This window comes from Panthera leo, chromosome A3, assembly GCF_018350215.1.
Source record: "Panthera leo isolate Ple1 chromosome A3, P.leo_Ple1_pat1.1, whole genome shotgun sequence".
In the NCBI taxonomy this organism is placed as follows: domain Eukaryota; kingdom Metazoa; phylum Chordata; class Mammalia; order Carnivora; family Felidae; genus Panthera; species Panthera leo.
This window is the reverse complement of record NC_056681.1, coordinates 8,617,278-8,905,635: the sequence shown is the minus strand read 5'-3', so window position 1 is coordinate 8,905,635 and position 288,358 is coordinate 8,617,278. Positions and strand designations below refer to the sequence as shown.

Below are 288,358 nucleotides of genomic sequence, written 5' to 3'. Positions count from 1 at the left end.
GCCCCTCCCCCTACTTGCACACACTCTCAACCTCTCAAAATAAATAAACTTAAAAAAAAAAGTTGTAGCTAGTTTTGGAGCCAAATGGGAAAAAAGTTCCATTGTCTCAGAGATTTACACACCAGGCTGTTTTGCTCTGCTTGTGGCCTGGATCTCTAGACACACAGTATGTGAGAGGGTGAGATCCGTCTGGATGGGCCCTGGGGTCCCATAGACATGAGCATAAATCTGGGCTGCCCTAACTAACCTCCACACCTCAAGGAAGCCACGTAAACTCTTTGGACCTTCATTTCTTCCTCTGTAAAATGGGGGGGCCACTTTGCAACCTTGCAAAAGTTGTAAACTTTGCAAAAGTTGCAAAAGTTGCAACTTTGCAAGGTTGCTTTGAGGATGGGCGATAAGGTACATGTTCAGAGTCATAATCGTAATCCCCACCATGCACGGAGTTTCTGCTGTGCCCTAGGAACCATGCTAAATTCTTTCCATAACTACTTAGTCCTCACAGCAGCCCTAACTGGAGCGTCCACTTGTCACTGTCCCCATTTCACAGATGAGAATAAAGAGGCTGAGTGATGGTGAACAGCACCCAAGTCTGTCCACTTTCCAAGGAGCAAAGCCAGTCCAGATTCATTAGACCCCCCCCCCAAATCCTCGGGTCTTATCCACAGGCCCCCCTTTGCCGTGGGCGATCAGTAAAAACTAGTCATCCCCGGGTTCGGTTCTAACCACGGGGAGGACAAGAATGAATGGATGGACGCCAGTCTGCCCTGACTCCCAACAACCGTAGGCGGTGGGAGCAAGCTGCTGCCGCCATGTTGGACCAGGGCCATCTTACTCTATAGGTGAGCATGCTTGTCGTGAGTTGGAAACACGCTGTCCAAGGGCCCAAGTGACACCAGGCTGCTGGCTGCCTCGCACGCCCTGCCTAGCCTGATGACTGTCGCAATCATGCAGCGATCATCCGTTCGCTTCTCCCCTCTCTGGGTCTCTGCGCATGTGTGAAGCAGGGATTCATAAATTTACCTGTTCATTTATTCAGCTTGCATTTGCTTATTAAGTGCCCACCTGTGCCAGGCACTGCCGTGTAAAAGGGTGTGGAAGACAGACACAAACCTTGCCCCGGTGGAGCTCACACTCTGGAGAGGAAGAGTCCAGAAAATAGAACATGAAACCTGTTAAAGGCCGCGCAGAAACAATCACGTGTCCGTGCTACAGGAAGGGACGAGAAGGGGGCTGGGTGCGGGAAGATGCTTGGCTTCCAAGAGAAGTCAGAGAAGTCCTTGCTGAGAGGGTGAACAGAGTGAGAGAGCGAGCGGTGCAGATAGCTGGGAAGGCACAGCCCGGGCCAAGGCAAACAGCAATGGCCTCAGTGGCCCCGAGGCAGGTCGGCTGTTAGAGGAAAGTTTTGCAGATTACATTCCTGGCAACACCAATCCCACCAGGTGCTCACTGGAAAAAAGCTTATGGAGTCCAATCAGTTCTGCAAATACTGCGTGCCACAGATCCCGTTTGGGAAGTGGTGTCACCCGTTGGCATAAACAAAAAAGGAAAGACCAGGCGAGGTCCTGCAGTCGGAGTCTCGTTCGATGCAGATTCACCCCGACGTACTTGACTATACAGCCAGCTCTTCGCATAACACCTGCTGGCATCCCACAGACCCGTGTTTCCATGGAAACCAGTTGGGGGAAACTGGTTTCAGCGAAGGGCCCTGTCTCTACGATGGTGCACCGATGTTTTGATTCTCTGGGCCACAAGGGATCATTGCACAAAGACCCATCGAGTGCGTCCTCACTAAGTGTAAGTGAGGTCCAGGTGGGGGCGGAGCAGGGACGGGACCCCCTATCTCCACCGGAAACGTCACATCCACAAAGCGAACGAACGTAGGCCCGGGAGGATCGAAGTGCGTGGACGCCGTCACTTCCTTCGGAACACAGCGACCCAAACTTGCCAGTGGACAGTTTGGGGAAATGAACGGAACGGACCCATTCCAAATCCTTGCTCTGGTCCGTTGTGATGTTTCAGGCCCATATTAGGAGAGCACGAAGGGGATTCTTACCAGAGCCACACGGTTTTACAGGAAAGAGGTGGTGGTTACTTAGGGGTCAGACAAAAGGAAAAATGCTCAGCTATTTGTACTTCTCAAGAAGAAGGGAACCGAATCCCCTGTAGGTCCCGTTTCGAACATACACACACATACAACACGCCGGGCTCAGGCGGCCTCTGAGTTAGAACGGACCGACTTCCGCTGTGATAGACACACTCCCCAGCTAAGGCCCTCTTTAACCACCTGCACAGGATTAATTCTCAAAGGCCGGGCTTTCCTCATGCTAATCTAGAAAAGTCCAGCGGATACGAAGCAATGCTGGGGGTGGGGGGATGGAACAAAGCTGCATTGTTTCACTTGTAAAATACATTTACTTCAATCACTCCCGAATACGCTCGTGTTTTCTTCCAAACTTGTCTCCCCCGATTTATAGTCAGGACTTAGGACACGGTGTTAAGAACATGGGTACAAATAATGATACCTGATCTTGGCAATCATGATCAGAGTTCCCGCTCCGCTCCGGGGCGGCCCCTAGTAAGGGCATTGCTTGTTTAACCCCTCAATGCATTTGTAGCTCTGTTTTACAGATGAGAAAACAGAGACTTGAAAAGCTGCAGTGATTGGCCCAGGGTCACACGGAAAAGAATACGGCCAGACTACAAACCCAACACTTTTGTTGTCTCCTTAGGAAAAGTATGTCTTGAACCTCGGTGTGCTCACAAGGCAGCCCCGGGACTTGCGAGCTACGGCGCTTTGCATGAATTACATACTTTTTCTGCGTCCCAACTTCCTTACCTGTGAAAATGGAGACAGCCTGCTCTAGACTCTGGGCCAGAGCAGCCATTCAGCCCAGAGTAAGGACCTCAGTAAATCCTCATTCTTTTTTTTTTTAATGTTTTTTTAATGTTTATTTATTTTTGAGAGAGACAGAGACAGAGAGAGAGCACGAGCGGGAGAGGGCAGCATAGAATCCGAAGCAGGCTCCAGGCTCCGAGCTGTCAGCACAGAGCCCGATGCGGGGCTCGAACCCACGGACCGTGAGATCGTGACCTGCGCCGAAGTCGGACGCTCAACCGACAGAGCCCCCCAGGCACCCCAAGTAAATCCTCATTCTTGAAGTGGGAGCAGGTAGGGGCGGGGCAGGCTGCCTGGGAGGCCGCCAGATGGGAGTCAGGGAAGTTGAAAACAAAACAAAAAACATCCGCACTCTTTCCTTCTTTCAGAGTTTTCTTTAAGAAAATTCGCTTTGTGTAAGAAAAACTTCCAGTATCAGGGTGCTCTGGAGATGCCCCGAGAACGTGCCTACATCACCTCATTCCACACAGTAGTGTCAGAAAGAGCATTGGTTCTCTGTCCCGTTGAGCGAGCCTTCAAAATAGTCTGTAACTCGTCCAGACTGACCAAGCCACCAAATAACCAACTCATAGTTAAAACCAGTGGTTCTCAACCAACACTCCTTGGCCCAGCAAAGGGCATTTGCATTCTCTGGAGACATTTTGGGTTGTCACCAACAGTGGGGGGAGGGTGGTACTGTTGGCATCTAGTGGGTAGAGGCCAGGGAGGCTAGTATGCATCAATGCATGGGACGGCCCCCCATCCCGCGACACCCAGTCCAAATGTCAATGGTGCCAAGGTTGAGAAACTTTGCTTTCTTTTTTTTATTGTTTTAATCTTTATTTTCTTTTTGAGAGAGACAGAGCGTGAGCAGGGGAGGAGCAGAGAGAAAGGGAGACACAGAATCCGAAGCAGGCTCCAGGCTCCGAGCTGTCAGCACAGAGCCCGGTGCGGGGCTCGAACCCATGAGCCGTGAGATCATGACCTGAGCTGAAGTCGGACGCTTAACCGACTGACCCATCCAGGTGCCCCCAAGAAACTTTGCTTTAAATCTACCTTGCACTGTTTTACCTCTTTTTTTATATTTAATTTTTAAGACAGAGAGAGAAGAGAGACAGAACGTGAGCAAGGAAGGGGCAGAGAGAGAGGGAGACACAGAACCCAAAGCAGGCTCCAAGCTCCGAGCTGTCAACACCGAGCCTGATGCGGGGCTCGAACCCACAAACCGCGAGATCATGATCTGAGCCAAAGTTGGACCCTCAACTGACCGAGGCACCCAGGCGCCCTACTTACTATTTTGCCTCTCAACTGAGGGTTTCTAAATCTCAGAAGTATTGCTATTTGGGGCCAAATCATTCCATTGTGAAGGCTGTCCTGTAGAATACGTATAGGGTATTTAGCAGTGTCCCTGGCTTCTATCCATTACATGCCAGGAGCTCTGTACCCTCTGGGAGTTGCGATAACCAAAACCTCTGGATGCTGCCACACATCCCCTGCGCCCTCCGTGGACCCCAGGACTCCCTCTCCTCTTTCCAACGGGAAGGAGCAAATCACCTCCATGGAGAAGCATGGCTCTAACCCAAGGAGAATCAGTTTCACTATGAAATGAGAAACCACCCTGGAAAATATTAAGAGAACGTTGTGAATAACTATTATTTAAATATGTAAAAAAAAAAAAAAAAGTAAAGGCAGGCGTGTGTAGATATATTGGATACCTGGGCACGTCTGGCAGGAAGAAGTGTTACGTCTTGTGATTTCCTGCCTCGGTATTGTTGAGACAACAAACTGACCAGGGTCTTTATTCCCCAGCATATGTGTTATCACTTCTGCCACACTGGGTCTCAGGGACTCTGCACCAGAATAGAAATAGACAGAATAGTGTTCCCTTTTCTGTTATTGTCAGTGTTCTATTTCTGGAGTACCATTATTATTCCAGAATGAATTAGATCTTAATTTGAAGCAATGTTACCGGAGAGAGGAGCAGCCAGAAGCATGTGAGGCTCCGTGATTGACCCCTCAAGGGGAGAAAACACCTGTCCTCAGGCACCGGGGCCATGGAACAGAGTAGGCAAAAGCCAGAGAAGGTCCAAGGTCTAGTACACATGGGCGGAAGCCCTCATTTCACTGGAGGGAAGCCCATCCTTCCCCGGTGAACCCAAACTTTCCATCTGAAACACATGAGGCACCTTCGCTGGCGTGCCTCTATTTAAAATGCCCCGTCACGGTGGAGTATTATTCAGCCAGGAGGAAGGAGGAATTCCTATCATCTCTGGCAACACGGGTGAACCTGGACGACACTGTGCGAAGGGAAATCGGCCAGAGAAAGATACACACCGCGTGATCTCATCGATGCGCGGACGCTGTTTCAAAGAGTCGACCTCACGGAAACGGAGCACGACAGCGGTTTCCGGGGGCTGAAGGATGGGGGAAATGGGGGGCTGCTGGTCGAAGGGTACAAGCCTCCAGTTATGAGTCAGGTCTGGAGCTCGAATGTCCGGCCCAGGGACCACAGGTAACGATATCGTATACTTGAGATGTGCGAAAAGAATCAATCTTCGGCGTCCTCTCACACACACGCACACACAAAGGTAACTATGTGACATGATGTGTAATTAACTGAATTGTGGTGGTGACCGTCTCTCCAGGTATGCATGCATCAAACCATCACATTGTAGACTTAAAATATATACAGTTTTCTTTGTCAATTATACCTCGATCAAGCTGTTTGGACAGGAAGGATTTCCGCGGCGGGGGATATTGAGGTGCAGCCACGACGTAGCGAATTTCCCACGAGGAGATAAAACAGAGGTCAGCCAACTTCTTCTGTAAAAGACCAGACCGTAAATACGCGGGTTTTGCAAGTCCTACAACCTCTTCCGTACTTGCTCAGCTCTGCTGGTGCAGCAGGAACACGGCCGTGGGGGATCCGTCAGTGCATCGGTGTGGTCAGGCTCCGATAAAAGCTCATCTGCGGGGGCGCCCGGGTGGCTCCGTCAGTTAAGCGTCTGACTCTTGGTTTCGGCTCAGGTCACCATCTCGCCATTTCAGGAGTTCAAGCCCCACATCGGGCTCCGTGCTGGCAGCACAGAGCCTGCTGGGGATTCTCTCTCTCCCTCTCTCTCTGCCCCTTGCCCACTCACACTGTCCCCGTCTTTCTCAAAATAAAACTTATTTTTCAAAACTTCATTTGTGGACACTGAAATTTGAATTTCATGTAATTTTTATATGGAGAAATCTTTTTTTTTTTTTTTTTGCAACCTTTTAAAACTACAAAACCTGGGGCGCCTGGGTGGCTCAGTCGGTCAAGCATCCGACTTCGGCTCAGGTCACAATCTCACGGTCCGCGAGTTCGAGCCCCACGTCGGGCTCTGTGCTGAAAAGCTCGGAGCCTGGAGCCCGCTTCGGATTCTGTGTCTCCCTCTCTCTCTCTGCCCCTCCCCTGCTCATGCTCTGTGTCTCTCTGTCTCAAAAGTAAATAAAAACATTAAAAAAATGTTTTTAAATAAAAATAAAAATGCAAAAACTATTCTTTGCTCCTGGGCCATACAAGAACAGGCAGTGGGCTGGATTTGCTCCATCTATCTCTTCTATAAAACATGACAAAAATTCCCCCCCAAAAACCCATAAATTCCAACTTTTCTGTCCTTAAGATGAGGGAGAGACACCACCCAGGACATTTGGAACTTGGGGTGATTAGCACTATAGGAATTCATCTCGCCAATACCTGAACTTCTGAAATGTTCTGTTTTTATAGGCCCGGATAAACATTGTAGGACAAACTTGGAAAGGCAGACAAAGCCACCAATAATTAGATTTCTTTAGGAACTTCTTGTTAAAGAAAAAAAAATAGAGGGGAGCCTGGGTGGTTCAGTCAGTTGAGCGTCCAACTTCGGCTCAGGTCATGATCTCGCGGTCCGTGAGTTTGAGCCCCGCGTCGGGCTCTGTGCTGACAGCTCAGATCCTGGAGCCTTCTTCGGATTCTGTGTCTCCCTCTCTCTCTGCCCCTCCCCTGCTCATTGTCTCTCTCTCTCTCTCTCTCTCTCTCTCTGTCAAAAAATAAATAAACATTAAAAAATATTTTTTTTTTAAAAATAGAGACAAGGAAAAGAAAAAAAAAAAAACCTCCGGTTCTAACCTTGGTAACACACAAAGCTCTCAGGTCCTGTGTAAAAGCGTACATGAAAAATATCTCCCCAATTTCTGATTTCTCTCCCTGAGCAGAGTGAAGCCTCCACACTGAGGGGAGAGACGCCTGGCTCAGGACTTCTTGGTGATTATAAATTCTTCATCAACCCTGGATTAAGTTTTTTAAAAGGGATTTTTATTCTTCTTCTTCTTCTTTTTTTTTTTTTTTTGAGTTACCGTGATCGTAATTTTCAGATTTTCGACTACTTGTAAAACTTTTTTTTTTCTTCCCCTCTCACAGCGAAGGTCAGTCACTTTTAAGATATAAGAGAATTTGAGAACAGATTAATGACAAAGACAAATGATGATTTTTATTTTAGCGGAAGTTTCGGTGCGTTCTCTCTCCCCGGCCAGGGTACCGATAATAAAGTACACTTGACATATAGCTGCGCAAGTTCCTCGCTTTAAAGTTCGACAATGGATCAAAAGAACGAATTCTCTCTTTAAAAAGAAATGTCCTGGAAGGAAAATAAAAGGAAGGTTGGGGGGGGACCTCATCCATCCCTTTTGTCCTGTTCTCTTCTCTTTGTGGCCCAGAGACAGAGCATTGAGTGACTTCTTCAGAAAAGAGATCAGTGAAATTGTCACTTGATTACTTCTCCTTGATTAGCATTTATAAGAGCCCTGTGATACAGTATTTGCATTCCTATTTAGCCGTGATTTTTGTGGGGCACCAATGATTAAACTTGTCACAGGGCTTGATTGACGGGGTCAGATCTTCACTTTCTACTCTTTTGAAATTAAAAACAAATGTGTCAGTTCCCTTCATGGGCCGGAGCGCCGTGAAGCTCGCCTGCCTTGTCATTGCAGATAGGTCAGGAATGTTTTAATTTTAGGGATGGATTCTGCTTGTCAAGTAGAGTGTGATGGCGTGTGGTTCTGGAGATGAGATGTGAAGGGTGTAAAACAAAGAAGGGGAAGAACAAAGACAAAGACACTCACATTATTAGACAGATTTAATTAGTCTGAATGGATATTATGCTAGATGAAGCAGTGAGCTGTGAAATTAACCCTTGATTACGGATTGGCGGATCATACTCATAAAGAGAATCAAACCTTTGTGGAGAGACGGGAGGTGTGATTTCAGTTTTCTCTACCCTTCTGGGTTGCGCGCCAGATCCCCACCCCCATGCCCCACCCCCCTGTACTTAAACACCAGAATCTGTGCAAGAAAACGTACGCGTTCACCTTTAGCTCCTGTCAGCAGCAGGTGTATCCAGAGAAGGAATTCCTCTCTGCAGGTTTAGAGAAGGCAACAAGCCAACGGCGGTTGGAGGTGAAGCTAAGGGGCTCACGATGACACAGATTTCCCATTCCAAGGTAGACACTCCAAATAGCTAAGGTGGGGCGAGAGCTGTTGGTTTTGAGCATCTGCACCGAAGAGCGCTATTAACTGCAATGGAGGGCACCTCCCAGGAACGTCTTTGACATAATCTCCCCACCATGTCTCTACCTCTCCATGATCTTCCCCGGCGAATCCCAGTTACATGGGGACTCCAAGGGATTCCAAACATATGAGCGAGAGACAGGAGCCTCAGAAGCATGATCCAACATTGGTGGCCAGTTAGGCAAAACTCACCTGTGCTAAGGACCTCAACAAGAAAAGGACGGTTGTGAGTGACAGGGTTCAAAAGAAGCTATGTGAGTCTGTGATAATACGGGCTTCTAGAAGTCCATTAATTATCCAAACTATCAAAAGGGTATGAACTCTGCTGAGAAAGGCCTTGTATAAGCTGTGCCATCTAATGTCTCCGTCTTTGAGTGGCTTGATCTAGATCATTCCCTATGCACCAATTCCAGGAATGGGAAGTCTCTGAGGGCATCATACAGAGGAGGAGGGTCTGTTAGGCTGCCCAGAGTCACATGGAAAGTCAGCAAATTAGGAACTGAAGAAATGGAGTTCTAGAACTTGCTTTGTGAGCCTCCCCCCAAACTCTGTCTTCTCATTGGCTAACTGGGGAGGGGGGGGACAGCTCCTTTTCTAACAACCTCTCGTGATCGTGTTGAGGATGAAGTATGAACTATGTACCCAACGTGCCAGACAGTCACCATGTGTTGTTACCATGATAGCTCAGTGTAGAAAACATGGCACCAACTCTAAGTCACTTCTGTGGCTCAACCTGTCACCTTGGTGTCTAAATGGCTCCACGAGGAAACTCCTGGTTGAGGAATGCCCTGAACAAGCAGTTCCCAAATGTGGTCTTGGGGCACTGGATCAATTGCTTTCAATGGAAAACAATTTATTCCCAATCATTGTTGAAGGCTGAGAGTGGTCAAGGAGCTCGCTGGCACCACACTGGAATTTCCTGAATGTTAGAGACAGAGGGAGATTGTTGTTGTTGTTGTTGTTTCTTTGAGAGAGAGACAGAGCACAAGCTGGGTAGGGACAGAGAGAGAGGGAGACACAGAATCCGAAACAGGCTCCAGGCTCTGAGCTGTCAGCGCAGAGCCCAACATGGGGCTCGAACTCAAAACTGTGAGATCATGACCTGAGCCGAAGTCGGACACCTAACCGACAGAGCCAACTGTAACCCTGGCTCTGTCTGTAGGAATATCGTGAGCATGAACAGCATGCTTCATAGGCCAGGGTGGGGAAAACGCGGAGAATCACTGCTCTACCGGGAAATGCGAGGGCCCCTTGATTAGCATGTGCTCTGAGTGACCAGACTGTAGAGTTCATACTGCTTCGGGTAGATGGTTGTATCTCAAGGTCCTTTGGCTTATGGTCTCCGGAAAGTCAGACTATTTCTACAGGTAAACACAGCTACATTCATCACTCCTTGGAAATGAGAATTGTTTTCTTCCCAAAGATGATGTTCTGCTTCTGAAGAAATTTCTTTCTTAGCCTCGAGTAATAAAAGAAATAACCTGCTGTCTCCAATTTGACTTTGCTGAGTTTTAGAGGAAGGAACTTTTAAGAAAGCAGTTTAGGAGGGGATTGGGAACATTTGGTAACCTCGCTCTTGAATATGCACAGAGTGATTTAGATGATACTTGGATGATCTCTCTCTCTCTCTCTCTCTCTCTCTCTCTTTTGGATGGTTACATGTTTGAAAGCATATTCACCTGTGTGTGTGTGTGCACATGCGTGTATGTGTGTGCTTCTGGGTTTCTTAACTTTAGCACCATTTTGTGGGCTGGATCCTTCTTTGTTGTGGGGGCTGTCCTGTGCATTGCAAGATGCTTAACAGTATCTCTGGTTTCTACCTACTAGATGTGAGTATCATCACTACCCCTGCGGGACAACTAAAATGTCTCCAGACATTTCCAAGTGGTCGCTGGAGGTCACTTGTACCCCAATGTTTATAGCAGCACTTTCAACAATAGCCAAATTATGGAAGGAGCCTAAATGTCCATCAACTGATGAATGGATAAAGAAACTGTGGTTTATATACACAATGGAATACTACATGGCAATGAGAAAGAATGAAATCTGGCCTTTTGTAGCAACGTGGATGGAACTGGAGAGTGTTATGCTAAGGGAAATAAGTCATACAGAGAAAGACAGATAGCATATGTTTTCATTCTTATGTGGATCCTGAGAAACTTAACAGAAGACCATGGGGGAGGGGGAGAAAAAAAAAAGAGGTTAGAGAGGGAGGGAGCCAAAACATAAGAGACCCCTAAAAACTGAGAACAAACTGAGAGTTGATGGGGGGTGGGAGGGAGGGGAGGGTGGGTGATGGGTAATGAAGAGAGCACCTGTTGGGATGAGCACTGGGTGTTGTAGGGAAACCCATTTGACAATAAATTTCATATTTAAAAAAAACCCAGTTGAGAAGCACTGATATATATCTATTATTGCACAGATATGATTACTTAGGATAAGGCAAAAACAAAAGCGATTCCCATCAAGAAACATATTAGGTTAACACAAATAGTAGACAATACAGGAGTGTGTGATTGAGAGAATACAAGTTGAGCCGAATAGAATACAGACATCAAGAAGGTTGTCCGTGACAGAAAGAAGTGTAGGGAACACTGGTTTAGTCTTCCATCCACATTTGACAGATGGGGATAATTGACATCCAGAACACGGGAAGGATTTGACAAAAACCACTCAGCTGTTTGCCCTTGTGTTAATCTAACCTATACTAAGCACCTGCTATGTGACTGGTCATGTTTTAAGCTCTTCACAGTTAGCAGCTCATTTGATATTTACAACAACCTTGTGGCGCGGGAGTTATTGTCATTCCCACTCGGCAAAAGAGAAGGAAATATGTGAATCAAGTCTCTGGTGGAAGGAGGAAGGTGATACGCCATTTGGTGGCGCTGTGGATAGAGCGTGTGGTTTATCATTGACGCCTTCATGCCACAGTCAAGATTTTCTCCTAAAGCCTACTCTGTGCCCAGCAGCAAGCTCCATCTGACCCAGAATAAATGCTTAAGTCATGTCGGCTCTTATTATCAGCTGTTATGCCCGGGGTTCTGTGTGCTGTTGCTGCATTAAGAGAGGAAGTGGAGAGCTGCCATTTCGGCATATTATTCGTGCCAACCTGGAGAATCTCTTTCCTCACTTGGGCTTCCAGGGTTTCCTTTCCCATCAGAGAAAAGCAAGAAGGTAGTAAGTTAGGAATACTTCAGGCTGCAAATAAGACACGACTCACAGTGATCTAAATGAATCATGATTTTCCTCTCTCGCCATCCCGACATCCAGAAGGCGAGAGCTGTGGGATTGGGCCTGTGGGTTAGTGACATTAGCAGGTGTCTCTGTGAGTCTCTTGGTCGTTGCCTCCGGGTAGCAAGATGGCTGCTCCCATTAGACATGGTGGCCATCTTCAAGGTAGGGGAAGGAGTGAGATAACTCTGCTGGCCACCTCTTCCCCTCTTCTCAGGGGGCAAGTCTTTCCCGGAAACCCAGAGGAATTCCACTTAGACGTCCACAGTCAGACTGTGTAGCTTTGTCACCCCTGGCTGCAAGACCCTGTGACATGAGTACTTGGTTAGGCAAATTGCCACAGAAAACAAAGCTAGGATTTTATGAGCAGGGAAGAAGGGGGATGGATATTGAATAGGCGACGGTAGGATCTGTCCCAAGGACCATCCTGGCGGCAAGGATGCGCTGTCACCCCTCTTCTCCCTTCCTCCCCCAGGCCCTCCTTTCCCAGCAGCCAGCGGGGGGTTAGAGACCCGTTTTCCATTCCAAAGGAGCATTCATCAATCACCACATGTGGACTATGTAAATATTGTTTGGGCCAAAAAGGTCCTGGGTGCAAGGGATTGTGTAAACACTGTTAGATGCTGTCGTCATCATCACCATCATCACCACCACAAACACGACCCTTGGAGCACTGGCCATGACCGCTAGGTATTTCAGATACAGCATCGCATGTAATTGTCACAAGGACCCCACAGCGTTACCGCTCACGTTTTACAGAAGAGTGCGCAAGAGGCAAAGTGGTTCGTTTAAACTCACTCACTTCGCAAGTGGCAGATGTGGGCTTGAACCCGAGCGGGAGGAACCCCCAAGGCTCCGCCTCCACCCTCGAGGTGTTAACACCACCAGCATCACCGTATCAAGACTGAGCGCCATGAGAAGTCGTTTCCCAGCACTGCAAGATCCAATAATAACAGGTAGTCGGCTACGTGATCCTGGGAATCGGGTTTGGAAGGATTAACAAGGAAGACGGGTTTCGCGAAGGCCAGATGTAGTCAAGCAAGACACTTGAGCTGCCTCTTAAGAGACGTTTGACCCGATTTCCACGTGTAGTGGCTATTAAGGCCAGTGCGGGCTCCTGGCTACAACAAACACAGAAACGAGGAACCGAGGAAGTCTGGACAGCCACAAGGCCGGCAGAAACCGCTCAGCTCCGTGGAGATGTTGTGGGAGTCTCTGGGAACTCCTGAGGTCTCTCGGGGCCCGTTGGCAATCCTGTGCCCATCTGGCTGGGCACCGAGGGCATCAGTCATTCGCGGTGCTTTGGCCGAACTGAGAGCGGGCAGATCTGGAGACCCAGCGGCTTGAGGGAACACCAGGGCCACCCCGGCTTCTGGGAGTGTTTGTTCAGACTGGCCTGCCTCGACTCACCCCCAAAATTCCTCCCAGAAAAGGAGAATGTGTGCTTCCTTTTCACATTGTGTTTCTAAACGTCCGTGAATGTAAAAGAAAGGAAACAAAACCAAGAAACTCCAGGATATATGATATGCCCATACCAGAAAAAAAAAAAAAAAGACAGGAAACTTTCTGAACCAGGAATCTCGCCCTTTCTTAAGGGATTTCCCATTTGGTTTGGAAACCATACTGGCTCTTTAAAAACTTAGATGAGGGATTACGTTAACTGGGTGCAAGTCCTTGTGAGCCCATGTGATCATCAATTTCTGAGTACTGACTGTGCGCCAGGCCTCGTGCAAGATTCTAGAGCAAGATGCTGGGAAACGCAGGCGAGGAAGATCGAGGGGGAACCTACTAGCAAAGGAAGCAATGAAGTCCTCACTACGACCAGGACAAAGGGGTGACGTGTGCATGAACGCGATGGCCCTCTCCTTATTTGTTTCTCGTTTTACAGAATGATGAACGTATAGGGCACAAAGACCTTTAAACAAAAGTTGAAACTGGGGGTGCCTGGGCAGCCTAGTTGGTTAAGCGCCCAACTCTTGATCTCGTCTCAGGTCACAATCTCACAGTTTGTGAGTTCGAGCCCCACGCCGGGCTCCGTGCTGACAGTATGGAGCCCGCTTGAGATTCAGTCTCTCTCTCTCTCTCTCTCTGCCCCTCGCCAGCTCATGTGCTCTCTCTCTCTCTCTCAAAACAAATAAATAAACTTTAAAAAAATTGTTTTAGGGGCGCCTGGGTGGCTCCATCGGTTGAGCGTCCGACTTCGGCTCAGGTCATGATCTCACAGTTCGTGGGTTCGAGCCCCGCGTCAGGCTCTGTGCTGACAGCTCAGAGCCTGGAGCCTGCTTCGGGTTCTGTGTCTCCTTCTCTCTCTGCCCCTCCCCCGCTCGCGCTTTGTCTCACTCCGTTTCTCAAAAATAAATAAATGTAAAAAAAATCTTTTTTAATTGTTTTAAGTTAAAACTGATCCATATGAGAAACCAAAATTAGGAATGGCATTACAGTATGTTGCCAAAGAGCACTGATTTGCAAACCTAACTTTCCTAACTTTTAGGCCACCTTCCCCTACTTATTCATTGTGTGACTTCGGGCAAATCACTTTACTACTCTGAGACCCGGTTTCCTCATCTGTAAGAGGGGCGCGATGATAATACTCCCTACCCCCAGATCCACTGTGAAAATGTATTAAGATGATGAAAGAGAAGCACTCAGCACAATACCTGGCCCATAATAAGTTCCCCGTTAATTTTTGTTTTTAATAACAATGATGATGATGTACTATGTTCATCGTTAAGCTTAGTGCAGAGTCTGGAATACAGTAAGCACTCGATTATGGTCTGCCACGGTTGTTATTGTTGCTGCTACGGTTAAAGTATATAACCCCGTGTCCGGCAAAACACAACCACTCAATGATCATGGCGGTCACCTCGTAAAAGCCCCGATGTGTGAGTGTGAAAACCTCGCTATGGGGCAATCTCTGGGAGACTGATGCTATGGAATCCCCATCCATGGTTAATGGCGGTCGGTAACGTGCCTCCTTTCCTTTCACCTGCACCAAACTACCCTAGTTCCCGCGGGCCTGCCCAAAGTCATCAGAAAGGCAAAATTCACCAAACCGAAGCCAGAAGCTCCAAGGCTACCCTGGGTAGGGCCCACTCTACCCCATGGTCTATCTATGCTTCTACACCTGACACTGTGCATAGCACACCTGGATAAAGATGCCGAGACTCTGGCCCCAGGGTTTATTTCAACTGGGTTTTCCTTCCTTCTCTTGTATTCTTGGCCCAGAAACTCCGTAGGATCCTGCTGCAAGCCTCAGGTTTCCTTTGGAGTCCCATCTTCTTGCTCCCTTTCTTCTTGCCTCCCCCCCTATAAAGCCTTCCATTACTGCAAAGCCCAACTGCTACACTGCCTCCTCTAGAAAGCCTCCCGGGATCCTTTCTTTTCCCAAACTAGAAAAGATCCTCTCCTCCTCTGGGCACCTACAGAATGTAGGCACCTACAGAATGTTCTGGTGTGACACGTATCTTGGTTTATAATCATGCATATGTTAGTCAGGACTATAGATTACACATGAGAGAAAATCCACTAGAACCAGCTTAAGCCCAGAGCAATTTCCTGGCTCCTGTGAAGGTCAAGGAGGTCAACCAGATGCAGGCAAAGCTGGATGCCGTGCTTAAGTGGTGTCATTGGGAATCTGGCCTTCTGCGCCACTCAGATATTGTTTCCTCCACAGGAGTGTAATTCCCAAGCACGTTCTCCACCATGCGATGGCTCAGAAACCACCCCGGGGCTGAGGAAGCCCAAGGATGAGCCTCTCCAAAGAAAAGAGTTCCAGCAAAAATCTTGCATTGGACTGACTTGGGTCATGTGTCCATCCCTGGACCAATCACTGTGGCCAGGAGAAGAGAACACAGGGATTGGCCAGACTAGAATCCCGCCCTGCCCTGTATCTTGGCAGTGGAGTGAGCCCAACGCGAGCATCTGGCCTGAGAAGAGAGAGGTGGGTCCCCAGAGGAAACCAGCATTGTAACCCAGAGGGAACAACGATTACCTGTGGCAGGTGTAAAATCCCTGATGATTCACCTTTTGGTACCTCAAAGATCCTTCCATTTTGTTTCTCATAAGATAAATGCTCGGTAGAATTAGCAAATAAATGGGAAACTACCAAGTGATGGGGCTAAAGAACTTACCCACTGGTTTTGTGTATTTCCTCTCCTGAAACCGTCATCCTGGCCACGGAGATCACACGTCCCTTTGCGTATTTCTCCGACCAAGTCTTCTAAGGAAAATCTCAGCGCACTACACATCACACAGCCTTCCGTCTGGAGGCAGAAATTATGCAGGCGATACTAATGTTTAATAATCCAAAGTGCCTTGCTCACTATAAAAAAAAAATGTTGTTTTTAACCTAATAAGAAAGAATTCACTTTGACCTAGTCCTTGACCTCTCTGTGTGAATCTTTTCTTTCCAGCCATTTCTGGTCCCGAAAAAGAACGGGCAGGATTTCTGGCATCCTTTATGCTTCTGTTATTAAAAGCAGGATCAGTTAATAAATAATTATGATGCTTAGTTTCCAGGGAACAAGGAGATAAGGGCAGAACACTTGAGTGTCACAAATTACACGCTACAGTCTAGATTTTCACCCAGAGTGGAGAACAGCCTCGCACTCTTTTTCTTTCCCGTGGCATGAATTGTTCTAATTATACGTGCAAGATCCTCTATCCCCAAAGATATGAGTTGGAAGCACTGTGTCTGTTCTTTTAATTCCAAGAAGCATTTGCAGTTACGCGTTCCCACCCCCCTTGTTTTCAAACTGAATTGTTTCAGCGGTCGCATGGTATGTCAGCTTGTAAGTCTATAAAACAGTTTTATACCAGCTGGAGATTCAACATGCTACATGAATACATAACAGTGCCTAACCAAGGAGGTTTGTAATTCAGTAATTAGCTGTAATTAATGAACACAAAGTGAAGACTCATTTACAGTTTAAATTATCACATTAGCTCCTGTCACCCTCTATGTACACAAAACAGCAGGAATTCAATTATTTTTATTCTTCAAAGCTAATTTAAAATTTAAGGGATGCCATTACATGAAATAATAGGTAGGAAATGTAATCGAAATCACTGGGAACAGTTGGCCGTCCTAAGAATAAAAAAAAAAAAAAATGTGATCGCTGACGATTTGGAAATGTTTTTTCATCTGTGAACAGATGAGGGATTGAAATCTCTGCTCTTTTCAGTATATTTAATTTAAAAGAGGAAGCGAGTTCGGTGGCTGCTGAATCTTTGTGCAGAGAGAATCGCTGTGCATAATTGTAAAAGCAGTTGATAACTGATAATGCTGTTGATAGTAACAAAATGACAGCACGGAGGCTCACATTCCATTATCCTTAATGGGGGCTGAGTCTCCCGCAATCGCGCGGGGTTCCTGGAATTGTCACCCGTTCGTGATGCATAACTTCAGCTTGGGAGACCCTACGTCATTGTCACATTGCTGCCGTCCTCAATTCTTTGTACGTATGGATGATAAATATCCTTTAATTCATCCGTCGAGCCCGGAGTCAGCAGCTCCTCTGTTCTCTGGGCCAGGACCACAGCAGTGGGCAAGACAGACCACGTTCTTGATCTCGTGGAGCCAACATTCCAGCGGGAAGAGACAGGCAATAGCCAGGGGTTCTCAAGGGGTTAATAGAATCGGGGGAAGCTTCACACATGTACGGATGGCCGTGTCTGGGTCCCTATCCTGACCGATGGAAAGAAATCCTCTGGGAGGCAGGCCTGGGCATCAGTATTTTTAACGACTCCCTGGGTGAGTCTAATATGCCCCCGGAGTGGAGAATAAAACAACTAATAAATTAGCATTCACTGGAGACAAGTGCTATGAAACAAGTGAGGCAAAGGAGTGTGGAAGGTGACGGGGGACAGGTGCCCACTCCAGACCGAGTGTTCAGGGACGACTTCTCTGGGCGGAGACTGGTAAAAAGTGAGCCAACTCCTAAAAGATCAGGGAGGATGTTGTTCTACCCAGGGGTCGGCAGAACTTTCCCGCTTCCTTTCCCTCTCCTCCTCCTTCCGTTCCCTTCCCCTCCTCCCCTCATCCCCCTTCTTTTTCTTTCTCTTCTCCTTCCTTCCTCTCTTTGTCTTTCTTTTTGTCTTGGCACCTTCACCCTTTAAAATATAAACACTTTCTTAGCTCAGGGGCTATACAAAAATAAGCTACAAGCTGAATTTGGCCCACTCAAACCATGTTCTAGAAAAGAAGGTCCCGCCAGTGCAAAGGTCCTGAGGCAGATACGAATTTACTGTATTAGAGGAACAAAAAGAAGGCCTGAGTAGGTGGAGCTTAGGTGGAAAGGAGGAAGAGACGGAAGATGAGTCTAGCGGCATGGGCAGGTGTTTAGATTTCATTTTTATATATGATGCAAAGCCCTTGGAAGATTTTCGGCAGGGAATGAACGAGTGTGTGTGTGCGTGTGTGTGTGTGTGTGTGTGTAAAGGAGACAGTTATGTGTCCAGACTCACCACAGTCTATCTCCCTAGATCGGCCACTGATCTCCCTCCATGGCAGTTTCCAGGAAGGAAAAACCCGCCCCATGCAGAGAGAATTCTGTTACTTTCGACTCCTTCCTGACTGCACTTTCTTTTCTCCCTCCTCTTCCCACGTTCATTTTTCTCTTTCCTTTAAATAGGCCACTCCACGCCGCACTGTCTAATTTTTCATAGGTGACCGACTGCTGAGTGGGGGTTTAGGTAGACAGAGGGAAGGCGCTGATAAGCCGGAGCGCGGATTCTATTAGGGAAATGCAGTGGTAATTAATGAATCCTGCCAGTAATTGGGAAGGTGTGAGTCCCCATAATATCGTAATGATAGTCATCCGTCTGCGTACCCCCATCACTCTGAGCCATCCCTCACGGCTCTCTGATCTCAGACTCTTAGCCATGCAAATCTCCTGACAGGACGCTGTGTCTCTGTCTCCCTAATTGGGCAGCATAGAGCTGTTTATGGATATTGTCGGCATTTAGACCTCGGTTGGAGGTTGTTCAAAAATCGTTAGCAAAGTTGCCTTAACGGCGTTGTCAAATACGTATTCCCCGGTTTCGATATCTGTTTTTAAGCGGAGGTGCGCGATGGAATTAAGCTGTGCGTTGTGTGGACCGGAGCTCCGCGTGTGATTGTTATTAAAGCGTTTCTGAAGTAAAACCCAATTTCCAGTAATTTCTCATCCCGCTTCGGATAAAACTTGGGTGTGCGGGCAGGAGCCGGATGCCTTTTTAATAGCACGTCCTCGGTGCTGCAGAGAACACTGAGTATGCGAATGCCATCCTGAGACAGGACCATTTGCAAACATTACGGTTTTGCATCCAGACGGGTTTCTAAACATCCATCACCATTTAATTCCAAATGGGCACCTTTACTGGAAGCATTTGCCACATTTTCTTGCCAATATTTTTTCCTGCACGCAAGTGGCCACCCTTGCGTCTCCCCCAACCAAACGGAGTGATGTGCCATGAATTTTTTTAAAGCCATTATAAATCTGGTAAGTGAGCCTTAATGTTTCTGTCACGGTGGTTAAGAGGGCTCTTTCAAATATTTAGAAAACATGGGAAGTACCATTTTAATATGTAATCAACACACTTTAAAAGTATTCAAATATGAAATAGTACAGTTCAGACTGTATCTCTATTAATCCCAAAGAGGAGAGAAGTTTAAGAAACTCTGGTCTTCATTTTCTCCCCCGCCCAGAGGTTGAAGACACTTAGGTAACACAGATTCGGAAGTCGTCAGAATGGAGGTAGATTTAGAACCGGGTTCTTCCTCTCACTAGCTCCGTGTGACCTTGATGAAATTATGTAGCCTCTCTGAGCTTCTGGTTTCCCATGGCTCACCAGTGCCTGGACGTCAGCTCAGGCTGAAAACGAGTTAACAGATACGAACGTGCGTGATACATGGGACGGGCTTTTGCAGTCACATCTGATAGTTCTGCCACTTACGGGCTGGGAGAACCTGGACAGATCACTTAACCCCTTCTGAGCCACTGTGGCCGCATCTGTAAAATGGGTCAGATAATACGAAGTTCACAGGGTAGGTGTGAGGAGCAGAGAGAGTGAGTTGAAAGGACCCGTGCTGACCTTGGGAACTAGCCGTTCCTCCAACAGGGGTGGCCCTGGACCGTTGAAACTCGTGGAGAACACACGGGGGCGCTCAGAAAACATGATGCCGCGAATGGAAGATCCTTAAGGCACCGTCACATTTAAAAGACGATGGCCACCGCTTTGCCTGTCTCTGCAGTCTCCAAAGTTGACCTTCACGTTGGCTTTCATAGCTGTTGGGAAAAGCATCAGAGCAGCCACACCAGCTGTGTGAAGACCAAGGGGTGGACTGGAGTGAGGAAAAGCATCCCCGAGAAACTTTAAAGTCTAAATGAGGCAACCAACCATCCCAGTTTGCCTGGTACGCAGGGGTTTCCCCGCACAGGGGACTAAAGCCAGCACAGCCCCAGGCAAACTACTACATCACCCCAAGTTTAAACAAAACTCCTCTTCCAGCTTCAATCCCAAGGCTCTGGCAGGCCATGGTTTACTAAAGCCCCGGGTCCCCAGAAAACCCTCATTTCCATTTCTAACTCTGGATTAGGGGTGTTTTTCTCTGTAGAATGATCTGGAATGTTCTAGATATTCTCAAGAACCAGAAATGGCTGCTAGGCAATGACCTCCCTCCACAGCGGGTTCTTCTACCTCAACTCCTCCAGAAGGTTCTATGGGTACCAGTGACAGAGCTACTGATGGCCATCACTCCTACCAATGTGGTTCTGTTTAGTGTGTGATAAGGTGGGACCAGGCAGGAAAAAGCCAGGGTGAGCCCCTCAGTGCCAGCATTGCAGTGTTCTGCTGGAAATCACCAGGAAGCAATTGAGAGAGGTTGACGTGACCGGGAGGGCGCTCTAGGGAAGTCAGTTTGGCAGAAGTTAATCCGAGAGCCCCTGTCAGCATTTCAGGGACCGGCTTGTGGCTTCCTGTCCATCCACAACTAACACTGGCAGCCGCCTCAACCGTCCAGACCCACCGGAACATTCCTCTACGGACATCCCAATCGAGGAAGCATCTAGGTTATGTTGAAGGGTCCACAAGCCCTATAACCTTTAGTGCTTTTATTGCAAACCTCCCGGGGTGGTCTGGTTCAACAGCCAAGACTTTCTCACAAAAGTCCTTATTCATCCCATAGCAAACCAGCTGGATCATCTTTCAATTAAAGGTTTTATTTTGCAACTTGCTCCCCCCCACCCCCCGCCCTAGCCCAACGGCTGGCTCTTTTCCTTTTTTTTTTTTTTTTTTTAATCACTGTCCCTTGCTCTCTTGGATCTGAACGAAGAGCTACAACGAATATGTCTGCCAGTAGACCTCTGTCGTGAGCACCAAGGCTTCTATGGTTCAGTAAACCAGTCTCAGACTGCCAAGGCCTCCAGCCTTGAATATGAATGTGCTGGCATTTCACATTAAAGATAAATAAATAAAGGGGGGAAGAAAAGAAAGGGAGAAACTCAAAGACTAAGGAGCTTCTCTGAATCTAACAGCTACCCAGGCTGGATGCAAAGTGCTGTGTAGAGTAATTGTCAAATGCTTGCATAAACACATAAATAAGATAAATTTATTTTCATTATTCATATTTGGTGCTCTTTCCTTCCACTTATTTATGCTTTAAACAACAGTTACAGTAAATATAACGATAAAAAAGTGCCTACAGTGGCCAGGAAGATGATCAAGAAACCCTGATATACAACAATTCATGTTTCTTCTTGACGATCTCTAACGAATCTTAACTGGAGCCATGTTACGTTCCCATGTGAGTGATAAGCAATGATTTATTATGAAGTGTCATGAAATCGGAATGCCATACAGTGAGACATGAGCTAGTGGAAAATGTTTTCCCTGTTTCCCAACCTCATTACTCAAAGATGCAGTGTCCCTTTACCAAGCCTAATTTAACTGACTTTTTTGAGTACTCTACTCATTGGTGATGGAAATTGGCCAAGGGGAGGATGTCCAGCAAAGTCTGATGCCTAATGCCACGGCTGTAGTGTAGCTGGTGCCTGGGCTGGCCAGAAACCCTGGGACTGCGCGAATTGGCCAGCTTGGGATTGCCAGAAATGCAATCCCAAGAATCATTTCAACTCTCTGCCAAAGCAGCAAGGATACTAATGCACTCAGGAAATGAAACCCACCACAGGAGAAGAAACCCAAAGGGCGACTTTGATGATTTTCGGACCTGGTTTTATCCACATGTCGGGCCATCCTACTTGGAACTCCTGCCTTGATTAATTAAGACTTATCCAAGGACACAAGGGAGCCAGCTGAGCCCAGAGAAAGAGCACAGCCTTTAGAGCCATACTGAACAAGAGCGCTGACTCTTGCGAGGAGGAGTAAGGGGGTTGGGGGCCAACCTCTTGTATTAGTAAAGCATCCTCTCTTGTCAGGTGATGCCCCTTGTGGGACGGGCATCTGGGGCCTGCCTCTCGGGTGGGGTCCTTGGAAGTCCCAGATCCTGACATGACAGATGTGCTCCATTCAGGACGACTTCCCATTCCCCTAGACGTTTAATCTGCCCCCTCATGGTTTACTCTCCATGCTCTTACCACTAAGGGCCTCTCTCCTGTCTAGGGCTGGGCATCAGCAAGCAGCAGGAGAGCTCATGACCTACTGACAGCTTGCACATCTTTTTTCCTTACCAAAACAGTGAGAGTGTAGGGAAGCTACTTGTCGCTCTTTTGCTCTGCCATCAATCTCCCATATCTTTCCTCCTTCTCCATAGACATGAGTATAGACCAGAGAGTCTGCTGCATGAGCATTGTCCAACAGGAAGTTAGGTGTTAATCTCCCCTCCTCACTGGAACCCAATCCTTCTCAAGTGCTTCTTGTAGAGTCACTCCCCCGGCTTCTGGGGCCCCCTTGACAGTTTTCCAATGAATTTCTCTAGTCCTTACCTAGATGGGCCAGCGGCAGGTAGGAAAAATGGTGCTCGATGGCTGTTCTACCACCTAATAAATCCCATGAAAATAACAGTTTCTCCACTCCCTTTTTATTTTTTGAAATAATTTTGGACTTCAAGTTGCAAAAATAGTAAGAAGAAGCTTCACCCAGCTCCCTGTAATGTTAACATCTTATCTAACCATGGTACAATGATCAAAACCAAGAAATGGAGGCACCTGGGTGGCTCAGTCAGTTGAGCATCCAGCTTTGGCTCAGGTCATGATCTTACGGTCTGTGAGTTTGAACCCCGCGTCGGGCTCGGTGCTGACAGCTCAGAGCCTGGAGCTGCTTCAGATTCTGTGTCTCCCTCTCTCTCTCTGCCCCTCCCCTGCTCACTTTCTCTCTCTCTCTCTCTCTCTCTCTCTCAAAAATAAATAAACATTAATACTTTTTTTTAATTTAATTAAAAAAAACAAGAAATGAATAATGGTTCCATAATATTTACCAAACTCTAGACCTTATTTCAGTATTACCCACATTTCCTTTTGCTACTGCTCAATTTTGCTGATTTAGGCTCTCACATTCAGTTGTGTCTCCTTCTCCTCCCATCTGTGAAAAATCCCACAATCTTCCTTTATCTTTTCTGACTTTAACACTGACCTCCGCTGGTCAGTTGCTTCATAGAATGCCTCCCAGTCTGGGTTTGTCTGACATCTCGTCAAGATTAGATTGAAGCTATGCGCTTTGGGCAAGAATACCATAGCAATGACGGCCCTTCTTAGGGCATCATATCAGAGATTCCACGATGTTGATATGTCATTACCAATGACATTAATTTCATCACTTGGTGGCAACTTCCTTTAAAATACGAAGTGTGTGGCTTTACCATAGTCCTTAACTTTGTGGCGTTAGCCAAAGTTTCATAAAACAAAGAAACTCCATTCAGTTTCCAATTACACAAGCTGTGTGATTTTGGACATATAATTTAATGTTTCTCGGGACAACGTTTTCCTCACCTGGAAAAGGAAAACAATAACAACCACCTTTCAAGATGGCTGGAAAGATTAGTGACCATATAAGCAAAGTATTTGGCAGGTGGTCCAGCAGACCCTCAAAAGAGGTGGGTGGGGGGATGGGCTAGATGGGTGATGAGTATTAAGAAGGGCACTTGTTGGGATGAGCACTGGCTATTGTATGTAAGTGATGAATCTCTGAATTCTACTTCTGAAACCAATATTGCACTGTATATTCACTAATTAAAATTTAAGTAAAAATAATAAATGATGCCATGTATATAAAAAAAATTTTAGAAAGACACTAATGAATTATAATTACATAGCAGATAACAATTACATGAAATAAATGAAAATCACCCACAAAGAATGAATTCTTGTTTAAAGCATATTATGTACTATTTATGAAAAAGGCTGAATACTTGAACTGGGATGAAAGAAAATTTGAAATAAAGTTCCTTAATTTTAGATTAAAAAAAAAAAGAGGGTCCCTCTAAAAACTTGTTGGGCAATTACACACCTTTACAAAACACGATGTGTGTAATCACCACTTATTTACAGAGAAGACGGGAGCAAGCTTTATCTCTTGATTCTCCTCTGTAGATCTCTGATGACTCAGCACCTCCCACAAACACTTTGCTGTGGTCCTCCCCAGATCACCCCAGACCACTTTTTTTTTAATTTTTTTAAATGTTGATTTACTTTTGAGAGAGACAGAGAGAGAGAGAGAGAGAGAGAGAGAGAGAGCAAGTGGGGGAGGGGCAGAGAGAGAGGGAAACACAGAATCCTTAGCAGGCTCCAAGCTAACCCCAGGCCACTTTTTGATGTCATCAGTAATGATCCTTCACTGCTGGGCCATACGCAAAGGCAGGGTCACATGGCAGTTAGACATACGGTTCCCAGAGTCAGAAAGTTCTTGGTCCACATCCGAGCTGGGCAAGCTGCTTAGATTCTCTTTGCCTCAGTATCCTCCTCTCCACCCACAGGGTTGTTGTAAGGGTTAAAGGAACAGTAATAGCTCTCAGCATGGTGCCCACCATGTAGTAAGCATGCAATAGTTATATAATTATCTCTAACTCCCATTTACTCATTCAACAAATATTCCTGAGGCACCCACCATGCGTCAGGCACTATTGAAGACTCTGGCAATAGCCCCTGAAGAAGGCAACGTATGTCCCTGGCCTCATTGAGTTTAGGTTAAAATGACAAAAAAAAAAAAGAAACAGACAAAAAAAACTTTACATAGACAAAAAAAAGGAAATAAGTAGTGTCCTATCACATTTCTTGAGCAATGTGTTGGGTAAATGAACTTACCAACACTTCCCCAAACAAGTCTGCATCCTTATACCTGGCTGTTCCCTCCACATGGAATACCGTCTGGCCCATCTTCCTCCGTTAAAGTCCTCCCTTTCTTCAAGGCCTATCTCAGCTTCCCTCGATTTCCTTTACTGTTTCCTGATTCTTCAATTACACATGATTACTGCCTTGTGGGACCCACCTCCTCCCCCACCCCATTAAGAGTGTCCCAGGGTCTGCTCTGCAATGCTTATTATTTATGCACACATTAACCACCCCCCATCCGCCTCTGGTACAGCCATAACTTCCGTTTGGCAACACTGATCTATTTTTTGTTACATGGTTTGTGTTCCACCTTCTTCACCAGATTGTAAACGGGTTCCCTGTGGGCAGAGACCACATCTCCCTAATATACTTGCTGAGGCCCTCTTATTGAAATCAGGGTCTGACATGAGTAAGTGTTCAAGTGTTTGTTGATGGAACAAATACGTCAATAAATGGCCATGTCTTAACCCTCTTGCTGAATCGTGACTCTTAGAAGGGAGTGGTTACGCCTTATTCGTTTAATACTTATTGAAATGAATTGAGACATAGCAATACTGGATATATTTGCTCCGCTAATTATTTCGCTTGTGCTTTTGATCTCTTCATTTCACCATCTTTAAAATACATCTTCCTCTCTCTCTCTCTCCTTAGAGAGTTTTTGCTACATTGCAAGAGTTATGTGAAGGTAAGAAGAAGGAATACCTGCGGCACCTAGGTGGCTCAATCAGTAAAGCATCAGACTCTTCATTTTGGCTCAAGTCATGATCTCACGGTTCGTGAGTTCGAGCTCCATGTGGGGCTCTGCACTGACAGCGTGGAGCCTGCTTGGGATTCTCTGTCTCCCTCTCTCTCTGTCCCTCCTCTACTCATGTGAGAACACACGTGTGCACTCTCTCTCAAAATAAATAAGCAAACACGTTTTTAAAAAGAATGAATACATGTAAGGCATTTGGATTGCCTTGACAATGAAGTGCTTCAAAAATCACAGGGATTGCTTTTTGTTGCTGATGTATACTTATACAAAACCCATCTTGGGGCGCCTGGGTGGCTCAGTCGGTTAAGCATCCGACTTCAGCTCAGGTCACAATCTTGCAGTCCGTGAGTTCGAGCCCCGCGTCGGGCTCTGGGCTGATGGCTCAGAGCCTGGAGCCTGCTTCCGATTCTGTGTCTCCCTCTCTCTCTGCCCCTCCCCCACTCATGCTCTGTCTCTCTCTGTCCCAAAAATAAATAAACGTTAAAAAAAATTTTTTTAAATAAAAAAACCCATCTGTCCCTATCCTATTATTGTTGATGATTTAATAAGGGATTATTACCAATTTTACTGGAAAGGAAACTCTGAAGACCACATTTTTCTCTCTAGTAGTCATTTAGGCTGCCAGGAAAAGAAAATAAAAAGTGCCAAGTTGTGGCTTTGAGAGTTCATCCTTTCCTTACAATGCCCTTCTCTTCTCTCCCCCTTAACATCACTCTCCATTCTCAAAAGCCAGTTAATGAGGGGTGGGAGGGAGGGGAGGGTGGGTGATGGGTATTGAGGAGGGCACCTGTTGGGATAAGCACTGGGTGTTGTATGGAAACCAATTTGACAATAAATTTCATATAAAAAAATAAGTAAATGAATAAACACAAAAAAAATTTTTTTTAATCCAGTTAAAAAAAAAAAAAAAAAAAAAAAAGACCGTAAATCTTACTTCCCCAGCCTGAAGTGCACATCTTGGGAAACAGATTGGAAAATCTTTCTGGGAAAAGTTGACTGAAATTTTAAACCAATACGTCATATTGTTTATGTCATTCACAGAAAAACGTTATACAGCCATTCTACATAAAGGACAACCTCGAGTTTTTATACTGCGTGCACATGGTGTGAGGGCTGGGATGGTTCTTCTTTAGTGACAAAATGTAATCTTTTTATTTCCTTGTTCATAACCATCTAGATCTAAAAGTTGACCAATTAAGACACTCAAATGTACCATAAGGAATAAAGCATTCATATTTTTACAAACCATACATCCCAAACTTGTTTTGGAATGGGAATGGAAATCAGCTCTTATTAGATACTCAGTATGCTGGGCAGAAGAAAAATAATTTTGTTGAAAATGTCTGTGCTAACCTCAACGACATAGAACGCTTAGGTCTTTCTTGCCTCCGCACCCCAACCACACTGGCTTTCTTTCAGTTCCTTGAACAAGTCAAATTCCCTCCTCCCTAACAACCAACTGTTTTGGGTCTTTGTTAAGAATCCCCTTTATTCAATCCTTTATCTAGCTGGGTTAGTTTCAACTAATTCTTCAGATGCTGGCATAAAAGATGCTCCTTATAAAAGTCTATTGTGACATCTTCTGTCTTGTCTAAGATAGACCCAAGCACACATGCAGACTAGATTAGAAAGCCCTGATAGTCTATTTCATGAATCCAAATTCTTTGCTGCATAGTGTTTGCCTCCATTGTAATGGTTTTGTTGTTTGTGGGTGTCTACCCCAAGACATTTTCCTCCCTAGACCATAAAAGTAGGGATCTTTTTAATCTGGATTATCACTTAGTACAGTACCACACTGTAGAGACACAATAGTTAATTGAGTGAATTCATTATTGGATTGAATTAACGAACGGGTTTGCTAGGAGGGTCTGGGAAAACCTAGGTAAGGAGAGCCTAAGAAGCAGGTCAAACCTGAAGATGGAAAGACTCAGGGTTGCTCAAGAGAATGTGGTCTGAAAATAAAGATCTAAATTATAGTCAAGGTCATGACCAAGAGTGCCTCATCAAGTGTGAGGAGCAAAAGGAAGTCAGTGAATGAAAGTCTCAGATGAGTAAGGAAGAGGATAGGAGTGGCTTCAGATGCAGTTCATGCAATGGGTCAAGGTTAGTGGTTTAGAACTTAAACTGTGAAAATTTGAGAGACTTTGAGACCCCGCTTTATATGACCCAGAGGCCAGACCTATAGTTGAAAGGGAGAGTGAGCCCTCATACCAGCCTATATTAGCTATGTGAACTTGACCCAAGTACTGCATCTCTTTGAGACTCAATAACTTCACCGCCAAATGGGGATATGAATACCTGCTTCTACAACAGGATCGTGTATGTGTAAAAGAACATCACGTATAGGAAGTTTCATGTCATAGTTCTTCCACGGTCTTCTACTCAAAAATGAGCTCTGCCTCTCTCTGGGTTTTTCTCAAGATATATGTTGCAGTTGTATTGCTGTTAAATGTGTCTGCCTTATGTGCCCTCTATAGACCAGAAGCTTCTTGAAGGGAAGAAACTTGTCTTACTCACCACAATTCTGTTGGATTCCTGGTAGCACACAGGTTGGGTGGGGAGACAGAAATGCTAGCCATTCAGGGGTCTCATGCATGAATGAAGACCACAGAATTATCAATCAGCTCTAAGGCTGTATGAGGCCTTTCTACAAACATCCATTGCTTGGAAGCTAAACTTCACATAGGAAACACTCGATAAATATTGAATGAATGGATGAATGAATGAATGAACTTGCCTTTGGTTATGTATAGCAATAAAAAAAAAAAGAAATTTAACTTTGTCTTCTAGACTTTGAATGTCTCTGCCAACAACTAAATCTCTTCCAGGGAGGGCAGATGGCGGCCTGTACAATGAACAATTTAATATTTAGAAAATGGAACAACTTTGCCAACAAACTCCATTTTTCTCCACGAACACATTGTCAATAACATGTGCTCTCAAATATGTGGTGAAATTGATGACTGGGCCCTGATTTATGGAAACAACAACAAATTAAATGATTACCTTTCTCTTTCCTAGCTCGAGGTCTTTCCGACCAGCCATGAATTTTTTTCCCTGTGTTCTAATAATAGAGGAGGTCTAATTAAAATTCCTGGCTGTCTGATTGTGTATGTGGAGTAGAAGAAAGAAAAGACAGTGTCCAGGGTATCTTAATTTAAAACCACAAGGGGAAAAGCCACTTATGTGATAATAAAGATTAATTTAGGGAACCCTCCTCACATAAAAGCAGATATTGAGAGAGTCTTTCATACAAACACTTCTGTGGCCACTTATTTAGCTCCTTGTAGAAATTTTTCTTGGTTTCGAAAGAACTTGAGGTTCGGGATTTGGATGAGAATAGACCAGAGTTGGGGAGGTGTACTCAGAGAAATTACATTCTCCAGAGAGTAGCCATATTGGATATTTGAGACTGCTCTTCATTCGCTATTCCTGAATCACTCCTGGCTCAGGGAAAGTCCCCATCCTAAGATTCATTCTAGCATGGTGGTTCTGAACTTATATTGGGATCAAGAACTTTTTTGAGAACCTTATGAGAGCTACAGATCCTCTCTTCAGACAAAATAAATAAACAAGTGTGTGTTTACAAATGCACACACACACACACACAGAAAAGCAAAATTTTGCTTTTAATAATACCATCTTTTGTCTACACTATAAACTTGAAAGCCTTGAGTAACAATTGCTACTCGAGATTCCAGGCATCACCAACCTTCTTGTAATGTTCATCTAAGGTTAAGAATCATTTCATGTAAGGAGCCCTGGGTTCCTTAGACTATGAAAATTTGTCATTGTTTCAGGCTGTGAACTTCTTCGGCCAACTGGTGAAGCCCATGGAGCCCTTCTCAAAACTAATGCTTTTAAAGGCATAAAGTAAATTATCTAGGGGTTAAGAAAAAAAAGTCACAGAAGTACAGTTATCAAATACTAAAGAAACCAATGTGTCACAGAGTAGTAAATGAATTTCTTTATGTCCATTACATAGCATGACCAGCACTAAGGCTAACGACCACTGTGATTTCAAAGTCATAAGTGTACATGATACTGCAAGATATTTTCAACAACTGTAATACAACATAAAAATATCTGTGCTGTTTTGGTGAAAATATTGGTGGTCCAAATCACGACGTGACTACTACTATTGTGATTTGGTGTCCTCCATAAACGAAGGAAATGCTGGATTTCAGTTAGAGGTCAGTAAAATGGAAGATGTAATTTTCTTTCCCACACAAGTTCATGGATCCCCCAAATTCCATGCCTGGGTGTCAGGTGACGTTTTCCTTCAGAGTGTGGAAATGATCCCATACATGTTTCATCATCCTATTTTCCCACTGTTGCTTACTGAAACATCGCCTAAGGAAAAGGGCATCGATGGGAATATGGCATACGTTTGATTGGCTTGACTCTGAAGCTATAAATCAAACACCTACCATGCCGATGGTGCGGAGGCAGCGATGAGCCAAAGAAGAAAGGTCTGTTGAAAATGTGTTTAAGTGGAACATGAACCGCAAGAAGGCAAGGACCAAACCATCTGGTTCCAAGTTGAATTTCCAGTACCTAGCCCAGTTTCGGGCACAGAAAAATCTCTCAACACATATTCATCCAATTAAGGATACATACCAGAAATCAGCAAAGAGTAATATAGACCTTTCTGGAGTGTTTAATCCAAGGAGCCAGCATCCCATGGACATCTCCGTCTAGAGACTTTTTGAGAAAAAGGGACCCACTGTTAAGTAGAGGGAAGTCACATCCACAGGCACTCAAAAAGAGCTATTTCCAAAAAGAACAAGTGATGAGAAACTTCTTCTGTACAGGCCAGATAGTAAATGTTCTAGACTTCGCGGACTATACAATCTGTCACAACTGCTCAGCTCTGCCCTTGTAGCATGAAGGCAGCCATAAGTTATACGTAAACAAATGTGTGTGTCTGTGTGCCAATAAAACTTTATCAATGGACTCTGAAATGGGAATTTTATGTAATTTTGATGTGTCATGAAATACTGTCTTTCTTTTGATCTATTTCAGTCCTTTAAAAATGTAAAAATCATTCTTAGCTCGTAGACCATCTAAAGAGAGACAACAGATGGGACTTGCCCCAAAGACCATAGAGTGGGGGCTGTGGCTTTGGTTTTACTCTTGGTTGTTGGTGGGTTGGTTTTGCTCATCTGGGCTGAATCTCCACCTGGGCTGGCTTTGTTATGTTTCCTCTGATGGCCAAGCCCTGTCTCATCTTTGGAGATTTGCGTCCGCGAACGCTCCACCTGGGCATGTAGGCCCCCAGCTCCCCACACCATGGACGGCCCTTTCTCCTCTCTCAGGTCTGAATTCAAATGTCACCTCCTACAGAGGCTTCTTGGATCCCTTCTCAGAGTGGCCTTACTGCCATTCACACCAACAGATGCTCACTTTTTTTAAGCTTATTTCTTCTGAGAGGGAGAGAGAAGGTGCAAGTGGGGAGGGGCAGAGAGAGAGAGAATCCCACGCAGACTCTATCCTGTCAGCGTAGAGCCCAATGTGGGGCTGGAGCTCACAAATAGCACTGGCCTGACTTCCTGTGGTCTCCTACCCCATCTCCTCTCCCTCTGCAGTTCAGACCCCCTGAAGGCAAAGGTCCTGTCTGGTGTGTTCCCTGCTCTGTTCCTTGTATTGAGAAGGTACCCAGTGCCCGGCACCAAACACATGTTGCCCCAATATTTGTTGAAAGAATATTGTCAAGGGGCGCCTCGGTGGCTCAGTCATACAATTGTGTTGTGGGGGAACACAATTCAGTTCGTAACACTGGCTTCCGCATAGCCTATCAGTGAAGCTTTCCTACTATTACTTTAACATCCATGGCTGCTTCTCATCACCACCATCCTGCCCCTGCCCCTGCCCCTGGCCTCCGAGGGTGCATCTTGTGGGTACAGAACCCTCCAAACAAGCTTTCCATTCACTTTCTTGACACAAAAGTGAGAGGTGCACCCCACCGCTTTCATTTATAGCTATGCTTGAAAGGAGCGAAAGCTTCCTCGTGGATTTTATAAGTGAGACATTTAAAATCCCTATCATTGCTTCTCAACAGCTGACCCCAGGAGGGAGGAAAGCCTTGAATTCTTTCAAGGGAGGGGACCTAGTTCGGTGTTTTTTCAGTGCACAAACAGGATCACAGGTCAGGGTCTGAGGAGGCCTCTAGGAAGCAGAGAGGTTAGTGGTGATGGTGCAGGGGGAGGGGACAGGGGAGGGGTAAGAAGAGGGAGGTTCATCACTTCATGAACCGGCTGACCCTTTTGTAGAACGGTACCGCTGATCGTACCCACCTCGCTTTGGTTGTGGGGGCCTGTCTGTCCCCCACCAGCCTCACGGGGCACCTGACACCAGGTGACTCTTCATTATCTGGTAACAGCAGTCTTTGTAACTACTGAAGAGCAAACAGACCCCAGGGTCTTGACGGTCTCGTATGAATTCTTTGTTTGTATGGAAATTTAGTTGCTTACTCTTTGGAGAAGTAACTAGACCATCTTGGTGGGGACTTGTCAGTAATGGCCGCTACGTTTATAAGGAATAGTGGGTTACAAGTCTAAGTGCGTCGTGGGGTTTTTTCATATTTGTATGTGTCATGAAGGAATTTAACCCACACAAAAATGCAGATTTTGCAGTCGGGAGGGGAAAGAGGCGGTGGGGGGAGGCAGAAAAAGAGAGACGGAAGCAAGGAATGTTGTAGGCGAATTGTACAAGTCATGTATTCTACTGAGTCTCTGCAGGAAGGGGAATTGATTAAATGGCAGTAATCAATAAATCAATCAATCCTACGTGACAGCCGTGGTTCTTAACCTCGACGGCCCATTAGAACCCCCCGGGGAGCTTTTAAAAATCCCATGCCCAGTTCCATACCCTCAACCAATTCAGGCAGAACCTCTGAGACTGAACCTAGGCATGAGTATTTCAGAGCTCCCAGGTGACTCCCAGGCGGAGTAAGGCCCGAGAGGAGAAGGTGCCAGAGGCACCAGGCACAGATGATTCTGCACCACTTACTAGCTGTGAACGCGGGCAAGCTTCTTAAAACCTCAAGTTTCCTCATCCGTCTTGAGGATGAAATTAGACGTCATTGGTTCAACACTTGGGCTCCAGGTCAAGAACACCCTTGGTTGAAAAATAGCAGGCGTTCCTTCATACTGTCGTCATCCAATGCATGTGAAGTCTGGGCCTCCAGGTGGCCGTCTGCAAAATGGCGGGGGCAGAGAGGATCCCTGAGGTCAACCACTTCCATTTTCGCGATTCCACAAAGGTAGAGCGATGGGAAAGGTAGGAAGAAAAGCTCCTGTTTTCTCACTGATTGACACCCAGGAACCAGGCACTGGGTTGGCACTTGGGAGACTCGTCGAGCAAAATCGCCACCATTCCTGCCCTCCGAAAGGCTAGAGGAAAAGACAAAAGCATTAAACCACTACTCACACAAACATTATTGATGGCAAATTGGAGCTAGAGAGAGAAAAAAAAAAAAAACTCTGGATTTTTTTTTCTGGGATAAGAAAAGGTCTAGATTCTGGGAAAAGGAAAGGTCTTTCTGAGGACATGATACCGAAGCCAGTGGATGAGTGATCAAGTGTGAAGCAGAAATTATCCAGGCAGGGTCCTGGGAGACGCCTTCTAGGTAAGGCATACAGCAGGTGCAAAAACTGTGAGCAGGGAAGGGGCTTGACGTTTCTGAAGAGGTTTTGTTTGAAACATAAACGAATGAATAAAAAATCTTTTTTTCTTAGAACATCTCAAGGGACTCAAACATTCCATACCATCCTTTGGGAAACATTCACAGAGTCCAACGAGACTGGATTAGAGATCCAGACAAATTTTGATTTCACTCCAGCTTCTCTAGGAAATGGCTGTGTGGGTGGAGCGGTGGAATTAACCTCCTGAACCTCTGGTTCTTCATTTGTCGTGAGGAAATAATTCATCTTTCCCAAATCTTTTCTGAGGATTGATAATTACCGGTAGTAATCAAATTGGTAAAGGGACCAGTTAATTTTATGAAGCAACAGGCTACGTGGGTGACAGAGAAACCTGGGTTCACATCCCATTCTATCATTCCCCAGGCACAAGATCTTGGTCCCATCACTTAAAGCTCTGTCTCTCAGTTTCCCGACCTCTGAAATGGGCTCATTGAGAGCTACATTTGGAGATTTTTATAAGAATTACACAAAATGACAGCAGTCAAGCTTCAGGCAAAGAGTAGGTACCCAATGAATGAAACGATCATTAAAAAAGAAGGGGCACTCAAAATAAATTTAAGAAAATAATAACTTCTTTTTACTGTGTAACACATACCGTGTAATAATACAATTTCATATTTGTTAAATTGTATTTTAGTTAGGATTGAATGAAATAATGTATGTCTTGTAAAGCACTTAACACATTATCATTATACAATACCATACGTTTGTGATGTTGGATATTAAGAGGAAAGGGTTTTGTGGAATTAAAACCGGGTGGGGGGCACTCTTCTTGGAAAGTGGGAGAGTTTACTGAATTATCTAAACATGGGTTCCAACCCACTAATCCCCTTTTCCAATGTAGACGACACTACCAACAGTGTTGCTGTGGGCTTAGACACATAATCACAGGGGTAAAAAAAAAAAAAAAAAAAAAAAATCTGCCCTGTTGATTTGTCATACTTGGAGGGCACGCTGTTCTTCCTAAACGCCAACAACTCACATTTAGGCAGCTGTGAAGTCCCCTAGCTGTGTCCATGCAGTGAATCTCGCTGGGTTGTAAGTTAGTTGTAATAAATAACGTTTGGCTCTGCACTCCACTTAGAGAAGATAGGTTCCATTGTGAATCATGTCGTTGGCCGTTTGGACTTTAAGCTGTCCGGGTTGTTTATGGTGGTGTTTGCCAGCATCTAGACCTCTTTCAAACAATTTAAGTGCCCTTTTGGAGTATATGAATGTGGCTCAATAAAAATGGGTACAGGGAAATTGCTTGCTTTCTCTCTTCCCTGGCCGTGCACCAAAAGCAACCATATATGAGAATTGTCAAATGTGAGTTCCATAATTGCCAAACATGAGATTGTAATTAACATAGAAACCACCAAGGACATTTTCCCTTCCCATTGTCAGGATGTCGTGCTGATCTTCGCCATCCTTCTAATTTATTTCTTGAGAGTACGACAACAGCTGGACAGTTTTTCAGTCCTTATTTTTCATTATATAGCCTTACTGAGCAGTGTGCCCTTAAAAGATTCTAGTTAGTTCCTTTGACAGCGATAAATATTGGCTAGCGAACAGGCTTTGAAGCCAGACAGACCTAAGTCCAAGTGCTGGCTCTACTATTTGCTGCCTATCGGAAATGGGTGAAATCGCTTAACCAATCTCAGCCTCTATTTTCTCATCATTAAATAGGGACAATGCGATCTACTATCAGTAAAGTGCAGAGCTCATCATGAGCATCTGATAAGATGGTCAGTATTATGACCTCTTTCTACCTTCTTCTTCTTAATAACCACATCAAATGTTTGGAAATGCTATTTCTTCCTTTCTTTTTATAAAAGGGGAAAACTTTTCTGAGTTCCACATCTGAATTGACAACTGATACCTTTTCAGCATTTAAAGCATGAACTAAAAAGCCTGTCTTCTACTTAGTTTTTTAAGTTTCCAGGACGAGAGAATAATTCATTTTCCAAGACCCAGTGATTATTTATATCTAACACATAAGCAAAATTTTATGTATGGATTTTCTTAATTGATTCTACGTCTTATTCCATAGCCCTTTTGGGGTGCTATATTGTATGCAAGAAAATAAAGTCATAAAAGAAAATCACTTGTTTTTAGTATGAAATTTATTGTCAAATTGGTTTCCATACAACACCCAGTGCTCATCCCAACAAGTGCCCTCCTCTATACCCATCACCCCCCCCTCCCTCCCACCCCCCATCAACCCTCAGTTTATTCTCAGTTTTTAAGAGTCTCTTATGGTTTGCCTCCCTCCCTCTCTAACTTTTTTATTTTTCCTTCCCCTCCCCCATGGTCTTCTGTTAAGTTTCTCAGGATCCACATAAGAGTGAAAACATATGGTATCTGTCTCTCTCTGTATGGCTTATTTCACTTAGCATCACACTCTCCAGTTCCATCCACGTTGCTACAAAAGGCCAGATTTCATTCTTTCTCATTGCCAAATAGTATTCCATTGTGTATATAAACCACAATTTCTTTATCCATTCGTCAGTTGGTGGACATTTAGGCTTTTTCCATAATTTGGCTATTGCTGCTATAAACATTGGGGTACAAGTGCCCCTATGCATCAGTACTCCTGTATCCCTTGGGTCAATTCCTAGCAGTGCTATTGCTGGGTCATAGGGTAGATCTATTTTTGATTTTTTGAGGAACCTCTACACTGTTTTCCAGAGTGGCTGCACCAGTTTGCATTCCCACCAACAGTGCAAGAGGGTTCCCGTTTCTCCACATCCTCTCCAGCATCTAGAGTCTCCTGATTTGTTCGTTTTAGCCACTTTGACTGGCGTGAGGTGGTATTTCAGTGTGGTTTTGATTTGTATTTCCCTGATGAGGAGTGATGTTGAGCATTTTTCATGTGCCTGTTGGCCATCTGGATGTCTTCTTTAGAAAAGTGTCTATTCAAGTTTTTTGCCCATTTCTTCACCGGATTATTTGCTTTTTGGGTATGGAGTTTGGTAAGTTCTTTATCGATTTTGGATACTAACCCTTTATCCGATATGTCATTTGCAAATATCTTTTCCCATTCCGTTGGTTGCCTTTTGGTTTTGTTGATTGTTTCCTTTGCAGTGCAGAAGCTTTTTATCTTCGTGAGGTCCCAATAGTTCATTTTTGCTTTTAATTCCCTTGCCTTTGGAGATGTGTCAAGTAAGAAATTGCTGTGGCTGAGGTCAGAGAGGTTTTTTCCTGCTTTCTCCTCTAGGGTTTTGATGGTTTCCTGTCTCACATTCAGGTCCTTTATCCATTTTGAGTTTATTTTTATGAATGGTGTAAGAAAATGGTCTAGTTTCATTCTTCTGCATGTTGCTGTCCAGTTCTCCCAGCACCATTTGTTAAAGAGACTCTTTTTCCACTGGATACTCTTTCCTGCTTTGTCAAAGATTAGTTGGCCGTACTTTTGTGGGTCCAATTCTGGAGTCTCTATTCTATTCCATTGGTCTATGTGTCTGTTTTTGTGCCAATACCATGCTGTCTTGATGATTACAGCTTTGTAGAAGAGGCTCAAGTCTGGGATAAGAAAATCACTTTTCATTTTATTTTTTTTATTTTTTATTTTTTTTTTAGAGAGAGTGCGAGCAGGGGTGAGAGGCAGAAGGAGTGAGAGAGAGAGAGAATCCTAAGCAGGCTCCCTGCTCAGCGCAGAGCCCGACTACTCGGGGATTGATCCCATGACCCTGGGATCATGACCTGAGCTAAAATCAAGAGTTAGACACTCAACCGACTGAGCCTCCCAGGTGTCTCAGAAAATCACTTTTTTATACTTTTTTTAAAAGTTTATTATAATTTTGAGAGAGAGAGAGAGAGAGAGAGAGCACATGCGGGGGAGAGTCAGAGATAGAGGGAGATACAGAATCTGAAGCAGGCTCCAGGCTCCAAGCTGCCAGTACAGAGTCTGACTCGGGGCCCAAACTCACAGACCATGCAATCATGACCTGAGCCGAAATCGGACACTTAACCAACTGAGCCACCCAGGTGCCCCCCAAAAATTGCTGTTTTAAATCTACATTCTTATTGTGTACCAGGCACCATGTGTGGAAGGTACGGTTATTAACCTCATTTTGCAGATGTGGAAATTTAGATTCAGAGACGATGGGTCATTTCCCCCAACATCACACAGCTAATGAATGACAGAGCCAAGCTATTAACAAATACACCAAAGGAAAATGGAGAGTGAATACAAAAAGAAGTTAATGAGTATAGACTGGAGCCCTAAGAGGCTACATAGTTGTTAAAGTGGGGCTACCAAATGGACACTGAGCTTCCTAGTAGTGAAAGCAAAAATGGAAACATGACCCATCCCAAGATTCATCTTTTCCATAAAGAAAATGTATATACCAGGATTTAAGAATAAGCAAAATCTTTCCTGATGCTGAATGTCCGGCAGAAATCTCATGCATAACTTCTGTGATAGAATGCAACAGAGATAGTAGGAGGTTCCCACGGTAAAAAACCAAATATTTAAAACTGAAACCATTCCTTTCTGCAAAAATATGTTTTACTTAACACAGGGTTCCATGTCTTTCGTCGATAATTATCTGATCTGAGCTTTGTCAAAGCATCATACTGAGAAAAGATACGTGTTAAAATGCTAGTTGGGGAAGGGAGCAGAGGATGCTTTTCTCTGCCTTATCATTTTTATTTAGATTGACGTACCTTTGGTTATAATTAGGGATAACTGTACAGCAGTTAAGATTCCATAATCCCATTATTAGTTGTCAGGAGATTTTCACAGGGCAAACCCCCATGCCGTTCCATTCATTTCTGTCTCTTAACTACTTGGGTAGTCTTGAAGTTGAAGAGTGAGCTTAAGGAGAAGATTTGCTTCTGTCACTGAAATCTTCTGGCACGTAAGGAAGGACACAAATGATACCTAGTGACAGCGTCCGCGCCACTCTCTGGAGGCCCCGCGTCTTCTTGCCTGACATTTTTGTTGTTGCTGTTGTTGTGGTCCAAGATGTCACCCTGTGTCTGCCAGTTTCATTCCGCAGCCATTCCAAATGCAGTCGTGAAGAGATTTGAAACCATTTCTAGGGATGCCCATGAAGTAGACCAAAGGGGAAATTGTTTGTAAAATTATTTCCCATACAACCACTCGGTAAGACACTCAGAAGTCGATGGTATAGGGTGGAGGTCAGCTTAGAAAGTGTTTGCTCTGGCACTGATAAAAAAGGGGGGGGCGGGGGGAAGAGGGGTCCCTGGGTGGCTCAATCGGTTAAGCATCTGACTCTTGATTTTGGCTCAGGTCATGATCTCATGGTTCCTGAGTTCAAGCCCCGCATCGGGCTCCGTGCTGAGAATGTGGAGGCTGCGTGGGATTCTCTATCTCTCTCTCCCTCTCTGTCTGCCCCTCCCCTCTCTCAAAATAAATAAATAAACTTAAAAAAAAAAATGGGCACCTGGGTGGCTCAGTCAGTTAAGGGTCCGACTTCAGCTCAGGTCATGATCTCACAGTTCATGGGTTCGAGCCCCACATCAGGCTCTGCGCGGACAGCTGAGAGCCAGGAGCCTGTTTCAGATTGTGTGTGTGTGTGTGTGTGTGTGTGTGTGTGTGTGTGTGTCTGCCCCTCCCTCACTTGTGCATGCTCTCTCTCTCTCTTTCTCAAAAATAAATAAACATTAAAAAAGAACCCACAGAAAAACTCGCCTTTAGGAGCTGTGGGCAGTTGGCTGGCTGGTTTGTGTCATGGAGCATATATCATACATTTGAGACTCATGGTTGATTTATCACAAGTTGTGCTTTAGACGAGGAAGTTCAAAAGTTGAGATTTTCCAGTGTGTCGAATGTGACCTATGTGTCATCTGGACTTAGACCTTCCAAGGAGAGGACAACCAAGAGCCAAGATCAATAATACTTCTGAGTCCTATTCTTCCAGGGTCTAACCAAACACCCCCTTGACAAAGAATCTGTGGTCTCGGGTCCGATGTCAGGAACAATTTGTTTGGCGGTGAAGAGTAAAAGCTCTGAAATCCAGAGAAGACATATTCCAGTTGAATATCGTAATATCCATTCCCATTTGTTGTCAGGTCACCTTGGGCAAGTCGCTTCAGTCACCTAAACATTAACTTTTTCCCCTATGATTTTGGACACCCCCTCCCCGGACTACTGACGTGATTAACGGAAATAATGCATAAGTGGCGGGCCCAAGATCAATAGTCACTCCCCACGTGTTACTTTTATAGAACTTTTAATTTTCTTATTGACTCAACCTCTTTGAGATTTGTTATAAGAAAGATAAAGTCCCAGAGGGCCTGGGTGGCTCAGTTGGGTAAGCGTCTGACGCTTCCTTGTGGCTCAGGTCATGATCTCACAACCCGTGAGTTCGAGCTCTGAGCCAGGCTCCATCCTGACAGCGCGGAGCCTGCTTGGGATTCTCTGTCTCCCTCTTTCTCTGCCCCTCTCCCCCCTGCCCCTCCTCCATGCTCTCTCTCTCTCTCTCTGTCTCTTTCAAAATAAATAAATAAGTAAATAAATACACATTAAAAAAAGAAGAAAGATAAGATAAGGTCCCTCTCATCACTCAGAAAGTCAGCCACCTCATTCTGTCTGGCTTATTCTGTGGCCTCCTCTTTTCAAGAGCAATTCACCTCAGTGTCTGCTTTCAATGGCGGGAAAACTACCTGGAAGAAAGAAATCAAGAAAAGGCACAAACACATCAGACAATACTTTAAAATATCACCCACCTGCTTACACGGGGCTGTGTCTGGCACATGAAAAGCATTCAATACATTTAAGCAATTACTTTCTTGGTTCTAAAAACTGAAATTGGTCCGCCAAAGTTTAAGGGTTTCTGCACACAGAGATTTCTCTTAGGAAAAATTAGGTGAAGCACTAATGATGAAATTCAGCAATGTAGGTGAGCCAATTTGGATTCTCAAGTTGTGAAATCAATTTGAAAAAATATTAACTGCAGGTTTCTCCCAGGATGACATGGTTGGGAATCACACGTTTCCATAACCACTTTCCTTTCTCATCACAGCCTTTTTTTTAATAATAGACTTTATATATTTTCAGCTTTTATAGTTCACTTTTTTTTTCATTTTTAACCAAACGGTTTTAAGAAGCCCTGAACTCAGAGTCAGATATTCTAATTCCATCACTAATCATTATAGGAGCAAATTATTTAAACTCCCACGGCCTCAATATTTTTATCTTTGGGGCTACTAATATTTATCCAATATATTTCAGAAAAGTGTAGATAGATAGATATAGATAGATAGATACAATGTATATAAGATACATTATGTAGAATTTGAAAAGATGTAAATTGTTTCAAAATGGCAAAATAATTTATTGTTTGAACTTAAAAGTACCAAGTAGATGGCAAAGTCTCCTCCTGTCCATTTGTTTCCTTGGACTAATTGTTCTAATCTCTTCTCTTTTTTTCTTTACATGCTCTAAGTTGTCTCTTTCATAGAAGTACAGATAGGATTCCAGGTGAACCTATTGTTCTCTTTTGTATTATCTTAGTCTTAAATACTTTAAAATTCTTCTTTCATGGGGTCTTTAGGACTTCATTCGCTCAGCGAGTATTTATCAAGTACCTCCTTTGTGTCAGACATTGGCTTATCTGCTTGGGAAACTATTATGATCTAAAACACAGTCCAGGGGCACCTGAGTGGCTCAGGTGGTTAAGCATCCGACTTTGGCTCAGGTCATCATCTCACAATCTGTGAGTTCAAGCCCCACGTCGGGCTCTGCGCTGACAGCTCGGAGCCTGGAACCTGCTTCGGATTCTGTGTCTCCGTCTCTCTCTGCCCCTCCCCTGCTCATGCTTTCTGTCTCTCTCTCAAAAAGAAATGAACATTTTAAAAAGCTAATAAATAAATAAATAAATAAATAAATAAATAAACTTTAAAAAAAAAAAAAAAAAAGGAAAGGAAAACAGGGTTTTTCCTAAGTGCAGTGGAGATCACCCAAAGACTCTCAGCTGGGAGCAAACAGGGAGGGACTGCTTCGATCTAGTTAAGGTTTTCCTAAGCTGACTTTGTTTGCCATATGGAAAATGATCGGCAGGACCCAGAGAAGGGCAAGGCGGCCCAGTGACAGGGCACTACGGTCCCCTGGAGACGAGGCGCACGGGCTGGAACTGGGGCGTTGGGGAAGGACATGGAAATAGATCCTGGCGAGGAATCGTAGGACGAGGTGCCCGGAATCAGCCGACTTTCCGGCCCAAGCAACTGAGCGGTTTGAACTTCCATTTCCCGTGAAAAGAAACCCAGGAGGAGGACCGGGCGGTGGCCGGGGGAACTCGAGCTCCCTGCTTTTGCGAAAGTTGCCTCCGACGTAACTTGTGAGATGTGCCCGGAGACGCGTCGAGGAGCCAGTTGGATGTGTGCATCTGGAACACAGATACTCCATGTTACAAACCGGATGGTGCTGTCTACACGGGGCTCATGTAGAGTAGGGGGGGCCTCACCCTTCGCACACCGAGTGTGGACATTTCCCAGTAAACTTCTTAGGATTTCCCCTTTACTATCCAGAAAGGAAATTCATAGGTCAGATGACCAGCCTAGACACATAATTTTGACAAGGATTCGTCTGATGCAGTGACCATACGATGAGAAACAAAAGGAAAACGTTTGGGCCCTAAAGTTGACCGGATCAGGTCTTTCTCGAGTGGGAATAGGTTCACTCGGTATCCTGTTAAACGCAGATTCTGAGTTCAGCAGGGCTGGGGACCTGTGTTCTGCATTTCTTTTTTTTTTATTATTAGTGTTTATTTATTTATTTGTGAGAGTGGGGGAGGGGCAGAGAGAGAGGGAGACACAGACTCTAAGCAGGCTCCAGGCTCCGAGCTGTCAGCACAGAGCCTAGCGCGGGGCTCGAACCCACGAACTGCGAGATCATGGCTTGAGCCAAGTCGCTCAGCCGACTGAACCCCCCGGGCCCCCCGGCATTCTGCGTTTCTAACAAACTCCCAGGTAAGTCAGGGCTGCTGTTCTGTGGGCCATCCTCAGGGACGAGGTCCTCGAAGGGTGATGAGATAGTCCAGTGCGTGCTCCTAAGTGCAGACTCCCTGTGAACATGGCAGTAACGAGTGCAAGGTCAGTTCGGGGCTGTGGAATGGGCGTCTCAAATACCCCAGTGGCAACGCCAGAGGTGACTTAATTTTTTTAAACGGCAAATAACTCCCGTGAAAATTCCAAAGAAAACAAACCAGTTTCTCTCTGTTTGCAAGCCAGCTTTATTTCTGGACGACGCAGTGTCTATGAAACTGTGCACAAAAGACTTTGTGCTTATATGTGAAATGGAATTCGGTTCCAGGCTCAAAGAATTACAAAACGTTTGCCATTATGTCAGTGGTTCTGAACCGCTGTGTTAATAACGTTGCTCTCTGCCTCGGGGACATTTGGCAACGTCCGGGGATATTTTGGGCTGTCACAGCTCAAAGGTGAGGGGACTGCTCCTGGAATCTGGTGGGTAACGGTCAGAGATAATGCTAAAAACCCTACAAAGCAAGGGACAGTCCTCCACAACAAAGAATTATCCAGCCCAGAGGCACCTGGATGGCTCAGTTGGTTGAGCGTTCGACTTCAGCTCGGGTCATGATCTCGTGGTTCTTGAGTTCGAGCCCAGCATCAGCATCAGGTTCTGCACTGACAGCTCAGAGCCTGGAACCTGCTTCGGATTCTGTGTCCCCCTCTTTCTCTGCTCCTCCCCCGCTTGTGCTCTCTCTCTCTTTCTCTCTGTCTCTCTCTCTCTCTCAAATAAATATTTCAAGTAAATAAATAAATATTGAAAAGAAAGGATTTTCTAGCCCAAAATATCAACAGTGCCAAGGTTGAGAAACCTCACTCTACAGGGCGATTTTCAAAAATGGTGGAGGATGAGGGAGTCCATCACCTTGGCAGAAGCTGTCCCACACATCGCAAGGTGTCCAGCATTCCCAGCCCCTAACCATGATACGCTGGTGCTGTGCCCAGCGTTGTTGCAACCACGAGAGTCACCCCAGGGACAACAGTGCCGCTCGGAGAAGAACGGGACAAACTAGAGAAAGAGAGAGACAGGCCTGAGCGAGGGCGTGGAAAGCAAGGCCAACCAAAATGATTTGCCAGAGGGATTAAAAATCATAGCATGGCCAAATTAAAGTAGATATAATTCTACCCATCTGTTGGTGGCTGTGTAATTAATACAAAAATAATTACATCTCTTCGCCTGGCTCTCCCTCACAAACTCTCCTTAATGAACACTGCCAATGACTTTTTAGATATGTAATTAAAAATTTTATTTATTTCTGTTTTATTTTTATAGTAGTAGCTTCACGTATTGGGGGGGGGGGGGGGAACCCACGCAGCCGCAAAGCATGCCCTCGACAACCAGCGGAAACGCAAGCGAAATTATTCTACACACCTCATTCTGAACAGTGAGAAGTAAAACCAGTAGCTTTCATTCCCTGCATTTTCTAGTGTTGATTTTCTGGCCGGGTCTCGTCTTCAGACCTACAGAAAACTAAAGTGCTTCTCCTTCTTCTAAGATAAGAAATCGTAAGAAAAGATACATCGTCCCAAAGTGGCCCAAGATTCAGTTCTCTTCTTTACCATTCTCTTTTAGGACAGGAACACTGACCTTCCAGAAGAATCCATCACTTCAGTCCATCGTGGTGGAATGGAAGGAGATCTGTCAGGTAGAAATAACATCAGTGTCCTGTTTAAATAGAAGACGCTCGTATCTAGAATTCAACTCAGTAACTAACTGTACAGATAAACTCTTGGAGAAATGCCTCTGAATTATTAATAATGTTAGTGTTGAACACTTTATGACATTACCACATCACCCCAGACCGTATGGTTTAAGAGCCCAGACAATCCTGAACCTGAGTATCTTTTCTCCCACCTACCAGCCAGGTGACCGCAGGCTGAACGGTTTCACCTCTCTAAATTTCCATCTCACAGGCTGTTAAGTGTAGACACGTATTCCCTCCCGCATTGCAGCATCATGACGCTGACGTGTGGGGAGGCATGGGCTTAGCGTGAGTAGCATAGAAGGAACGCAGGGAATGTCAAGTTATCACTACAACAGGCCCCTTTGATGCTGAGGGCCCCAAAGAGCCAAGGAACCTGAGCAAAGAACCACAGAAAGTCAATAATGAGGTCAGGACTGAGATCCTAGGAGCTGAGCGTCTTCTTTGCTTTTACACAAGCTATGTCATGAAGCTATTTTCCAGGAAATTAACACTCAAGCCTATCTGTGAGAGTTTTGTGGGGAAGAAAAGAGTCATCAAACAAATCTAGGCAGCACTGGGTTAACTAAAGACACATTGTGTTTCGTTGGGTTGGTTTTTGGTGGCAGGACTTCTCAGAACCTTTAAGGTGCTAATGTGTATTATGAATTTCCAAGAAGGGGGTCTATAATATAATATAAGTACTTTTTCCTTCTCCTTGCTCCCCTTCCCAGAGCAAACTCTGCCCTAAGAGAAACCCAGCCAGAGAAGTCAGGGTGTTGATCAAATCTCAAGCAGGTTCGAGGAAGTGCCAAGTGAAACAAGGCTCTCTAAAACCAGTGTCACGTTCATGTCACGTCAGGGAGGAGAGACGGGGGCCTCGAATAGAGTGCGTGTGAACCCTCCACCCAAGGCCTCATCCTGCCTCACAGTGGAAGGCACTTTCACCCCTTAAGATCGGCTGTCTCTTCCTCTTTCTTTGATCCATCATCACTCTCCTCCTCAAGTCTCCGGATCTGCCAGGGGGTTCCAACCACGTCAGAAGGAAGACTACTTGGTCTCTGAAATGCAAACAAAGTGTCAAAGGGAAAGGACTCCCTCCACGGACCGTGACCATTTGTAATCTAGATGGGGGCACGCGGGGGGGCGGGGCGGTGAACTGACCATAGAAGCTTCCAAATGAAAGACCCAAATTTAAAGCCATCCTCTGCTTTTTATTGACTTGGCTTGACTTTGGACAAGTCACGAGCCTCCTTGAGACTTTTCTCTCTGGTTTTAAAAATGGGATGATTTCAAGTGTTAGTGGTAATATGGGTAAAGTATCCGGCATTTGGTAGGTATATAGTAACTATATATACCATAAGTATATATACCAAAGGAATCGCTTATAACGCCCGTTGTGGTTATTTTGTGGATAATTTCTCTACACACATCAAATGCCAACAATTTTCAACTTGTCTTTATTCTTCTAGAAACTTGGAGGTTTTTCTTTTCCAAAAAAATACTTGTATCTAAGTCCAAGGTGTTTCTCCTCACTGAAATGGGTAAAACCACTAAATCCTAAGATGTAGACAAGGAGTGCCATCCACATTGGGCTAATGGAAATTATGTGCATTCTTACAGTACTCCAAATAGCACATATCTGGAAAAAAAAAAAAAATTCTCCCAGTTAATCTCCTGTAGCAAAGCACACTTTTAAGTCACACTTCCCCAGCCACAACAATGTTCCTATCTCTTGACTCGGGAATTTCACCTTTGGCAATTTAAACCTATGAATATATCCCAGCAGACTGCAAGGCTTTAAACACAAAGATGTTTATCACAGCGTTACCTACTATTGAATACCAACTGGAAGCAAATGCAACGTCCAACCTCATGAGAATGTGTTAGTAAATTCCGATAATATAGGTGACAGAACTCGTGTAGCTATTTACAACGAGGCCTCCAAGTTGTGGAGGCTGATGGAAATCAGAGAAGAACATTACATAGTGGGTACTTACGACTGTGAACACTTAACAAAAATGCATGGAGAAAGAAAACTAGAAGGAAATACAGCCAAATGTGAACAGGAGCCTTGTCTGGATGGTGGGGCCATAGGTGAATTTTTTTTTTTTCTTTTTCAGAATGCTTTATAGCAGAAAAGTCATACACTATAGGTTTCAATTTTGGAAAGACACGCTAAGCATAAAATTCACCATCCTGACCATTTTCAGGCACACAGTTCAGTGGCATTACGCACATTCACATTGTTGTGCACTCCTGTTCACCTCCAGAACTGGTTTCATCTTGCAAGGTTGAAACTCTACACATTAGACAATGATTGCCCAGCCCCCAGCCCCTGGCCACGACCAGTCCTGTTTTGTGTTTCTTTAAGTTGGACTATTCTAGGTACCTCCTGGAAGAAAAGTCATACAGTGTCTTACGACTGCCTTATTTTCTCTTAACACAATGTCCTCAAGGTTCATCCATGTTGTCAGAACGCATCAGAATTTCCTTCCCTTTTAAGACCGAATAATGTCCCATTGTACGTATATGGACCACATTTTGTCTATCATTCGTCCGTCAGTGGATATTTGGGTCGCTTCCTCCTTCTGGCTGTTGTGAGTAATGCTGTTATGAACATGAATGTATAAATATCTCTTCCATACGTTATACGTTAGAGGTGTTTCCCCCTAAACTGCCACCACTGAGCTATTCCTCAGAAAATAATGTATCTTTTTCTGTTGTTCTGACTCCCATTACAGGACAAATGCCTTAGTTTCAACTTTCCAGCCTGGATCGCCTCACACTGAATCTGTCTACCACCTGCTTCTGACATTGAACTCCTCCTGACACCCTGCTCTGAGAAGACCGCCAAAAAAAAATATATATATATATATATATATCTATATATATATCACCCCAGCCATCCCTCTTCATTCTTACTAACAATTTGGTAATGAAGTATTGATTTCCACTTCTCTGCTTATGGACGATATTAGATTTTCATTGATAAACTGCAATGAGGCAGTCTCCTCTCCACGGTCCCCTTTCCACTGTCACGAGAAAACCAAGTGCCACTGAAGAAAAATAATGACTGAGAACACTGATGTGCTTATTTCGTCGGTCTGAAACACTTGGCAGGAAAGGGCGGGGAGGGGGAGGGGGGTAGCAGTCTTCATAGTTCAACGTCCAAGCGAGCTGCACGAGATGCAGACCCTTGGACGCTTACTTTTCACCGTAATGTCCATTTCCTATTTATAACCCCTCTGGGAACGTTTGTCTAAAGGAAATGTTTCTGTTCAGAGCAACAATTACGGTTGCACCTGGATTGCCCAGTCCTGCCCCTGCACCGGGGAGCCATGAATCACCGCCAAGTGGAAGAATTATTAAGTTAGACCAGACTTGGAGCCAAGAAAACCTCCGAACAATGTTCATCTTCTGTGAAAGTTGTTCCAACAGTTGGGCTTAACCGTGTTGCTGCCAAAGACTCTTTCCCAAGCAGAGGCGGGCATCCTTTTCTCATCGTGTCCTCGTCGGTTACAAAAACACGGTTTTAAGTGCGCGCGCGAGACCTGCAAGCTGGCAGCGCTGGGGAAGTTGGTGAAATGCAGGATCTGGACGAAAGCAAGAAGGTGAGATGGCTGCAGGGTGGCAAGTGCAGCAGCTCGTCCTTCCTGGTGATCTCTTTCCGCAGAACCTGTTGTTTATGGACTTGGAAACACCGCTGAGCCCGAACGGCAACAGAAAGCATGAAATAAGGTGTCCATTTTAAATGTGTTCCTGCAACTTTTTTCATTAAAACTTTGAGGGCCCAGTTTTAATTTGCGGAATATTCCCGTTAATAATGAGATCTAATTAAGACATCCATTAAAAGCCCGTTAAAGTTAATTTAACGTAAAAATTCCAATAGAGCTGTATTAGATTTTCTCCATTAAATTAACGTTATGGATTTTTAACGGATGTCTTAATTATACATTATTATTAACGGGAATACTGTATTACACAGATTAAAATCAGGTCCTAAGTCAACTTGGAAAAGTTAAGAGCATGTTTTAATATTAAAAGTCTTGCATACCTAGTGCACAGTTTGGAAATTCAGGGGTAGATCTGTTTACTCTAGTTGAGCATTTTCTATACAACTGAAAGCAATCTATAAATAGAAAAATCTATCACTGCATTTAAACAATGAATCTCCTTATTCTCAAAGGACAAATGAAGTCTGGATTGTGTTATAAACTGCTACTCAGCTATAGGCGAAATATTTAAGCTATTCTAGGTACAACACTAGGAACTAGATGATTCTGAAACAAACAAACAAAAACCAATTTCCTTCTTGTTGTTGTTGCTTTAATTACCAAGGTTATCGCACACAAAAAAAGCTCAACACCAACAAAACGAAACGAAATATCTTCTTCACCATTTCTCCTGGAAGCCGCCTGTTGAAATTGCTTTGGAAATTTTGACATGATCCCTAAATTCAACATTGGGATTTAAAAAAAAAAAAAAAAAAACTTCTTATTTACCTCCTAGGGAAAGTGTTGCCCTTATGCCACATATAATAGCAAATTGCTTTTTTTATGGCATGCATAACCTAGATGGGAAAAAATATGGCGCTTCGGGGAAGGAGGGAAAAAGTAAATGAAGTTCCAGGAATGTCATTCTGAAGTAATGAGGCATGGACAGAAAATATACCCCTCACATCATCGGATTGAGATGGCAGTCGAAATAGCTTCATTGGAGTGTCAGTACTCATCCATCAATCAATCACCCACAAGAAAAAATAGCAAACGGGGCGGCTTTTATGGGATTTACTCATGGGCATAGGGAATAGCGGCTCAAATGTAGTTCTGACATGAAAAGCAAGGTGCTGATATTATTTTTTATGATGGGAGGATCATAAAGTGAATTGAGAACAGCGAGGTCTGTCTTTGCTCGACCTATTCAACCAGAAATGAATGGAGCTCAACTGGAAAGGAACAGTCTTCGCATGGGTTAAGATCGAAGGGTGGGCTCTACTGAGCACTGTCCTTCGACAACAAAATTCTATTAAAGGAAAATCAGTGCATTAGCATTGGGGCTCCTGAAGCTGTTAAAAATCGCCTGCTCCAGCCCAGGGTTATTGGATCAAGTTACGTAATCCAGATCCCGCTGCTACCCCTTCAGAAGCAGATTCCTGAGCTCTTGTTCCAACGGGTGGGGGGGGGGGGACAGTACAATTCTCAACTCCGTGGAAATTGTTTCCCTTCTAAGAAAGAAAAAATAAATCATCTGCTTCGACATCTAACTTATATGGTTTCGTTAGCGCAATTTCTCGGGGCGGGGGGCAGTGGTGGGGAGGCGAGAGACAAAAATATTGATAAATTTGGTAAGATTCATGAATTGTCACTTGGTAACTGTAAATATCACTGCTGAGGGACAGCTGCCAACGTTCTCCTTAGGAAACAAGATCTGGGCTCCCGATGTGAGATAAACACAGCTCTCAGAATATTTCTAGAGACCAGGCCTGTCTTTCATTTGGCAAGCCCTGTGAGGCTTCTAGAAACTTCTTTCTGCAGGGAAACATTAACATGAGCTCAGAAGGATGTTTGTATCTGTTTTCAGACCACTCTCTTCCTCTCTCTGAATAAACGCAGTGCTGATATAATGGAACTTTAGAAATGGAAAGGCACATGACGTGCAAATATCATGCGAATTACACTCGAGTATCTCCATTCCGACACCAACCCTGGGGATCAGTGAGGGTGAGAACCTGCCTTTCCTTCCCCATCCCTCCTTCTAGCTAAGACCACCAACCAGCTGCAAACTGAAATGTCCATTGGAAAAGAGTGTGTATAAATCCTTGAGTTTTATGTATTTGGCCCCATTTTGTAGTTCAGCAAATTCACCAAATCTACACCATGTTACAAAGCACCGGGGGCACAAGGCAGATTGGGAAGCACAGTTTTTTCGGCAAATTCATTCCACAAATTTTAGGGAGCACCTGCCGTGTGCACGACACTATTCAACGTGCTACGGAATACGGCAGTTAACAATGCACACAACGTCCTAGTCCTCCTGTGCTTATCACGGCTTCTGACGGCGGGGAGCTGATACCAGACGCCTCGAAGAGGAGCTCAGAGAGGGTCCAACCCCTCTGTCATTTGTGTTTTATTCCTGGTTTTCAAAACAACAATATTTCAGAAGGGGGAATTCTCCTTCTGAAAAGCATACAGAAAGGAAATAGCTTAAAAATAGGTCAAGGCCTAAATGTAGAATATAATCACAGAGTATATTGGATAGCCCAGACAGTCCCCACAGGATTTCTCTAAGGTCACAAGTAGATTTCTGAAAACTCACCACCCGCCCCCGCCCCCCCCACCCCCCCACCCCCGCCGCCCTGCCCCACCACAATGTGCCTGCTTGGTTGAGTTTTGCATCATTAATATCCCAGGCACAAGCCGCTGAACTTAGTTGAAATGCAGAAAACAAACTAATGAAATGACATATTTGGGAAGCATTTATGTAACTCTGGGTAAGCAGTGAGGAGATGTACATATACATGAATTTACTGTTATTTTTCCAGGGTCTACAGACAGTGACACAGTAAAAGTCTATGATTTTCTGAAACTTTTCACACTAAATCCAAAGATTACAAGGCCTTCAAAGGGGCATGCATTCTGTTGTTTTCTCCATCTGTCACCTCACCGGTTATCTGACTGCGTTCCAATCTTTTTCACTGGGTTTCATTTTTTAACCTTGTTAAATGTTTTTGTCTAAAAAAAAAATGAAAAGTGTCATTTTCACATTATCCTCTACTCTCGACAGGCATAAAAGTATGTGGATGAATGCTATAGTGATAATAATCGTGATGAAATCACTAAATTCTACTCCCGAAACCAATACCACACTATATGTTAACTTGAATTTCAATTAAAAAAATAAATAAATAGGGGCGCCCGGGTGGCTCAGTCCGTTAAGCGTCCGACTTCGGCTCAGGTCATGATCTCATGGTTCATGAGTTCAAGCCTCGTGTCGGGCTCTGTGCCGACAGCTGGGAGCCTGGAGCCTGCTTCGGATTCTGTGTCTCCCTCTCTCTCTGCCCCTTCCCTGTTCGGGCTCTGTCTTTCTCTCTCTCAAAAAAAAATAAACATTAAAAAAAATTTTTTAAATAAATATAAAATAAATAAATAAATAAATAAATAAATAAATAAGAAATCTCGAAGGCTTTAAACACACACATACACATATGCCATTCTAAAGAGTAATAAAATGATATCTATTTGGAACAAGCATTAGGCCAGGAAGAAAAAAAAAAAATCACAACTGAACTTTCGGTTTATTTTTTTCCCCGGTGAGATGTTAAAATGCTAATTTCATTTTCTCCCTTCCTATATGTGGCACTTTCTCAAAATATCCATGAAATGCTTTTAGACAAAGATTGAGCAGGAGAACGAGATACAAATTTCCATCCCCCAGACAGAGATACATGTTTCCATTGTAGGGAAGGATTAAACATTTTGAAACTTGTGAATCATCTTTAGAATTTCTACAGGGGAATTTTACCTCTTCATCCAAAGTAAAAGCCACTTATCTCCTTTGGTTTCCTGTGACAGATTCAGAGGCATACGCAGATATACAATTTCCAGGCTCTGGTTAATCTTCTTCCAATAGTTACGAACAATGGGCTAACGGGCGTGGGTGTTTCTCCAAAAATTATTCATGCGCAAGGCAGCCCAAGGCTTCAGGGAAAACTAGAAATGTTTTATGGATTAGAATAGGACTGTTTTAAAATGCTAGTACCAGGTGGAATGCTATTTCTGCAACAGGGCTCTGTCCATTTCCTTTGGAAAAATATATTCCAAGTAAAATGGCTCTTCCAAGGAAAGGCACCTTGATCTGCAACCTTTCAGCACACAAATGAGTTTACCAATAGCCATATGATAATCATTAAGGCCTTTTAACAAACGATCTGTTTGAAAAAGACAGATTAAATCCTCACAGCCCTTTCTACAATGTTTATTTGCTTAAAAGCGCTTCTGGAAGTACAAATAATAACTCTTTTGTGAAAACCCCCAAGAGAAGTTGAAAAACTCGAACAAATGCATTACTTAAAAAAAGAAAAAAACCTACCACTCCCTTCAACCCCTCCAGAAAATGAATTTCAGTGTGTTTGCTGAATTATCTTGAACCTGAAACCTGTGTTTGGGTATCCGTCCCCAGGCAGAGGCTTATAGTTACAGAACTTGCACAATCATACGATTATGTCGCAAACGTGGAGACTTTGTACAGTGACATTTTCACTTTCTAAATGACCCATATAACATTCAGGAATTATAAATGTGTTCGTATATTTTTTAAATACACAAAGTTCAACCGGATTGCGGAGAAGAAGGAAAAATTGTTCCCGTCCTGTACTGGGGCTAAATATGACAGGAACATTCCGGTTTTGCAATACAATATTTTGGCTTCGAGCACAGCAGAATCAGAACGCAGTGTAAGTCCAGAAAAGCTGACACACGAAACAATTCTCATTTGGCTCAGGGTTCTCAAATGTCACGATATCTCGAGACCCGCTATCCTTTTTGGTCTCTAATATACTCATATCCGCCTGATGTCTCCTGACTTTGATTCCTAAAAGCCAGGCACCGTCAGCACGAATCGTAAACTTCCAACCCCCTTAAAGCTCCAGAAGGCAGTGGATCCGTACGGTCTTTTTAATGGTCAACCAGCTCTTACACTGGGGAACCCAGATCACTTTTTAAGGAATTTGGTATCAACCGTGATTCCAACACATTTGTCCTGTTGTGTGAATTCTAGGTTGTTTTTGTTTTTGTTTTGTTTTGTTTTGTTTTGTTTTGTTTTTGTGGTTTTGTTTTGGGGTTTTTTTGGGGGGCTTGGGGGGGTTTTGTTGTTTTTGTTTTGTTTTGTTTTGTTTTGTTTTTAGAAAAGGCAGTGGGACTCTAAGGCAGAGTGAGTTGGGAGAATCACATTCATCCTTGCTCTGAAGGAAAGTGTTTATTTGCCAGCGAGGAAAGGCAAACACCTTTTTATATTAGGAAAGCAGACTAGTCATTTTCAAAGAAAAATGACTACAACCATACCTGTAGAATGTTTCTGTGCAAATGCACTAATTTTCTAACGCCTGCATGCTGTATATAATACATTTGCCTGTATGTTAGGAGGAAAAGCCAGGCTGTTTTCCCCATGTACAATGCAGCTTGGATGGCTGGGAACATAAGCCTTCCGTACATTTTTTATACTGTACATATTTGTATATACTAACTATATCTCCACGTATGAACACAGATTTTGTTATATTTGCCTGTTTCTGTTTCCTACCAAACTGGCCCACAATGGGGATTCTTTTGTACAGAAAAAAAAAAAAAAATATGCTTGTAATTTTTTTCCTGGTCATTCTCTTTCGATAGCTAATGAAAGAATGAGATTTGACTTTACAAAGAAATTCTAAGACCCAGGTTTGTCTGTCTGCATGAGTCCCGTCCAACTGCTGGATCTAGGGAGGAACCCGCGTCCTAACTCAGAGTTTTCCTTTAAAGGCATGCTTTACCCCTTGGGAAAACTGCAAACTCATCCATGTAGAATTATCCTCTTTGTATCTGATCTAATAGTGCCTGAAAAATTTTTTAATGTCTTCTTAGAGGAAGAATTCATAATTGTCGAAATCTGAAACATTAGCTTAATTTTGTTTTTATGACCTCGCAATTTTTCTCCTTACTTATCCGGTTGTTGTTGTAACGGGGCCCCAGGCCGTTCCTGACATCGGCGTGTTCTTCTTCTGCATTAAGGATGTTTTTAAAATTACAGAGATTATTGAGCCAACAGGCTGTTTTAATCAAAACCATGTTTCACTTGTTTTTGATGATTATAAATTGTCCTTGCAATGAAAAAAAAAAAAAAAAGTTTTCTGCTAGGAAAATTATACCACCCTGTGGCCAAACAGATTCATCACAGATAGGCAGGAATCCATGCCCACTTCTCCAGGATCTCGAAAATGCTTCCCTTGGCTGGCCCTTGGCTGACTACTCCCCATCATCCTGAATGCTAGGACTCAATGCAGTCACTATTTGCAAATTTCCAAAGGCTTGGCCAAGTTGTCACTGCCCAAAGACAAACAACCCAGCTGGAAATGATGGCTTTCCAGCTTGGGAAAAAAAAAAAAACAAAAAAAAAAACAATGCAGGGATTTTCAGAAAAGGTGCTCCTGCCTTTGTCCCTTGGTGCCACCCTCCTGTCATCTCTCCTAATTATAAACAATCTGGTCTTGATATCACATATAACTTAAACCAGGTCAAAAGGAACATTCAGATCAGCCCCTCGCTGAATAAAAATGACTTCGTTCGGGTGCACTTAAGATGTATGTCTGTGTACGATGCTGCGGCATTGAAATTATCTCTACGAGGAGAGATTTTTTTAATACAGTTTTACCACTAGAAATAAATTCTGATGGTGGAGATGAAGAAAACCCTTAAATTATGTCGCAAAAGCCATTATTTTTTACATCTCAAGAGTTCGGGTTTTTTTTTTAAGAAAATCATTCGACTTTGAGAACTGTAATTAAAGCCCTAAATAATAGATGCTACTTTTTTTAGCTATTCTGAAAAAAATAATGACGCCCTCGCCAAGGCTATATGGAGCCCCTCATTTCCATCAGAAAGGTTTCTATAAGCGTATTATTTACATTTTTACACATGATAACTCTTTCCTTTGGGAGAAAAAGGATGTCTTTTTTTTTTTTTTTTTTTTCCCACTCAGCAGTGGAAAATAGACTGTTTCCCATCTGAAACCTTACCGTAATTTGCATCAGGAAACCCAATGGCCAACATTGAGTACTTGGGTGTGTTCCATTATGATTTTGCTGGAGGCTGTCCCTCATTCTAATGCTGCAGATATTGAACCACCTTTGTGACACCCAGCTGATACGGTAGAACACACAGACATCCCTCTCACCACCATTAGCTTTTGGCAAATGGCTCCATTTCCATCAATGCCGACTTCCGCTTTGGCCAAGTGAGACATGAAAAGTAAAAGAGAGAAGAGAAAGAAAGAAAAAAAAAAAAACCACACAGATGCACTTAAAACATGAAAAGAATTATTTATATGATAAAAATATATTTAGATTTTCAAAGCACAAGACTGAATAGAAATGCTCTTTTTATGCTTTGTGAAGATGTTACTGTTAAATGTCTTTCTACATCAGGCTTAATAAATCTGTAATGACATTTGATGGATTGATTTCTGCCTATGTGTGTTTTTTAAAGATGGCAAGAGAGGAGAGAGGCAAGGGAGAGGGAAAGGAGGCAGTGGAGGAACGGCACTGACCCCCGGGGAGGCCAAGCGAGGAAATTATTGGGCCTCCCTCTTACTTACACCTACTGACCTGCTTCCAGTATCTACCCTCATCCCCAACAGATTTTTTTTTTTTGTTTTTCACAAATGCCAGCACCCTTGCTTGGTTTCTCGGCTGCCTTCGCATGCTCTCAAATCTGGTCAGCTTGTGCCTGTGTAATTTATGATGTAATCTCAACGGAGGCAGTGGGTGGCTGTCTCACAAATTCAAGGATGAAGGCAGAAGGCAGACATGATTGAGATGGCCCGGCCTTCTCTACCTCAGAGCGATGGCCCTGCTTAACACTCAGTTTCCCTATGTCCTCCCTCCATTTCTTTTAATGTCCTGGGAGAATTGGAACATGTTTCACACACGAGCTGCCCAAGCAGATGCTGATGCCCCACCAGAAATGATTTGCTGCCTGTGCACAGCCAGCTCGCGGCCTCCGTATCATGTGGCTACATGAGACGCGTGCTCATTAAATTATGATGACTATCCTATCACCTGTTAGCTCCACCTCATTGCCATGGCCCCATGTCTGAGCCGTAAACTATGAGAGCCCAGCGAGAGAAGCAAGACAGGTGGGGAGAGGGGAAGCAGCGAAGGCAGGGTGTCAGGATAAGCAGTCTGGAGCAAACCAAAGGGTTCTTGGTCTTCCTTCACTAAGTGACTGTTTACTGGGCACCTATTAGGTGCTACATCCGAGGGTTACACCGATAGTCGTGATGATGGTCACGAGAGCAGAGTCTAGAGTCAAATGGTGTTAGGAATCCGGGCTCTGTTATCTATGTGTTATCTCTATGATCTAAGGCCGGATCAACAGAAGAACAGAACATTATGACAGGATGTGGGTGGGGACGCCAGGGGCTCAGGGGTGGCCCCCAACCAAGCTGAGAAGTCATGGAGGGTTCCTGAAGAAGTGACACTGAACATAAAGGTAATTTCTCAAGGAGCATTAGAAGAACCAGAAGTACACAAGGATACATCCCTGAACTTCTCCCTTCCTCCTTCCAATCCATGCACAGGTCCTACTGTTTCTAACTTCAAAATACAACTCAAGTCTTGTTCACTTTGCAATCATCCTAGATTTCTGTGTTGGCCTTCTAACTGGTCCTTAAGCCCTCTGTCCTCAAATCTGGACTCTACCCTGCAGCTGGAGTGATCTCTTAATAAAGTAAAACGGACCCTGCCATTCTGCTCCTCAAGACCAAAGACGGGCACGCCTTTTCTTTGCAGGGTCAGATAGTGAATAGGTTTGGCTTGGTGAGCCCTGTGGCCCCTGACCCGACAACCCAACTCAGTTACCGTGGTGAAACGCAGCCATAGACAATAGCCAAATGGGCATAGCTGTGTTCCCATAAAACTTTATTTACAAAAACAGGCAACAGGCTGGATTTGGCTCATGGGCTACAGTTTGCTGACCCCCGCCCAAGACCCTTCAACACCCAGGATTTCCTACGGAAACAGGCCTCAAGACGAAACGCGAGGAGAGTTTACATGGGAGATGAATCCAAGAGACGCCAAGAGGGGAGTGGGGAAGGGAAACGGGAGATGAAAAGATGTCAATAAGATAAAGGGGCCTTAAAAACAATGACCCCCCCCCCCCCCCCGCCCCGAGCAATGGTGCGAATCCCGCTGGGAACTCTGGGAGCCAAGGCAGAACATCTCCTCAGTGACTCTGCCTACAGAGATGGGAACTGGGGTATTTATGCACCACCTTAGCTCAGTTATTAGTGCAGGGCCGCTGCTGGGTAAGGGGAGGGGGCAGGGGGCCTCAACTCCCCAGAACTTCCAACCAGCCCAAAGGTTGGAAAAGGTAGGCTTCAGCGGCCAAAGACCACCCCAAGGCACAGAGTCACGTGGGTGGAGTTGGAAATAGAGATGAATGGCAGGCAGGGAAGGACCGATGCCCAGGGACACGGGCAGGCTCCTGTCACAGCCCATCTCACTCAGAATAAAATCCAAACTCCTCCCCAGACCCGCCCGATCCGTCTCCTGCCGGCTCCCCGACCCCATCTTCCCCCTTGTGCGCCCAGCTCCCGCTACACTACCTTCCAACGGTGCCTAAAAGACACCACGCTGTGTCCTTACATCCCCAGTGTATCAGGATTGATACTGAATCCTCTGAAAGGTGCTCCCTGAGCCCCCATCGGGAACACTCTCTTTTTACTCCGGAGCCCCAATCCCGTACTCCTGTTGTGTTCATTTGCATGATGTCAGTTTCCCCCACAGGCCACACACGTGAGGGCAGAAATCAGCGTGTGTCTTGTTCACATATTCCCAGTCCCGGGTGTGGCCCAGTCCCACACACAGTGGGTGTCCAAAAAACATTTCTTAAATAAATAAATGCTGTTTTCCTGGAGATCTGGGGACGCCCCAGCCACTATCTCTGAAATGCTGCCTCCCTTGCCCCTGTCCGCTCATTGCCTGAACCTTCCAAGATCTACCCCTTTCATTCTACCCCCAGGGCAGCGAAGCATTTCTTAAGGACTTTTTGGCCTCAAAGACTGTCATCTGCTAGATCTTGGAACATGCTATTGAGCTCTCCCACCCTGCTGGAGTGCCAGGGGCCTCAATGAGTTTCACCTGACTTATCTGGAATGGTCTCCATGAGGAGCAAGGAAAGGAGGAAGTCAGGAGTGCAAGTGAGTGTGCTTGCTCTAAAGCCAGTGGACTCAAGGCAGAACCTCACTAGTCCAAGTGCAGAAGCCAGACACAGGCAAGTCCTGAAGAAGGCAAGACACAGCTCCCAAGCTAAGAGGGGTCAGGCTGGACGAACTGAGGTCCTTCGACAGTCCCAAATGTATCCAATGTGTCATACATCTTGCTCAGTGCATATCTGAATGCATATTCAACAAACTGGCCATTTGAAACCACCACGGTCCCGGGGCGCCTGGCTGGCTCAGTCAGTAGAGCATGTGATTCTTGACCTAGGGGTTGTGAGGTCAAACCCCATGTTGGGTGTAGAGATTACTTAAAAATAAAATCTTAAGGGGCGCCTGGGTGGCGCAGTCGGTTAAGCGTCCGACTTCAGCCAGGTCACGATCTCGCGGTCCGTGAGTTCGAGCCCCGCGTCAGGCTCTGGGCTGATGGCTCGGAGCCTGGAGCCTGTTTCCGATTCTGTGTCTCCCTCTCTCTCTGCCCCTCCCCCGTTCATGCTCTGTCTCTCTCTGTCCCAAAAATAAATAAAAAACGTTGAAAAAAAAAAATTTAAAAAAAAAAAAAAATAAAATCTTAAATAATAAAATAAAATAATGAAAATTTTGACAAAATGAAAACAATATAGCCCCATTGATTTTATTAAGTGCGTGTATTGCCTTTTCAAAATTAAAGAACAAATGAAGATAATAGAGTAGGAAAACTAAAAGATGAAGGAATGTACCTGTTAGGCATGAAAATATACTGTAAAGCTGTAATAATTTTTAAATGCCTACTGGCACAACGGTGAACAAACAACTCAGTGAAAAACAAAATAATTCCCAGGAATATATTAAGCATTTAAATAAGAATTCAGCATATTATAAGAGTAGAATTTTTAATTTGTAAAGAAAAAAAGTGCATTAGGGGCGCGTGGGTGGTTCAGTCGATTGGGCACCCAACTTTGGCTCAGGTCATGATCTCTGATTCATAGGTTCGAGCCCCACATCAGGCTCTGTGCTGACAGCTCAGGGCCTGGAGCCTGCTTTGGATTCTGTGTCTCGCCCCTCTCTCTGCCCCTCCCCTGCTCATGCTCTCCCTCTCTCTCTCTCTCAAAAACAAATAAATATTTTTAAAAAGTGCATTAACAACAAATAAAATGTTGTACAATTGGCAAATTTCTCAGGAAAACAACTAAGTTAAATATCTCATATTTATTAAATTATATTTCCGATGAATTAAAGAATTAAATCTAGAAGTGAAATCCCAAAACCAGAGGAAAATATAGGTCAATACTTACCTGATATCAGGCAGGGAAGTTATTTCCAGGTACAAATGCCAAATAAGAAATTATAAGGGTGCCTGGGTGGCTCAGTCGGATGAGCATCCGAGTTCAGCTCAGGTCATGATCTCACAGTTCGTGAGTTCGAGCCCCATGTCAGGCACTGTGCTGACAGCTCAGAGCCTGGAGCTTTCTTCAGATTCTGTGTCTCCCTCTCTCTCTGCCCCTCCCCTGCTCGAGCTCTGTCTCTGTCTCTCAAAAAGAAATAAACATTAAAGAAAAAAAATTTAGAAATTATAGAAACTAAAATTCTAGGAGCAAGAAAAAAAAACACCATATATACAATGAAAAGTCACAAATGGGGGGGAATTATTTGAATTAATACATGGTTAATTGTCTTAGCATAATTAGTGATGTAAAGAGTGTTTATATGTCTCTAAGAAAATAAATAAATATCCATATAGAAAAATTTTGGCAAAATTCATGAGCCAATAGGATGCAAATAAAGAAATATAAATTTTCAATGAACACTTAATACAATATCAAGTAACAGTAATAACCAAAGAGACATATATTAAAACAAGGAGAAATCATTTGCACTTAGCTGACAAAAATAAAACATAATGTCTCCATTATTGGAGAGAGCTCAAGGAAAAGACATCCACGCACATTGCTGCTGGGAGCAAAATGAATAAGAACTTTCTGGAAAATGATTCAGCAGTATTTGTCAATTTCTCTAAAAATGTGCATGCCCTTGGGTTAATTACTCTTCTAGAGAGTTTTCCTCTGAAAATAAGTGCAGATATACAGAGATTTATTTAATAAAAACGTCCAATCATAACACTGGTTATAATTGTGAAAAATTGGAAAGAACCTAAGTGTTCTTAGGTGGAATTAAATGAATTATGGTATACCTATGTGGTAGAAAAATACACAATCACAAAAATTTGTTTTAAAAAAGCAGCCACAGGCTGGTTCAGGATGTAAAGCTTGGAAGTCAACACTCTGTCCTACCAACAAGCAAAAAGCTAAATAGACTGAAAACATCAACAATTCAGCTTGGATCCATAAGAGAATAGAAGACACAGGGCAAACCTCTACCCCCAAGATTGAAGGAACAGACACAAATACAGGGAGTAGAGGTCTAACAGAGAGGAGACTCGGGTCAGAAACCACCATGGGAACCACTGTGGGGACAGGACAACTAAACTGTAATAAGAAGTTTCTGGAGGCTCCGTGCAGACAACTCTGACACTTAAAAACCCTAGGAGGACCCAGCCATGCATGGAGGGGCCCTCAAAATGTTGTGAGATTTACCTCCAGGAGCTCGACCAGATTCCCACAGTAAGTATCAGAGAAAAGTCTTGAGCTTTCTGCAGAGGAAAGGAACAAAAAGAACCATTTAAAAATACACCACGTGACGCCTGGGTGGCTCAGTTGGTTGAGTGTCGGACTTCGGCTCAGGTCATGATCTCAGGGTTGGTGAATTCAAGCCCCACGTCAGGCCTGCAGCTGTCAGTGCAGAGCCCGCTTCAGATCCTCTGTCCCCCTCTCTCGGACCCACCCCCACTTGTGCTCTCTCTCTCTGAAAAATAAATAAACATTTGCAAAAATAATTAAAATAATAAAAAATAAAAATACACCAGAGCACTCTGTTCTTCTTAACAACTCCTGCCCTCAAGACAGACTAGTTAACCAGAGTCTAACCTGCTGGGGTATTCTCAGAACCTAACTGACCTGAGGAAGAGAAACACCCAACCCCAAGCTGCCCAAGCCTTCCTACCCCACCTGAGGTGGGGGAATGGGGGAAGACTGAGAAATTCTTGTGAAGTTCACAGCCCAGAGGCACAGGCTCACCAAAACACTGACACCTAATCGTAGGACTGTAGACCAGTCCCCTCTCCCCACACCTCGCCACCACATTACTAATGCCCTATTTACAGTAGGTCCTTTCACCCAGTACATCATGTCTGGCTATTAAGGAAAAATGATAAGCATCTCAAAAGGCAAAAAAAAAAAAAAAATGCAGTATGAATAGACCATCAGAACCAGATATAGCAAGGATATCAAAATTACCAGACCATGATTAATATGCTAAGGGATATAGACACCTAGACACCGTGCAGGAATACATGGGCAATATGAGGAGAGAGATGGGAATTCTAAGAAAGAACTATGTTACAGATTTTAAAAAAAGGCAAAACACTGTAATGGAAATGAATAGTGTCTTTGATGGGTATATTAGTAGACTCAACATGGCTGAGGACAGAATCTCTGAGCTGGAGAACATACCAATAGAATCCTCAAAAACTGAAAAGCAAAGAGACAAGGACTGAAAAAAGGAAAACAAAACAGAGTATCTATGGTCTGTGAGACAACCACAAAAGGCACAACACACATGTAATGGGAATACAAGAAGAAGAAGAGAGAAAATATTTGAAACTGTCATGACCGAGAATTTCCTCTAATTAATGTCAGCCACCAAATTACAGATCCAGGAAGTCTACGAAACAGGATAAATGCCAAAAAACAAAAACAGAACAAACAAAAACTAGGTAGATTATCTTCAAACTACAGAAAGCAAATATAAAAAAAAATAATAATGAAAGAAGCTGGAGGAAAAAAAACACTTTACCTCAAAGTGAGCAAAGAATTGCTTCCAACTTCCCTTCAAAAACCATGCAGTCGAGAAGAGTGGAATATTTAAAGTGTTGAGAGAAAAAGACAAAAAACAAAACACCACCAACTTAGAATTCTGTACCATGATAAATTATCCTTCAGAGTGAAGGAGGAATAAAGATTTCCTCGGACAAACAAAACTTGAAGGAATTCTTTGCAAGAAATGTTGAAAGAAATTCTTTCGAGAAAAGGAAAATAATCTAGGTCAGAAACGCAGACCCACATAAAGAAGGGAAGAATATCAAAGAGAGAATAAGTGAAGGTAAAATTAAAGCTTTTATTTTTCCTATTCTTAATGATTTAGCAGATAAGTTTATTCAAAATAATAACACTCAAAATATATTTGGCTCTGTATGCTTATGTGCATATCACACACACACACACACACACACACACACACACACACGTGTGTGTGTATGTATATGAGAAAAATGAATGATAGCAATGATCAAGGGATGAAAGGGAGGAATCATAGCTATCTCATTATTATAAGATATTCACACCACTCATGAAGTGGGATAGTGTTACTTGAAAGTCGATTTGGATTATTTGCAAATATATATTGCAAACTCTAGGGCAATCATTTTGAAAAGTAAAGAATAATGACTGATGTGCTGAGAAAGTGGAGAAAATGAAGTCATACGAAATACTCAGTTAAGCCCACAAAAGACAGAAAAGAGTAAAATATGAAAATTGGGAAAATAAAACCAATAGAAAACAGTAACAAATATGGTGACTATTAATCCAACATTATCAACAATCATTTTGCATGACAATGGTCTAAACACACCAATTAAAAGACATTGTCAGAGTGAATTAAAAAACATGACCCAGCTCTATGTTGTTTGTAAGAAACCCACTTTAAATATAAAGACATCTATAGATTAAAAAGAAGTGGATGGAGGGGCTCCTGGGTGGCTCAGTCCATCGAGCGTCTGACTCTTGATTTCAGCTCAAGTCAGACTCTGTGCTGAGCATGGAGCCTGCTTAAGATTCTTTCTGTCTCTCCCTCTGTTGTCTCTCTCTCTCTCTCTCAAAAATAAAAATTAAAAAAGAAAAAGAAGTGGATGGAGAAAAATATACCATGCTAACATTAATCAAAAGAAATCGAGAGTAGCTGTAATAATTTCAAACAGAACAGACTGTAAAGTAAAGAAAGTTATAAAGGATAAAGAAGGGATAATGATAAAAGGATTAAAATCTCTAAAAACACAACAATTCTTAACATATATGCACCACACAACAGAGCATCAAACTTCATGAGATAAAACTGATAGAAATGCAAGGAGAAATAGATTAATAGATGAATCCACCTTTATAGCTGGAAACTTCAACACTCTCTCTCTCTTAGAAATGGAAAGATCAAGCAGACAGAAAATTAGTAAGAATTTGCTATAGGCAAACTCAACAACACCATCAATCAACTGAGCACAGTTGACCTTTATAGACTACTTCATCCAACAACAGCAGAATATATATTTTTCTCAAACTCACACGGAACATTAGCCAAGATAGACACATTCTGGGAGACAAAACATATTTTACCAAATTTAAAAGCATAGAAATCATGCAATGCCTGCTCTAGAAATTAAATAGAATTAAGCAAGAAATCAGTAACAGAAAGACTGCTAGAAAATCCCAAAATATGTGCAGATTAAACGACACACTTCTAAATAACACATAGGTCAAAAAACAAATCTCAGGAGAAATTTTAAAACACTTTGGACTAAATAAAAATGAAAACACAACTTATCAAAATTTGTGGGATGCAGTGAAAGCAGTGCTTAGAGGGAATTTATAGCATTGAATGAATAATTTGGAAAAGAAGAAAAATCTAAAATCAATAACCTAAGTTACCAATTTAGAAAACTGGAAAAAAATAAATTAAATATGAAGTAAGCAGAAGAAGTAATAAGAATTAAAGCAGAAATGAGTGAAATTAAAAGCAGAAAATCAACAGAGAAAATCAATGAAACCAAAAGCTGAAAAGATCAATAAAATTGATAAGCCTCTAGCTTACCAAGGGAAAAAAAAGACACAAATTACTTATATCATAATAAAAGGGAAAACATCACTACAGATCCCATGGACATAAAAAGGATAATAAAGTAATACAATGAACAACTATATGCCCACAAATTTGATAACCTAAGTGAAATGGACCAATTTTTTGAAAGACACAATCTGCCAAGACTCACACAAGAATAGATTATCTAAATAGACCTCTATTTATTACAGAAATTGAATCAATAATTAATAACCTGCCAAAACAGAAAGTATGAGGCCCGGATGGATTGACTGGTGAATTCTACCAAATATTTAAGGAAGAAATCATACCAATTCTCTACAATCTCTTTCAAAGAATAGAAGCAGAGAAAATCCAACATTATCATTCTATGAGGCCACATTACCCTAACACTGATACTAGACAGAGACATTACAAGAAAAGAAAACTATAGATCAATATCTCTCACAAACATATATGTAAAAATCCTCAGTAAAATATTAGCAAATCAAGTTCAAAAATACGTAAAATGAATTGGACACCATGACCAAATGGGATTTATCCTGGGTATGGGAGGCTGGTTCAACATTCAAAAATTAATTAATGTCAACAAGCTAAAAAAGAAAAATCACATGTTCATACCAACGGATGCAGAGAAAGCTCTTGACAAAATCTAACACCCATTCATGATAAATACTCTCAGTAAACTAGGAACAGAAGGGAATTTTCTCAATTTGATAAAGACTATCTACAAAAACTTGCAGCTGACATCAGACTTAGTGGTGACAAACTTGAAGCTTTCCCTCTAAGAGCAGGTACAAAGCAAGGATGTCCCCTCTCATGACCTCTTGTCAACGTCATTCTGAAAGTCCTTGCTAATACAATAAGACAAGAAACGGAAATAACAAATGTATACAGATTGTGAAGGAAGACATCAAACTATAATTGTTTACAGATGACGTGATTGTCTATGTAGAAAACCTGAAAGAACTGACAAAAAAAAAAACTCCTGGACGAAGTGACTGTAGCAAGGTTGGAGCATCCAAGGTTAACAAGCAAAAGTTAATGACTTTCCCATGCACCAACACCAAACAAGGGGAATTTGAAATTAGAAACACAATACCACCTACATTAGCACCCCCCAAAAATGAAATACTTAGGTGCATAAAACAAAATACGTACAAGATCGACTTGAGGAAATCTATGAAATGCTCATTATCCTGAAACAAATATTTCACTGTAGGTTAACTAAAATTTAAATTAAATAAATAAATACACAAATAAATAAATAAAATGAAATCAAAGAAAAACTAAATAAACGGAGAGATGTTCCATATTTATGGATGGGAAAACTCAATATTTTAAGATGTCACTTCTTTCCAACTTGGTCTGTAGAATCAAGGCAATCCCAGTCAAAATCCCACCAAGTTAGTTTATAGATACTGACAAACCGATTCTAAAGTTTCTGTCTAGGGCAAAAGACCCAGAACAGTCAACACAATACTAAGGGAGAACAAAGTTGGAGGACTGAGGCTATGTAATTTCAAGACTTGCTCTAAAGCCACAGTAATCAAGACGGTGTGAAAGAACAGACAGGTATATTAATAGAACAGAAGAGAGAGCCCAGAAATACAGCCCTGTACATATAGTGAACTGATCTTTGACAATGAAGAAAAGGCAATGCAATGAACAAAGACAGTGTCTTCAATAAGAGAACAACCAAAAGTCCACATGCAAAAAAGTGAATCTAGACAGAAGGTACACGTTTCCTAAAAACAAACCAACATGGATCATATGCCTACATGTAAAATGCAAAATTATAAAATTCCTAGAAAGCATTGTAGGGGAAAAATCTAAATGACCTTGGATATGGTGGTGACTTTTCAGAGACAACATCAAAGACATGATCCATGATAGAAATAATTGATAAGCTGGACTTCGCTACAGTTACAAACTGGACTTCACTAAAATTAAAAACTACTCTACAGAAGACAATATCAAGAGAACTAGAAGACGAGTCACAATCTGGGAGAAAGTATTTGCAAAGGATTGTTGCTCAAAATATACAAGAACTCTTAAAATTCAGCAATAAGAAAGCAAATAGCCCAATTTTTAAAAATGGGCCAAAGACCTTAACATACACTTAACCAAAGACGGTATACCGATGGCAAGTTATCAGGGAATTGCAAATTTAAACAACAATGAGACATCGCTACACACTATTAGAATAGCCAGAACATTGACAACACTAGAGAATGTTCTGGAACATTGACAACAACGATGCTGGCAAGGGTGTGGGGCAACAGAAACTCTCCTACTTTGCCGGTGGGAATGCAAAACCGTAGAGCCATCTTGGAAGACAGTGTGACAGTTTCTTACAAAACTAAACATACTCCACACCATACAATCGAGCAGTCATGCTTCTTGGTATTTACCCAAAAGAGTTGAACACTTTTGTCCACACAAAAACCTCTACATGGACGTTTACAACAGCTTTATTCATGGTTACCAAAACATGAAGGCAACCAAGATGTCCTTCAGTAAGCAAGTGGAAACTGTGGTCCATCCGGACAATTGAATATTACTCAACACGAGAAAGAAACAAGCTAGCAAGCCATGAAAGGGTATGGAGGAATCTTAAATGCATATTACTAAGTGAAAGAAGCTAATTTGAAAAGGCTACAGGCACCCTTTCAAGTTGGCGACATGGGTTTCACTCCATTTTGTCTCTTGAGCCCCCAAAAGCAAAAATATTTACTATCTGGCCGTTCCCAAAAAGCATTTGTTGACCCTCATTACACTGTCACTAGACTGTAGATTCCTGAGGGCAGATTCACCATTGTATCCCCAACTTCTAAGACAGCCTGTCATGGCTTACACATCACAGCTGTCCGGGATGATATTTGCGGAGAGAATCAATGAACGCATGAATGAGTCCTAGCTAATACCCTAACATATACTATGTATTGATGCTGACCTAGTGAGTAAAAGGTAACGCTGAGAAGCGTCCCAATCCTCCAACAATCCCAGGAGGTACCGACTCATACCCCATTTTACAGCTGAGAAGACCCAAGTTGCCCCAAGCACAGACCCCTTGACAAGGTGGACCTGGAATTCACATCCAAGTTTGTGATATGGGAAGGCCACACTCTTGTAAGCTCCTAGCATGAGCTTTGGCAAATGGCAGGCCCTATAAAATGATGGTTTGTTACCATAAAGTAATCACTGGGCCTAAGTTCTGTGATGTGAGCAGAAAGTGTCCCAGGACTTCCAAGAGCCAGCACTGAAGTCTGGAGAGCTGTGGGATGAGTAACAGAGAAGACACACTTCTCCACCAAAGCAAGTGTGACAGGCAAAAATCTTTGAAATATGAACTGATGTCTCATCTGCCCCTGAGTTATCCAGTCCCCCCTTTGGTCTGCTTCCCAGTTTCCAGAACTAAGCTCCTCCTGCCCCGAAGGAAATGGAAAGAATTTGAGAAAACACAAGATGTTCTAAGATGTTTCTTGCGCCCTCAGCTACGCCTGCCCGCCCCCATCCCTTGATTGATTGCCTTTAATGACTCCCTATGGCCCTGGTATCAGTCCATTGGCCTCAGCTGGCCTGAGACCCTGCCTGCCTAGGCTGGCTCCTGCCATTCCGGGACACTCGCTTCCTCTGGCACATTCAAACGGGGGGGCCTTTCAATTTCAGCACCCTCCAGGCACTGTCTGGCCTCAGCATCTCTGCACATGCTCTCACCCTACCTTCTTCTCTGACCTCCAGTCTAGGAAAAGTCCTGCTCTCTGGTTGCACCTACGATGTGTGCACCTGTGACAACGTATACTGCCTGCTGGCCTGTCACCACGCCGGAGAGTAGGGCTCGTGCCCAGCGCCATGGCCCGTGGCCATGGCGCGGGGGGCACCCGGTGAAGGTGCGTTTGGCACAAATAACAAAGGCCCTGTCGTGGTCTCCTTCCATGTGCTTTTGGATTTACTCTTCACTGCACGATAGAGAGGAAAAGTGTGCCGTGCCTAGGGTAGAGACGGAGACACAGGGACCCAGCAGGGCTGAACACCATCTTCGAGGCCACATGGCGGGGTGAAGGGAACCTGAGACCCTAGCCTGATTTCATACCCTGAACTCCTGTGGTATTTCACACGGCCGCCTCAGCTTGCGTCTGTGTCTTTTCCCGCCTCCTTCTGCACCTTTGTTCTTCCGTCCACACCCAACCTGCAGGCCTTAGGTGGAGAGAGAAGACGTATGATATGATATATGATATGCATAATAGTATATTGATATATGATATGTGATAATATATAGCATATGCTGTATTAATAATCCTATATTACCTCTAACGTGTGGTCTCTACAACACACATTAATACTTAACCATTTCTGAGCACTTACTCCGTATCAGGTAGCTGACAGAAATGACCTTTCTTAATCTTTACCGTTGCCCTAAAGTCAGCATTCTCCACAGGGTGATACCGCTCCTGAGCGAGCCAACATGGATTCGCGGGGAGTGAAAAATCTTAGCTGTTACAACGCCTTGTGCTCCTCCAAAGCACCACAGTATGTAATAAAGAGATACCCTGCGCGTCTGTGGCATTAGAATTTCACGGGGAGGGAGATGATTCGGGAGGAAAAAGTCCAAAGAAACTTCTTCAAGGGGGCAATTTAAAAAAAAAACACCGCCCTAAACTGTAAATGTCCACGTTAACCCCCCCTCCGAGTGCAGCCCCAGAGAGGTGAGCCCACTCCCCCAAAGTCACACAGCTAGCAATTTGTGGAGCAAAAATGCAAACCCAAGTCTAACGCCGAAAGCCAAGCCCCCCGATTGACCTTTGAAAGCCATCTCCCGACACTAGGTCCGCGGTGGCGGCAGGAAGGTTGCGGGGAGTGTGGTCCTCCGACTGCTGGCCACAGCGGCACGTGGGGGCTTGCCAGAAATCCAGAATCTCAGGCCCTTCCCCAGGTCGGCTGCGTGAGGACCCGCCGCGTGCCCAGGCGACAGTCTGCATGCTCCCGTGTTAAAGGAGCTGGGATTCCCGTGGTCACCGGTGAATGACCCTCACCTACCTCGAATCGCAAGGAGACAAAGGCACCTACAATTGTCCCTCATCGCGGGTCCCCGGGGCCCAGTCAGAAACTCCCTTGCCAGACTAATTACACTTCAGGGTGTCCCGTGACTTGCTGGGTTCCCTGAAAAAGAAAGAAAAATGAAGTTCTCTTTCAGGTTTTCGGGGTAGGTGATGTCAACTATTTACAGAGCACACATCCTTCTGGAGGCGTTCCATTCTCTGCCCGCTGATCAGGGCGCCGTCAATCACGCCCGGACGAGAGGGCCCGTCAGCCCTTCTCAAGAGACGCTACCTGTCACGTCGGCTCAACGATGCACGCCTGCAATGCTGGGGACACAGGGAGAGCGAGAGTTCTGAAGGCAGGCCCGTGGAAGGAGGGGCTCCAGGGTCGCACGGGACCCACCTTTGGGGAACAGGACAGCTCGAGGCTGTCCGTTCGGTGAGGTTGCAGACAGAAGGTGGGAGAGAGGCCTTCAGGGCCCAGGGGACCAGAGCTCCCTCATCGACCGCGTTTCAAAAACCCGAGCGCACATCAGAACCACCTGCAAGGGCTTGTCGAACCACAGGCGGCTGGCCCTGCCCTGGGGTCCAGCGGTTTCCGGGGTTCAGCGGGGCCTGACCCAGAGCATCCTCCCAACTGCTGGGGGGGTACGGCTGTTCTCAGGCCCGCACTCGGAGAACCGGGTCTGAGCTTCTGCTACCTTTTGTGTGAGCCTTGTGCCAGCAGCTCTGGCATCACCCAGAAGCTTGCTCAAAATGCAGAACCGTGGAACCCCAGCCACTGAACAGAATCCACGTTTCAGCAAGATCCGTGGTGAGTAACGACGCACTTTCACTGTGGGAGACACTGGTCTGGACCCAATTACACATCAGAATCCTCTGGAACAGCCATTAAATGCAGATTCTTGGGGCCAGCTCTGGGCCTAAAGAATCGGAATACTTGAGGGGTATGAGCAAGGAAATAATGTTTTTTGTTTTTTGTTTTTAATTTTTTTAACGTTTATTTATTTTTGAGACAGAGAGAGACAGAGCATGAACGGGGGAGGGGCAGAGAGAGAGGGAGACACAGAATCGGAAGCAGGTTCCAGGCTCTGAGCCATCAGCCCAGAGCCCGACGTGGGGCTCGAACTCACGGACCGCGAGATCGTGACCTGAGCTGAAGTCGGACGCTTAACCGACTGAGCCACCCAGGCACCCCGGAAAGAATGGTTTTTTTAAGCTTATTTATTTTTTGAGAGAGAGAGCAGGGGAGGGGAGGGGCAGAGAGAGAGGGGGACAGAGGATCCAAAGCAGGCTCCAGGCTGACAGCAGAGGGCCCGATGCGGGGCTCGAACCCACAAATCGAGAGATCGTGACCGAAGCCGAAGTCAGACTGAGCCAACCAGGCGCCCCAAGGAAATAGTATTTTTAAGGAGGGACTCAAGAGAAAGCTCAGGAAGTCAGCACGACTGGTCTAACCAGCACTCACTAAACTATTGGGGTGATGCAACACGTACCTATCAACCCAATGCCATCATTCAGCTACGTAGAAACAATACACATCTTATTATGCTAATTCATTGTGACATTACAAAGCATCACAAAACACTTAAAGCATTTTATATATACATATACACACGTACATATATATACATACACATATATACCTATATATTTACTTATATGTAATATCAGTATGTTTCTACCCACCGCCATAAAGCTCTTTTTTTTTCTTTTTTTTTAATTTAATTTTTTATTTTTTTAAATTTACATCCAAATTAGTTAGCATCTAGTGCAACAATGATTTCGGGAGTAGATTCCTTAGTGCCCCTGACCCATTTAGCCCATCCCCCCTCCCACAATCCCTCCCGTAACCCTCAGTTTGTTCTCCGTATTTATGAGTCTCTTCTGTTTCGTCTCCCTCCCTGTTTTTAGATTATTTTTGTTTCCCTTCCCTTATGTTCATCTGTTTTTTCTCTTAAAGTCCCCATATGATGAAGTCATGTGATTTTTGTCTTTCTCTGACTAATTTCACTTAGCACAATACCCTCCAGTTCCATCCACGTAGTTGAAAATGGCAAAATGTCATGTTTTTTGATTGCCGATTAACACTCCATCGTATATATATACCACACCTTCTTTATCCATTCATCCATCAATGGACATTTGGGCTCTTTCCATACTTTGGCTATTGTGGATAGTGCTGCTATAAACATGGGGATGCGTGTGTCCCTTCGAAACAGCACCCCTGTAACCCGTGGATAAATGCCTAGTAGTGCAGTTCCTGGGTTTAGGGTAGTTCTATTTTTAATCTTTGAGGAACCTCCATACTGTTTTCCAGAGCGGCTGCACAGCTCGCATTTCCACACCGCCATTAAGCTCTTGCCCACCCCTCACTGGAAACCATTGGAAGCCACAGCTGAATGTTCCCAGGGAGACTCAATCACTTTGCTTAAACCCCTTCATTTAATCTTTACAACAACCTACACGGTTGGAATCATTCTCCCATTTTACAGATGAGAAAGCTGAGGTCCAGACTGAGGAAGAAAGCAGCCCGCAGTCACCAGACTGGCCGGTGGCTGCGTCAGTCTTGCAGCGTATGTCTGACTGGGTTGTCGGAGCCCTTCCCCGCGACCCTATCAGCCTGGGGTCTCCACATACAGGGGTTCCACACAAGGGACCTCCCAAGATGAAGGTCCAGTCAGTCGGGGCTCTGAGGCTCTCACTGCTGCTCCTACTAAACCCTCGGTCCTGTGACAATTTTTAGGGGCACAAAGATCATTGAGGCTTGATCTCTGCCCTTGAGGATTTCATCTACATATAAATAGGCCATTTCGATATCATCATCACGTAATGTGCTTTAAGTACTAAGCCGAGGTACGTGGGGTGTGCCAGTCGAGAGCAGGGGCAATGAGGAGCCTCGTGTGTCCCTCTGCTTTCTCCATCATGACTGCCACCTCCTTCTCTCACTTTGACTCCTGAATGGTTGCATCATTTCTCCTCTTATCACCTTCCGGTGACCAAGCAGCCAGGGGGATCCTTTGAAAACAAAGGATCAGATCACGTCATCTGTGCTCAAAACCCTCCAGTGGCTCCCTCTTCACTGAAATAAAATCCCAAGATCTCACCACAGGCTACTCGAGCCCACGCTCAGTATATACATCACCTCCCACCTCTGTTCTCTAACCACTCCTGGCTCCTTGCCCCTCTTTCCTCACACCCAAGTCATCCCACCATGGGGCCTTTGCACTGATGATTCCTTCTGCCCAGAACACTCTTTCCCCAGGTGTGACTTGTTTCCACACTTTATTTATGTCTCTGCTTTTTTTTTATTTTTAATGTTTATTATTTTCGAGAGAGAGACAGAGAGAGAGTGACAGAGAGCAAGCAGCGGAGGGGCAGAGGAAGACACAGAATCCAAAGCAGGTTCCAGGCTCCGAGCTGTCAGCCCAGAGCCTGACGCAGGGCTTGAACCCACTAACTGAGAGATATCATGACCTGAGCTGAAGTCAGACACTTAACCGACTGAGCCACCCAGTAGCGTCCTGCTTAACTCCTCCCCCTCTATTCTCCTAACCCCCCTTAAATTTTCCTTCACAGGACACATCACCACCTGCTATGATTTTATATAGTTATTTGTTTACATCAGTGGTCTGTAACTGGGCAATTTTGACCCCCAGGAGACACCGTGAGATGTTGTTATCGTCAGGACTGGGGGGGTCCCTACTGGCATCTGATGAGTAGAGGCCAGGGATGTTGCTAAATGTCCCACAGTGCACAGGACGGCCCTACAACAGAGAATGACCCAGCCTCAAATGTCAACAGTGCTGAGGCTAAGGACCACAGTTTACATGTTGACTGTCTACATGTTGTTCAAGACAGTGCTTGCCACGCAGTAGATGCTCAGGACGTATTTGTTGTATGGATGAGTGAGTGGGTGAGTGGATGGGATGGATGGATGGATGGATGGATGGATGGATGGATGGATGGGATGGATGGATGGATGGACGGATGAATGGATAAATGAACAGCAGCTCAGTCTAAGAGCTCAAAAAAGTAATAACTCATCCCTCACCTCCTCACCTCCAACTTCTATCCATCCTTCAGATCTCAGTTTTTATGAGCCTTCTTTGATTCACTCCCATGCACACGCACACACACACACACACACACACACGCATGCACCACAGTGAGCTTCTCCTGGACACGCCTCTGACAGCTCTTCTTCTTTCCTTAGCAGCATTGATCCAGAAGGTGATAATTATTTGTTTGGTTGTCTGCTCCATGCTGCCTCCTTCACTCAACTATAAATTCAGTAAGAGAGCTGTGTCTGCCTGGTCACCAATTAATCCCCAAAGTGCCTGGCAGAGTAACCACTCCCTACGTTTATTGAATAAATGAAGATAATTTAGGGAAAAGAGCTTTGAAATATGGCAATAAATATATCCATTCTACAAATGAATTTGTGGATTAGTCATTAAAATATTAATTTGTTCAGCTCGAGATATAGAAATAGGAGAAGATATCTTCCCTGCCCACATCCTCTGAAAGCAGCCTGGGCCTCAGTGTCTCTTTTCCCCAGAGAAGAATGAATAAGCCCTTGTTTTCAAATAGAAGATGCTAGAAGGATCTTGATTGTCCAGAGAGAGAACCTTCAAGGGGTGGGGGAGGAAAGCAAGGTACCAATGGCCCAGTCCTAGGAACCAAGGGATGGAAAGCCGATGGAGAACTGCATCAATCTGGCATCTCCCCCAACCTTCCCGAAGGGGCTTTTCATCTAGTGAAAGCGCTGATGTGGAAACTTCTAGTTTTCTACAGCTGGATGAAGGGTGCTGTGGCTTGGCCACTTTAGCAAAAAGATCCTATGTTCAAACTTGGAAAAGGCGAGCCACCTGGCTTTGAGGGAATAAAGAGCCTTTGGCCAGCAAGTATCTCAGTTTTGATCACAATGCAATCAAGACCAGAGGCCCATTTCCATGGTTTCTAGAACCTTGAAGCTTTGCTTAAGTCGAAGGTGGGGGAAAAAAATCCCCTCCAAGTAAGACAGAGTAGAAACATCCCAAGTGAGAAAGCAACAACATCCAACAGAAATATAATGCAAGCCACATGCACATAAGGTTAAATTTTCTAGTAGCCACGTTTAACAAGTAAACAGGTGAAATTAAATTGAATAATATATTCCACTTAACCCAATATATCCAAAATACCATTTCAACATGGAATCAGTATTAAAAATGCATTGAAAAGTATTTTCCATTCTTTTCTCCTCATTCTAGGTCTACAAAGTCCAATAAGTGTTGTGTACTCCCAGCATATCTCGGTTTGGACGAGCTACGCTTCAAGTGCTCAGCAACCACCTGTGGCTGGTGACTCCTGAATCTGACAGCTCAGTTCTATTGGATGGGAATTTGTAATATACCTTGGGGTCTTTGTTTCATATGAGGTAGCATCCATTTTCCCTTTTCTACTAGTAATTGCGCCCAAATTTCGGGGGGGAGGTGGCTAACTCTTCAAATTAGTTATCTATTGCTGGTTGTTAGGTCGAATTGTGTCCCCCAACCCCCCAAAAAAGATTTGTTGGAGCCCTAAGCCCCAGTACTTGTGAATGCAATCTTACTTGGAAATCGGGTCTTTGCAGATGTAATCAATTTAAGATGAGGGTGGGCCCTAATCCAACGTGACTTATACCCTTATTTTTTTAAAAGGGTAATTTGGACACAGACACAGACATGGAGGCACAAAGGAAAGATGATGTAAAGAGACACGGGGGAGATGGCCATCTATAAGGCAAGGAATGCCTGAGGCTACCAGAAGCTAAGAGATGGGCCAGGACCAGATCTTTCCCTAGAGGCTTCAGGGCAAGCATGGATGTGCTGACATCTTGATTTTGGACTTCTGGCCTCTGGCGCCCTGAGAAAATAACTTCCTGACACTCTGAACCACCCAGTCTGTAGGACTTTGTTATGGCCGCCCTACAAAACTAACATCCCACATAACAAACGGTCCCAAAATTTAGCAACTTGAAACAGCAAACATGTATGATCTCACAGTTTCAGTGGGGCAGGAATCCAGGCGTGGCTGAGCCGGGTCCTCTGGCTGACGGCCTCTCACAGACTGCAACCAAGGTGTCGGCCACAGCTGTGGGCTCATCTCAAGGTTCCAATGGGGCAGGATCCACTTCTAAGTGAAATCAGTGGTGGGGGCAGGATCAGTTCCTCATGGGCTGTGGCAGTGAGGGCCTCAGTTCCTCATTGGCTATTGGCTGGAGGCCTCTGTCAGTTCATCACCACGTGTGATTCTCTTTGGGGTAGCTCACACACGATCGTTGTTTCGATGCAGCCAGCAGACAAGAAAACAAGAGAGTGCCACAAGACGGAAGCCAGTCTTCTACAACAAATACCAAAGTGATTTCCCCTCACGTTTGCCTCATTCTCTTCATCAGAAATGAGCCATTAGGTCCAGCCACACTCAGGGGGAAGGGATCACACAAAGACATGAACACTGGGAAAAAGGGGCCATCTCAGAGGCTGCCTGCCACACCATTTCAGACTTCGCCAAGGGGTAGGCAGGGGTGAGGGCTGCTCACACTCTTTCTCATCCAAGAGAGACTTGATTCACCCCTACGTCCCCAGAGCTGACCCATTTCCTGTCCTCCCCCAGCCCAGTGCTTCCCCTGGTGGTTTGTCAATTACCCTGTGTATTTCAAAACTGAAGAGTCGATTTTGTTTCTTGCTTCCATCAAACTCTGATAAAGGGTAGGACAAATTTTCTTTGTTAGAAAAGTAATAAATTATAACCCTTGAACCCAAGTATTATAAAGCAAATGCCCACCTGCTCAATGGATGGGTGGATGGATGGATTTAACTTTCTGTGTGACACGCCCACCCATCCTAATCTTTTTCATCTGCCCAAGAACTCTTGATATCAAGGTCATGATATCATTAAGCTTTCTTTTTCAGTAACACTTCTTGGTTTTTCTTTACTTAAAGCAGAATAGCAAAAATAGTGGATGTGTATTTGTGAAAGTGTGTGTGTGTGTGTGTGTGTGCGTGCACGCACATGCGCATGTGTGTCTTCGTTCACATTTATTGGCTTTCTTAGGTATTCTGAAAATTAACCAGGCCTGCTAAGGGACACTAGTAAATATTTGGTCATAAAGTATCTTCAGAGAACAATTTTCTGAGTTAACCACACCCGATAAAATCCCCTTGCATCACTGAAAGTCTTGTCTGGCTGTCAGGCAATGAGATCGTTTTATTGAAAAGACTCATGATGTAGTGAACAAAAGCTTAGGAAATAAACTCTAATCCCCAAAGGAACAGTCGATACAACTCTACTCACACTGAAATATTCAATTTATGGCCTATATTGAATCCTATGTCTATAATTTACTGCCCTAACTACAAAAGAGTTCTTTTAATACAAACCAATTTCAATATATTTTACTATTTTCCTTGCCTCTGTTAAAGCAGAAATAACAAATTCTGCTGAAAGAGCAGAAGGACTAATGCAATAAAGATTCCCAGGGATGCATCCTACAATCCCCTACTTTTCATCAGACTCTAACTGGGTACCTAAGATTGTGTTTGGGCATTCTTATTTGTAACTGGCTTCCCAGGTAGGTCTGATATACACCAAAGACAAGAGCTCTTAGGAAACAACATGCATTTATTCAGTAAATATTTATAGGGTACCTACTATGTGCAAGAATCATTCTGGGTTCTGGGGACACGGCAGTAAGAAAACTAGACAATAAGGTCCCTCTCTTTGAGTAGATGGCATCTTGGAAGGGAGAGAGAAAATAAACAAGCAAAATATACACTATGAAGAATGCTCAGGAGTCAGAAAAGTCCTCACGAAGGTGATAGTGGGGCAAATATCTGAAGGAAGTGAAAGAAGGGAGTAGCTCATAGATCTGGAGAAAAAATAACCAGGAGGGGTTTGGAGCAGAGGAATTGACCATCTGTCTCATATTTTTAAAGGATCCTTCTGGCTGTATTTAGAATTGACGCTGGGTGTACCAGGGAAAGGGGGATATTAGGTAGATAGTAATTGCAGCGAACCTAGTGAGAGGTGATGGGGGTGGACCAGGGTAGTAACTGAGGATGTAGGACGAGATGATTGGATTTTTTAATACATTTTAAAGTTAGGACAATAAGATTGCTCTTCCATTTGATTTGGATTATGAAATTAAGACAGGCTTTAAGGATGACTTCAAGGTTTTATCATGAGGGACAAGAATCATGACGTTATCATTTTCTGAATAGAGAAGACGGGGGGAGAATTACATTCGCAGAATGAAGATTCGGAGCTCAGCTCTGGACATGTCAATGGTGCATATGCTGCATATGTCAACGGTCCAATGCTGCATAATCAATTTCCCCAAAACTTTGTATCTTAAAACAACAAATATTTACTATCTTACAGTTTCTGTGAGTCAGGAACTTGGAGAGCATAGCTGGATGGCTGTGGTTCATGGTCTTTCATGAGGTGGCAGTCAAGATATCAGCTGGGGCTGCAGTCTTATGTGAAGGCTTGCCTGGGGCTGGAGGGTCCACTTTCAAGATGACGCCCTCACACTGCCATTGGCAGGTGGCCTCAGTTCCTCACCATGTGGGTCTCCCCATAGGACTTGATGAGTGTTCTCACATCACGGCAGCCAGCTTTCCCCACAGTGAGTGACCTGAAAGAGGCAGGCAGAAGTCACAATGCCTTTTATGACCTAGTCATGGAACTCAAACACTGTCGTTCCCATAATATTCTATTAGAAGCAAGTCATTAATTCAACCCACACTCAAGGAGAGGGAAAGTAAGCTTCACTCCTTGACGGATGTTGTGTCAAAGAGCTTGTGAACCTTTTTTTTAAACCCTCCACATGCCTATCAGACATTCCATTGGAGTTATTACATATTAGTTGAATATACAGATTTGGAGCTCAATGGAGAATCTGCAAGGGAGATAGAGCCCAGGAGTGGATACCATATGGCCATCACCGGCATTATGATATTCTTATGCCGTAGTGGGTATGAACACAAGCTTTAGTATCAAATGTGAATTCAAATTCCAAGTCATACACTCACTAGCCCTTTGATCTTCATTATCACGTACAAACCTCATGAGGTCCCACTTTTTTTTTCTTTTTACAATGGGGATAATAACAATTACCTAGTCTTACCCCCACGGAGCTTTGGTTCACCCAGAAACCCGAAAGCTAGGTAGGTTGGTTTCCCAAAGAAAATACAAATTGTGGTACCAGCAGAAAGAGGAAGGAGACTAGACACGCAAAACCAACAAAGGCCCCTACAGACCTTTTAGGAAGACCAATGCCAACCGATCCCCAGAAAATATGTTCAGATGTTGATATGTAAAACCCTTCTCTGTTCCAAGAAATGGTCAATAAGGTCCTCAATACCTATTAAATGATTGGTGTGAGTGGATTTCTGTCGTTTAAATTATTTTTAATGTTTATTTATTTTTGAGAGAGAGACAGAGCATGAGCAGGGCAGGGGCAGAGAGAGAGAGAGACAGAATCCAAAGCAGGCTCCAGGTTCCAAGCTGTCAGCACAGAGTCCAATGCAGGGCTCAAGCCCACGCACCACGAGATCATGACCTGAGCAGAAGTCGGAAGCTTAATCAACTGAGCCACCCAAGCGCCCTGGGTTTCTGTAGTGGAAAATGAAGTCAGGGCAGAGTTTCAGGGAGGCAAGGAGGAGAAAGAGACAGTACAAGAGACAGAAACAAGAGACCAAGAGAAAGTATCCCCTAAATTCCCTAAATCCCCACAGGAATTAGAGGAAATCTTTGGGAAAGCTTTGGAACTGCTCTGGTTCAAGGAATGAGGATTTCAAGGCATTCTTCGCCTAGATATCAAAGGGCAAGAGGTTCTCTAGCTGATCATACTTTTTAAACTGTATCCAGACCACACCCAACAGAGTTTAGAAAAACTCACCTGAATTATGAACCCCCCCCCCCACCAAACTTCCAAACTTCCAATGGCAAGTGGGAAACGGAAGAGACAGTGAGAGCGATCATCGACTCCAAGAAAACAAAGAAGCTAAGGGGATGAGAGGTGGACGAACCCCAGTTTTAGAAAAGCTTAAGATCACTACATTTGTACACAGAGAGCTACTCTGAAGGAAGCTTATTCATTTTTATAATGATTTTACGAATGTCTGAGCATTTTTGATGAAATCCTTCAGATCTATAAAAAGGTATTGGAGAATAGCAAAGCAAACACCTGTGTTCTTACCACCCGGTTTAAAAAAAAGAGGGGGGGGGGAACTTTACTTAGTTAACAATACTTGTAGAGTGATTTGGGTCTTTTAACCATGGGTATGCATGTCTGTGATAAACACACACAAAAAAAAAAAATGAAAGCAGGGATTAAAAACTAAAACTAATTGCAGACCGAGCCATAGAAGGAATTTTAACAGTTAGATTACAGTGGCTATATCTTCTGTGCTCATAACGAACTATGGCTTTGAGCAGCTGTTTTTCTTTAATGAAGAAATAATTACATCCAAAGTGCTTTTACAGGAGACCCCTGTGAGCCCTCCCCTCTCTGATCATATTTTGCTCCTTCTTTCCCAAGATAACCACTATCCCGAATGTGATGTGTGCCTGTGAATATCTTTATATTTTTTATCCCTGTATGATATATAGTGTTGTTTTCCGTGTTCCTTAAACTTCATGCCAACGGTATCATTCTGTACTTATCTCTCTGCAACTCGCTTTTCACTCGATGTTAGTTTTTGAGCTGTGTCCGTGCTGCAAAGCACAATCCCAGCTTCCTCCGTTTGGGGCAAAAGTTCTCCTGATCGATTGATTCACTCTGCTCCTCATCCATTGATTCAGACCTTCTGTTTGTTACAGTGTTTGGCAAAGAGATACTCTTGAAGTTGACTCCTGGTCCATGGGTGTAAGTTTTTCTAGGGATCCGCCTGGGGAAAGAACAGCAGAGTCATGGAGCGTGCCCATGAAAACCCCCTTTACCCGACGGGTTTTTTCATACACGGAACAAAATGTCATCAAATTTTTGACCAGAGACACCTAATCCCCGCAGTCTCCCCATCCTCTCCCGCAGTCAAGAATGTCATCCCTTTCTTGGCACCATTGACACCCTGCTCTTTCTAGAAAATTCTGGCATCCACAGTTCTCCTCAGTCTTCCTCCCTCTTGATTTCTCTGTGGTGTTCGGCCCTGTTGACTCAGGGTCGGGTAGGGATAGACACTCAGCAACTGAAGACACATTTTCTCACTCATGGGACCAGCATTGTCCAAGAGAAATATAACGTGAGCCACACATGTACTTTGAAATTTCTAGTAGCCGCACTGAAAGAAACAAGAGCCAGGTTTTAATAATATACTTTGTTTAATTCAATGTATCCAAAAAAATGATTTTAACCTATAATAGAAACATTATAAAATATATTCCACAGAGTCTTTTTTTTTTTTTAATAAATCGTCCAAATCCACTGTGTGCCTGACGCATACAGCACATCTCGGCGCAGATGAGCCGTGTTTCAAATGCTTGAGAGCTTTACGCGGCTAGTCACTGTCACGGGGAAACATGGTCATCCAGACTTTGTTTCCCAAAGCTTGGTAGATCCCAGGTGATTTCTACACCCATCCGAGTCTAAAAGGTGGCTCGGGTAGTTCTTGGAGACCGAAAGATCTAGGACCACCCCCCACCCCCAGCCCCGCTCCATGGCCTTCTTCTTCAATCATTCATTCACCAAACGTTTGTTAACCCCCAACTCTGCCGAGCACCAGGCTGGGTCCTGAGGATACACTGGAGGGGGGTCCCTATATGGCCCATGCCCTCAAGGAAATTACCATCTGTTCAAAGTCATACAGAAAACCAACGTGCCCTGGTGCAAGCAAAAATGCAAATTATGGAGTTATGATTAAGAACATGGAGTCTGGAATCAGGTGGCTGTTCTCAGGCAAGTTTCTGTATCTCTCTGCTCCTTCAGCTCTAAAAATGAGAAAATGGTTGTGTTGGGCACTGCTGGGTCCTTACCCGGCACCGTGTCCCTTTCTTCCCCACTTAACAGACTTTGTTTCTGTGTTCATCTCTCTCCTGCATGGCCTAGGTGACCAGGGAAGACCAGCTTTCAGTGCATGACATCACCCTGGCCAATGCGCCCACTGTGTCACATGCTTATCCCCAAACCAGATGGCCAGAGGGATAGAGGGTACCAGTGGCCAAGCCCTGAGTTCCAGGCTCATTCCCAGATTCAGGGGTAGAGTGAATTCCACCCGGAGCCCACGGAGGTAGACGGGGGGAAGCCCTCAGAAGGAAAAAAATCAAGGGATTATTCCCAAAAAGAGAAATGATAGCCTGACCATCAAAATACACCTCCTAATGTACAACTCCTCCTTCTTGGCCAGGAACAGCGAGACCCTAGAGGGGAACTAGATTTTCTTGAGAACCTACAGTGTGCCAGGCATCACGTGTAACCACATACATTATACGCTGTCCGCATCACTGCCACATACATTATCACCAGGTGTCCCTTGACACGCAAGGTAAACAATTTCATTTTCAAGTAACAGAAAAGAAAACCAAGGCAGGAGAAGTGGAGTAATCCTCTTGAAATCACATGTGTAGGAAGCGGCAGGCGAGGACACCACCCAGAGAGAGTGGCTCCAAGCTTGTGACCACCCCTGCATGAGATGTGATTTCACCCTCCCCCCTCCCCTGCTGCCCCCCTCTCGCTATCCTGGGCTCCCAATGCCAGACACCGGGGTAGCCTCTGTTTTCACGGCTCATTCCTTACAGAATGAACGCCAACAGGTGCCGGTCTCACTGAAAGGTAGAGCACTCAGCAGGCGTCTCTTTAAGGAACCCGTGTCTGCATCTCTCCCTCGTCCTTGGCAAATCACCCCTGCTTGAGTCTAGAGAATTCTGTGAACTAATGGGGAACAGCATGAGCCCTGGGCCCGACAGATTCAGGTGCCAGCTCTTCCACATGACTACAGATGGGACCTCAGGACAGTTTCTCGACCTCTCAGTGCCTCAGCTTCCTTCTCTGTCAAATGGGTCAGATCAGAGGCCCTTTCTCATAGGGTTGGGAGGCTAAAACGGGGGCATCGGCCAATTGGCAGACGCAGTGAAATGAGTCATGGCTGTGAGCCTTTTAAGATTATTCCACTGAAGGGGCGCCTGGGTGGCTCCGTCGGTTGAGCGTCCGACTTCGGCTCGGGTCATGATCTCGCGGTCCGTGAGTTCGAGCCCCGCGTCGGGCTCTGTGCGGACAGCTCGGAGCCTGGAGCCTGCTTCGGATTCTGTGCCTCCCTTTCTCTCTGACCCTCTCCCATTCATGCTCTGTCTCTCTCTGTCTCAAAAATAAATAAACATTAAAAAAAAAAAAAAGATTATTCCACTGAAGAGTAAGACTTAACCTTAGATATTTGAGCCTCTACAGGAAGGGTCTAAAGGATGGGGGAGTAGCTTGGATTGGCAAGACTGATTTATTCAGCAGCCATCCCCTTACAACTGCTAGACTGGAAACACTTCGAGGATAATAATAATAATAATAATAATAGAAATTGTTGCCAATAATTTGGAACGTTAGTGTGGTCAGGATGCTGCTAAGAGAACCTTCCATGCAATCTCATAGAAGCACCGTTACAGTGTTAAGTCGGCGGTGGGGGGGGGGGGGGTCATTATGGTGCCCATTTAAAGAGAAGGCAACTGAGCTCATTCAAGTCACGTGATTTAATCACTTCTTTAAAGGTAATGACAGAACCAGGATGTCAGTTCTCCCTGAGCCCAAAGGACATGTCCTTTTTTTTTTTTTTTTTTTTTTTTTGAGACAGAGAGAGAGAGAGAGAGCACAAGTGATCGAGAGGCAGAGAGAAAGAGAATCCCAAGGGGGCAGAGGGGGAGAGAGAGAGAGAGAGAAAGAGAGAGAAACAGGGCTCCAGCTCGGGAACCATGAAATCATGACCTGAATGGAAGTCGGCTGCTTAACAACTGAGCTACCCAGGCGCCTCCCACCCCCACCCCAAAGGCCATGTTCTTAACGGTCAGCAGGATAGCAGTGCTGTATAAAATGGTGAGATGCTCAGCTACCAGATTGGAAAGAAGTTCTGAAGAGTGAGAATATTCAACTGAGGCAAGAGTGCGGAGAGCGTGGCGTGGTGAGACCCCGTTACTGGGCATATAACCGTGCGCGTGTATGTTGGACGCGAATTTAGGGATAAAAACTCAGATGGGGTATGCACACCCCGAGTAACCCGCCTGTTTCACCGCTCTGCACCTGCCTCGGAGAAATACCCTCACTGGCGTGCAAGAGGGCAGGCAAAGCTGCTTACGTGCAAGAGTGGGAAACCGGAGGCAACCCCAGGTACGTCGGTGTTACGGAGATACGTGTAATGGATACACCAATGGGCCGGGTTCAAAGAGGCGGTTTTCAAACATGGGATAAGTCTAAGGGTACTGACATGAGCCAAACTCCTGTAAGCATGTTGAAGTTAAAAATATGCAAATATTGGGGCGCCTGCGTGGCTCAGTCCGTTGAGCGTCCGACTTCAGCTCAGGTCATGATCTCGCGGTCCGTGAGTTCGAGCCCGGCGTCGGGCTCTGTGCAGACAGCTCAGAGCCTGGAGCCTGCTTCCAATTCTGTGTCTCCCTCTCTCTCTGCCCCTCCCCTGTTCATGCTCTGTCTCTCTCTGTCTCAAAAATAAATAAACGTTAAAAAAATATGCAAATATATAGATGCAGGGAATGAGGCTGTTTACATCTGCAAAAACTTTGCACCTCTATGTAAAGCATGGGAAACATCTTGAAAGATACGTTAAGGATTCTCTCCGAGGAGAGAGGAGGAGGGCAGGGGATGAAAGGGTGGCCTGCCATTCTGCATGATTTGAATAGCTTCCATGACCCTGTTGATGTTTTCTTGGAAAAATTGTGTAAGCCATGAGATGAGATACGGCTCAGTAAAAAGAAAGACCACCGTGCAGGGATGATTCATGGTCTTCCTGACAGCCCGTCTCCCTGAAAAAAATGCGCATTTTGCACATCTGTACAAAACCACGTTCAGGGCACCCACAGAGTCACTAGAAACTGTCCGCGAGACCTAGTGACCCCTGGCTTAAAACACTTGCAAAGGAGAGACGGAGTGTGGTAGATCAACGGTGCCACAAGTCCTTGGCCACTCCTCCCACGGCAAGGTAGGATCTGAACCCACTCCCCCGGAATCTGAGCCGGCCTTAGTGATTTGCTTGGCCAGTAGAATGCAACAGAAGGGGTGCTCTGGGACTTTGGGGGCTAGTCATAAGAGGCCCCGCCTGCAGCTCTACCCGAGCCCCTTGAGACCCTCCTCCAGGGGAATCCAGCCTCCACGGAAGGACTCTGACTCCCTGACGTCACCATTACCGCAGAGGCCATGTGTTGTAGACAATCCCAGTTGAGCCCAGCGGCACAGCCATCCTTGCCAAGGCACCAGACATTGAGCGAAACCACGTTGTACCTTGAAGACCAGCCCATCCACCAGCCTTCGGGTGATCTTGGTTGACACCATGAAGAGCAATGGTGACCCACTGGCTAAACTCCTGACCCACAAAATCAACAGATATATACTGGTCGTGGCTTTAAGCTACTGAGCTTGGGGATAGTTTGTTACTTGTCAATAATTAGAACAAGAAGGGAATGTGCTCCTGTGATCTGGGGTGAAGGTGGGGATCCCACCCATCCCAGGACCCTGGAAGAGGTTCTCTCTTCAGACGTGGTACATTAGGTGTGTCCTAACCTTTCATTGTAGAAACTTCCACCCTTCCTTCCTTCCTTCCTTCCTTCCTTCCTTCCTTCCTCCCTCCTTCCCTCCCTCCCTTCCTTCCCTCTTCCTTCCTTCCTTCTTTTCCTTCTTCTTCCTTCCTTCTTCCTTCCTTCCTTCTTCTTCCTTCCTTCCTTCCTTCCTCCCTCTCTCCCTTCCTTCCCTCTTCCTTTTTTCTTTTCCTTGTTCTTCCTTCCTTCCTTCTTCCTTCCTTCCTTCCTTCTTCCTCCTTCCTTCCTTCTTCTTTCCTTTCTCCCTCCCTCCATCCCTCCCTCCCTCCCTTCTTTCCCTCTTCCTTCCTTCCTTCTTTTCCTTCCTTCTTCCTCCCTTCCCTCTTTCCCCAAATTTTAATTGAGCACTTCCTAAATAGGTTCAAATCATGGTCCAGACTCGGGAAACACAGATCAGTTAGCTAAGGTCCCTATTCTCCAGGGATTCCAAGTAGGAGATGGATAGACACACAAATAATTATCTTTTGAAATCATAGATATAGAAACCATGGTTGTTTTATGATGGTAATAATAAAATCCTTTGCATTAATTGGCTTTATATGGATAAACTCATTCCATCCCCTGAGATGGGTTCCACTCCTATTTCTACTCATCTGATGAACCACTTGAAGCACACAGACACTGCGAGATGCATCCAAAATCATGTGAACAAGAAGTCACAGTCAGAATTTGAACCCAAGCTGTCTGGTTCCAAAGCCACCAGAGATGTTAGGGAGAAGAACAGACTGTGGGGCCCCCAAGGAGAAATGAGATACCCTCGGGGCAATGCTGACCACTCAGGTCCAGGCCAAGGTGTTTTGCCTGAAACACCTAGGACCGAAGTGGAAGAGATCGTAAGGAGCGATCAGGTTCAAGACGGCTGTGGACAGTCATCCTGACGGGGTTGGCTGATGGCTGCATTTGGGGTAAGAGAGGACAGAGGTCGAACAGGGAGCACGATCCTATGGCAAAGTCAAGGGTTGGGTTTGGGCTGTGATAATTTGGAACGCCGGAAATCCCGGGTGCATTCTGGTGGCCCGTGGCGAAGGAGTCCACTTTCTCGAAGGAAGAGATTTCACTCTTTAAAAAATAACCTGCTCGAATTCATAGAAACAGAAAGTAAACCAGTGGTTGCCCGGGGCTGGGGGGACAGGGAGGGGAGAGTAGATTTAGTGAGGACGGGGTTTCAGTTTGGGAAGACAAGACGTTCTAGACTCGAAGGGTGGTGACGGGGGCAGAATGGTGGGAATGGACTTAATGTCACAGAGTTGAAATGGCAAAGACAGTCAGTTTTACACTGTGTCTGTTTAATCACAGTGAACAACAAAATAACCTGGAGTTTTGGATTCTCTTGAAAAGTTGGATGATCTGGCAAGTCTGTGGTTCTCCTCCAGGCCCGCCCCCCCACCCCGAGCCCACTCAGGTTTGGGGCTCCTCAGAAGGCCCCGTCCAGCCTTCCAGAGAACATCCTTCTTTCTGACGATCCCCTTTGCTTCCTGCCGTCCCCGGGGCCCAGGAGGGGTTAGTGCAAGGAGTCAGGCCGAGAAGGACGGCCAGGCTGGGACCTCGCCCTTCTAGTCCATCACTAATTATGATGATTGGTGTTGCCCAGTGATTAGCCAGCTGTGCTGCCAGCATTAAACGGTCATTTATCAAAGCCTGAAACTCCTTCTTCGATGGAAAAGCACGGCCCTCGCCCTGCACTCGGGCAAACGGAGGCCGCTCAAACCGCCCTTGTCAGCGTGGAGGCCAGGGTTCCAGCCTGCTCGGCCCCTGATGCGTGCAGAGAAGGGCGAGAGCAAAGCCACGGATCACGGCCAGGAGACAAGTCTGCGTGTCACAGGCGTGTGTGTGTGTGTGTGTGTGCGTGTGTTTGCGCTCGCATGCACGAGCGCGCCTGCATGAAAGATGCTTAGAATTCAGAGCCACATTCCCGAGCAGGTGAGGCACCTGCGTGTCCCTCCCACAAACACCCCAGCAGCTCTGGTCTCCGTCCGGAGACTGAATGAAGAGGAGCTTTGTTTTTCCCTCTTTTTTTTTTTTTACTTATTTGTTTGTTTGAGCTTCGGAGGGCTGTGACTACGAATTACCACAAACTAAGCGGCTTAAAACGGCAGACTCCTCCTCCCCCGGGCCCGGAGGCTGTGAGTCCCAACGGCGGGTGACAGCAGGGCCGAGCTCCCTCCTGGGGCCTCAGGGAAGGATTCTTCCTGCCTCTCCCAGCTTCTGGCTGCTCCGTGCCCCTTGGCTCATGGCCTTGTCCTCGCAATCTTGGCCTCTGGGTGCACTTGGCCATCACCCTGTGTCTGCTGGGTTCCTCTTTCTGTCTCACTGGCCTCGGGGCCCACCCTGAGCCAGGATGATCTCATCTTGGGGTCCTCACCTTAACTACATCTGCAAAGACTCTTATTCCAAAAAAAAGGTCGCATTCTGGGGTTCCAGACGGACAAGTCTTTTGGGAGGATACAATGCAAGCCACACGTCCTCAAATATCAGACCTTGATCCTGAAGGCCCCTGGGCCCCTGGAAGAGGTCACCTCGGCCCTCCTGGGGCTCCTGCCCATCTCAAGGCTCAAACGGCCTGGGGCCTTCGGCACAGGTGTGGGGTGAGGGTAGAGCATCGGTCCTCAGCCACCAGTCAACCCAGAAAAAGGCCCTTGTCTGTACGGGGCCTCCACCGTCACTATGCCGCAGAGGGACGTGCTTAATGGAACAGCACGTCACACGCCTTCAGGGGCATCATCCTCCGTGGTCAGGGGTCCTTCAGGGCTGCGTCGGCGGGCAGGTCCCTTAGATTCAAGACCCCACTCGCGCACTTCCTAGCTGGGCAACTTTGGGTACGTACTTAACCTCTCTGCACCCGGTTTCCTCGTCTAAGATACAGAAATAACAGCGCTGCCTCCCAGAATTTCCGTGAGCCCCGAGTGCCTGGCACAGAACAGGTGCTCCGTGCCTGCGTGTATCATTGTCCTCATCCTCGTTATTATCGGAGCCACGGGGGCCAGGGCGCATCCGCCGGAAGCTTGCAAAGGTATTGCTTTTATCCAAGGTCTCTTTTAAATTTTGAACCAATATTCTCATAAGGGAGAGTTCCCATAAAAATCCCGATTTCAAGCTTTTTTGTGACAATTTTTTAAAATTGTTTTCATGTTTATTTATTTATTTTGAGAGAGAGAGAGAGAGAGAGGGAGCCGGGAGGGGCAGAGAGAGAGGAAGACAGAATCCCAAGCAGGCTCCCCGCTGTCGGCACAGAGCCCAATGCGGGGCTCGAACCCACGAACCGCGAGATCGTGACCTGAGCCGAAGTCGGACGCTTCACCGACTGAGCCCCCCGGGCGCCCCAAGATTTCGGGCTTTTCTAAAAAAAAAACTCCGGAGACTTGGCAACTTTGGGGTCGCATCCCCGCCTGGCACCCGTTGGCTGTGGGTAAGTAGCCACTGTTCTCTTTAAATGTGTCGAGGGCCCCAGGCCCCCCTCCCGGGTTCACAGGTACACACATCCTCTCGTGCTCCTGAGCCACCCTGTGGCCCCCCCGGCCCTGACAGCATTGGAGCTTGCCGTCCCCTCACCTCCCCGGAGGCAGCTGATGCCAGATGGGTTGTGTGGCATAGCCGGGGCCACCCAGCACGCCACAGTGGAACTGGAGCCCCGGCCTCCTGGCTGCCAACTTCCTTGTTGCCACTGAGATATTTGTAAATGTGGGATGGCCCCGCTCGTCGCTGTCGGATGACAGAAATGGAAGAGAATGTGGCAGCCTTCTCTTCTGGTCTCACGCTCAGGCTGGCTGTTTCCAAATGATGGAAGTTGGTCCAAAGGAGGGGTTCTGGAATTGTTTGTGTGTGGCAGAGACCCCCCGGGGCAGTCTGGTGAATCCCGCAAAACCCTGCTCAGAAGAACATCGAAAACCACATAAAATAAAATCCATAGGATTACAAGCAAAGTCAATTGCTTTTAAAATAAAATCACTGAAACGTCTATAAAAAACAAATTTGAGATGCCGGAACACAGGTGCTTCTGGATGAACGCACTGAGTAACAAGAGTGAGAGCAGAGTTTAATACCTGCCGTAATCCCAACATCAATGATGAGCAAATAATATTTCCGGATATCCACAACTGCCGGGATGTGATAGCAAAGTATCTGTGGCTTCCACGGCTGGCAAAACTTTGGGTATTGCTACTACTATGTGGTAATCAAGAAATTGCTACATTAGAAGTAAATTTGGAGGTTGCCCGGGTGGCTCAGTCGGTGAAGCGTCCGACTTCGGCTCAGGTCATGATCTCACGGTTCGTCGGTTCGAGCTCTGTGTCGGGCTCTGTGCGGACAGCTCAGAGCCTGGAGCCCGCTTCAGATTCTGTGTCTCCCTCTCTCTCTCTCTCTCTGCCCCTCCCCGCTCGTGCTCTCTCTCTCTCTCTCTCCCCCTCTCAAAACTAAATAATATACATTAAAAAAAAATTTTTTTTAATTTTTTCCATGTTTATTTATTTCTTTTGAGAGAGTGACAGACAGCTTGAGTGGAGGAGGGACAGAGAGAGAGACACAGAACCCAAAGCAGGCTCCAGGCTCTGAGCTGTCAGCACAGAGCCCGATGCGGGACTCGAACCCACCAACGGTGGGATCATGACCTGAGCCGAAGTCAGACGCTTAACCGACTGAGCCACCCAGGCGCCCCAAAAAAATTTTTAAAAAGAAGTCAGCTTGGTGAATGTAAATGTGTGAGACTTTTTCCTTTGCAAGTTCTCAGATCTGCTAAATTCTATCCCTGCAACGCCCAGGCTGAGAACCCCTCCCAGAGGAAGGGCTGGGAGGTGATGGCACCTGTAACGGAGGGCTGAGGTCCGGCGAGCCATGCACAGAGGGGCACCGCCCCGTGTTGATAGCATGTCTGCAGACTTGTGATGCTCCCTCATCAAGGGGCAGAAGCTGACCTCAGATGACAGGAGGAGAGAAGCAATGCACCTTCCCCCCAAGCCCCAGACAGGACACACGGTGCATCTTGTACAATGCAGACGTCGGGGTGCCGACCCCCCGGGCGGTCGAAAAGCCGAGTAAGCTACAGAAGAGAAAATGTTATCAAGAAAATCATAAGGGAGGGACACCTGGGTGGCTCAGTTGGTTAAGCCTCTGCCTCTTGATTGCAGCTCAGGTCATGATGTCACGATGTCATGATGTCATGTACATCATGCCCCACGTCGGGCTCCGTGCTGACAGCTCAGAGCCCGCTCGGCATTCTCTGTCTCCCTCTCTCTCTCTGCTCCTCCCCGGCTCACTCGCTCTCTCCCTCGCTCTCTCTCTCTCAAAATATATTTTTTAAAAATTTTTTAAAAACCAGAAGTACCTTCTGGAAAAGCAAGAGTCAATCTCTCATGTTTTTCCACCTCCACGAATAACCAAAACAAAATTACCTCAGAAGAGCGTGCCTTAACTGAGAGTTTACTATGTGCCAGGCCCCCTTCAACTGGAATTAATGCACTCATGAAATCCTTCCAACGGTGTGAAATTGGTACCATCGATACCCCATCTCCCCTGGGGGACCACGTCCTAGGTGAGCAGGTGCAACTCATCAAGAAGATGGGCAACCGCCTGACTTACTTCCGCGGTCTGGCCGCCTCCAGGCGGGGCTGGGCCAGGATCTCTTTGAAAGGCTCACCCTTGAGCACAGCCAGTAGCCTCTGGAGCCCAGCAGCCTCCCCGGTGGCCCTCTGGCATCCCCCCGGTGCCCGAGTGTCTCCCGCAGCCAGTAGACAGCTTTTCAACCACCCCTTCGCCCTCTCCCGAGCCACGGAACAAACAGAAACAAGAAAGCTTTTTGCAGAAAACGAAAATCTCACCGATGAGGAGACCGTGGCTCAGACCATGTACTCAAAGCACGGGGTTGGAAGTTGAAAGCAGAGCCCACAGTCCCCACACCACAGTGAAACGCTGAGGACAGAGGTCAAGGTAGAGTGGCATAGACTTGGTTGAGCCCTCTTCTAAAACCCCTCTTCTTTGCTCTTTCAACAACCTAATATTTGGGTCTCAGGGCCTAAAGGAGTGAAACCCAATACTATTCAGATGCCTAAAATCCCATCCCGATCATTCTTCTCCTTAGCGTAACATTTCGATCTCTGCCAGCACATTTTGGGGACGCCTTGAATTGTCATCAGTGGCTAACACCTCGGTGTAAATGAGTGTTTCGGTAAGGGTGCTAACAGTCTTCCAGAGATTCACGTTCTCTCTTTGGAGTGCGGAGATATTGCGAAGTTGAGCTGTCTTCTCTTTAAGGAAGAAAAATCGACCCTCTTCAGCAGGGAGAGCCCGGCAAGCCCAAACTGAATCAGAGCTCAGCTGTTTGCCGAGCTAACTAGCAGTCCGGTGGCCTCCAGGAGAAGTCCCCTTGCACGTGTTAATGGCGCGAGCCTTTGATTTGGATGAAGGAGGAGATTGCAGCATTTCATCAGCGGGGCTCTGTTTGCGTGTCCGCGCGTGGACGTGTGTTTGAGGCATTGGCTTCGGTGGAACATCACCCCTGGGCGTGAGTTGGAGGGAAGAGGGCAATCGAGGAGGGTGGTATAGCGGTCATCTTTGGGACCAGCTTCAAGAGAGGGGACACCAGCCAGAGGACCTGATTCATGAGAAGCTTCTACGAGACTCTAAGCGTAAGCATCACTGCTTGGGCAGAGCTGAGGCTGGAAAGAAATGTTAGGCATCCATGTTGAGGATGAAATGTAAAAGGTCACCTAAAACCTCAGTAATCAGGGGAATGATATTCTAATGCATGTTTTTAAATTTTTTTTAACGTTTATTTATTTTTGAGACAGAGAGAGACAGAGCATGAACGGGGGAGGGGCAGAGAGAGAGGGAGACACAGAATCTGAAGCAGGCTCCAGGCTCCGAGCTGTCAGCCCAGAGCCCGACGCGGGGCTTGAACTCACGGACCTTGAGATCGTGACCTGAGCTGAAGTCGGACGCTTAACCAACTGAGCCACCCAGGCGCCCCTCTAAGGCATTTTTTAAAAGATCAGAATCAAGGGGGCACCTGGGTGGCTCGGCCAGTTAAGCATCCAAGTTCAGCGCAGGTCATGGTCTCCCCATTTGTGAGTCCGAATCCAGCATCAGTCTCTGTGCTGACGGCACAGAACTTGCTTGGGATTCTCTCTCTCTCTCCCTCTCTCTCTGCCCCTCCCCTGTTTGCATTCGCTTTCAAAAATAAAATAAGACATTTTAAAAAATCAAAATTAGGGATGGCCGGGGTGACTCAGTCGGTTAAGCATCCTCCTCTTGATTTGGGCTCAGGTCATGATCTCAGGGTCGTGGGATCGAGCCCCATGATGGGCCCTGCACCGAGCCTAGAACCTGTTTGAGATTCTCTCTCTTTTCCTCTGTCCCTCTCTTCCACCGGCGCTTCCTCTCTCTCTCTCTCTGTCTCTAAATTAAAAATAAAAATAAATAAATCAGACACTTCAGATTTTGAAGAAAAAAACTTTTAAGTAAAAAAAAAAAAAAATTTTTTTTAAATTCATGGCCCGAAATAAAGCCATGGTGAAGATAATGCCAACATTTTGAATTAAGGACAGGATCAGAAGCTGAGACACAACTTGGATAAATGAGCTGGGGAGAGAAACCTTCTGGAAGCTTCTTCAGGGAAGCTGCACCGCCCTGGCCCCTCAGGATGGGCAACCATTGGAACTTCGAGAGGCAGAACCTGCCGCAGAGAGTGACATCTTCAAGGGCACCGTTGCAGCGGGCAGGCATCAGATGCTACAACCAGCTTTGCTCCTGAGCCCCACTGAGAACCACCCCAGGGAACTCCCCAAGGGGCTGTGGCAAGCAGGGACGTCCCACACACCCTAATTACCGGCAAGAAGCCACTAGAAGAAACCACACATCACTGGAGCGTCGGCGAGAAAGGAAAGCCTAGAGGTGTTCCTTCATTCTATTCAACGAAGATCGGTGCCCGGCACGTCCAGGCTGCAGGCAGAGAGGCAGGGTGAGAGTGAACCCACATCGAGTGAATTGCCGACCGCGAGGTGTGTCTAGGGTGGAGGAACAGAGAAAGGGTCGAGGTCAAGAGCAGAGGCTCGAAGACAAGTAAGGTCTGGAGACCTGATGTCCACCATGATGGTTACCGTCAACAATACTGTATTATGTGCCTGAAAGTTGCCAAGAGAGTAGATCTTCACTGTTCTCACCAAAAAGGAGATGGTTCCTAGGTGACACGGTGGAGGCATTAGCCGAGGCTAGGGTGGTAATCAGTTTGCAATACCTAAGTGTATCAACTCAACACGGTTACACACCTGGAACTTCACACAGTGTTGTGTGTCAGTTATATCTCAATTAAGCCGGAAAAAATGATAAAGGAGGTTAAAGAGGGGGGAAAAAGACCATGGGCTCGGTTGGCTCTGAGAGTTAAGCAAGCTTGTTAACATCAGGACCCTCCGCGCGTCCTCCCTTCCTGCTCTCTCCTGAACCCTCGCCCCCACCCCTACCCCTATCCAGTGTCCCATTTCCCTCTTTCCTTTGCCCTATCACTGCACTCTCAGCCTTGCTCAGCCCCACTGGGAGAACCCATGACAAAAATGCTTCCGATGGCAACGGGTGGGAAACGAAGACAGAAGACCCAGCACTGTATATTCGGAATGATCTGGATTGTGTTAAAAGGATGCTCATTAAAAAAAATACTAATAATGACCATCTGGAAGACAATGGCAACAATCCATTATGGACTGCGTGTGTGTATATGGCCCCCTAAGATTCTTAGGTTGAAACCCTGCTCCCCAACAGGATTTTCGGAGGGAGGTAACTAGGTCACGAGAGTGAAGCCTTCATAATGCAACCAGTTCCCTTGTGAGAAGAGACACGAGGGGCGCCTGGGCGGCTCGGTCGGTTGAGCATCTGACTTCAGCCCAGGTCATGATCTCGAGGTTTCTGAGTTCAAGCCCCACGTCGGGCTCTCTGCTGTCAGCCCAGAGCCCGCTTCAGCTCCTCTGTCCCCCTCTCTCTGTCCCTCCCCCACTCGTGCTCTCTCAAAAATAAATAAATATTAAAAGACAGAGAGAGAGAGAGACGAGGACTTGTTTCCTCCCTCGGTTCTCTACCCTGCGAGGACACAGCAAGGAAATGGCCATACGCGAGCCAGAAAGCCCGTTCTCAGCAGATGCGCAACCGGCCAGCACCTTGATCTTGGACCTCCAGCCTCTGGAACTGTGAGAAATCCATTTGTGGTTTGAGTTCCTGTCCCCAGTATATTTCTTACAGCAGCCAGAGCTGACTAAATTAATCCCGGTCTTGGAAAGGCAGGACCTTGAGGAATATGCCCCCTTCTCTCTACGTTCAGATTATTTTCCCCAAAAGTAAAATGTAATTTTTTCAAGATGTCTTGATTAGACCGGTCCCAGAAATGACCAAATAGAACGAGATACTTTTCTTTTCCCATAAGAAAATCTATAGATATTTCCGTATATATTAGATTAAGTCATATGGCCTTTTATTTTGACATTTTAAAATATATGTCCTGCCTCATTTCACAAAGGACTTAAAACAGAAATTTGAACATATTTTATGGAAATGACTATTTTAACTGAGACTATGCTTGGTTACCGTAGTATTCCAGGAGTTTCTTCAAGAATTATATTTTCAGGGGAACACACAGACATTCTAAAGAGACGCTAGATTGCGGTGCCTGGGTGACTCAGTCGGTTAAGCGTCCGACTCTTGATTTCGGCTCAGGTCATGATCTCACGGTTTGTGGGTTCGGGCCCCGCGTCGGGCTCTGTGCCGACAGCTCGGAGCCTGGAGCCTGCTTCGGATTCTGTGTCTCCCTCTCTCTCTCTGCCCCTCCCCCGTCATGCTCTCTCTTTTTCAAAAATAAATAGGGGCGCCTGGGTGGCTCAGTCGGTTAAGCGGCCGACTTCGGCTCAGGTCACGATCTCGCGGTCCGTGAGTTCGAGCCCCACGTCGGGCTCTGTGCTGACAGCTCAGAGCCTGGAGCCTGTTTCAGATTCTGTGTCTCCCTCTCTCTGACCCTCCCCTGTTCATGCTCTGTCTCTCCCTGTATCAAAAATAAGTAAAACGTTTAAAAATTTAAAAAAAAAAAAGAAAAAATAAATAAATAAACATGAAAAAATAATAATAAAATAAAACGATGCTAGATCAGGGATCAGCAAACCTTTTCTGTGAAGGGCCAGACAGTAAACATTTTAGGCTCTGTGGGTTATACCATCCACATCACCAGCAGAAACGCTCTGCTGTTATAACGCAAAAGCAGCCGAGCTACCCCGTGTAGAACTATAACTCTGGATTCCGGTGCGGGCTTGAGCCTGGGGTCCAGATACTTCCTTGCCGGCAGCTGGCCTGTGCGATGTGGGGTGCGTAACAGCCTGCCGGCCTCCGTCCACTCGCTGGGGACAGCACTCCTTCCCCTCACCTGCGACTACCCAAAGTCTCCAGACATTACCAGATGTCTCCTGGGGGGACAAAACTGCCCACATCTGAGAACTGGCGCTCTAGAGTCTAGCAGAATGTGAGCCGCATTTTTTGGCGGAAACGGTAAACGCGATCTTTTAACCGGATTTGGACAAATTTGGTGCTTTGGCCACGGTGTGATACATCCAACGAGTATGGCTGTCTCTGCTGGGCCACCGTGAAGTCAAAACGTGCGTCCGTTGTGCATATTTTCTGAGGGGTCACTAAATATTCTAGCCTTTGACCCATTAGCCCCACCCCTGAAAAATCTAACCATAAAGAAATTTGAAATGTGAGAAACACTAAATGCACAAGGATAAGGTGCCCAACGCAGTATTTTCTAGAAACGACAAACTCTTGGAAACGTAAGGTAAGCGCTGCGGTCTGTGTGTGCATGTGTGTGTGTGTGTGTGTGTGTGTGTTCCCCAAATTCCTGGGTTGGAACCTAATGCCCAGTGTGATCACGTTAGAAGGTGGGGCCTCTGGGGGGTGATTAGGGGAGGAGGGGGTACCTTTCTGCATAGGAACGGGCCTCATAAGCCCTCAGCCCTCCCCCGCCCTGCCACATCTGTTGCCCAGGAAAGGGAAAACCGCCCTACCGTGCTAACACTGCCTGATCTCCGACCTCCAGCTTCCAGAACTGTGAGGAATAACTTTCTTTTGTTTATAAGCCACTGCGTCTGTGGCATTTGGTTACAGACTAAGAAAACGAAGCAGAGGATCGCACTGTCAAACTACATGTTTCATTCATCAGTGGAAGATGTTACAACTTTCAAAAATCATGTCTACCGGGCGTCCACCCGGATGGCTCAGTCAGTTGAGCATCTCACTTTGGCTCAGGTCATGATCGCACCGTTCACGGGTTTGACCCCCACATGGGGCTCTCTGCTGCTGGCACAGAGCCCGCTTCAGAGCCTCTGTCCCCCTCTCTCTCTGCCCTTCCCCCGCTCATGCACTTTCTCTCTCTTTCTCTCTCTCAGAAATGAAAAAAACCCTTTTTTTTAAATGATGGCTATGGAGGATATTAGTAGCTGGGAAAAATGCTTTATCGCATTCTATTAAGCCAGCTAAGGAAGACGCAAGTTTACTTACAGAGTTCAACCTCAAATCCTCCCCCATTTTGTTGTTTTATTATAATTTTTTTAATGTTTATTTATTTTTGAGAGAGAGAGAGAGACAGAACGTGAGTGGGGGAGGGGCAGAGAGAGGGACACCCAGAATCCGAAGCAGGCTCCAGGCTCCGAGCTGTCCGCACAGAGCCCGACGCGGGGCTCGAAACCACAAGCCATGCGATCATGACCTGAGCCAAAGTCAGACGCTCAACTGACTGAGCCACCCAGGTGCCCTCCCCCCATTTTTGTTTTTAATAACAGTAAGAACATGCTCACACATTAGCTACCTTGGAACTGAAAGATGATGAGTGATTCTGTTTGTTGACCGCCAGCTGGGGTGGCTGTGTTTTAATGATCAGGAAACCCACAGCTTTTCTTTCTAAAGCAACTTGAACAACCAAAGAGCAAAGCAGTGTAGCCCAATGGTTGGGGGTGGGGAGTGCCCAGAAAGGTATATTGCCAAGGTCTGGATTCAAATCTCAGGGCCAAAGCTTCCCTAGCTGCCTACAGGTTACATCAACTCTTGCAGGACTGGTTTCCAAATGGGAAGTTTGCAAAGTTCCTATCTCAGAGGGGAGCTCTAAGAATCAAATGAGACAATGGGGGAAGGAAGGGTGGGGAACAGGGCCCATTGAATATGCCCAGGAAAGGTGAGCTCTTCTGTCTGGTGGGAATGCCCAATGCCTTTAGGGAAATTGTCACGCCTTCCTTGTCCTGTGTTTTCTTGAAATTTTTCTCCAACCAAAAGAATTCACACCTCTAGAATAATGCCTCCCAAGGTGGATCTGTGTTTCAGTCTTTTTTTTTTTTTAATGTTTATTTAGTTTTCAGAGAGAGAGAGAGAGAACACGCACCGAGGAGGGACAGGGAGAAGAGGGAGACCTAGAATCTGAAACAGGCTCCGAACCATCAGCACAGAGCCTGCCTGATGCTGGCCTCGAACCCACAAACCGTGATATCATGACCCGAGCCGAAGTCAGACGCTTAACCGACTGAGCCACCTGGGCGCCCCATCTTTGTTCCAATCTTCATTTGTTTTTCAAGAGGATTTTTTTTTTTTTTTTTTTTTTTTGGTCAATTTAAAGGACTGTCCTCCTTTAGATGTTCGGTTCCATTTTTCCAACTGTCTTGCCTATAAAAATGATGGCAATAGGAAATGCCAACCGTATTTTTCTTAATACCCTTAACTGTCAAGATCGAGCCTTGATATCCATCCCTCTGATGACACCAGGGTTTTTTTTTCACTGTTACTGGTTAATGAATTCCGAAAATCTGAGAACCTCTGCCCCCCACCAAAATTAAAGGTCATCCTGGACACTTGCTTTTATCTGCTTTTGGAATAAGCGTGCCAGGCAATTGCCTGCCCTCTCAGAAAGGAAGACTGAGAACGTTCTTCCGCGGCTAAGTGATGCCCTTTCCTGGGGGTCACCATCCGTCTGTGACAACATAAGCCCAGGGGGAGTAAACCCCGGGTCACCTCCGGGCAAGATCGGAAGACCTTTCTCTCCCCTTAAATAGGTGTGAATCCTTGCCGTGATTTTCTGAGCTGGTGCCTGATCTGTTTTATATTTGTTTACCCAGAGTTCTACAGTTGCTGATTAATTTCCTAAAGTTGGCCTAGAAATGCCGCAGCCAGCTTCTCCGTTGGGGCGGCCGGCCTTTGTTCCCAAAGCACAGTAATTGCTATTCTTAGCTAAGACTGCCCCCGTGTGGGCAGAGGCTGCGTTACCATGGCCTGGGGGAAAACCTTTCCTTCGGCCCCCGGTTTAAGGAGGTGATGACAGGCGATTTGAATAAAACTACAGTTGGGTCTCTGCCTGAGTCTGGGTTCTGAGGGTTCTAGAGTCTTCCAGAGGGAGAACGTAACCCAATTAAATAGAGACTGCTTTAGGATGGGAGTGTGAATCCAGGCTGTACTTCGGAGAGAACGCTCCCTCAGGCCTCAGTTTCCTAATCAATAAAATGGAACGGTGGGCCCCACACATGATTTGTGAAATCAAGACAGACAGATTGAAAACAAAATACAGGCTGTGTTCCTTGGCATGAATAAGAGCTCAAAAAGCATTCATTACTATTCAATTTTTTTTTTAATTTTTTTTAATGTTTATTTATTTTTGAGATAGAGACAGAGCATGAATGGGGGAGGGTCAGAGAGAGGGAGACACGGAATCTGAAGCAGGCTCCAGGCTCTGAGCCGTCAACACAGAGCCCGACACGGGGCTCGAACTCAGACTGCGAGATCATGACCTGAGCGGAAGTCGGCCGCTTAACCGACCGAGCCACCCAGGCACCCCTACTATTCAATTCTTATGCAGCCTCAATTATATGCCCAGAATGTGTTATACCTAAAACAATTTTTCAAATGTGGTCATTAATAAGGTACAAATTCATCAACTGGCACAAAAGAAGTTTTGGTGGCTTTCGTCACTAAGGGTCACCAATACCCTTATTTAGGGACCTGTGTGTCGGTCAGTGTTCCAAGCATTAGAGACTGAATAGTCACAAAGTGCAATTAGGATCATTTAGATTAAAAATCGGGGAGGAGGGCCTGGGTGGTTCAGCTGATTACGCGTCCAACTCTTGGTTTTGGCTCAGATCATGATCTCAGTGTGTGAGATCAAGCTCCGCACGGGGCTCTGCGCTCACAGTGTGGGGCCTGCTTGGGATTCCCACTCTTTCTCTCTCTGCTCCCTCTGCCCCCCCCCAACCTCGCAAAATAAATAAATAAACTAGGAGGGTGGGCGATGGGCATTGAGGAGGGCACCTGTTGGGATGAGCACCGGGTGTTGTATGGAAACCAATTTGACAATAAATTTCGTATTTAAAAATAAATAAACAAATAAATGCAGCGTACGATATAATAGCTTCTAGTGACTTCCTACCTCTATCAAGTTTCAAAACATTTTCATCACCGGAAAAAGGTGCCCGTATCCATTTGGCCCTCACTCCCCCGTTCTCCCCTCCCTGAAGCCCCTGGCAGCCACGGGGCTGCTTTTTCTTTGTACAGATTGACCCTCTTTGGGATATTTCATAAAAACGGAATCCTCCAATATGTGGCCTCTTGCGTCTGGCTTCTTTTATTTACCATCACATTTTCAGGGTCCATCCGTGTCCTGCCATGTATCAATATGGATAGATTTTTTTTTAAGTTTATTTATTTTGAGAGAGAGAGAGACAGCATGAGTGGGGGGAGGGGCAGAAAGAGAGAGAGAGAGAGAGAGAGAGAGAATCTCAAGCAGGCTCCCAGCTGCCGATGCAGCGCCCAACATGGGGCTCAGACCCACGAACCTCAAGATCACGACCTGAGCCAAAACCAAGAGTCAACACTCAACTGACTGAGCCACCCAGGTGCCCCGGATGGATATTTTAAAAGCACTTCCAGTGTGTGTGATACAGGGATGCAGAGAACTTGGGCCCTAGAGTCGAACACCCTACTTCCAATGCCAGCTCAACAGTGTGCCCGCTTTATAACCTTGAACACATTCCTTAGCCTCTCAGAGCCTCAGTTTCTTCATCTGACAAATAGAGGAATCTACGGTTTATTTGTCGTGAGTCAATAGTCAAGATTAAACAAGATAATGGTCGCATCACAACTGACACCGTGCCGGGCTCACAGCCAGGTCTTAAGAAGTTTTAGCAAACACTTTTTGTTCGTGTTTTGGCCATTGCGTTTTGTTATTAGTTATGTCATTTGGAGTCACTGCTGCAAAAAAGAAAAACAAAACAAAACACAAAACACAAAACGGGGACTTTGGAGTTAGACCCACATTGAAATCTTGGGTCTGCCGCCCACAGGCTGGGTCACGTGGGCAAAGGTACATAGATTCTGGAATCCTCAGTTTCCCCATTCCCTGAAGACGGGGCCAGGCCTGGCCCTCCTTGTTAAACCCGCAATACTTTGGCTTGAAACATTGTTTGGCATCCTAGCTTCCCTGGGTTTATTCCATGGCTCGTGACAATCAAACGTGTAACAACGTAAAAATACACGTGTAACCTTGGTCGCTTAAAAAGGCTGATGTCTGCCTGTGAATGTCGTTATACACCCGATAATGATGTGATGGGGCGGCCCTTCACCTCTGTCGTGTGTGTCCCCAAAACCCATAGCCCTAGGCGAAGCAGGAGAAAACAGCACACAAGCCCAGATTGGGGGACATTCCACAATATATTGCCCTGTACTTTTTTCTTTTTTTAAAGCTTATTTATTTATTTTGAGGGGGGTGGGGTCAGAGAGAGAGAGAGAGAGAGAGAGAGTCTCAAGAAGGCTTCATGCTATCAGTGCACAACTCGACGCAGGCCTCGATCTCACAGACTGAGATCATGACCGGAGCTGAAATCAAGAGTCAGACGTCCAACCTACTGAGCCACCCAGACGTCCCTTGACCACACTTCTTACCACTGTGAGAGTCACCAAAAAAAAAATGACAATCAGGAACGGTCACCGACCAGAAGAGACTGGGTCTGAGACGTGGCCAACTAAACGTAAAGTCGTGCCTGGACTGGATCTGGGAACAGAAGGAAGGACAACAGTAAGAGAACGAGTACGTTCAGAGCAAAGAAATCGGCCGGTGTAACCTCCTAGTGTTGACAGACCAACATGGGTCCATAAGACGTCAGCATCAGGGACCTGTGTGAAGGGTGTACAGGGGCTGTCTGTACTATCTTTACGACTTTTCTCTAAGTATAAAATGATCCCCGAATCAAAAATGTATTTAAAGAAGAAAAACACAGTCTGCTCAGGCTGCTGTAACACAATTCCATGGACTGGGTGGTCCCGGAGGCTGGGAGGTCCCACGATCTGGGGGCTGACCATTCTGGTTCCTGGTGAGGATGCTCTTGTGGGCTCGCCCATGGCCATCTTCTCGCTGTGTCCTCATGTGGCCGGGAGAGAGAGAGAGAGAGAGAGAGAGCTCATGCCTCTTCTTATAAGGGCACTCATCTATCGTAAGGGCTTGGTTCTTAAGACCTAATAACCTCCCAAAAGCCCCACCTCCTAACACCACCACTTTGGGGTCTAGGGGTTCAACATAGGGATCTGGGAGGCGGGGGGACAAAATTCAGTCCATAACAAACATACGTACGTGTGTGCAGATATGTGTCTGTACGTATGCGTGTGTGTGAAAACCCGCTGTGAGCCGTGGGCGCTAGAAGAAGGGGCCTTCCTGATCCTGTCCATACTCCAAGTCCTAGTCTGTCGCCCACCCCTCCCACTTTCCAAGAAACAAAGCCGAGTTCACTGAGAAAATCAAGTTACCAAATGATCATCTTGCCGAATTTACCACCTGTGTTCTGAACACCTTTAACAGCTTTTTAAAAACAGGCATCTCTCAACAGCTTTAACAGCAAAGTACCATTTTGTGACTGATTATGAAATGTAATTGTCTGAATATTAACTAACCGAAGCTTGAGATGCTCTCCGAGAAGCTGCTGGAAGAATCCTGAGAATGTAATAAAGTTGGTGAAATTGAAATCTACACAAATGAGCAGATTTCCTTGGGAAGTATTCATCTTTTCGAACAAAATCCCAGCATTCTCCACATGATAGACCTGCTCGGGAGATCCACGGTCTTTCACGTTCTATTGGACAGTTAGTAGGACTTTTTTTCATGATGCAAAGTGTGGTTCTCGCTTATCGATTTCACCAATAGCCTATCAGCCTTATTTTTCTAAAAATGGACATTTAAAAAAAATGTTTATTTATTTTGAGAGAGAGAGAGAGAGAGAGAGCATGAGCCGGGGAGGGGCAGAGAGAAAGGGAGACACAGAATCAGAAGCAGGTTCCAGGCTCTGAGCTGTCAGCACAGAGCCTGACGCGGGGCTCAAACCCACGAACCGCGAGATCATGACCTGAGCCGAAGTCGGCCGCTTATCCGACTGAGCCACCCAGGCGTCCCCTGACTAACATTTTTTTATTAAAGTTTAATTTACAGATGGATCACAAACTCCATTCTTGCCCCCCTCCCCCAGGAGCTTATGGTTTGCTGGGGACAGTGGGAGAAGAAGCTGGTGATCTCAGCCCCGCAGGGTAAGAGCCGGGCAGGGAAGGGTGGGCACCCCAGGCTGTGGGTGCTGGAAACAAATGAAAGCGATACAGGAAGTGGGCCTCTTGGGGGACGTCTCTGAGGCGAAAGGGAACCCAGACAGGGGGCCAGAGGTCACAGAGGGCCTGGAAAAGCCAAGGTGGCCTGCCCAGCAGTGCTGGCCGCTCAGCCCTTTCCCCCTGAAGGACAGAGATTTGGTGGGAAGCGTGAGGCCTGGTGAGGCCAGGTTTCTGTGGAGGAAGAAAGGCCTCCCCCTGTAACTTCCTGTTCCATCCCGCTGGGGGCCCATCCCTCCCTTAGCTCCAGAAGGCGCCATGCCTAGGTCTGTGAGCTCTGGGGGCCCGTGAGGACGTTTTCACTTTAATTTCTATTAAAATCAAAAAAGAAAGATGAGGGCCGCCTGGCTGGCTCTGTCGGTGGAGCGTCCGACTTCGGCTCAGGTCATGATCTCCCGGTTCATGAGTTCGAGCCCCGCGTCGGGCTCTGTGCGGACAGCTCGGAGCCTGGAGCCTGCTTCGGATGCTGTGTCTCCCTCTCTCTGCCCTTCCCCCGCTCCTGCTCTCTCTCTCGCGCTCTCTCTCTCTCTCTCTCTCAAAATCATAAATAAACATTAGAAAGATATTTAAAAAATAAAAATCAATGTTTTCTTTGGTTCCAAAGGTCTATCCGGTCTGGGACTACAGAGGAGCTGCGTGCTTCTCAAGGAGAGAAAACCCAAAGCCGTGACATGCTCTGACGCCCCAAAATTCCAGCCTAATCCCGACAACGGGTTGCCCAAATTTCTGCTTACGTGACGAGGAGACGCCACCAAGTGGCAAGGACGTCTCCGCCATCTTGGGCTCCCGATGCGTGAAATAAGGTTCCTGGGAAGAAATAATCTTCTGGGGTCACGCACGTTCGGTACCCAGGCGGAACTCCATTCCCCACGTGTCTAATCCACAATTTTAGAAAATGCATAATTCAAACCTGCGTAAAATAGGACCTCGCCCAGCCAGCCGGGGTCCAGTCAGGCTGAGGCTACTTCTGAAAGTCCTTAAGCTCCTTACCTCCAGGTGTCATTTGTATTGTAGATGAAAGGGGGCCGTCGGGCTGGCTGTGATCTATGGTTATTTGTTTTATATTAAGGATCAACAAAAAGCAGTAAAAGGAGTCATTAGAGGATTCCATTTTCCAATTCGCTACACTTGCCTGCTCACCTTCAAAACCGAATCGATAATAATGAGGGAGAGTTAATACAAGTTCAACCAAAAGTTCAAGTACTGCCGTTGATTCTTTGACATCGCCTTTCCGCTTCTGGTCGATAAAACCATGGATCTTGTTCTGCAGTGTTGCAGCCCCGCGTGGTCCCTCCCATTGGCCACAAGATGACAGGCTCCCAGGGGGGAGGTTCAGAGGGACCAGCAGGTGCAAACCGCTCCTCGTGCGGGTCTCAGATTAGATGCCACTTCTGCCAGGAAGCCCTCCAGACCCTCCCCGTGGGGGTCAGGTTCACCAACAGATGGGGTCTTCCAGAAATGGAAATCAGTTCGACGTGAGCAGCCTGTCACCTGTCTCTGCGGCACAGACGTCCAACCCCATTCGAAGGTGGGCTCATTGGATCAATGATTCAGTGACCGTGTCCCATCATGGGGAGACCCTGGGCTAGTTGCTGGGGATGCAGCTGCGACTAAGTCACACTAATGTGATTAATCATGTTAATCCTCTGCGCAAGCCCCCTAGTGGCTGGGAGTAAGAGCCAAAATTCTTCCATCCGGTCAGCAAGACTCCCTCTCCTCCCCTCCCTTCCCCTCCCCTCCCCTCCCCTATCCTCCCCTCCCTTCTCCTCTCCTCCCTTCACCTCCCCTATCCCTCCCTCCCTTCTCCTCTCCTCCCCTCCCCTCCCCTCCCCTATCCTCTCCTCCCTTCTCCTCCCCTCCCCTCCCTTCTCCTCTCCTCCCCTATCCTCCCCGATCCTCCCCTCCTTCTCCTCCCCTCCCCTCCCCTCCCCTATCCTCTCCTCCCTTCTCCTCCCCTCTCCTATCCTCTCCTCCCTTCTCCTCCCCTCCCCTCCCTTCTCCTCTCCTCCCCTCCCCTCCCCTCTCCTCCCCTCCCCTCCCCTCTCCTCCCCTCCCCTCCCCTATCCTCCCCTCCCCTCCCTTATCCTCCCCTCCCCTCCCCTATCCTCCCCTCCTTTCTCCTCCCCTCCCCTCCCCTCCCTTATCCTCCCATCCCCTCCCCTATCCTCCCCTCCCCTCCCTTATCCTCCCCTCCCCTCCCTTCTCCTCTCCTCCCCTCCCCTCCCCTATCCTCCCCTCCTCCTCCACTGCTCCCCTCCCCTCCCCTATCCTCCCCTCCCTTCTCCTCTCCTCCCCTCCCTTCCCCTATCCTCCCCTCCCTTCTCCTCTCCTCCCCTCCCTTCCCCTATCCTCCCCTCCCTTCTCCTCTCCTCCCCTCCCCTATCCTCCCCTCCCTTCTCCTCTCCTCCCCTCCCCTCCCCTCCCCTCCCCTATCCTCTCCTCCCTTCTCCTTCCCTCCCCTCCCTTCTCCTCTCCTCCCCTCCCCTCCCAGATCCTCCCCTCCCTTCTCCTCCCCTCCCCTCCCTTCTCCTCCCCTCCCCTCCTTTATCCTCCCATCCCCTCCCCTATCCTCCCCTCCCCTCCCCTCCCCTATCCTCCCCTCCCCTCCCTTCTCCTCTCCTCCCCTCCCCTATCCTCCCCTCCCTTCTCCTCTCCTCCCCTCCCCTATCCTCCCCTCCCTTCTCCTCTCCTCTCCTCCCCTCCCCTCCCCTCTCCTCTCCTCCCCTCCCCTCCCCTCCCCTCTCCTCAGCCACTGGGCGAGCCAGCCACCTGCACCTTCTCACTGTCCTTGACTAATGCAGGGCCTTTGCACCTGCTGTTTCCTTTGCCTGCAGTGTTTCTCTCCACATAACCACGTGGCTCACACCCTCACCTCCTTCAAGTCTTTGTCTAAGTCTCATTTCCTGGGTGAGGACTTTTCTGCTATCCTATTTGAAATTAAATCCCCAACCCCAACCTGAGTTCTGACCCCTCTTTACCAATTAATTTTCTACTAGTTCTTAGAAGCTCTGACATACTATATAATATACTTATTGATTACTCCATAACGCCAAAGAGTTTTGTCTTGTCACATGATAGGCCCTCAATAAATAAATAATGAGTGCATGGCTGAGCCTGACCTGCCCCCATGGACCTCATAGTCTTTTGTTTTTTAATTTTTTTTAATGTTTTATTTATTTTTGAGAGAGAGAGAGAGAGAGAGAGAGAGAGAGTCCAAGCAGGGAGGGGGCAGAGAAAGAGGGAGACACAGAATCCTAAGCAGGCTCCAGGCTCTGAGCTGTCAGCACAGAGCCCAACGTGGGGCTCGAACCCGCAAGCTATGAGATCATGACCTGGGCCGAAGTCAGGTGCTTAACCGACTGAGCCACCCAGGCGCCCCCAGAGTTTCTTTCTTTAAAAAAATAAAATAAAATAATTAAACTGAATTTTGGACATTACTGGAAATCGAATACCCAAACAGGAATGTTGTCGTTCTGCTTCAGGGTTACAATCACTATGTACGAGGAATAAACTGGTTAATGAAGGTAAAGGCTAGCTCATGGAATGTTGAACTATAAAAATTATAAATATTTCAATAAAACCACGATAGAGTCTCATATTTCCTGCAGCATTTAATTTTAATTTTTTTTTTTTTATTTCAGAGAGAGAAAGCGAGGAGGGGAGAGAGGCAGAAGGAGAGAGAAAGACAATCCCAAGCAGGCTCCACACTCAGCAGGGTCTGATGTGGGGCTCGATCCCGCAACCCTGGGAACATGACCTGAGCTGAAACTGAGAGTTGCCTTAGCTGACTGAGCCATCCAGGTTCCACCCACCCCCCGCCCTGCAACATTTAAAATAACACAGATAAAATAAAATAAAATAAGATGAGATAAAATAAAATAAAATAAAATAAAATGAAATAAAATAAAATAAAATAATAAAATATCACAGATATTCTGTCTTTGAAAAATTGTCCCAAATAGTTGAATGTCAAAGCCGGTGGGACCGGGAGAGGAAGTGTGTTTGCAACAGCGCCACCTGGTGGTGCAGCTTATTGAACACGTTCCAGCGTGAGCTAAAATGCCTGGGGTCCTCCCTTTAGTTAGTTCTACGGAAAAAATAGTCTTGAATTATTCAAACTTTTCCAGTATTGATCGTCTTTAAGAACGCACTTCTCACATACAACTTGGCAGGAGGATATTGTGCTCATCACCTTCATCATAATTGGAGACCAGGTTCCAAATGTACCTGGTTCCAAATGTAATCAAATGTAATCCAAATGCAATCAAACCCCAGTGATGGCTTCAGCTAAATTCACAGAAATATCCACCTAGTACAAAACTCATGTGGGGCGCCTGGGTGGTTCAGTCGGCTGAGCATCTGACTCTTAACTTCGGCTCAGGTCATGATCTCCTGGTTTGTGAGTTCAAGCCCCACATTGGACTCTGTGCTTATGGCACGAAGCCTGCTTGGGATTCTCTCTCCCTCCTCTCTACCCCTCCCCCGCTTACTCTCTCTCTCTCTCTCTCTCTCTCTCTCTCTCAAAAATAAATAAATACATAAATACATACATACATAAAATAAAACAAAATAAAATAAAAATTATTTCAAAACTCGTGTATAAACTGTAGCCAGCTACTTATCCATTAAAAGCACAGACATAGTTCAGCCCCTTTACCAGCCACAGGCAACTTACTCAACTTCTTCGGGCCTCAGTTTCCTTATCTGTCAAATGGGGAGGATAAACTGGCCACCTAAGATAATTCTCGTGAAGTCCCTTAGTGCTGTCTTTGGCACATAGTAAATGCTCAGTATTTATATATTAAGTTGAGGGGGGAAAGGAACAATATTCAGAAGGCTACAGGGAGGGATCTGGGGGGCTCAGTCGGTTAAGTGACTCTTGATTTTGGCCTGGATCACGATCTCAGTTTGTGGGATCAAGCCCAGCACCGGGCTCTGTGCTGACAGCACAGAGCCTGCTTGGAATTCTCTCTCTCTCCCTCTCTCTCTCTCTCCCTCTCTCTCTCCCTCTCTCTCTCTCTCTCTATCCCTCTGCCCCTCCCCTCCTCATGCTCTCTCTCTCTCAAAATAAATAAGTGAACTTTAAAAAAAACAAAAGGAAAGCTATAGAATAATCCCATTTCTGATAATAGTAATAAGTAACAGTATGGGCATAGAGGAAAATCAGAAGACACAGATTCTGAATTATTAAAGGTGTTTCCCTTTAGAGGATGGAGTTTCACTCTCTTTACTCTAGATTTACACAAGGCTTGCCTTTTTGTAAAGACGTATTGTGCTTGTAATTTTAAAATCAGGAGGTTTTTTTATATTCTGGTAAGATACGCATAACATAAAATTTCCCATTTTAACCATTTTTAAGTGTGCAGCTCAGTGGCGTTAAATACATTCACTTTGCTATGAAGCCATCACCAGAATGTTTTTATCTTCCCAAACTGAAACTCTGTCCCCATCAAACTCTCCATCCTCCTCCCTACCCCCACCCCCACTCCAGGCAACAGCCATTCCAATTTCTGTCTCTGTAGATTGGACTATTCTGGGAACCTCACATAAGTGGAATCATACGCTACCTGTGCTTTTGTGCAAAATGTGGGAGATTTTTTCATGCGTTTATTTTATAATGTTTACTTTTTGAGAGAGACCGAGAGACAGAGCATGAGCAGGGGAGGGTCAGAGACAGAGGGGGACACAGAATCTGAAACAGGCCCCAGGCTCTGAGCTGTCAGCACAGAGCCCAACGCGGGGCTCAAACTCACGAACCACGAGACCATGACCTGAGCCGAAGTCGGATGTTTAACCCACTAAGCCACCTGGGCACCCCCAAAATCTGTTTGGTTTTTTGTAATGTTTATTTATTTTTGAGGGAGAGAGAGCTCACGTAAGCAGGGGAGGAGCAGAGAGAGAGGGGAACAGAGGATCTGAAGCAGCCGACTCCGTGCTGACAGCAGGCAGCCCAACGTGGGGCTTGAACTCTTGAACCGGGAGATTATGACCTGAGCCAAAAGTCAGATGCTTAACCGACTGAGCCACCCAGGCACCCAAAATGTGGGTTCTTAATGGAGAAAATAGAGGTTAAAGCACTCTCTCTGTCCCGTGCAAAGCCCTTGATCACGGTCCTATTCCAGAAGCACCGGGTCCCAAGCCCCTCAGGGGGTCCACAGGTCAGAAAGACGTATTATGAAGTTACTTGCTTTCCATGGGCCACGTGAAGTGGGACGTCAAGAAAGACAGGGTGAGTGGCAAAGATGACCATCCCACTCTTTTACTAAGGCGCTAAAGAGTTAACAAAGAAGTGAAACATTGCCACACTTCTTGGAAAATTTCTTTCGCTTTGGGAATTTTATTTACCATGAAAAAAAAAATGTTATTCATATTAACATGTAGGGGGTTAATTGTTTTTCCTCTTGAATTAATAGATGTCTTAATTGTTTTAAACTCTACTATGGCAAATATCAATAGGCATAACCCACGTAAACAAAAACTTTTGAGGACCCTGAATATTTTGTATCGTTTTACAAATGATTCTGAAGCCAGAAGTTCTAAGAATGGCCACATTGGGGCACCTGGGTGGCTCAGTCAGTTAAGCGTCTGACTGTTGATTTCAGCTCAGGTCATGATCTCACGGTTCGTGGGATGGAGCCTCGTGTCAGACTCTGCATTGACTGTGCAAGATTCTCTCTCTCCCTCTCTCTCTCCTACTCATGCTTGCTCAAGCTCTCTCAAAATAAAGAAACAAGCATTTTAAAAACTAAAAGAGGGGCGCCTGGGTGGCTTAGTAGGTTCAGGGTCCAACTTCCGCTCAGGTCGTGATCTCACGGTCTGTGAGTTCAAACCCTGCATCAGGGCTCTGGGCTGACAGCTCGGAGCCTGGAGCCTGCTTCCGATTCTGTGTCTCCCTGTCTGCCCCTCCCCCGCTCACACTCTGTCTGTCTCTCTCTCAAAAATAAATAAACATTAAAAAAAAAAAAAAAAGAATGGTCACACGATGTTAACCTTTCTTATGATGAACGGTGCTTGCATTGGCGTGGACCACGAGAAGCTTTTCTCTGTTTAGATTACCTGTCAAAGTGTAAACGTCTCAGATGTGAGGAACACTTGTCTCCGGGCAGTGTCTCCAATGTCCCCTGATGCGATTATCAAATTCTGCCCACCAGCCGTCTTCACCGCTCGCTCTACCCACCCACGCCCTCAAAAAAAGCCTTTCAAATACTCCAGACCAAAACTCTCCTGATCCTAATTACCTTTTAGTCTTCTTAAGTACCTCCCCACCCATGCATAGCCTGTGAAACTCCTTCCACTTGGTACGACGATGTATAAGGGATAAGAAACTAACAAGCCTTGAGTGTGCTTTACGTTTTTGCCACAGGTAGATGGAAATGCTTACCTGCAGTGACTCAGCGGATAATCTCACAGGTAGGAGGTTATTCGGAGATAATTCTAGGAGACCACCTCTCTGCCATTAAAGGATTGCTGGGCTGGAATAAATCGTATTCATCCATGCATCATCCATCCATCCCTCCATCCTCCCCGCACATATTGAAGGAGAGAGGAGCTTTGTGCTATGCCCAGGGGAAACATCAATACATTCCTTCCCCTGGGGAGCCCACCTTCAAGTGCACACCCTAACGGCGGGTGGTGGTCAAGTCAATGCTACGAGGAAAAATAACACCAGATACAGACGTAAGGAGGCTGGAAAGGCTTCGGGGCAGGTGACGTACGAGCACAATCGGGTGAAGTCAGGGAGCGGGGCAGGCTACCCGAGATAAAAGTGTTGCCAGGCCTCGAAATAGCAAGGATACCACTGCTGAAAGAGGAAGGTGCCCAGAAGTTTCCAGAAGGAGAACCAAGGCCTCTGTGGCTGCCGTAATAAATGAGGGAAGAAGGCTAAGCGAGGCCAGGGGTCAGGCCAAGGATTTGGGGTTTTATCCTACGACTGAAAGTCCGTGGAGGGTTTGAACAGGGACCTGGGTAAGATTATCTATATGTTAAAAAAGAGTTCCAACACCCACGTAGAGATTCGGCCGGGGGAGAGGAGGTTGAACAGGGAGGAAGGGGGACGGGAGGCGATGGCTGCCCTCCGGGGGAAGAGTGGCTTGGCCGAGGGGATAGCAACGGAGGAGACAGGAGGCAATCTGTGTGTGTGCCCAGAGGTTTTGCAGGAAAAGAGGCAGCAGGCTTGCTCTCCACTTGGATGAGGAAATGAGTTCTCCCAGGCGGCTGAAGGGTCTGGAGCCTTCCATGGAGCCGGGGGAAAGCTGTGGCTGGTGCTTTAATCGTCCGCATGTCGAGTTCAGATGCCAGTGAGGCCTGGGTGGCTGCGTGGAGGCAGCGGCCGCGAGGGACACAGCCGGCCTCAGGGGCAGGGCTGGAGGCGGTCCCGACGCAGACAGATGCACTCAGACCTCTGAACCCCAGGGTCCTGTGTCGTCAGAGGTGGGGACTGGAAAGGATTCATCTGTTCCTAAAATCCCAGCCCAGGGCTGCTGGGGGTTAAAGGGAAAATCCCCCGGGGGTTGAGGGTGGCAATCAGTCCCTAGACCAACAAAGATGATGCCTGTCAGGCACTTAGCTCGAGGACATTTTAATTATCGTTCTAATGAGATTACAGATGCCGGAAAATCTAGGAAGGTTAGGTAACTTCTCACTCTACAGTAAAGAATCCCTGGTGGGTCGGTCAGGATCCGGGGGAGGTCAGGGCTTGGGAGTGGGATTCTGAGGGGGAGGCCGGAACAGCCACAGGAATTCGGGAGTCTGATGTGCGGGCCAAAGTGATGATGAAATCTCCCTGGGTGACTAAGGGTAAAAAGGGCAGGAAAAAAGTTTTGACTTTTTTTCTTCTTTGGTAAGACTTTGTACAAACGCGAAGAGTGGACATCTTGTCATCCTGCTTCTCTGGTTTTTTCCAGAGTTATCCTAAAACGTAAATCTGATGCCACCATCGGCCCGGGTACCTTCAAAGGCCTTCCCTGCACTTCCATCATGGCCCCAAATCCTCGAGATTCAATACCTCGGACTCTTGCCCGAACTCCAAATTCGTCCCAGGAGCCACGGTGCTCCAGTGGGAACACTGGGCACCCCAGGGACATTTTGGATTGCCTGAAGACACTTTGGGTGGTTACAAAACCACAGCGGGGAGGGGTGCTACTGGCCCCCCGGTGGGCGGGGGCCGGAGCGATGGCCAAGCACCCTCCGTGGGTGACACAGAAGAGCCGCAACAAAGAATAAAAGGCCAGCAGCCTTTATCCTTTAGTTATCTGTTCAGAAGCTGGCCTCACCCCCAGCTCTGTGCTCCACATTCTTCTGTCTCCTGCTGGTTTCCTTCCATTATTGCAACTGGTCACAATTGCGTTTACGGGTTTTCAGCCCGTCTTCGGCACCCGCCTGGAGGACGTTAGCTCTAGGAAGGTAGAAGACCAACTTTGGTTCATGGGACACAGATTCCCCCCGCACCCAGCACCAGCGCGAAGCACTTGGCAAACAAACACACGCGGAATGAATAGAAACAGGCAGAGGGGCGCCTGGGTGGCTCCGTCGGTTAAGCGTCCGACTTCGGCTCAGGTCATGATCTTCTAGTTCGTGGGTTCAAGCCCCGCGTGGGGCTCTGTGCGGACGGCTCGGAGCCTGGAGCGGCTTCGGATTCTGGGTCTCCCCCTCTCTCTGCCCCTCCCCCACTTGCGCTCTCTCAAAAATAAACATTAAAAAAAATTAAAAACAGGCAGAGAGGCCACCAACTTTCTTCACCTCTCCAGATGTAATTTTTTTTTATCCCCTTGGAGCCATTAGGTTTTCAGGAGAAAAGCGTGCTTTCTTAAGAAAAAATTAAATAAAACCACTGAAGTCAGCCTGCACTGCCGTGTATTACATGCTCCTTTTCATCTGAGGGCATCTGAACAGAAATGCACCTCGATCTTTGCCGAAAGAAACAATGGAAGGATCAATCAAAAACTAATTTTATGAAATGGTTACTTTATAGAAGGGAGGGAGCAGGCTGGAACGAACGAAAAGCTAGTGGGCTTCTCTGGCTATATACCTGGTCTTATGGTTTTAAGAAACTGTTTTACATAACGAAACTGTATTTAAAAGGAAAAAAAGAAAGTAGAATCTAAAGATGGAAAACACTGAACCCAAGAGCGTATGTTGGCAAGCCCACATAAAGAAGCTTGGGCTCCCTCAACCATGCTTGCGTTTCTGGAGTGGAATTTACGCAGTAGAGAGCAGGGACCACGGAAGACTTTGACTGCCGGACCCCACCCCCAAAGTTTCTGATTCAGCGGGTGTGTGAGCCTGATGGTTGGCATTTCTGGCAACTTCCCAGCGATGATGATTTTGCTAATCTGGGACCACCAGTTGAGAGAACCCACTTACAAACAAGTGAAATTGAACAAGTTTGAAATCTTCCCTTAGAATGTTGGTAATAATATTGGCATCATGACTTCCTTGCTATATGTAGTAGGGTAAAGCAAGCCATGTGGGTATCGGGAACCCAACTTTTCAGAGAATCCAATATAAAAATCAAAGAAACAAAAGCACTATTTTAATTCTGAGACAGAAACAGCCATATACAGGCACCTAGTTGGCTATGTTGGTAGAGCATGTGACTCTTCATCTCAAGGTTGTAGTTTGAGTCCCCTCTTTGGCTTAGAAATTGCTTAAAAATAAAATAAGAAAGAAAAGAGGAAGAAAGGGAAAGAGGGAAGGAAAGAAAGAGGGAAGAGGGGAGGGGAGGGCAGGGCAGAAAACAGCAATATAATTCACTCAAGTGTTGTTTTGTTTTCACTCTTTAAGAGCATATATATCCTTTCTCTGTTATGAAGGCCCTGGGGTTGAAGCAGCCTACCCCCAAATCACCATTTCTAATTACCATTTCCCAGGAAAGGAACCCAAGGTCCTCAGGTAAGTAACTCTCCAGGTCCGGGTCAGGAAATGGTCAAGGAGAGCTCAGAACGCCTGCCTTAAAACCAAGAAGCCTCCAGAGTGTTGTCCAAAACATAGCCAACTTGAAGGAGACCCTGTCGGCCAGAGACCCCGAAGATTCTGAGCGTCAAAATGATGCCTACGATTTGCTGACACCTTGTCAAAGGTACCATGAGTTCTTAACCAAAAATTCGAAAGTTCATTCACCAGTCTTGTCTGGGACCAGACATTATTCTCAAGGCTGGTTAATCAAGGGGGAGAATCAAGTTTTATTTATCCTGTCTTGTTTAAGCTGTATTTCAAGGTCATCAAATAATCACATGAGGTCTTCTGTCCAATAATAAATGCAGAGGAAATGACAGAACTTAAAAAAAAAACAAAAAAAAACCACCTTTTGCAACATCCCTAATGTTCGTCAGTGGCTGCTAAAACCCAAAGGAGAAAGGTTGATGGGGAACTTTATTACGGCTGGTTAGTCTGACACCTGAACCCACTGATCAAACGTCACTACAGGTTGGAAAACCAAATATTGTACATGTCCAGAGGTGATGCGATTGGGAGCACACAGACCCCTGCTCCCCAAAACTGAGCTCAAATCTACTTTAAACCCCTAGATTTAATTCACCAGTTTATAGGAGATAGACTGGAAAAACAGGTCAGATGAAACCACAAATATGCAATAAACCCTAACAAGGTGCCAACTTCTACAGGACGAATGACGCAGCCTCTTCACTAAGTAAAATGTCCTCTAAGGTGTGTGTGGAGGGAGATGTGAATTAAAACAGGCTTTAAAAAAAAAAAAACAAAACGATATTCTAGGGGCGCCTGGGTGGCTCAGCCGGTTAAGGGTCCGACTTCAGCTCAGGTCATGATCTCACGGTCTGTGAGTTCGAGCCCCGCATCGGGCTCTGTGCTGACAGCTCAGAGCCTGGAGCTTGTTTCCAATTCTGTGTCTCCCTCTCTGACCCTCCCCCGTTCACGCTCTGTCTCTCTCTGTCTCAAAAATAAACAAACATTAAAAAAAAATTTCTTTTTAAAATAAAATAAAATAAATAAAAATAAATAAATAAATAAAAAACGATCTTCTAAACTAAGTGGATCTTGTTTGGGTCTTGATCACAACTCAACTGACCAAATCTAAGACGACACTTTTGCAAGGCTGTGTGGGCATCGTGGTTGGTTACGTGTGACCATGAAAGCCCTTATCCGTTAGGGACTCACAGTGAAGGGTCGTAGGGATGAAACTAAATCGTGTCTGAGACTCGCTTTAAAATACTCGGGGGAGAAAAAAATGCTGCTGGCGAGGGTGAGGACTCATTACACGAACCCCTCTACTAAACTGTAGGCTTAAAGTTGTAGTTCTAAAAAGTTAAAAGCAGAAACGAGGGACGCAATAAAGACCCAAACCAAGACTGCAAAACACCAAATCTATATTTACATCCACATATAATAACATAACTTTAAGCTGAAATATATCATAAATAAAACAAGTAATGTCTACTGTTTGACAAGTATCAACAATTAAAATAAATCAAACTGGAATGAAATAAATACATAAACAAAAATCCAACGGATTGTACCTCTATTATATGTACTGTTGTCTCAAAGGAAAAAAAAAAAAAAAACATACAAAACCAGTAGTATCCCAATAGTTAATACTGATGGACAAAAAAAAAAAAAAAAAAAAAAAAAAAAAAATTGGAGGACAAGGGCTGTGGAACAAAGGACATTTTTATGTATTCAGCAATTGAGAAATGTTAGAAAAGAGAAATCTGAAAGCCCCCCCAAATTTCAGCATGACATGAATTGACTTGTTTTCAAATAGATTTGGTGATTTTTTTTTTTTAAATACAGGTTTAAATTTCAGCCCTCTATTATCTCGTATCCCCTTTTAAAGATTTACATTTATAGTCACAGCGAGCTTTCTGTAACACTCATTGGATTAGGCAAAGATCAAGTCAATCATCTTGCAAATGTGTTAAATCTTCAAAAATAGGCTATAAAAGTGCAAAACTATGAAAACAAAAATCTAGATTATGTACATATGGCTCAGCTTGTGAACAGGAAAAATGGTGGATAGTGTACTACTCTCTCCTGATACAAAGCACTTCACTACAAGGCCAACAGACCAATCAGGTCTCCCTTTCCCACGGGAGTTAAGACTTCTCGGTCAAGTACGCTTCGTGTTGCATAATGAAAACAAAAAAAATCAGGATTCTTGTAGGACTTTACTCTCGCTCTAACGCAGAAGGGCAGGGCAAGAAAACTTAACAGTGCAAATTTATTTTTGAAACAGTTTTCTTAATAAAATATCTTGTGGTTGCTAAACCCACGTACTGCTGAATAAACTCAGCCACGGACAGCATGTGGAAGGGAACAAAAGTCTAAAACATCTAGTAGTAAGCCAGCTGGTGGCCATCCTCGCTTTAAAACCCAAACTACATCTGGTTGCTCAACACAACCAAAAATGGGAAGACAACTGAGGTCAAGAACCAGATCGCACCCTCCCCATTACCAGAAGGCTCGGCAGGCAGTTCCTTATTCAGAATCAACGTGTCTACAATTAACTCGTGTACGTCCACGGTTAACCCAAAGGCCAGGCACACCAGGACTTCCAGATACGAACCTAAAATTTACCCAGACGCTTTCACGTCCTTTAAAACCGCTCCCAACATATGAAATTCACGTGTGTAAATTCAGCATTTCAGGTTTTTTACATACCAATTTAAGCGAAAGCCAAAAAAAAACCCTGAATTTTCCAACAACAGTGATGAACTTGACAGAAAGTAAGTAACTCCACATAGAATTTGGTATGTTTACCGGATATGGGGCTGTCCTGAAGAGGACAGACGCACTTCTCCGTAGACACGCCCGCTTAAAAACCCTACGGGGCACAGGCTGCTCTCAGACAAGGGTCGCAGACCGGGACTCTTCCTCAGTTGACGGACTGAAAACTTGCAATGAAAGGGCACCGAATTCAGAATGGCTGACCTCAGTATTTGCAGCACATACTCACAGAGGGTCGATACTTCCGTTCACAATTTTGTTAAGACGACGCACTGAGGAGGATTTAACATAATACAAATCATCGGGAATTTTTTTTTTTTTAAACATACATTTTCCATGAAAGAACACACAAACAGCAGGAGCTGCTCATGGGGATGAGCTACAGGAGAGAGAAAGGGGACGCACAGTATCTGAACAAGCAGGTTTCGAACTTACGTATGTACAGAGTTACCTGAGGTGCAAGCGTTCGTTATAGACTCTCCCCCCCCCGCCCCCCCACCCGGATGGTTTGTGTTCAGCAGCGCTCAAGTATGCAAAAGACTCCTTATTTGGTCAACTCTAAAAAAAATATTATTCAGGGACAAAATAGAGATTTGCAGTCTCCATTTGTGTACAACCCAACTGTTCCAACTATGGTTTTTATTGCTATTTGGTACAAAAGTTAACAGAACAACTTTACAAAACCGTAGTGTTCCTGGTATGTTACATGCACGGCACGGTCACAGCTTATTTCACGAGCTTCCGCCATCTGCCTTCTCAAAGGATGGACTCACTCAATTTCATGGACAGAACACACATCCATCGGGACCTACGGGGGAAAAAGGTTCAAGAGAGCGGCTCAAGATAAAACTGAAAACAGCTTGGGAAAATCTTTTTTCTTTTAATAAAGAAGTGTAATAAACAGAACCAAAGGGATCTAGAAATGCACCGAGTTCCCCTTAAGCTCAAATGTCGCAACGAAGGGGCGCCTGGCTGGCTCAGTGGGTGGAGCATGTGACTCGATCTCCCGGTTGTGAGTTCGAGCCTCACGATGGGGGTGGAGGTTAACAAATTAAAGCTTAAAAAAAAACTGTTGCAATGAAAGGACCAGGACTCTGCACAACGCTGCGCCACCCCAGACGATACTGCTACGTTCTGAACAGTGATTTAGCGAAGAGGATTTCACCAAGAATCAGAATTTGCATCAGTTACACGAAGCCTGGCAAAGACCACCACAAGAAACTGAAAGGTTGTAACATCATCTGTTCAGCCAACATCTAATGGGTTTGATCAGTGATGGTGCCGGCAGCGGGTGAGGAGGCAGTGAACAAAGCAATCTCCTCTCAAGCGGAGCTAGCAGTGAACTGGGGCACACAGGTAAGAGAGGCAGACGTGGGGGTGAACTGCACGAGCAAGGGGCAGCGGCCAGGGAAGTCCCTGGTTCCCGGCAGACGTCCTGAGGAAATGATGTTAACCGGTCCCGCGTATCAGAGAGAGGTGATCTGGCACCCAGAATGCAGAAGGACGTTCCAGGCAGAGGAAATGCAAGCAGAGATGCTCAGAGGTTACAGAAAGAGGCCGGGGCGGGACCAACAGGACAGTGGCATCCTCTGTGACTGACAGACTGTGCCCCTACAGTGCAAGTAACCTGTTACAAATTAGCTGTGCCTTATAATCCATCAACGATTTGTTTTGTTTTCATGGAGAGGGGGCTGAATCCCGCTCCTGCGACAACACTTCCTTCTCCTTCTCCTTTCACTAAGTGAGGGGAGAAAGGAGCATAGATCTGCATCAGCCCGATGGGCCCCACATGTGTCTCACTGCAAACAAGAGGGAGACTGGGAGTACATGGTGGGCGTTAGACAAGAAAAGCGGTTCTGGGAGAGAACTCAAACCTGTCCATAAACCCAGCTCTTGTCATTCAATTTATTGGTAAATGAGGTCTAGTAACTTGTGCGGACATCAGGCCCTGTAGCCAAACTCGGAATTAACTCAACGGAATTAACACAACTCTGAGGGTCCTGCTGGAGTCTTCTGCGTATCTAGAGTTAGATACATTCGCCACGTGAACCACACTGTCAAAATGCACCTCCGCGCTCTTGTCCCGCTCCCCTCCCTCAACAGATAAGGATGCACCGAGGTTTTGAACAAGCTCTTTAAGCATGAGGGTTGGGGCCCAGGCTTTGGGTCATGCTAGGACAGAACTAAGAAGAGTGGGATGCGACCCAAGTCTCGGTACCCTCATCCGTAAAGGGTGCACGGGACCTCCCAACCCAGCAACCATTTTCTGTAAAGAGCCAGAATGTAAATGTAAATATTCTCAGCTTTGCAGGCCACGCGCTCTCTGTCACAGCTACCACTCTGCTGATGTGGCTCAGAAGCCATCGGCTATATGGAAAGGTATGGACACGACTGTGTGCCAGTAAAACTTTGCAGACAAAAACAGGTGGAGGTTTGCTAATCCCTGGCCTAATGCCCACCCCCCCCCCACCCCGCATGTGGGAAGGATTAAATGAGGTCATGATTATAAAAACACTTCCAGGCTGAGCACAAAATAAATGCTTAGTAAATTCCAGTCGGTACTATTGTTATTAGTTACCATCATCATGGATATCCGGAGACCCTGAGTACTGGAGGTCTTAAGAACACTTTAAAAATCAAAAATAATTTTACTTTATATTCTACTGAATGAACTAGATGGTTTATTTTCAATTAACTAAAATCAACAGATCATATATGCTTACCTTTCTTACCCGAAACAGGAAATCAAGTTTTTTTATCATTTGGTCGATAATGTGCATTCCCAATAAAATTCTCATAGTTTCTCTTTTGTAGCATGCTGCTAGATAAGTGTTGATAGGACACAGGCCTTTTTCCTGATTGGAGAAAAAAAAAAAAACGCATAAAAACACGTTACAACTGAAATGGTTTTAAGTGCCTCGAGGACATTTGCTAGCACAAAATTTTAAATCACTGAAGCCAGAATTATCTGAGTGCCATGTGGTCATTAGTAAGAATGACATTAGTAACTGTAAGTAAGCTACAATCTCGGGTTTCGGCACCAGAGTGGGGGGGAATAAAGCCCCAAACAATGGTGGTAGACGTTATCTTAAACCTACATGCATCATGAACCATAACCGTGGGGAAGAGGAGAAAAAATACTGATGTTTGAAAAGAGGCTTTCACTTGCAACATAGAGCCCTACTCTTCAAGTAAAGGCAAAGTTTTGACTCACGTCCGTTTTAACAACCGATAGGGAGAAAAATAGACACTTCTAATCAAAAGGCTGTAAAAATTAGTATTTCATCACAGGATTTAGAAAATTCACTGGAGTGTGTAAAAGCAATTGTTTTACAATTTGCTATCCCTACCGTATCAATTGGCATCAAGCTATCCTTGATAAGAGTATCGTCGCCACACAGAACCCTTAATTTGAAATTAATACAAACTGAGAGGTTTGAAAATGGATTTCTCTTTGGGGCTGCACAGACCAGCGGGGCTTATATCGGACAAAGGAAGTGGTTTAATTAAGTCGGCCTCGTGGGACAGCTCCCCAGGACACTCTGATCGACCTCTTCACCTGCACAGGTAAAGCGCCACAGGCCTCTAAGGGAAAGAGGCCGGAAGGAAGCAGGGGTTTTGAAAACACTTCCCTGGGGAGAACTCCAAAGTAATCTTCGACTTTTAACAATTTACCCACATGGGAAAAACGGGTTTTGTCCCTTCCTTCTTCCTTATGGATGTCTTATGGAAATATATGATGGGTATGAGACAAATTAACTCTATTGATTCTACCAACACTGTAACTGCTGAAATGGCATTCTAATGTTTGCTTTCTGTGGGCTCAGGCCATATGATGCATAGAGCCTCTTTTATGTGAAACGTTATCTACTGCTTAAATGTTTATGCTGTGTTGATAATATTACATCGATGCATGACCCTGTATATTGTGTGCCTAGTATGTGAAGAAAGGGATTACAAGATGTATATAATGACTTGCTAACCTTGCGGCATTCAGAGTTTCCAAAAGATGAAGAAAGACCAAATCTAAATAAAACACTTCATCATTTAAGAAAAAAATTGTCCATATGGGAAAAGGGTGAGGCTTTTAAAATGCGCTGAATATTTAACAAAAAACGGCCTGATTCTAGAGTCCCAGCATCAAAAGAATGTCCACTGAGGTTCTCATACTTTCTGCTCCTGGTGGAAGACGCATGCTCCTAGGGGGCTCACAGTGCACCTGTCGCCGGCTAGTGGGGACACTGCCCACCCACAGACCACTCATACGGGCGAAGGGACAGACTGGGCTGGGCTCCAAAGGGCTTCAGCATGAAGGGTGGGGAGCCAGCACTGCCCAGGGCCCCCCGGACCTCACTAACATCGTGAGCTGGCTGCGGGCGGGGAGTGTGGCCTTCAGCCCGGAGGGCGTGGGCCCCCAGGTCTGTCCATCTCCCCACCCCTGACCCTCAGCAGCCCCCAGGCCCAGGGCCCAGCCCCTCCTCCACTCCCGCGGCCTAGGGTCCCTAGGCCCGTACCCCCTCCACCTTCGCCAGCGAGCCCAGGGCCTATTATCCACCCCTCCCCTGGCCTCCCCTTGGGGGGGAGGGGGAGGCAGGGCCTATTCCCCCGCCCCCCTCAGCCTCCCCTTCGGCGGCGGGCCCAGGGCCTGTCCGCAGCCCCCCCAACCGCAGCCTCACCTTCCGGGGGGGGGTGACCCAGAGCATCCGCGCACCCCTCCCCCAGCCTCACCTTCGGCGGCGGGCCCGCAGGCGAAGAGCGGCGCGGGCGCGGCGCGGGGCTTGGGCGGCAGCGAGGCGGGCGGCGGGCACACGCACTCGGCGGGCAGCAGCGACTGCAGGCCGCGCACCACGTGGTACTTGGGCAGCTCGAAGGCCCGGCGGAAGGTGGGCGCGGGCGGCTCGGCGTCGGGCCGCGGCCGCTTGGGCAGCGGCTCTCCGGGCTCGGCGGGGCGGCCGCTCGGGGGGTCGCGGCCCCGCGGCGCCCAGGGACGCTCCGCACAGCCGTTGGCGGCGGCGGCAGGACCGGGCGGGGCGGGGCCGGCGGGCGCCCTGGCCTTGGCCTCGGGCCTCCGGCCCCTCTCTGGGTTGGCGGCGTCGGCCGGCGGCCGGGCGACCCCCTGCGCCCCGCCGGGCTGCGGCTGCGGCTGGTGCGGCGGCCGCGGCGCCTTCAGGTTGCTGGGCGCTAAAGTGCTGGGGTCGAGCCCCGGGGGCGGCGGGGGCCTGGCGGGCGCGGCGGGGCCCGGCTTCCCCCGGTCGCGGTCGCGGTCCCGGTCGGCCGGCGCGGCCTTGGCGGGCGGCGCGGGCGCGGGCCTGGCCTTGGGCTTGGGGAAGTGCGCCAGTGGGGCCACGTCCTTCCCCAGCAGCGCGGGCGGGCAGCCGGTGCGCCGGCTTCGCAGCAGAGACTTGCTCCTGCAGTTTTTGTGGATGTCGGGGTTGTACTTATGCTCCAGTCGCTGGTGCATCATCAAAACCTCGGGATAAAAGGTCTTGAAGGTACAAAATGGGCAGGTGATCCCTGGGATTAAACTTTTGCTCAGAGAAATGGCCGGGCAGCCGTGAAGCGCCCCGAGGGACAGGTTCAGAGGCTTCTCCTGGCAGTCCGCGCCGGCCTTGTGCTTGCCCTCGGCCGCCGTCGCCGTCCCCGCGTGCTTCTCCCGGTGACCAACCTCGGCCGCACGGGCCGCACCTCCGGGGACCCCCACCTCTGTTCTACACGTGGGTTCCTGCGCCTGAGGGTCACCCGCCGCTCTCTTGGGTAACGCATCCAAATAGGCGGGGGCAGGAGTTTTGCAGACTCTATCAGTACTGTCCTCCGTTGCATTTTTATTGAAATCCTGAGTATCTTTGTGAACTGGTGAGAGGACAGTGCTGCCCAGAACATTCGGAAAGGCAGAGGCCATCCCCTTAAGTTGCTTTGCAGGTGGGCTGCCTTTAACATCTTTGGCACCATCGAAAAATCTTTTCAAATTTTTGGTTTGCGCACTGTCGGGGGTAAGTAGTGCATCTTCGGGCTCCTGGTTCTTCCCGTCGTTCTTGACTTCCGCCGCAATATCGATCTGTTTGTCCTTGTGATGTCTCTCCAGGTGATACCGCAGAGAGGTCTTCTGGGCTGCAGCATAGTCACAGAATTCACATTTGTACGGTTTTTCACCTAAAACAACAAATGTCACCGTATTACACGAGTTTATCTGGAATAAATGAAGAATCTGTCCCCAAGTGACAAAAGCGTCAAACCAGATCTTTGGAAACTAGAATCATCTAAGAGAGAATAGAGGGTCTTTCCTTTTCCCTTCTCCCTGCTGACCTTCATACCCGGGGTTTTTCCCCGGCTGCTCGCTTCATCACCCTCACTCCACTGAGTATTTGAAAATGTGAATAGCGTCTTAAATAGTGCGCCTTAAACTTACTTCATCTTAAGCCTCGTAAACCATTATGGTACAGCTGCTTCTACAATCTCAAGGAAATTCTAAACATATTCTCGTTTCATCCCAAGTCATAAAAACCAATACCCAAAAAAGCTGTGGCATTAAAACATACTAAAGATAAAGAGCAAGTTGTAATAAGATGAGTGGCTACAACCGTCAGAAAGTAAATAAACTAAGTTCAAAATCAGGAACAGCTCGAGTTACAAAATGACACTAACAGACTGCCATTAGCACACTACACATTGACCCAAACTATTCTCCAAGGGTCTAACAGAATAGTCGAACAACAGTATTAAACAAAGAAACACAAAGAACCGCATCATCATTGTTTAAGCCAGTAAGAATTAAAGATCTAGGAAGCTCCTTACCTGTGTGCGTTCTGAGATGAATATTGAGGTAATAATTTGAACGGAAAAACTTCCCACAGTAACTACATTCTCTTGAGGACGTAAGATGCTTTATTTTTCCTCCATCATCATTTTTATCTTGAAGCAGAAACAAAAATACTTATGTAAGAAGACAGCTCGAGTACACGAGTAAGACAAGTGGGCTTTAAGTATTTTTGATGGAAGCATTTTTGGAAAAGCATAAAATAGCTTTTATATATTAGTGCTGGGGTAAACCAGAAAGGGTAGGAACATACCAAACACTGTTTGGAGGTCATCTGAAGTCTTGCAAGCTTTTTAGCATGCGTGCCTTGTTTTTTGTTTTGTTTTGTTTTGTTTTTGTTTCCTGAGTACAGCCAACTTAGTGGATCGTTAAAAGAGCCCGTTCCTCATTTGCCTCAATCACAGGAAAGATCACTTAACAGACTGACATGCATGGGCAACTTTCTGTTCTCCCAACACGTCTGCGACATGCCTGCTGGACCTACACTCGCTGGCTGCAATATCCAGCTTCTTCAGAGCAACTGATTTAGAAAACTGAGCCAATATAAATTGCCAGTTTCCCCAACCAGACAGAAGGCGGCGATCCTAAGATCAGGCCAGCTACCACTAGAGGGTAGCAAGCACAACCTAATCTTCACAGAAACTAAAAGGTTTGGCATTGGGTCAAACGCCTTGTTTGTCAAAATTTAGCATGTTTTGGAAAGCAAACCGTATCATTCGCCAGCACGCATGTGGACAAGATATACCTGAGACCAATCAGAATCTGTCTTCAAGTGACGATGGGTTAAACTTGAAATTTCAAACTCTGCACTGACCAGGAGAATAGATCTCTGCTACAAGAGAGTAAAGGTCTGCCGGGGACGCTAATTTAAAGGGTGATTGTATTTAAACTCCAGCCCTCCAAAAGACCATTCCGTTTGCTCCAGTTAAGATGCCCACTCCCACAAAACTGATTGTCAAAGTTCGAGATCAACCTCCTCTTACTACACACACTACACAATGAGGACAAGAGAAGGGAAGCAGTCATCTCTTAAAATTGAGCATCACTAAACTGGCCATTTTGCCTTGAAAACTGAACTCCAACCTTTGAAAGGCCTCCTTTCCCTGCTCCTTCCTCACTCTGCATTTTGGACTGTATATATTTGGTTTACAGATTTAAAAAGCAGTGTATAAGCAAACCTTGGGCAGCCTCCAGTACGACAGAGACCAGACTGCATGATTCCCCCTCAACTCCCCGAGGAAAATGTATCCAGCTCTAAACATTCTCAAACAGCAGGAACAAGCACTGATGGAAAAAGATGTCATGAAGACTTAAAAAAAAAAGAATTACACGAATAACCACTGTTAAACCTATTTTCAAGTAGAACAAATATAAAAACAAAATGTTTACTTTGTCTTTTGATCTTCTTTAAAGTAAATCTAAAAGAAAGCCAGGTTGATGGTAAAAAACAGTAAGCCAAATGGAAACCACCCCCGTCATGATACAAATTGAGGAGAATCAATTCTCTCGACACAGAATGCCTAGCTTTGTCTTCCAATCACACCCACCTAGCCAAGTCTGAACTTTACTGCAATTTCCTACTCCCGAGTATGCATCAGAATTTGTTATGTTGCATCACACCCAAAAAGTTATGAAATGCCTCTCTTTTAACAGAAAGGACACGAAACACCCACATATACCTGGTTCCTGCTCCTTGGGCATCACCTCTGAGTTTTAAAGAACTGCAAACTTTTTTTACCAATAGGCTGTTGAAATGATCCTTGGGAGGTGGAAGACAAGGGTTGACGAACCAAATTTTGCAAACAGAAATCAGGGCAAAGAAATGTTAAGCAACCTGTAATCCGCCACAAAACAATGCAGTGGGAGAACCCGCCTCCAGGCAAGTCGCGGCGCTCCCAGCGATTATCATGGGGCATTCTATCTGCCCAACCACCAAGATTTCCACCCAAGATTTCCACCCGGTTCTCCGGCCCACACCACCCACACCACCCGCTGGCAGAATGTGACTGGCCATTTCATTTCTTTCAGGGCAGCTGGCGGACCTAATTATCTCCCCATTTACTACTACATGCCCCTGAGAATGGGACCCACGCTAACAGGGACCACTATAAAGATAGAGGTCTGTGTTCAAGGCCTTCTTTATGATGTCATTAAGACACCATAATGTGCTTTCGAGATTCCCGAAGGCTGTAGTATGCTAAGTGCTAGGTTTCCTTGTGTCCCATCAAAGTCCAACCATTCTAAATACTCCAGAGGAACTAACAGCTTGTTCTCACATCCATCATGTGATCAGAAAAGGAACCAGGGCACTGGTTTGGGGAGGATCATCTGGTCAAACTCATCTTGGGTCTCACACTCGAGTTCTGACTAGCCAGCCATCAAGTTACAGTGAAAGAAGGCAGCGGCTGAAACCAAAGACCACTCTTGTGAATGATCATGTTTCTCTAAGACTAATTTACGTTCCCATCACTCGGCTGCTGAAGACGACGCAGGGGTTCTTTTAACTGTCTTCCAGCAGGAGAGTCCTTTATTCAAACCAAATCTTACTAAATGGATATGCCAAGTCTCTGGTTTAAGCGCAGATGGGCAAGGCTTGAAGCACACAGGTGGGATCTCTCTGCCTTAGATATCATGTCCACTGGGCCTCAAGACACAATGTGTCAGTGACAGCTTCTGTCTCCTATAAAAGCCATTAGGACACTGAAAACCTGAGCAGCGAGATTCCTTTAAAACATCTTTGGTGCGTTCGCGTTCCCTCTATTTTGAACACAAATGGACTTAGTTCCTGAGCTAACTGTTAACGAACACTAGTCCCCCCAGACATGAGAGGAGAGGGTACCAGGTAGCCCCAAACTCTCAGTACTCACCAAACTCTCTCAGTACCCTTGCTCTGGCTGATCATCATTCCCAGTGCCTTTCGTGACCCTAGAAAACCATCTGGAATAAATGCATGAGGGCTGGGTCCTGAAGGAAGGGGAAGTCTGTTGCATCGAAGGATAACTTGTTTTTGTAGATGAGATCAGGTTGGCCGGAAGAACGGAGCGAAGCCCAGGGTCTCTCAACCCTGACCTCACGGGACACTGGGACCACACAATGACTTGCTGGGGGGGCCGTGCTGTGCACTGGAGGACACTCAGCGGCATCCCTGGCCTCTACCCACCGGACGTCAGCAGCACAACACAAACACAGTTGTGACACCCAAAAAGACCTCTAGACACTACCAGGTTCCGCTGGGGGCAAAACTGCCCCAGTTAAGATAATGTGTGTCGCTTGTTAGCCAGATGTTTAAAAAAAAGAAAAAAAAAAAAAAATCACACAAGTTTTCAGAAGAGGAAGAAACCTTGAGAAAAATCAAAGCCCTGAGAGGTTAGGTGAACTTACAACGAGGAGGGTACCAGAAGAGCCTGGACTCAAACCCGGCTCTCCGACCCCGACCTGCCAGCGCTGTCCGGGGCTGGAGGCGGAGGAAGGACAGCACGCGACGGAGCGCCTCACTTACCCAAATGGAGCCCTTCCGGAAGTCCGTCCTCAGACCCATCTTCAGAACCGCCTTCTCGATCGACGGCTCCATTCTCGTCCAGGGCGGTGGTTAGGTCCGGAGAACACGTCCTAGGCTGCCTTCCGTCCACGGACATGGTTGGCGATTCGGCGTCGGCCCTCCGATCCTTCTTGTGGACCCTCGAGTGCAAGACCAGCTGGTGGTAGGTCCGGAAGGCTTTGCCACACTCAGAGCAGTGCGTCGGCTTCTCTTTGTTCCCGGACAGCTTTGGGTCGGCTTCCACGGAAGGCACTTCACCGCCGGAGGGTCTGGGCTTCTCCTTGTCCTGGGAGAGGCCCGCGCAGCCGCTTTTGCTTGGCTTGGGCTTTCCAGAACCTTCGGAATGGCTTTTTCCGGCGTTCCAAATTTCTCCGAGCTCTTCTTTTTCGGAACACGAATCATCGTTGTCGGTGCTGCCCTCCTGCCCTGGCTGCTCCTTCACTTCTCGGCACACGGCGACTTTTCCTTTGGTGGCCAGCTGCCAGGCCTGATAGGTGGTGAACGGATCGAGCTGAGGTATCCATTTGGTGGGCTTCTTCCCGGTCTCGGGGTGCGATCTGGGCCTCAAGTTCAAGAACTGCAGGAACTCTTCCCCCGGAGCTGGCATCCCCCCCTGCGGAGAGTCTGTCTGTGTGCCTCCGCTGCCGGAAGCAGTGTCTTTGGCGTGCATCTTCCTGTGATCGATCAGACTTTCCTTATTTGGAAACAGGAAGCCACAAACCATGCAGATTTTGTAAGGAGAGGAGATGCTCTCGGCCACGTGCTCCTGAACCACCTCGTTGATGGTGGCGGGGCTCTCGGCGCCCGGCTGCAGTTTGCTCTTGGCCCCCGCTTTGCCGGTGTGTGTCCGCATGTGGTTCTTAAGGAACCAGGGCTCCTTGAACCTCCGTCCGCACACATGACAGCCGTAAGTGAAGGAGTCCTTATGCTTCTTCATGTGGATCTCGACGTCGAAAGCGACTCTGAACGTCTGCCCACACACTTCACAGCTGAACTCTTCGTTTTCTTTGCAGTTCTTGTCCTTCGGAGGCTCCGTTCTCACCTGAGTCTTGTCCAGAGGACTCAGGTACTCCGCTTCCACCCGCAAAACGGCCGGCTCGCAAAGGATAGGCCGATGTTGCATCAGGACATGTTTATTAAGGTCTTCTGAATGCGTGAAGGTCTGATTGCAGAACATGCAGTCCAAAGGCATATATCCTTCGATCTGGATTATATTTTTCTCTTGCGTAGCTCGGAAAGGAACGGTGGTGGTCCCTTTTATGGACACGGCATCATCTATCTCCATCTGGGTACCAAGAGAATTGCCAATAACTTCTGGTCCGTCCATATACACCAGCAGGGACTGAGTTGGCATGTTTCCTGGCACTTTAGGATTGTATACAAAATAAGAATCCGGTGGAGGGATTTCTGGAACTGGAATAAGGCCACTTGTAAGACTTGTCACTCACGCCCCCAGCAGCCCTGGACTTAAAACGAGAACAAGTATTTGTTACAAAAGTTCAAAAGCAAAGTATATATTCCTGTAGCTTCTTATCTTCAGAAGTCTTAGGAAGCTCGGTGGCAGAGCCAACCACTGGTTCTTTGCACAAACAAGGCAGACAGACTCCCCAGCGCTTTGATTCAAATATGAGTCAGCACGGAGCGTTCATTCTCTTTGTCTCCATTGAGTGAGTGATTCAACTGAGCAAGAAGTCAATCCCAGCAACCTGGAGACCAGGGATTTCCAAAACCTAGAGGGGGAAAAACAAAAACCAAAAACCACAGAAATGGTTACTTGGCTGCGGCCAGAGGGAAGAGAAGCCCGGTGTGGACGACGCACAGCTGGTCCGCTCGTGGCAGAAGAGGTGCCTCGTTCGTCCACTCCACTTTCGACTAACATCGCGCATCCTGTTAAACATGCCCGTTAATTAAATCGTTAGCATTTTACCCAATGAGGACACTCACCAAATCGCTGGATTTTCATCCAGGGAAGAAACTGAAAACGTGGTGCTCTAATGATTGAAGTCTAAACTTTAAGATTCAGGACAGAAACGGTTAAATTCAGCTGAATGCAGTTTAAATGCCACTGCAATGCAATGTGTGTCCTTACAAAGAGCCCCTGCAAATCTAGAGACGATACCCACTGTGAAGAATGCCAAGTAAGGCCCTCTCTAAATAAAACGTTTAAAGCCCAAACTTCAAACTGTCTTCTATACAGCCCAGAGACACAAATGCCGAACAGCACCCTCGAAGATCACACACGCACAGGCCAACAGCACACACGAGAACAGGAACCTTTCCTAAAATCCACATTCAGAAACTACAGAACACCTCAGAATGAGGCTCATCGTGGCCAAGGGGAACCTGAATCATTTTGGTTCACAGGATATTCTAGCCCTCGACCCACCGCCCAGATCCCAGCTGCTTTTTCAGAAGGCAGAAACTGCCTTCAACAAAAGTCAGGGTAGGGCTCCCTTGTGCACACAACAAATAAGGAAACACACGCACCAGGCTACTCGGTGAGGGTACACTTGAAAATCCTCCACACGGCAGGGTCAACATGGCTCAGTCTTTCATCAGAAAACGGGTCCTCCCACTTTTAACCCACCCTTCCCATTATGCACTGGCCAGGTGAAAAATGGATGATTACTTTATGTGGCTCTGCAGGCTCAGATTTAGAAGCCAATTTTCATTCTTGGAGAAGAATTAACCTCCAAACCCAACACCCTCCCCTCCACCTTTCTGGCAAGCACAGAATTGTTTCTAAATAGACTCAGCTACTTAACCTGAAGTCTGTTAATTCCACCCAACAGAACAAAAAGACTTGCAAACTACTCCCACCACCTTGACTTGACTTTCCTTCTCTCCACTTCCTCAAAGAGCAAGGGCCTCTAGGCTCAGAGAAGACAAGGAAACATTTCTTCCCCTTCTTTATACTCATAATAGAAGAAAATTCTCATGCTCTTTGCTATCTTTAGTTTTGAATACACTAGATCTTTAACATTAAGCTTTTCTAAATAAGGCTGCAGATCAAAGATTAGGGAAAAGAAAGAAGGTACTGAAGTGTTTTATCTTAATTTCTGAGTCCTTTGTTGTGATCACAATGGAGGATAAAACTCTTGGGCTGGCTACCAGCTTGGTGGGCTTTAACAGAACACTCCAAAGACCCGAGTTCTAGTTCTGGCTAAGTCACAACCTTAAAGTTGTCACCACCACCTACCTACCTCACCTTCATCTACCTACTGCAGGCGGTTAAATTACAGGATCACCCTCAAGAGTTCCAAATTTTCTATGGTTCCAGGGGCAGATCTACACGTATGGATAGACAGACACCAAAGAATATTTGATGCTTTCCCAATCAAGATATTAAGTGATATCTGAAAAACGTAACTAATAATTTAGGGTTCTATGTAGTCTGTATTTACTGAATGCCGGTGTACCAGGTAATATTTTAACTGAAGAAATAACAGTACATACTCTAGACAAGCAGTTATCAAACTGACAACACTGTCTTCACTGGCAACATCTAGATGAAAAACAGAGAGACAACTCAGTGAGTCCTACACAAACGACACAGATTAATTTCAATTTGAATAGAGGCTGTCCTCTATTTGAGGTCCTTTCTATTTGGGGGTTGCAAACTAGCTTTTTTAAAATGAAAGAGTGGCAATAGCAATCAGTACTTTTTTTAATGTCCTAATTTGCCAAAATCAAAGTTAGTCCTCTATGTTGGACCTGTGTGTGTGTGTGTGTGTGTGTGTGTGTGTGTGTGTGTGTACACGTATGTAAGAAATTTTACTACTCTCTGATATTTTAAGTTTGGGGGAACTCCAGTTTCCTACAAATAATCTTTCCCCAAAAGACACCACTCCTAAACTCAACCTCTGAATTAGAAACATGGTGTGGGTACATACATCCCTATTATTTCCAATCCAGGGTAATGGCGTGACCAGAAGGAAATGCCTCAGTTTAGTTTCAATTTTTGTCTCTGAAATGTTCAAATATCTGGGTTAAAGAAGTCATCATCAGCTTCTAACACAAGACCTAGAGGATTAGTAAAGGAGACACAGTGCAAAAAAAAAAAAAAAAATTAGGAGCGGAACAGAGGCCTGGAGATGAGGGGAAGGACGTCCTAGGCCCCCCAGCTGCAAGAGTCTCCTACGAGGAGTCTCCTACGAGGAGTCTCCTACGAGGAGTCTCCTACGAGGAGTCTCCTACGAGGAGTCTCCTACGAGGAGTCTCCTACGAGGGTCAGATGGGGAAGGAGAACCTCCCCGGCAAAACCTGAAGCACTTCCTCCTCAAGGGAAGCTTCTGGCACAGATTGTGATGGCCATCGACTGTGCCCAACTGTCCTAAGCACTAGACTCCCGGTGAGTCATGGCAATCCTTACTACTCACCCAAGATCTGCAAACCCTGGGCCACCTGTTTGAAGATCCCAGGAGCAGAGACCCTGTCGACCTTGTTCACCATGATGTCCCCATGCCTAGAAGGGGTCCCTGGCATGGGGTCGGGCCCTCAATAAACCCCTGGTGAATAAATTAACAAACACTAACGTCATCAGTACAGGTATACGATCAGTAATGCACATCTCTGGCCACAGTCACCAGTCTGAACTGATCTGATATTAAAATTAACCCGAATGTTCATGAGAACTTCTTTCTACACGGCTCTCCATGGCTGCCATCTAATTTACCATTCTCTGCAGTTTCAAGGGTGTAATAATAGAAAACAAGATCCTAATTAATCCTACCATGAAGTTGACCAGCATGGGCAAAACCTTCTCATTTAGATTTAAAACTACGCTCCTTACTCACCCACCAAGACAGACGTGCAGGACAAGCTAGGAAAATCTGACAACAAACGCCTCGGACTCTTGACTTAAGAAACCGTTTGCAGACTAAACACTTCCTTAAACTATAAACCAATTACCTGTATCACTTAAAACCAATCTGCTAAACAAAACCCCCAATCTTTAACAGTGACTGCGATAATACTTGAATAATAACAAAACTTACCAAAAAAGACACATTCTAATCTAATTACTGTTAATAACAACCATTCCAGTCGAGTGAAGTGCACACCCACACACAGCCTTCCTAGAGCCTCGCTCTCCAGGTGGAGCAACACAGAAGCCACGGCAGGCACACCAAGGCACTGCCGGCCCAGGAAGTTGTCTGTCTTCACAAAGAACTGGAGGAGGAAGGAGGGGGAGGATCTTAATCCGACCCCTAGAATCTAAATGCTTTTAGTTTGCAGAGAGGTTGAGCGTTCAGAACATACTAGGCTTCCCGAAAGGCGGTTTGCAAAATTGTTTGTCAGTGTTTAAAAAAACGTTCTTAAACCTTTAGTCAGGGAGACGATACACTTAACCTTCAGCTATACACCCCCAAGGCACCCGAGGCAAGAGGTTATCCAGCATAACCTCGTATTCCGCAAGAGTACTGGTGATTACTTTATACTGTGATTAGATACTTTAAAAAAAATGTACAACAACATAATCTTTGAAAAACAGTAGGAACCATATTGCTCAGAAGTGCCTAAAATAGAAGTCTAATGCTCTTTAGGCCATTTCTGTTTTTTGTTTGTTTGTTTGTTTTGTTTTAAAGCAGATGCTCCGTGGGGAGTAAAGCTCGGGAGATTCTGCCACTATCTACAGATTTTGAAATTAGCAAATATTACACATTATACAATGCTTAATGAAAAAAATGCAATAATTTGTGCTTGAGCACAGCAAATTAGAAGGAAACGCCACCTTGCTGACAATTGCTGTGACTTGGGAATAGTCCTTCATGTACAAACGTACTCACACTGTTAACCTTTACAGACAGCATGCCTCCACTTTAGCTAAACAGGTTATCTTACATTTTTTGATATGGAATATTTATTACCCTATGATGGAGCAAGAGGAATTCAAAGCCCTCAAAAACTGTCAAAGACACCCAATTCTGTTTATAACTAAGTAATATGCAGTATTCCTGCAATTCTACTCTTCCCCTCTGAGTCACTCAAGTGTCCAAATATATGATCATTAAAATATTTCACCCAAACAAACTGCTAGTCTCTGGCCTGTTTCATTTGTATCCTGTAAAGGGCGAAATTATCTCCAAGATCTGGCCAGGAAACTTAACAGTCTTTCTATAAATGTTCCTTCTGTACGTTACACATAGGAGTTTTTTCCTTAATCCGACAAGTGAGGAGAACTGTACATAGTTACGCCACAGCGACAATCCAAACCTGTAACTTTAAATCCTTCAACACTATTTCAAGGAAATCACCAAGGTCACACCCATGAGCTGAATGGTCAACCCAACTTTCCTAATATAGCTGTGAAAAGATGTTTAAAAGTTCAGTGAAAAGATTAAAATATTCAAAAGGTTATATTCAGCATCACAATCTAAAACTAGTCAAAAGCAAATGGTTTAAAAATAAAAAAGCCATTGGCCGGTTCAAAGGCAAGGCCTGGGAAGATCCTACGGCCATCTCATTTTCCTGAAACTGTAATAAGGGCTCAGTTCTAAATACAATTAGAGACCAGAGTACTATAAAAATATACAGTCATATTCGTACATTTGAGTGTCAGGATTAAAAACTCTGCCTGATTCATTCCAAATCAATTAAGGTCAGTTAAAGGATCTCAACGTGAACTTGAAGCCACATAACTAGTTTTAGTTTCGGTATTATCAATATTAACAGATCCTGTGGTCTGTAAACTGGCTTTGACAAATCCCATCCTGATCGGAAAAAGAGAACTATAAGGGAAATGAATAAAACAAGACTTTTAATGCAGCCATCAGATGAAGCCTTGCGATCTGGGAGATTCCATCCCTGCTACTTCACCAGTAGTACACCTTAACTACTTTTGGAAAGATGTTAGACAGAACTGCACCAAAAAGAGAGATTTCAATAAAAAAAAGCCAACCTATCTTTACCTATATTCTCTCGCTCCCCACAAAGGAAACGCTTGTGTATCTGCACACACAGATAACTGCATATATAGGTATAGAAGGAACTAGAACCATTACCCCACACACCTACACCACTTTTTCCACAAGGCCAAATGGTGAGTGTTCTTGATTATACCCAATTTAACCAACCAGATTAAATATAAACACGGGCACGGCCTTTTAAGGCAGGCGCTCTTTCTTTAGCCAACATTTAAAGATTCCCCTCCCTATCTCTGTTGAGTAAATACTAAGGTTGTAGGTCTGGCTCTTTTAAGTCACCTGTTTGCTTTCAAAATTCAGGGAAAAGCTCTCCTTTCAATTAATACGTATAGAATCACTGTTCCTTAGATTTGTATGCTGGACTGAAAAAAAAAAAAATTAGCCACCGATTTCAAAAAACCCAAAACACACGTCTTCTGGTGTAAATGAACTGTGTTGAAGTCACCCCGATGGACACAGGTAGGAGAAAAAACAAACAAACAAACAAACAAACAAGCAAGCAAGCAGTTCTCCTAATGGGATTCGAGAACAAAACAGATGTGGACTCTAGCTCCGGTCCACAGAACCATAGTTTAAATTCAAAACGTTTCCTGACACGCTGGCAACTGATGAACAACGATACACAAAACACAAACGAATCCATTAAAAAACTGGCATCTGACTCCGGGTAACAGAAGCTCTTCAGCCCGAATTGAAGGAATGCGGAGGTCAGAAACAACTTAGGTAAAGCTTCGGAACAAAAGCCCAGGAATTCAAACTAATTCTCTCATTTAACTTCCCCGGCTGTCTTTTCAGGTTTAGTAATTTTATTTCTCAACGTGATCATAAAATTACCAAACTGGCCCCTGATTTCCAGTAACTCAGTTATGTAGTTAGCCTGGGCAGGAAGTAATGGGATGTTAAGAACAGTCAGTCAACAAATGTTCAAATGTGTAGTCGTTTAATGAACATTCCAATGTTAAGCATAAAGGGGCGGTCTGTGGCGGCAGCTGGCTGCTGGGGGGGGGGGGGGGAGCCCCAGCATTTATTTGGAAGCTAGCTCTAAACAAGAGTTGAGCTTCCTCGTCCTGAACGGCAGATTTTAGAGAAGGACGGTGGTCGCACTTCCTCAAAGTCAGACTTCCAGCTGCCCTCGTGGTCTCCATTCAAAATCCTCTGCCCCACACACCACTACCAATTTGCCTCACTGTGTGATCGGTCGGAGAGGAATCGTCCAGATCGCCTCCCTTCCTAACAGCCAACACTTCAAGAACTTTCTGCTGCCCCCAAAAGCAGGCCGTTCGGTTAGGACGATCAAGCTTTCCCTCTCCCGAATTTCAGAAATTTCCTGCTGTCTTTGTGTAATTCATTCTTTCTTCCACGTGCATTTTAATCTGGTTAACACCCCTCCCCCTCCCAAATCTGGAGGTGAGGTGTACAAATCGAGACTCTTCCAGCCTCCTTTAGTTTACAGGCTGTAACTAAACCTTTCCCTACTTGGAGCATTTAATATGATTAGGATTTCTTTCATTTCAGCTCAGTAGCTATTCTGTAAACACCTTCCAGGTTTTTACTTGTAACACCTCAGTAACTCTTTGAAAACTATTAGGTGTATTCCAGATGTAGTCGTTTAAATTAAAATCTCCTTGCACTTACTTTATTCTAGTGGAATACTCATCAGCTTATACAACGGTCTCAGGTTTCTCGTTCCTACTGTACAATTCTAAACCTTGAAAATATATAGCCATTGTTCGGGACCTTGGCTTCAACTTCCCAATTCATTTACTAAACAAACTGCCAGGGGGTTACACTGAAATAGGAAATTAGCAATGAGCCATTTAAAATAAGTCATCCCCAGCAACCTCAAAAAAACTAACACACAGGCCATCCTGGCATGTGTGGGATGGGACCATGTGAACTGAAATGGTCTTTGAGCAAATGGGAACACAGCTTCACGTGAAACATAAAAAAAGGTCCAGATCATGCACAGTCCTAAAAGAGTCAGATCAAAGTATCTTTTTTTTTTTTTAATCAAGTAGTAGATAGTAGGCAGTCAAGAGTCATTAAAACTACTCAAAAGTTCTTATCAACCAATATCATTTTTGTGACAACAGGGAGAAAAGAATGTAATTTTATAAAGTGGGAAAACACATCTTTGGGGACCCCTGAGGCTCTAATCAAGCGTCTCAGAATTAAGAGTGCTCCAGGGTTGGGAAAAGGCAACCCTGCTGTGGCAAAAACATGCCATTTCATCATAAATGTTGTTAAAAGAGAGTAAAGTGATTATCTGAAATGAGGAGAGAGGGACTCTGTCGTTGCCAGGCCATTATATTCCTTAATGATTTCATCAGTTTGTAAGCGACTGGATGATGAAGTCTTATTTTCTGATTTCCTCTTTAAAGGTCCACTGGAAGGGAGACGGGCGGCTACTCCTCCCAGAAGTTCCACTGCCAAAAAATGGAGGCTTACAAAGAGAATGCAAATCAACCTCCACCTTAAGAGTAAAGGCAAACCCTAGCACTCCTCTGTCCTCTTCCCCTCTACTACCTGAGGGGGGGGGGGGGGGGATATCAAGCTGTTATCTAAATAGATTCTTCAGGGTGAAGGGGGAAAATATTTTCTACAAACTTTATCAACGTGGTGTATTAGTTCCTTTTTTTGATTAGGAAGTGAAAGGGAAGGATAGGAACCCCAGACCACTGCTAAACTTCGATCTTAACAAGTTATTAAAAAACAGCAAAGGTCACACTGCCAAGCGTTGGAAGGCGCCGTGAAGATAAAAGGTTGGAACCAAGTTGGACACTAAGGAAAAGTGTGTCCTTCGCCTGGAGAAGTCATAATCCTCCCCCACTTCCTCCCCCAGCACGCAAACCAATGTGGAGCCCCCGAGGAGGAGGCTTCCTCTTCTTCACGCTAAATAATTAACATTCCAAGCAATCAGATTATTAACCCTATTCGAACAAACAAGCCAAATAAATGGTGTGCCTTGTGGCTACTGACAAGAGGATTTTTAAGTAAGTCACACTGCCTCTTGAATTTAAGACCTTCTAGAACTGATTAAAAATGGAAGCAATTTGGGGCGGTGGGAGGGGTTTTTCACTAGAACACCAGGATCAAACGCACACACACTACTACGAGTCTTTGGGATACTGAACAAAACAGTATCTAAAATAAACAGGACTTCTCAGAAAAAGTCATCTACCATTAAAGGACACACCTTAAAAGTTCTTAGACACATTAACTGAGCAAGCACAAACCAGTGGTTTGACTGCTATATTTTTCAGACAAAAAGCAATTAGGTTATTACTCCGCACTTGCCCCTCCAGACACGACAGGCCTCTTTAGAAACGCTAGATTATTCACTCAAAGTGTTATAAAATTTAGTATTTTAAGTCTTAGCTGATATCCACCAGGGCATCCATCCATGGGGGGGCGGGGGAGGGGAGGGGGGGCGTACAGTAACAGAACATTTCTAAATGTACTTCTTAACATATACAAAAGAGAAGGTGCAAGGCCTCCCAAGACCCCTACCTAGTCGCCAGGCCTGGCCGGCAGCTGTTGCTACCCTGCCTTTTCTTTTGTTGGGCTTAATCTCATGTCAACTCATTCAACCAACTCAAAAGCGATGAAGACATAATTGAATCAACCTGAACTAAATCAGACCTAGGCTTCTTAAAACATACAGCTTAATGGTTCCAAATGATCTAGAAAGCGAGGAAACCAGCTAGTATGTAGCACGTAGTAGTCAATACCACAGGACCCCAAACTGGCCCAAGAACCACTGCAACAACAGCCCTGCATTTAATACACGTTTAGGAATGCTCAAGCCAGCGCTTCAAGCCCTATAGGCTGATTCAGAAAGATAAACTGAGGCTCAAGGAATTTCAAAGAGGAACACAGCAAAGCCTTAAACTCCAAAGCGACTATTCTTTTCTTGGGGAAACAAAAAAAGAGAAAAAATAAAGTTTCTGCTACTCCCTGTGTAAGCAGGCCACTGGGGTCCCAGAAGTGGCCACTGGTGGCTCTTTCCTGTTCCTGTAACTAAACCTTTAGGAAAAGTCCCCGCCTGCCCACCCCACCCCACCCCCATCCCACCCGCCCAAGAATGCTACTTCCCGTCCTCGGTGGCCCTTCCCTGAATCCCAAAATGCGGGTTCCAACCCGGGACCTGGACGTCTGTCCCGATCCCCGGGGCGCAGGTACCGGCCTGCAGGTCTGGCCCCCATCCGGGCAGGACCGCTCAGGCCGCCCCAAATCCGGCCTCCAGGGGCCCCCAGCAGCGCCCTCGTCTCCCCTCCCCATCCCGTGCAGCTCGCATTTTGGGGCCAAAGCTAGAGAGAAGAGGGCTCTACATCTGAAACTGCGCGGTTTCGCCACTCAGCGCCTCCTGGCAGAAACTTCCCTTTTAAAAAAAAAAGAAAGAAAGAAAGAAACACTTATAGGCGAACATTTCAATCCTTCCTGCCCTTTAGAGTTACTAGTTCTGCTTCCAGCTGGCTTTGGGACTCCAAGTAGAATTAAGTTATAAAGATATTCTTTAAGCGTTTAATGGCTATTTAAAAAGTTTCAAAAAATCTTTAAAATTAAAGAGAAAAAAAAAAACAACAACAACACCACCTTATCACACACATCCAGGAATCGCAGCCCGTGCACCGCCTACTCAGGGATGGGCAGGAGACCGGGAATCCCGGGGACGGATTTGGGGGCGCCCGGGGGCTCGTTGGGGTGTGCGTCGGGGTCTGCGGCGACGCCAAGCCCCTCCCTCGGCCCCTGTAGACGCGCCCTCCGCCCGGCCCGTGTGGACGGTCCCGGCCATTGTTTGCGGGGGACGCCTGTTAGGACGCATTGTTTTGGCTGTTCCCAAGTTGCCCCGGCCCCCCCTCGGGGCCATCGCGGGGGGCTCTGCGCCGGCCCCCTCACCTCCGCCCGCCCCCCACGGCCAAGCCGGCAAACCCGGAGAGCCGCCCGGCGGAGCCACCCAACTTTTCCGGAACAGCCCCCCACCCACCCACGCACGCACGCAGCCCCCGGCTCTCTCCGGCCGGCCCCCCGGCCCGGGCCGGAGAAGGGGGGGCTCCCCCGCCCCCAAGCCCTCCCGTCAGTCCCCGAGAGTGAGTGTGATGGTAAAACACTGTACACACCGGGGGCTCGCCCGGCACCTCCTCACTGCCGGGATCGCTCCGTAGCCGGGTGGGGAGGGGGCGCCCTAGAGGAGCGGAACAGAGAGCCGGAGCGGGGGCCGGGCCGGGCGGGGCGGGGGTCATCCGGGGAGGGGGGCGAGCTAACGAGCACGGGAGACTCGAGGGCGCCTCGGGGGGACTCCGGAGGGGGCGCGCGGCGCCCCTGGGCCCGGCGCGGGCGGGGGGCGCACCCCCTTTACCTGCGGCTCCGGCTCCTCGGCCATTTCCTCGCTCGGCGGCGGCCGGGACTGAACTGACACCACACGAGCGAGCCGAGGTTTGAATGAGGAGGGAGCAGGCGAGGAGGGGAGGGGGCGGGGAAGGCAGGAGGGAGGGGAGGCGACGGGGAGTTTCTCTCGGCCTTTTGTGCGGACACCTCCCGGCTTCCGCGCCCGCACCGGCCCCCCAAAAGAGACGGGGGGCCACTGGACGCGGGGCGAAACCATCTCCCCGGGCGCCTCGAGAAACCGCGCCTGGAAGACCCACCCCCCCCAACAAGGGAGAGCCCCCCCGCCCCCACCCCTCCCCCGCCCGGGGGATTTGGGGGCCGGGCTCACCTCGGGCGCGGGGCTAAGGTGAGCGGGGCGGGGGTGCGCACGGGGGGCAAAGGCGCGGGCGCCCCCTACTCGTCCGCGCGGGGACAGTGCAGGCGCGGGGGGTCCCTAGAGCCGCCGGGGCGCGGCGCGTCCGGCGCTGGGGGACTGTTGGGTCAGAAAGTGCTCTGGGAGCAGCTGTTGCGCCCTCCCTCGGCCCGGCCGCTCGGAGATGCCCCGCCTCCTGCCTTCACCGGCCGCGGCGGCCCCGCCCCTGAGCCCCGCCCCCGAGCCACGTGGTCCGCGCAGGCGCGCCCCTGCCCCGCCCACCGCCGCGGACTCCGCCTCCGGGACGCGAGCGAGCCGACGAGCGCGCGCACTCCCGTTCTCGCCTGAGATTCCCGCGCACGCGCGCGCCTTTCACCACCCCCACACACAGTTCCCCCCGCCCCCCCCCCCGCCCCTCCACACACACCGCCTCCCGCCATCCGGCTAAACGTGGCCCGCGCGCGCTCCGGCGGTTCCAGTGACAGGTACGCGGGGAGGGCACCCCCCCCCCCCCCCCGGCGGGCAGCGCGCAGGCGCAGATCCAGGCCTCAGCCTCGCCGCCTCCCCCTCCCTCGCAAGGTGTGCCCAGGCGAGGGAGGGGCGGGTAGCAGCACTCCGGGTCATCCCGAATTACCAGCAGAAGCCTCTGCGCCCATTTGAGCAGGTCGGAAAGTGAAGTGCACAAGCATATCTTCAGATTTTCGTCAAGTGTGAGCAAGGTCGCGGAGGTGACATGATTAAAATGGTTTAATGGGTATCTTCATAAAGCTATCCTGTAATTGTTGTTTTTCCAAAAGGGCTCGACTTGCGCCGCTATTATAACTTGAGATTTCTAAACTTGGCCTGGGTTCCAAGAATCCACTTGGCTTTGATAGAAACCCACGTGGAGGAAACCGAGTTTAAACTGCGGGGGGGGGGGGGAGGGGGGGACAAAACTAGCCTTGCCCCCTCCTTCCCAGAAACAACGTATTTAGAGCGTTTCCTACCCTTCCCTACTCACAAAAGGAGAAAAAAGGTTACGATTCCGAAGGCCTGTCTGTGTTCCCTCATTTTAGGTTCGCCCCAGGAGGAACCACAGAAGCAACAATCACAACCACTAAGTTTTCTGCCCCAAAATGCAAACGAATTCAAATGTAAACAGAGCTAGGCAACTCACCGAAAACAAAACAGCAAAGTATTTTTTTTTAATGGGATATGGGTGTATCCAAAATGGAAAAACTTAAAACCTATCAAGAAAGGCACTTAAAGGATATATTTAATAAATGGGGGGGGGGGGGGGCTATATAAATGCTCTGCTGGTGAGCAATGGAGTTCTTAATAGAAAATGGAATTTTGAAAGACAGCTTCTTAGCAGAGGGGAAGAATTTGCCAAGTGTGATGTTTTGCTGTCATTTTATATATAACTACTAACCCCACATATGGTCTGGTTAGTCTTTTTTAAAAAGGAAGTGAACCAATTACTTACTCACAATTAGCAGTGCCAGAAGTAAATTCTTCGGCCAGACCTCCTTTTTTTTTTTTTTTTTTTTCCACCCAAGTACACTGATGTTGATCATTTCTAGTACTAAGGTTCCTTTTCTCGGAGAGGACAAATACCTTCTTTTCAAATAGTTTTTAAACCCTTATAAGTAGTCACATCCTAAAACGCAATCCAAGGGCACTCTTCATAAACAAGAAACTTCGTTTAACTTCTCCAAACAGCGGGCTTGGAGCATTGCTACAAAAACAAACTATGAGCAAGTGGAACCAGGTTGAGTCTCCACATTAAGTGTAGCCTTACTCTACATGTTAATGGATAACCTTTGAACTCTGAAACCTTGAATGCTGTAAACACAATAGCACTGATAGTTAAAATTCTAGTGTCAAAACTGAGCAAAAAGAGAAGTCCAAACTTTTCAGAAGGGATAGGGAAACAATCAAATGTTTTGACAAATAATGGTTCTACTAAGAACAATGAGGCTTCTGGCTCTCAGACCTTGTTGCTCCTGAATCATTTTCTGAGCAAAAAAAAAAAAAAAAACGGTTGTGCTTTTTCTCTGTGCCCTTACAAAGCTACCACTTTGTTAGCATAATAGCATCCTATGGTTTGTTAGTTACTGTTTCTCTCCTCCTCCCCCCACCCCACCCCCCAAAACCTTGTATATGTTGTAGCTTTTAAAATTAAAAGAGAATTGTCTTCACTGATCTATCGGCTCAGAGTTTTGTATGCCATCCTTATGTTTGAGCAAAGAATTACAAAGAACCCTGTTCCTGGAGATGTGCCAATAAAACTGGGAAATCGTTGCAAAAATTCTGCCAGTGACTGAGGGCTGGGTTGCAAACACGTACTGTGTTTTTCAATGGACATGGAACGATCTGCATTTGCTGTAAGGGCATCTGTGAGACACAGTCTCCCCCTTTCAAACAGGAAGACTCGCGCTTAAGATTTACTTGGAAAGCATGCATAGTCAAAACAATTAAAAGTGGAAACTCCAAAAGTAAAGGAGAACACTAGGAGCATTTGGTTTTGTAGTAAAAGCGGAAGAACTCATTATTATCCTATGAAATGAAAATGGAAAACCAAGCGTTGGTCTGCATAAACTTAGCTCCACCCACGAGTAATCCTGTTTTGCCATCACTCCTAGCTAGACTATCTCTAAAGGAGTCAGGTGCTGCGGAGAGGCAAGCAACACAAACAAAGAATAGGACCAGAAATGTCCCTTCCCATAGAAGCTGATGCTCTGCACATGTTACTTGGAGAAAGGTCGAAAAAGCCCCACTTCACCTCTCCTTAACGCGACAAACATCAGCTACACCTCGTTTTTCACAATTATCCAAACAGCCCGGCCCTCCTCAAGATATATTTCCCAGTGTACGCTTAGAAAATTGCACCATTATCTCTGATTTAATCCTCGTGATAGGAGACCTCTTCATTTCCCTAACTTCTGGTTTTCTCTCCAGATGCTGCCTGCGACACAGCCTTCTCAGATCTAATAACAAAACCAAAAACCCTTCTAATTTGCTACATTTAACATTTATTGGAATCATCCTGGGAGACTTCGCCTTCATTAGAAGAACAATGCAATACGATCTTCCCATTTCACAAGTATTTATTTTACTGTGGAACTATTACAGAAAAACAGTTTTGGAAACTGTACGTAAATCCTTGGAGCTGAAATGGAGCCAACATAGACACTCGACTTAAAAGAATGCAGTGTTCAGAGCAGGAAAACCTGAAAAACTGCAGTGAGGAGTCAGCAGGAAAAGAAAATGAAAAAGTTAAGGCGAACCTTGCCAGCTCCTGCTAACTACAAAGGACATTTGAGAAGGAAACCAGGGCAGCCCTTTTAACACGACTGAATGCACTAAATTAAGGACGGATCACCCAACAACTCCAGGGAAAGCCACACAACTCTCCTTCCAGTAAGTTTCTTGATCCCACTCAAGTCCTCTCGAAATTTTAAGCCCTCTATAAAACATCGCAATAATAGATGATAAAAATAAATCGCAGAAATCACCTTTCAGAAGTGGAGGCAGCGTCTGGAGCCTGGAGACTTCTCTCGGAGTTTGCCAGCCCACCTGGCTCTGAACAATACTGCAAGAGATGAGATTACTGGTTTTTCCAAGCAAACCGAAAAGGGAGGGGCCAAGTAGAAGGCTCAATTCAAATTGAGGTTTTGATGCAATCATGACTTGATTAAATTAATCGACCTTGATGATGTGCAAAGAGCACAGTTGATTTTTAACTGTATCTGTCCCATTCCCCCTCCACTCTTCGGGCTCGACTTTTGTTTTCTGCCAATATCCTGGATGCTTTTCAAGGCTGACTTCACTCACAATGTAAATGTATAAACTTTCTTTAAAAAATGACATGGGTCGGGGCACCTGGGTGGCTCAGTAGGTTAAGTGCCCACCTTGAGCTCAGGTCATGATCTCATGGGTTCGCGACTTCGAGCCCCACATCGGGCTCTCAGCAGCGAGCCCGCTATGGATCCTCTGACCCCCTCTCTTTCTGCCCCTCCCCCACTTGTGCTTTCTCTCTCTCTCTCTCTCAAAAGTAAACCTAAAAATAAATAAACATAAAATATACACATATATATTAATTACATGTGTCACATGGCTTTCAGAGCACCCCTTGAAACCTTTCTGCACTCACCGGATATTCCAGATGGGAGCTCTGGCACAAGGGGAGGGGTTGGAGGAGGAAGGTGACTAACAAAGTTTATTGAAATTTGATGCCCATTCTCATCTCCATACGTGGATCCGCCCACTTACTCAAGCCAAAACCCAGAAGTCCAACTCTATTCCATCTCCATCACCCTACATGCACCTTTAGTCCACTAATTTCTATGTGAATATGGCTCAGCGTTGTCCATCTACCTCCGTCTCTAACACAGCACCATCACCTCTCACCCTCTCCTCCAAATACATGGAGCACACAAGGCATCTGCCAGCTTCTTCCTTTCTAAGCTTGCCTCAATACAAGCTCCACCCTAAGTCCAGGAGATCTTTTACAGGGTAAATCAGATCCTGCCACCGCCCTGCTTAATGGCTTCCTATGGCCTGGGGAGGGGAAAGGGGGGTTAAAGAACAAACTCCAAGAGCTGGCCTCCCCAACTCTGTACATCTGGCCCCTGCCTAACCTGCAGCTTCAAGTTTTGGGAAGCCCTTGCCTGGGATTCTAAGCTTCAGCCCTGGGGCCTTCCCTCTGACCCGGAGCCTTCAGACCTGTGGCTCCCTTTGCCTGGCGCCCCCTACCCTTTCTTTCAAGATGGTGGCTTCTGTGCCTGGGAGTGGGGAGGGGGTGGCTTCCCTCCGACAAGGTTTCGGGACCTCTTCTCCCCACGGGTCCTGTCTCAACTATTCCATCACACCTTCTGAGAGCCGCATTAGCCTTAGAATATGATTTAGTCTCTCTGGGCTGCAGTTTTCTTCTCCACCAAATGTGGTGATGATGAAGAGGTGGAAGAGCAGGAGGAAGGCCTTAAAAGTTCTCATCACAAGGAAAAGAACTGTAACCATATGGAGTGATGGATGTTAACTAATCATTTTGCAACGTATGCCTACATCAGATCATTATGTTGTACGCCTTAGGCTTATACAAGGTTATATGTCAATCATATCTCAATAAAACTGGAAAGGAAGGTATTATGTAAATGCCTATTTTTCTAGAAGACTCTGGAGAATCAAATGAGACACACTACAGAGCTGTGAACCCAGAGTTTTGCAGGGGCGAGTGGGGAGGCCCGGCACTGTTCTAGGCACAGGAGACAGAGCTTGCGGGAAGCAAAACAAAGCGTTTGTCCCTTTTTATTTATTTATTTTTTTAATGCTTATTTATTTTTTAGACAGAGAAAGAGACCGAGCACACGTGGGGGGAGGGGCAGAGAGAGAGGGAGGCACAGAATCCGAAGCAGGCTCCAGGCTCCGAGCTGTCAGCGCAGAGCCTGACTCGGGGCTGGAACTCACGAACCGGGAGGTCGTGACCGGAGTGAGCCAAAGTCAGAGGCTTAACCGACTGAGCCACCCAGGCTCCCCAGCGTTTGCCCCTTTTTAGAGGGAGACAAACACATAGACAACAGATAGTATGTCTGCCTCATATATTGATAGAGCTGACCCCTTCCTCACCCTTGAAACACTTTTTCCCTTGCTTTGGAACCCCACATTCTATCGATTTCCACCACCGCCCCCTCTGGTCCTCACTGGAGGCTCCTTCTCAGAACCCTTTGCTGGTTCCTTTGCCTCTCCCTGACCTCCAGCCTTGGAAGCACCCAAGGCCCATTGCTGGTGCCCTGTGGTCTCTTTTCCTGTTCATTCCCTAGACGATTCCATCCACAGCCCAATGGCCCAAAAGACCATCTAGATGTTGAGGGCTCCCAAACATATATTTGTTATTTATTTTGAGAGAATGAGATGGGGAGGGGCAGAGAGAGAGGAAGGGAGAACCCCAAGCAGGCTCTGCACGGTCAGCTCTCTCGGAGCCCGATGCGGGGCTTGGACCCGTGAACCGCCAGCTCGGGACCGGAGCCCAAACCAAGAGTCAGACGCTTAACCAACTCAGCCCCCCAGGTGCCCTTCCCCTCAACTCTGAAAACGTATTTCCAACTACCACTCCATCTCTGCGTAGATGTCTGCCCACAGCAGTGATCAGTAGATGCGCTCACAACAAACGCATACCGAAAGGAATAGTAAAACACGCAGCTTAGCTGCAGAGAGGTCCGGTGGGGAGGGAATTGAGATTTGGGTCTTCAGGCCAGTCCCTGGGATCTTGGCTCTCTTTCTTCATCTGCAAATGGGGATTCTAACCCCTTCCCTGCCTGCCTCATTGGATGGCTGGCTTGTCGGGGTCAAACCACAGGGGAGCTGGATGTCTGACAACACAGGGCAGGGCGGCTTTTATGACGACTCTGCTCGTCAACACTGAGTATCCCTCCACAAAGGGCTCTACTTTTTCGTGGGACTATTTTTTTTTTAATGTTTATTTCTGAGACAGAGCATGAGCAGGAGAGGGGCAGAGAGAGAGGGAGGGAGACCCAGAATCTGAAACAGGCTCCAGGCTCCGAGCTGTCAGCACAGAGCCTGACGCGGGGCTCGAACCCACAAACCGTGAGATCATGACCTGAGCCGAAGTCGGTTGCTCAACCGACTGAGCCACCCAGGCGCCCCACGTGGGACTGTCTTTGAGTATACCTGGGACTCTGGCCTCAGCGTCCCTGGCAGCACTTACAGGAGTCCTGAAACCCAAGCTTCCACCCCTTGCTGAGAAGAGCATACGGGCTCCTTGTCCTGTTTTCTCCTCTTCCTTCCATCTCTCCCTCCTGGGTGAGTTAAGGGTCTAGTGGGCTATCTGTGTAGGTGGTTAGAGATTTCATTTTCTTTTGTTTTGTTTTTGCGGTTTTTGTTTTGTTTTGTTTTTTGTTTTTTGGTCTGAATCAGACTGTTAATGCCACTAAGGGCAGGGACTTGTCCAGACTCCCACCCAGCAATGCCTCCTGCATTTATTTCTCTGCCTTGGGATGGATGGACAGTGCGGACCAGAGCACCGAAGTTTCAAAGAGATCCTCTGCCAACAGCACAGCCGGCAGGCCGGGAGGCTAGCTGATAAGCGCTAACATTTATTGAATTCTTAATGTGTGCTTTTTCACTTTGTAACTCATTTAACCCCTCTAATGACCCTGTGAGGTAGGGTTTATATTTTTCCATTTATTAGACAAAGAACCCAGGCAGAGAGGGATTAAGCAGCTCTCCCAAGGCCCAGAGGCAATAAAACGGCAGCCTCCTTTCCTGTGTAGACACTGGCCAAGTCTTACCCCCACACCCTGCTGGTGCTTCCCCAGGACCTTGAACCAAGCCCAGCACATAGCAGATGCTCATTAAATACTGGACGGAAAAATAAGTAAATAAATAACTGCGTGCCAGGCACTTTACATCTACTATCATCACATCCTCCTAGTAACACAACGGCTACTTTTAGCCTTGCTTTAAATGCAGAGAGGTCAGATATGCATTCAACCCACAGAATGTGGCCAGCATTGTTTGCCACGGGCCTGGGACGCAACTACAAGGGAAGGGAGCTCTACGTGGACCGAGCTACCATTCCGGCAGAAGCGCAGACCATCACTTCTCTGTCACATCGATCTTTTCAGAAGTCACACTGATCTTTTCAGAAGTCAAATCTGATTACATGAGGGTCCTGCCTAAAACTCCCCATGTCTCTTAGAATAAAAACAAAATCCCTGATAATGCGGCAGGCGGGATTGGTGGGGGACTTTATCCCACCAACACTGGGATGTGACTGGAAAGAAACGCAAGAAAAACCGACCCACTGAACTTCAAGTTAAGTGTTTCTTCCTTGATTCTCTCCTGAAAGGTGGCATCCTGGTGCAACAAAGAAGACGTGGCAAATTGGGGGACACCGCTGTCCGTTTACTTTCTCTCCCGTGTGGAGGGCACGCTCAGAGAATCAGAGCTGTCACCGATAAGCATACTGGCCACTGGACTAGCCGAATCTTCACCCCTTGAAGTTATCACTGCCTTTGCTTTAACAAGAGGAAACTGAGACTCAAGATGAGTAAGTAGCCCGTCTGAGGCCACCCAGCTGACAGTTGGTTCCCCAGCCTTCCAGATGACAGTGAGGCCAGTGGGCCATTTGAACCCTATGTCAAACCCCAGCTCTGTCACCAGCCGAAATCTCCTCTCTTCTAAAAATCTACACCGATGCACATTTCTCGACATCCTATTTCCTGAATGTTCACCAGTCAGCCATGAGTGAGTGTCTCTGGGGCAGGGTTAAAACATCCTCACCCAGCATTCCTCCCCACCCCCAATCCTGGAACAACAATATTTCACTTGGTTGCCCCGGGGCTAGCCCCTCCCACCTCAGTCCCTCCCTGGCATTCTTGATGTACCTGCTTACTCTTCCTCCAAGTCCTCCAAAGTCCCCAGTAGACTCCAGATCTCCTTTGAAGGTAGGGAAGAAAGGTCATGCAAATTCACGTCCCAAAGGCAATTAGCAGAGTGCTCTTTTGCACACAGCTGGGAGGCAATAAACGTCTGTGAAATGAAAAATGTCCTAGGGACGCCTGGATGGCTCAGTAGGTTGAGGTTGAGTGTCTGACTCTTGATTTTGGCTCAGGTCGTGATCCCTGGGTTGTGGGATCGAGCCCCACATCAGGCTCTAAGCTCAGCAAGGAGCCTGGTTAAGATTCTGTCTCTCTCCCTCTGCCCCTCTTCCCCACTTGAACTGTGTCTCTCTCTCTCTAAAGTAATGGAAGGAAGGAAGGAAGGAAGGAAGGAAGGAAGGAAGGAAGGAAAAGAAAAAATGTCCAAGAAAGAAAGAAAGGAGAGAAAAAAGAAAATGTCCTAGAAAGAAAGAAAGAAAGAAAGAAAGAAAGAAAGAAAAGAAAAGAAAAGAAAACAAGAGAAAATGTCCTAGAATGGATGTCAACTTTCCATGCCTTCCTTCACATGGCCCCTCACAGCTAATCAGTTACTCAGTTTTATAGATCCTATCATCCAAGTAGCTCTCAAGTGCACCCTCTCCTTTCATATTCCTACCATCCTGTCTTTTCCTTCTGATCTGCATAATAATTTCATAACCGGGTCTCGAGTACCTGTCTTCTTCTCAGCCTAGTAAATTTTTCCTCAATACCACAAATAACCATCCTTCTGCTGCCCTGTACAAAATTCTCCAATTTACCCAAATAAGTCCTAGTTCCCTCTCTTAGGATGCAAAACTACACCATGGCCCCAGCCAACCTTTCAGCCAGATTCATTCCATAAATATTTATTGACCACTCCTTTGTCCCGGGCACTGGCTAGGTAGTAATTAAAGAGTGAGGTACAAAACAAATTGGATTGCTGTCCTCATGGAGTTTATATTTTCATAGGAGAAACAGACATTAAACAAATTAAAACAAACAAAAAAAAATATATTAGCATATAATTATAGTAACTACCCTGAAGAGATAATCACTCAGGGGCTGGAAGAAGCCTACATAAGGATATTCATTGCAGCCTTGTTTATAATCGTGACAAGTAAGAAACAACCTACAAGTTCATCAAGAGAAAAATGACCACATAAACTATGATATATCCAAATTTAAGAATATAGACAGCAGTTAGAAAGAATGAAATAGTGCTACATATGCCCATGTGCTAAATCACCAAGACATGATGGAGTAAATAAATAAACGAAGCCACAAAAGGTATGCCATTCTTTTGTTTAAACACACACAATAGTATATTCTCTAAAGGAAATGCAAATATATATATATATATATATATATAACATATATGTATGTGTACGTTTGTATATTATATATAATATATACACGTGTTTATACTACACAGGGATCAGAAATATATAGGCTGATCATTTCACGTTACATACAAATATCGAATCATTATATTGTACAACTCAAGCTAAGAGGTTATATGCCAATCATGTCTCAATATAAGAAAGAAATGTATATGCAAATGCATGAATAAAAGCTGGTTAATTCTCAAATACGGGCAACGGTCCAGGACCCTTTACTGGCAGCTAAATATTTTAATCTTTTAACACGCAAAACACACTCATATTTGACCCAGATAAGTAAAAATTAGCTGCCTATTAACATACAATTCCAAACTACAGTAAATACTCTGAGAAATTAAAAATGGAGAATAAAATACTTAGTATTTTCATACACTGCTTTTTTTTTCCCACATACTGCTTTTTAATGAACTATTCTCTACTTACCCTTCTCCTTGCTCTGTGCCCACTACCTGTCCCACCTTCGTTTTGAATCTCCCCAAACCCACTTGCCACATATGTCCAAAACTCAGTCTGTAGTCATCCTACCCATCCCCCATGCTCCTCTCCACATGCCGCCATGCTCTTCGTTCGGTCACTCTCTTTGTTCGGTGCCTCCTTTATGACATTTGCTGGGTTATGCCCAGCCCCAGATGTTGTCTGAATGGACTACAGGCTCCTCAACGGGAAGGCCAGTTTCCTCCAAATCACAGCACCCAGGAAAGTATCCCAATATTCAGCTGTTCAATGGAAGTAAATATGCTCCCTGGTTCTTCCATTCACTCATTCATTTACTGTCTCACTCAACAAATAGTAAGACCAACTGGGCACCAGGCACTGTTTTAGGTGATGGGAACACAGCAGGAAAGCAAACCCGCCAAAATGCCGATCCTCACGGAGTTAGCACTTAATGTTGTAGTGAATTAAATGATCGGCGCTATGGGGCACCTGGCTGGCTCAGTCAGTGGAGCACGGGACTCTTGATTTTGGGGTTGTGCTTTCAAGCCCCACACTGGGTATAGAGATTACTTAAAAATAAAATCTCAGGGCTCCTGGGTGGCTCAGTCGGTTAAGCATCTGACTCTTGATTTCAGCTCAGGTCATGATCTCATGATCTGTGGGATCGAGCCCCACATCGGGCTTTGCACCAACGGTAGTACAGAGCCTGCTTGGGGTTCTCTCTCTCTCTCTCTCTCTCTCTCTCTACTTCTCTCTGCACCCGCCTCCCTCAAAATAAATACATAAACTTTAAAAATTTTTTAGTAAAATCTTTAGAAAAGAATTAAAGAATTAAAGGATTCATGTTATGGAGACAGGGGCGGGGAAAGGGGCCAGAGAGTCGAGGGAGCCGGTGAGGGTAATGTTCAACAGGCTAGTCCCGGAAGACTTCTCAGGTGGAGACATTTGAGTAAAGATCGGAAGGGGTGACAGTGGGAGCCACGCAGAGGCTCTCTCTGGGGAGAGAGCACTCCCAGCCGAGGGATCAGCATGCAAAGACCCTGAAGCGTTGTGCCCCGTGGTTCAAGGAACAGCAAGGAAGCCGGCGTGATGTTGTGGCTGGCATGGAGCACTGAGAGGACACAAGTCATAAAATGAGGGTGGACGAGATCCACACCATTTGGGGCATTGTGAGGACAGGACGTTACTCTGGATGAACCTGAGGGCCGGTGAATGGTATGAACAGAGGAAGAATGATCTGGCGGAGGTATTAAGAGTGTTATTAAACAAACTGATAAACCAAGAGTCCTCCTTTGCTGCAATCACTCAGATATTTAAGCGTGTCCATATTTTCAGTACAACAGCACAACAACAACGACGATAATAGTAACAGTAAGAAGAGGTAAGACAAAGCGTAACAAAAAGGGAAAAATAAAACAATTTATTGAGCCCCTGCTATGTGCCAGAGTCTTAACTCCACACCTGATCTACCCGATCATAGTGTTTTCTCGTTCTCCTGATAACCTGTAGACTTAAATTCATCTGGCAGATGAGGAGACCGTAGCCATTCGAGGTTAACTCACTTTCTGCCTTACTAACTTCTTTAACTTGCTTGAGATTCTACAACAAGAATGAAGTAGAATTCTAGCCCGAACAAATTCCAAAGCCCATGCTGACTCATGCCATTCTGTTCTGTACTAAGCGGTTGACTTTGGCCTCAGGAGACTAGAGAATAATAATAGTGACCATCGATTAAGTACTTCTTATGGGCCAAGTACATTATTTGCACCATTTCTGGATACCCAGGCAGAATCGGTACCCTCGTCACCCAGATTAGAAGCCACACCTCCGAGTGGTGAGACAGGTAGTGAGTTCTAGGGCTGAGCTCTTGAAATGGGTTTCCAGGTTCAAACCAAGACCCCGGGCTACCCAACTATTGCCTTTGCCGTCTCACCGGAGCTCCCTCCCCACCTCCACCCCTGGCCTTTTACAGACGGAGGTAAGAGTTATCACTGACAGATGTATTTGGAGGAATAAATAAGTCCTCACTACTAAAATGCCTTGGGGGGAATTTGGCACATAGCGAGCGTTCAATTAGGACAGGCTAGTGTCACAAAGACCACTGCCCACGGCCACACAGGAGCTCGCCCGCACTCAGAACCAGGTCTGTTCTCAACCACTGCACAGCCCTGCCAGGGTACTTATTCTGGTACCCTTATTCTGGGCGGGAGAAGAGAAGCAAGAGTGTTTCTATGACGTGAGACAGACAGTCAGAGCTGGCCCCGGGTCTGTCCACTCCAGAACCTGAGCAGCTCTTGACCACCAGAACGACTCCTCAGTGTAGACAAAGCAAGTGGAAGTCTTTGAAGAAAGATACCTCAATCCGAGTGATCCTCGAGGAAGCTGGGAGATACCTACCTGCCTTTCAGGGTTCTTTGGACACCTTCTCCAAACTGGAGGTCAAGCGAGACCGGAGAGGCACCTAAAGAAGAGGGTCAGAGGTGAGTGGCTCCAGGGAAGCGTGCCAGGTGGCTGAGCCCCTGTCTCCCGACCACAGCTCTCCAGCCACACCCTCAAACAGGATGCTGGGGTTTGGGGAAAATACTGGAGAGGAGATTAAGGTTAGAGCCACGCCCCTGGTAGGTATAGAGTGACCAAGAAATCAGGAGTCTACACTGAAGATTGGCCGTCTGCCTTGGTCCTCCGTAGTGCGGTGGACCCAAAGCCAGCTACCCCACAATTTCACTCCCAGCCAATGTTCTTCTTCGGCTCAGCAGCTCCCAAAAACGAACATGCAGATTTTCTCAGAAACCGGAACTGAATCAAACACGGTCCTCAGAGCCAGCGTAGACCCAAACCCTGGCTCCCAGCTCAGCTGCTGGGAAACCTCAGCCTCCTGACTCGACTTGCCTGCCTCACCTGTACAATGGGAAGAACATCGCCGCCCGCTGCACGGGGCCCGCTCTGGAAGGTTACAGGAGCTAATCACAACCAAACCTTAAAACGGTGCCTGGCACACGGCCATCAGCTCAGTAAACATCAGCCAAAATGACCTTAGTCATTATTGTCTCCGAACGTCTCCGTTCTAAAACAGCCCATCCGCTTAACGAATCCCTTTGGCTTCTTTGACAACTTAAAAAAAAAAAAAATTTGTGCTTAGCACATTTTGTTGACGTATTTTTACAAATACCAAGCCTGCCCGTCCTCTTAAAAATATTTGAAGAGATTATATTTTGTCCCCACTCGCTTTGAGGAACTGCTTCGGAGCCACTGAGTGGGCCAAAAACAGCAAGAAAGCAAAGGAGGATAATAAAACCTCTTTCCTGAACTTTTTCCAGAAAAACAAAAAAACAAAAAAAAAAAAGAATTTCAAGATTCAGATTCTGGGCTTTTAAGGACCATCTTGCTAAGTATTTTCTTATCAAGTTCCTTCTTGTTTTCTCCCCTCCCCCCCCCCCCATAAACACGACAGTAATGAGATAGTTTCTTCTTTCTCCCTGCCTCCAAAAAAAAAAAAAAAAAATCTGTCCCATAAATTTCTCCCAAACCCACGCAACCGAATTTTCTACGAGGATTTGTAAGAAACTAAGAATCTCTGAACAGAAACGAACCGCTCCCGAAGCAGTTCTCATTTGAAGTCAACAAATAAGCACAACGTGTCCCCAAGGAAACAAAGTAGAATTTGGACGATAAAATGGCTCTGCCCCTAATCCCCGGTTCCCCCGAGCTGCAAGGCTGCACTGGCAGGAAACACATATGCCATCACAAGTCTCTGCTAGTTTTCACCAGTATTTCTGCATCAGCCCGCTCAGCCGTATGGACCCAAGTAAGACACCCAGCTTTAAAAAAAAAAAAAAGAAAAAGAAAAAAGGAAAAGAAAAAAAACTGGTAAAGGAAAAGAAGAGCACGCTGACCTGATCATTTCTACCTTCCTCGGGGTGGGTAGACAGAGACCAGAAGAAATGCGGGCGCCCCTCCCCCGCCAGAACCGGGCTTCCCGTCTGGGTGGAAACTATCTCATTACCACATTTTCAACAAGTAGACCCGGTTTCCTCGTGTAATCAGAGTTAGTCTGTGGTTGTTTGGCAGTCTGTGCATGCCGTGTTTTTAGAGCTATAGAAAATGTGTATTTATTTATTTTGTGATGGCTGCGACCATATGACAAACAGAAGCCAGCCTCAGCCAGTGATTTATAAGAGCTCGGGGAAGCAGTGCCTTTAAGCATTTTAATAGAGGCGCTCTCATCCTTTGTAAGTGGAAGTGTAAATTGGTACAGTCCTTTTGTAAACAACTCCGCGAGGCAAGTCAAGGGCCTGACAAATGTTCATACATTTGGGTGCAGCAAGAACATTCCTGGAATCAGTCCTAAGGAAATAGTCCTAATAGAGGACAAGGGGGCTGCGAACAAAGATGTTCATGGCAACAAGATTTACTATAAGGGGAAGGAAAACACACACATACTCCCTCCCCGTATGTGGGGAAACACGCAAATAAAGAAAGGGTTCGTCTTCCAAGTTATCCCCGCTCTTGCCCACGGCCATTTCAAAATTTAAAAGCTGCGAAAATATGCCACTGAGAAATAGTTATAATAGCAAGTGGAAAACTCAGGACGCAAGAATCACATTTTTAATAAAATAGAAGTCTTCTTATTAGTAAGCAAAAAAGGGAGATACAGGTATATGTAAAATTGTTTCAATTGGTTTTCTTATCAGGGACGTTTTAGTATGGACTGGGTATTATGTGATACCAGGAACTAACAGTTAATTCACTAATTGTGATAAAGACATAGTAGGTTATTTGAAAAAAATGCACATATTTTTTAGAGATATATACCGAAACATATAGGAGGAGAATGACGTGTTAGAATTTATAATACTTAAGCAAATTTTTAAAACAGAATTGAAGCGATGTGCTTAAAATTGCAAAACGGGGTGAGGGCTATGGGGGGGGATTCATTTTACTATCCTCTCTACCTTTACATGCATTGCAAAATTTTCATTAAAAATTTTTAAGGAGGGGAGCTCAGTCTGTTAAGCATCTGACTTCAGCTCAGGTCATGATCTCACGTTTCGTGGGTTCGAGCCCTTCCTCAGGCTCTGTGCTGACAGCTCAGAGCCTGGAGTCTGCTTCGGATTCTGTGTGTCTCTGTCTCTCCTCCCCTCACACTCTGTCTCTCTCTCTCTCAAAATAAATATGTCAGCATTAAAAAAAAAAAGTCTTTAAAAAAAATTTAAGGGGTTGTTTTTTGATAACAGAATATGTAGGACCTTTTTTTCTTACCTCCAATTTTTCTTAAATGATTTTTCTATGAAAACAGGAAGAGTTGGCAGTCCCACAGAGACGTTTTTATTGCTGTGTTATAGTAGTGAATCCCCAGAATGCTGTGGTATGCCTGTGTACCTTCACTGAACTCATAAATGGCCCAAATCCTCTCTCTGGGGTAGCACCCTGCCATCTAAGACTATGCTGTAAATGTGATCGGCTGATAAAAAGCCCAGCTGCCACGGACCATTTTAAAGGTTAGGAACCATCTAAACACACACACACACACACACACACACACACACACACACACACCACTTCTTGCCTCTTCGGTGCTAAGTGGCAACAGACTCTGGTTTTACTTCCAAAGTTTCATGCAATAATCATGTAAGCATCAAACAGCACGGAGTTCAACATGCCACCAAGCTGACTCAGAAGGAAGGTTCCACATTCCTTAATTAGCAGCATCAGAAAAGTAGCACTTCCTGCACTGGAGTTTCCCATTTCATCCAGCTACTCATGGGCTCAACCCACCCCACAGGTTCTCACAGAGGAGTGCCATGAAGTCTGGAAACAGAGACAGTGTTCTTTAATTTATCTTAATAATTCCCTTTGTTCCTCTTTATCCTGCTTTGTTTTATTCGTCACACTCTTCATCCTCTTGTATGCTGATTTTTGCAGATTGAAAGTGTCCGTGGTAGCATGATGTATGTCCTTTGTCTCCAGACTTCACGGACACGCTGGAGATACTGAGATCACAGTTGGGAACAGAATACGTGAACACTTCACCCACTTGAAAATACAGTCCTCTTGGTTATTAATAGCCAAAAAGATTCAAAGTACTGGACCAGAAGCTTCTTTTTTAGTACCAATTACTTAAATTAAGTTTCTGATCTGTATTAAAGTTCTCTGGCACAACTCAGGCAGGACGCAAGTGCATGAGGAAGATTTCCAAACAAGATTACACGGTTTTCCAATGTGATATATTTGATCATCTTTGAAAAGGCAGGGGCAACACAATTGCAACCTTAATTGAAATGTCAAATTCTCATTGGATTTAACCACTGTAACAATAATTTACTGTGAACTTCAGAGGTTTTGGAGAAATGTACAATAACCCTAAGCAGGTGACTGACAGATTTGACAGATGCTTAAAAAAAATACTATTTGGGAAAAAAAAAATACTGCTCGGAAAAAAAAAAATACTCTTTGGAAAACATTATTTTTGCCCTTTGAGGGACCCTAAAAATCCATTCTATGATGCATTATTCCATTTTCCCCTTGCAGTCTTCCCTTCCTCAATCTATGTCTTTTCAAAGAATTCTTCTCCTCTTTGACCACCAGGTTGATAGATTTATATTTGCTTTTTAATCAAGTACCTTAACTGTAAGAGAGTAGATAAGAAAAGCTCATAGTCTAACACCCCGGGAGAGAGCAAATGTTTGCCTCAGTGGCAAACCCACGTTCTCAGGGGTCTAAGAGCAAAGAAGTTCCACTTGGGGATTTTATTTCTTCTGAAAACATCTTCTGGTATTTGAGAACGTCTGATGCTATTTAGTGGGGCAGACCAACTCCTGATTAGATCTTTTAAGAACAAAAGCCTTTCCTTCTGACCCCAGAGAGTAATGAATTCCTTGTAACACTACATGATAATTATGATGAAAAGCGTATTTTAAAATCAATGTACTTTAAATAACAATCACGTCAAGTTGCATCCAGAACCAAATTAAATCGACTTTGGCCTTTTGGTGTTCTTGGGTCATGTAAGAGCTGGGTTTGACTTTATCCCGGACTCAGTCTCCCTACTCCCTCCTTATATCACAAGACACTGTAAGGGGCATAAAAAGTGCCCCATGACTATGATATTGTCTTCTTGGAGACCTAAAGAGGTCATATATATTTTTTCTTGAAAATAAAGTTTATAGGGGCGTTTGGCTGGCTCAGTTGGAAAAACACATGACTCTTGATCTCAGGGTTGTGAGTCTGAGATACACCCATATTGGGTGTAGAAATTACTTAAAAACAAAATCTTAAAAAAAAAAGAGAGAGAGAGAGAAAATAAAGTTTATACAAGCAATACAGTGTAAGACCTGACCCTGAACCCAAGAAGCTGAGTCTTTTTTCAAAGAAGTTGAGATTGAAACACAATTGTTTTAATTAATATTTGGGGGATAGTCTTCACATGTCAGTGAGAATTTTGCTCAGAAAAAATGATATCCGAATTCACTCTAAAAAGTGTTGTCTCCTTCCATTTCTGTACATTAGCAAATAATTTCTGCCCTCTTCTTCACTTTTCCAAATTATGAAAGATTTTTATGGCTTTCTTCATTTTCCAAGTATGCTGCAAAACACTGTAAATATCAGAGAAACACTGGAATTTCAACCTGGAATCATTCAAAGTTTCTGCTTGGAATCCAGGGCACCCGCCATTGACAGCATAGTCTATTGTATTCTGTTTACATAGAATCCAGATGAATGGTACCCACCTGGAGCTGTTCAATGGACTGAAAATAATCTTAGCAAACGTGTAATGGTTTGGGTACAGCCACTGCTACGTCATCATCGAGCTGGGGCCACTGCTGCTGCCACTGTCTGTTAGATAGGACCTTCAAACCCTGCTGGCCTTCTTGATAGTTCTTTGCCTATCAGTGGATCATTAGTTGGAGCATTTCCTTAGTCATAGAGCCTGGCCGTTCGTTGGGATGTTCTCAGGAGGAACTACGGTTGAAGATAACAGAATGGTTATTTAGACGTGAATGTGGTGGTGGGGGGGGGGGGGGACACCTCTTTCTTCTCGGGGGCTCAAGATTGTTTCGTTATTTTCTGATTCTTGAACTTTTAGCTCTTCTTAAGAACAGAGATCTGATTTTTTTTTTAAAGCTTTCCGATGACATTTGAATGTTTAAGTCTTTTGAAAATATTTACATTTTCCAAGCAGCTAGCAACACTCTCTGTCTTCTATAGTTCTCAAGATTAGGGAAAATAAGAGAAAGCTAGAGAGCTGGCAAGCAAGTGTATCATAACCTGGCAAAGACATTCCTGAGCAAAACTATATGGGTTTGAGCTTATTGGAACATTTGAAAGCAATTAAAATGCTTCCCCCCCCACCCCAAACTTATTTTTGTCCTTTTTTACTTTAAGCACACAGAGGCGTACAGCTGAAAAATAATATGACAAGCATGAATGAGTCATCAGGCAGATCAAGCCAAGAAGCTACTGTCAGGGGTCTTTATGGAATATACTGGATGGAATGTCTATCATCCACGCTTTGGCTTATCGGAGGGGTCAAGACCAGCCCTTTAAGAAAAACTGATCAGCTTCCCAATATTCAAATTCCTACTTTTTGACCTGACACAGAATATCCTGCCTTGTGTCAAAAATACCATCTTCCAAACTATACCGTCTTCCAAACTGTGGGGATAGACACTGAAAAGAGGCCTATGATGCAACTATATATAAAGTGTGTGTGGAACACACGTAAACGGAAGATAGTAGAAGCCACGGGAGATGAATCAGAATTATTCAAGATAACTCCACAATGAGCTCGAAGAATATCATTAGGTCTACGGACCTGCCTTATTTTAAATACAAGCACTCTCAAACTTTACAATACCTCGTAGGAAAAATTACAGGGTGTATACTCCAGTATGCAGTCGACAAGTCCGTAAAAATGCCACTTTATTTTTATGATTGGAAGCCTTACTGTTCATTGTAGAAAATTTGAAAACCGCAGAAAATACCCCGAAAGCTGACACCAAACACTCAGAAACAGCCACGGTTCCTACGTTGCTGTGTTTCCCTGCACCTTTATTCATTTGTTTGTTTGTTTATTTTCCCTGGACCTTTTTAAAAAAGACACAGTATTTGGTAGGGTCCTGCTTTGTCCTCATCTGAGGGTTCACAGTGACGGTTTTTCTCAGGTGTTAAATAATGTCAGATTCTCCAATCACATCTTGTTTTCTTTCTCTTTTAAAATCTACAAAATATGAATGCTGTACAGACCCCCAACCGGCTCACCCATCCGCCTTCCACATACAACACCTTCTGGTCAGGGAGGGTGGTGCAGAATATCTCTGAAAAGTGAAACAGAAAAAAAAAAAAAAAAAAAAGTTTCACTCACAGTTGAATTCAAACCCTAACAGGTAAAGACTTTCATACCAGGAAACTCTTCCCCCCACCCCCCTCCTTTATCTTAAGATATTTCAGAGCAAATTATCTGGGAATAAAGACCACAAAAGGGGTATTCACGTTGTAAAGGTAAACCAAATTGAGAGGGTAATTGTCTCCTTAAAAAAAAAAAAAGTCTTAGCTCTGGTCTTGGTGACTTGGAGGGAGGGCCCTGGGTGGCTGGAGAACCACAGTGGGAGGGGTACCGAGTTTCTCTGTGTACCCTTTGTGCTTCCTGAATTTGATATCAGAAGAGGGCATTCACTTCTTTTAAAAATACAGACGTAGATTTTTTAAGTACGTATGTCTGAGTTGCAGTCTTAAGGGATCAAGCGCATTAAAGAAAAAACGTAACCACCTCTGTCTCCCGAGGTTCCTCACCTCCTCCTCTCACCTTCCACTTTAGAATCAAACGGCACTAAAAACAGAACACCTGCTCCATTTTGACCATGAGTACGTTGTCAGAGAGGCCTTGAAGGTGCCTTCCCAAGTGGATTACCTGACCACATAAGAGAGAGACAGGTAATTTATGAAAGGACTCTTCGGGGCATTTGTACTTTGTCTATTTCCAGCCTGTTTCAGCTTTCTCGGGACCCACCCGACCTCGAGGATGGTGAGCGGGCTCCTGGGAGTGAAACCGATGTCCGATTTGTCGATTTGTCGCAGTCCAGAGCGAGATGCTACGGTGAGCTCCACCTGAGGGCTTCCTCCACGCCTTCCCACTCCGCCGTGTGGGATTAATTCAGACATTTTCTGAAGTATTTACTTAGACGCACTCTCCTTCTGAGTCAGTATGGACTTTGTTCATCCCATTTCCTTGAAATATGTCCACTTTCATGGGTGAACACAGGAGCGCGCTTTCTTCCAGAGCACACGTGGATAGTATGTATTTACAGAGATGTCAGACAGACATACAAAAAACAAAACATGTAATATTTGAGCTTCCCTCCCAAAGGGAGGACAGGTGCTTCTCTGGCTTGTAGTAAACGTTGCAAGATTGGTAATTTGATACATAGCGAGAGAATCCACTGCGGGGCGTCTCTCTTTTTTGTCTTTCTTTCTCTCTTCTCATCAGACTGTGTGTCTGGCTTGGAGAACCAGCCAAGGACCCAGGTAGTGGTGAGCCCAACAACCTGCCACACCAGACTCAAGTGACAAAAAGTCTGATTGCGCAATATTCTCAGCAGGTTGGCTTTCCACGTTCTAGAAAACGTTTTTAATGGGTGAGATCCTTTCACACTAAGCACTTTGGGCTTGAACTGTCGTGCCTTGTCATGAAGTTGTGTTTGGAACTGTGGTGAAAGTCGGGATTTTTCTCTTCCTCCTCTTTTTTTTTTTTTTTTTTTTACCCCCCCCCCCCACCTTTAAAAACAAGATAAGCCCCGTATGCAAATAGAGTCCACAGCGACCACCACCGTCCTGGTTCTCAGCTTTATTTCTCCTGCTGCAGAGCCTGCCTTCACCCATTATGCGCTATTTGCATACCTTTAACATTAGAAACATTTATTCCAGGAATGAGTCATTGGAGGCATCTTCTGCGTTTACAGCTCGGAAGCTGGATTCAGTAGCATTAATGCCAGAAGAATGGATGTCTTCTGTATTAAAAACCTCGGGATTGTTTGTGCGTAGAGAGAGACAGAAAGAGAGAGAGTTTCCGTTTTGTTTTTGTTTGTTTCATTTGAAGAGTGAAATGTGCTCAAATACATTAAAGATAATGCTTGAGATATATTTAGGTACATGCTTCACACCCTAAAGCAATATGCGGTATGAATGAGAATGTCTCACTCTGCGGGGAGAGAAATGGCAGACTATATACCCTTCCTGAGCCGGCTATAACCAGCCTCTCAAACAAGAGTGAGGGCTGAGTACCTTGAACATTTTTTTCCCCCAGCTCTACTGCGATATAATGGACACACGACATTGTGGAAGTTAAAGGTGCACAACCTGTTGATCGGATACATTCGATTTTGACAGATGTCTTTTAATGGAAAAAAAAAAAAAAAAGGAAAGAGAAAGACAACCCCAATGCTTTTCTCAGAGAGAACAGGAAGCCTGAAGGAGGAAGTATGTGACAGTTTATTTTTCAACAAGCACACAGTGTCAAGTGAATGAAATCCCTCTGGAAGCTGTAAAAAATGGAGGCTGGAAGGTGGCTGTGTTCAGGTAGCACAAAAGGCTTCTCAATATTTAGAACCTTTTTCTCAAAGCTAAGTTATTAATGAAATCCAATATTGCACTTTTCCAAAAGGAAACACTGAGTCATTCATGAAATGATCTAAGATTTCGAAACTTGCTTACACCATTTTTTTTTTTTTTCTCCTCCTTTCCTACCTGTGCCAAAAGCAGGCTCAGAAAAGCCAACCAGTAACTGTGGCCTAAATCCAGGGAGCCGGCCAAATTAGCCGAAGAATGGAGTAATTTAACAAAGACTCCCGATGCCCCAGAGGGTTCCTGTCTCACCCCATTGGCAGGCCAGAAAGGGCCTGCCAGCCTCCCTGGGTCCAGAGCCGAGGGGCCTCTGTCCCCGCCTCCCTCCGAGGAAGCCCGTGATTAACCAGTTCTGGCACAGCGGTTATTTGGCCATACCCCTGGCCTGCCTCCAAGTTTCGTGTGGAACAACAAATGGGCGTGGGCCCCCAGATAGGCAGGCCCGTGTTCCAAGGAGGCAGTGAACACTCACGGCCAAGAGCCCTGCACGATGTGGCCAGAGCTGGGGTACAGCCGAGAATGCGTTCGGGGAGGGAATGCCAGCTTCTCGGTCCGTTTATCGAGGGTGTCTCCACTTAGGCCATTAAATAGTGTCCAAAGACAGTCAACACGCGTGTGGGTCAGGAATAAAGTGTGAGTCAGGTCGTTCTGACCCCCTCCTCTCTCTCTTGCTGCGGAAGAGGGTCTCCAGGTGCTTGATTATTTTATTTTATTTTATTTTACTTTATTTTATCTTATTTATTTCACTTGTTTCATTTCATTTCATTTATTTGAGAGAGAGAGAGAGCACAAGGGGGAAGAGGGGCAGAGAAACAATCCCAAGCAGACACCACGCTCAGCACAGAGCCCTTTGCAGGGCTCGATCCCACGACCCTGGGACTATGACCTGGGCAGAAATCTAGAGTCAGACGCTCAACCGACGGAGCCACCCCAGTGCCCTGCAGGTACTTATTTTTAAAAGCATGACTTTAGGGGCGCCGGGGTGGCGCCGTCGGTTGAGCTTCTGACTCTTGGCTCAGGTCGTGATGTCACGGTTCATGAGTTCAAGCCCCATGGTGGGTTCTGCACTGACAGCATGGATTCGACTTGGGATTTTCTCTCTGTCTCTGTCTCTCTCTCTCCCTCTCTCAAAAATAAATAAACATTGAAAAAAATAAGTAAATAAAAACACGACTCTAGATCAGAGTACTTTAAGAATGACACCACCAAACTTTCTGAATAGGCACAGGGGAAAGCTCCCGTTTTCATCTTTACAAACACCCAGAAGTCCATGTGGATAAATCATGTAGACAAGGAAACAGTGCTTTGGTCCAAACAATACAGGAAACGCCTGGAATGGCGCCTCCTTAACACAACGCCCTATGTTTGCCTTGTACTATTCAAAGGATTTTACAGATACATTATCTTCAGACGACTCTGCGAGGTAGAAGGGGGAAGCGCACTTGCCCATTTTACAGATTAGGAAACCAAGGCCCAGAGAGGCCGTGGCCTTTCTAAGGTCACAAACTCAGTCAACTGCAGAGCCCGAACTTCGGTCCAGGACTCCTGACGAGGAGGCCCGATCCTCCCCCTCCTCGCCCCGTCCCTTGTAACCGGGCTCCGAATGTTCCCTTCCGTGTGATGTTCCCGGCTGTATGTCCGGGCTCTGTAGGCTCCCGGGTCTGTTGCTTTTGCCCCGCAGCCTGTGTTTCCAATTCCTAGGATTCCCAGGAATATTCAAAATCTTACTTCTGCCCCCTACTTTGAAGATTCTGGTCCTTTTTCGCAACGGGGGATGTACCTATTTGACCAGGAAGTGGTCCAGGCTCTGGAGTTCGTGTAGAATGACTTCCTCTTTTTCTCCCTGAATTTATTATGGTATTAATTTGATCCCAACACCTAAAAACAAAAAAATCCCAGACTCCGCACCGCGTACGAGGGACTTTTTAAAACAAAAGACTCTCCTCCACTAAGATGTTACTAACAATCACCAGGGATTTTAAATTTCCTGTGTGTGTGTGTGTGTGTGTGTGTGTGTGTGTGTGTGTGTGGCTCTTTCACACTTTTTTTTTTTTTTACAAAGATTTTTTTTTTTTCCTGGTCATTTAGGAAGCAGCATATTTTTAAAAACTATCTTATTGTTTTTGTGTCGCTCACATGGGGTAGTTCATGGGCGGTTATCACTAACACCAGAAGGAAAAATATTGCAGACCTTCATGACAAACCATTACACTGACATAGGTCTGGCTTATTTAGAATATGCCCAGTAAGCACTGGTTAAAAATTGATGATTCGGGGCAGTCTTTCTCCACTGATTTTTGTAAAATACCTAGGAGACCTTGAACATTCTGTTACAGTTTTACAATCACGGAGAGGAGGACGGAAGGTGGTGTTCGCGAGGGATATTGCTTTATTACTCAGCTAAAAGTCCCTTTGGCTCTAAAAGTCCCTCCTCCCGGCTGCTGCAGGCTGGGAGAAGTCAGCATTTTCTCTCTCCCTTACTGGTGCTTTTACCATGCAGAAGAGACTCCATTTTCAAAATCTGTAAAAGAAAATCTTGTGCTTTTAGCGAATGACTTTCCCCCTAGTGGGCAGAGACCGCCCCCCCCCCCCCCCCGCCCCTTCTTTGCGAAGCAAGAGCCACTGGGTGAGAGCAAGCTGTCACCAGCTCACGTGGCTGTGATGGAAAGCCCTTTTACATGCTGTTCACCATGTCTCAGGCACTGTTGTGTGCTTTTATCTTTTTTTAATTAAAAAAAAATTAAGTTTATTTATTTATTTTGAGAGAGACAGACGGTGTGAGCAGAGGAAGGACAGAGAGAGAGAGGGAGACAGAGAATCCCAAGCAGGCTCCCCGCTGCCAGCACAGAGCCCGACACGGGGCTCGAACTCACGAACCAAGAGATCATGACCTGAGCCGAAGTCAGAAGCTTCACTGACTGAGCCACCTCGGGGGCCCTTTCTTGCACATTTTTAAATATACAAGGAATATTTTTATTTATTTATTTATTTAGTTTTAGATTTTATTTTTAAGTAATCTCTACACCCAATTTGCCCAACATGGGGCTTGAACTCATGACCCGAAGATCAAGAGACAAACACTTCACCAACGGAGCCGGCCGGGTGCCCCAGAAATACCTCCTAATCTTTAAACACGCAAAGTGGTAAATGTGTCATCTTTTAGCAAGCAGGTTTGGATGCCAATAAACTAAACCACGAGTCGAAAAAGTGTCATTTTTCTTGGATAACTCAGACTTTTTCAGTGCCCTCATTCTGTACTGAATAACCATCCATGATGAAATAGAAAGAACATTAAGTCAAATTGTACCTACGTGGACTCTACGACTTTCCCTGGAAACTTCTTTCCTGGGGCCAAATTCCTAATATGGGTTCTGTTCTCATGGTTATCTCTTCTTCCTCCTCCTAAACAGAAAGTGCGAAAATAAAGGACTCGGTTTTTAAACACACACACACACACACACACACACACACACATTTTTAAATGCAGCACACACACTATGCATATTACAGTGCAGTTTTAAAAAGAGAAAGAAAAACTGTCTCTGCAACATAAGGGAAGTATGCAGCACTCACACGGGTCATTAAGACTTGCCTTTATTATCATGTTGCTAACCACTAAGGGACACATGCAATGCTGTGACAAGCATAATTTAATTAAGCTTTCCATTCGGTGTTGTTTGAAAAGACCTGAAGGCTCTCACCGTAAAGTAAACCCAGTGCACATCCCACAAGAAAAAGTGGAAATGATTTCACCGAATGAAGGAACTCAGCGAGCTTTTTCCTTCTTATCGAGCAAAATGGATTTATGCCGATAAGCCAGACCCCGTGAGCGCCAAATGCTGCCCCGGTGCCTTCACAGCGAAGTCGCCTCCCCCCCACCACACACAGGAACACAGGATGTTTACTCTTCACCCAAACCTTAACCAAAGGAAAATACAGCAAACGAGTCATCTGTGTAAAATCCATGGACTTCTTACGTCTTTGGCATTCCAGATCTTGGATTCAAATAAATAAAAATATTTACGAAGCGATTCATCTGTAATCTGAGTGAAATCATGACCGTGTGCAATATATGAAAATCGTACCCCCCTGGACAGCCATTCAACAGCATACTTCGATTGCAGACCTACTCTGCTGGGCAGTATTTTAGGGGAAGGCGGTCTATTGAGTCCTTTAAGACTCACAGTCCTTGGGGGCCCCTGGGCAGCTCAGTCACCTAAACATCCAACTTCCGCTCAGGTCATGAGCTCAAGGGTTCGTGAGTTCCAGCCCCACATCGGGCTTACCGCTGTCAGCACAGAGCCCGCTTCGGATCCTCTGTCTCCCTCTCTCTCTGCCCCTCACCCCCCCCCCCCCCCGGCTTGCGAGCATGCTCTCTCTCTCTCTCTCAAAAATAATAATGATGATAATAAATAACTACACATAAAAAAAAAGACTCACAGGTCCTTGAAACCATACTTACTTTCTTACAGCCATGACAAAATGGAAGTCTTGCAAACTGTGGCCCGGCACCTTCCTTTTGTTTTTGTTTTTCTTCTTCACTGAAAATGTATCGCGCGCCTGCGGTGTGCCAGAATCCGGGTTGGTGCAGAAATGCAAACTTGCACGCGCAAAAAGGTCCTGGCCAGAGGCAAAGTTCTATTTAGCCGGGTCGACAGACATTAAACAGGCGAATTCTAGTGGAATCCAACCATTTGTAATCATTTGGATTAAGAACAGCTTGATTAAGGATGCATAGTGGCCAGGCCCTCCCTGGGAGACTAGGGGTCACTCGCATTCTGAGTGTTACCCCAGGGGAGTTAGATGCAGGAGTCCTGAGCCGCACCCTGCAGGAAGTCTTTAACTACAGTTGGAATAAGTAATCAGAAAAATTACACGGCACTGGGGCGGCCGGCTTCTCCCCGAGGAATAAGGGTCAGTACTTGGGCCCTGTGATACTTTTCAGGGCCCACAAAAATGTTTTTATTTTAATTTCTCCCAAAGCCAGAAGAAAAATGAATCTGACAATAATGAATATATAACAATAGTCCAGCCGGGGTTATATGCATCTTTAGGCCAATGCCATGGCAAAATAGAATTTTTAATATCCTTTTTTTGGAGGAAGGGATTCACAAAGGCTAAATAATACTGTGGGTCCCTAACTGCTATGGTTTAGCCCTGGTGCTATGGGAATATATATACAAGGGATCTGATCCCGGAGGTGCCGGGGGGTGGAGAAGGCTTCCAGGTAGAAGGGACCATGGAGCTGACATCTTCAGGGAGAAGAGAAACCAGCTATGCTACAGGCAGTGTAGGGAGGAATGAGCAGGGGAGGTCAGAAAAAGAAGAGGTTTCTAAGGAGAGGGAACAGAATGTGCAAAGGTCCTGAGGTAGGAAGGAGCATTTTTCATATCCACTGGAATTTAGGCTCCATGCTTGTTCCATTCTCAGCCTGAAAGGTGCCTGACCCACAACAAGCATTCAATAAATATGTGTTGAATGAATCGGGACCTTGTCTCTTTTTCACAAGGGTGTGACAGCCCACCCTAGCTTTATCTCTCCTTCTGAAACCTTCCTAATCAATATTGTCTCTCTGTCCTGTCTTCACAGCTTATGAGCTGTGTGACCTTGGACAAGTTGCTCAACCTCTCTGTGCCGCTTCTGTTTACTCACACTCACCTGTAAATAACCCTCGATCTTTCTGTGAGGACTATCTTAGTTAATATGTGTAAAGTACTTAGAACAATGTCTGGTACATAATAAGCACTCAATACATGCTAGTTAGTTTTATTATTTAATCACATCTTACTAATCTTATATTCATGTATCTTTCAGTAAAATGGAAAAATCCTTTATGTGCTGATTCGATGACTTTTACCTTGCTTCTCTCAAAGCAATTAGCATGATCCAACCCACAGAGTAAATATTCAATAAATATTAGGGAATTGATAAAAATAAAATTTAGCAACGATATTAATTAGGATCAGAATCAGTTGTAAGTAACAGAAAAACGAGGTAAGAGTTTATTTTGCCCCACAGATTTGTGTCTAACATTGTGTGACACTCCATCATGTCAGAACCTGTCCCTTTCTATTTTCTTGCTTGGCCAGCCTTTCATGTGGCTCCAGCCTCAGGACCCACCCTTGCTGCTCAAGCTCCAGCCATCAGACCACATTCCAGTAAGCAGAAAGAATGCAGGGAGGTCAGAGAAAGAGACATGTTCCCTTAAAGACAATTCCAGGAAGTCCTCTATACCACTCCCCCTTACAGACCATTGGTTAGAATATAGTCACAAGCAAAGGAAGCTTGCTTGATAGAAGCATTCTTCTATCTGGGTGGCCATGTGCCAGCTAAAAGTTGGGATTCTATTACTGACAGAGAAGGGGAGACAGATATTGGGGCCACTGTGGTCTCTGTCCTGGCGGCCTGGCCAGTTGAGTTTGACACGTGATACTCCAGAGAACGGGAATGATCTCAGCCCTCTCAAAGGAAGCCGGTCACATTGGGCCTGGCTGTGATTTTTATAAAAGCACTGTTTTATGTTCCTCCTCAAACTCTAATAATACCTTTAGAATTGACGGCTCTCTATTTATAAATGTCCGTGTTCGCTAATGATGCAACTCCCTGAGGAAGAAAGACAAATGCATAAAGCCAGATGATTGCATAATTTTTACAAAGGTTTTCTTATATATGTACAATTTCAAGCAAAAGAGAGAGGAGGGAGTAATGACTTTCCATCTACCCATTCTACAGTTTCTGCAACTATCAACTCATGACCCCTTGTGTTATCCATTGACCGAGCCACGCAGGTGCCCCATCAAAAAGTTTTTAATGTGATAGAAGGTTTTTTGCCAGTGTTTGAATTTCCCTTACTGTCTCAAAAAAAATAAAAATAAAACAATAATAATAAAATAAAATAAAATAAAATAAAATAAAATAAAATAAAATAAAATAAAATTCCTTCATTGTTTCACAGGTTTTTGTTTTTTGTTTTTTTAAGTTCATCTGTTTGAGAAACCATCAAGGTCTTGTCTACGGCCATACCACCCTGAAGGTGCCCGATCTCGCCCGCTCTCACCCGCTCTCGGAAGCTAAGCAGGATTGGGCCTGGTTAGTACCTGGATGGGAGGAACCAACAAGGTGTTTCCAGTGTGGTCGGACGGCATGCCTCTAAGTACCTTTTAATCTGGCTGCACAGCTCAGCACCGTAGCCACTGGCCACATGTGGCTATTTAAATAAACTTATTTTAATTAAATAAGAAATTCAGTCAGCCACACAAGCCACATTTGAAGGGTTCAACGGCCGCGCGTGCTGTGCAATAGCACCTACCACGCGGGACGGTGCAGACAGAGAATATTTCCACTGGTGCCGGAAGTTCCGCTCCAGCGGAAGAGCACCGCTCTAGAGGATGCCCGACCCCTTTTTTCCCTGCAACTTATTTGTTGAAGAAGCTGAGGGTGTTTGTCATGTAGAGAGCCACACATTTTAAACTCTGCTGATGGAGGTGGCTCAGTCCGTGAAGCATCTGACTTCGGCTCAGGTCACGGTCTCCCGGCTCGTGGGTTCGAGCCCTGCGTTGGGCTCTGTGCTGACAGCTCGGACCCTGGAGCCCGCTTCGGATTCCATGTCTCCCTCTCTCTCCGCACCTCCCCCACTTACACCTGCCCCCCCCCCCCTCTCCAAAATAAATCAACAGAAAAAAATTTAAACTCTGCTGATGGCAACCCCTCATGGTCAGTTAACATGCTTCTCTGTCTTCTGTGTTCCCCATAAACCAGCAGTTAGACTTTACCACCTTGATCCAATTCAGAGTTGATTCCTTGGGGTGGAATAAGATGACAGGGCAACCCGATTGTAGGTAGTGTGTTAGAAAAAAAAAAAAAAAAAAAAAGCACACAGAGAGATCAAAATCTGGAAGGACGTACACCAGAACATTATCAGTAGTTATTTTGGGGAACTAGAATGACCTTATTTTTTGCCTGATTCTTGCTGATCTCTATGCCATTACTTATTCCACAGTGCGCACGTCTTTCTAATGAAAAGTAAGCAATACCTGCTATTTACCGCAAAAACAATGTGCCAAGCACTGTGCGCAGCGATTCACTTACATTAGCTCATGGAATCCTCGTGACAATTCTATGAGGTCATTAGGATCTCTGCTTTGCAGTAAACACTCAGAAACATTAAGTACCTTGTCCGAGGTCACGTAGTCAGTATTTGGTGCGGTCCGGATTTAATCTCTCCAACTGCCTGACTCTCGAGGGATTCTGATGTTGGGCAGTGTGGTGTGCAGCCTGAGAGACTTAGCTTCTGGAAAATCCCGTCAGGTTATTCCGAGGCAGACCCAGGTCTGGGAACCGAACCGCATCCCTGCCCAACCACACGACGCCGTCCTCCACAAACATGTCGTCTCCCCCCCGCTCACCCCTGCTCTCAGCTGGAAAGCAGTCTACGTCTGGCACGTTCGAAGCATAAAGCCTGACGCCTGCCCCGAGCGTCTGCTCCAAAAAGGCACCTTGGAGGCCATGCTTGAGACTAGATGCCACCCGACTTCCGGCTTCGTGTGGGGCGTCCACTTGTGACACGCTGTTAAGACGGGACAGGAAAGATGGGGAGTGTGTGCGGACGTGTGGATGTGCGCGTGTACGTACGACGTCTGGGCAGACGGCCGGGGAAGCTCTCCCTAAAGCAGGGGTTGACGCACGAGGGACCCAGGGCTCGAATCCAGCCCACTGCCTAAGCATGCTTTTTCCATTTCCAGCCTGTTGGAATAAAACCATTTTTAAAGAGGACAAAAATCTCGTGACACGTGAAAATTACAGGACAGCCCCTTTCAGCGTCCACAAATAAAGTTTTATTGGCACACAGCGCCGCTCGTTGTTTGCGGTCTGCGGTTGCTTTGGCACGGCAATGGAAGGGTTAATTGTTGCCCCAGCGACCACGTGGCCCAAATGCCTAACATGTTTACTCTGACTATAGGAGCAGGTGACACAGTACATTCGAAGGCCTGAGGAGGGACCGTGCCCGGTGTATTCCTGGCAAGACGAGGACCTGGTGGTGATGGGAGCAGAGCGGACGAGGGCAGAAAGCACGGGGGACCAGATCCCACGCAGTCAGTCCATCATAGGGACTGGGGTCCGAGCCTGAGCAAGACGGGAGCCAGCGCGGTTGTGTGGTGAGAGGTGTTCCGGTCTGGCTTCTTTTAACAGATTTCCCTATTTTAAGAACAGACTGAAGGGGGGTGGGGGAGAATAGAAACAATGAATCCAGCTCTGAGAGCAGAGCTCTCCCAGAAGCTATGCAAGACGTGATGAGGGGTTGAACCAGGAAAGTGGTAGAATTGCTGGGATGTATCTAGTGGGATTCTTTTTTTCTTTTAAGATTTTTAATTTTCCAAGTAATCTCTACACCCGACATGGGGCTTGAACTCACAACCCCAAGATCATGCGCCACTGACTGAGCCAGCCAGGCGCCCCTAGCTAATGGAATTCTTTTTGTTGTTGTTGTTAATGTTTATTTATGTTTGAGAGAGAGCGAGCGGGGGAAGGGAAGAGGCAGAGGGAGAGACAGAATCCCAAGCAGGGTCCATGCTGTTAGTGCAGAGCCCAACACAGGCTCAATCCCACGGACCATGAGATCGTGACCTGAGCCGAAATCAAGAATCAGATGCTTAACCGACCGAACCCCTGAGGCGCCCCTAGTTTTCTACTTTTCATAGCCTGCATTGTCTAACCAAAGACTATCTAACCCCTCTACCACCTACACCCTCCGTTGACACGTCTTTGGTCACAACTGTAGGCTTAGGAGCTCAACGCTAGACAGGCATGCGGCAACGAAGGGGATCGTGAGCAAGATGTCACATCTTCAGAGACAGCAAGAAACAATTTTGTGTCCTTGCAGCTTAGTAAGATAATCAGGGGGCACCTGGCTGGCTCCGTCAGGGGGGCATGTGACTCCTGATTTCGGGGTCACATGTTCAAGCCCCATGTGGGGTGTTGAGGTTACTTAGAAAATTGCTTAAAAAAAATGATAAATTACAAAAAATATATAATCAGGATGTGCAACTATAAAACCTGGTGAGGGGCAGATGCTCGTTGGACACACCCTTTCCAGTTTCTGGCTCGTTCGCTCTGTCATTTGGAGGAAAGGGGCTTCCTCTTGGGTATTTGGCAAAGCAAGTTTTGGTATTTTCCTGTCTGGGCAAAAATACACCAGGAGAGGAGATCTTCCAGAGATATGTGAGTTGCAGCCAAACAAAGTGGCTTTCTGTGGGTCTCTGCCAGAAAGGAGAATCAGCTGTCATCTATTCCTAAAATAAAAGTCCCTTGGAGAAGGAAAAAAGGGGGGAGGGGAATGGCAATTATGTTGAAAGTACAGAATTTAGCCTCTTCTCCGCCATGGTGGTGGGAGTGGTTAATTGTTACTCGCTATGTCTTTTTCTTTACCTTTTTTTTTTCTAATTTTTAATTTTAGAGAGAGAATGTGAGTGGGGGAGAGGGGCAGAGGAAGGGAGAGAGAGAATCTTATGCAGGCTCCAGACTCCGCGCAGAGCCCAGTGTGGGGTTCAATCCCCCACCCCGGGGATCATGACCTGAGCCGAAATCAAAAGTCAGACGCTCAACCCACTGAGCCACCCAGGTGCCCCTTGCCAGATCTCACAAGACTTTTAGGATCAAGCTATTCCTGGCCAGGAAACAAAACCAGAATTGTCCCATTCCCCAGTGGATTCAGATGAAAACTAGTAATAAAATCAAGGACAAGTACAGAGGCGCCTGGGTGGCTCAGTCAGTTAAGCGCCCGACTTCGGCTCAGGTCGTGATCTCCCAGTTTGTGAGTTTGAGCCCCGCACTGGGCTCTGTGCTGGCAGCTCAGAGCTTGGAACCTGCTTTGGCTTCTTCGTCTCCGTCTCTCTCCGCCCCTCCCCCGCTTGCACTCTGTCTTGTCTGTGTTTCTCAAAGATGAGCACACATTTTAAAAAATAATAAAATAGGGGCGTCCGGGTGGCTCAGTTGCTCGAGCGTCCGAATTCAGCCCAGGTCACGATCTCACAGTTCGTGAGTTCGAGCCCCGTGTCGGGCTCTGGGCTGACAGCTCAGAGCCTGGAGCCTGCTTCAGATTCTGTGTCTCCCTCTCTCTCTGCCCCTCCCCTGCTCATGCTCTGCCTCTCTCTGTCTTAAAAATAAATAAAACATTAAAAATATTTAAAGAAAATAATGAAATGAAATGAAATGAAATGAAATGAAATGAAATGAAATAAAATAAAATAAAATAAAATAAAATAAAATAAAATAAAGTACAACTCCAAGAGGAGGCATTGGAGAAGTACCAGGCTGGGTCTATAAGAGATCACACATGAGATGAGACACATATTTATGCTGCATGAAAGTCACACGCTCGTATCCTATCATTCTGTAAACATGACTCCTACCTGAACAATAGACATATTTTATCAGGGAAATGATTTTTCTCTGTTCCTATGCTTCTGCACTAGTAGGTTTGTTCAGTAATAAATATGTGAGACTTCTGTTTGTAAGAAAAGAAAAAAGTACAGAATTCAGAATGGATGCTAGCAGCAACACAAAGGGGGGATTGTTAAGGGCAGTGAACCTGTTCTGGATGATGGTGTATGGTGGGTATGTACCATTATGCATTTTTCAAAATCTATAGAACTACAACATAAAGGGTGAACCTTAATGTAATCGATGGATGTTAGTTAATAATCAGGTATCCGTATCGGTCCATCAGTTGTATCAAATGTGCCACACGAATGCAAGAGGTTAATAAAGAGGAAATTACGCAGGGGAGGGGTGGGGTGCATATGGCAACCTTCTGGACTTTCTGCTCTATTTTTCCGTATACCCACAACCACTCTAAACAGTAAGGTCTATTAATTATGACAAATAAAACTTTAAAGGGCGCACTTTTTAATGAGAGCAAACCTTGGTGTTACTGTCATACAGATGGGAAATAGAAACCTTTTAAGGCATAGCTATCTCTTGAGAGGATGAGGTGGAAAACAATGTCAGCCGCCTTTCCTTAATTTGGAATATTGATCCACTGTTCTGGAGTTTGAACTGTATGCGAGTTTGCTTTTGTTGTTGTTGTTCTCAGTATTTTGTCATCCAAAGAAAGCCCACAGAGAGCTGTGACTCTTAAAAGACGGTATGAAATGTTTCAACAACGGACAAACCTCAGACTTCCTGTATTTCTGTAACTTGTAGCTTTCCCTTCCTTCTTTTAATTTGTTAATGATCTCTCTTCTGTCACACGTCCCCAACTAGATCAGTGGATCAAAGGTGAGGCTTTGCTAAGTAATCAGTGTAATTTCAGCCATGTAGCCAGCTATTAAAAACAGACCTATAGGGTTTTCAAGGACAACCAAGGTATTGATTTCGCACCAAAAATTCATGCAGTAATACACCAGGGCCAGTGTTTCTAAACCATCACCTTTCCTTATTCACTGGGTCCCTAGTGAAATCCTGCACGGCTCAGAAAAGGCAAATCCACCCAGACTCCCTCCCCCACCCGCCCCCAGCCCAGTTCCTGCCTGCAAGAAAAGAATTTCACTCTTATAAATTAGACAAGGGGAGAGAAAACCATTTTTTTCGACAAGCATTTTTATTACTTTTTCTTTTTACAGATGTGTCTTCCCATGCATTAATTTTCCTTCCCAGTTATTACACTTGTATGTGGATTTTTTTTTTTTTTAGAGGACACATCTCTTATGTAATTTGTTTTGTATTTCTGGAATGAGGAAACTTTTTTACTCATATTGTTAAAATCTACACAAGGCACCCGTGTGATAGATCACCCTGAGCCTTGGAAGGAAATGATTCACCACAATACTGTAACCGAAAGTGTTCTAATACCAGGGAAGAAGGTAGGTCATTTAACTGTGTCACCTGCACAGAGCAGCTATGGGGGCATCAGAGCCTTCTCAGCTTAGCCTTTGCCCTCAGAACTGCTCTGCGCCTGGTGTAGCCTTTTCCCACCAGCTCTGTTCCTGTTCTCTGGTTCCTTTCTCCAAATATATTTAAAAAAAAAAAAAAAATTGATGCTGGGAACTCTATTTTTAAGTTTTAAGAGAAACCTGCAACTTTGTGATTTGTTAATTATCCACATCCATTCATCTGCCTCCAAGGTCCTTCTCAGTCTACTCTCTACTCTCTCTCTCTTTTCTTTTAATACTTTTTTTTAAGGTTTTTTTTTTTTTTTAAATTTATTTAAGTAATCTCTACACCCAACATGGGGCTGGGACTCACAACCCCGAGATCAAGAGTGCATGCTCCTTGGACTGAGCAAGCCAGGCACCCCTCAGGTTACTCTCTTCTAATTTTGTACCTAAATTTGTTGGGTGAATAAATGAATAAAACCAGAAATGCCCAGAATAAGTCCAGAGTTGTAAAAATGAAACACATCTATTAACAAATAAAATAAATAGGGGCACCTGGGTGGCTCCGTCGGTTAAGCATCCGACTTCGGCTCAGGTCACGATCTCGCAGTTTGTGAGTTCGAGCCCCGCGTCGGGCTCTGTGCTGATGGCTCGGAACCTGGAGTCTGCTTCGGATTCTGTGTCTCCCCCTCTCTCCACCCCTCCCCCACTCTCTCTCAAAAATAAATAAACATAAACAAAAAAATTAAGCAAATAGATCACCGTTGATGGAAAATTACCTAAATATTTTACACTCTGAGATTCAAGTTGCTGCTTTAATTCTTCTTATTCCACATGGAAGTGACTATGTGTTTGATTTGATCCATGTGTTTTGAACAAACGTGCTAAAATTAGGTAGGGCTGTAATATGACTTCCATGAGTTCTTTCCTTTATAAAAAAATAAAATAAAATAAACTATATTGCATAACTGCATTGGGAGAAAAACAAATATATTAAGCATTAAAATTTTTTCTTCAATCTAAAAGGTCATGATTTTAATAAATTTTAAATAGATACTTCTGATTTTAATAGATACTAAAACGAGGACACCTTGGCTGGCTCTGTTTGTGGAACCTGTGACTCTTGATCTCTGGGTCCTGAGTTTGAGCCCCAAACGTGGGCGGAGAGATTACTTAAACAAAACAAAACAAAACAGACCCCCAAACTATTTTGTGGGCCTGCTGTGTCTAATGGAGAAGTCTTCTCCGGAGAAATGTCATTTTATAGAAACATAGATTAAATAATCGTAAAACCAGTGACAGAAGACAGATTTAAAAAAAAAAAATATTTTTAAAAAGTCTGTCAGTGAATTGTCACAATTATGAAAAACATTTATATTTTTTAAAGAAACCTTCAATATAAAATAAAAATCAACTGAATGCTCATACTAGGGGAATATAAATAAATTTTGGTACCTCAATGGAATATTATTCCCTCACTAAGAAAATCAGTTTTCAATAACCATTTTTTAATGTATTTGAAATGCCAAAAAAATTTTTTTTAAATTTTTTAAAATGTTTATTTATTTTTTGAGAGACAGGTTGACAGAGTGTGAGCAGGGGAGGGGCAGAGAGAGACAAGGAGACACAGAATCCGAAGCAGGCTCCAGGCTCCGAGCCGTCAGCACAGAGCCCGACGCTGGGCTCGAACCCACGGACCGCGAGATCACGACCTGAGCCGAAGTCAGACGCTCAACCGACTGAGCCACCCAGGTGCCCCTCACACAAAAAATTTTTTTAATGGATTTTCTCCCTAGAGTTAGTGAAGGTCTATGGAAATACTCACTTAATGGGTAAACCAGCATTGACTTTTTGGAACATTTTGGAAGACATATTGGTGACATCTATTGAAATGTCAATTTGCGTACAGTCTCCAACTCACAAATTCCACGTCCAGGCATTTATTCTATAAATTCCTTTCCACAAGTGTGCAAATATAGAAAGTCATATCGTTGACTAACCAGAACAGCAGAGAGCCAAGAAGGAAATGGCCATCATTAGTGGTTACATAAATGGTTATATAAATGATGGTCTGTTTTCACTATGGAATACTATGAAGTCATTAAGAAGAGTAACATAGATATGTCATAACATGGCTCATTGACCAGGATTGCATCACCTACTTATTTCTAAGCTACTGGTGGTCGGTCAGGTGGGTTTTTGCTCTCCAGAGGACGTTTGCAATGTCTGGAGACATTTCTGTTGTCCCAGCTAGGGGGGATGGGGGCGGGGGGTGGCATACCCCATCTAGAGGGTAGAGGCCAAACATCCTACAAGCACAGGGCAGCCCTACAACAGAATGATCCAGCCCCAAATGTCGAAAGTCCTGAGGTTGAGAAATGTTATTCTAAACTGATCACTGGCAAGGATAATGGGACATCCAGATTTGCGTGTTAGATGAATCAAATTTTACCTTCTGGGACAAGGGTGGGTCCAGCCTTCACTCTGAAGAAAAACACCCAGAGACAGTCATGGTTCTGTGAACAAGAAAGAACAGAATAGTTGCTGTGTTGTGTAAACAGCCAACAGCATCTGCCACAAACATAGAAAACAGCGAACAATATAAAACAAAGAATAGTTTCATGTGTACGTAAAATACTGAGAGGGTATGCACTCACACCATTCAGGTCCTTAGCTGAGGAAGAGTAAAGGTGCGAGTGATGTTTATTTTCTGGGTTTGCACTGCTCTGCTTCGTACTGTAGACATTTTCTGTAATGATCATGCCTTACTTTTATTATTAGAAAAAAATACAAAAATATTTCCGTTACATTTATAACTGAAATATGAATCTGGCAACAATATAGTTCTTGAGGTGTTTTTTTTTTTCCATGATGCTGCCATTTTCTCAAGTTGGTGGATGAAATTTAAAAACAAGTGAATGCTTCTACGAAACTTGAATACATCTGACAAAATCTTGATTTTCCAGATTACAGCTGAAACTGAGTTAAGTTGATACAAATATTCAGCTTGTTTCTTTATCTTTTTTTTTTTTTTTTTTTTTTTTTGCTTTGGGTAATTTTATTTTCCATATATAGCCTTGAATGGAAAGAGGAGTAAACGGAAGTCAGAAAGTCTGGCTTCTCACACCAGGCACACGGACCTGGGCAAGTTGTTCGTCTGGCATGATCACAACAGCACCCAAAGGCAATGGGATCACCGTCTGGAAAAAAATATCTGCACTCCCGTGTTCAGGGCAGTGTTATTCACGAAAGACAAGATATGCAAACACCTAAGTAACCACCAGGTTACAAATGGATAAAGGGAAAGTATATATGATACATAATGGAAATATTATATTGGAATATATATCATGGAATATATATCTATATTTCCCCTATATATTATAACGGGATATTCTGGGATGTTCATGCTCTGAAATATTATTCAGGCAGGAAATCCTGCCGTTTGCAACAGCATGGATGAAACTGAAAGGTTTTATGCTGAGTGAAATAAGCCAGACAGAGGGAGCTCATTACTATACGGTATCACTTGCATGGAGAATTTTTTTCTAACTGAACTCATAGAAACAGAGTGTAAACTGATGATTACCAGGGGTTGGCGGGGGGCCGGGGTGCCTTTAGGGTGGGGGCAGAATGAGGAGATGCAGGTCAAAGGGTACATCTTACAGTTAGAAGTAAAGTCCAGCATGGTGACTATAGTTAATAATACCGTATTACTGGGGCGCCTGGGTGGCTCAGTCGGTTGGGTGACCAACTTCGGCTCAGGCCACGATCGCACAGTTTGTGAGTTCGAGCCCCGCGTCGGGCTCTGCGCTGACGGCTCGGAGCCTGGAGCCTGCATCGCATTCTGTGTCTCCTCCTCTCTCTGCCCCTCTCCTGCTCACATTCTGTGTCTCTCTGTCTCTCAATAATAAATAAACGTTAAAAAAAATTAAGAAAAATAATACCATATTACTGTCTATACTTGAAACTTACTGAAAGAGTAGATTTTTTAAAGTTTATTTATTTTGAGAGAGAGAGAGAGAGAGAGAGAATCCCAAGCAGGCTCCGTGCTGTCCGTGTGGAGCCCCTGCGGCTCTTGAACTCTCGTGAACCTCGAGGTCATGACCTGAGCTGAAGTTGGACCTTTAACCGACTGAGCCACCCAGGTGCCTCACTAAGAGAGCAGATCTTAAGGGTTCTCACACACACATAAAAGGTAGCTGTGAGGTGATGAAGGTGTCACCTTGCTTATGGTAATCATTTAACAGTGTATATACAACAGCAAACCATCCCTTTGTATATTTTAAATATATTACCATCTTATTTGTCAATTACACCTCGGTTAAGCTGGGGGAAAAGGATGGCAGCAAACACCTCCATAGACCCTGCTGTGTGCTGAGCACTGTTCTATGTACTTTACAGCCATTTGCTCACTGAGTCCCCGGAGCTACTTTGTGAGGCAGGTGCTACTATGTTCCCGTTTCACACAGGTAGACTCAGAGCTCTAGCGCCTTTCTCACGCTCACAGAGCTAAGCGGTGAGTGGGAGATTTGAACCCAGGCGTTCGGGGTCACTATGCCTCAGGATATGCTGGGGCACTATGTTGGCCTCCTAACTCGTCACTTACCCAGCGTCTTGGTCCCCATCAATCTCTCCTATTCCCTTCTTGCCACAAAAGTCATTTTTCTATAAAATTTTTTTTATGTTTTTATTTTATTTTTGAGAGCGAGAGAGAGAGACAGAGAGACAGAGCATGAGTGGAGGAGGGGCAGAGAGAGAGGGAGACACAGAATCTGAAGCAGGCTGCAGGCTCCGAGCTGTCAGCACAGAGCCCGACGCAGGGCTCGAACCCACGAACTGTGAGATCGTGACCTGAGCCGAAGTCAGACGCTTAACCGAGCCACCCAGGCACCCCAAAAGCCATTTTTCTAGAACACAATTCCTGTCACTCACCTTCTTGGAATGTCTCAGTGGCTTCGGATTCCTGCTGCTGGGACTCAGCCCCAACATTGCAGGTTGGGCACTGGTAGCTAAATACGGCTCGCTGAGAGGTGCCATGGGTTCTCACAGTGATCTCGTGTGTGTGTGTGTGTGTGTGTGTCTGGTTTCACTTTTTATGAATTAATTTTTTTAACACCTAAAATCCTGGAGAATTCGTAAACAGTCATACACATCCCCCCAAAAAGGCATCCTATGGGACAACTGGCCTGGCCTGTTTAACAAGGCACAGAGAAAGGAAGAAGGGACTGAGCTAGCCTGGAAAAGACCAGAATGACATAACAACCCAATTCCGTGCCCAGGGCCTGGACTGCATCTTGGTTTGGGTAAACCAGCTGCAAAAGATACTTTTTGGGGGGGCGTCTGGGGGGCTCAGTTGGGTAAATGCCTACAATCGTCATAGAGCTCCAAAGTGCTAAGGGACTCAGCAGGACTGGCTTGACCCAAATGACAAATAAGGAGGGGGGAAAAAAGGATGAGACAAATGGAGACCAAGCAAACCAGCCCCAATGAAGTGGTGAGGTTCTTGGTACCGAACTCCAGGCTGGCCAGGCTCATCCCACAGAGACAGGCGGCCCAGGCCCACCAGAGGACGTCGGCGCAAGGGCAGGACATTGACTTGAAGCTTGTCAATAAAAAGCTTTGGCAGCACGTGCTCTTGGCTGGCTCCCACGTGAGCAAAGGGGGCGGAGCTAACCCAACCAGTTCTCCATCCAAACTCAGCATCGGATTAAACCACGGACCGACCCGCCTGGGGTCAGAGGCGCGAGTGGCGAGAGGCCAGGGGGTCACGCTAGTGGCACTCCTCCTGCAGGGAAGGAAACATCAGGGCTGGGGAAGCATTGCCCTGCCTATGGCATCAATCCCCACCGTCCTTTCCCAGTTCTCTTCTGACTTGCCTCTGGGCGGGATGCCTCTCTGTCGACCCTTCTCTCACCCGCTCCCACTCCCCATAATTCGTCCACATTTGCCTTGTGATCATAAGAGGGAGCAGTTGTTCAATGACTTTGCACCAGGCTCCTCTCCACTGCCTCCTTTACGCCTTACTAAGATGAGACACCATGCTGATCCCATCTTACAGACGAAGAGAGGAGGCGGGGGGATTCGTGTCCTTGGCGCAAGCTCTCGCAAGTAGTGAGTGAAGAAGTCGGGACCTGAACCCCACCACTCTGGCTCCAGAGTCTGCACCACTGATGTTAGAGTTAAGCGTGATGCTTGTTTCTGTAACAGGGAAAATGGGCATTCAGACGCCAGTGTCGGTAGTCACTGGCTAAGTGACTTAGCTTCCATCCAGTTTAAGCTTCCCCTTCTAAAATGGGATGACGCTCTGTCGACAAGAGCCAAAGTATGGAAAGAGCCCAAATGTCCATCGATGGATGAATGGATAAAGAAGATGTGGTGTATACACACACACACACACACACACACACACACACACACAATGGAGTATTACTGGGCAATCAAAAAGAATGAAATCTTGCCATTTGCAACTACGTGGATGGAACTAGAGGGCATTATGCGAAATTAGTCAGAGAAAGACAAATATCATATGACTTCACTCATATGAGGACATGAAAACACAGAACAGATGAACATAAGGGAAGGGAAGCAAAAAGAATATAAAAACAGGGCGGGGGACAAAACCTAAGAGACTCTTAAATATGGAGAACAAACTGAGGGTTGCTGGAGGGGTTGTGGGAGGGGGGATGGGCGAAATAGGTAAAGGGCGTTAAGGAATCTGCTCCTGAAATCATTGTTGCACTCTATGCTAACTAATTTGGATGTAAATTAAAAAAATAAAATTAAAAAAAACTTACTGGAGATCTTTTCACATAGATGTATCACAGCCTGGTAACAGCTTTCAAAATGTTTCATTTTAAGATCTGACTGTATTTAATCAGTCTCCTGTGAAAGAACTTTGAGTCCCTTTAAACTATCCTCTTGCCACAATCTGACAACATTGATAAATTAAAAGACGCCAAGAAGTCATCTACATGAAGGTCATAGAATATTCATTAATTATGTCCAAAGCTTTGTTACAGTATATGTGATAAATGCAATAAAAATACAATAATCCTGCTAAATAAATACATTAATAAAATGGGATGCTGCTGCTCCCCCTCGAGGGTGGGCTGTGACCACTGAATGACCAAGTACATCTAAGGCAGGTCTCGGCCATCCACCCCCAGAGGCAAATCTGGGCAAGTGCCTGTTTTTACAAATAAAGTTTTATTGGAACACAGTCATGCCCATTCATTTGTGGATTATCTATGGCTGCTTTCACATGACTTGGTGAAGGTGGCTGAGACAGACTGAATGGCTCTCAAAGACTAAAACATGTGCTATATGGCCTTTAAGAATAAGTTCACTGACTCCTGAGCTAAAGCATTCGGGACAGTCTTTTGCACCTGGAAGATACCTGATACTTATATTTAATGTAAAGTCAAGAGCAGACATCAGGTTCCGTTTATCACTCTTTCCCTGGGTCCAGCAAAGTCCTTACACATATTAGGTGCATTATACAAAGTAAAGTTAGAGTAATTAGTGATAATGAAATGTAATAGTTATAGCACAGCATTCAGATGAAATTAGTTGTTTTTTTTAATTTTTTTTTTTTAATATTTATTTTTGAGAGAGACAGAGACAGAATGCGAGTGGGTTAGAGGCAGAGGGAGAGGGAGACACAGAATCTGAAGCAGCTCCAGGCTCCGAGCTGTCAGCACAGAGCCCGACGCGGGGCTCAAACCCACGAGCTGTGAGATCATGACCTGAGCCGAAGTCGGACGCTTAACCAACTGAGCCACCCGGAAGCCCCTGAAACTAGTTAATAATAAAACTTCAGGCACATTTCTAACTTGAAATGACCCGTTTACTTTTTCAGTATTCTGTAATTTCAGTTAGAATGCAAATAATCGTGTAACATTGGAATGCCACTCAGCTGTCTTACACTCACACGGAGGGGGGTTGGTTGATGTAGGGGACCAACTTTGCTATCTTTTATTATTTTTCAGGTTGTAACGATCATAAGATGAAGCATAAATGTATTCTGCAAACTTCAAATTGTGGGTTTTAAATCATTCTTTTGTTGTTGTTGTTTGTTTATTTTGAGAGGGAGAGAGAGAGCTCAAGCGAGCGCAATCGGGGGAGGGGCAGAGAGAGGGAGAGAGAGAATCCCAAGCAGGCTCTGAGCTGTCAGTGCAGAGCCTGATGCGGGGCTCAAACTCACAAACCGTGAGATGGTGACCTGAACTGAAACCAGGAGTCGGGCGCTTAACCGGCTGGGCCACCCAGGCGCCCATCAGATTGTGTGTTTTGGTGCCTTCCACCCCACGGAAGTCAGCTTTTAGAGTAGACACAACATAGAAATAGGGTACTGGCTAGTGGTTGATGCAGTGACGACAGGGGGGAGACGGAACGGGAGAGAAGTCAGGAAAAGAATGGGAGCACGTGTCATCAGATCACCAACCCAGGGGCAGATCAGTAGGATGCAGTCCCGCACCAGGATCCAGTACGGGCGTTTCTAAGTACGCTCAGCGGGCGCATCTTGTTTTAAAGGGAGGCATGTTAACCTCCAAGCAGAACCTAACCAGAGGCAACACTCCAGGCTTCCCCACAACACACGGGGAATGGCGGGCTGGCGTCCCCAGTGCAGTCCACGTACGGTCGTGGGCTGCCCCGTCTTGCTGCCCATTGGTGGGTCTTTACAGCTTATTTTTACTACTGCTGTAAGACAAAAGGAAACAAAGAAAACCAAGGCTCTTAGCCCCAACGAAGTACGTTGAAAGCCAAACGTGAAGTCGCTTGGGAACCAGCCAGTTTTGCATTAGCCACTTTTTCTCCAGTTAGTGCCAAGAAACAGTGTTCAGCAGCACTCATTCCACCAAGGTGGCCTCGCTCTCTTTCGTTTTTTACTTGTTTATGCAAAGACTGTAGCCCGCGAAGACAGACCCCACAGCTCACGGCTGTATCACCAGCCTCCAAAACAGCATCTGACAGGTAGCGGGTCTTCGGGGCTCTCCGCTGAAAGGGAGTGTGGGCTGGTTCTGTTCCAGGTCGTGGCCATATACGGTGGTGAGCAAGAGAAATGTTTTCCCTGCCCTCCTGGGGCTTACATCCCAGGGAGAGGCTGACATTCATCAACGAGCAATGAGGGAACAAGTCCATTTTTATTGATTGCACCAAACGCCACGAAGGCAACAGGGTGTGTCCCCTTGCCAGACTAATGGATCTGACTGCCAGACTACCTGGATCTGAATTTTGGTTCCCGACCCAGGGCCGGGGCACAGGCGAGGCAAGCGTGGGCAGCGTTGAGATTCTTAGGTCGCCATCTCTACAAAGCGGGGTGAAGACAGCATCACCCTTTTAGGCCTTTGTGCGGATTAAATGTCAGGGAATTTGCACATCTGCTGACACACAGGAGGAGCTCAGTAAATGGCAGTAATGATTATTGTATTATTTCCATCAGTGTTATTAAGCCTATGGAAACCCGTCACGCTTGAAGAAATACTTCAGCAATAACGTCAAAAGAGTCCAGAAAACTAAAGGGGCTAGGTGCCGCATTTTGTCGAACCGAAAACATCACGTTGTAAGACGCTCTGTTATCGTATGAACTCTTGAGGAAGAAAGAGTTGCTTCCGCTTCCCATCGCAAGACGCCATCGATCGCAAAACGCACACACCAATTTCGGTTATGTTAAAATGTAACAATTATCGTGAACCTTAGAATTGATCAACTGTGGTACCGTCACCCCAACTCCATGGCCATGAAGCAGAAAGGCGTGTCTTAAGTATTATCTATTTCCAAAAGATTGGGTGTTTCAATAAGTATTTGTTTTGGAAAGTGTGGCTGGTTCATATCATCGAAATTCTAGGATCCCTGGGCATCTAGACTGGTACCATTTAATAATAACTACCGAACAAAAGATGACTAAATGAAATAATTCGTTAAAGCTACAATTATAAAGAGTCTCCGCTCATAAACAGCAGTAGAAATTCTATAAAATGGGGGCACATGGCTGGCTCAGCGGGAAGAGCATGTGACTCCTGATCTCGGCATCGTGCGTTTGAGCCCCACATGAGGTGTAGAGATTACTTAATTAAAAAAAAAAAAGGAAAGAAAGAAAACTTTAACAAATTCCATAAAACAGCAACAAATGCTCTAAGAAAGTAGATGGAAGTCTGTCATCATACAAACACGAGGGGGACTTGCACAGGCATTTTATTAATTAAATTAGCAATGCCACGGTTAACCGGCACAGGCATTTTATTAATTAAATTAGCAATGCCACGGTTAACCGGCGTGTCATTGTTATTTTTTTAACTCCACATCATTTTGTTACAATGATTCTATGTTAAAATCCACCTAAATCCTGAGCACCTGTCCTGTCTCTATTCTGGATATGTAAGTTGGCAGTTACCATTTTTCGGAGGTGGATGTTACTGAACGTTGAATAAATAAATGAAAGAATTCTGTGCATATGGGAGACTGGACCTAATTTTCAGACCAAACACGATACAGTCCACCGATGTAATCAGTCCAAGTTTCGACTTGAGGAAAATAGTTGGACTACTCCCACAGAGAGAATATTCATAGTCAGAAGCATCCTTTCAAAGAGATTGGGCTCATTGTACTCGATTGAGGTTTTTGACATTCAATTTAAAAGAAAAACTGCCCATTTTTGAAACCAGCATTTCTAGACATTTTATGAAAAAGGAGACTCGACCGTTTCTGTAACTAATAAACTATTTCCCCCCGTCGATTTTTTTTACAGTCACTTTGCATAGTGACATGAGCTAGCCGTTCCCAAGATTCATGAGTTTTTTCTGTGTATTTTGGGGGAAGAATTTCACCTGAACTGCCTTGGAATATCATCACCAGCCCCACTGTTGTTTTGTTTCGTTAAACCTATGCCTTTGCGTTTATAACATTTTGTAAATATTATTACTGTACCTTTCTGGTTATGTTCTTTTGAAGAAAGCAGGGGGGAAAATTCTACCTCCTATGATGAATTAAGAGTACACAGGCTTCTCTTTCCCTTTTGTAAAAAAAGAACGTATTTTGGCAGTTGAAAACAGGTGCTCGTTGGGTTCATTCACGATATGAGACAGATCAGTGTGCATTTGAAACTCCTCTTTCTTCAGAGCAGAAAATTGTGAGGGTTGAGCAAAACAGAAAACAGAGCCCTTTTCTAAATTTAGCAGTGTCATATGACCCCACTCGTCTTTGTACTCAGAGCATTAAGGTATTAGCCACGTTGCTTCATGGATGTAGCATATAATTACTCTAGGAAAAGGGGAGCATGACCAACCAGCATAGATACAAGTGTTGGGCTTCTGTCTGTCCTTTTTGATCTAAGGAAATGGACCTCAGAGTGCCACTGGAGCATCCCCCATGACAGCTTGTCATTTGGGTAAACTTTCCCACTGCATGCAGAAAACAGTTCCTCCATTTTTATACCTCTTTTCAGAGCAGCCGATGTTTAAACACTTTTCACGCAGATTTTCTTTTTTTTTCTTTTTTTTCCTGTTTGCTCCTTGAACTGTGAGTTCTGCAATGGAGGCAAATTCACTTCTGTTGTCAGGATCGCTTCAGACCAACATGATATAGTTCTCAATAGATCCCCTGTCATGGATCTCTGACTGTGGTGTTTTGTTTGTTTTATTTTGAAAGGACTCTTTATAGGGTAATTTGGACATGGATCCTTAAAGCTTTTAGGGTTTCATTTTTTTTTTTTTTTTTAAGAGCATTTCAGGTTTACTGCACTTCGGGAACTTGCAATTTAAGATTAAGCTGGGAATGAGAATCTCAAGAGCTATCGCTGCCTTTAGATGTGTTTATCTGCAAACTAAAATTCTTAAAATGCCATTTCTGTTTTGCAGAAGGTAGATCTTTCCAGCCAAGCAAGGGTTTGCAAAGCCATGGTTAGGAACTAAGACTTGCTTTAGTAGCAGTGGGGGATGGGGGAACCGACACATATTAAAATTGAGAAAAGGCCTACCCAAGCTCAGGGAAACAGCCGTGGCTCTCACACGGTATCAGTGTTTATGGGGGAATTTTTTTTGCTCTCTGGGCCCACGGAAGGGAAGGAGTAGGAGGAAGTAACTAGGATTGTCCCATACTTGAAGGAAGCAGAGGGCCTCAGCTGGTTGCTAAAAATTCAATTAAAAAAAAAAAAAATGTAGCTCAGGCGTGTAGGAAGCTGTGAGAATTTGGTTTTAGGATTCCGGTGTTTCTACTTGGAAACTTATCACCCTGTTTCCTCAATCTGCCTTTAAATATGTTTGATGATGATGCCCACTGATTAGTTTTGGATGTCTTTTATGAAATCCATTTTTTTCTTAGACCTTGTGTACACAGTGACTTTTTTAAACATTTAGAATGCATTGAGATATTATCCTAGAGTTTAAATTATTTTTTGAAATTATTCTTCACAAATAAAAGGCTCCAGATTTCTCTAAATACCCTTCCTTCTTTTCTTTCTTCCTTCCTTTCTTTCTTTTCTCTTTCTTTCTTTCTTTCTCTCTCTCTCTTTCTTTCTTTCTTTCTTTCTTTCTTTCTTTCTTCTATTTTTTTTTTTAGTAACCTCGAGGCCCCACGCCACCCCAAGATCAAGAGTCATATGCTCTCCCGGCTGAGCCAGCCAGGCACCCCTAAATACCCCTCTTTTTCCAAACAATCCTCCTGAAGTTAGATTAAAAGTTGAGTTGGTCTCTATGACCTTTGCTTGTCTTTAAAAAAAAAAAAAAGTAAAATTAAACAAACTGCTGTTTTGGAATGTCCCTTGCCAAACGATAAATCATAACTTTATCAACTTCCCCAGAGGCCTTCAGAACGAAAGAAAGAAAAGGAAAAAGTTCAGCTAAGTTCAGTTGCTCTGTAAATTCATCCTAAAAGGTACCATTCCTTGCTACGTATTTGCTCACAAGGCGGCATTTGAACGACCGCAAAACACACTTTCCTTTTTTGAACCGGGGTGAGGATCCTTGATGCAGGGGAAGTTTGGGCGGAGGACAGGCTCAGCCCAGGGATGGCTCAGCCTCAGATTTAACTTCCTCAGGTGCAGAACTGAAGCCTGGTACGGGGGAGAGTGATCCAGAGCTCAGAGTTTCCGAGTTAAGGAAACACTAGATTCATTTCCAACGGTGGTCTTTCCAAACTACTCCTGCTTCTAAATATGGAAGCTTCCTTTGTGTTTCAGTGGCTCTGCATGTACCATTTTCCAGTCTGTGGCACGGTGCGCTCTCTCTCTCTCTCTCTCTCTCTCTCTCTTCCCGTCTCTTAATAATCCAGAGTACTTGAGAACGCATTAATACTTGAGAGGGTTTGGCACTTTACTTTACAAAATGTCTAGCATGTCAAGAAAGGGAAAGAGTTCCTCCAATCACATTATCTATGTGCATTTTCTGCCTCTTTTTAAAAATCTCTCCAAATCCTACTCCTAACTACATTTCTGATTAATCTCTCGGCTCACAAGTGAACTCAGGAACCACACTCCACTGACAGTGAACTATCTTTAGGAGATGAATTCATACAATTCACTGTCCTGCTACTTGGACTGATCCATCCGGCAGCATTTTCTTGTCTAAGAAGGTCTAGATATTTCAATCTTTGCAGTACAAGGATGAGGTGTGTTTTTAGGAGACTCACTCTTTTCCCTTACTTCTCTAATCATTTTCGTACTATCTCAAAAATGGAGAATTAAAAATCTGCAGAAACATCCGGCTTCCCTTTTTTTCTTCTATAGTCAGTAGGTCAAAAAATGTAGTAATAGGAAGTGGACGCATGAGAAATAGGTTTTAAAAATTGTCATATGCAAATCATTTAAGCTTTGTTTCTATAGAACTTTAAATTGAAGTATCATATTTTCATGTGTATATACATATATATACATATATGTATATATATATGTATGTACATATAAATATATATGTATATTTATACATGTATATACGCATATAAATACTCAGGCTCAGTGACATTCTTGAGAAAGTCGACCTGAAGTCAAAGTACTAAAACCACAGCCCTTGAGAATTGGAAATCATACAATTTTGTTTATCCCAGCTCTGTCATTATACGAAGGGAAATTTAGGCTGAGGAAAGCTCTTTCGCTTGCCTCAGGGTCCTTGGGTTCTGGTCCTGACTTCGCCATGTAATTTTACACTGATCCTCTAGGACCTTTAGTTTCCTCATCTGTAAAGTGGGTCCACCGGGAGGTGAGATTTTAAGATCTATAACGTGTACGATTTTGCAGGCATAGGATGTGGATCACGCAAAGGTGGATGTCCCGGACGCCAGGTGACCCCTCAGTCCATCTTTTCTCCAGTGGGTCTGTTTATTTTGGCCCTGGACAGGCATTAGCCACCCTTAAGTAAAAGGTTGAGTTCTGGCAGCTGGGGTTTTCCTGCCTATGTGGGTTTCTATGTTTCCACCAGCCTTTGACTCAGAAAAACCCAATTCAAGTGGATGCCTTTGGTACAAGTGGCAACAGATACCAGCATATCCAGAACCGTCAGGATCTCATTTCCTGCTTCCCCCAGCCTCCCTGTCTCTGCCTCGGCTTTTAGCTTTGCCAGAAGGAGTCCGTTGTCCTTTTGGGAATTCCCTCAACCACCCGTCATTTCGGGCTGAACATAAATGATTTATCCAGCAAGAGTTAATAAAATTGACTGTGGTCTCTGAAGAAGGGATAGTTTGTCAAATCTATATCTTCAAACTAATTGAATATATTTTTCATGAATTGTGATTAATGTAAGGTAATTTCAGAGGATGGCTTTTACTAATTAATGAATCCATCACACTGACTCATCTTGGCAGGCTAAACTTTAAAAGTTCACGGCTGCCTTGTTCAAAACCAGGATCCCATACGTACCTAGTTTAGTGGTTTAATGTAATTCTTAAGAAAGCAAGCAGATTGAGCAATACTTTAATTCAGAAACAAGTTGCTCAATGTGTGTTCTCTGAAAATAACAAGCCTGAGAAGGGGAAACTATAAAACACGGGCGGTAAGCTAATGTATTCCTGCTTCTTGATTGATTTCACATTTACAACAAGGCTCACATTATTAGAAAGGATTTGGAAAGGTCAGCCAGAAGCATCTTACCACCCATAGAAGGATTTCTGAAGTAGCACCAAATTCACTCAAAGCAACAAAATAAAGAGAAAACTTATCTGAGTTAGGACTCTCAGGCTTTACAGAACTTAGGAAATAAATGCAGGTGGGTTGTTTTTTCTCCCTGCTCACAGAAAAGTTTGTTTTAAAAAGGCAAGGGAGTTATGGTTTCAAGAAAGGAAAATGGTTCGTGTTGTTCTTATCACATCAAAAGGGACATACACGCCCTTTAACAGAAAGCAATTAGGGGCCTTTCAAAGAATGAGTCTCCCTGTAGCAAATGGCAGTTGGTGTGGAAACAGGTAACACACACACCTAGAACCAGGCAGGAGCAAAATGGAAAAGAAACAGAAGAGAAGGAAGAGAAGAGAAGAATTAAGAAAGAGAAAGAGAGAAAAAAAGAGAGAAAGAAAGAAAGAAAGAGAGAAAGAAAGAAAGGCCTGGATTCCAGCTTGGGGGTGGTTTACAACCACACAGAACGCTCGGAGAACTAGAATTCTGCCCTTCTAGAATATTCGCTCAAGTGAATCTCAGTGATTCTGGGCCCAGGACCCCACAGACTTCTGCCTGGTGTCTCTGGATGGGGATAGGAGGGCAGTGGTGAGAGTGCAAACGGCTTCCTGAGGTGGGCGAGTGGAGAGGGATGGGGGGTGGGGCGGGTGGGATGAGTTTGGAAGGATCCAGAGCCTCCAGAACCTTTCTCCACACCTACCCTGAATAGCTGCAGCGAGGAGAATTCTTCTCCTTTGGGATGCAAATGTGGCATTCACAGCCAATCAGGTCTTCTGAGTGGATTAACCAGTAGTCAGTCCAGTTTTGGTTGGGGGAGGAGGGGAGGGAGAAAAGAAAGAAAAAGGAAAAGAATTTTCTTCTAATGGAGCGGACGGAAGATGGAGTAATCATCACCATAATGGACGGGTGACTTATAGGGACCTTTCCCAAGTGCCAGTTCTGGGCTGAGTAAGGGCTTTCTATTCTTATTCCCTAAACTTCCGGTTAGGTAAACCTCCCCTCGCTGACACTCCCTGAGTTTCCTAAAATCCCGTAGTCATCTTTCCTGAGGGCATTTGATGTTTTTCCTACCTTAAACACCCACTCTTCCTAAGCGCCATCTATGTGAAACAGGTACAGAACCCTGGGGGTGAAATTATGAGGTTCCCAGCTAAAATATGATAAGGGGGAAAAACATCGTTGGATTCTCGTATGGTATGATGTCTGGCACAGAACAAGCCCTCGATAAAACCTGACCATTGTGTTTCCATTCCCTTTCAGGTTATCTGTTCAGAAACTGCCAGGAAAGCTAACGTACCGACTTTCTTCAGTCTGGAACCGGATTAAATAGTAAGAGTCTCAAAATGTGTTAAAAACCAGTGATTCTTGAGAAAACTTATCTCACCCATATCGTGACTTACCTACCACAGAAACTTCTAAAAGCTTGGTATTATTTTTATATATGAAATTCTAGACTCTTGGTCCCATCTTGTCTCCTAATGTCCAAGTTCATGAGAAAAGTAAGTGCTTCCCCTGCCCCCCGCCCCCCAATTTCCTACAGTGAGCATTTAACAGGTACCTGCATCCAACAGGCAGGTAAGGAAAAGTAACAGCTTCCAGATGTAAACAGGACACCTTACTGGGCTAATTTGGTCATTCATTCCCCCCCCCCCCCCCCCCTTAGACAAAGGTAGGTTATCAAGCCAAGTGGAACATAGGAATATCTACAAATGTAAAAAGTCTGCTCTTGGCGTGTAATTACATTTGTTTTTCTATTCTTGATGTTGTTGTGAGTACTTTCTCGTCTTTCTTACCCATTCCAGCCAAATATGTGTCATAATTTTATTGGACTTTTTAGAACCAGGAATTGATACTGGGTTTTGGTTTTTTGTTTTTTTTTTTTTTTTTTTTGGTTGTTTCTTATTTATGTCAAAATTTTCTGCTTTTAAGTGTGCTCATTCCTTCTTCCATTTATATTGATAGATAATATCTACATTTATATCGCCTTAAGGTATATTGAGAATCGCACTGGGTATGGAGGGGAAACCAGGAAGCCAGAACTTAGGAAAGGAAAATACACTTAGCAGATGATTTCAGCCCTCACAGAGGGGTGGGGTGGGAAGGGGGGTGGTTGGCTTTGAGATTTTACTTTTTTTTTTTTTTTTTTTTTTTACCAGAAGGAAGTATTTAGGTATGGCTTGAATAATTAAAAATACAAAGAAAACACGCCAAGATTCCTGAACCATCTGCTGTGGGGTGGGCTCACCTGTTGGGTCCGGAGAGCAGGAGGCGGGGAGAGGGCTGGACTGCAGCGCGCAGGGCGAGGGCGGGGGCGGAGGGCGTGGGCTGGGTGGCGGTGGGGGGTGGGGTGGGGACTCTGGGGACTCAGCTGCTCGCTCGGTTGGCCTGATTCTCAGCCGTTTTCTGTCTCCCCCACCCACGAATTTCCCCCAAGTGTGCAAAGACCTGCACCTCACAACACGCTGCAGGGGCCACGGTGACTGTGTAAAAGTTGGGGCGCACAGCCTGGCTGGAGGGAGGGGGAGGAGGGAGGGAGGGAGACAGAGAGAGAGAGGGAGGGAGGGATCACGTGATTTTCTGGAACGCAGATTAGCTTCTTTATTTTGATTCTCTAGCAAACTCACTATCTCCAAAATGCGTTGAGTGCATGGAAAGAGTAAAGTCACGTTCCACTGGAAAGGGTCACTTCTTAAGTTCACACGAACTGACTCTTTGATCCTCCCTCATTGCTCTGAAGATTTACTTTTCTTTCAAATCAAATAATTTGTTTCTCATTCTGAAAAAAGCTTTCTAGATGTGATTTCCCCTTTGAAAGAACGACTTTGAAGTCTTCCTCCAGCACATCCTTTCTTAAAGGGACTTGGAAAGGGGGGACAAACGGGGGGGGGGGGGGGGAAGACCGTTTTGAAAAGTCACTTTCCAAATACCCTGTCTTTCCATGAAAGACTCTTGAACTGAAACCGGCCAGCTGCCTGGAGATCACTTCAAGTGCACCTCCTGGGGCTGGACCACCCCACGCTCCCAAGGGGAGCACCCAGACTTCTCCCTGTGGACCCAGGAGCCTGGTGAAGGTAAAGGTGGGCAGAGTAGAAAGGAAACTGTGTTTTCATTTTTGAGCAAAGCCACTTCCGTGGGAGGGCTCTTGGCTCTGAATTAGCAAGGAGGATTGCCAAACGCATTTAGTTCTTGTCTCCTAGGACTTCGGGGCAGGGACAGCTGAAATCCCCGGCTGGTGGGTTCCTGGGATGGTTGGGTTTCAGGCTTCGGGTTTGTGGAGTGTTTATTACCTTCATCCCGGTACGTGGACCGTGCCAGGTTGCAGCACCTGCCCCACGGTGGCCAAAAACCCCGGCAACACATTCAAGCCTCTCAGTGCAGAATAAGATGTGTGCACACGAAGTGACCTTTAATTGTGCCTTAGAAACTCATGTCAGACCAACATGTGGTTTCACTTATTCAGCAGAGGTTATTACATTTCAAGCTGGTTTGTGTTAGTTTTCAGCATTTAAATAAAGCATTTTCTCTGTCGTATATTTGATGTGGCTCAAAGAAGCTTGCTTCTTTTTTTTTTCCTGCCCCTCATAGACTGTATTGTTTGATTAGTTCTTTTTTTTTTTTAATTTTTTTTAACGTTTATTTATTTTTGAGACAGAGAGAGACAGAGCATGAACAGGTGAGGAGCAGAGAGAGAGGGAGACACAGAATCCGAAGCAGGCTCCAGGCTCCGAGCTGTCAGCACAGAGCCCGACGCGGGGCTCGAACCCACGGACCGTGAGATCATGACCTGAGCCGAAGTCGGACGCTAACCGACCAAGCCACCCAGGCGCCCCTGATTAGTTCTTTTTGTTAAATGAGATCAAAGATGGTTTTTCTTTAGGGGAGATCTTTTCTTAAATCAACAGAATGGATTCCATGGTAAAGAGGAATTTGTTTAAAAGATTTTGAAAAGGGACAAGATTTCAATGGGAGTGAAAAAGAGATGGTTTGAGGGGCACCTGCGTGGCTCAGTCAGTTGAGCATCGGACTTCAGTTTGGGTCATGGCCTCGAGGTTCATAGATTCGAGCCCCCTGTTGGGCTCTGTGCTGACAGTGCAGAGCCTGCTTGGGATTCCCTCCCTCTCTCTCTCTCTCTCTCAAAATAAATAGGAATCAAAAAAGCATTAAACAAATAAAGCCCCTTCCTATAAAAAAAAAAAAAAAGAGATGGCTTTATTTTTGCATTATACTTATCTGTCAAAGAGTTCGACGAAAGTAAATACTGTGGCATGCTGAACTTTGGATTCACTATAGAAAGGCTTTTGCAGTCTTAGCTTCCCCTATTGTGGCAATATCCATTCACATTTTGTGATCTGTGGCCATCAGAGAGCTATCCGTCTCTACTGCTGGCTTTCCTATGGAGCAGGTGCTGGCCCCCTGGCCTTTGCTCATGCTGTTTTTAGCCACCTGGAATGTCCTTTCCATGCCTCTTTACTGGACACTCCCTCCTATACTTCAAGAGGAAACTCAGCAGTTTCCAGAAAACGTCGGTGTTACAGTTAGCTCTAGGAAGGGCCAACCAAGTTATATTGAAACTATTTACTTGTGGACCTGCCTCTCCCTAGGGGCAGGAAATGTGTTCTTCACCAATGTTCCTCTCACCTCCCTGTGCTTGTCAGAGCTCAGCACGCGTCTGTCAATCTGAACTGAACAAAGACAGACATTGTGGTCAGCATCTGCTTCGCTATTAAAAAAAAAAAAAAAAAAAAAGACAAGGGGCGCCTGGGTGGCTCAATCGGTTAAGGGTTAAGTAGCCGACTTCGGCTCGGGTCATGATCTCATGGTTTTTGGGTTCGACACCCGCATTAGGGTCTGTGCCGACAGCTCAGAGCCTGGAGCCTGCTTCGGATTCTGTGTGTGTGTCTGTCTCTCTCTGCCCCCTCCCCCGCTCACGCTGTCTCTCTCAAAAATAAATAAACATTAAAAAAATAATAAAGGATCAAACAGTGAAATTCATACTTAAGACATAAATTGTTACAAAAAAAAAGATGATTAGGATTATATCGGGAGTATTTGGCAGTCACACAGTAAATATCATGTGTCATGGGGGGCCTGGGTGGCTCAGTCGGTTAAGCGTCCGACTTCAGCTCAGGTCATGATCTCACCGTTTGTGGGTTCGAGCCCCGCGTCGGGCTCTGTGCTGACAGCCCGGAGCCTGCAGCCTGCTTCGGATTCTGCGCCTCCCTCTTTCTCTGCCCCTCCCCTGCTCATGCTATCTCTCTCTCTCTCTCTCTCTCTCTCTCTCTCTCTCTCTGTCTCTCAAAAGTAAATAAACGTTTTAAAAATTAGAAAAAAAATGGCATGTGTCCGGCATCACGGTGGTATACACGGATACTCCTAGACGGCGCTTACTATAATTGCCGATGATACGTATTTTTCTTATTTACTGTGTTAACCCGTTGCCTCAGCTTAAACATGTCTGCTCCACGAGGGCAGAGTTTTTGTCTTGTTTTCTTCACTGCTATATCCCCAGCAGTGGGAACGACACCCATTTGTCGGCCGTTGCTCCAAAATTATTTGTTGGCTGAACAATCTAGACACCCATTTGCCCACTTCCTGTCATGATGACGGGGGAAAACTGAGATAGCCATCCAAATAATTCAAACCAAAGATTACTAATTACTAAATAAGTACTGGGGATGTGGTGACTGTTAGTTAACAATACCGCGTTGCCTATTGGAAAGTTGCGCAGAGCAGATCTTAAAGAGGTTTTCATCACAAGAAAAACATTTGTAACTGTGTGTGGTGATGGATGTTAAGGAGCCTTCGCGTGGTGACCATTTCACAATATATACAAATACTGAATCATCATGTTGTATGCCTGCAATTAACATAATGTGATATGTCAGTGATATCTCAAAAAAAAATTTTTTTAAGTCCACTTTTTTTTTTAATTTTTTTTTTTAACGTTTATTTTTGAGACAGAGAGAGACAGAGCATGAACGGGGGAGGGGCAGAGAGAGAGGGAGACAGAATCGGAAGCAGGTTCCAGGCTCTGAGCCATCAGCCCAGAGCCCCACGCGGGGCTCGAACTCACGGACCGCGAGATCGTGACCCGAGCCGAAGTCGGAGGCTTAACCGACTGAGCCACCCAGGCGCCCCCAAGTCCACTTTCTTTTGAGTTAGGACTCAAGAGGCTTCAGTTAGGTGGGTGTTTATTACCGATTCTCCAGTTGCGCTGAGTGTGCGTTCAGCTTCGGGCCCCCACATAGCGCACCGTGTGGTTTGGATGTATCTTCAGTGCCCAAGACAGTATATTCTTTGTTTATTCAAAAATCAGGTAACCGCATGAAAAAGCAAACCTATCAGGAAAATGCGTTATCTGGTATCATAAAGAATTGCCAAGATAGCATGTAGCCATTCTTTCTTTGGTCTCGTTCCGCCCGACAGTCTTCAAAGTGTAGGTGCCTAATAAAGTTTCCTAGACTTGACCTTAGCCGCGAAACTTCACAAAGTCAGAGCCTTCGGGGTGTAGAACACAGGCTTCGTGACGCCATGGAACAGCCAGGTTGGGTTCCTTGTTCTATCCCACACGTCCTGGCAAAATGCCTGGCGCATAGTAGGCGATCAAGAACTGTGTTGATGGGGGCGCCTGGCTGGCCCAGTCAGTGGAGCACATGACTCTCGATCTCAGGGTTGTGAGTTCAGGCCCCGCGTTGGGGGTAGAGATTACTTAAAAATAATCTTAAAAAGAACTGTGTTGAATGAATGAATGAGCGAGTGAATGAATAGTCTATCCCAGCGACTGTTGTATAGATTGAACTTTAGGCACCGTTCGAGATCATGAACAGCTGGGGGAGAAATTTCCCCTGCTTGTTACAAAGTAGTGGTTGGATGGCTAACCATTTAATTTGAACATCTAGCTGGCCACTTGTATGCCCAATTAAAAGTTTCCAACCACAGTTTTGCTTGTGTACATATTGCCCCTGTAATTAACCTCGTGTGTGAAATACACTGGGTTTTCTGTAACAGAAGAAACAACAAGGAAATTCATATACCTGTGGGAGAGAGGTGAGCGTTACAGAAATCCCAGGAGTGAAAAACAACAGAAAAAAATTTTTTTTCTGTAAACAACAGAAATTAATGCAAAAATTAACGCAATTAGATTTTTTTTTTTTAAGTTCCTTAGAGCACAAAGCCTCTGAGAGAGAATTTGGGCCTTGGCCAAAAAAAAAAAAAAAAGAAAAAAAAAGAAAAAAAAAAAGAAGGCCAATAGGCCAATGCAAGGTCTAGCCACCTAAGTATCTTGACTCAGTATGTTGGTTTGCTTTTTCTGTGTGATGAACCGTGCCAAAATGTAGAACCTTGAAGCAACCAACTGTTACAAAAATTATTCTAATTTTGGGGGCGCCTGGGTGGCTTAGTTGGGTAAGCCTCCAACTTCGGCTCCCGTCATGATCTCGAGGTCCATGAGTTCAAGCCCTGCGTCCAGCTCTGCGCTGACAGCTCAGAGCCTGAGGCCTGCTTGGGATTCTCCGCTCTCTCTCTCTCTCTCTCTCTCTCTGCCCCTCCCCCACTCACATCCCGGCTCTCTCCGTCTCTCAAACATGAATAAAAACACCAAAAAATAACAAAACAGAGACAAACAAGTATTTTAATTTTTAATAACTGAAAAAAGTAGTAGAGTCGTTTTAGGTTCAGAGCAGACTTCAGAGGAAGGTAGAGAGATTTTCCGTGTATCTTCTGCTCCCACAAGGACGCATCCTTTCCTGCCCAGCCAGGCACGGCCTTTCCCCAACCATTTAGTTTCTAGGTCGTCTTCTTCTAGGTGAAGCCAGGCAGGCTGGTCACAATTGGGCTCTCGCTCATGCATCTGTGGCCAGCTGGCCAGCTGCTGGATGATGATGGATGGCCTCCCTCACGTCCAGCTGGGGAGTCGAGGAGTCCTCAGCTGGGACGGTTTGTCACCCTCATCCTCCAGGACAGTAGCCCAAAGTTCTGCACCTGACGGTCTCAAAGTCCCGAAGGGCAAGAAGAGGGAAACATACAAAGCGTCTCGAGGCCCGGGCTCAGGGCCTGCCCCGTATCACCAGGCCTTGAAGATAATGCTAACAAAGTATTCCGGTTGGGGAAAAACTGGTTTAGGCAAAACTAAATAATCCAATCAGTAAATCAGCCGAATCTGGCAGACAGTGACTGCTGAATGTAAACATTGGAGAGACGATTTAGCCAAGCGCTATCAGCATACAATAGTTGGGCCATACTTACGCTAAAAAAGGACTTGTTGATCTGCAAGTCAAATTTAAATTAAAGCCTCGGGTCTTTCTTACTATTTTTATATAAGAAGCAAGTAGAAGTGGGAGTTTTAATATTTTCCTTTGCCACCCTGGGGATCAACCACCCTCTCCACTTCGGAGACGCTCTATATGCTGAGTTTTTTGTGGGGTTTCTTTTTGACTTTTTAAATGTTTACTATTATTATTTTTTTAATTTACATCCCAGTTAGTTCACATATGGTGTAATAATGATGTCAGGAATAGAATTTAGCGATTCGTCCCTTATACCCAATACCCAGTGTTCCCCCCCAACGAGCGCCCTCCGTAACGCCCATCACCCATCCAGCCCATCCCCCTACCAACACCCGGCCAGCAACCCTCAGTATGTTCTCTGTATTGAAGAGTCTCTTGCGGTTTGTCTCCCTCCCCGCTTTTATATTATTTTTGCTTCCCTTCCTTTGTGTTCATTTGTTTTGTACCTTAAATTCCACATACGAGTGAAGTCACATGACACTTGTCTTTCTCTGACTGCCTTCTTTTGCTTAGCATAATGCACTCCGGTTCCATCCACGTCGTTGCAAATGGCATGGTTCTGTTTGCCGCCTTCTCTCAGCTTTGAGGGCAGGGATCACTTCTCATGGGGTTTTGTATCTCCAGGGCGAATTAGGAGCTTCTTTTAGACCATATGACTTTGAGTGAATGTTTAAATCTGCTTCTCAGTTTTTTCATCTATGAGATAAAGCTAATAACAGTACTCGTCTCATAAAGCCATGGGAGGGTCATATCTATAGTGCCTACAAGGTGCTCAGAGCGTCAGACACGTGATAGGCCCTCATTACACGTTAGTTATTCTTAACCATTACTGTTATTGTTAATCTCATTGTTACTGGCAATCATGGTTGACCAAATTCTGTATGAAAAACTGTTGTAACTCTCCATTTTTATTTCATTTTTTAATGCGTTTTAAAGTTTACTTATGTTTATTTATTTCTTAAATATTTACTTATTTTGAGTGAGTGGGGGTGGGGGCAGAGAGAGAGGGAAAGAGAAGCCCAAGCAGGCTCCGCACTGTCCGCACAGAGCCCGATACTGAGCTCAAACCCACGAACGGTGAGATCACGACCTGAGCCGAAAGCAAGAGTCGACGTTTAACTGACTGAGCCACCCAGGTGCCCCAATATAACTCTCTTTTTTTTTTTTTTAAAGGAATCTTAAAATTACTTTCAAACTTCATATATATGGTTTTTTTTTAATATCTAATGCTACTGAAAGTACATAGAATTGGCATATTCTCAAGACAGCAAGACTTCCATCTCAATTTGGTGTTACAGTAGGTCCTGGGGCGTTTTCACGCGTGTATAATCACATGCGTACCCCCTACTATCTTGGGAAGGTGGACCAGACCTTTAAAACTTGTATTTTTTGGTTTGTTTGTTTTGGTTTGTTTATTTTTGGGAGATAGAATGTGAGCAGGGGAGGGGCAGAGAGACACACACACACACACATAGAATCCGAAGCAGGCTCCAGGCTCTGAGCTGTCAGCACTGACACGGGACTCGAACTCAAGAACTGCGAGATCATGACCCGAGCAGAAGTCAGATGCTTAACGGAGCCACTCGGGTGCCCCAGACCTTTCAAATTTGTAAGAAGGAGATTACGTCCCAGCTACCTGGAAGTATGGATGATCGGTATACACCAGGAATGACAGCAATAGCATCCTGCTGATAGCCGGGTGAAGGTCACTGACTGTGTGACCTCACGCCTGTCACTTAGCCCTCCAGAGCCTTGGTTTTCACATCTTACCTTCCTCTAAGATTTACCAGCTACGTGAACACTGTATGGGCAAGCACACTATTTTAAATTCCACTGTGCTGCTCACACATTATCAGTTATGCCTAGGAGGCACTTGCGTCTTTGTGGCCGGATAGTAGAAATCCATTTTCAGACCCAAAGAGGACACATTAAAGTTATCTTCAAGTTTATGGTCGAAAACAAACACCTGACTTAATTTTCAATTCCAGCCTCTTTTAATTCGCGATGTTTTGGTCCCTTGTGCTCGAATGAGGATCACGGAACCTTGTCTTTGTGGGCTGAACATACTGTTCATGAGGTTGCACACAATTACCTAGGTTCTAATTAGATACTCGAGATAGAGAGGCGCCTGGCTGGCCCAGCCGGTGGAGCGTGCGACTCTAGATCTTGGGTTGTGAGTTTGAGCCCCACGTTGGGGCACAGAGATTCTTTAAAAAAAAAAAAAAAAGATAGTTGTTGATGAAAAGGAAATTGAGTGGATGAGTGAATGAGTATTGGAGGAGATCCTGCCCATGCTTACAGGATTTATGTCACTGTTGCAGGTGGTTATAAACCTGTGCTTCATTCAGAGCTGGTTCTTGAGTCCTTCATCTGTGGGACTGAAGTCCGATCTAGCCCAGAGAACCACTCCCTCAAATAAAGCATTCAGCACAACGTGAGCATAATAATAGGGAGCCCGTGAGGTTTTGCTTTCTGCTGGGCCCAGGGCTACGTTCATTAAAAGTTTTTCCGGTGGGGCGCCTGGGTGGCTCAAGCGTTGGACTCTTGATTTCAGATCAAGTCGTGATCTCCCCGTTCCTGGGTTCCAGCCCCGCGTTGGGCTCTGTGCTGATAGTGCAGAGAGCCTGCCTGGGATTCTGCCTCTCCCTCGCTCTTTGCCCCTCCCCTGCTCACGCTCTCTCTCCCAAAATAAACATTACGTACATTATATACATCAGCATTAAAAAAAAAAAAAAAAAAAAGGTATTCTGGTTTGAATTCTTGGATCAGTTGATGTGGGTTTTTGTGTTTCATTCAGACTTTACTGCTGTGGGAATTTGTGCGACTTGGCTTAATTGCTCTGGATCTCTGTGTTCTCGCCTGTCAACTGAGTGAGCCAACAAGGCCCATCTCACTGAGTTACTATAGTTATGAGAATGGTAGTGTTTGTTATAATACTTATTGGTACTTATTCCATGTCAGGCATGTTCTCATCCCTCATCATGGCCCCTGGAATCCATCAAGGTGGGCAGATCATGTCATGAAAATACATCCCACCCCATGCAATAAACTTCTTTCACTTTGATGACACACGTGTATATGCCTTTACAAACAGTTTCAGTTTTTCCGAACTGTCCCTTATACAAAAATTTTTGCACGTGTGGTGGGGTGAAGAAATAAAATAGTTGTGGATCAGCAGGAAATAGTAGAATATAAAAAATAAGGAATTCAAAAACAATTTTTTAATGTTTATTTGTATTAGAGAAAGAGAGAGAGAGAAAGAGCGCGGGAATAGGGGAGGGGGCAGAGAAAGACAGACACAGAATCGGAAGCAGGTTCCAGGCTCCCAGTTGTCAGCACAGAGCCCGAGTGGGGCTGGAACTCGCCAGCCGTGAGATCATGACCTGACCTGAAGTCGGACACTTAACCTACTGAGCCACCCAGGCGCCCCAGGAAATTTTTTTTTTTTTTTTTTTTTTTTTTTTTAAGGCAAGGATGACTCACTCATTATTATCCTTTTGAAGAACTGAGTTGTTCTTTGGGGAGGGACTAGTTCCACGGTCAATAGATTCAGGAAACACAACCTCCTCCCTTTGAAAATCCACAAAAAGTTTCCTCCGCTGATTTGACCACAGCAATCGTTGTTGTATATTCATTCTATCATGGCTAACATAGTCTGGAACCCTCTAGATGATTTGCTATATATCTGCAAGAACTCAAGCAAACGTTGAGTATGCGCACCTGACCCAGAAGGCACCTTCCTGTGAGCTGGGAGGGTTTGTAATCCAGGAGGGAAGGCAACCGAATAGCCGTCTCATGAGTTTTTCAACTGATTCTTGTGGTTGGCAGAGGTGGCTTTAAAAGCTGATCGACAGCACAGAAGATCTGGTGAACAGGAACTAGATCTGTAAGAAAATAATAAAAAGGCGCTGAGCGTGGCTTGTACAGTGTGATAAAATGGCTCTCTGTCCTTTTAGCAGGGGTGGGGGGCATTCAGGGAAATGCTGTCCTGCCCCAGGCGGAAGTACTGGGAGGTGGCTGTGTACCCTAAGTGTGAACCGTTCTAACCTCTGACCCCTAGTAGGGGTCAACACTTTTCTTTAATCGAGAAAGTTATTTATTCAGCTTTCTTATTTCTACTTCTTTGCTTTTTCTCTTCCCTACCCTGCCCCACGTCGTTTCTCTGCCTAATGCATCCCTAATTCTTTGGAAAAGAGACCTTTCTTGTTGTTTAAGCCACCTGTGTTCAGCCGTAGAGAAAAGTACGCAGAGAGTAAAAATCAGGAAGATTCTACCACACAGGAAAGCGCGCTCCCAACATCTTGTGACCATCATTCTTGACTTTTCTGACAGTAATTGTACACGAATTCTGTGCTGTATGTCGGAGACCGTTTTTCTGCAATAATAAACATAGGCAGACATTATTTTTGCCGATGGCTTCAAATATTCCACTGTGTGGCTTGGTCGCAGTGTCTGTAACCCTTTGTCCGCTTTGGGGGGACCTCCCAGTTGTTTGCAGTTTATGATTATTCCAGATTGGGCCTTGCTCAAACACACTCGTGTGAGTAGCTCTTCACACTTGAGAGAGGTTTTCCTTAAGGTAAATCTCTAAAGGCAAGAAATCCGTATCAAAGGGTACTTGTATTTTATGTATGCCTTCATACTGCCAAATTGCCTTCCGGAAAGGTTATACCAAATGACCCCCATTCCAAATGTGCAAGAAATTGCTTCTTTTGGTACCTGCAATTTTTAAACCATTTATAAGACCACTCTCGATCTCCACTTTAAAAGTATTACTATCCCTAGGGAAAAAGATTAGTTCTTTTGTGAAGTGGATCACTTCCAGAGGGGAGAAAAATGCCTACAATACAGAAACCAGTTAATTTTCCATTTTGCCCACATAATACCAAACGATAAACGTGAATGTCTCTTTCAGGGAATTACTCGTGTTTTAAGCAGCATAGAGGTCAAATCCGAGCTCGGTACTGTACCACAAACACAAATGAGACAGAGTTTCATCTTTTCTAAGATTTCCAAGGTTTGGGAATCCTAAATGAGTGTCCTCAAGTAGATATGAATCGATCTATTGAATCAAGGATTTAATTACGTCACGTACAACGAGCAAGTTGCTAATGTAAGGGTGAATAGCATCTTCCAAGCCTGCTTTATAGAACTTTCCTGGCATTATTGACTGGGTATGTCCCGAAGAATGGGTTTCTAATGCTGGGTTTCCCTTTCGACAAGAGCACACTATACAATGCCTAGTTCCCGGCATCTAGTAAATATTCAATAAAACCTAATTGAGTGCGGGGTGCCTGGGGGGCTCAGTCGGTTAGGCGTCTGACTTCAGCTCCGGTCATGATCTCCCAGTTCATGAGTTTGAGCCCCGCGTGGGGCTCTGTGCTGACGGCTCAGAGCCTGGAGCTGCTTCAGATTCTGTGTATCTCTTTCTCTCTGCCCCTCCCTGTTCATGCTCTGCCTCTCTCTCTCAAAAATGAATAATAAAACATTCAAACAAACAAACAAATCTAGGTGAGTGAATACATGGCAAATGACAAAGTTAAAGAGTGAAGTAGCCACGCTATCAGTCAGGATCTATCTAATCAGCCAGAGTTATTCAGGAGCTATTAATAGGTAACCGAAGGGTGTAAGTATAGGCTTTGAACAATCCTTCCCGGATTCTCATGTTGTCCAGAAGTAGCAACAGCAAAGCTGTGGCCAAGGGGGCCCACACGCGTGTTTTGCTTTGTTTTGTTTTGCTCAGGTGGTATTTAAACGTTTTGAAATAGTGGCCAGCATTTTTCAAGTAACCTTTACATAAAGATCGGGATTTCTGGCTTTTCTCAACAAAACGTGAGCTTTGGCCAAACCAAGTCTGAACTCGCAGCCCCATGGCAATAGGGGGCCAGGGGTGAGGAACGGTGGCCCCTCCTCCAGACCGATTTGGCCCCCACCTGGCTGCCTGGCTCACCTCTCTCTCTACCTGCCTGGTCTCTGTATGCATCTTGATTTTGCCACACCTTCCTTTCTTTCTTTCTTTCTTTCTTTCTTTCTTTCTTTCTTTCTTTCCTTTAAGTTTGGAATGTGTACCTTGGAGATCCTCTTATCTTAGATTATTACCCCAACTCAAAGAAATTTACATGCTCTCTCTCTCTCTTCCTGATTTTTAAGACCGTGCTATTTCTGAGCCTTCCCTTAGAGCTTGTATTTTGTTCTTTGTCGTCACCAGACTAGCAGGGACGACTCTCTAGAGAGACTGTCTCTCGGCAAACTCTCTACTGTAGGATGGTGACAATCAAAGACATCGGAATACTTTCTCCCGGGCACGTGGAGTGGGGGAGGGGAAGATTCCGAGAAAGGAAAAGACACAAGATTATGGAGGGTCATTGCTCAATCTTCCTGCTCTCGGCCAATCCTGGTCTTCAGACTAACCCCAGCAAGACGTTTACTTGAAATATTTATTTTGGAGGGCGGGGGTGGGGGGGGTGGGGGGGGGGCGGGAATCATGATTCTACTCTGATTTGAGGGGAAAAAAAAAACCCAAAACTGTTGACTATTATATAATTAGACGTCAAAAATACAGAGAAACATTCTTAATATTTTGCTTTCAAAAAAGCAGACATTTTAGGCATTGCATACAAGATAAACACATTGCCCATCCCATCCCCCTCCTCCCCTAATAACGTAAGAATAAATGCCAAACTTCTATTACCAATTTGTAGAATTTTTTCCACCGACAAGTAGGTGTTTGGTGTCGATGTCCATTTTTTTCCAGCCAAAATGCTTCCTGTCCCCACACTATTAATTTTGTTTTTATGAATAATACAGTAGGCCCCAGTTATTATTTAGTTTGATCGTATGCTAGAGCCATGCTTTGCATTTTAATTTAAGTGTAACTGCTCAGGAAAAATGCAAATCTCTTCTATTCAAATTCAAAAGAAAATAAATGGATTTTTTATGGCCTAAAGGATCTATTCATTACCAAATCATTTATCTTTTCAGAAGGAACAGTTTATATATCCAATATGCTCTCGTGCTGTCTTTATTTTCTTCATTTTTTCTCCTTTGATAAATATGCTCGCTCTTTCAAATCTCCCTCGAATCTCTGCCGATAGGGCCAGCTTATAGCAGACTGAACAAGAATATAATTAATAGCATTAAGCAGAAAGCAGTGGTGGCAGAAGAGGCCCGAACGTATTGGATATTTAAAAAATAATAACAAACAAATCCAACACTTGGATTGCCAGGTTAAAAAAAAAAAAAAAAAAGAGGCAGAAAGAAAGAAAGATACATGCCTGGACTTAACAAAGTAAAATGACATAAAGGGGAGGGAAAAGGCAGAAGTACATGTCTTTTCCACAGACTCGCTTTTTTGTGAGTCTTGTGCTCCTAGCCTTAAGAACTAGGCGCACTCGTGTTCTAATCACGCGTGCTGGTTTTGCTTCTAACATTACCTGCTATTAGAAGTTTGCTATTTTGCGTGTCGGCCTGTATTCTTTTTTTTTTTTTTTTTTTTCCCTTTTATGGAACACTGGTTTATGTTTACATCTTGATGAAAGAAACCAGTTTAGAGAGCATTGCTTCTGGGCGGGAGGGGCGTCGGAATACAAATGGCTGTGATACAGAAAGCAATTTCCTATAAATACGTTTCATCCTAGCTGCTCTAAAGGGCCCGAATGGTTTCCTCCTGAATTAGGAAGGCCCTTAAGTGAGAAACAGTAATGGCAGGTGTGAGTTTGTGGCCTTTTTTTTTTTTTTTTCATCTCAGACATTTGCCGTTCTCTGGCATACCGTACTTTAAAAATCATAGGACTGCGTTAAAGTTACGCAGAATGTCGACTTTCCCCATTCATGTTTATGTATTAAATCGGATTTCGGGGCACAGTGAATGGATTTCTTTGTTCTGGCTAGATTAAGTCCGGATAGAATAATCTAGTTTAGTTATGGCCACATTGTTCAAATAATGCTAATTATAGTGCTTAACAATACAACGGCAGATTTAAATGTTCATTCTGAAGAAGGGAAAAATCATCTGCCACACGCTCAAAAAAAAAAAAAAAAATGTGGACTCACTCTAACTTGCTCCCTGAAGGCCAATTTAAAGACTGGTTTTCAAAGCACTGTTTACCTTGAAATTCTTAAACACCAGCCCTGCTTCCAGCCTGCGTCTGGGATCCGTAGTAACCTTGGGGGGCTGATTCTGAGTCTTATGTAGACAGAGTTGCAGTTTGAAACCAGTCTGCAGGCTGCTTTTCGAACGATCTCAGGAGGGGAAGGGGAAGGGTGATCTCAGCCACCGAGGGCCCTTTCTGACCACAGGCTTCCCAAATAAAATTAGGGTTGCAAGGAGGCGGAGGAGGGATCTTTGAGGGAAGGACAGGTTCAGCTGGTCCTAGCAGGCCAGAGACAGAGCAATCCAGAGACTATCTGATAACTAACTCCTCTGGAGACCAAAATAAATCAGGGTTTCCCGCGAGCTTCTATGAAGCGCTGTGTGTTTTTTTGTGCGTGTTTGTTTAAGAGGAGAAATGATGGGATTAGGATGGGAAGGGACGTGAGAGGACATATAAGCAAATGTTTGCCCAGGCTACTTCTTTCTGGATGCTGGGGTTTTCACTTGCATTGTCCTCCATTTTGTGATTTATTTGGGAAATTCCTGAGGTTGGAGCGCAGTGAGAGATGAAGCTCGTGGCACCAGAAAAGAAAACAAATAACACGTTGAAATATAGTTAGCAGGTGATGATGCAGAATACAGACAAATGGACGGAAGATCTCTTTAATCCCGATCATAAAGGATTTAATCATAAAAAGAAATAACGCGTGCCATGCCGACTCCAAAGTGATAAAATACTGAATGCAAGGCACAGACGATTTAGGGAATGTGTGTGGAATTTTCGAACATAAATCACCTATCGCTCAGGGTCTGGGCGACCGTAGGAGGAGAATAGACACAAACAGCACCTCTCGAGGAAGGAAAGCAAGAGCATGAGACTCTCCAGGCCAAGGACCGCTTTCTTGTTTAATGTGGCAAAAACAGGTGATAGATTACGCTTTGAAAAAATTGGGTGTAACATATGAATAGGATCCTGGATCAGATTTACAAGTGTTTCTTATAAGTGCCATTCATCAGACAATAGGCAACATTTGAATAAGATTTTTTTTTTTTAAGATTTTATTTTTTTTTATTTTTTATTTTTTTAAAATTTTTTTAACGTTTATTTATTTTTGAGACAGAGAGAGACAGAGCATGAACGGGGGAGGGGCAGAGAGAGAGGGAAACACAGAATCGGAAGCAGGCTCCAGGCTCTGAGCCATCAGCCCAGAGCCCGACGTGAGGCTCGAACCCGCGGACCGCGAGATCGTGACCTGAGCCGAAGTCGGACGCTTAACTGACTGAGCCACCCAGGCGCCCTAAGATTTTATTTATTTATTTATTTATTTATTTATTTATTTATTTATTTAAAAAAAATTTTTTTTTAATGTTTATTTGTTTTTGAGACAGAGAGAGACAGAGCATGAACGGGGGAGGGGCAGAGAGAGAGAGGGAGACACAGAACCGGAAGCAGGCTCCAGGCTCTGAGCCATCAGCCCAGAGCCCGACGCGGGGCTCGAACTCACGGACCGCGAGATCGTGACCTGAGCTGAAGTCGGACGCTTAACCGACTGAGCCACCCAGGCGCCCCTAAGATTTTATTTTTAAGTCATCTCTACATACAATGTGGGGCTCGAATTCACAACCCAGAGATCAGGAGTCGTACCCTCTACCAACTGAGCCAGCCTGGCGCTGCATTGGATAAGACTTTTATTGTTTTTACTTTATTAAAAAAGTGTTTTCAACGTTTATTTATTTTTCTGAGAGAGTGAGAGAGAGTGTGAGCAGGGGAGGGGCAGAGAACGAGGGAGACACAGAATCTGAAGAAAGCTCCAGGCTCCGAGCTGTCAGCACAGAGCCCGACATGGGGCTCGAACCCACGAACCTTGAGATCATGAACCTGAGCCAAAGTTGGACGCTCAACTGACTGAGCTACCCAGGTGCTCCTGAATAAGACTTTTAAATTAAATAAGGGCACTGTATCAGTGCTAATCTCGATGAGTCTCCTGTGATTATGTAGGAGAATGTTACTTTTAAACAAAAAAAAAACAACAGGGGCACCTGGGTGGCTCAGTTGGTTAAGTGTCCGACTTTGGCTCAGGTCATGATCTCACAGTTCGTGAGTTCGAGCCCCATGTCGGGCTCCATGCTGGCAGCTCAGAGCCCGGAGCCTGCTTCAGATTCTGTGTCTCCCTCTCTCTCTTCCCCTCCCCTGCTCACGCTCTGTCTCTCAAAAATAGATAAATGTTAAAAAAAATAAACAAAAAAATATATAACACAAAAGGACCAAAAGATTGGGAATTGTGGGAAGAGAGCTAACTTTTGCTTGCCACCACGGAATTTTCCATGACTCAAAGCTACTGCGATTTCACACAAGATAACAATTTTGGAAGAAAAAAATGAACTCGTCAATTGTTGACCCGACCTGCTCTACTGTTTAAGACCTTGGGCAAATTAATTAAGCACTTGCTTTACACCCCCATTCCCTCAGCTATAAGACTCGTTTAATAATAACTCATCCCATCTACAACTGACCCTTGAATAGCACGGTGCGGGGGACCCGATGCCCCTCACAGCCAAAAACCCATGAATAACGCTTGTTTTTCTTAAGTGAGCTCTACACTGCCTGACCTGGGGCTTGAACTCACAACCCAGAGACCGAAAGTCATGGGCTCTACCAACTGAGCCAGCGAGGCCCCCCCATGAATAACTTTTGACTCCCCCCGGACTTAACTACTTATGGGCTACTGTTGACTAGAAGCCTGATAACACGTGTTTTCTATGTTATCTGTATTCTATACTGTGTTTTTACAATAAAGTATGCTAGGGGAAAAAATGCTATTATGAAAGTCGTAAGGAAGAGAAAATACAGTTATAGTACTGTATATATTGATCTACATTAAAAAATTCGTGTAAAGCAGACCCACACAGTTCAAGCCTGTGCTATTCCAGGATGAGCTGTATTTGTTACAAGGATTCAAGGAGAAATGTCTAGAGCATTCAGCTAGCACCTGGCTCAAGGCAGCTATCAGAAGTTGTCTAGTATGTGGTCACGATTATGCTTAGAATTATTTCTTTAGCTTCTGTTTTGATGAGTAAGCTTTTGTGTGTTTGGTAATAACTTAAAATAGAATGGTTTGCCTGTGAATCCACGTACCTGGAAAATGTTCGTATGCTTTAGAAAACACAGTGTTTGGGAGTTGGACTTAATTCTTACCAACATAAACACCTTTATAGTTACTTCTGTTCTTTCCTTGTGGAAAAATACTTTATGAAAAGCATAATTAACTTGGGCTTGGAGGAATAAAGCTAGATAGGTATTAGTGAATAGCTATTGGTTGTTGTGTGGGAGAAAAAGAGGGAGGGGTCTCCTGGTTGGCTCAGTGGACAGAACATGGGACTCTTGATCTTAGGATCATGAGTTCAAGCCCCAAATTGGGCAAAGAGCTTACTTTAAAAAAGGGAGGAGGGGCACCTGGGTGGCTCAGTCGGTTAAGCATCCGACTTCGGCTCAGGTCACGATCTCGTGGTCCGTGAGTTCGAGCCCCGCGTCGGGCTCTGGGCTGATGGCTCAGAGCCTGGAGCCTGCTTCCGATTCTGTGTCTCCCTCTCTCTCTGCCCCTCCCCCGTTCATGCTCTGTCTCTCTCTGTCTCAAAAATAAATAAAAAACATTAAAAAAATTTTTTTTAAAAGGGAGGAAAGAGAGGCAGCCGGGTGGCTCAGTGGGTTAAGCATCTGACTTCGGCTCAGGTCATGATCTTGCGGTTTGTGAGTTCGAGCCCCTCATCGGGTTCTGCACTGACAGTGTGGAGCCTGCTTGGGATTCTCTCCCTTTCCCTCTGCCCCTCCCCTGCTCTCTCTCTCTCTCTCTCTCTCTCTCAAAATAAATAAATACACTTTAACAATTTTTTAAAAATAAATAAAAATAAAACTTAGGAAAAAAAGGGAAATATGTCCAAAAACAGACCTTCAATAGTAATAGCAGTGACCGTGGCACCTGTGGGTGGGTAGGAGCCCAGCTTCCTAACCCTTCTGCTGTAATGCTTCTTGAGGGCTAAGTTCTGCATGTTCTGTGAATTTTACAGCTTCCACTAATTTTTCGCAATGTATTCTGGGGGCGCGGAGAAGGGGAAAGGAGCACTACGAGTGTAATTTTCAGCATGGCTTTTTGCCTTCTTTCCTTTGACCCGTAAAGGCGCTGTATGTTCAGAGGAGACTAGGAAGGTTCTACAACAGTCAGCATCAAGTGAAACAGGAAGAGTTCTCCACAACCCTCCTCCCAGAAATGTCAACGTCTTTTGGCTGTTTGATGTAACCGGCTAACACGCTTCCTGAACGTCTACTTATCTACTTGCTAATGCACTCTGGTGTCGTTTGAGGACACGAGTGTCACCGTGTCCCTGTCTGCGCCGTGCACCTCGCTGCAGAAGCCGTCAACTATACTTGAAGCAATTGGAATATCAGATGATATGAAAAGGCACTGCGCTGAGAGGGACAGATAAGGCCTGGAAGGGGCCGTTCAGCAGGCACAGGGCTGATTGTGAAAGACGAAAAAGGTCAAAAGTGTCAGGAGAACTAACCAATGATATTATCAGGAGCGTTGCTGTTAGGAGCGTGAACTTTAGATACACCCGCCCTGCAAGGGAGTCCTGAAGACGGTAGTTGACAGGCCGTGTGACCTTGAGCAAGCTAGTTTGGAAGGTTTGGGAGCCTTAGTTTTCTGATCTGTTAAATGGGGTGACAATGGCACCGGTCTAATAGGTGACAAAAGGATTACATGAGAAAATGAACGAGCAATACCACTGAGGTGAATAATAGAACACCACTTATATTATTATGGGTTATTAACAATTCTGGAGAATGCATTGGGTAGAGTGAGCCAGATGTCCACACTCCCACGTGAGAATTTAAGGCTGCAAACTGGTGACCCAGGAGGCCACACTGCATTTGCAGACTTGCGTTCGCTTCGCTGAGTATTTAAACGTTTTTCGAATGGGGTGGATTCACATACGCATTCAGCCCATCCCTAGAAAAATAGGAAAATCCGACAACTTGGCCGTTACATCCCCCCCCCCACCCCGACGGCAACAATAGCTAAGTAACAAAGACTTGACTTTGATCGGCATGAACTTTGCTAGGATCTATTATCCTTCAGGATCTTCCCGAATTCTTCTGGCATTGGACTTTCAGACCCTTGAATTAACTTCTTGCTGTAATACTCGTGCTGAAGGCGATTGATGTTCACACAGACGATACTGTATTATTCAGCCAGAAAAAAGGACATTTTACCATTCGCAATGGCATGGATGGCGATAGAGTATAATGCTGAGCGAACTGAGTCAGGGAAAGACAAATACCGTATGATTTCACTCTCATGTGCCACTGAAGAAACCAAGGAGCAAAGGCGGGGGGTGGGGGGAAGAGAGACAGAGGCAAACCAGGAAACGGGACTCTTAACTACAGGGCATATAGTGGTGATTACCAGAGAGGAGGAGGGTGTGGGGATGGGTTAAACTGGTAACGGGGAGTAAGGACTGCACCTGCTACGAGGAGTACACCTGAAACCGATATGACACTGGATGTTCACTAACTGGCCTTCAAATAAAAACATTAAACCCCACAGAGGATACTGATATACTGAGGGTAGAGTTTTTGGCATCACGAGGAACACATTTTAGGGGGTGCTGAGGATTCCCCTTCAGCGTCCTGCAGGATGTGCAGCAGAGGTTTTCCGACTCCACTTATGCATCAGAATCCCCTAGGGGCGCCTGGGGGCTCAGTCGGTCAGGTTCAGCGTCCGACTTCAGCTCAGGGCGTGGTCTCACGGTTCGTGGGTTTGAGCCCCATGTCGCGCTCTGTGCCGACCGCTCAGAGCCTGGAGCCTGCTTCGGATTCTGTGTCTCCCTCTCTCTCTGCCCCTCCCCTGCTCACGCTCTGTCTCTCTCTCTCTCTCTCTAAAAAATAAAATAAAATAAATAAACATAAAAACAAAACATTAAAAACAAAAGAAAAAGAATCCTCCAGAAGACTCATGAAGGTGCAGGGAGCTGGACCCCACACTCAGAGTTTCAGATTCAGTAAGCCCCGGGTGGGGATTAGATTTTGCATCTCTCTCAAGTTCTAGATTGATGCTGATGTTGCCGGTTCTGGGATCCACACTTGGAGATCCACAGACCTATAAAATGTATATCTTTACTTGGCTTTATTTGCAAAAGCAGTATCTGCTTGCTTTAAAATAAAACACATACACTGCAGAAAGGAATACAGTAGAAAATGAAAAGTCTATAGTTTTCCTACTAGGTAATTGCAGTCAGTAGATAATTTCTACCCTTCAAGAAGAATTAAAGAACAAAAGTTAATTTAAAAAAAAATTGTTGTTGGGGCGCCTGGGTGGCTCCGTCGGTTAAGCGTCCGACTTCGGCTCAGGTCATGATCTCACGGTTCATGGGTTCGAGCCCCGCATCGGGCTCTGTGCTGACAGCTTGGAGCCCGGAGCCCGCTTCGGATTCGGTGTCTCCCTCTCTCTCTGCTCCTCCCCCGCTCATGCTCTGTCTGTCTCTCAAAAATAAACAAACATTAAAAATGAAAAAAATTGTTGTTTGTTTCTTTATAAACTGCCGTGAGAAGAGCTATACCATACCAATGTAAGAGCTGTGAAGTTTTTACTTTTCTTCTCGGGACTGATTTGGCATTAGAGCAAATTAAGCAGAAGAAATACGGGAAGGCCTGAGGAAAGGTAAAATGAACCCTGACGTAGACTGAGGCTCACCACATACCTGCTGCCATGCTCAGTGATTATCCCATTTAGTTGCCAGAGTCGCTTCACCATGCAAGTGACTCAGGTAAAGTCACGCATCGAGTGACAGCGGAGTTGGGATTTGAACATGAGCCACCTTCGGAATGAGGCTACGTGGTCTCCTACCCACTACCCTCTCCTACTTACCCTTCACCAGTTGGCATTTACTGATCGTCCGTGAGATGCCAGACAAGGTGCTGAGCGTTGGTGAGTACAAAGGTCTCATGGAGGTAAAGCCTGGCGGGGTGCCAGCTGCCCGTTTTCGCCGTCACAGATTTTCTACAGACTGTTTCCCCGGGAGAAAAGCACGCAAACACAGCACTCGGGGCACAATTTCAGGAGCGTCGTGGGCACCCCCCAAGTTTATTTGTGAACCTCCTCACCTCCCAAGCTAAGGACACCTGATCTTGTAGCCTAACGCCCAAGTTTTGCCCCCGTGGACTCACAGAATGATCCGATTCGTGCATGAGACTTAGCTGAGGCGTTGGGTAGTGACTTACACCAGTCGAGTGACCATTTTGGCTCAGCATTCTATCGCTAATCTGGAATCATTAGACACAGGGGCTGGCATTGCAGGCGTGTGCCCTGGGCCCCTGCACAGGCCCCCACCATCAGAAGGACCCCACACTTAATGCTCTGCTGTTCCCGTCTTGAAATATATTTTTTTAATTTATTTATTTTGAGAGAGAGAGGGAGAGATACCACACGAAGGGGCAGAGAGAGAGAGAGAGAGAGAGAGAGAGGGAGAGGGAGAGAGAGAATCCCAAGCAGATTCCACACCATCAGTGCAGAGCCCCAGGCGGGGCTCGAACTCAAGAACCGTGAGACCATGACTTGAAGCTTGGAGTCGGATGCCCAACCGACTGAGTCACCGAGGCACCCTGCTGTCTTGAAATTCTTAATAATTTCTGAACAAGGGGCCTTTTTCATTTCACACTGGTCCCTGTAAATGATGGGGCTGGTCCTTATTAGACATTGTGACACTCACACGAGACCTCCCCCCGGCCCCCAGAGGCCCGAACACTTGGAAATAAATAATTACTGGGCAGATACTAGTTTATTCCACTGTCACAGTGGCCAGTGGGACAGGTTCTAGGTTCCACAGGTCAGGGAAGCATTTTGTAAATACCGTCAGTCCTTGAAGCGGCTGGTGTTTGGTGATCAGTGAGCCTTATTAATGAGAATCGAGTCTAGAATTTTGCCAATTTGTCTAAATTCCCCATCTATTTTAAACACAAAAAAAAGTTGAATCTCTGGGGACCTCGCCCAGCTGTGCAGATATTTTTTTCTGAAAACACTGAGTTGCCGTCTTGCGTGTCTTTGCGTGAATTCGGGAGGCAGGCTGATCTCGATTCATCTATTGATCACGCTAGAATCCAGCTCCCCGTAATGATGGACGTGATTAGAAGCCCCCAGACTGAGCTCAGACTATGTCCCGGGCCTACTAGAGGCAGCTGTGATGTGTGGGGGGGCGCAGGGAGGGGAGGACGGGCCGGTGGTTTCTCACAGCTGGAAGCAGGTGGCCTGTGGGCGAGGACGCTGTCATTCTGTTGAACTTGGGAGTACCTCTGACTCCTGGCCAGTTCTGTGAAGAAGCTGGCAGTTCAGGCCCCAATTCAGAAATTCCGATTTCAGTTCACAGGCTATTCTACCCAAGCCGGTTCACGGCCAGGCTCTCTGTCGGTTGCCGAGTTGCGATTTTTTAAAAACAAAATGGATTGCTAACTCAAAAGAGAACCGAAAGTTTTCTATTTTGGTACTAAAAAGAAAAAAAAAAAAAAGAAAAGAAAATCTGTGGTGCCGTTAAATGCTGAAATATTACATGTTCTAATTAATCTTCTCTAATAAAATACTGTTCACCTTTCTCTGTGCCAAATGGTATACTGTTCCCATAACTATTTGATTAAGAAGGAAAGAAGTGTTTTGAAAACTGTATTATTATAATATGAGAATTAAAATTAAGTTCGTCATTCTATGATATTGGCTGTGGAGCTTCTGACCTTTCTCATTATGCCAATTTGTGAGGTTTTTTTCCCTTTCCATGGGGAAACCCTGTGGCCTGCTTTCTTTCTTTCTTTTTCTTTCTTTCTTTCTTTCTTTCTTTCTTTCTCTTTCTTTCTTTCTTTCTTTTCTTTCTCTGTCTCTCTTTCTTTCTCTTTCTCTCTTTCTCTTTCTTCTCTTTCTTTCTTTCTTTCTTTCCTCCTCCTTTCCCTCTCTCTTTCTTTTAAAATAGAGCAACTAGCTTCTCATTTTTGTATGTTATATGTTTACTCGATAATTTTGGGCATGAGTTGGCTTCCTCTCATGAGTAACTCATTAATAATAGTAATACACTGCATTTAAAAATCTATATCTAGGGGCACCTGGCTGGCTCAGTCGGTAGAACCTGTGACTCTTGATCTCTGGGTCATGAGTTCAGGTCTCAGGCCGGGCACAGAACTTACTTAAAAAAAGAAAAAAAAAAAAGCTCACAGTAATTGAGCTCGACTGTATTAAGTATAACTTGCAGACTGGAAAATGAAACAAATACCCAACTGTTTTCTTTTTTTCTTTTTTTCTTTTATTTCTTTTTGTTGTTTTTCATTTGTTTGTTTTCCAAATGTGTTTTTAAACACCCACATGCTAGGTCCTGTGACTAGCCCTGGGAACACTGAGTCAACGAAGACTCAGTGTGAAACGTGATTACTTCACTCTTAACGTTTGTTGAAGTCCTGTGCTAAGAACTTCGCTATTTTTTATTTTATTTTTATGTTATTATTTTTTTTAAACTTTATTTTTGAGAGAAAGAGAGAGAGAGAGCGGGGGAGGGGCAGAGAGAGAGGGAGACACAGAATCTGAAGCAGCCTCCGGGCTCCGAGCTGTCAGCCCAGAGCCCGACGCGGGGCTTGAACTCACAAGCTGTGAGATCATGATCTGAGCCGAAGTCAGACGCTCCACAGACTGAGCCACCGAGGTGCTCTCAATTTAATTTTTAATTTTTATTTTTTAAAAGACTTTATTATCGTTTATTTTTTTAATTTACACCCAAGTTAGTTAGCATAGAGTGCAACAGTGATTTCAGGACTAGATGCCTTAGTGCCCCTTCCCCATTTAGCCCATCCCCCCTCCCGCAACCCCTCCAGCCACCCTCAGTTTGTTCTCCATGTATGAGAGTCTCTTCTGTTTTGTCCCCCTCCCTGGTTTTACATTCTTTTTGCTTCCCTTCCCTTGTGTTCATCTGTTCGGTGTCTTCAAGTCCTCATATGAGTGAAGTCATGTGGTATTTGAAAAGACTTTATTTTTCTAGAGCGCTTTTCGCTGCACGGCAGAATTGAGTGGAGAATTCAGAGACCTCCCATCTCCCTCTGGACCCTGTGCATGTCGCTTTGCCCACCATCAGTACCAGACTGGTACCTTTGTTACTACTGACAACCCTGCACGGACAGATCATCATCACCCAGCGTCCGTAGTTTACCCTGGCGTTCGCTCCCGGCGGTGCGTGTTCTACGGGTTTGGACAATCGTGTAATGCCATGCACCCACCGTTATGGTGTCACGCACGGTATTTTCACTGCTCTGGAAATCCTCTGTGCTCTGCTTCCTCTCCCTCTATGCCACATGTGTTTTTGCAATACAATCTTTTTTTTTATAATGAGAACTTTTTTTTTTTTTAACGTTTATTTATTTTTGAGACAGAGAGAGACAGAGCATGAATGGGGGAGGGTCAGAGAGAGGGAGACACAGAATCTGAAACGGGCTCCAGGCTCTGAGCTGTCAGCACAGAGCTCGACGCGGGGCTCGAACTCACGGACCGCGAGATCATGACCTGAGCTGAAGTTGGCCGCTTAACCGTCTGAGCCACCCAGGCACCCCACAACAGTCTTTTTTTTTTTTTTTTTAACGTTTATTTATTTTTGAGACAGAAAGAGACAGAGCATGAACAGGGGAGGGGCAGAGAGAGAGAGAGACACAGAATCTGAAACGGGCTCCAGGCTCTGAGCTGTCAGCACAGAGCCCGACACGGGGCTCGAACTCACTAAATGTGAGATCGTGACCTGAGCCGAAGTCGGACACTTAACCGACTGAGCCACCCAGGCGCCCCACCAATCTTTTTATAAAAAGCCCTAGACTTCTGACTTTGACAGTTTGCTACTTGTTGAAATTTTAGAAATAAATGAACTTTCAGGACATAATTGGAAGATGAAATTCAGAATGAATGGGTAGGGAAGAGAAAAGGCTGTGAGCCAAGCCATGGTGGTGGGCTCGTGTAGATGTCGTTAGTTAAGGGCAGGTAGTTTCTGAAATTAAAAAGTAGCTGATAAACAGGTTTCAAAGGATCTGAAATAAAAACAACGTTTGGGAAGCAGGAATCCATTAAAGGTTTTTGAACACAGGTGTAGCATGATTTAATTGGTATTTTAGGCAGAATCACTTGGGGTTTGCTATGGACTGTTTACATATTTACTGTGTGCCAGCCCCATAGTAAAATAATTTGGGAAAATAATGATGAGTCACAACGGACACAATGTCTTCGGTAGGCAGTCTCTAAAATGGCTCTAATGACCCCCGCTTCCTACTATTCACACCCTTGGGTGTGGGCTGAACCCAGTGACTCAGTTTTAATAAACAGAAGATGACCAAAGTCAGGGAATGTCATTCCAAAGGTAAAGTGAGACTGGAAGCGATGAGACTTCCGTCCTGTTTACCCTCCGTTGCTCTTTCCCATGTGCTTGCTTGTTCTGAGGGAACCCAGCTGCCATATTGTGAGTTGCCCTATGGAGAAGCCCACCTGGCGGGAGCTGTGTCCTCAGCCCAACAGCCTATGAGGAATGAATCCATGTGAATGGGCCAGAAACGGGTCCTTCCCCAGCTGAACTTTCACAGGAGGCTGCATCCCCAGCCAACGCTTCCATGGCGCCCTGAGCTGGATGCGTCCCCTTACGCCACAGCCAGATTCTTGACTCCCTGCAATACCAGTTGCAATAATCACCATTTTTGAAGCTGCTGTGTTTGGGGATCGTTTGTTATGTGACGATACAGTCACTGTCCTCATGGAGCCTACGGTCTAGTGGGGGTGAAAGGTGATATGACGTCGCAGCCGTGACAGGCGCGTCGGGAGAGAGCTGCGTGGACTTACAAGGCTACCCCATGGAGCAGCCTGATGTTGTGTCCAAGGGGCCAGTGATGGCTCTGCCGGGAAATGGCGATTACGCTGGGATTTGAAGAAGACAGCGCTTTAACTTGGCGCCCTGGGATGGGAAGGGCATTTCTGGCAGCAGGAATACGAACATGCAAATGTCTCCCGGAAGAAGGAAGCCTAACGTGTGTGGAGGGCTGAAAAACACTTGAGGCCGGAGCCCAGATGTGGCTGGAGGAGGCAGCGAGGGTTAGATCTCCTAGCTTCTCACAGGTCATGTTAAGGAGTTTGGTCTTTCTTCTCGGCCCAAGGGGAAGGGTTCTAGCAGAGAAGCAGCATGCTCAGAGTTTCAATTTTATTTATTTTTATTTTTATTTTTTTAACTTTCATATAATTTTGAGAGAGAGAGAGAGAGAGAGAGAGAGCAAGCTGGGTAGAGGCAGAGAGAGAGGGAGACACAGAATCCGAAGCCGGCTCCAGGCTCCGAGCTGTCAGCACAGAGCCCGACGCGGGGCTCGAACCCGTGGGCCAGGAGATCATGACCTGAACTGCAGTCGGACACCCAGCCAACTGAGCCACCCGGGTGGCCCTGAGGTCTTCAATTTTAAAAGTCTACTCAGGCCGTGGAGTAGGGAGAGTGGATTGTGCAAGGGCAGAGATGAAAGCAGGGGACCAGTTTCGAGGGTCTCGCACTCGTCCAATCTGGATTGCACGGGTGCCGGTGGGGAGCGCAGCCTGGTGGACCGTCCTGAGACGTTTCTAGGCAGCAGAATTGGTAGGACCGGATGGTTTGGACGAGGGAGGGTGAGGAGGAAGACGTGGTCAAGACTGACTCATAATTTTTTTAACCGGGGAAGCAGGAGAGGCTGGAAGAAGGGAGGAATTCAATTATCTAGGTAAGAGGTCATGCAGACGCCAAGGCATTGATAGTAGGACGGGCAGAAAGAGTCCCCAGGGCGCTGCAGGAAAAAGAGTCAATAGGTTTCAGTCGCTGATTGGCTGTAGGGTGAAAGCCTTGTGAGGAAAGGAAGGCTCCAGGAGGACATCGGCCCTAAGTGCTTTGGCCGATGCTGTCTGGCATAGGCAGAGTGAGATTAGGAATACACACTGCATGCAATACCCTCAAATCTGCCCATTTGTACGGAAGGGCGCAGGCCGGCGAATGGTTAGAAGGAGCAGCACAAAAAGGGAATAATAAAACTTTTCGGCATCCACGAGGTATGATTATCAAAGCCCGAGGGAAACAATCCTATTTTCACGGATCCACTAGGCACGCTCTGGGACTTAACCGCAGCCGTAGAAACTGACCTGGATGTGTCGATGGTGGGAAAGCACGTTCCTCCTTGACCAGGGTAGTGCTGGTTCTTAACTATGGAACCGTTAGCCCCAGCGTATCTGAGTGGAAGGGAACGATTTTGATTTGGGTGGGCTCATGCAGCAAGGACAAACCAGAGACACTTCCCTGCACAGAGAATATACATGCACACGCACACGCATTTAGCATATAATATACCAGTACTTAATGTAACACATCTTTGCTATTAATACATAACATTATATATAAATAAAGGACAGATGTCTGTACTATTTTAAATAAATTATATTAATTTATAATTTAATTTATTATTTAACACGTACTGAAAATAAGAAATAAAAGTTTATTTAACTTTATACACCGATGCATTTATAAACGAAGGGTGTAATATGCATATTATATATGTCATATAATATATATATGTATATATGTGTATATATATGTACATATATGTATATATGTATATATATATGTACATATATGTATATATGTGTATATATATATATCCTCCCTTAAATTGGAGTCTTCACCTCTTTAGTGATCATTCAAGCCCTTTGACGGCCGCGAGCAGGTTAGTGACATTTACTGCCGTTGTCAGGGGTCACGCTGTCGGACGTTGCAGCCTGGTGAATGATGTCATCCGCACACAAAAACATTCCGTCTGGTCAAGATTAAGAGTTTACAGGGATGCCTGGGTGGCTCAGTCGGTTAAGCGCCCGACTTTGGCTCAGGTCGCGATCTCGCGGTTTGTGAGTTCAGGCTCTGAGCTGGTGGTGCGGAGCCTGCTTGGGATTCTCTCCCTCTCCCTCGGTCTCTCTGCCCCTTCCCCACTTGTGTGTGCTGTCTCTCAAAATAAGCACATAAACTTTAAAAAAAGAATTCTTTTTTCAAATCTTTTTTAATGTTTATTTGTTTTTAAGACAGAGGGAGAAGCAGAGTGCAAGCGGGGAAGGGGCAGAGAGAGGGGGAGACACAGAATCCGAAGCAGGCTCCAGGCTCCGAGCGGTCAGCACGGAGCCCGACGGGGCTCGAACTCACGAACTGTGAGATCATGACCTGAGCCAAAGTCGGATGCTGAACCGACTGAACCACCCAGGCGCCCCTAAAAAAATAATTCTTAAAAAAAAGATTAAGAATTTACATTCGGGGGGGGGGGGGGGGGGCGCCTGGGTGGCTCAGTTGGTTAGGTGGCCAACTTCAGCTCAGATCAGGATCTTGTGAGTTCGAGCCCCACGTCGGGCTCTGTGCTGACAGCTCGGAGCCTGAGGCCTGCTTTGGATTCTGTTGTCTCCCTCTCTCTCTGAGCCTCCCCGCTCACACTCTGTGTCTGTCTCTCAAAAATAAATAAACATTAAAAAAAAATTTTTTTTAATAAATAAATGAATAAAAAGAATTTACATCCGGGGCGCCTGCTTGTCTCAGTCAGTTAAGCGTCCTACTTTGGCTCAGGTCATGATCTCACGGTTCGTGAGTTCAAGTCGGGCTCTGTGCTGACAGCGTGGAGCCTGCTTTGGATTCTCTGCCTTCCTCTCTCTGCCCCCTCCCCCCAAATAAATCAACAAACATGAAAAAGAGAAGAATTTACATTCATGCACAGATACCTTTAGGCATAGAGGGCCGCCTGCATTTCAAACTCACCCAGCTACATTGTTGTTCAAACTGATTAGGCTTGTATATTTACAAGCTGGGCGACTTTAGCAACAAACAGAGGCCCTTCCCCCTGTTTTTGAGACGGGAAAGACCACGCAGAACAGGAAGGCAATTGCAATCACCTTCCTGGTCTCTCTGCTTCCCTCTTGCCCTCCCACAATCCGCTTTGTGCAGGACAGTCAGGATGTGCTTTTCAGAAAATAAATCGCGTTCTGTCACTCTGTCTTCAAACCTTTTATCCTTGTTTCCCGACTGACTTGAGACAAAATCCAAACTCCTTACGACAGCCTTGGGATCTAGGTGAACGGGATCCCTGCCTGCCTCTCTCTTGCCTTGCTCCCCCCCTTGCTCGCGATCAAACCACAGCAGCTTTACTTCTAAACCTGCACCATGCCAAACGTGGCTCTGCCACAGGGCCTTTGCCCTTGCTGTACTCTCTGCCAGGAGCACGCTTTCCTTGGAGTTTCTCATGGCTGGCTTCTTCTCCTCCTTCAAGTCTAGATCCAAATGGAGCCTCAGCTGAAGGCTCTCCCCTCCTCCTCCGGCCCTGTCTCCCATTGTGCTGTATGACCCTATGGGCACTGTTCTCATTTTCTGAAATTATCTTACATGGTTGTATGTACTAACTAGTTTTTGGCTGTCTCTCTCAGCTGAGTGCCACCTCCATCAGGGCGGTGTCCTTTTCAGTGTCCTCCGTTGCTGTATCTCCAGATTCTTGCCACTTAGTAGGTCTCAAACACTTTTTTTTCCGAAGTGGATTCCTCAAATGGATTGGCCCAGCCACTCTGAACGCTTGAAGGCTAGTTTTGGGAGCATCGCAGTGACCATTCTCCTAGATAAAGCTTTTAACATATTCCAAGTCATTGCTACAGGCAGAAACCCCTCGGTGACCGTGGTGACCGCCAACCTAGCCCATGAGTCAATGCAGTGGTTACACATTCTAGTGAGGTATAGTCTTGGTCATCCAGCTCCTCCTGAGGCTTAAGTTAGCTATTTCAAAAATAGATTTATTGAGATATAATCCACATACCATACAACTCACCTACTGAAAATACAGATACAGTTTAATGGCTTTTCGTATATTCACAGGCTTGTGCAACTGTCACCGCTGTCTAGTTCCGGAACATTTTCATCACCCTCTTACTTATTCGACATCGCTTCCCATGTCCTCCAACCCTACCGCCCCCTAATCCTAGGGAACCACTCATCTACTTTCTGTCTTTCTGGATTTACCCATTCTGCACATTTCACAATTATCCAATATATGATCCTTTGTGACCGGCTTCTTTTACTTAGCATAACGTTTTCAAGGGCCACCCGTGCGGTAGAAGGCATCCAAAGCATTTTTTTTTTTTAATTGCCGCATATTCGATTTGACTTCTCCGTTCATCCGTCGGTGGATGTGAGGCTTATTTCCACTTCAGGAAGTGGGGATCCCCGCTAGACAAAAACCTGATTGTGGTCATGTGAATGGAGGGTTGATGATATAACAAAGTGTTTCCCTGTTTGTGGTCTGGGAGAGGACTTCAGTGGTACAGGGACAAGGCATTAATCACACAGAGTCCCAAAGTGAGAACATAATACCCTCTTCATTGTCTAGTCCCTCCTTATGATTAGTCAAAGAAGAAAGTCTCAGCGTGACGCTAATATGTCTTTAACACCTCTCTAACACTTGCAAATCTCCCTTTGGAACTGAGAGCAGGTCACGGGCTCATCAGCAGGCAATGCTACGTGTGGCGAGAATTTAGCATAAATAAATAAATAAAGTATTTAAATGATTACCTTCTATTTATGGAATATGATTTGATTTTTCATTGATGGCAGTGATACAGAGTGTCCTTCTAAAAATGTATTTAAAGTGGAACAGTATTTTTAAACGTAAACAATGGGGGCGCCTGGGTGGCTCTGTCATCAGTTAAGCGTCTGACTCTCCATTTGGGCTCGGGTTGTGATCTCACAGTTCATGAGTTCGAGACCCGCGCCGGGCTCTGTGCTGACAGCTCGGAGCCTGGAGCCTGCTTCCGATTCTGTGTCTCCCTCGCTCTCTGCCCCTCCCCCGTTCACGCCCCCCCCCCCCCCCCCCCCCAAATAAATAAACATTAACATTTTTTTTTTAAATCTCTTTACTGACCGCTTGGAGCCTGGGCCTGCTTCATATTCTGTGTCTACCTCTCTCTGCCCCTCTCCTGCTCATGCTCTGTCTGTCTGTCTGTCTCTCGCAAAAATAAATAAATTAAAAAAAAAATCTCTTTAGTGTGGCAATCACAGTTTTAAGATTTTTACACCCATCAACTTTGTTCCACACTGAGGTAACGGATGCACAGAGAGGCTAAGCAACTTGCTCAGGGTCACAGAGCTAGGAAGTGTCCGGGCTGTGGCACGTACCCAGGCAATCAGTACTACCCACCCCCCGCCCCCCGTTAGGAAAGTGGCCTGGGGATGCCTGAAGTTTGGAGAGTCCAAGGTGGTACGTTTTGGAACGCCGCCCGCTCGCCGTGACTCTTGAACTGCCTTTTCCCCGCCCCCTTCCACGGAGTGGGTCCCAGCCACGAGCTTGAACTGAAGGCCATGCTCCTCCAGCTAATGTCGAGGAAACAGAGGCAAGGCTTGGCCCAGGCAGGGCGAATCCAGCCCTTCCCTGAGAATAAGCCGTCAGTCTCCGCGGCGGAGCTCGTATTGCAAGAGCTGTGGTGTCCCCAGTGGCACTGAAATGTGTCAGACGAGAGCCTCGGACACCCATGTTTTCTGCAGAGCAGTCGAACATGCGCAGAGAGAGGCGGAGTTGAGGGGTGGGGTCTCCCTGTGCTCCTAGCGGTTTCCGCTTCCGGATGGACTCCAACTCAGGCGGTACCCAAGCCTTTCGCTCTGGACTGATCTCCTGCTTTCTGAGATAAATGTCCATTGTGACCTAAGCCAGCTAGGTTGGGTTTGTGCCCCCCCCCCTTTTTTTAAATGAAAACAGTTTTTTTTTAAGTTTTTTTCAAGTTTTATTTATTTTTGAGAGAGAGAGCATGAGTTGGGGAGAGGCAGAGAGAGAGGGAGACACAGAATCCGAAGCGGGCTCCAGGCTCCCAGCTGTCAGCACAGAGCCCCATGAGGGGCTCGATCTCACGAACTTCGAGATCATGACCCGAGCCGAAGTCAGACGCTTAACCAACTGAGCCATTCAGGTGCCCCAATAAATGAAAACAATTTTTTTAAGTCTTCTTTTTTTTTTAATGTTTATTTATTTCTGAGACAGAGAGAGACAGAGCATGAACGGGGGAGGGTCAGAGAGAGGGAGACACAGAATCTGAAACAGGCTCCAGGATCCGAGCGGTCAGCACAGAGCCTGACGCGGGGCTCGAACTCACGGACCGCGAGATCATGACCTGAGCCGAAGTCGGCCGCTCAACCGACTGAGCCACCCAGGTGTCCCAATGAAAACAATTTTTAAAAAGAAATGGAAACTATGTGGAAGCAATAGGGGGAAGGCGGGGGGGACTCAAGAGCTACAGGAAGAGCTTTCAGGAAATGAGAGGAGTATCCTCAAGAGTAGATTATTCATTCTTCCATGAGTTCATCTCAGCTAGTATACATCCAGCACCCCGTGTCGCCCAGAACTCTTCCTGGCCCCTGCAACACGGGGAATGTGATAGGAAGGCTTCAACTCTGGGCGCCTGGGTGGCTCAGCCGGTTGAGGGTCCCGCTCTTGATTTAGACTCAGGTCGTGATCTCACAGTCTGTGAGATCGAGCCTCGCATCGGGCTCTGTGCTGACAGTGCAGAGCCTGCTTGGGATTCTCTGTCTCCCTCTCTCTCCGCTCCTCCCTCCCTCTCTTTCAAAACAAATAAATACACATTTAAAAAAGAAGAAGAAGATGGGGCCCCTGGGTGGCTCAGTCGATTCGGCGTCCGACTTTGGCTCAGGCTCAGGGCATGATCTCCGGGTTCGTGAGTTCAAGCCCCGCGTCGGGCTCTGTGCTGACAGCTGGGAGCCTGGAGCCTGCTTCCGATTCTGTGTCTCCCTCTCTCTCTGCCCCCCTACCACTCATACTCTGTCTTTCAAAAAAATAAATAAATGTTAAAAAAAATTTAAAGGTTTGTAGTGCTTATTACTTGTCAGGCATTGTACTAAAAGTTTTACTTTTCACCGTCTCAGTTGAACCTCACAACATGTCTGTGAGGCAGATACAATTACTACCTATATATTTCAGATGAATTATCCAGTTAAAGAAAAAGTCCAGATGGAAATTAGAGTCTGACTAGAACTATACGACGAGAACGGAGGGCTCTACATGAAAAGCCGTGGGTTGAGGGCAGAGCAGGATGCAGAAGGAAATACGTAGCTTTAAGATGCATTTTCTGGGGGAAAAAAGATTGGCAACAAACATATTAACTGAAGAAACTTGGAAAGAGTAACAAAATAGTTTCAAAGAATGAAAGACAGGAATGGGCAAAGTTAAATGTAAAAATTGATAAAATAGAAACCAAAAAGGTGTGTGTGTGGGGGGGGGGTTGATCATTTCACAGATGAGGAAGTTGAAGTGTGAAAAGGTTAAAATAATGTGTCCAAACCTGACAGCTAGCCAGGGGCAGAAGAATTGACACTTGAATCTGGATCTCTTTAGATTCTAGAGCCTGATTCCTTCCTTCCTTCCTTCCTTCCTTCCTTCCTTCCTTCCTTCCTTCCTTCTCTCCTTCCTTCCGTCTACCCTCCCTTCCTCCCTCTCTCTCTCTCCTTTCCTTCCTTCCTCTCAAGATTTTAATTTTTTTAATGTTTATTTACTTATTTTGAGAGAGAGGGAGAGAGAGAGAGAGCGCCAGCCTGGGAAAGGGCAGAGAGAGAATCCTAAGCATGGGATGGGAGCTCGATCCCATGAACCGTGAGATCATGACCTGAGCCGAAATCAAGAGTTGGGCACTCAACTGACCGAGCCAACCAGGCACCCCAAGATTTTAAATTTTAAAATAGTCTCTACACCCAACGTGGGGCTTGAGCCCACAATCCCAAGATCAAGAGTCACACACTCCTCTGACTGAGCCAGCCAGGCACCCCCAGGGCTTAATTTCTTAACTACAGAGGGTTTGGCCTCTAAGGGCTCTTAAATGCTAACCATTCATCTTTCTTACAACTTTTTCTTTTGTTAATTTAATTTAAATTTATTATAATTTATTTATTTTTAAATCCACATCCAATTAGTTAGCATCTAGTGCAACAATGATTTCAGGAGTAGATTCCTTAACGCCCTTTATCCATTTTGCCCATCACCCCTCCCACAACCTTCAGTAACCCTCTGTTTGTTCTCTATGTTTTTTTTTTAATTTTTTTTAACGTTTATTTATTTTTGAGACAGAGAGAGACAGAGCATGAACGGGGGAGGGTCAGAGAGAGGGAGACACAGAATCGGAAACAGGCTCCAGGCTCCGAGCTGTCAGCACAGATACCGACGCGGGGCTCGAACTCACAGACCGCGAGATCATGACCTGAGCCGAAGTCGGCTGCCCAACCGACTGAGCCACCCAGGCGCCCCTGTTCTCTATATTTAAGAGTCTCCTCTGTTTCATCCCCCTCCCTGTTTTTATATTATTTTTGCTTCCCTTCCCTTATGTTCATCTGTTCTGTGTCTTAAAGTCCTCATATGAGTGAAGTCATATGATTTTTGTCTTTCTCTGACTAATTTCACTTAGCATAATACCCTCCAGTTCCATCGACGTAGTTGCAAATGGCAAGATTTCATTCTTTTTGATTGCAGAATAATACTCCATTGGATATATATACCACATGTTCTTTACCCATTCATCCATCGATGGACATTTGGGCTCTTTCCATACTTTGGCTACTGTTGATCGTGCTGCTATAAGCATGGGGGTGCATGTGCCCCTTTGAGACAGCACATCTGTACCCCTTGGATACATGCCTAGTAGTGCAATTGCTGGGTCGTAGGGTAGTTCTATTTTTAGTTTTTTGAGGAACCTCCAGACTGTTTTCCAGAGTGGCCGCACCAGTTTGCATTCCCACCAACAACGCAAAAGAGATCCTCTCTCTCCGCATCCTCCCCAACATCTGTTGTTGCCTGAGTTGTTAATGTGAGTCATTCTGACAGGTGTGAGGTGCTATCTCATGGTGGTTTTGATTTGTATTTCCCCGATGATGAGTGATGTTGAGCATTTCTTCATGTGTCGGTTGGCCATCTGGATGTCTTCTTTGGAGAAGTGTCTATTCATGTCTTTTGCCCATTTCTTCACTGGATTATTTGCTTTTTGGGTGTCGAGTTTGATAAGTACTTTATAGATTTTGGATGCTCACCCTTTATCTGATATGTCATTTGCAAATATCTTCTCCCATTCTGTCGGTTGCCTTTTAGTTTTGCCGATCGTTTCCTTCGCTGTACAGAAGCTTTTTATTTTGATGAGGTCCTAGTAGTTCATTTTTGCTTTTGTTTCCCTTGCCTCCGGAGACATGTTGAGAAAGAAGTTGCTGAGACTGAGGTCAAAGAGGTTTTCTGCCTGCTTTCTCCTTTGGCATTTTGATAGCTTCTTATCTTACGTTTAGGTTTAGGTCTTTCATCCATTTTGAGTTTATTTTTGTGTCTGGGGTAAGAATGGGGTCCAGGCTCATTCTTCTTCATGTCACTGTCCAGTTTTCCCAGCATCACTTGCTGAAGAGGCTGTCTCTATTCCATTGGGTATTCTTTCCTGCTTTGTCAAAGATGAGTTGGCCATACGTTTGTGGGTCCATTTCTGGGTTCTCTATTCTGTTCCATTGATCTGAGTGTCTGTTCTTGTGCCAGTCCCTTACCGTCTTGGTGATTACTGCTTTGTAGTACAGCTTGAAGCCCGGAATTGTGATGCTTCCAGATCTGGTTTTCTTTTTCAAGATTGCTTCGGCTATTCGGGGTCTTTCTGGTTCCATGTAAATTTCAGGATTGTTTGTCCTAGCTCTGTGAAGGATGCTGGTGTCATTTTGATAGGGAGTGCTGTCTTTGTTATGACTTTGACAGAAAATGCACTCTGTTTGCCTCTAGAGGGCTGCTTCTGCCAACCCTACTACTTGTGAAGTGACCATGAAGCTGGGGGTCCCAGGGAGGGGAATTCGCTCTGTTCAGCCAGCCTCACCTGGCGAAGTACCCAGAGGAGAACCTGAAGGACTCTACTGACATTTCTGCATATGAAGGAGCGACTTTGGCCCTTTCGTTGCATCCTGAACTCATAGGGTGACCAGCTGGTTCCGACTGGCCCAGGACTTCCCCAGTTTCAGCACTAAAATTTCCACGTCCCGGGAAACCCCTCAGTCCTTAGCAAGCTGGGACGGTTGGTCCCCTTAGCAGATTGCCCCCAGGGCTTGGGGATTCCAGAACCTTCTGATGGTAGAGTCCTGAGAATCTAGGCCAATGGTCTTCAAGAGCAGACTATGGATGTGGCTGAAAATCGGGGCGTAGTGAGAAAAGGGGTTTCTGAGTTGAACAGACATCTGACTTCCCATCTGTCCCTGTGCAAGAAGCCAGCACCACGGTTCAGTTTTCTTATGTATCAAATGGAGATTAATTAAAGGAAATGGTACACGCACCCCTCCCCCCCGCACCTGGTAACTGCGTGGTAAATTTTAGTTCCCTCTTTTTAGACTGTGATTGAAAATCACTGTAAGAAGTGGGCATAGAGAGCAATTCTGCACATGTAGAAATTGCTTTTCAGAATATTTTCCCATGATGACGCCACTGTAAAATATCTCCTGGGAAGTGTCTTTTAGAATTTAGCATCTGACAAATAAAGTCTTTCCCTGCCCTCCCGGGCTCCGACTTTGTTCTTTTTTTGTTTTGTTTTGTTTTTATTTTTATTTTTATTTTTTACCAGATTTCTCCTCTTTATGGCCGGGCTCTTAGAAATCTCAGGGTCACATGCTGAAAATGTATGTAATTATTTCACTTTAAAAAAATATTTACTTATTTTTTAATGTTTTATTTATTTTTGAGAGACAGAGAGAGACAGAGCGTGAGCAGGGGAGGAGCAGAGCGAGAGGGAGACACAGAATCTGAAGCAGGTTTCAGGCTCTGAGCTGTCAGCACAGAGCCCAATATGGGACTTGAACCCACAAACTGTGAAATCATGAGCTGAACCCATGTCGGATGCTTAACCAACTGAGCCATCCGGGTCCCCTTGAAAATGTAATCATTTTAAAAGCCACTGACTCTTGGGGCACCTGGCTGGCTCAGTCGGTGGAGAATGAGACTCTCGATCTCGGGGTCATGAGTTCAAGCTCGATGTTGGGTGCTAGAGATGACTTAAAAAGAAAATCTTTTCTCCAGAAACCAGTCCATAGACCTGCATGGCACCGTGGGACAGTGTGAAAATCGTTAGGCTAAATAAGCATCAAGGTTTTACATCCATCGCAGTACAGCAAAGCTTTGCAACCTTAGTCTCTCAGACTTCTGTTTGTAGACACAACACCACATTATCAACAGTGGCTCAAATGTTATTGGCCCAGTCAGCCAACATTCTAATCAAGGATCTGGGAACCCTTTCCAAATGGATTTTTGTGGCCATCCAGAAATAAGTCACATTTGATAATTACATGGGTATTCCATTAAAATTTTTTTTAAATGTTTATTTATTTTTGAGAGAGACAGAGCGTGAGCAGGGGAGGGGCAGAAAGAGAGGGAGACACAGAATCCGAAGCAGGCTCCAGGCTCTGAGCTGTCAGCACAGGGCTTGACGTGGGGCTCGAACTCGGGAACCGTGAGATGATGACCCGAGCCGAAGTCGGAGGCTTAACAGACTGAGTCACCCAGGCGCCTCGATGGGTATTCCACTTTTAAATAATAAATCATATTACCATGCATATACACTTAACAGTACTGTATTATATATTTGAAAGTTGTTAACAGTAGATCTCTGAAGTTCTTATCGCAAGAAAAAAAAGCTCACCATGTGAGGTGATGGTAAACTCATCGTGGTAATCATTTTGCAATACATACGTGTATCAAATCATTACGTTGTACGCCTCCTGTTACGTGCCAGTTATATCTCAATAAAATTGGAAAAGATAACAATAAAAAAAAGAAAACCTTAAAAAAAAAAAAAGCAACTCTTAAGTAGTCTGTCCTCCTTTGAATGGACTCAATCTACTGACTTGTTCTTATTGGATACATACTATTGAGTTTTAAAAACGATTTACTTAAAGTTTATTTCTTTTGAGAGAGACAGAGAGAGTGCGAGCAGAGAGAGAGGGAGAATCCCAAGCAGGCTCTGTAGTGTCAACGCAGAGCCTGTTACGGGGTTCGAACTCACCAAACTATGAGATCATAATGTGAGCTGAAATCAAGAGTCAGACACTTAACCGACTGAGCCACCCGGGCGCCCCTCCACAAAATCACTCTAAGCTGAAGGTGATGCCGTGGATATATCTTATAAAGAGATAAGGAAAGTGAGGCCCAGAGAGCTTAAGACACTTGTCTAAGGTCACAAAGTCAGGTAGTCTGGCCCAGAGCCCAGACTCTCAACCACGACCCCTACGTGTCTGCAATGCCACACACCTGTGACATCATCCCCAGGTCTCCTGAGCACACCCAGTGGGACCGGCTTTCCTGGGAATCATTGATGCCATGGCTTGCCAAGCAGATATGATTCAACACATTCGAACCAACTTGTAGGAGTCAAATTCCTCGGGCTCACTCTCTTTTCTTTCCTTTATATACATTTTAGTAATCTCTACACCCAACGTGGGGCTCAAACTCATGACCTCGAGATCAAGAGTCACATGCTCTTTCGACTGAGCCAGCCAGGCACGCCCTTGGGCTTTCTTTTTTTAATGTTTATTTATATTTGAGAGAGAGAGAGAGAGAGAGAGAGAGACAGAGCATGAGCGGGGGAGGGGGAGAGAGAGCGGGAGATACCGAATCCGAAGCAGGCTCCAGGCTGTCAGCACAGAGCCCGGCGCGGGGCTTGAACTCACGAACCGTGAGATCATGACCTGAGCCGAAGTCAGACGCTCCACCGACTGAGCCACCCGGGCGCTCCAGGCTTGCTTTCTTGACAAAAGAGCAGGTCTTTGGATACAACAGCTGACAGTAAATAATACAATTTTAGGTGAAATTTGAGATTCACAGAACGGAAGGTAAGCAGAAGCAAGATAAAATGTCCTGATATTATGGGTATCACCTGTTTTTATACAGAACGCCAGCAGATTCAATTTTTATAGCATCTTTTTATTTTATTTTTTTATTTATTTAAAAAAATTTTTTTTAATTTTTTTTTTTTTTTATTATTTATTTTTGAGACAGAGAGAGACAGAGCATGAACGGGGGAGGGTCAGAGAGAGAGGGAGACACAGAATCTGAAACAGGCTCCAGGCTCTGAGCTGTCAGCACAGAGCCCGACGCGGGGCTCGAACTCATGGACCACGAGATCATGACCTGAGCCAAAGTCGGCCGCTCAACCGACTGAGCCACCCAGGCGCCCCTATGGCATCTTTTTAAAAAAATGTTTTTTTTTTTTATTATGGTAAAAGATACATAACACAAAGTTAGCCACGTTAACCATTTTTGAACGTACAATTCAGTCCCGTTGATGCCATTAACGATGCTGTGCAACCATCACCCTTATTTCCAGAAGTTTTCATTACCCCAGACAGAAACTCTGTTCTCGTTAAACAATAATTCCCCATTCCCACAGCTACTTTCTGTTTCTATGAATTTGACTAGTCTAGGTATTTCCTGTAAGTAGAACCATGCCATTTTTGTCCTTTTGGGTCTGGTTTCTTTCGCTTAGCTTAATGTTTTCAAGGTTCATCCACCATGTAGCATGTATGAGAGCTTTATTCCTTTTTAAGGCCGACCACTATCCTATTGTGGGCATACACCCCATTTTGTTTGTCCATCCTTCTGCGGCTTCCACCTTCTGTTGGTCGTGCTGTAATGCACAAGGAGGTACAAGTGTCTGAGTACTTGTTTTCAATTCTTTTGGGTTCCATCTAGGAATAGACTTGCTGTTCGCTTGGTAATTCTATGTTGAACTTGTTGGAGAACTCCTTGATTCAGTTTTTGAACAGAATGTTTCCAAAAAGGAGAACAGGTAGACAAAGAAAAAGAAACCACCCCTAAACCTCAGAGCCCCGGCTCAGAAGAGGTGTTTTGCACTGATTATGTTTCCCCCCGCCCCCCCCCAACCCGCTTCCTATCAAGCATTCCATCTGTAATTCTGCTAGTTCACATTCAGAAAGAGAGACTTAGAAAAATAGGGTTTGGGGTTTTCTTTTAAGGCAAGCCTTTTCTTCAGAAGTCCTGATAAAATAAAACTTCTCTAGAACTTGAAACTATTTGAAAACCATGCTTGATCTTCAAGCCAAAATAAGTCTCTTTTTCTGAGCCTACCTTGGTTTTACTGTTTGAGGTTGCCCGTGAATAATTGCACACGGCACGACCAGCATGAGGCAAACTGTATCGATTCATTTTTTTTCCCTCAAAGGTGTGTTTCCTTGGATTTGCGATCTTCCTGGCCGGATCACAGTTAGTAAGTCGGTCTTCCTCGTTGAGACCTCACTTTCTAAGCAGGCAAGGTACCTACTATCTCAGACATGCAACATTTGTGTTTTTTTTTTAATTTTTTTTTTTAACGTTTATTTATTTTTGAGACAGAGAGAGACAGAGCATGAATGGGGGAGGGTCAGAGAGAGAGAGGGAGACACAGAATCTGAAACAGGCTCCAGGCTCTGAGCTGTCAGCACAGAGCCCGACGCGGGGCTTGAACTCACGAACCGCGAGATCATGACCTGAGCCGAAGTCGGACGCTTAACCGACTGAGCCACCCAGGCGCCCCTCAGACATGCAACATTTGACGTCACTTGTGTGACTTTTCTAAGACTGAAACTCGGCCACCAAGGTATAGTCAATGGAGGATAAAGTTCTCTAGGAAAGTCAAAATATTTCAGGAATCTTAAATATTCTATTTGCACAGACAGTAAAGTATGCTCTCAATCCATGGAACCAGACCGTGTGGTAAACACCACTCCTCGAGGAGGAAAAAAAAAAAGAAACAATCCACCCTGCCTCTATACTTGGTACACTTTGCTCTACGTATATTCTTGGACTGAGAGTTCCCCTCTACCAGTTCTGAGAAGCAATTTGTTATTTTTCTCTAAACCTTTCAGGGATGGCCAGACTTTCTTACTAGTTGAATCTAGTAAAATGCTGCAAGAATGTGCTTGCGTGCTATTGAATCCCTCACTGGGAGCCCAGCTAGGGTTTCTTGCCAGAAGTAGAAATTGCCTCTTTCACAAATTCCCCTTCCTGAGCAAACTATGATAACCCGCACTGGGGGCCACTAACACCCTATCAGTGTATTTTTAAACAAGAGAAAAGGGCTCCACCTTGTATCATAAATTACAGTAACATCATCGCTAACCACAGAGGTGCAGTTCCTGTGAGCAGAAACGAGTCTATTTCGGAGTCTGGGGGATAAGCAGAAACTTTCTAATGCAAGTACAGTGGCAGGCAGGCTGGTAGGACATCTGGGGCGGGAGGAACCTTGGCTTGTCAGTTTCCACGCACCCACCAGGCCTGATTTCCGGCTTCCACCTGATGTCCCCAAACTCAGACTCAGGAAGACACGTGTGGATCAGAGCCAGCACAGGGGAGCAAGACTACTATGCTCTCCAACTCTCCTTCGACTCAAGACCCAGGGGCCGAAATCTCCCGAGGCAGCAACATCCCATTTTTCTTTCTCGGAGAAAGTTAAAAATGAGGTTTTGCTACACCCGTATTCCGTCTCCGTACAAAATCCCAGAGGCTCTGCTAATCCTTTCCGAGTAACAGAATTTACTTAAATTGTTCCAAAGTTAATATTAGACCTCAACCACTGTTCTGATCCAGCGGATAAGCATTCTAAGAAATCAAATATTTTTTGGTATTAAAAAAAAAAAGGAATCTCATTAGTGCTTCCCTTTTGTGGAGCTAATTGCCATTTAAAAATAATTGTCACGTGGACTTTAGGCCTTGGAGTTATTTTAACAAAATGTTCTTGTCATGTTGATGTCATTCTAATGACATGTTATTGGTATTTTTCTGCTCCAAATGTGGATGTTTCCCAGGAAACTGACCAGTGGGAAGGAAGGTGGGTAGAAAGTGGAAGTGTGTCAGAGACTGTAAGTTAAGGTTCTGGTTAACTCTCGTACTTTAGGTTCTGGGGTAACTAAATCTTCTAGGGAGGAAAAGCTTTCTAATTTCTCAGGACAAAAAGAAAAAACAAATGCCTTCTCTAGGATCCTCTGGGCTTCCTTAGTATCCCGCCCGATTCTCTGTGTAACATTTCTGGGGTGTTTTCCACACGGGTCTGGTGCTACGGATTCCTTTCCTTATTCTGTTAGATCGGGCTCTTCATCAAGGAGCTGGCTTCTCTGTGAACGCTCTCCAGTGCCCAGAAAAGCACCCGGATTTGTGGAATGAGTGACATAGATTGTTTTTTTTTAACTAAAAGATACGGGGGCACCTGGGTGGCTCGGTCAGTTAAGCAGCATCCGACTTCGGATCAGGTCATGATCTCACAGCTTGTGGGTTCAAGCCCCGCGTCGGGCTCTGTGCTGATGGCTCGCAGCCTGGAGCCTGCTTCCGATTCTGTGTCTCCCCCTCCCCTGCTCACACTCTGTCTCCCTCTCTCGAAAATAAATAAACATTAAAAAAATAAAGAAACTCAAAGATAACATCCGGCCTTCTAGATTCTAATGGACTCCTCTTTTTTCGTGAGTCCATCTTCCACAATTGAGCCCCAGTTAGGCCCACTCCCATGATGGCTTTATTTAGCAAGGGATGCTGTGGCAGGCTGCACAGAGCTGAAGATGTTTGCAATGACTCCAGCAAATGACAAGGCGCTGTGGTGTGGGTTGAGGTGGGAGGTTAGCAGTGCGGGCAGAGGGCAAGGCGTGTGGGGTTGAATCACAGCCTCATCACTCACCACCGAGAGAGGCCCTTTAATGGGTCTGAGTCTGGGTTTGTTCAACTGTAAGCCGGGATCATGTCTAATGTTTAAGGATGTTGTAAAGATTAAAGGAGATAATGTACGTAAAAGGCATCATGGCTGACTGGTCCAAAGTAAGCTTCACTCAGTCAACGTTGTTCCGGTCTCTTCCTTCTTTCTTCCTCCGTCCGCTTCCTAGTCTTGCTTCTTTTCCAGCTCATCTTTAAAGTAGTGAAAACATACGTAACATAAAGCTTCCCATTTTCGCCATTTTAAGTGTGTAGTTCAGTGACGTGAAGTACCTTCATGCTGTTGTTACGGAGGGAACCATAACATCAGCCCTCCATCTCAAAAGCTTTGTCATCATCCCAGATTGAAACTGTCCCCACTAAACACGAAGTCTTCATTCTCCCCAACCCCTTCCGCACCCCCGCCCACGGCAATCACCATGCTGCTCTCCGTCTCTATGGATTGGACTATTCTGGGATCCTACGCGATTCGTCCTTCTGTGTCTGGCTTCCTTCCCTTAACACAATGTCTTCAAGCTTCACCCATATTGTAGTCTGTGTCTGGATTTCAGTCCTTTTTAAGGCCAAATAGTATTCCGTTGTTTGCACCCACCCCGTTTTGTTTATTCGCTTGTCTGTTGAGGAACGCCTGGGCTGTCCCCACCCTTTGGCTGTTGTGAGTGGTGCTTCTGTGAACACGGGTGCACATGTATCTGTTCCAGCCGCTTCCCCTTTCAAAAGTGGGCTCTATCGAGGCACTGGGTGGCTCAGTCGGTTAAGCGTCCGATGTCAGCTCAGGTCACGAGCTTGGCAGTTTGTGAGTTCGAGCCCCACGTCGGGCTCCGTGCCGACAGCTCGGAGCCTGGAGTCTGCTTCAGATTCTGTGTGTCTGTCTCTGCCCCTCCCTTGCTCGTGCTCTCACTCTCTCTCTCAGAGAATAATACATATTAAAAAAAATTTTTTTTAAGTGGGCTCTATTCTCACCCCAAATATTGTTGGCAAAGGTTCTAGAACAACTTGAAACCTCTTCCTTCCTCCTAGAGATCTTGCCCAGCCCCCCCACCCCCCTTCTCAAAGACCCCCGACTGTCACTCTCCAGCTCTCCCCTTAGCTTTATATTTCTCATGAATGTCCTCATCATCTGATACCCCAGATATCGATCTGTTTATTAACTGTCTCCAGGGACTACTATGCCAATTCCCGGACAGCAGGGATTGGCTTTGACTGTATTCCAGCTCTCAGGACAGTTTCTGGCATACAGCGGGAGCTCAAAGAAAATGTGGTGAATAACTAAATGGCAACCGGTTGCCTTACCTCTGCCTGGCTCTCACCCGCTCCACCTGGAGTGCAGCTGGGGCCCCGACCTCGTTGGGGGAACGTGTCTATCAGGCCGGTGGGAAAGAGCAGGCAGCCGGGCCCCGGGGTCGTCTGGACGGACAAACACCAGCGTAGGCTCACCTGCAGCCAGAGACGCAAGCCAAGCTTTCGAGTCGTTGGGCATCTTGAACGATCCACGTGGGGAATCACCGAGCACGCGGCCCTTCCCTGGACTCGGTCTGACAGACAGCCTCGGTCCCCAAGGTCCCGGAGCAAGCTCTGACTCACACCTGCCAACAAAAGCGAGTCAGGCTTCAGTGAGGACGGCGCGTGATGCCCGGCAGTGTCCTTTCAAAACAAACCCACCTCCCCTGCTCCCTCCACATTGTTTCATGCAAAAACATGGCCTCGTGGCCACTGGCTCAGCCGACTGCTGCTTCCTTCCCAAGGCGTTTGTTGGGACGCTTTTTCTTCTCCCTCTTTCTTTCCTGTTCTTGTGGTTTCTCAAAGACCCCCACTTGCTCAGGCCCAGACCTGCTGCAGCGACAGAGAGACGACGCAGCAAAGCCGAAAGCCCCGGGGAGCAGGCCCAAGATGGGAAGTGGGCCCCCTGCCCCTGCCCTTCACTCAGCTGCTCACTCAGTCCGAGGTTGAAAGGGACAGAACGAATGCCCTCTGCCAACTCAAAAACCCATTATTTGGTTTCCTCCTGGTCTGTGCATGTTAGAAATAAGCCGTCCACCTGCTCCCCCGGCTAGCTGTGTAAACGGGGACTAGTTCCTGAACTCCTCTGGGCCTCAGGTGTCCTCATTCCTAGAAGGAAGCGGTTAGAGTAATAACAAACACCAACAACAAACGGGAATGTCACGAGCACGGACGCGACACGGGTGAGCTCGAATTCCATAGAACTCGTTCTGGAAAGGGTCTTTGCAGGGAAACCCCGGAGTCCTAGCTTTGCTCTGACGTCCTCGGCTTGGAGGTCTCAAGAGTTCCCAGATCCTTCTGCAGAAATCCTGGAAACCAGGAAACCTGGAAACCCACCTCTGTGGGAAATAAGGCAGTTTATCCCAAGGCGGGGGTTCCGGGGGTGGGGGGATTTGGCCTTCAGGGGCATGGGGAGGCGTCTGGAGAGAGTTTGGCGGTCCCGGCTGGGGAAGGGGGCCCGCTAACGGCGTCTACTGGGTAAGGCCAGAGATGGTGCTAACCTTCCCACAATGCACAAGGCAGCGCGGCAACAGAGGGCTGTCCGCCTCCAATGTCACGGGCTGAGGTGGAGAAGCCGCGCCGGCTGGTGGGCCTGGTGTGAACCGTCTGCAAATGCTCCTTTTCTCTGGCGAGCCTTCCCTCCGTACCCGCGGCCCTTCCCCACGCAGGTGCTTGTTAACCCGCACGGATCCATCAGATCCGGCTGTGATGCCTTGATTTCATTCATTCACTCCACAAACAGTGAGAATCCCCCCCCACCGCCCCCGCCCCGCACCTGCTCCCGCTGTAGGTGTTGGGGAAGACAGAGGTGAACACGGTAGGGGGCGATGCCCTCGGTTCCCATACCGCCCCCAAGTGGAAGTTTAAAGGAAAACAGAGGAGCTCCCCACCGCAGCACCCCCAGCTGGCCCAGGGGTGTGGCTGGGCGGGGCCTTGGGTGGGCACCACTACCCCCTCTCCCTTCAAACCACATCCCTGAAGGTCCTGCCTGTGCCTCCCGGGCCCCGGGCACTGGGTGTGAATGACCGTGCTTTGCGAAGCCCGGGGTTAGCGATGCCTTTTTTTTTTTTTTTTTAATGTTCATTTTTGACAGAGAGAGAGAGACAAAGCATGAGCAGGGGAGGGGCAGAGAGACAGGGAGACCCAGAATCTGAAGCAGGCTCCAGGCCCCAAGCCGTCAGCACAGAGCCCGACGCGGGGCTCGAACTCACGGACTGTGATATCATGACCTGTGCCGAAATCGGACGCTTAACCGACTGAGCCACCCAGGAGCCCCTAGCGATGCCTTTTTGGAAGGCACCAGCTCCATCAGCTGTCTGGCCTGACCTAGAGACCGCGCTCTTCCAGGGCCGTCGGTTGAAACGGGGGCTGGCAGAAAATGCGGGCTCTGCGGGCCACTTTGCAGGGGAGCTGGGGCCGGGAGGTTGACATGGTAAAACCTTCTGGTCTTTCTTTTTTGAAGGCGATTTATTTATTTTGAGAGAGAGAGCATGAGCATGGGTGGGGGGGGAGAGAGAGAGAGAGAGAGAGAGGGAGAGAGGGAATCCCAAGCAGGCTCAGTGCTGCCCGTGCAGAGTCCAATGCTGGGGTCGAACCCACCAACCGCGAGATCATGACCTGAGATGAAATCAAGAGTGGGAAGCTTAACCGACTGAGTCACCCAGGTGCTCCAAACCTTTCTAGTCCTAATTTTTTTTAGTTAGTTAGTTAGTTTATTTATTTATTTATTTATTTATTTATTTATTTATTTGGAGAGAGAAAGAGAGAGAGCAGGAGAGGGGCAGAGAGAGAGAGGGAGAGAGAATCCCAAGCAGGCTCAGCACTGTCAGCACAGAGCCCGATGCGAGGCCCGAACTCACAAGCCAAGGGATCGTAACCTGAGCCGGAATCAAGAGTCGGACAGGTAACCACCTGAGCCCCCCAGGTGCCCCACTGAATGCGCCTTCGTCCCTCTAGTTTGCTCAGAAACTTTGGCCCCTGCCCTGCCTCTTTCTCCTCACTCTCCTTCCCTTGTCCCCCATGTTTCCAAGGTCACCCTGGCTCCCGTTACCTTCGTTGCTTTCCCTGCCCCTCGTTCCCCCCTCCCCCCACACCCCCCACCCCCTCCCCTGAGCACTCTAACCTGGTCTCTGTCTCCAGAGGAGAGAGAGAGCGTCCTTGAGCTGCACGTGGAGATCATTTTCTCAGGGGCCACTGGGAACGGTCAGTAGAGCTCACTCTCCAGACCTCCCCTCCCCCACCAAATGTACTTCCCGTTGGTTCCCTCCTCACCATCCCCCTCATCCCATCTGGGGTCTGGTGAGGACCTCCTTGCCCAAACTTTCCCCCCACCAGCCTGATGATGCCACGGAACTCTCTGGAAGCCTAACCATTCATTCCAAGGCAGTCTGGTGGTTATGGGTGCAGGTCCTGGAGCCAGACAGCCCAAACACATACGCTGACCCCACCATTTCCTAGCTGTGTGACCTTGGACACGTCACTCAATCTCACTGTACCTCAGTTTCCTTATCTCTAAAATGGGCAGAATGATTGCCCCCCGCCTCTTAGGGTTTTATGAAGGCTAACCGAGTGAATATATATCAAATGCCCAGAATGATATCTGGCATGTAAGCCCTCAGTACAGATAGCAATGTTTCCCCCCGTTTTTGGGGCGCCCCTCGAGATCAAGAACTTTCTGTGCCACAAAATAGCCATCGCTGTATTTGTTTAGAGCTACCGAGCTGCTCTACGCATGTCTGCTCCTCCCCATTGATCCACACAGAGTTTCATCTCCTCTAATCCTTGAGCTCTTGCTAGCCAAGAGAGGGCCTGTACGTGGAGGCTTTGCAGGAAACGCAGCCCCTTCTCTCAAGGAGCGAAACAAAACTCATGAAAATTGACGCAGACATTTTGTTTGGCCTTCACGGGCAAAGTCAGCTTCATGGTGCACGCCCTGAGTAGGCTCGCTTAGTTAAATGCTCACGTGGCTGTCCACGTCTTGAAATTCTTAATAATCTCGAACCAGGGGCCCCGCCTTCTCGGTTTACATCGGGCCCTGCAAATTAGGAAGCTGTTCACAAGCCGGCTGGCACCGTTAGCTATTCTTCTGAAACATTATTTAACTGCGTTAAAAAAGGGCGAGATTTTCCTATGAAAGTTTCTCGCTCCTCCGAAGCGATCGGCAGGCCTGACCATGCTGAGCTGGTTTTTCTGCACAGCAAAGAATTACCTGGGGCTGAACATCTCCTTCTTGTCTGTCACCTTCAGTCCTTTACTGAGCCGTCTGCAGTGTGGGCTCGGGAGTCTGTGTCCCCAGACCGACTCTTTGCAGTGCCCACGTGAGCCACTTCATAGGACAGACCGGGGTACAAAATGGCCCACGCACAGAGCTCCAGCTTTTCCTTAGAACCAGAACTGCCTTCTGTGTGGTCCTTACACGGGGCTGGTCTGCTGCATTCGACAGATTAGCTGCATGGAATCCAAGCAAAAGTTGGAATTGTGCTTTGTGTGGTATTACTTTTTTGTTGTTTCATTTTTCCTCCCCAGTATTCAGTATCTATTGTATTTTACAAAGCGTCTGCCCGTAACCGATTGGAAAATAAAAGGAAACTGGTCCTGCGGCTTAGCAAGACTCCACAGACCTTTTCTTGCACCATGCTCCAGGCTGACTTTGTACCCGGGCCGCCTTCTTCACCTGTAGCCACGGGTACACATAGGTTTATACCCAGTAGAAAAGCCAACAAAGCAAAAACCTTTGGTAGATGGAACCCCAGCTAGATTTCACGACCTCAGGTGAATTTCAAAGCGTGAGTTGGGTAATGATGCTCTTCCCACTTAGTGGATGGGGAAACTGAGCCTGAGAGAGATTAAGTAATTTGCCTTTTTTTTTTTTTTTCTTTACAAAACATACCTTTTTGTGTGTAGATGACGAAGCAGGAGCCAGAAGCCCCTGTTTCAACCCAAGTTCTCATACAATGTGTGTTGGATGTAACATGTTCTCTCTCTTTTCATCCGTAAAATGGGGTCAATGTAAATTCCTGCCACCTGGGGCTGTCGGGGTGGGGGGAGCTGCAATGACGCTTAGCATAGTGCTTCGCAAATAAGAGATACTCTCAATAAAACCGAGCTGTTATCGTCAGAACTCCTGCTCGGACCGTCAGCCGGACAGGCGCTCCGCCACACGATGTGCCGCTTTCTGGTGGCTTCGGGGGTCCAGGCGCGTGGGCACGCCCCGCTGCACCCAGATCCAGGCAGAGTCGTTCCCTCCCACTCTTCCTATTGGCTGAGAACGGAGCCAATTATAAAACTGTAGCGCTTGGCTGTCACTGATTGGAGGAGGCGCAGGGCCCGCGGGGCGGTATCCGGGCTGGGATGCTGGGACGGAAGGAGATCGTCGGTGAAGCAGGTGAAATCCGAGCGAAGTCTGTAGTTTAGTGATGGGTATCGCACCGCTGTCCGATCTCTTCGTTTTCATAGACGAACTACGATTCTGTAACATGTTCGTAACAGAGGAAGTCGGGTAAAGGCGACCCAGGAACTAACTCTCTGTACTTTTAACCTCTTTTGTAAATTTCAAATAATTTCTATATAAAAATACCATGGCGGGGGTTGGTGGGGGGGGGGGGAGGAAAACAGTACAGTTTAGATGTTTCCCATCTTCCCCCGAGACACGTTAATATTACAGTCATACATTATATTGGGGGAGGTGTTAGTTAAACGTTTAAGTACATACTTATTTAAAGAATGATTTAAACTTTTACGTTCCCTACTTATTTAAAAAAATCATTTATATTAAACATCTATATTTGTTTATACTAAAATCTATATTATATATATTTACTTATTATATATATATATTTTTATTTTATATATAAAATTGCCAGAGTACCAAGTTCATCAGGTACAAAAGGTTGTTGAATCTCCTTTAAACCGTGTCTCAAGTGACCAGTTCCTTTCCTTGGAGAAAACTTATTTTACAAGTTTCTCATGTATCTTTCGGGAGCCATTGTGTGAATATACAAGCAATCTCTTTGATGGGCGCCAGGTACGTTTTGTTTGTTTTTATTTCACAGTGTATTTTGGAGATTGCTTCATATCTGTGAAGAAGTTCCTCATTCTATTTTTATTGCTACATAGTATTCCATTTAACTAACATGCAATCGGTCTCCCCTGGCTGAACATTTGAATAATATTCTGCTCCTTCGCTCTTGCAGACAGCGCTGCAATAAACAGCCAGGTACGCTATTTCACGAGCGTGGGAGTCCATCTGAGGAATAAATTCCTAGGGGCCATGCATACGTTTCACAGAACAGGAAAAGCGAATCGCAGCCAAATTTTTCCCATTCAGGACTCGAGAGGTGATAAAACATATTCTCGAGTGCCAGCATTTTGTGTTGGAAGTGCCATGTTCAAGGAAAAGCTTCATTCTCCAGCACAACAGAGGCAAGAGGGCACGCTTCAAACAGCTAATCTGGCGATAATAACCTCCCGAAAGCAGAGAGGCAGACAATGGTACTAAGTTTACACACTTGAGAAATGACTTGAAAATAATCGGGGCTGGTATAGCCATCTGCCTGGTTCTTTCTTTCAAGAGCCAACACGTTTATTCCACCCAGGCACCAGGAGAGCCCCGCTCTGGCATCGGCACACTCTGCGGTCATTGGAAGAGGCAGTGTGTTTCTGTAAAAGCCCTCGGAACTGGCCTGGAAGAAAGATGCTTCCTTTCTCTTTTCCCCTGACTGCCAATTGCAGAAGACGGCTTGTTTTACTTGTTAGGTTTTTGTTAGGGTTTTTTTTTTTTTTTTTTTTTTTTTAGAGAGAGCGAGCAAACAGGGGCATGGGGAAAGAGAAGCAGAGAAGGAATCTCAGGCAGGCTCCACACCCAGCGCCAAGTCTGATGCGGGGCTCGATCCCACCACCCTGGGATCATGACGTGAGCGGAAATAAGAGTCGGACGCTCGAGCAACTGAACCACCCGGCGCCCTTTGCTTCTTGGTTTTAAAAACCTTTTCCGTGGCTTGCGAAAGCGAATGTTTCAGTTCGCTCAGAAAGAAAGACTTCATTTCATTAGCTCCTGAGTTTTTTTTATATCAGTCCCAGCTGGGGGTACTTGTCTATGCTGTTCACGAGTCGATCCTACAAAGCCCAGAGTGGGCACTCTGCCACCAAAAGATATATTGATAATTAAGAAGGATAATAAAATGAGAATACTACTGTGTCTTGAGAATTTATGGTTTTGCATGCATTGTCACTTTTAATTCCACAAGAACCTTGTGAGATAAAGCCGTTATTATGTATACGTTCTAGAAAGAAAACTGAGGTCTGCAGAGGTTGAATTATCCCTAAGTTTCTGCAGCTAGTAAATAGTAGAGAACCTGGATTTCTGTCCAAAACAAATGCTCTGGAACATAGTCCAGCAGTGATTTTCAACCCAAGGGTGATTTTGCCTCCCGGAAGACATTTGACAATGTCTGGAGACATTTTTGGTTGTCACAACAGAGTGGGGAGTGCTGTTAGCATCTAGTGAATAGAAGCCAGGGATGCCGCTAAACATTCTACAGGGTACAGGACAGCTCCCCAGAACGAAGAATGTTCTAGCCCCAGGTGTCGAAGTGCCATGTTTGAGACATCTTGTGACACAGGGACAGGTAGTTCCATCCAAAGCATTTCAGATTGCTATTTGTATTCTCTATTTTGCTGGGACCCATGTACTCAAATTAAATACAGTGTGATCAACATTACGAGACTTTGAATTATGTACACTTGTGTTTCTTTGAAATTTTAAAAATTATACGCATTTAAAATAGTGTTATGTAAAATATCAAAGGGGCGTCTGGATGGCCCAGTCAGTTGAGCATCCAGTTTTGGCTCAGGTCACGATCTCATGGTTCCGTCTGTGGGTTGGAGCCCTGCATCAGGCTGTCTGCTGACAGTCCAGGGACTGCTTTGGATCGTCTGCCCCTTCCCCCCCCCCCCCCCCCCACCGCTCTGCCCTTCCCCAGCTCGCATGCTCTCTCTCTCTCTCTCAAAAATAAGCATTAACAAATTTTAAAAATAAAATACTAAAAATGTGTCATCGACCACAAAATTTGATGTATTGTGAACGTCCTCTCAAATTGCACATTTGTCAAGAAACATAATTTTGGAGCCAGGAAGTTGAGGGAGTTATAAAGCGTTTACGGTATAGGCACATGACAATGCCGGTAAGCTGGCAAAGAGAAATGTTTTGAAGTGTCCGATTCATTCAGTCGCAAATCCCTTGCAAAAAATACACCGGCCCTGTGTGGAGAACCGAAGGAAAGAACGGTAGGCATTCTTTGATTTATACTTTTGATTTATCTCAAATCTATATAGATTCGCCATAAACTATCCTGTAACCAATACCCTAGGCTCGTGCATAATGCTTCACAAATTATTCCTCAGATAATTTGCACTTATCAAACTTGTAATTATCTCAGCAAATACGAAGTTGTCTTTGAATGAGACTATTTCCATAACATACAAAGCTGGATAATTTTAGATTGTTCCCGTGTGCATGAGTCTCCCGGAACGTCTGTGGGCATCTGGAGGCGAAAAGTGTGTTTATTCTTCAGTGCAAATGATTGTCATTGTCGTGAGAGACACTGGAAGACGGCACAGGATTGCTCCGACCTTGCAGCAGATATCAGGGGAAATGCCTCTTCCAGCTCAGATGCTCCTTGAATGGTCTTTGTAAACGGGAGTTGCAGCAAGAATGACGAAGAAACGCTGCGGTCGCGATGGAGGACTGCTTGGTTCACCTGTTATATTTGGGCCTATTCGCATCTCAGCGAACTGAGTCACCCTGAGGTGCAATGCATTTTCCCAAAGATAGAAAGGGAGAGAGTAAAACAAGGCCAGACAGGAGCTATTTTTGGGCTTGGGGGCCGGACAGCCTCTGTCGGAATTACTAAACGTTGCCTTTGTAGTGTGAAAGCAGCCATAAACAATAGATAAATGAATGAACGTGGCTGTTTTCCAATAAAGCTTTATTTACAAAGGCGGGCAGCGGGCCTCGTTGATCAAACCCTGGAGTAAAGCATAAATAGATAAAGATACAGATATGAATAGGTATAAATAGATACTTGGGCTGTGGCAGAGAACGTTAATTGCCTCTTTACCACCCATTTCTCCTTCTTCTTTAAGAACAGAACCTTCATGCTGTAGAGGCCAACTGTAGCCTCAACTCTTGCCAATAAAGGTGATTCTTGAAATGAAAGCAGAAAACCTAGATGAGATGTCTGGGAATGCTCTGTAAAGAGGCCTCATCTAGCTGGCGGGTGATATTTTGCCTTCCACTTTTCTTTTTTCTTGCTTGGAACATGGGAACGATTGCTGGCACTCCAGTGGCTATTTTGTGACTAAGAGGGCAAGTCCAAGAACACGTCAGAAACAACCTCCTCCTCCTCCTCCTCCTCCTCCTTCTTCTTCTTCTTCTTCTTCTTCTTCTTCTTCTTCTTCTTCTTCTTCTTCTTCTTCGTGTTTTGGGGCGCCCTGGGTGTCTCAGTTGGTTAAGCAACTGACTTCGGCTCAGGTGATGATCTTGTGGTTCATGAGTTCATGTCCGCTCAGAGCCTGCTTGGATCCTCTGTCCCCCTGTCTCTGTACCCCTACCCCACTCTCTCTCAGAAATAAATAAACATTTTTTCCTACAAAGTTTATTCATTTAAGTAATCTCTACGCCCAACATGGGGCTCAAATTCATGACCCCAAGATTAAGACCAACATGCTCTACCTACTGAACCAGCCAGTTGCCCAGAAACCTCATCCCCTTATGTCACCGAGCCAGTGAACCAAAGCCAGCAGTAGCTGACCTCCAGACTTCTTAAAGGAGAAACAACCCTTATAAGCTTAAGCCACTGGTTAAGTCAGGTCTCTACTTGCTGTATAACCAAACTTCTGATACATGTTGATAAGGATCACGGATGTAATCGTTCAACGTACAGATATTGGAAGCAACGGTTAGTTAAGGCTATGTTAACTATGCAGAGCCAGGATTTACAACTGAAGATTCTGAATCCATCAGATCTGGTGGCCAATCCTGACTCCAGTACTGACCTCGGATAATTACTGTCTCTATGCCTCAGTTTCTTCTTCTGCAAAATAGGAATAATGTTACGTGACTTACGGTATTATCGAAAACCTTAGATATAAATGCGTGCATGTATGAAGTGACTGGCACTTTATATTTGGGAGTAAGTGCTCCCAAAATATTAATCTAATCTGATTGTCACTGTTACCATTAATTTGTCGAATTACCATTGCCATCTGGTGAATGACCATTCGCCTCTTTGAAAGAAGGATATCGCTGGGGACAATTAGTGATGGCATTTCTTTGCCACCACTCACTTTGTGGGCCTCCCCTCCATTATTAGAACAATCCATAGAAATCCACCCACGGTCTCCGGGTTTTTCGTAGTTATTATACGTCTGGCAGAGTGCAAGGTTCTGGGAGTTCCGAGGTGAGGAAGACGGTTCCTGTCTTCAGTAAGCAACAGCCACCTGCAAAACAATTAAACATTTGAAAAACAGTATTGAGTGGATGCTAGGAAGATGAAATGGGCATGGTGGGGAGAAACAGGGCTTTGGTTCTACATCGTTGTGTGGAAAGGCTCTAGAAATATAGGGGAACTGGAATCTAAATGTAAGTAATGAAGAGAGAGGTTTCTAATATTATCTGTTATGAATAGCCAAAGATAATAAGAGGGAGAATTTTAAATGTTTATTTATTTGGGGGAGAGCGCCAGCGGGGGGAGGGGCAAAGGGCAGGGGACAGAGGATCGGAAGCTGGCTCTGTACTGACAGGCTGACATCAGCGAGCCCGATGTGGGGCTGGAACTCACAAACTGCAAGATCTTGACCTGAGCTGAAGGAGCCACCAAGTGCCCCATAAGAGGAATACCGTTGAGATCGCTGACATGTTATATATTGTTCTTTTTCTCCTCTTGATCCGCTTTTCAACCTGCCTCCCTTTCTGGCCTGTATGGACAGACTCTTCCGCTCTGGTTTCCACTTGGGTCTGGCCAGTGCGAGGCACCTGCGGGAGACTGGCAGAAGGGCAGTGAGGTCGGGGTATTTATTTGCCCTGCTCCCCGCCTGCCCCCGGCTGGCTGCTTCCTCTACTGAAGGTCGCCCGCTCTTATCAGGTGGCTTTCTCCCACAGCTACTTTCTTCGGGTCCCGGCCACCACACCCTACCCTTGTGTCTTCTGGCCTGGGGGCAGGTCAGGTTCCCTGACGAAATTGCTAGCCTCAGAGTGTTCACCGGGTCTTAGTCCTTTCTCTTAGCCGTGCTCACGCCTTTGCAGTCCTCCCTATTTCAGGAAGGTGTCCGGTGTTTGCGTGGGCCCACAGACGCAGTTGCTAGCAAGGGCAAGATCTGAGTGAAGTGGCCTGAGACCAGGGCGACAGGGAAGGGCGGTGACTGCGGCGTCCTGGGCAGCGCTGGACCGACAGCTGTTCCTCAGCTCTGGCAGCTTGTGCCGTTTGAAGAGCTGACCCTAGGGGCTGCCAGACCTTCTAAATTGTGGGTGGAAACTAAAAATACGCATTAAAAATTTTTTTTGATGTTTATTTATTTATTAAAATTGTTTCAAGTTTATTTAGTTATTTTGAGAGAGACGGAGACAGCGCGAGTGGGGGAGGGGCAGAGAGAGAGGGAGAGAGAGGATCCGAAGCGGGTTCTGCGCCGAGAGTGGAGAGCCTGACGAGGGGCTCAAACTCACGAACCGTGAGATCATGACCTGAGCCAAAGTCCGATGTTTAACCGACTAAGCCACCCAGGTGACCCGAGAATTGCTCTAAGGCTGCACCCAGGTAAGAACCCACAGTAAGATTGTGGAGCCTGAATGCCTCATCTGGGCTCTCACCTTCCTTCCTTCCTTCCTTCCTTCCTTCCTTCCTTCCTTCCTTCCTCCTTCCTATTTGTTTATTTATTTATTTATTTACTTATTTATTTATTGAAAGTAACCTTTATGCCAAATGTGGGGCTCAAACTCACGACCGTGAGATCAAGCCAGGTGCCTCCTCCCATCTTCTTCATTAACTGGGTCGCCTTGAGTGAGGCACTGGGCTTCAGCCTTTCTTAGCTCTCTATATCTGTGTCTGAATCAACTTTTTTATTTAACTCGGATTTTATGATGTTAACCTGGGGTCCATGGGTCCCCCAGATAATATATAGGTGGTTTCTAGAGAAGTCTTTATTTTTTAATGTTTATTATTTAGTTATTAAAGTTTTGTTTTTTTTTTTAATTTTTTTTTTTTAACCTTTATTTATTTTTGAGACAGAGAGAGACAGAGCATGGACGGGGGAGGGTCAGAGAGAGAGGGAGACACAGAATCTGAAACAGGCTCCAGGCTCTGAGCCATCAGCACAGAGCCCGACGCGGAGCTCGAACTCACGAACCGCGAGATCATGACCTGAGCCGAAGTCGGACGCTTAACCGACTGAGCCACCCAGGTGCCCCTAGTTATTAAAGTTTTACATGTTTATTTATTTATTTATTTATTTATAATAACGTCATTTAACTTTATTTTTTCCAGCCTTTTAAAATGTAATTTATTGTCAAGTTGGCTAACATACAGCGTATACAGTGTGCTCTTGGTTTGGGGGGTAGATTCCCATGATTCATCGCTTACGTACAACACCCAATGCTCATCCCAACAAGTGCCCTCCCTAATGCCCGTCACCCCTTTTCCCCTCTCCCTTGCTCCCCCATCAACCCTTTAAATACAGTTTGTTCTCTGTATTTAAAAGTTTTGAGAGAGAGAGAAAGAGAGAGAGAGCGTGCATGAGTGGGGGAGAAGCATAGAGAAAGAGAGACAGAGGATCCGAAGTGGGCTTTGCACTGACAGCAGGGAGCCGGACGCGGGGCTCGGACTCACGAACCGTGAGGTCATGACCTGAGCTGAAATCGGAGGCTTAACCCACTGAGCCACCCAGGCGCCCCAAAAAGTCTTAAAAATCATAGGCCAATTTTTTAGGTGCTTATGTATATTTTTGGGGGTGGGGAGCTGTGCTACAACTTTCCGCAAAAAATTAAGACCATCTGTGATGGTGTTGGAAGACAAATTAAAGAATAACTCAGACCTGTTAGGTGGCTATCATAAAAAAATGGTAAATAACAAGGGGTGGTGAGGAGGTAGAGACATTGGAGCCCTTGTACGTTGCTGGTGGGAATGCAAAATGGTGCAAGTATTTTGGGAAACGGTTTGCAAACTCCCATCCCCCCGAGCACCAACGCTGAGTTGAACACCCATGAGGCTATGTACTGTGCTAAGAGACGAGACTAAAAAGGTGAGCAAACACAGCCCTGCTTCTGCCCTCTGAGATCCCATGGTATTATGGCAGAGAAGGCCTCGATCAAACAAGCAGATAAACACAAAAACTCCAATATTGACAAGTGTGACGAACACAAAGCGGATGGTGTTACAAAATTATGTGAGGATCAGAGGAACCTAGCTTGGTCCCGGGGTGGGAGCATCAGAGAAAGGCATCCCCAAGGGACAAGGGAGGGGAGACCTGGGGGGGAAATAGGAGTGGAGTTTGGAGAGGGGAAAGCAAACCACTTGAGCAAAGGCCCTGTGGTAGGAAGCAACCTGGACCATTTAAAAAGTCCTGTGTGGGTGGAGCTAAAATATACGACAGGAGGGTGGGGGAGAAGCCTAGAAAGGAAGGCAGAGGCCTGGCCAGGCGGGGGCTCAAAGGCTATTCTGGCTGAATTGTGTCCCCACCTAAAAGATGTGGTGAAATCCTAGCCCCCAAGGAACTCACAAGGTGATCTTACTTGGAAGCAGGTGGGCTTCAGGTCCAGTAAGACTGGCGTCCTTCTGAGACACAGACACGGACACACAGGGAAAGGCCCTGTGACAACAGAGGCAGAGATTGGAGTGGTGTGGCTGCCGTCCAAGGAAGCCAAGGGCTGAAGGCCAGCTGGGAAGAGGAAGGATTCCCCCTACAGCTTCCGGAGGGAACACGGTCCTGCCACCACCTTGCTTTCCGACTTCCAGTCTTCAGAACCATTTGGTGATACATTTCTGTACTTTTACGACACTCAGTTTGTGTGTGTGTGTGTGTGTGTGTGTGTGTGTGCATGCGCTTTGCTATGGCATCTGTAGGAAACTAATGGAAAAGTTATTGCAGAATTTTGGTCTTTGTCCAAAGACGATGGGAGGAGATGGGGTAAGAGCACGTTCAGGGAGACTAGTTAGGTGACTGCAGGCAACCAGTTAAGAGGCGGCAGGGAGACTGGTTAGGCACCTGAGGGGGATCGGAGGCTACAGGGGATAGGAGTTTGATGTGGTTTCCCGGGGGAGAGATGCTGGCAGCTTGGAATAGGGGTTGAGGATTAGAGAGGAAGCCACATGAACGGATTTGGGATCCCTAAAGGTGAGTGAGAGACGGAGGCACGTCAACAGTGGCTTCAAGGCTTCTGGCTTGCCCCCCTGGCCGGATGGTAGCGCCGATCACTGAGCAGGTGAACCCGAGGAAGACCAGACTCCGCTCCGCACAGGGTCTGCACAGTCAGCAGAGGAGGTTCAATGCAGTAAAACAAACGCACACGCAACAAAGCCCTTTTTATTCGTATAAACAGGATTGAAATACGCACAGGTCTGTAATGTTTTGTTTTGTTTTTTTACTTTTTACAAAATAATATATCTGAGTGGCTAGTACAAATCGGCATGTGGGAATTGATCTTTTTCTCATGAACAACTGCTTGATAATTCATGGGGTGGACGTTGCTTAACTTATTAAACCAATCTCCTATTGATGCATTTAGGTTGTTCCTAGGTTTTAAATATTCGATGGCGGGTTTTCCCATTTTTAACTTGACCCACTAAAAGAATTATGTACATTTTTACATTGGGACCCACTACACACACACACACACACACACACACACACACACACACACACACACATTTATTTACATAGCAAAAGTTTTACAGAACAGATCTTATCCTTCCTATGTATTCTACATCCTATCCTATCCTATCCAAAAAATGATAGTTGGGATCCACTAAACTACTCTCAGCACCTACTGATAGGTCACAGCCTACAGTTTGAAAAACATTTCAGGGCATGCTTATTAAGTAAAAAGACAAAAGCGCTTACTTATACTCTGTATCATTCTGAACATTTTGTGAATAACAACTTATTTCATCCTTGCAAAGTCCCAGTGGGATAGGAACGTGTATTATCCCCATTTTCCAGAGACGAAAACTGAGGCACAGAGAGGTTAGACAAGTGCCCACGGTCACAAGCTCATATGGTGGGGAGCTGTACTTCAGACCTGGACAATCTGACTGCTGTTTACACTCTTAACCATCAGCCCACGTAGTCTTAGGAATTGATGTGTTTAGGAATGTATGGTTCTAAATAGCCTCATTCAGTATTTCATAGTCCTCATTCAGGGTCTATTCCTTTACAAGACCTTTAAACAGGACACGACAAATGTACGTTGCTATTCAATACCTTGACGACTGTAGAAGGTAAACAAAGAATCCCCAAATTTACCAGTCTTCTCCAGAAACTCCGCATCAGCAACACACACACACACACACACACACACATCCCAAATCCCCAAATCCTCAAACCCCAGATGTAATAATATTAGAGAGGCACTTCTTATTCAGAGGCAGTAGGGAGCTTCCCTATTATTTATTGATTTCCCCCCAAAGTTATCAAGTTCTAAAGCCTAATTATTGGTGTAATAGTTAGCCACGATGTTTGGAGAATTGTAAGCCCCTTTAGCTAATGCATGGCATATGTCAGAGGGATTCAGCTAATTCACATATCTGTCTGCACTATTAATAGAGAAGGTTACATGCCAATTATCCAGGCTTCAATCAGCCTGTTTGGATACAATAGAGTCAGTGTTCACACACTCGATGTGCCACATTCCTTCTAGACATCAGAAGCAGCTGGTCCAGATAAAGACCACTGGGGTTTTGATATTTAGGGATCACATCCACCGAGGAGCCGGAATTGAGACTTGATTGCTACATCTTGACTGCAGGTATCTTTAACCTGGATTCTTTTGAAAACTGCCTAGTGGGTTTGCAGTTCACTGGTCTTTAAACGTTTCCTGCTCAGACTTGTTGGGTGGGTGGGTGGGTGGAGGTGCTAAGAAGAGGAGAGAGACAAAGGCACGAATAGCTGAACCGACAAAGGACAGAATAATAGGAACGGGTGAATGGATTCCAGGGAAATAAGGAACCCGCACATATTCTTGTGCCCAGTTTTAGGATCAAAGAGGCTAAGATATTTTGCCCCCAAGATTTCGACCTTGCTTGTTGAAAAAACATACATAGGTGTTTGTATGCGTGTGTATGTGTATTTCACCCCCCCCCCCCTTCATTTATTTTTTTCCCTCTGCTTCAGAAACTGGTCTGGAAGTGCCACGATCTCATCAGAAAATGCCGCTTCCGGTGGTATTTTTAACCAGGAACAGAAGCAGAAGTGTCTGGAATCACCCGAGAAAGCCCCAGTTCTCCGGAGAGCTGTTCTCAAATTTTGCTGGCACAGAGCACTGGATCAGTGATCAGGGAGTTAAAATGGCAGATGTTGGGGGCTTTGCGGGGGGAGGGGAGGCAGATACCTGAGACTCTCCAGCCGGTTTTCCTATCCTTCCCCTTCCCTCAGTGTCTCCTATCACAGCACTAAATCAGAGCCGCTGCCCACTTGCCTAAGGTCACACAGCCTGACTCTGGCACAAATGTAAACAGTCCGAAACAGGCAGTTGCGGGGCTGCTGTCTCATTACCCTCCCCGACACTATCTAAATACCGCCGTAGACCATCATACCTTCCAAAAAACACTACCAACAGCTAATAGACAACAGGCAGATACAACATGCCAGCCGTTGTTTTGTGTGCTATTCAGCTCAGTGTGTATTTTTTCCCACCCTCCCAGATGAAAATACAGTAATTAACTCCATGCAGGAAGGGGGAGGGGGGGGAGAAACTCTTTTTTTTTTTTTCTTTCCCTAGACTTGAAAAGAAATTCTGGCAGATAATTTGGCTGAACATGAAAAGAGAGAGGCTGCTTACAGCCGCCCAAATAAAGTGCTAGGTTGGTGAGGCTCTGCGGGCTGAGTTGAGTATTTCACGGCATGAAAAGCAGACATTTATCTGTTCCCATGGAGATGCGTTTTCTACTAGTCAATCAGACACTGAGGAGGTCAGACAATAGCCCGTGGATCCTTTTTGAATCTTGAGAGACAGTCAAGTCTTCCTTCATTTTAACATTCCACCGAAATTTAAAGGGGTCTAAATGATGTCTCAGATATACCTACAAACGCTGCCATTGTAATTTCAAGGGATGCAAAATAAGTGAAAACTCCATCTGTCAATGAGGAAGACGGGCGCCAGGGACCCCCCCCCCCCCCTTCCAATTTCAAATCAGAGACCGTTCTGTCACAGTCCTTATTTGCAAAAATTTGGCTTCCAAACGGAACCCCTCCCTCCTGAATAAAATAATTCATAAGGTCATAAATTAAATGCTGATAATTTCCAAATGACTGTTGGAGACAGAGCAGGGGCACTTCAAACAGAAAACTTCCTGGAAGCAAGAAAAAGCTGCCCCAGAGAGACCGCCCCCCCTCCCCAACTGCTGGAAGATAGATGCGTTGTAAACTTCATTCCTGAAGTTTATTTCCTTGCCTGAAAATGCATGCAAGGCTTGCAGAAGTGATTAGGGCTGCTATTTGACCTTATGTGTTTGTTATCAATCCCAGAGAACAGATGATGCTGGCTTGCAAAATATGTTTATTTCAGTAGGTAAATTACAATGTAAATGCCTGGAAACCGGGACTCGCATAAAGACTTTCGAAACAATCTTCTTTCAAGTGTGTCTCTTCCTACATCATTCTTGCGCATGCCTAAGGCAGAAGAAAATGTAACAGAGGTCTTTCTAGAGCTAATTGAGAAGGGAGAGGGTATTTCCATGGGATCACGTTGGAGGCAGGCTATCAAATGGGTCTTAAACAGAAGCCTGTTCACAGAATGGCAGCTTCACAGAAAACAGCAGACGGCCAAAGTCAGGATTTTGTCATAGAGGAACCTCATTCTTGTTAATGGAGTCATTCAAGAGCGGCTCAACCGCGCAAGGCAGGAAAGTAAATACAAGTATGAGCCCTGCTTGTAACAAGACAGGCCTTTTCCTTGGCTTGGCATTTCCGCGTCCCTGAAGGCAGAGATTCCTTCTCTGCCCGCTTCTCCAGGCGGGCTATCCGGAGCAAAGACACCAACCGGGACACTTGGGACACCTCGGAAAGCAATTTGGAGCAGCAAATAGCATTTGGGGGAAGGAGAAAAGCTCCCGTATATCTAATAATGTATAATATCCCATCGTTAAGGAGGCAAAAAGCAGAAATTTAACATTCTTGGGAGTTTCATTTCTGTGGAAAGACATGGCCCACGTTTCTCATGCATTATGGGTCAGTATTTGACCATTTCCTCCTCTTACTTTCTTTCTCTCTTTTTAAAGTAAGCTCTATGCCCAACCCGGGGCTTAAACTCACCACCCCGAGATCAAGAGTCACATGCTCTACCGACTAAGACAGCCAGGCACCCCTCATTTTAGTTTTTAAAATTTAAAATAGGAGCAGTACATAATCTCATTATGTACTAAAACACTCAAACAGTCTAAAGTTCCGGTCAAAGAATCAAAAATTCCTCTTTCCCTTTATTTAACTCCACTAGCTTAGGAGCTTACTAGAGAGAGCTAATAACTACTTTTAATAGTATGACACATAACTGTCAGGACATGATCCATAAATATGCAAGTGTGTGTGTGTGTGTCTGTGTGTGTGTACATAAACTCTTTGTTTTAAATATATCACCAAAATCATATTTATAGACACCAGGACAACTTTTTGTTTAATCAAAGTATCTATCATGGGCAACTTTCTTTTCTTTTTTTTTTTTTTTATCATGGGCAATTTTCTATAATAACATGGAGTTTTTTAAAAAAAAATTACCTATACATTTTGGGAAAAAGGTAATACAGGCTTCTGATTGGGGGGAATTCAAATCAAAGGGTTTGTGGGGAAGAGAAAGTCCTCCTCCTCCCCCACAGAAAATCACTAACAGTTTTCAGTGTATCATTCCAGAAATAGTCTACACACAGATCAGCATATATATATATCAAATACACCTTTCTTTGTCTTTACCTTGCATTTTTCACTTAGATCTTTTGCAGAGCATTTCATGTTAGAAAAAATGTGCTTTTTAAATGGTGGCATAGTATTTCTCTGAATGCTGTTCCTTAATGTATTTCACTTGTCCCTCCTGATGGACTTTGGGTGGATTTCAGTCTCTACTTCTGGAAACAGGGCTGTAATAAATACTCTAGTCTAGTGCACACCCTGTGATTCTTTGCTTAAACACGCCCACTGCTTTCTGAAAGCAGCAGCTTTACTCCACACCTATCCTTAATTTTTAAAAAATGTTTATTTTTGAGCGAGAGAAACACAGAGCAAGCAGGGGAGGGGCAGAGAGAGAGAGGGAGAGAGAGAATCCCAAGCAGGCTCTGTGCCCATAACAAGACACAGGGCTCAAACCCATGAACTATGAGACCATGACCTGAGCCGAAATCAAGAGTCGGATGCTTCACCAGCTGAGCCACCCAGGCGCCCCCAACACCTGTCCTTAACTTGCCTTAACCCGAAGGAGAACTGATTGAATTAAGTTATTTTTTTTTTTAAGTGAGGGTTAAAAACAGAATGAATAAGCCATTAAAAATCTATTATGAACACGTGCCCTTTCATGTAGTTTTTAGTCTTTCCTCCAGCTTGAGAGAGGCTCATGAGGAAGAAAAAAAAAAGTCATGTTCCCTTTCACCACCCCCCCCCCCCCCCAACCCCACCCAAAGGTCAGCCTTGCCAGATTCATTGCGTTCGCATCCCATGGCTGCTAGTTACAAATGCCGGCTACAGATTGTGTAATTCTGTCCCATCTACTGCTTTCATCGGGGGCTCAGAGCAGGATCACGGCTCACTCTTACAATTTAGGTAAAGCTTCCCGTTCTTTTTTGTGTGCGGGAGTGAAGCCTTGGGGATTTAGAACAAAGTGTGTCCTTGGAAAGAAGTGGGTGGGATTTTGTGTGCGCCGTAGGTTGGGGAGGGACCTCCCCCTCCCGGGGGAGGAGTCTGATTTCATTATACAGTTGGAAACCTGGTGAAATCATGTATACAACTGAATCTTTTTGCTCAGCTAGTGAGGTCTTTTTGTTCTTTGTCTTGCAATGTGTACAGCAAATTTGTGTTACGCCTGGGAAGAAGGAAATTTGAGTTAAAGAGGAGGGCAGCTCCCTACGCCTTGTAACAAGCAAGCTAATTGAAACAGGAACTGGGCTTGCCAATGTTCAGAGCAGGAAAACCGAAGAAGTTACCATCCTCAAGTTAAAAATTACGTGGGGCTGGAGAATATAGCGCCTGCTGTATTTGTCATTGAAATTCACGATCTTGTTTGCTGTTTATCTTGAGGTGGGAGTTGGGGGGGAGTTGGGGGGGGGTTGCAGGGGGTGGGGGGAGCTCTCCTGCTGGTTAGAAAAAAGGAGGCGAGGTCCAGGAAGAAATGCTAGTAATAAGAAAGGGAGGGATTAGAAGCCCCAGAGAGAAAGGGAGGTGTAAATCATACGTGGGCATTTGACAATCGGCACAAAGAAATGGGAGACAGAGCCAAGTGCCTGATGCCCAAAAATCCTAAAAACTTAAGTGGGTAACCCAGATGCCAAAAAAATGTCCCAAAGAAAAAAAAGGAAAGCAAAATCCCAGAAGATCTTTTTCCTCGGTGATGATGTTGTCCAATGGAGTCAATAAACATTGGTTTTGCCATGGTGCTCATGTGAGCAACGCTGGGTGCACAGGAACCAGCTGCCCCGATGTGTCTTCAAAAACGTTCTCCAGGACAGCTCGGGCCTTCTGACAAGATGGGGTAAACCGGGGGAATACAGTCCTTCCACCCAAAAGGAGATTGGGGCAGAGGGAGCACATAGTAGGGGCAGAATGATCTTTCTCCCCCAAGAGCCCAATCTATCTAGATCCTACATCCCTCGGGTCCTCTGTTTTCCTCCCAGAACTACTTTGAATGGCATTGCTTAGGAAAGAGGGAAAAGGCATTTTTAGTCAAAAGCAAAGGAGGACAAAGTTAAACTCCACCAACAACGGAAACTTCTTCCGGAGGCTTCCTGGTGCACTGGAGTGTGATGCTTCCAGACTGCAGGATTGCCCTCTTTACTGTCAGAGGAGAATAATAATAAGGTAACGTTTACAGAATACTTACATGGAATGATTTATACGCTGATCCATTTTATGCTCCGAACCAGATGGGGTCGTATAGGTGTGTCCATTTTGCAGGTGAATGAGGGGTTGGCCAAATTATCGAGTAACTAGAAAATGGTACAGGCAGAATATCATTCGAGATCAAGGTTGACAGTTACCGAATTGTCAGCCAATGGCCGACTCTGATTCAATGCTGTTTTTATAAATAAAGTTTTATTGGAACACAGCCATGCTTATTCGGGGGTACATCACCTGTGACTGGTCTTGAGCAACAGTGACAGAAACGCTATGCCCCGCAAAGCTTAACACTTTGTCCGTTCCTTTACAGAAAAAAATGTGCAGATCCTTGCTCTGGTTACTGGAGCCCGGGCGCTTAAGCCTGTATGTTTCCTTCTGCTCAAAATGCCTCTTTTTTTTTTTTTTTTTTTTTTTAATGTGATGCTGAACAGGAAAAAGAAGCAGTGATAGTTATCGGAAAACTGAATCTATTAGGGGCCCCAGAATATTAAAAACAAACAGACAAACATTTCTTCCTTTATCCCTTTTTCATCTCAAACTTTTGTTGTTGTTGTTTTATTATTTTTTTTAATGTTTATTTATTTTTGAGAGGGGGGAAGGGCAGAGAGAGAGGGAGACACAACATGGAAAGCAGGCTTCAGGCTCTGAGCCATCAGTCCAGAGCCTGATGCAGGGCTCAAACCCACCAACCATGAGATCATGCCCTGAGCCCAAGTCGGGTGCTTAACCTACTGAGCCCCCCAGGCCCCGCCCCCCAGGCCCCGTCCCCCCCGCCTTTTTTCATCTCAAACTTTGAAAAGCCCTTATATTCTAAATTTAAAATAGACCAAAAAAACCCTTCACTGCCTTATCAGTTTAACGAAACTGCTTGTCTAAAGACCTACATTTCTCGGGTAATTTCCAAAATAATGAAGAAATGGAATACAGTGTTTCAGGAGACATACATACATTTTTCCCCCCCCCGGCGTATGTTATTTTCAAAACTACAAGTAGAATGAGTTGTTAAAGTAAGAGGCTACCAGATTTGATAGTAAGATACAGACTCTCGGCTTGTGAAGCTTTGGTTATAAATGTAAAACTTCTGTAACCAAAGGAGAATTGAACCCTAAGGGTATTTGGGGTTATTTTCTCTTCTTTCCTACTAAGATAAGTTGCAGATCTTGGAAATTGATCTGTATTGCCAGGTAGGTTACGATTTTGGTGTTGTCACAGTGGCTTAGTTTTCTCAAGGTCTCTAGGATTGATCAGTGTAGTGACATATCCAGGTTAAAAAGAAAAAAAAACGTTAGCAAACAACATTCATGATAGTGTCTTCTGTGTCTCCCACATGCCAGGCACGGGACTAAAGCCCTGACTACGTGTTACCAAGTCCTCCTGATAACTCTACAAGGAAGGCATTCTTATTTTATTTTTTCGATGAGAACAATGAGGTCCTGGGGCATACCGTGTCCCAGCGAATGCATGGTGGGATGACCTCAAAGTCTTGACCCCAAATTCCATTCTCTTTCCCCTCCGAGAGGAGGTCTGTCATTGATTGTTCAACTAATCCTTTTGTTCAACTAATTCTTACCTCCTTTGGGATCTAGCGCGTGTCACGCCCTGTGCTCCATTCTGAGGATTCGGCAGTGAACAAACCAGACACCTAAGTCCAACCCAGGATATTTTCAGACGATGAAGGATGTTAGCAAGGGAAGGAAACAGGACGGATAGGATGGAGAGTGTCCGAGTTGGGTGTAGCAATGCGGGAGGGAGGGAGGTCAAGGAAGAGGCTTGGGTGATGGGTGGAGGCCACAAGGTAAAGACCTAGACCCGGGAAGAAAGTTCCAGGCAGAGAAGCAGCAGAAGCATGTTCCTTGAGATGGGAAGAAATGTAGCATGTTGGCAAGCTAAGTTGATTCTTTCCGGCTCTCGCCAATTCAACAATCATTACCAGCTGTCCAAGCTGGAAGGCCATAGGTGCTTTCAAGGAACAGGTTAGCGGAGAGTTTATCCTCAGTTCTAACAACTGTTATCTCCTTCCCCTCATCAGACAGGGAAGTAAGGTGCTCCTCCTTTATTTATGACTGCAAATAATAATAATAGTTACCAGTTACCGAGGGCTGACTGCTTACCTGTGTCAATCTCACTTAACCTGCAAAACAACCAATGGAATATTGTAGAATGGTCTTAGAATAGGACGACGCTGCCCTGACAGGCTTAAGGGAATTGATTTCTAGAATTTACATGTTTATATCACATTTACATACGCCTGAAACTGCCTGGGGATGCTGCTGTGTGCTTAAGTTCACATTCACCCTCTTCCTACCTTACAGAGAGGTCTGCGCTCAGCATTGAGCTGGTAGATGGTGTAACGGTTTTCAAAGTAACAGGTTAAAGAAACCCTCCTCTTTTTTTTTTTTTTTTTTTTTTTAAGATTTATTTATTTTTGAGAAAGAGAGAGAGAGAGGCAAGCAGGGGAGGGGCAGAGAGAGAGACACCAAATCCAAGGCAGGCTCCAGGCTCTGAGCTGAGAGCACAGAGCCCGATGCAGGGCTCAAACTCCCAAACCACGAGACCATGACCTGAGCTGATGTTGGATGCTTAACCAACTGAGCCACCCAGGCGCCCCAAAGAAACCTTCCTTTAATGATTAATCAAGGTGCCTAAATGTGGACATCCTATATTACTTTATCTTACATACATTTCTTTCTAAGATGCATTCAGAACAATCACAGAAGGGTAACAATGTTGTTGGTTCTTAGAAATACAACTGGAATGTTTTCTAGAACCATCAAATATTTCAGCATACACCGGGGATAAAAACACCTGAATACCTCAGGATAAAAATGTGATATGGTTTTCTTTCATATTTAGTGGGTGCTATTCAATGGATTAGTTAAGAGTTATTTTATCAAATCATAGAATGAATTGTGGATTCTAAGCACATACACTGACCACAGGTTTTTCTTTTCTTTTTCCTAATTTTATTTTTTATTTTTAAAAATTTACATCCAAATTAGTTAGCATGTAGTGCGACAATGATTTCAGGAATTAAAAAAACAAATGATTTCAGGAGTAGATTCCTTAGTGCCCCTTCCCCATTGAGCCCATCCCCCCTCCCACAACCCCTCCCATAACCTCAGTTTGTTCTCCATACTTATGAGTCTCTTCTGTTTCATCTCCCTCCCTGTTTTTATATTATTTTTGTCTCCCTTCCCTTCTGTTCATCTGTTTTGTCTCACAGAGTCCTCATATGAGTGAAGTCATATGATTTCTCTGACGGACTAATTTCACTTAGCATAGTACCCTTCAGTTCCATCGACGTAGTTGCAAATGGCAAGATTTCCTTCTTTTTGATGGCCGAGTAATACTCCATTGTATATATAGACCACATCTTCTTTATCCATTCATCTGTCGATGGACATTTGGGTTCTTTCCATACTTTGGCCATTGTTGATCGTGCTGCTATAAACATGGGGGTGCATGTGTCCCTTCGAAACAGCATACCTGTATCCCGTGGATAAATGCCTAGTAGTGCAAATGCTGGACCATAGGGTTGTTCTATTTTTAACTTTTTGAGGAGCCTCCACACTGTTTTCCAGAATGGCTGCACCAGCTTGCATTCCCACCAGCAGTGCAAAAGAGATCCTCTTTCTCCGCATCCTCGCCAACATCTGTTGTTGCCTCCGTTGTTAATGTTGGCCATTCTGACAGATGTGAGGTGGTATCTCATTGCGGTTTTGATTTGTATTTCCCTGATGATGAGTGATGTTGAGCATTTTCTCATGTGTCGGTTGGCCATCTGGATGTCTTCTTTGGAGAAGTGTCTATTCATGTCTTTTGCCTATTTCTTCACTGGATTATTTGTGTTTTGGGTATTGAGTTTGATAGGTTCCTTATAGATTTTGGATACTCACCCTTTATCTGATATGTCATTTGCAAAGATCTTCCCCCATTCTGTCGGTTGCCTTTTAGTTTTGCTAATCGTTTCCTCTGCTGTGCAGAAGCTTTTTATTTTGATGAGGTCCCGTAGTTCATTTTTGCTTTTGTTTCCCAGGTTTTTCTTTTCTTTTCTTCTCTTTTCTTTCTTTCTTTTTTTTTTAACAAAATATTTACTATTTTCCTACTAAAAATATGAACTCGTTTGAATTGTAATAAAATTTAAGATGTCCACTTAAAAACATGTAAGAGGGGCACTTGGGTGGCTCAGTTTGTAGAGCATGCAACTTTATCTAGATCTTGGAGCCTGAGCTGAGTTTGAACCCCACGTTTTTTTATATATAAAAAATATATGCAAGAGGGACTCAGTCAATTAAGCGCCTGACTTCGGCTCAGGTCATGATCTCACAGTTTGTGAGTTCAAGCCCCGTGTCGGGCTCTGTACTGACAGCTCAGAGCCTGGAGCCTCCTTCGGGTTCTGTGTCTCCCTCTCCCTCTGCCCCTCGCCTGCTCATGCTCTGTCTCTGTCTCTCTCAAAAATAAATAAACATTAAAAAAAACTGAAAAAATATGCAAGACACTGGGTATTTCGTCCTCAAAATTATGTAAGAGAAAAAAAAAAGATCATTAGTTTAGCATATACCCTGGTTGTTGTCAACCTAATCGTAATTGCTGATTATTTTCTTTGCAGATAAAACTCAAATTTACATGCACACACATGCGTATATATTTAGTTTGATTTTTTTCAACTGCTGTGTACTTCAGGAAAAGTTGAAACCTCAACAGTTCCAAGGGATGGAGTTTTGACTGGTCATTATGAATGGTTCTCAATTCTGGGCATAAGGTCAGCTTTTCTTCAGAGCTTTTAAAAATTGTCAGTGCCTGGATCTCACCCCCAGCTATTGTGATTAAAGTAGTCTAATCAGTTAAGAGAATTTTCTTTTTTTTTCCCTTTCTTTTAATGTTTATTTATTTTTGAGAGAGAGAGAGAGAGAGAGAGACAGAGTGGGAGTGGGGGAGAGGCAGAGAGAGAGAGAGAGAGAGAGAGAGAGAGAATCTGGAGCAGGCTCCAGGCTCCGAGCTGCCAGCACAGAGCCCAACGTGGCCCTCGAACCCATGAACCTCGAGACCATGACCTGAGCTGAAGTCAGACAGTTAACCAACTGAGCCACCCAGGCTCCCTCAAGATAACTTTATTTCTGTTGGTAATAACAGGTTCAAGAGTTATGTAATGTAATGATCACCAATGAGCAGGATAAAGTAAACAGGCTGGGGGTATATCTCTGGGAAAGTTATCCTTGCTCTTGAAAAGGTAAACAAGGGAAGGAATGTTCAATTTTTAGATTTTTTTTAGATGAATAGATGCCAGCTGCACTGTGGCAGCCTTTTTGTGGCTGTGAGGGGCAAATCTGAAGTTCACAGCCAATACACTGAGGTGGGCAGAACAAGATCCAAAGAACTTGGGACTACAGCCATTGAATCAACCTACCCTGAAGGTGCCCTATCAAGGAGGACATTTATCGTATCTTTAGGTGGATTCTCTGTTTCCTGAAGGTCGACCCGTTTTCAATTTTACAAAATAAGGAAACTGGAACACAGGTTAAGCTATTTGTTTACAGTCGCATGCCTGGAAATTGGCAAAGCCAGGGCTTGAATTTGTCCGACTCTGTCTCCTGTGCTTTTGATGAGTAGAGTATAAATAGGGATTAGCAAATTATGTATGGCTTGTGGGCCAAATCCCATCCACGGCCTGTTTTTATAAAAAAATAAGTTGTACTGGAACAGTCAGACCCAGTTAGCTCGCACATTATCTATGGCTGCTTCTCTCCTATTCCAGCAGAGTTGAGTAGTAGTGAGAGATGTTATATGGCCTGTAAAGCCTAAAATATTTACTTTCCAGCTCTTTTCAAAAACGTTTGCCGACCCCTGCTGGTCTAAGCCAATCACGGTAATTGTATCTTTATCTGTGATTGTATAGAGATGACCGTATGATCCAGTTTGGGCCAATGAGATTTAAGCAGAATTCGGCTGGGGGCGGGTGGTACCTTGGAGAAAGATGGTCCCCATTCCACCCTCCCATCAAAAGAAGCGTGCAGGAAGGCGGTCGCCTCCCTGGCTGCTGCCCTGCCTCTGAGTCAGAATAAGATGACTGGAGCTGAGGCGGCCATCTTGAAACCACAAAGGGGGTATAAAATACATGGAAGATGGTGGAGAAGAAAGCAAGAGGCTAAGTATTTGATGACACTGCTGGTCCTATGCAATGCTGCACAATGCTCGAACTCCTTACCTCCAGATTTCGTATTTGTTAGACCAGAATTTGTCTCTATTTGCAGGCTGTCCCATTACCTGTGACTGCATCGGTCCCCCCCGATGCAAACTTTATGTCTGAAATTACTGCCCTTATATTACACTTATGAAACCCAAAGCTCAGGGAGGGAAAAGGACTTGCCTAAGGTGTGTGCATCAAATGAAGTTTGTCTTCCTCCGATGACTCTCCCTGTTCCAGCGCCCTTCATAGTAACACACAAACTCTCGGCAGTTGGGGCTTGGTTTGTCTATGTGAAAATTCTGTAGCCCAAGGAGAATGAACACTACGGCAAATGGAGTCCCCTACCCTACAGTGATTTCTTCTCCTTCTTCTTCTCTGCTAACAGAAACTGAGTTTACTTTGGGCACCAATGTACCCAGCTCCAAGGGTTGAAGGATATTCGGTCGAAGCCAGTCGTGGCTTTCCTCCTTTGCGGGAAGTTTTACCCTCTAGATGATCTGATTCCAGGCTGGGTCTGGGTGATGCATGAGAGTCCGCCTTTCTCATGAGTTCTCAGGTGATGCCAATGCTTCTGTTCCATAGAACACATGTTGACTGACACTATTCTGTCCTAGAGGTGACAAACTTTTTCTGTAGAGGGCCAGATAGCAAATATTTTAGGCTTTGTGGGCCATGCAGTTTCTGTGGCAACTAGTCAATTCTGCTATTGCAGCAGCTTGAAAGAAGCCACAGGAAACACATAAATAAGTGGCTGGGGCTGTGTTCCAATAAAACTTTATTTATGAAACCAGGTGATGGGCCAGATTTAACTTGTGGGCCATAGTTTGCTGGCCCCTGGCTTAGATTAGTCATCTCCTGGTGCCGGGCCCATGCTTGCTCTCTGAACTGCTCAGCTGACTGATAGCTGAACCAATAGGGATTCTCTTAGGAAGGAAGACACGGGTGATGGCTGTTGGGTACCAGGGAAACGGTTGCGATCTAACCGAATTTGACATGGAACGATTCCTAGGTTATTTCTGGCAGAGGCGAGCGTTTCCACACGACCTAGCTACAAGTTACCATAAAATCCGGTCTGTCCACATTTTGCTACCCTTATAACCAAACACTGATCAGCAAAATGCGCGCAAAACAGTTTATACAATGTGTCGCGGAAGCGCCATAAAGCCTCAGCACTCCATTCCTTCAGGGGCCCTGGTCGTACCTTAAATGAAAGGTTCACGCAAGGCAGGCATAACAGTACATGAAAAGCAGGATTCTGTGCTGTCTGCTTGGCATGATGCGGTCAGAAATCCTCCTGTCCAGTGGCTGGACACAGGCTCAATCGGGGAAGGAGAGGGGAAGGGTAGTGGTGGGTAAAGGGTGGATTGTTGTAGCCTATGAAGCATGCTAGTCGGCTCACACGTCTTGAATACCTTTAAATTTCACCAATGCAAATAAATACACGTCTTTCTTTCCCCCTCTTGCAAATCTATTTCTCATGTCAGTGTGGTCATGCTTGTTGTCATCAGTCCCTAGTTTCATCAATAAAAACCCTATTTCTGGGGCGGCTGGGTGGCTCAGTCGGTGGAGCGTCTGACTTCGGCTCAGGTCATGATCTCGCGGTTCGTGAGTTCGAGCCCCGTATGGGGTTTTGTGCTGACAGCCCAGAGCCTGGAGCCTGCTTCGGATTCTGTGTCTCCCTCTCTCTCTGCCCCTCCCCCACTCACGCTCTGTCTCCCTCTCTCTCTCTCTCTCTCTCAAAAGTAAAATAAACATTAAAAACATTAAAACAAAAAACCCCAAGTACCCCATTTCTGAATTGCAAAAAGCACCTGTCATAGCTGCTGCTGGAGCGTGGTCCTTTCTGCCTTGGTGTTTGCCAGCCAGACGGAATAAAAAAACTCACCCCAGCCTCTGCCGTCAGTGAACCCGGGTTCAAACCTAGTCTGTCGCTTACTAGCTGTGTGCACCTAGGTAAAGTTGCAAATGCGCTCAAGGGGTGCCCTCGGGTAGAATATAGTGCTCTACGTTTTGCTCTCTGGAGGCCAAAGCGATGGCCTCATCCATAACATGGGTGTAACGGTGATCGTGGCAATTAAGGAAGCCGGGCATGGGAACCAGCCCGGCACCCACGCAGAGCGAGCTCTCTCTGTAACTTGTCTGCTGGTACCTAATTCTTCATTGGTTTTCAGATAAGATCCAGAGCTGAAGGCATTTTCCTGAAGACAGAGGCAGAGCCAGTGAAAATAATAGCCACATGGTAGTTCCGCCCACACAAAAGTCATATTCCAGGGGTTTGGGTGAGTCTTTTAGCTTAGGTTTTTCTAGAAAGTGAAGACCATCTATCAGAGGTTCACGTTTTGCATTTGGAGGAGAAAGCTGGGACAATATATAACGTGGCGTTTGGCCGGTATAGACGGAGTCAGGTCGGAAAGCCCGTCATCAGAGTTCTTGGTCTTCTGTGTCCAGCAGAGAAAGTTCCGAGATTACGTGTCTGCGTCAGGTAGAGTGTGTTTATCGTTTTTGTGTTTCCTCCACCATCTGAACCTGTTTCCTAAACCTGGGGAGTTGTTCCGCTTTGATTTTTGGAAAGCAGAACCCACCTATCACGGCAGGAGGGAAAAATGTAGATCGATTTCCAGCGCTCCTTGCAGCCAGGGTGTGGACACATGGCTTAGGGCTTGCCAATCAGAGGCAGCTGCCCCAGACTTTGGTTGGGAACCCAGCGATGCCAAGAAGGACGGGCTGGGTGGAGCCCGCATTAGTGACTTGTGACGCTAACATTCCTTCATCCCTGGTGGCCTTGACTGTGGTTCTCATAGCAGAACCCGACATCCACAACCGGTGTGGGTGGTGGGTCTGGTGCAGACAGCAGGGTTTAGACCGGGGGCTGGCAAACTTTTCGGGGAAAGGGCCAGATAGATATTTGAGACTTTGCTAGGCAAGACGCAGTATCAGGCTGATGATGCAGATACTTACACAACCATTTAAAAATGTAAAACCATAGCTCATGGGCCCTTAGACAATATGGCAGCCCGATTCGGTCCACGGCTATAGTCGGCTGGCCCCTGATCTGGAGCCCTGAGAGGACATCAGTGCTGTTTTCACAAGATCATGAGATCATGTCAGTGTGACTCCAGACGTAATTCCCAGCTGCCCCAGGAAAAGGACCTTTGCAGATGTAATCCACTTAAGATGAGGTGATGCCGGACTGGGGGAGGGGGGTTCTAATTCAGTGACTGGTACCCTTATAAGAAGAAGGAAATTCAGGGCCGCCCAGGTGGCTCAGTCGGTTAACTGTCTGACTTCGGCTCGGGTCAGGATCTCGCGGTTCGTGGGTTCGAGCCCCGCGTCGGGCTCTGTGCTGACAGCTCGGAGCCTGGAGCCTGCTTCGGGTTCTGTGGATTCTGTGTCTCCCTCTCTCTCTCTGCCCCTCCCCAGCTAAGAAACAAGGGGGAAACGCTATGGAAGATGGAGACAGAGATTAAAGTGATGTAGCCACAAGCCAAGGAAGCCAAGGTCTCTCTCTCAGAACCTACAGAAAGAAACAACCCGCAGCCGCGCAGTGGGCTGGGGCCCAAAGGCAAAATGCTTTTTGCTGTTTCCACCCTCATTGTTCCACAAGCTGAAGTGGGTTTCCAGGGACGGTATGACGTGCGAAATTCAAGTACCTGAAAGAAAAGCTGCCTTGGGAAGCTGAATGCTGAAGGCATTTGTAAAAATGTAAAAACAAAGCCACTCTACTTGCTAAATTTGGGGGCAGGGGTGGAAATAGTTAATTTTCACGAAAATACATTATTGATGTTAATATGTAAGATGTTATTTGTTTGTTTATTTATTTATTTATAATGAACACTTATTCATTTTTCAGAGTGAGAGAGACAAGAGTGTGAGCGGGGGAGGGGCAGAGAGAGAGAGGGAGACACAAAATCGGAAGCAGACTCCAGGCTCCGAGCTGTCAGCACAGAGCCTGGCACAGGGTTTGAACTCACGGATGGTGAGATCATGACCTGAGCCAAAGTCGGATGCTCAACCAACTGAGCCACCCGGGGGTTCCTGTTATTGTTATTTTAAAATGATTTAAAAAAATTAACATTTCAAAAATGTCTCAGATTTGGTTTTGAGCAGGTAAACATAAATAGGTCTAACTTGCGTAGATAAAAAACCCCGTGATTCTGAAGGGGGTTCAGGGGTCCTGAGACCAAAACGTTTGAGAGCTGTTGGCTTAGGGCAATGTCTTGCCTCCTTTCTTGGAGATTTTACTGAAGGGAGACGATTTCCTGTCATTTCCCACAAAGCAAGAAAAAAAAATTGTTTAAGAGTGCAGGCTTGGGATTCTGAAGGCTTGAGTCTAAACCTTTCTTCCAGAACACGCAAAGCTGGTGATATGAAATCAGTGGCTTAAACCCTCGGAGCCTCGGTTTTCTCGTCTGTGAAGTGGGTATCATAAGACCCACCTTTTAGGGGAGTTCTAGAGATTAAAAGTCCTCCCTGACTGTGAGCTCAGTATAAAGCCCTGTTCTGTGGAAGAAGGGGGTGGCCCAGACCAGCACTTTTGAGACTTTAAAGAGCACACAGATCACCTGCAGATCTTGTTAAATGCACATTCTATTTCCTTTCAATATCCATCATGATCAGACTGGCCATTTCCTTTTATTATTTGATTCGTTGACTGTCTTCTGCATTCAAATGCAAGTACCCATGCAGAGCTCGAGTCATGTCCGTCTTGGTCAGGGGCTCATAAACTACAGCTTGTGGTCCAGATTTGGCCTCTTGTCTCCTTTTTTGTTTTTTTTTTTTTTTTAAACGTTTATTTATTTTTGAGACAGAGAGAGACAGAGCATGAACGGGGGAGGGGCAGAGAGAGAGGGAGACACAGAATCGGAAACAGGCTCCAGGCTCTGAGCGGTCAGCACAGAGCCCGACGCGGGGCTTGAACTCACGGCCCGTGAGATCATGACCTGAGCCGAAGTCGGACGCTTAACTGACCAAGCCACCCAGGCGCCCCTCCTTTTTAGTAAATAAAGTTTTATTACAACACAGACCTGTTCGTTCTTTCCTGCTTTTGCTCTCTAACAGCGAAGGAGAAGTGTGATAGCGACTGTACTGTTCACAGAGTGAAGATATTTACCCTTTCCGGGGCGCCTGGGCGGCTCCGTCGGTTAAGCATCCGACTTGGGCTCAGCTCATGATCTCACTGCTCGTGAGTTCGAGCCCTGCTTCCAGCTCTGTGCTGACAGCTTAGAGCCTGGAGCCTGGAGCCTGCTTCAGATTCTGTGTCTCTCTCCCTGTTCCTCCCCTGCTCGTGCTTCTCCCCCATCTCTAATAGAAAATAAAATAAAAAACAAAATTTAAAACAAGAGATATCTACCCTTTTGAGAAAACCTGTGCTGACCTTGGTTGTCGTCAGCTGCTCTAGGATAATCTGGCCATAGTGGACACTCAGCAAATACTTAACTGAGCATGTATTAAGTACGCTTTACAGGTATCGTCCCATTTAATCCTCCATGAGGCAGATGCCAGTAAGGGTCCACAAGCCTGAAATTCCAAAAGCTGTATATACTTTTAAAAAACAACTTTGGCAGCAAAGTGAGCTGACCTCCCTCACCTGGCTACGGAACACGACTTGAATGAAGGCGAGGCTGTTGACCGTGGGCATCCATTCTCCCTAATTCGGTCTTTGCAGGTTTCTCTGCAGACTTGTGGATGAGGCAGATCCCCGGCCGGAGATCCTGTGTAACAGGGCCGAAGCCCCACCTTACCTTTTTAAAATCTGAAAATTCTGAATTCCAAATCCTATTCGGCGCCGAGGATTTGGATGAGAGATTTGGACGTGTACTTTCCCTTATTTTAAGGCTGAGGAACTCAGAGGCTGAGTAGCAGTGCTCGCGTGTGGCAGAGCCCCGCTTTGAATCCCGGAATCCGATACCTAGGATGCATCCGTAACCGGGAGGCTATCTTAAAAGAGGCGGGTGCTGGTGCTCGTCGACTGGTTGAATTAACCAGTAAATGCAGCTGACTGGGCCTTGTTCCAAACCCTGGGCTGTTTACCTGCTGCTGGAGAGACTCCTGCTTTTTCCGGGAAAGAACATCTTTCCAGGCCAAGCGCTGCCGCTGTTAATGTGCATGCGAAACACGCACGCATGCACGCTTCCGCGCACACACGCGCACGCACGCTCATGCACGCGTGCGACACGTTCACGCACACCCCCCACACGCATGTGTGCACACGCACATGCACGTGTGCACACATTCTCATGCACACACCCACACATGCACGCGCATGCGCGCACTTGCACACACACACACACACACACACACCCACCAAGACTCAGAAAGGAGCTCTGTGCTACTGTATTTCCTAGAGCCTTGTGGCCGCCTGTTGTTTCCAGCAATCTCATCTTTATGAATCAGGTGACAAAACCCACTAGTTACCAGGCGGGGGAAAGAAAACAGATGCTTTTCCAGCCAGGCAGCGTTGAGCTGAGCAGTTTGTCATTGTGGTTAAACCTCTTCTGCCTCCATCAGGGCACGGCACCTTGTAAAAAAAAAACAAAAACTATTACTGATTTCTCTCTCTGGGTTCGGGGGCTGCTCTGGTCCTGAAAACTCAAAGCCACGGCCAACAGGAAGAGTGTAATTTGTCTGTTGGGTACTCAGCCTGGAATAGGGCAATGGGGTATATAGTAATGCTGTTTCCAAAGCGTGAAAGCATTATTTCCTCTAGTCGAGAGAGGAAGTGAGCCCTCCCCTTGCGCGCTTGAAAGCTTCCTTGAGAAGATGTGAAGTTGCCTCTAGAAGGTAGTGGAAAATTAATGTGGTTCTAAGTGAGCCAGAGTGCCTTCAAAAAAAGCTTGGAGGCGTGAGATGGGCTATATAGCTTCACAGAGGCTGATGTTGATTAAAACATGGTTATAGACAGGTGACTACTATAGGATTTCCTTAAAAAGGCATGTATCTGCGTGTGTGTGTGTGCATGTGTGTGTGTGTGTGTGTGTGTGTGTTTCTGTAAAAATATAGAAAAAAGAATAGGAAAGATACACTCCCCGTTAACACAGGAAGTAGGTGAGAAGCAGGCGGGGGCGGAGGAAGGTGTGTGTGTCAGAGAGAGAGGAGGGCAACTTTCTATTTTCACTCGTATATATTGCAATATTCTTCCTTTGGTTGTGGACTCTAAAAAAAAAAAAAAAAAAAACAGATAAAATTAACTTGCAACAACAAACAAACAAAAAGCCCTCAAGGAACCAGCTTTATAATAATCAGAAAGCCCTATAGCTTCTAAGAATTAGAAAGCCCCAGGCACAATGACTTCCTGGTTTGGGCATTCCTAGTTACATCATGTTTGGAAACTTGACAGAATTCTACCTTGTCCCTAGACGGTAGATTACTTAAAACGGTTATCGACACTTCCTTGTTGAACAAAAGGGACACATTCGGTTCCCTCGCTCTCTGTCCTCTCTCCCTCTCTCGTACTCGGCTTAAAGTTATTAACCTTCTTTTTTTGAGAAATAAGAAGCATCTAAAATGATGGATGGTTTTTATAATGTATCTTTCAGAATACACATCCTACTCGCTTAAGGCCTCCAATTATATCTTTGCGGATATAATTCCGCAAATAATATAAATCCGATATAAAATCGGATCTCTTTCAGAGACCAAGACAGGGAGGCAGTAGATCCTGGAGGGGCCTTTAGATTAGGCACAAAAATATTTCGCCTTTGGTTAACCTGCTGTAAAGCAACCTGTTTGCCTTGTCACTTTCAGATGGTCATTTTGTAGAAGTTTCGCTAGATTGTTTGTGGCTTTTTTTTTTTTTTTTTTGGCTTGTCTGTTACTTTTGTCTGATTTATTCCTTATAAATCTGTTAAATAGAAAATAGGAGGTGTGTGAGGAGCCTGGGGAGGGTGGGATGGTGAAAGGGAGGAGTACACCCACCGCTATTTGCAAGATACCAGGAACTCAACACAAGGCGGCTGGTGACAAGCCCCGGGTTGAGAAGCGTTTCCAGCTTGCGGGTCTGAAACTGTCGTCTCGCGGGAGAACAGCATGCTTCATTACTGGAGCTTTAATCGTGGCGCTGGAAGAATAAATGACCAGCATGGGTGGATCTTGACTAGGATTTGTGGAGCGGACACATTATTCTCTCAAGGCTGGGATTTCTAACTATATAGGATGCACCACTGGTCGGAAAAAGTTTGTGTCCCTCGGGTTTCCAGACTTACAGAATAGTACCAGAAAAGCTTATTTGCACCCACCTTTTGGCATATGCTTCTATTAAATGAGAATCTTGCAAGAAACTTTGCTTTTATTCATCAAATGAGATGAAGATGTCCTTTGAAATGATCCTAATGTTAGATTTGGTTGCTTTTTCCAAGCATTATTCTCCTATTATTTCTTTAAAAAATTTTTTTCTTTAACGTTTATTTATTATTGAGAGACAGAGAGACACAGAGCGTGAGCAGGAGAGGGGTAGAGAGAGGGAGACACAGAATCCCAAGCAGGCTCCAGGCTCCGAGCTGTCAGCACAGAGCCCGACGCGGGGCTCGAACTCACGAACTGTGAGATCATGACCTGAGCCGAAGTCGGTCACCCAACCAACTGAGCCACCCAGGCGCCCCTCTTTTTTTTTTTTTTTAATTTTTAAAAGTTTATTTATTTTTGAGAGCGAGAGACAGAGTGTGAGCGGGGGAGGGGCAGAGAGAGGAAGACACAGAATCCGAATCAGGCTCCAGGCTCTGAGCTGTCAGCACAGAGCCAGATGTGAGGCTCGACCTCACGGACCACGAGACCGTGACCTGAGCCGAAGTCGGAAGCTTAACCGACTCAGCCACCCGGGCGCCCGTCCTATTATTTCTTATTGGATCATCACAGCAACCCAGAGGTGGTCAGAGTTAGCAACCTACACGCCATAGAAACTAAACTCATGCATGTAAACCATTGGCCAGAGAGCAGTTAGAATTCCCAATCTCTTTTGCTCAACACTTTCAGTAAAGACAGGCATACATTTTTTTTTTTTTTTTTTTTTTTATCAGATGCTATGCAGGTGGAGTTCAGGCACCTCCAGGGTTCCTCTTATGCTAAAGGTTCTGGAAAAGTCCCAAGAGCACACTAAAATCCAAAGAAGACGTTTACCGAAGCATGAGTCACCCTAAAACACCTACTTCAGACTTTGAGGAAGGGACTAATGTTCCCTCTGTCGTCAGGTACACAGCAGCAGCGTTTGCAAAGCCCCGCCAGCAACTTGTCTATTTATACTTTGTTTATTACCCTAGGTGGCTGTACAGCTGTGGATTTTTGAGGACCACACGAGGCTGCTGTGAGTTAATAATCCCAGACAATCGCAGGCTCTCTTTTCCTCCAGGGGTGTGGCTCTTCGTTTACAGAAAGGAAGGCTGAATCACAGAATGGAAAACGGTGACACACAGCCCATCTCTAGCAGAGCGGGAAAACAAAAGTATGGCCGTTCCCTGCTTCACCTTGAGTCGGCATTGTCTTTAAAGGTAGACTTTGATCCCAAACTTGAGTCCTTTTCCATTGCGACGCTAACTCGAAGGACAGGATCTCCGGGTCTCTGTGGATGATCTCCCTGTCTCTGCTTGAGAGAAAACAGGTAACAGCGATCTGGTTCCTATGCCATTTAGGGAGGGCAAGGGATCGGTTTCCAGCGTGCACAAAAGCGAGGTAAAGTGAACGATGATGACAAAATGTACGATAAGTAACCATCACGGCTCACTTACAGCTGTATGTTAGGTGCTGTAGGTGCTTTGCCGGTACTCATTCACTTCATGCTCGGATCAAACCCTCAAAGGGAGATGCTGTTATTTTTTAATTTTTATTTTTTTTAACATTTACGTATTATTGAGAGACAGAGAGAGACAGAGCACGAGCAGGGGAGGGGCAGAGAGAGGGGGAGACGCAGAATCCGCAGCGGGCTCCAGGCTCCGAGCCGTCAGCCCAGAGCCCGACGCGGGGCTCGAACTCACAATCTGAGAGACCGCGACCTGAGCCGAAGTCAGATGCTCAACCGACTGAGCCCCCCCGGGTGCCCCGGGAGAAGCTGCTACTACCCGACTTTGCAGTTGAGATAGCCAAAGTTCAGAGAGGCTAAGAAACTTGTCCAAGGCTGGTAATGTCCTCATCTCTGCCCTGGAGATGATTAGGAACGTAAGTTTTGGCATCTACGATCGCAGTTTTAGTTGGCCGGGCCCATACTGGTCCATTTGGTGGCTTTGTGCTGATGAGAAAAAGCGGGTCCCCCAGGGCAGGCGAGCTGATGGCTCCCACTTGGCAAGCGGAGGCAGGACGAAGTGTGGGCAGAAACTCACTTCTCTGCCCTGGGTGTCCTTGCATAGGGCCACCCTGTACGCCTGCGGGGGTGCGTGGCTCCCGCACGTGCTAGCTCTGAGACCACGAGCGGCACCCTCCGTGTCTTTGAGTCTCTGTTTCTTCCTTTAAAAATCAGGATGATGCTACGTCACCTCAGACAGAGGCCGGTGGTGAGGGTCCGCACTGAATCTACCTGGCCTGTGGGGAGAACTAAGGAGGCAAAAGCAAACATGAGATGGTTAGATTGCACCTTCTGTGGGGTCGTAAACTCCTTGGCAACAGGAAGGAGTCATTTAGAGACTCGTTTTGAAATGCCATGGACTGTATATCACAGGAAAGGCTGTGGTGCTTCCTAAGAAGCAGATCATGTCTTCCATTCTTTTTTTATTTTATTGTATTTTATTTTCTATTTTTTAAAATTGACATCCAAATTAGTTAGCATCGAGTGCCACAATGATTTCAGGAGTAGATTCCTTAGTGCCCCTGATCCATTGAGCCCCTCCCCCCTCCCACAACCCCTCCAGTAACCCTCAGTCTGTTTTCCGTATTTAAGAGTCTCTTCTGTTTTGTCCCCCGCCCTGTTTTTATATTATTTTTGCTTCCCTTTCCTTATGTTCCTCTGTTTTGGCTCTTAAAGTCCTCATATGAGTGAAGTCATATGATTTTTGTCTTTCTCTGACTAATTTCACTTAGCATAATACCCTCCAGGTTCATCCACGTGGTTGCAAATGGCAAGATTTCATTCTTTTTGATTGCCGAGTAATACTCCATTGTATATATATCCCACATGTTCTTTGTCCATTCATCCATCGATGGACACTTGGGCTCTTTCCATACTTTGGCTACTGTTGATCGTGCTGCTATAAACATGGGGGTGCATGTGTCCCTTCGAAACAGCACCCCTGTATCCCGTGGATAAATGCCTAGTAGTGCACTTGCTGGGTCGTAGGGCAGTTCTATTTTTAGTTTTTCGAGGAACCTCCAGACTGTTTTCCAGAGGGGCTGCACCAGTTTGCATTCCCACGTCTTCCACTCTTACCATTGAAAGATGTTGGTGCTTGAATCACTTTACAATTAAGCTGCGTTCCCAGGAAACTGCCTTCCTTGGATTGCTGCCTTGAATGCACTATATTGAAGTAACAGGGTCAATAACACTAAATTTAGGAATTGCCTTCAGAATGCCTTTCAGTGAGTCTGAATCCTTACAGATATTATGTGGGGTGCTACACGCGAGAGTGTGGGAGTACCAGACGGCCCCCTGTGCATTGCAGAGCCGCCCCTTAATAGCTGTGGGATTTTGGACACATTTCTTTTTTTCTTTTTAATTTTTTTTTAACGTGTATTTATTTTTGAGAGAGACAGACAGACAGAGCACGAGCAGGGGAGGGGCAGAGAGAGGGGGAGACACAGAATCCGAAGCAGGCTCCAGGCTCCGAGCTGTCAGCGCAGAGCCCGACTCGGGGCTCAAACTCACAAACCGCGAGATCATAAGCCGAAGTCGGACGCTCAACCAACTGAGAGCCACCTAGGCACCCCTGGACACATTTCTTAGCCATGCTCTGTATTAGTTTTCTCTTCTGTGAAATGGGGATAATAACAGCCTCTCTCATAGACCTATGAGGGGTAAATGAGAAAAATTCATCTAAAATGTGTCACATCATCCATGGCAAATAGTAAGTGCTCAAAAAATGTTAGTTGGAGGGGGCACCTGGCTGGCTCAGCTGGTGGAACATGCGACTCTTTTTAATTTTATCTGAAGTTCATTTATTTGAGAGAGAGAGAGAGCACGAGAAGGGCAGAGAGACAGGGGGAGAGAGAGAGAATCCCAAGCACTGTGACAATGCAGAACCCGATATGGGACTCAAACCCACAAACTGTGAGATCATGGCCTGAGTCAGAATCACGAGTTGGTTGCTTAACCTACTGAGCCACCCCGTACCCTCGCTTTATAGAATATTTGTACCGGCTCCCGAAGGTGGGTTCTAATTAGCTTAAACTATTTAGAGTGGTCCATTTCTTCTTATCGGTGATTAATTTATGTGATATATGACATCATTGATATATGACATCATTTTGGGCAATGAGATTTGAGGGAAAGTGTGACAAGGGTCTCAGGGAAAAGGTCCTTTCTTCGTAAAGAGAGGCTCAAGAAACTGAAGAAAAAAAGAGTAATTTCTCTGCCTCTGGATGTGGTTGTATGAAAACGTGATGGCTGGAGCCATGCAACAGTATTGCGAACATGAGGGGGGCTGGCTTGGTAAGACCAGGCCCATCTGCTGGGGTTTGTAGAACAGAAAGATGGTAGGGGCGCCTGGGTGGCTCAGTCGGTTGAGTGTCTGACTGCGGCTCAGGTCATGATCTCACGGTTCGTGGGTTCGAGCCCTGCGTTGGGCTCTGGGCTGACAGCTCGGAGCCTGGAGCCTGCGTCCGATTCTGTGTCTCCCTCTCTCTCTGCCCCTCCCATGCTCACACTCTGTCTCTCTCTCTCTCTCTCTCTCTCTCAAAAATAAATACACATTAAAAAAATTTTTATAATAAAAATAAAAAGAACAGAAAGCTGGTAAAAACCCATGTTATTCAAGAGGCCACTGAGCTGCTGAATTAGCTGAAGCTACTTCCAGTTCTTCCAGATTTTTTTTTTTTTGTCAGCGGACAGAGTCCATACTGCTTCTCTCTTTATTTCTTTATTTTTTAATTAAAAAAAGTTTTTTTTAAGTTTATTTATTTTGAACACAGCACAAGTGGGGGAGGGCAGAGAGCGAGGGAGAGAGAGAATCTCAAGCAGGCTCCCAGCAGCCAGCACAGAGCCTGATGCTGGGCTCGAACTCCTGAAACCATGAGATCGTGACCTGAGCTGAAACCAAGAGTCGGTCGCTTAACCCATGGAGCCACCCAGGCGCCTCTATTTTTAAATTTTTATTAAGTTTATTTTTATTTATTTTGAGAGAGAGAGTGTGTGTGGTCATGTATGTGAGGGAGGGACAGAGAGAGAAGGAGAGAGAGAATCCCAAGCAAGCTCCACACTGTCAGCACAGAGCCCATCTCGGGGCTCAAACCCACGAACCGTGAGATCATGACCTGAACTGAAATCAAGAGTCAGACGCTTAGGCTACTGAGCTATCCAAGTGCCCCTCTTTTTAAATTTTTATGAATTTTATTTATTTATTTATTTATTTCTTTATTTATTTATTTTTCTTCTCCTTCTTCTTCTTTTTCTTTTTTTAAATGCCTATTTTTGAGAGAGACAGAGAGACAAGGTGCGAGCCTGGGAGGGGCAGAGAGGAAGACGCAGAATCCGAAGCAGGCTCCAGGCTCCGAGCTGTCGGCACAGAGCCCGACACGGGGTTCGAACTCACGAAGCGTGAGATCGTGACCCGAGCCGAAGTCGGACGCTCCACCGACTGAGCCACCCAGGCGCCCCTTGGACTTTTTATTTTTAAAGTAGTCTCTGTGCCCAGTGTGGGGGCTCCAACCCACAACCCCGAGATCACGAGTTGCACGCCAGACTGGCTGAGCCAGCCAGGCGCCCCTCTTTACTTCTCGACTGCCTCATTCTGTAGCGTGTAAGGTTCATGAGAGCAAGAACTTTTTGGTTCCTGTTGATAGATAGGTCTAGCTCCCCATATAGTGCCTGGTTCACAGTGGTTGTGTTCTCTCTCTCTCTCTCTCTCTCTCTCTCTGCATATAATGAATGTATATACTCTGGTGATTGAGTGCAGAATTAATTTGGTTCAAACACACCTGACTTTGAACTCTGACCCTGCCACTTGCTAGCAATGTGGGCCTGGTCAGGGGTCCTGCTGGGCCTCTACTTCATCAGGAAAATGTTTTCCCAAAACCTGTCTCGGGGCGCCTGGCTGGCTCCGTTGGTCGAACGCGCGACTCTTGATCTCACGGTGGTGGGTTCAAGCCCCACTCTGGGTGTAGTGGTTGCTTTAAAAAGAATCTCTGGGGTGCCCGGCTGGCTCAGTCGGTTAAGCAGCTGACTCTCGGTTTCTAAGTGGGTCACGATCCCATGGTTTGTGAGTTCGAGCCCTGCGTCGGGCTCTGTGCCGGCAGCACGGAGCCTGCTTGGGATTTTCTCTCTCCCTCTCTCTCTCTGCCCCACCCCTGCTCGCGCTTTCTCTTTCAAAATAAATAAATAAAATAATAAATACAATAATAAATTTTAAAAGGGATAAAATAAATAAATAAAAATAAAAGAAGTAAACAAATTGGGGCGCCCGGGTGGCTCAGTCAGTTCAGTGTCCAACTTCGGCTCAGGTTCCTGAGTTCAAACCCTGCGTCAGGCTCTGGGCTGATGTTCAGAGCCTGGAGCCTGCTTGGGGTTCTGTGTCCCCCTCTCTGTCTGCCCCTCCCCTGCTTGTGCTCTGTCTGTCTCTCTCTCTCTTTCTCTCTCTCTCTCAAAAGATAAACAATAAAAAAAATTAAAGTAAGGAAATGAAACTTAAAAAAGTATTAAAACACATCTTCACAACAGCCTGCCGCATCCCCGAGTCGTCCGAGGTGTTCGAGACCAGGGCTAAGGAGTGCCAAGTTCTGAGGTGTCCTGGGGCCCCACACCTGCTCGGCAGGAGCGTGACTGCTCAACGGGCAATAGTTAAAGGCGCTTGCCCTGGACCCAGGAGTCGCCGTCTTTGCTTTTTCCAAAGTGAGCATTTTGAAATATTTCATCGGGCAAGATGTGGGAGAATTGAGAAAAAGATGTAAACCTAAACAAATATCTCAAAACTGCCGTCCGCCCAGGTCAGCGGCAAGAAGCTGTGTGCATTCCGCACAAACAGATGTTAGCACAGGGGGTGTTGCCGCAGCGTGGGGCCGTCGGCCGTCTGCACCGCAAATCTTGGAATTCCTCTCAAGAAAGGCATTGCTGTCTCTCCCCCCCCCAACCCCCCCCACCTCCCCAGGTTGACCAGCAGAAACACTGCTGACAGCAATGAGGGGAAAGGATTATCCCACTGGGCTATTTTTAGCTCCCCCTTGATGTCTTACATTTCACATTTTGAGCTTGTTTGCAAAGTTCCCTTCCAACCCAAATAAACCAGGTTCAGTAATGGAAGGACGCAGGTTACTGCTTTCTGATTCTCCAGGGAGCAGGCCAGGAAGCCAGGTTCCCTGTGGAATGTTCTGGGAGGGTGTCGGCCTCCGAGAGGATCCTGTAAGAGGCCAAGCTTCCTTCAGCACCCAGCTTTCTCCGGCCCCCCAAGATAATCCTCTGGACCATAGTCTTTCAGGACTTTCTATTCAGATTCCATAAAATCTGTCTTTGGATTTTCCTGTCCCCTGCTGGGAGTATCACTGCCATACCTGCTGAAAGAAAATACACCATTTTTATTCATTCATTCATTCATTCATTCTGCAAGTCAGCAAATAATTATCAGGTGCCTACTGCGTGCCAGATACTGTGTTCAAGAGTCCCTGTTCTCGGGGCGCCTGGGGGGCTCAGTCGGTTGAGTGTCCGACTTCGGTTTGGGTCATGATCTCACGGTTCGTGAGTTCGAGCCCCACGTCGGGCTCTGTGCTGACAGCTCAGAGCCTGGAGCCCGCTTTGGATTCTGTGACTCCCTCCCTCTCTCTCTGCCCCTCCCCCGCTCAGACTCTTTCTCTCTCTCTCTCAAAAATAAATAAACATAAAAAAAATTTTTTTAAAAAGTCCCTGTTCTCATGACACCTCTTTCTTTTTTTTTAATTTTTTAATTTTTTAAATTTTAAAAAAAATTTTATTTTTTATTTAACTATTTAACTTGTTTTATTTTTTATTTTTTTTTTTAATTTACATCCAAATTAGTTAGCAACATGGCACCTCTTTCTAATAGGAGAGCTAATCAAGCACTAATAAGTAAAAAAAAATTTTTAAATCAATCTCAAATTGAACAGAATACCGTTATATTTATTCTAATTACAATGAATAAAATAACTATTATTAATACACGACAACCTCAATATAGGACTTATTACCTGCTGGGTCGTATCCGAAACTCTTCATATACCAACTCGTGTCATGCCATTTATAAAATAGGGGAAATTAAGAAACCAAAACGTAAGTATCTTTAAAAAAGAGTTTTTAATCTTTATTTATTTTGGAGAGAGAGAGAGAGAGAGAGTGAGTGGGGGAGGAACAGAGAGAGAGGGAGACACAGAATCCAAAGCAAGTGTCAAGTATCTTTTAAACGTCCTACGGCCGGTTTACTAACCAGTGGGATTTGAAGGTCAGCCGCGTGGATTTTAGAGTGCATCTCGAACCCCTACCACACACTCCCTATGATCTTGAAGACAGCACGTTGAACAGGTGACAAGGTGGAGTCAGGACCTGCCACGTCCCGTGAAGACGTCAGCGGGGTGATGACGGGGACTTGGCTTATGGATGGGGAGGGGGCCAGGCCCAGACCGCAAAGGTAAGAAGGGGTCAGAGGAGAGCCCTGCAGGTGCAGAGAGAGAACAGCAGATGCAAACACCGGAGGCAGGCAGGTAGGAGCCAAGCAATTTCAGGCACGGCGGCAGGCTCACATGACCGGTGGGTGTGATGGGGACAAGCCGTATTGTGGGGACCCGAGGGTGCACAGGTAGGCAAGGGGATCTAATTCAAATACCACTCCGGGAAGAAAGCTGCTCGATGAATCGTCTTGCTCAGGCTTTGCGTCGGCTCGTGGGGGCTGGCCTTTGGGGCACCGCTCCAGGAGATGCAGAAAACCTGTTTCGCATCATCTCGTGGTTGAAAACCTTTTCGAATCTTTCCTTTCTGAGCATCTGAGCATAATCGAGTCTCTCCGGAGTGATTGGTGGTCTGCCCTGGGCGACAGCTCCGGACCCGGTGACCTAAGATTAGCTCTAAAGAACTTGTAACGGTTTGCGCCACACTTAAACGCTAACCTCAGGACTTCCCCGAAGCGATGTTTTCTTGGTTGTGGTTTAAAGACAAATTCTGAACCCCAGGTTATTTTCCTAGTATTTCTCTCCGTCTCTCTCTCTCTCTCTTTCTCTTTTTGAAGTAGGCTTCACACTTAGCACAGAGCCCCACGGGAGGCTCGAACTCACGACGCTGACATCGAGACCTGGGCTGAGATCAGGAGTTGGAGGCTGAACCAACTGAGCCACCCAGGTGCCCCTAATTTACATGATTTCTAAAAATGGGGCCCAGGGGCCAAAAATAGGAAGAAAGGAAGGTGAACTTCATACAGTTGGTTTCCAGTGAATCACGATTTTACTGTCAGCTGTGTATGCTTCCGGAGCGGGGACTCCTTGTGGACCTCTGGCTGTCACAGGCAGGTAACAGGTGTGAATGCAGGAAAAATAAATAGCCCGGCCGATGACCAAATATTTTGCAACGAAAAAATTACGCACTGGCCCTGCTTGGAATTGATGTAATTGGTTAATAGTCTGAGGAGAACAGCTGGAAAACATTGGCGGTCCTGACAGCCCATTTTGGTTGCTCTTCAGAGGGTAATATCTGGGGATTTTCACAGCACATTTGTTAAGAGGAAATGAAGAGTCCGGGCAGCCTGAGTGAGAATCCCCAGATTCCTGATTCTCAGCTATGTGACCTTGGGAAGTTACTTAACATCTCTGTGCTTCCATTTCCTCATTTGCAAAATGGGCATGAAAACAGGAGCTACTTTTTGCAGGGTTGTCCTGGGGATAATTGATACATCAATTCATAACTGATTAAACTGATCTAAAGAAGGGGGGATGCCTGGCTGGCTCAGTCAGTGGAGAAGGTGACCCTTAGTCCTGGGGTGATGGGTTCAAGCCCCACGCTGGGCATAGAGCTTACTTAAAAACAACAACAACAAACAACAACATACTGATGTAAAGAAGTTAGCTCAGAGCCTGGTATAAGACCTCAATAAACATTTCTATGTGTTTTTTTTTTTTTTTTTTTAATGTTTATTTATTTTTGAGAAAGAGAGAGACAGACAGACTGAGCATGAGAGAGGGAGGAGCAGAGAGAGGAGACACAGAATCCTAAGCAGGCTCCAAGCTCCGAGCTGTCAGCGCAGAGACCCATGCGGGGCTCGAACTCACAAAGGGTGAGATCATGACCTGAGCCGAAGTCAGACGTTCAACCGACCGAGCCACCCAGGCGCCCCTATATGTTTCCTTTTCCATCTCACCCCTTCTGGCCCTCCGTCTGTGGCTGTAGCACTGCTGTCCCATGGCACGTCTCTGGATGACCTCGGGAGGGGGTGGAGTGGTGATCTCAAGGTCCACAGAGCAGCAACCAGGGAGGCCCTTGCAGAGAATTGCCCCCTTACAAAAGGGGCGTTGCCCAATGGCAGGGTTTCTATCGACATTCTGGGACAGACGATCCTTCGTTGTGGGGCGTCTTGTGACCTGTCGGATGTTTAGCAGCATTCCTCGTCCCTACCAGTGGTACCCCTGTCCCCACAATTATGACAGCCAGTTGTCAAGTGTCCCTTGGGGGACAAACTACATGATACCTTTTAGCTTTATTGTTAAAAACAATATTGAATTATATACCCTTATCGCAGGGCAAAAAGAGAAAGAGAGCAGGAGAGTGAAGGATGAAAAGGGGAAGAGGAGGGAGGGAGGAAGGAAGGAAGGAATTGTACACAAATGGGCAGAGTAAAACCAAAACAAATTAGAACAAAGCACTCCTATCTATCACTACAAAAGTTTTATGAAATACCCTTGAAAACTAGTCTTCTTACGTCTGAATTTATAGATCGAAATATCCGTGGACCCAACCATAGCACGGATACTAAGAGCAAAACCTCCTAGATCAGCAATGATGGGGGACGCCTGGGTGGCTCAGTCGGTCAGGTGTCCAACTTCAGCTCAGGCCACGATCTCACAGTTCATGAGTTCGAGCCCTGCACCGGGTTGTCTGCTGTCAGTGCAGAGCCCGCTGTGGATCCTCTGTCCCTCTCTCTCTCTCTGCTCCTCCCTCGCTGGTTCTCTCTCTCTCAAAAATAAATAAATAAAAATAAATTAAAAAAAAAATGATAGACTTGAATCTGAGCTATGTGACGGTGGCCACGATACTTCACACCCCCAAACCTCAGTTTCCTCATCTGTAAATGGGAGTTACCATCATACCTAACTCAGCACAGTGCCTGCAGCATTCACTTATTGTGGGCTCTTCATATTTGCAAAAAATATTGCCAAGCACAGTGCTTTCCACAAATTAACTCAAGTACTGATCAAATGACCCTACGAATAACTACTGTTTTGTTCCCATTCTGTGGGTAATGGACCTGAAGCTTAGAGAGTAATGTTGGGGGTAGAGGGTTGGTGGGGGGGGGGGGGCGGCCGCACAACTAGGAGACACGAAAGCAGGCAAAGAGCATGGCAGTCAGCCCTCTCAACCGTTCTGCTGTCCTCCCATCTTGTTTGCTTTATATTATTCAGAATTCTTTTTTAAAAAAATTTTTTTACATTTATTTATTTTTGAGAGAGTGAGACAAAGTGAGAGTGGGGGAGGGGCAGAGAGAGAGGGAGACACAGGATTGGAAGCAGGCTCCAGGCTCTGAGCTGTCAGCACAGAGACCGACCCAAGGCTCGAACTCAGGAACCTCAAGATCACGACCTGAGCTGAAGTCCGACGCTCAACCGACTAAGCTACCCAGGCACCCCTGTAGAAAGCTTTTTAAAAGTTTTTATTTCAGGGGCACCTGTGTGGCTCAGCCGGTTGAGCATCGGACTTCAGCTCAGGTCATGATCTCGTGGTTTGTGAGTTCCTGCCCTGCGTCAGGCTCTGTACTGATGGCTCGGAGCCTGGAGCCTGCTTTGGATTCTGTGTCTCTCTCTCTCTGCCCCTCCCCCACTCATGCTCTGTCTGTCTCTCTCTCAAAAACAAATAAACATTAAAACAAAAAGTTTTTATTTCAATTCCAGTCAGTTAACATACAGTGTTGGAGAAAACTTTTTTTTTTTTAATTGGAGAATAATTGACACACAATACAATATCAGTCTCAGGTGTAGAATGTAGTGAGTTAATATTCACATACATCATGGAATGATTACCCCAGTAAGTCCAGTTATGATCTGTCACCGTACAACTTGTTACAATATTATTGACTATATTCCTTACGCTGTACATTACATCCCCAAGTCTTATTTATTTTTGTACCTGGCAGATTATAGTCTTCCTCCCTTCATTTGCTTTATCCATCTCCCCACCCCCTCCCCTTTCCACGTTGTCACAGATGGCAAGATCTCATTCTTTTTTTTTTATTAAAATTTTTTCAACGTTTATTTATTATTGAGAGACAGAGAAAGACAGAGCACGAGCAGAGGAGGGGCAGAGAGAGAGAGGGAGACACAGAAGCCAAAGCAGACTCCGGGCTCCGAGCTGTCAGCACAGAGCCGGATGCGGGGCTCGAACTCACAAACGGCGAGATCACGACCTGAGTCGAAGTCGGAGGCTTAACCGACAGAGCCACCCAGGCACCCCGATCTCATTCTTTTTGATGGCTGTCTACTATTCCGTTGAATATATCTACCACATCTTCTTTCTCCGTTTGTCTATCGATGGACACTTGGGTTGCTTCCTGCCATGCCTTGGCTATTGTAAATAAAGCTGCGATGTAGGTGGGCTTTCAGTGTTTTTGTCGTAGAAAACTTTTATTTTTTGTATTTTAAAATTTTTTACATGTTGATTTATTTTTAAGAGAAGGAGAGAGAGAGAGTACAAGTGGGGGAGGAGCAGAGATAGAGGGAGACAGAGGATCCGAAGCGGGCTCTGTGCTGACAGCAGTGAGCCCAATATGGGGCTTGAACCCATGAACCATGAGATCACGACCTGAGCCCAAGTAGGACACTTAACTGACTGAGCCACCCAGGCACCCTTTGTTGTAGGAAACTTTTAACGGAGTACAGACATCGACTACAAAGTCCATTTTCATGACAGATTTAACCTCACATCGCAGATGATTAGCTCACTTGGGGAGGCGCTCTCGGGAAATATTATAAACTCCTTTCATGTAAAAGATAAGAAACAGAGCCTATTAGGTCAGCCTCTACTTGAATTTAGATCTTAAAAAGCACATTAGCTAGAAGCCTCGACTTTGCTGAACAGAGATCAGACATGTGGTTCTAGAATTTACCGTATGTAATGTAAGAATATGGTAAATTAGTAAACATTAGTATATCCGAATCCTTTAAAAGTACATGTTTGCTTACCCTTTGAGGGTCTTACCTCTGCTGATAGGAAGACATGAATTTTTGATGATGACATTTAATTTTTTAGAAAGTGGTATTAGCTACAAGGCCTTGCATAATCTTGCTCCTATGCAGTGTTGTGACATAGTCTCATCTACCACCGTCTAGCTGCCACAGGAGACTTTCTGACGCTCACATACAAGCCCTTTCCTACCTCAGGACCCTTGCACGTACCGTCCCGCTGCTTGGAATGCTAGTCCTGCGGACCACGTATCAGTGGCCGGGGCCTCCTTGAATTTCTGTACACTCATAATTTCTCCAGATGCCTTCTCCCAGCCCCTTCTTTTTCATTATCTGCTCTCGCTTTTCATAGCATCGCCACAACCTGATTTATCTTTACCTTTTAAATTGTTTATTGCCCATTTGCCCTAAAAACACAAGCTCCTTGGCAAACATGTTTGTGTATCCCCAGGATCCCGACACGATATCTTGCGTACGGCAGGTGCTAAATAAATAATCTCTGACTTTGTTTTTGACTCTGTGAGTTTACACATAGGTGACCCACATTGGATTGTGATCACCTTTGATTTATAGGCAACTGAATCTTGCTTATTTCCGGTGGCCAAGGGCTGCCTTCTTTGGCGTGACAGCACCAAAGCATTTGTCGTCTTGTGCAGCATGAGTGGGAAGCTGAAATGTCAGGTGACACCAGAGAAAGGATCGGTCATGGCAGCTCCTTGGACATAGACACATATTAAACATTCAGGGCGTCAGTAGAGGGCTGGCTCGTAGAGAATTCCATCCTTAACACATGACAAGTTGGGGTTTACAGTCAAAGTCCATTTAGCAAATGTTTATTCTACCACGCACTTTTCTTTTGTTTCCTGTAAGTATAGCCTCCCCCCCCTTCCAGGATTTGAGGTCAGAGAAACACGAGGAGGCTATTAACATATCAATGGAGGGATCGCTTCGGAATCTAGAATTGGGAATAATATTTGCATCTCGAGCTCAGAAGCCGCCCAGGCAAGCCTTCTCATTGATTGCCTTTAATTTCCCCTTAAAACAGTGCCTGTTTCCGAATAAAAGATTAATACAGGAGGGCTCCGTTTGTCGCGTGATTTATACTCACATGCTGCCTCCTTTCCTTTCAGGAGCACGATGCATACGCGACCCCACCCCTGAGCCGTTTGCATTCAGTTCCTCCAGAAAGATAGCTGCTGGTCACCAAAGCCTGCCGCTTAATTGAATTTGTGTTTGTCCCCTTGATCTTCACGCTGACAAAAATGTGGGGTGGGTGGGATGTATCCAGAAAAACCAGACCTGAAAAACACAGCCGATCGCTAGGAGACGGAGCTGTGGAAAGAGATACAAAGTGCACTTGACAAAATGAAACTCAGGGATGCCGTTTGGAAGGTGGGTCTGTGCTGTACTTCTCTTTGCGTTAGGCATTACCAGCTTCTCCAGTATGGCCCCAGTAGAAACAGGGCGACCTAAGAAGTAAACTACTACTCTGGCTTGGAGCCCTTCTCCCCTTTTTGTCTTGGCTGGAATTTCCATGTCGTTTTGGGGAAGAAAAACCCACGAGGAGAGGGAAGATTTCTGTTTTGTGGGAAGTTTGGAAACCTCTTTCTATAAATGAATGGATGTTAATAATACCAAACATCACTACTGGCAACGGGTTATCAAATGGCTATTTTTTTTAACCATGGCACTAACCGCCTTCTGGTCTTTATCTCGTTGGATATGGGCCCCGACACCGTGAGGAGGTCCTGTTAATATTCCCATGCAGACAAGGCTTGGAGAAGTGCCGTCCAAGTCTGTAAAGACGCAGAGCCAGATTTTGAAGCTGGGTGCATTTGATTCGAAAAATCTAAGGAGAAGCGGATGCAGGCAGGTGTGCCTCCAGGTACGTTTATTTCTTTACCGTGGAAGACGGAGGAAGTGTTAGCTTTTCAGGCAGGCAGCCAGTTGGGACTAAAGGTCTTGAGCTTTGAATCCTAGGTGTGGATCCCGTTAACCTTGGCTTACCGACTAGGCACCACCATGTCCCATGGCCAGGTAGGATTCCTAAAGGCAGGTTTCTCGTAACGTGTTGACTTTGGTCATTCTACGTGGTCACGTGGTGACTGACGACACGGCAGAGATGCCCTGAGCAGAGAGGGAAGCTAGGTCGGTAAGAATCGGAATATGACAGTGACCCAGAGCAGAACTCCCTCTGACCCCGGCCGACAAGGACTACATCCCAGGGACTGATCGAAGGAATGACACTCCCAAGATGTCACTCACTGAGAAGTTCACAATTTTGCTCTGATCTTGGATAAACCCCACGATGCCCAAGGTTGGAGCTGCGTGTGTGAGAGGCAGCCACTGTTTCCTGTTTCCCTCCTTGGTGGGGGGCACGTAGAAGAGTTTGCGATCTAGGGATCACAGTCGAGCTAGAATCAAGGCTCTGGTAGAAAGAGTGAGATCAGGTTTGGGAAGCTTAAAAGGGAACGTGCCTGCTTTTCTAGTTTGGGATAATGATTCCTAACTCCCTAAGTTTGTGACTCTCTGTACTTGCCATTCGCCTTTCCATTGATTGCTTCATGGACTCAAACCGGAAAAAAAAAACAACCCAAAAGCAAAACGAGATATTGGTGGAGCTTTGATATGTGTACCCTCTGTTACAGATACTGGGCCTAAGACAGGAGGAGAGACCAAGCTGTCAACAGATAACTAACACAGAACAAATAACTCCACAAATAATAACTTAACGGCCGTTTTGATGCATGCTTTGAAAAGAAATGAATACAGGATGCGTATTTATGCGTAAAATACTCTATTTGAGCTGCATCTAAGCCTCTGCTTATACGTCCTGTCTGCCTGGGGTCCCTTTTCTGTTTCCTTCCCTGCAGCATGTTGCCTAAACTCGTAGACTTACTGTTCAACCGCAGGGTTTTGAATCCTGTATTATCACTCCGTGGCTGCGTGACCTTGGAAAAGTTACTGAACCTATCTGAGCCTTAGGTCCCTTAGGTGTAGAGTGAAAATAATACAAATGCTTCCAGAGTTATCATTAGCACCAAATGAGATGATTTAAGTAAAGCACTTAGCCTCCGAAACAGGCACAGAGAGGGCGTTCATTAAGTCTAATCGTTGTCCCCGGTCTCTGAATGTGATAACCGTGTTGTTTTCCCTCCCCCGGGGCTGAAAGGCACCAGACTGCTTGCTTAAGATGTGACGAGGAGGGGGATTTAGACAAGAGGGTCCAGAAGCCTGGACCCTGCCCAACAGCTGTGTGTCCTTGGGCAAGTCAGATGGCCTCTCTGGGCCCCCGTTTCCTTCATCCATAAAGGGAAACTCATAAATCTACTGGAGAATTCGAGTTAATTTAGCTCAGTAAGCGGCAGCTGCTATTATTCTGACTTCTTATTACTGTTTGACTCCGTGCAAAACATAATAATGCCCGACTCTGCCTTTTAATCCCACAGTTCGGGTGGTGTTTATGCATCAATCTACAAAATGAGATTCTGAAAATCTTTCTCCATAAAGTGAATTGTCTTTACCCCTGACGCTTCTCCTGAGACCTCTTATTCGGTGAGTGAATTGACAAGAGGGGTGTTAGATAAGGGATTTCGTCCTTCAAACACTTCCTTAATCTCCACAGTTGCCATGGAATCTGTGTCGTTTTTGCTTGGGCGATCAGATTACGTTTCATAAACAATATCCCCTATGTTTAAAAATCTTTAAACGGCCACTTGTAAGCGGCTTGACGTGGACTACAGTTAATGCCTTGTTTGACTTGGCTCTTCCTTTGTCCGTGGGGCTGACGGTCAACTGGTTATGCCAGCGCCGGACTCCGAAGCAGAGACCCACGTTTTCCAGAAGCTTCTTGCTTGAAATAGTTCCTTCGTTTTCAGCACATCAGCTATCCCTTGTAACTTTCCAGCGATGGGCATTTTTGGTGCTTTCGTAGATTTCTTGTTTTCCCCGGTGTGCACCCTCAGTGTCCTTCTCCCGGCACTTCCCAAGTCAAAATTGTCAGCTCACCTGACCCGTCAGCACCCTGGGGCCACTGGGGGAGAAGTGGGTATCTTAAGGTGCGTTTGTCACTGCAGTTTTCACTAAGTTTTAATTTTCAAACTGAGGGATTAACCCCCCTTTTGTTTGGGGCGCCTGGGTGGTGGCTCAGTCGGGTAAGCGTCCGACTCTTGATTTCGGCTCAGGTCACCATCTCACGGTTCGTGGGTTCGAGCCCCGTGTTGGGCTCTGTGCGGACAGTGTGGAGCCTGCTTGGGATTCTCTCTG

At 45.6% G+C, this 288,358-nt stretch overlaps 1 protein-coding gene and 5 long non-coding RNA genes across 20 annotated transcripts; 3 read left to right on the top strand and 3 right to left on the bottom strand.

The window, feature by feature from the left end:
• Window positions 1-43,643: 43,643 nt before the first annotated feature.
• Window positions 43,644-77,690, bottom strand: LOC122215395. Of its 4 annotated transcripts, none has more exons than XR_006200351.1 (7): window positions 77,440-77,690; window positions 69,034-69,156; window positions 68,090-68,193; window positions 60,606-60,661; window positions 45,010-45,122; window positions 44,239-44,458; window positions 43,644-44,018 (listed from the first exon to the last, which is right to left on the bottom strand). It is a non-coding gene; the product is annotated as an uncharacterized LOC122215395 (long non-coding RNA). The 4 variants fall into 4 exon arrangements; XR_006200349.1 differs by lacking the exons at window positions 43,644-44,018; window positions 44,239-44,458; window positions 45,010-45,122 and adding exons at window positions 50,529-50,795; window positions 51,586-51,773; window positions 54,833-55,040; XR_006200350.1 differs by having other exon boundaries at window positions 44,239-45,122.
• A 31,692-nt stretch (window positions 77,691-109,382) lies between these two features.
• Window positions 109,383-153,932, bottom strand: ZNF217 (zinc finger protein 217). Of its 9 annotated transcripts, none has more exons than XM_042930638.1 (8): window positions 152,283-152,371; window positions 151,782-151,845; window positions 142,648-142,724; window positions 126,446-128,214; window positions 122,925-123,041; window positions 120,861-122,282; window positions 118,856-118,987; window positions 109,383-111,828 (listed from the first exon to the last, which is right to left on the bottom strand). In XM_042930638.1, exons 4-7 carry the CDS (start codon window positions 127,836-127,838, stop codon window positions 118,878-118,880), a joined length of 3,042 nt encoding a protein of 1,013 aa, XP_042786572.1. In that variant the 5' UTR covers window positions 127,839-128,214; window positions 142,648-142,724; window positions 151,782-151,845; window positions 152,283-152,371; the 3' UTR covers window positions 109,383-111,828; window positions 118,856-118,877. The 9 variants fall into 9 exon arrangements, with proteins under 9 accessions (XP_042786572.1, XP_042786565.1, XP_042786563.1 ...); XM_042930631.1 differs by lacking the exons at window positions 109,383-111,828; window positions 152,283-152,371 and adding exons at window positions 116,037-116,940; window positions 153,278-153,932; XM_042930629.1 differs by lacking the exon at window positions 109,383-111,828 and adding an exon at window positions 116,037-116,940.
• Window positions 138,740-168,233, top strand: LOC122215392. 4 transcript variants are annotated; one of them, XR_006200347.1, is made up of 4 exons: window positions 138,740-138,846; window positions 147,000-147,200; window positions 159,199-159,477; window positions 167,980-168,233. It is a non-coding gene; the product is annotated as an uncharacterized LOC122215392 (long non-coding RNA). The 4 variants fall into 4 exon arrangements; XR_006200345.1 differs by lacking the exon at window positions 167,980-168,233 and adding an exon at window positions 160,305-160,660; XR_006200344.1 differs by lacking the exon at window positions 167,980-168,233 and having other exon boundaries at window positions 159,199-160,140.
• LOC122215393 lies at window positions 158,421-165,798 on the bottom strand. Its single transcript, XR_006200348.1, has 3 exons — window positions 165,463-165,798; window positions 164,312-164,402; window positions 158,421-158,698 (listed from the first exon to the last, which is right to left on the bottom strand). It is a non-coding gene; the product is annotated as an uncharacterized LOC122215393 (long non-coding RNA).
• A 1,753-nt stretch (window positions 168,234-169,986) lies between the features above and the next one.
• On the top strand, window positions 169,987-249,613 carry LOC122215390. Its single transcript, XR_006200343.1, has 3 exons — window positions 169,987-170,155; window positions 190,233-190,301; window positions 248,952-249,613. It is a non-coding gene; the product is annotated as an uncharacterized LOC122215390 (long non-coding RNA).
• A 5,485-nt stretch (window positions 249,614-255,098) lies between these two features.
• Window positions 255,099-272,433, top strand: LOC122214876. Its single transcript, XR_006200120.1, has 3 exons — window positions 255,099-255,168; window positions 256,236-256,419; window positions 271,897-272,433. It is a non-coding gene; the product is annotated as an uncharacterized LOC122214876 (long non-coding RNA).
• The last annotated feature ends 15,925 nt before the right edge of the window (window positions 272,434-288,358 follow it).

Excerpts from the sequence above, each read along its gene's own strand:
- ZNF217 (XM_042930631.1), bottom strand. The coding sequence starts at position 127,838 with ATGCCAACTCAGTCCCTGCTGGTGTATATGGACGGACCAGAAGTTATT. Across the intron at positions 123,042-126,445 it reads TCCGGAAGGGCTCCATTTGG|ATAAAAATGATGATGGAGGA; the intron begins GTAAGTGAGGCG and ends TTCTGCTTCAAG. Across the intron at positions 118,988-120,860 it reads CTGCGGGCCCGCCGCCGAAG|GAAAAAGGCCTGTGTCCTAT; the intron begins GTGAGGCTGGGG and ends TTCTCCAATCAG.